The sequence below is a fragment of the Pararge aegeria genome, chromosome 21, assembly GCF_905163445.1.
Source record: "Pararge aegeria chromosome 21, ilParAegt1.1, whole genome shotgun sequence".
NCBI lineage: Eukaryota > Metazoa > Arthropoda > Insecta > Lepidoptera > Nymphalidae > Pararge > Pararge aegeria.
The window spans coordinates 15,957,424-16,242,982 of NC_053200.1; the positions used below are offsets into that span (position 1 = coordinate 15,957,424).

The 285,559-nt window shown below is 36.8% G+C and overlaps 3 protein-coding genes across 3 annotated transcripts; 1 reads left to right on the forward strand and 2 right to left on the reverse strand.

Moving 5' to 3' along the window:
• Positions 1 to 29,386: 29,386 nt before the first annotated feature.
• On the reverse strand, positions 29,387 to 228,027 carry LOC120633378 (protein prickle-like). The gene is made up of 6 exons (XM_039903581.1): positions 227,255 to 228,027; positions 165,527 to 166,034; positions 154,963 to 155,076; positions 153,281 to 153,409; positions 48,593 to 48,796; positions 29,387 to 31,330 (listed from the first exon to the last, which is right to left on the reverse strand). The coding sequence occupies exons 1-6, from the start codon at positions 228,025 to 228,027 to the stop codon at positions 30,299 to 30,301; spliced, it is 2,760 nt and encodes a 919-aa protein (XP_039759515.1). The 3' UTR covers positions 29,387 to 30,298.
• Positions 228,028 to 264,450: 36,423 nt separating this feature from the next.
• Positions 264,451 to 266,696, forward strand: LOC120633346 (glucose dehydrogenase [FAD, quinone]-like). The gene is made up of 3 exons (XM_039903538.1): positions 264,451 to 264,789; positions 265,041 to 265,156; positions 265,271 to 266,696. Exons 1-3 carry the CDS (start codon positions 264,451 to 264,453, stop codon positions 266,694 to 266,696), a joined length of 1,881 nt encoding a protein of 626 aa, XP_039759472.1.
• Positions 266,697 to 266,749: 53 nt separating this feature from the next.
• On the reverse strand, positions 266,750 to 271,972 carry LOC120633517 (glucose dehydrogenase [FAD, quinone]-like). Its single transcript, XM_039903742.1, has 4 exons — positions 271,950 to 271,972; positions 270,755 to 270,938; positions 268,264 to 268,576; positions 266,750 to 268,053 (listed from the first exon to the last, which is right to left on the reverse strand). Exons 1-4 carry the CDS (start codon positions 271,970 to 271,972, stop codon positions 266,750 to 266,752), a joined length of 1,824 nt encoding a protein of 607 aa, XP_039759676.1.
• Between the last annotated feature and the right edge of the window lie 13,587 nt (positions 271,973 to 285,559).

Sequence of the window (285,559 nt, forward strand, 5' to 3'; positions counted from 1 at the left end):
CGTGTATGAGTAAATTGCATAGGATTTTTTTTTGCGAATTAGCCGTGAATGTTCTTGGTTATGTTTGTTGAAAATCAGCCCAAGAGTGAGATCAATTTGCCGAGGACTTCTGGAACTGTAGTTAGGGATTCTGACAGCCTTAGGGAGGTGGTTCTGTGTGTACCGGGTTCAATCCACGGCGGAGGCGATTTGGGAATTTGTAATTCCATATTTTTTTATGGTCTGTCCTGGCCAGTCTCCCAGGCTTCGGCTGGGGCTAGTTACAGCCCTACCGAAAATGCCGTGCTGCCAAGCGATTAAGCGTTCCGGTACGATGCCGCATAATTCCAACTGGCACATGAGGGTTAATACCTATGCCCATCCCTCAGGTTGATGGACACAGTGCGGCACGTTCTAGGATGTTCCTGGCATGCCCTGCGCAGTATCGCTCTGTTTATTGATGATGGTTTTTACCACTTACCATCATGTGGACTATCTGCTTGGTCAGGCTACTAATATTATAATTTCGATAATATAAGGATGGATGGATGGATAAATTTTTGTTACTCTTCCACGCAAAAACTACTAAAAAAACACTCATGCTCATCAAACATTTTCCAGTTGTGGGAATCGAACCCACGGCCTTGAACTCAGAAAGCAGGGTCGCTGTAAACTGCGCCAATCGGGTGATGCTTAAAATAAAAGGATATCTGTTCAATGGGCTGTGCTCTGCTACTAGTTTCATCACCTTCCTGAGTTTACCTCCTGGCAGAGTCGTTCGTTAGTCACACTTTAATTCAGTTTATCTGCAAGGACTGCTTCTTTAGTGATATTTCGTGAAACCGTGTATTCACTAAAAGTTTCATTTTAAGCTTATTGTTTTAAGTCGTTTTTAATCTACCGTAAGTTGCAACTAGCCGTACCATTCTTACGAACTAAGTAACTTGTGAAATAGAATAACTAAAGTGCATTAAGCAAATAGTAAATTGTGGTGAATGTACTTGTAAGGGCGTCTGCGTATATTACGACACGACCCGCCTACCGTAAGAGTCCACTGTTAAAACTCCAATTGATCGGGTCTTTGTAAATTCAACCATTCTCATTGTTGATACTCTCCGTACTTTCAACTAACTCTACTATGCCAACTGAATTGGTTGCTTAGTTAGGTCATTAAAAAGTCAGGATAATAGTTTTGTTGCTTTTTTAAATGTCTTTATTTGAACCTGCAAATTCTAGGACTGGATTCCAGTTGAATTTGAAAAACCGTAATTCGAGAGTCAACTCTTTGTATGTATTACTATGACACTTCCTGGGAGCAGAGCAAACGAGCGACGCGTCACTGTGGGTCGGGGTTTTCTGAGTAGAAATGGATAAAAGTTGGAATATTACATGAGAGAAATATACTCAACCGCTTGTCTTGACAAGTAATTGCCTACGTCATATCTACGTACGCCTTTATCAACGTATTTGGAGTTTAGAAAATTTACCGGTGGGCTGCTAGACTAGGTGCTACCTAGTTTGTACCTACGCAATATGGGTCAAGTGGAGCTCGGTCGGCTGTTCCTATTGCGGCTCACACAAACCCTTTGTTTATAATACTATGTCTGTACACTACAGTCATCGGGCAGTGTTGCCAGTGATAACTTACGGATCTTAAACGTGGTCGCCTACTATGGACCTCATAAGAAGGCTCAGAGTCACTCAGCGGGCGATGGAGAGAGCGATGCCAGTATCAGTAAATCAGAAATGAGGAAATCGGTAGAAGAAATAGGGCTACCAACATAGCACAGCGAGACGCAAAGCTAAATTGGCAATGGGTATTGCCAGTGATGACGGAAAGCAGTGGAGAAGCGTGCTTCCAACACCTATTCAAAAAAAACTAAATTCAAGTAGGCCTACATGTAACTTTTGAAATGTCGAGTCTGTTGCGTATTCTTCCGGAGGAAGTCGGTATAGATTTCAGCATTCGCTCTTTTATAACATCAATATTCCACAATTAAATAATTTTATTCTATCTTGTAGGAATTTAGAAAGAAGCTGAAAGCTAGATTTAGCAATTTTACAATTTTCTCGCTTACGCATAACTATGTATAACTTATGGAGGTCCAAATCGACTTGAATAATGTAATAAAAGAAACCCCGCAAAGGACTTCTGTACTTTTCCTAGGACACATACGAGTATAAATGTGTCCTGGACAATCGTCGAGCAAATTATAAGTGCCCTTAGATTGTTGAAAATTCCAAATGATAGTATTGTGGTGACAATATGTATACGTCTGTAAAAAGAGAAAAATAATGGTACGTCAGCAGTGTTCCCTTACCATCTTCTACTAAGCAATCATTTCCCATGAGCCCTCAGCTATACCATATATTTTTTAGTTTAAGCAATATCTTAACATTAATTAAAATTCAAAAATATAAGCACGTCAAGTCAGTCTGTATGTAGTGAGTCTACTACCAGTTCGGAAGGCAGATTCAACCAAGAAGAAGCCGCCAGCGGATGCTCTTTTTAGAAAATTCTAAAACTCTTAGATTTTACATGCAGATATTTTAAGAATTCAAATGAGGGAATGAAATGTATTAGTGACGAGTAATATGACAATAGTCGCTCGATGCAAAAAATCTGTGACTATCCGAAAATTGTCTGAGTACGACGTGACGTTACAATAGTAATAATCTATTTACAAGCCGTTCTCACGACGAGAATATAATATAGAACAATGGGACTTGCCTAATTGGCTCGCCTCCAAACCGCAGGTGACAAATCTATTGTGCGAACAGAACAAATGACATAAACCTGTCTGACATCCCTGGGATAGGGTACCCAGGTAGCTCATCTTTCCTGGACACTTCCAAGGTTACACCTATTGTATGGCCTCGATAGATAGGTTGTGAGTGGGAAGATAGATTGGGGCGAGTATTATCTACTACTCTATTGAAAGTAGTAAAGCCTTTTTAGCATTCTAGGACGTTAATTTTAATACGACATAGGGATAATGAAAATATTTTATATCAGAAACCATGACTTTTTTTACAAATAAGGCAATTTGTGGATTTTCGTTGAGAATTGTAAATCGGTAGAAACGTACAAGAGTTGGTACAATTTTGTAACGTAGTCAAAAATCATAGAACATCGTTTATCGTTCCAATTTTTCTAAAGGAATTGAACAATCGGTAGTTTGGAGAATACTGGCCCTGTGTTACCCTGTGGTACATAATGTGCTTCAAGTTGTCATTAATTCTAGTATCAATACTAGTATCAGTAGGTAACTTATGAAAATGCTTAAGGTGCGCTTTGGCTTTTGGCTAACTTCGTAATATGCGATTATGTTCATTGCTTTCTTTTATTACGGTAAATACTATACCGAATTTTCCGACTAACTGGCAACCCTAATCTAGGAACACTTTCGCACGATAGACGCAGGTTGTCTATAGTAACTAAAATAAAAAAAAAACAAACGAATGATTTACAATTATTGTTATCTGTTCCATAAAGCGAAAGAAGGATCGTGTTGTAGGTGCGAAAAGGAACAAAACAAATTAGTATTAAAAGTGTATGGATTAGGGCTGTCAACTTTTTTTGAGAAAAAAATTATACAATTTCCTAAATCAAAAAGTTCCTAAAAATTACCTCTTTTATTAAGCAAGACATAAAACTCAAATCGTTTAGCTCACTAAGTAGGTATAGATTCCAAATTAAAGATTTTAAACTAAGACTTTCGTGGTTAATCAACGTTTCTTAAATATAGTTAAACGGGTACATACCACGATAATATTTTTCGATATTTCTGCCCAGTTGCATAGATCGTGGTCACGACGGGACTGGTCAAATTCGAAATTCTTGAAAAGTATATTTTTTTAAATTTTTGGATGGATGTAAAACAACGGTAGTCACATTACTACAGTCACAATAAAGCGTTGGGTAAAATCACTACACTCCTATCTCAAGGCATATTTTGATGTAAGCAAGCATAAAAACAATGAAAATGTATCAAAAGGTTGACAGCCCTACAAGAGATTGCGTTTTCGCACGGTATAGGGCGAAGGATTCATTGATGACTCAAAACAATTGTTCAAAAAAAACTGTTTGTAATATTTCATGAATGAGACGAATTCTTTGAACGTTTGTTTCTCACTTTATGAATGGGTAATTGGGTAGGTAGTAGGTACATTCATAATTCATAGTACAGTAGTAGCAGAGCAATGACTAATTACGTTGATATTAAAGTCGTACTTCGCTGACAGTTCTTCCGCGTAGATTTCAACCTTTATAAATAAATAAATAAATAATAAATATACTACGACAGTACACATATCGCCATCCAGCCCCAAAGTAAGCGTAGCTCGTGTTATATCTTATGGTACTAAGATGCCTGATGAATATTTTTATGAATTGTATACATAAATACTTAGAATTTACATATAAACACCCAGACACTGAAAAATATTCATGCTCATCACACAAACGTTTTCCAGAAGTGGGAATAGAACCCACGGCCTTGGGCTCAGAAAGCAGGGTCGCTGCAAACTGCGCCAATCGGCCGTTCTTTACAACGTATGGGAAGTTGATTGATATTATTACAACTTAACTTAATTGCTGTAATCTGCTACAACATGGCAAATCTGTGTTCATGCAGCATGCATTTGCAACCACCCTTCTACTTGTGTCCAAGATAGCAAACAAAACTGTCCGGCAGCACTACGCAGATCTCTCAAATACACTTTCATCGCATGCTCGTTTTAGTAGCTTTTTTAGCAAGAGTTGACAGATCAATCTGATGGCCGACTTCATGGTAAAAGGCAAAGCATCGACTATAAAAAAGCAATACTGCCAAGTCTAGCTCTGTTTATAGGTCATGGATGGATGGGCATGCAAAGAACACGTGATTCAAAGTGCCGCCTCGTGTCCATCAACCTGAGGGTTTTTTTTAAATACTGTAACTTAAGTGCTTGACTGCAATCACACCTGATGGTAAGTGATGATGCAGCCTAAGATGAAGCGCGCTTGCCTAGAAGATGCCTATTCACTCTTGATTTGAAGGTGGCTCTTGATCTGGGTAAGATTATAGGTATCGGGGAAGACGGAAGATGGGAGGGCATTCTAGGCCTTTGCGGTGCGGACCAGAAAGGAAGAAGCAAAACGCTTCGTTCGTGTTGATGGTATTTCAACCACGTAACGGTGCAGATTCTTTCGGTACCTCGCAGTTCGATGGTAGAAAGGAGATGGTTTGACCAAATCGAATAAATAAAATCACAGGCACATGAGGCTAACACCTACCCCGTGTTAGCCTCATGTGCCTGTGATTTATTTATTTATTTTTTCAATTACAATTCCATTACAATGTCATATAGATTACATAATTGTTATATTTTTAAAAAAATAATGTCAATCTAATGTTTACATTTGAAATGGAACCCTGTGAGGGCGCTGTAACCAGATTGAGAGGCGGACTTATTATTGTCAATATTAAATATTCTCATTTAGGAAGTCGTTTATTTTATAATAAGCTTTCTCCAGCAAGTAATGTTTTAAGGATTTTGTAAATAAGTTTATACTTTCTTTTTCTTTTATATGTTTCGTGATTTTGTTGTAAATTTTGGCGCACATGGGGTTTGGGCCGGTGCTGTGGATTTTTAATTTAGATGGTGGCAGGACCAAGTTGTGTTTGCGCATGCGCCGCAATGTATTTTGCCGGGGCATGTCTTGGAGTTTTTTTAAAAAATCGGGATGTTTTCTTACAAATTTGCATGTTTCTAGTATGTATGTATATACAAGGCACGGTAAAAAATTTTAACGATTTAAAATGATTACACCAGTAACCACACCCTTCAGACTGAACACAGCAGTGCTGCTTAGCGGCAGTATTCTTACTGCCCTAGTAGTTATGCTTATGCACTGCATAGTATTTCCCCAGATTAGCTGTCATAAAAAAAAAAAAAATTGTCGGTACCTACCTAGTTTTTGGATTTATTGATATGCCCCTGTAAGTGGTCTTATGCGAAAGTGTGTTTGTCCTTTCACGCAGTAACGGAACAACTAATTGACCTCTTTTTTTGTATGTAGACAAACAGTAATTCCATATTTTTGATCTCGTGGTGAATAATTTTACACAATTTTTTTTATGTAGAGTCTTATGATATAAATAATAAATAAATATACTACGACAACACACTCATCGCCATCTAGCCCCAAAGTAAGCGTAGCTAGTGTTATGGGTACTAAGATGCCTGATGAATATTTTTATTAATTATATACATAAATACTTAGAAAATATATATAAACACCCAGACACTGAAAAACATTCATGCTCATCACACAAATATTTTCCAGTAGTGGGAATCGAACTCACGGCCTTGGGCTCAGAAAGCAGGGTCGCTGCAAACTGCGCCAATCGGCCGTCTTATATGACACGGAACTTAAGAAAAGAATTTAAAAAAAAAGCTGATCGATTTCGGCTACGGTGGTCAATCGTCCAGAGATGTGTGTGCACAAACACATGTATACACTCTATTCTCTCTATTCTCTCTCTCTTAGTCTTAGATCCGACACGACCCCAAAGAGATTAGGCGCTGGACCGAGAGCTTAACGTGCTCTCCAAGGCATCTTTCAAACTCTGGGTCAGTACTAAGAATTACTTGATGGATGACCCGACCCGAGGATTGAATCTGGGACCACGCGATCTGCAGTTGAATATACTAACCACTAGACCAATGAGGCAGTTAAGTCAAGAATAAGTAAACGTATGAATGGTAGGGATTAAAACAGAGAGAAGGTGTTTGTCTAGAAGGTAATGCTTTTGTTCCGTTCCCACGGTGCCTGCCGGTTACCGGTGGTCCCCCTCACCTTCTTTACTTAGTTTTAATAATCCTCATATCAACCATTGCTGTACATATATCATCATCATCATATCGACTTATTACCGGCCCACTACAGGGCACGGGTCTCCTACAATGAGAAGGGTGAAAGTAGCCCGTGTCACTACGGCTCATAAACTATATATATGCCAAAAGTCACGCCAACCCGTTGCTCTGTTGCTGCGTGATCGAAGGACAAAACTTAAGCGAAAACGTGTCTTCCCACAGGAACTGTACATTTTTCCGGTATAAAAAGCCATGTCACTCTACGGCTCATAAACTATATATATGCCAAAAATCACGTCATTCGGTTGCTCTATTGCTGCGTTATTGATGGACAAACAAACACACTTTCACATTTAAAATATTAGTAAGGATTATGCGAAATGGCTTTTTTTATAATTTGATTTCATAAGCTGGCTTCACTGTTGTCGAAGCTTGATGTTATCTTACGTGGATGTTTGTTACTCAATCACGTAAAAACGTGGAAGTGGATTTGGATGGAATTTGGCATGCATGTAGCCTTTGGCATGGAAAAGAACATGCGCTACCATTTATCCCGATTCCTCAAGTAGTTCGCAAGGAAAAATTGAAAATTGTTTATGAGTCGCGGGCAGACAGCTTTGAAATTTGTATGCATGTCACCTATGCTATGGAATAGGACATTTACTTTCCAGACCGATCTCTAATAGTTCCCGTGGTGAGATAAAAAAACTGTTAACAAGCGCGCGGGGATAAAAACCTTAATCCACGCGAACGAAGTCACGGGTACCAGCTAGTAGCCTATAATTCTCATTAAACGCACGTTCAATTCCAAAACTATTTTTTTAAATTCTAAATGAACTCAAGCTAAAAAAGCGTTTGTTTGGGTGTGTACAGTATTTGCAAGAGAGTGCAATAGGTACCATCGGTTAACAGGTTTCTCACGGTAGATAGGTGCCTGCGAACCTGTCTAGTTCTATGTTATCTGAGTGGTACCGCACGTGGTGGTCAAACAAAATGGACAAAGATTAGGTAGCCATAGTGGAATGGTCATCGTCACGAATAACATGCATGTAATAAATAAATATGCTACACACATCCTACCAAATGCGGTATCACCGCTTTCGGGGGGCCGAGAGACCCAGCACGCACCTCTTACTTTTCGAAGTTATAAGTAATTAAAATATCACTTGCTTCAACGGTGAAGGAAAACATCGTGGGGAAACCTGCATGCCTGAGAGTTCTACATAATGTTCTCAAAGGTGATATATTAGTGCAGATATATATTAGTACAGCATTTCGGCGTATTTTTATACGAAAGTATTAAGTATTAGTATGTATTTATATATTTTGGTGTATTTCTGGGGTCCCCGTCGTAAAATTCAAAAAATTCAAAATTCATTTATTTCAAGTAGGTCTAATATAAGCACTTTTGAAACGTCAAGTCTGTCTGTGTGTAGTGACTCTACCACCGGTTCGGAAGGCAGATTCTACCGAGAAGAAGCCGGCAAGAAACTCAGCAGTTGCTCTTTTCCAAAATTAACAATTTATATTTTACATTTCAAAATTCATTTTTCTATCTTGTGAGAGATGAAAGCGGAGCCGGATGCTTCCAAGCAACCTTGTCATTAAGAAATTCATCAATTGTATAATAACCTCGCTGTAATAAATGTGTTTTAACACATTCTTTAAACTTATGCATTGGTAGGTCCAAAATTACCTTAGGAATCATATTATAAAAGCGTATACTCAGTCCCACAAATGACTTCTGCACCTTTCGCAGACGATATGCAGATGTCACTAATTTATAACCATTTCTTGTAAGTCGACTGTTTATATCCACTTTTTGTTTATAAAGACTAATATGTTGTCTTACAATTACTATATTGTTATAAATACATTGTGAGGCTACCGTAAGGATACTTATTTCTTTAAACTTCTCACGGAGGGATTCACGTGATTTAAGTTTATATATTGACCGCACAGCTCTTTTCTGCAATATGAATATAGTTTCAATATCAGCAGCTTTGCCCCATAATAAGATCCCGTAAGACATCACACTATGAAAGTACGCGAAGTAAACAAGTCTTGCTGTTTCTACGTCAGTAATCTGTCTAATTTTCCTGACGGCGTAGGCAGCCGAGCTTAGTTTACCTGCTAGTGTATCTACCTATATGGGTACCCAACTGAAGCTTACAATCTAAGGTCATGCCCAGAAAAACTGTGGAATCTTCCATTTTTAGTGATTCTCCATTTATTATTATATTTTTATTAACTTTCTTTACATTTGGTAAAATAAATTCCACACAGTTTTTTTTTGGTAAAACGACTGGGTGTTATAAGTTTGATGAAATGAAAGGACTTGACTGGTAGAATAATGTACGCAATATTAAAAGCCGGGACTTATGAATTTTTAAGTTAAATAGTTAAAAAGTATAGGAACGTTTATGCCAGCAAAGATGTGAAATAAAATATAAATTTTAAATACCCCGACTACAGAATATAAACACGTGAAAGTTATACAAGCAAGTATATAGCATTACGGGTTGTTAGTTTCCGTCGGGGGTTAAAAACAAAACTATTTTAAAAACAAAAAAGCGGTTTTCGGCTTTGGGATCATAGATTTACATATTTTAGGTGATTATCTTTCGTTAGTCAGATGCCCGCGATAAAAGTCAGAACCGCCACATCTGTTACGGATCATTCAGCTCATACCTGTCTTTCCACTAAGTAATCTCTGTCAATTAGCCATTATCTTGCATTTGAACAACGGTATTCTGTTATCTGCAAGCGCCACCAGGCACAATGGCACACGTGTGGCCCAACGTGAAAACAAAAGACTACACAGATTACGAGCTTTTTGTTCTTAACACATCTGTTGCTTATCTAGGAGCTTTTACGTATACAATAAGGTGTTTAAGATTTAAATTAAGAACAGCTGTTTTGCTACCTCCGTCACACTAATGCCGCCGTTCAAAACAAGTTCCCAAGATTTACTTTCATTGTACTTACTGTAACTAAGCCAACTGGGTCCTATTAAAGACCGTCGGTAAGGTTTCATAATTTCTTAAATAATACTGGCACATGACCATCCAGAGGCTAGGACCTTGTTGTCCCATAATAACTCAAGACTTTTAGAGCGTCAGAAGCAACGAGTTCACAAGACCAGATTTCCTTAAATGACATAAAAATAGGACCTAGATAACCACTAGATCCCATTATCAAATCATGTCTCCCTCACCTCATCATTTAATACTTCATAGCATATCCAACTTCATCTCGCTACTCTAGTTATTCATATCTTCGTTAAACGGCGTAGTGGATTCACTATGTACTCCCCCCTCTTATGAAGAAAATCTCTAGTACGAGTTATAAATACTTAACTCAACTTTACGCTTTTTTACCCTTATAACTCGTATTGCAGATTTTCTTCATTTTATATCATACGCATACCCTGTTTATACCCTCTATGCACGCCGCTGAATAATAGGTGCCGTATTAAAGATACTTTTAATCTAAATAGTTGATAATTGGTTTTAACAAATACAAGCACATCATAAATATATAAACATGGACACGTGTGTATTTTAAACTTATCAAAGTATGGTTAACATGAATCGGTGGGGTTTAATGACATATGATCTGGTTGAATGACATATGGATCTTATGCACTTCTTTTCACTCTTAGATACTCTGTCTCTGTCATATGAATTTCCCCAAAATATGATTCCATATCGTATACAGCGAGGGCTTAAAAATAGCGAGCCCTGGGGCTCTTCTCATGGCGAGCTTTCGCGCTCGCCCCACTCCCCCGGTGACGCCGTAGCAACCCCTCAGGTGGTTATCGGCAAATGTCCTTCCGAAAAAGCAAAAAAAAAAAGCATTAGGCGCCACCGCGACCGCAATGAGCTCCGAGTACCCAGCAACACTTGAGGTGAGAATAGCCGTGATTTATAGATCTCATGCCAAACCAGATCATCAAATTGAATCAGCTTTAAGCGGCGCGCGTGACCGGCGCGGTAATTACCGTGAACGATGATTTCATATGGTTCGGATCTCTTTTAGTTTTATTGCTTTCTATTATACACTTATTGCTACGAAAGTTTATTTATTGCATTGTTTAAATCTCTAGAGCTTTCGACAAGTTTTTTGATTTCAGTCAATATCCCGTTTGATAAAAATAATTGATGTTTTTTTTATTTTCCAAATATAATTAACGAAATGACATTTTTGGTGTAATTTGGTTTTTATTTTGTAAATAAAAGCATTTAAAGGATACTGAACAGATTTTGATGCGGTATTTTGTAGATAGATGTTACTTAGACAAGCTTTCAGTTTGTGAATGTAATTATTACCTCCACCTTACAACAATGAAAAATGTATGAATAGAAACACGGAACAGAACATACGGAATCCTCATTTAGCCGATATTACATGCAGTGGCCAGTGCGTTGTGTCCAAAAACTGAGAAAACTCCCCAAACACGTCTCACTTTATACCCGCAGAATGTTGCTAAATCACAAACTTTTCCCATTTTCCCTATAACATGGTAGACGTATTTAGAGGTAAAACAGTTACTGTCAACTGCTAAACGAATGTTTTTGAGGCTTCAATATTAGTCGTGTACACGGTTACTGTATATTCTTAATTCTGAGCCTGGCATAGACTTACAATAATAGAGATTTTTAAATTTGAGTTAGGAAATTTACCTTTTAGGCATGACCACCACAGTAAAAAACATGGTGGTTTAGCTCGTGTTTTTTCTTGTCTCTTTTAAAATAGATAATGGAGACATGACAGGTGAATCACCAAACATCATTATATCATCCGATGGACGTCAATTGTTGGACATAGCTTGGTATCTGCCCTGTGGGGGTGTACCAACTTTGCGTATCAATGACGCAGTGCTGACGGATGCGCCATTGCTAATACAGAGTAAACGCGGCTTATCTGTTATTCACACCTCACTGGGAAATTACCGAATACCTATATACTACCTTCAGTATAACGATAATACCTATGGGGTTTTCCAGTAATAACGTAGCCAAGCCTAACCTAGCCTTATTGGTTTAGTGACAACACCAACTTTCCACTACGGACCACAAGTTACTGGGTTTTAAGTGGATCGGTGCCAAAATTCAGCTCAAATCTTCTTCGTGCCATCTCGGAGTACGAAAGGTTGTCTTTAGCCATCGGTCCTGGTCATTGTGCGTTACTAATCGTGCTTAAGTCGATGGACTTATATGCTATGCTACTATGCTGCATATGCTGCTCTGCTCTGCATATGCTGGTATATGTACCAGCATTGGAGCAGCATAGAGCGACTAAGCTCTACATTTCTCTCATATATCAGAGAAGAGGCCTTTGCGGTGGGACAATATAAGGGCATTAGATGCAGGTGACGGTATAAATGTAAAGACACAATTACCAAACATGTATGAGGATTTAGACGCGTGGTGACGGCAGTTCAGAATACAGTAGTCACCAACCCTCCTCTTCCAGCGGGTGTCGTACGAGACGACTAAGGAAATATAAGAGCAGCGTTCTCCGTGTTACTACTTACCTCCCATTGGGCCTTTAGTCCAGCAGTCGACTGTTAAAGGATATCGATGAATAATGATGACTCAGCATAATTTGCTAAAGAAAACATTGTAAGCACTCCACCTGGACAAACGCACACTCAGGAAGGTAGTGGGTCTAACAAACGGACACAGCCCATTAAACACACATCTTTCCATTATAGGTGTCGCCGTCAGCTCTCTGTGCAGGGCATGCATTGTGTCGGCGGAAACACACGTGGTGCTAGAATACACAGGCGTGGCAGAACAACGCGAGGTCCACCTCGGATCCCCAGCTTTCCTGGAAACCTGGAACGAGTAATGCTGACTGGAGTAGCGAGCTACAACAGCGGGGAAGTTCGACGTAGCGGTTAATCACGCGGAGCGGTTACGTGCGGAAAAAGACCAAGTCCAGAGAAGATGGGTAAGAGCGCGCGTGCGGCGTGCGGCGCCGGGCACGGGGCACGTGATCAGGATGTGCCCAAGTGGCGCGGCGCATCGGTAGCGAGAAGCAATCATACAATCGAGGGCAATCATGCAATCACCAGGCTGACTCACGAGTGGCGCCTGGCGTATTCAAATGTACACACACCTATTGGAAACATTTAGTTTAATTTTATGATATAATACTTAGTTTTGCTTAATTATACTTAGTTGCTTAGTAATGGCGTAAAGTAAGGACTTTAATATTAGTATAAATAGCATGGATTCTATATAATTTATAGCTTTTCATAATACATATGTATTAATTTATTATTGTTATATTTATTTTAATTAGTTTATTATTTTTATACTCATTTCACTTTTTAGTTGTGTAAATTTTGTTTATGTATTCGTATGTAGTTATTTGAATGTAGGTGTATATGAATTTTACACCACCTATTTGTCTGCTCTCGTCGTTCTTATCCTAAGGTGGCCTGGCAGAGGACGCTTCTTAGCGATAAGGCCGCCTTTTGTATTCTACTCCAGTCTTTGTGTTTCCCTCTATTCGTCCTTTATATTTCTAACTGTGTAGTGGTATAAAGAGTTGAAATAGAATAAATAAAATTCTATAACGAGCTATCCTGTACGTCTGTTACATCCCCGTGGATATGAAAACTATTCACCATCATCATCATCTTCATCACCGTCAACTTTGTGGACTTATATTATAAGTGTCAAAGGGTTTGTTTGTCTCTTTTGTTGTCCTTCCCTTACACTCTACCTAAGCAAACAATCAACTCAATTTTTGACATATTGGTATTTAAAAGGACAGAGAGTATCATAGGCTACTTTTTATCCCAGCAAAACCAACGGTTCCTTCGGGTTTTGTAAAAAAACCATAATAAACGCGTGCGAAGAACGCAGTAGTAGCTAATAGCTTATAACAGTTTACTGCTGAACCAAAGGCCTCTTCCAACGGAAGGGTTTGCCCGTAATCACCACGCTGATCGGGCGGGACGGGTTGGTGATCACAGTACATAGTAGTAGTAGCAGAGAGAATGCTGCTCGTTGTCCATATATTCCATTAATCGCCTTGAACCTACGACATCCCAAAAAGAGGAGAGGCGGTGATAACTGTATTCTGATTTTTATTTAATTGTAAAATTTATACGGGTCCACTTTAGAAGTATGACGTGCCATATAAAAAATTATAGGAGACACGCAAAAACAAAAAAGGCAAATTGAGAACCTCTTTTTTTTTATTCGGTTATAAATAGTGTAGAACATGAGAAAAATATATCTATTACTACTATACACACGTCGCCACCTAGCCCCAAAGTAAGTGTAGCTTGTGATATGGGTACTAAGATGACTGATGAATATTTTTTATGAATAATATCCATAAATACTTATAATATACAGATAAACACCTGAAACTGAAAAACTGTCATGTTCATCACACAAACATTTTCCAGCTGTGAGTATCGAACCCACGGCCTTGGACTCAGAAAGCAGGATCGCTACAAACTGCGCCGATCTCAGCGTACGTACTTATTAGTTACACTTGCTGACATAAAGGTGTTGCCATAGCCCACAAAGGAGTTATTTTGAACATTTCTCGTCCCACTTTACCCCTCGATTAAAACACTACTTACTTTTGAACCGGTTCTATTTGTTACTTACTAATATTATAAGAAGGAACGATTTTAGTGTTTGTTTGTTTGTTCTGAATAGCCTCTAAAACTACTGGACCGATTTTAACAATTTCTTAACCTATAGACAATTAGATTATCAGGAAGGAACAAGACGGCTTTTATTCTTTGTTAATATTAATGCTATTTTGTAATCATTATTATATGTTTACTAATTGGAATTATATTTAACCTTAATATAAAATTAAAAGTTTTATAAAATACTCAAGATCCCGGGTGGAACATAGGCTACTATATATTTAACAATAACATAAATAATATATATTTATTCCTAAATAATTTTGAGATCTTTAAGATAATTACAAAAATGTAAATCAAAGTGGCAACATTTTGAATATAAAAATTATTTATTTGGCGCGCTGAAAAAAATATTGGTGATATATAAAAATTATGTACTACATTATTAGAATAATAATTATTACCTACAAATAATAATATCGAGGAAATATATTCAACTATCATAGTGGGTCAAAGACCCTTCTCATTATGAGGCTGATATGATGATGACGGTTATCACAGTTAAGGCACAATATCAGATATAAGAGGTGGCCATTATAACTTTATGTTCTGGTTATGACATTAAGTTCACGCGGGTGAAACCGCGGGGGACACCTATATGTTATAATTATCGTGCACGACAGATGCGGGTTCGAATCCATCCATTACCTGCAGCACTGTGTGGTTAGTTGACTATTAAATAATTGCGTATACGGTACACTAAGTACTATATGAGGTACCACTGTGTAATAATAAATATTTCAACAGACAGAACCCACTGGTGGCCATGGTACCTTGATAAAAATATATATATCACGTTAGAAAAATATTTAATTGTCACACAAACTTTATTACCGGCCACTATAATGCACGAGTCTCCAAAGCCAAAGTCAAATATTTCTTTATTCAAATAGGCACATAAATGGCACTTTTTTAGGTCTGATACAAAAAATCTGTTGCATAACATGGAAAACTCCAGCTGTCATGGATATCAAGGAATTATTGCATACAATGTGCAATAAGGTTTACTCTGTTGATCTGTCTGTCTGCGTAACACGTAATATTCCAATTTTGGTAATAGATGCAGTTGAGTGGCCTATATAAGTGCGCTTGTTATTCAACCGCTAATATCCAATTAATTGAATATTAATAAACAATTAATTAGTGTTGAGCAACTCGAGATAGCTGTTCGATGAATCATGAAGGGCATTGTGGAATTTCCAGTAAACATTTTCACCGCCAAAAACGTTACACATACTCGGTCGATTCTTCACCGTTTTTTTTTTATCCTGCAGGTGGTTTCTTGGGGGCCTCTAATATCAGTTTTTAATTTTTGATAAGGGGTATGATCTCTTGATGAGATACCCAGCTTCTTGGGAGAAAAGCTTAGGTTATGGGATTCTTACCCACTTAAACCCCATCGGTGGCCACCCTCGGCACATATAGGAATGGCGACCTCTAAGGAATACACCGGTCCCTCGTGCAACGCCCAAAAGGCAGGCAGCACAACAAGTTGCCATAGTCCCGGGGGTCGACGGAGGTAACATCACTTATCATCGAAGCAACAGATACAGATACCATAAAGGTCTGAGATTTAGACGAGCTGGCGTCTTTAGGTTCACGGTTTGTTCAGTACAAGTTATCCCTTGACTGCAAAACCACCTGGTGGTAAATGCATTATAAAATAGTAGCTGGCTAACCTCTGACGTGTATGATAGTCATATAAATCCCATACTCCTAATCGGTTTCTATTCCACATCAAACCGGGACGTTAAATCGCTTAGTGGCACGCCTTTGTCAGGTGGTATCTAGTCACGAGCGAAGCCTCCCACCATACCAGAACAGAGAAGATTTAGAAATTATAAAGTTGAATTTCTTCTACTACCTATAAACCCCTGGTTTAAAATTCTAAATACTAGAATAAACAATAGGCGGCTGTATGTTGTGAGCTACTCTTTTAAAAATGGAGCGTTTCAAATCCTCGAAGGTTTAGTTTAGTGGTTAAGCCATGTGTTGATGGCAATACAATTCTCACCCCCTCTCTTCTTCTCGCGGTTGTCGTACGAGCCGACTAAGAGAATATAACGGAGAATGGGCAGCAGCGCCCCCTGTGCTACAATTACCGTCTACTGCGATCACCACCCGTCGACACAGTGGGAGTGAACCCTCCCGTTGGAAGAGGCCTTTCGACTAGCCTCTGACTGTTATACGCTGATGAAGCTTAACTATACTAATAATGGCCGATTGGCGCAGTGAACAGCGACTCTGCTTTAAGTTCAAGGCCGTGGGTTCGATTTGGTAAAGATAAATGTTTATCAGTGTCTGAGTGTTTATATAATAATAATAATAATAAAAAGTTTTTATTTGCTTAGAAGTACAATGTTTTTTCTAAAATTACCCTGGACCCCCAAACTAGGATATCCCGTGTCTTGGGGGTCAGTGTCTTCCCATATGTGCTGTGCCCGTATTTAATACGTACATAAGTGTGTGTGTTTATGTGTGTGTGCGAGCATGCGTGTGTGTGTGTGTGTGTGTAGTTTGAGTGCATGTGTGTGGGTGATTATTTATTATTTATTCAAATTAATATTCAATAAAATATTATACATATTTAGTTAATTTACCTTAACGAACGAATTATATTTTCGGTATATGTATTTTATAAGTATTTATGTATGTTTTTCATAAAAATATTCATCGGTTATCTTAGTACCCATAACACAAGCCACGCTTACTTTGGGGCTAGATGGCGCTGTGTGTATTTTCTTAGTTTATTTATTTAGTTATTTAATAAGAAACATATATCCACTGCAATGCAAAATTGTATAGGTATACCTAGTTTTACTTTTCCTATGGAAAGTTTTAACATTGTCATTCTTCCGATTTCATCGAGCTCCCGGGTTCAACCACCTGACACGCCGCAGCAATAATTCTGGGTTTCCAGTTACACACTATACGAAAACAATGTTGATTCCGGCACGAGTCTTGACGCCCGTGAATGACATGAGTCACAGTATCGTAAACATTTTCGCGCCGTTTTCGCGCCGTTCTCTTTCCGCTGTCAACTGTCATAGGTAGGGAGCTGGTGGCAATTGACAATGCAATGTGATTTACATTTGCAACATTATCAGAATCAGTATCATTTTACATAAGTAATTACAGACTTAACGCATACGGCTCAAATTTATGGACGTGCTCATTGCATGCCCTGTGAAGTGTTGCTCTGTTTATAGGTGATACCATCAGGTGAGCCATCTGGTTAGTCCGTCAATTATTACTATAAAAAAGTCACAATAGATTTACTTGTACGTGATTAAATCGTTAATTTATTATCGACGTATTCAAAGATTTGCTCACTTTTTTTGATCTTAGCTTAAGGATATACAAATCCATAAATTCAAAATGTAGTAAAGTAGGATTTGACATAATTTGAATATTATAATATTAAAATCATTACAATACATATTTTCATATAAACGTGTAAGGTTTTTAAAAAACAAAAAACTGACTTCCTTATTATCAACAATCAGAGGCCTTAATTTCCTATGTCATTGTTGCCTTGATACTCATTTAATTGTTAGTAACCGTGTTTTCATTTCGAATTCAAATTTGAATTTCGTAACTCAATAATTTTTTATCTGAATAACAAAATTTCTGTAAAATTATTTTCTAAATTTAAATTTTCAAAATATATTTGTAGGAGTTTCTTGTCCTTTGGAATGCGGGTACCTACGGTTCAGTCAGGCTCTGACGACCAAATTGTGTAAAAGTTGTTGCCGCCAGCTCCCAAACTATGCTATCAAGACAAGATGTGAGTTGAGTCATTTCCGAACGTCCTTGCGGGTGCAGCGGTGTCACGGCTCCGCAAATTTCAACATGGTTCCATGTTTGCTCTCGTACTGCATCAGTTGATACCTTGTCTAACTAATAACACTTGTTTGGAATTCGCACAAGTGTGAGCGCACTGGAGTGACCGCCGCTTCAATGATTTTATTGCGGGTTTGAATTAAATGAAATAATAATACTAATAAAAAGGCTATTAACTCGCCCTGTGACCAGAAATAGTAATAATGTTTTCAAAATCTGACTTCAAAAGCCACTACGCAGTTAATAACAGGAAAAAAAACAACCGATTTTCCTAGAGCATACAATGAAATGTATGCATGCTGTGCAATGAAAATAAATAAATCTTAATATATACTTACCTCTCCTCTAAAAGCCGATGCTCAGAAACGTCTCGAAGCCTTTGAGATGTAGTGCTACCGTAGAATGCTCCGCATTAGCTGGACACAGAAAGTTTCTAACGTGAGAGTACTCCAACGCGTCGCCAACAGCCGGGTTACTGCCAATCATTGAAAAGAGAAAAGTCAAATATCTGGGCCACGTCCTGGTACATGAGAGATACCAACTGCTCCAGCTCATAATGATGGGCAAAGTAGAAGACAAACGCGGTGTTTAAAGAAGGAAGAAGTCATGGTTGCGCAACATCCGCGAATGGCCCAATATCGTAAGCGTGGAAACATTGTTTCGCTTTCCGCAAGACCGAAAAGTTCGCTGAGCTGACGGCCAACCTCCAGTAGTGGAGAAGTTCCAAAAGAAAGAGAGAATATATGTTGCCATATTTGAAGGTGCACCAACAGATTAGTAGATACGGATATTTTTTTAATATTTAATAAGCTCAGAGATGACTGACTCTTTGGGTTACCATCACTGACTTAATACAAAATTTTACATGGTAATGAAATGATGGCGATAACTACGTACGTAAACTTAAAGCTAAGTAAAGTTAGAATGGTTGTTACATAGCCGACCACATGAATCATACATACGTTTATCAGTACGGCTTTAAACGATGAATACATAGTTTATGGCTTAAAAGAATTCGTATCTGCAAATTCTTGAATTAGTAGATGAGAGTGATGTCACGGGAAGGGATATAGTGGTAAGGGCCCGCGCAGATTGTATAAGTGCTTTGGAAGCTTTTGATAGATTAATAGCGGTTAAGTTAGAGGAGGCTCCTCCCAGTTTAAGTAATAGTTAAGTAAATGCCAGATCGGAACGTACGGAATTAGATGCGCCACGTTTGCCAGCGCTTCAGCTTCCCTCTTTTGCAGAGGATATGAACCAATGGGTGGAGTTCAACGAACTATTCCACAGTCTGGTCGATCGACGCTCCGATTTGTCCCCAGCTCAGATATTGGCATACTTGGTGTCGTGTCTGTCGGGTGAACCTCGCGGGTTGGTCGTGATCTTTTGATGAAACGGTATCAGAATACTCGACGTTTGGTTGATGAGCACGTTGACTAAATTTTGAAATTTTCCTTTTGTTTCACGTCGGCTGAACGGACTTCGGTCTCAATTTTTTAATCCATTGATTATGGCTGGCGGGTTTCCTGTTTCGGAACGGTCGTTCTTACAAAGTTACCAACGAGATTAAAATCTAGATTTTAATAAAAGTTACTTATACCAAAATATTCGGACTTAGTTGATTTTTTAGAAACGGAATGTCGCTTAATTGTACGACTTCGGAAACAACAAATTAATTAAACGAATTTAATAATTCAAGGTCAGGGAAACCTATCCGCAAATCGGGTCATTACGCTGAGGTAAAGGAGCAGTGTAAATGATGTGGGGAGTTAAATCATTTGGGTTTAACTAGTTTCTCAGAATTTAAGGACATGTCGCCCTTTTCACGCAAAGATTCTTTTGGAAAGGTAATCATAGCTATCGCGATTGCCGTCGCGTGCCTTGGTGCAACTGTGGAAGTTCGAAACACCATCCAATGCTATGTTTTAATCGGTCAGGTGTGCAACAGAGACGGAACGATCGGACGGAAAATACCCGTTTGTTGGTTGATCGGTCAGCTTCTCTCACGGGTGGGGGTTCTCGTCAAATATCAGTCTCCTCGTAACCTTTCCCCCCCTTAACATGCTTCATAACCACCACGACGACATGAAGAGCAATGTGAAGAGCTACGTTATGGTCATCGCATTATGCCAGTTAGGTACGAGCGTTCTGATCAGCGGACATAACAAACATATACTTAAGCAGCTGTTGTCCGTCGCTTCAGACACAGTGTTTTAGTTTCCATAAATCCTGCGGGAACTGAACATTGTCCAGGGATAAAAAGCAGCCTATCTATTAATCCATAGTCTAATATATCTCCATTCCAAAATGCAGTCAAATTGGTTCAGTAGTTATTGCGTGAAAGAGTTTCAAACATCCATACACCCATCCATCCATACAAACTTTTGCATTTATAATATTAGTAGGATACTTCATAGCTTGATAACTGGACCCGTGTCTAAAGCGCAGTTCGAGAACCCCGTGAGACAAATTATGTTAATTACATATTCCAATTTAAGGAAACAATTATTTCTGTAACTTAACGGCGCGCCGCCTTAATTTGAACGTAATGAGGTATTTACGCGCCTCCCTTCGAAAATGTTAATATTTTAACATGTTTTAGTTTACCTAATGCTAACCTCCTTCGAAATCGAAAGTGCTGTATTCACGGGCGATCTGGAGAGATCGATTGCACCTCAGTGGTCAGCGCAGAGTTCTTATGAGAGAAGGCCCTGGGTTTAATAGCCGGCGGGGATAATTTGGATTTTCTCTGGTCTGGTCTGTTCGAACGCTTTGGCCGTCCGTGTTCGAACGTTTAGCTACCATCCTACAGACAAATACGAATCGAAAACCGAAACCGATAAGGGGTATTTGTTCATATAATATAGGTTAGCCCGCTATTATCTTAGACTACATCATCACTTGCCATACCACAGGGTGAGTTTACGTTCAAGGGTTTACGTTAAAGAGCGACAAAAAATACCATGTTGGTAGAGTTTTCACTGTCATAATTTTGACGTGTTTGTGGCCATTTGTGAGCTCTACCTACCTAACTTTTAAAAGTTATACGCGTTTTAAATAATTAAAATATCACTTGATTCATCGGTGAAGGAAAACATCATGAGGAAACCTGCCTGAGAGTTTTCGATAGTAAATAATAATAATAATAAATATACTACGACAATACAAGACAATACACATCGCCATCTAGCCTCAAAGTAAGCGTAGCTTGTGTTATGTGTAAGATGACTGATAACTATATGAATAATATACGTAAATATATATATGAATAAATACTTATAATGTATAGATAAAAAAAACATTCATGTTCATCGCACAAACATTGTCCAGAAGTGGGATTTGAACCCACGACCTTGGTTCAGAAAGCAGGGTCGCTGCCCACTGTGCCACTCGGCCGTCAAAAAATGTTCTCAAAAGTCTGTGGAGTCCACCAATCTGCACTGGGCCAGCGGGAGGAGACCCGTGCCCTGTAGTGCCGGCAATGGGTTGATATGATGTAGATGACGAAGGTTAAATGTACGCATAGGATTCTACTTTGATTAGCGTTATTTACTCAAACATTTTCTTGACCGTCGTTTGTAACAACTTGCATTATAGTGATAAAGTTGGCCCTGTGAAACGGCCGGAGTTCATTAACAAGCTGGTGCACTCAAAGAGTGTATGGTCGCTCACCTATGATGTACAGTTCTGTTCCGACCGCAGGGATCGCGTTACCAAGGGTCGCGGCGGCGTATCGATTCATGCCCGCTTGCTTTGCGCGACCTCACTCGGATCACTACATTATATTCAGTTAATTAGCTTTCCCCCCTCGTACCGCGGATTTCGTACGAGGCGACTAAGGCTAAATTTTGACGGCCGATTGGCGCAGTGGGCCTGCGACCCTGCTTTCTGAGTTAAAGGCCGTGGGTTCCTACAGTTGGAAAATGTTTGTGCGATGACCATGAATGTTTTTCAGTGTCTGCGTGTTTAAATGAATATTATAAGTAATTATGTATTAATCATAAAAATACTCAGTCATCTTAGTACCCATAACACAAGCTACGCTTCCGTGTATTGGCGTACTATATTTTTTAATATAGTTAATTTTACATTTCACTAGAGTATATAAGTACCATTTTGTTCGATAACTTTTTGCCATCTTGTAGGTAGGGACATAATCCCATTGCTTTAGAAATTTTGGGGCTTCTGATCAAAAAACCGCGACAAGAAGTTTTGGCAGTCCTCTCGTGGTGATAACCTGACACTGCCTAAAGAATTCTGAAGAGACCGAAACAGGTGGAAATCTGAAGGTGCAAGGTCAGGACTATACGGCGGATGCATTAACACCTCCCAGCCAAACTCTTTAAATTCATGCCGAGTTACGAAAGATGTGTGAGATCTAGCGTTATCATGATGATAAGCCACGATGGAATTATCTTCTTTAAAATCTCAACTTTTAATGATACCAAAACCAGCCAGATACAAATAGTATCGCCAAAGAGATTATATTACAAGTTCATACATACTATAATGCGAAAAGAGTTTTTCCCCAACCTATTATTTATTTATTTATATAACGGATAGCACCGTCCTCTGTGCTACAACCATACTGCGATCACCAACCCGTCTGGCCAGTGTAGTGGTGATGGGTAAAACCTCCCATTGGGAGAGGAGTTCGGTCTAGCAGTCGACTGTTATAGGCTATAGGGAAAATAGTTTCTGGAATACCGATAGACTACACGCCGACAACATTTTTGTTTTCTTCCACTACAAGTTATCCCTTGTCTGCAGTGGCGTGCACTCCATACATGCACAAAAGCACTGCATACCCTAACATTGATATTATTACTCGAATAGGAGGAGTTTGAGCCGTTTTATTACATTTCGCTGGTGTTTGCGTACCCTGGTAACAAACCCACGCAAGAAATGCACGCCACTGCTGGTCTGCAGTATCACCTGATAAGTGATGATAGAGGGGATTGTAATTTCATCACAGATGCTTAAGAATTTCAATTTTATTCTTGACTGCAATCATACTCTGAGAAGGTAGTGGGTTCACCTTTGATGGTTATGGCAGTTCTATTGAATAATTTAAACCCATGCAACTAATCCGTTTCTACACGTTATCGTACCGAAACGCTTAATCGCTTGTACCACACCAGAGTTTTTAGAAATTTTGCATTCCCAAATTAGTGAATTAACCCGAAATCTTTTTCTTTCCATACAAGATAGTCCTACTTGCAATCTCACCTGATGTTATGTGATGATGCAGTCTAAAATGAAAGCGAGCTAACCAAATATCATTATCAACGCAGCCACAGGACACAGATCTGATACCTATATATATATCAAGATATACGATACGTACGTACGTATTAGTAGATAGATAAGAACCTATTTTTTCGATTTTAAAAACATCCAACATCTTAGCTTCAATCGAATAACATTAACCCGTGAATCGCTAAGAAAAGGAAATCATTTCTTACCCAAAAAATACCAAGAATTCTTGAGCAATATTTGTGGCATACAAGAAGCTAAATCTTTACGTAACCATAGAAGTATTTCATTGTTAGCATCGCATAACACCTAAAATTTCAAAGAATGCTTTTCGTAACGCTTACCTGCTTCCTATTTACAAAATACTATGTTATGTTTTGTTATTAAAACCATTTTTTGGCTTCTACGTTGTTTCGGGTTGTAATATTCGACAGTTTATAGCTTAAATTCTTAGTAAAGTACCTACTTACTTGATTTAGATGTCTCGCTCGACCAGGAATGGAACTTTGAACCTCGTTGAATTATTTATCTTCTATCTAGATATCTATCTATATATATATAAAAGAGAAAGTGTGTGGGTACGTTCCGTATAGGCTCCGAAACGGCTGGACCGATTTCAATGAAACTTTCAGGGAATCTCCGGATTAACCTGGCGAGTAATCCTGCAAAGTTTGGTGACGATCGGAGCAATCCTATTATTGAACTGTCAAACTGTCAAATACAGCTTTTATTTACTATGATGATATTCTATTGTTGGGTGTACATGGGTGTAGATAATGATCTTCACCCGCTCGATAAGAGAATAGAAGAGAATAAATACGGAGAGAAATAAATGATTTAATATATTGTTTAAATAAAATAAAGCAAAATCTAGTCCGGCGAAGCGGGTTGGGTACGCCAGTTTAGCATAAAAATAAGTGCTACAGATATAGCAAGATAATGAGTTGGACAAGGAAACACTTATCTCTCTCAGATCTCTACAAGTGAACTTATTCATTTGTTTCAAGTAAGCCTAGTTTGTCAGGAACATTCTTAAAAACTCAAGTCGGTCCGTTTGTAGAGACTCTACGACTGGTAGGCTGATAAGAACCGGCTAGAAACTCACCAGACTGCTCTTTTTCATCATCATTTTTAAAGTTTAACAATCGTTAGAATTTTTCTTTCTTGTAAGAGATGAGAGCGGGTCGGCCTGCTTCTAAGCACTTCGTTAAGAAGTTCATCAATCGTGGAGTAAACACAATTTATTAAATTTGTTTTAAATTGTTTAAACTTAGGTAAAGGTAGATCAAATATTATTACATTCGATATCATGTTATTAAAGCATATATCCATCCCCACATACTTTTCTCAGACGATATGCAGTAAGTCGATTGTTCATATCGACTTCTTGTTTATAATGATTAATGTTTCGTTTTATAAAGATTATATTATTATAAATATATTGGGAGGGTAGTGTAAGTATCCCTTCTTTACAAAATTTTGCAGTTCAATGTATCGACTGACCGGACTTGGATCAATACCTGTCGATTGTCGATCAGGTGGAGTGGACGCGAGTTCGGGCAGCGTGACGCCACCTGTGCCGCGGTCTGGTCGGCGCGGGGGCCCGTCGTATCCAATGATAGCATTGCCATAACTCATTAACTCCGACAAATTGCCCGCGCAGTGCAATATTATACGGGGATGATGTTTCAACTTTTTTAGGGGTAGGGGTGGAAATTGGTTAATGCCGTCCAAAATAAAAACAACCTTTTAATTTGTATTTTATTAGGTTCACTAGGAAATTTCTCCCAATAGTTTTTCTTGTTTAGTCTATCGGCAATATTATTGGGTTGATGGTAAAATTCCGGTAGAAACCAATAAGATGTACGACAGCCGGTTGGCGCAGTGGGCAGCGACCCTGCTTTCTGAGTCCAAAGCCGTGGGTTCGATTCCCACAACTGGAAAATGTTTCTGTGTTGAACATGAATGTTTTTCAGTGTCTGTGTGTATTGATCTGTTATTTATAAGTATTTATCTATTTTGTATTCATAAAATTATTCATCAGCCATCTTAGTACCCATAACACGAGCTACGCTTACGTTGGGGCTAGATGGCGATATGTGTATTATCGTAGTATATTTGTTTATTTATTTATTTATTATTAAGATTTGGCCAGAATTCCTAGAATTCCACAGACTTTAAAGACAGTATCTGTTGTGGCACTTAATAGTATTCTCCTTTGTTTTAACCTCAGATGAAGTAGTTACTATATTTCATCTGTGGTATTAATTAAAAAAGTGCACGGTGTATTTTGCTATGCAAACTCAGTAAATAGCGTTTGTTTTGTAAATCCTGAAGAGCTTTTCCGATTTGAATTTAATATAGAACGTACCAAAACTTCCTGCCTAAATGTACCATAAATGATAATACTAAAACAGTAATTGAGTATATCAAACAACGTTTCGGAGATTTGCGAAAAAAACATCGCATCGTATCGCATAAATAATTTGTCTTTATATTTTTTGCTTTTTTTATTTCTGTGGTGTACATGAACTACTTACTACCAATTTGCTGCATTTAGGAAGAGTGTCAACGGTTTCTCTTTTTAAATTCGGTACGGAACTTGCTAAGAGTTCGTACCGTACCGTATCTTAAATACACATAGGAATTTACTGCGTTTAATATCAATTATAGACAATATTACCCTCAACCTACCCCAACCCTCCAGGCGCGATCGACCTTGGCACCGCACCCCTGAAAATTTAATTACACTTAACCCTTCAGCCAGGGTGGGTCTTAATGAACTTGTCACGTCACATCGTTAGGGGATATTAGCGAGTGATTAATTGTCAAACGTCGGGGTCGGCTTTACCCCTTTAGAAGCAAGGGTTAAAAATTTACGTAAATGTTATAATAGTACAACGAATGCTAATTTTATTTACATTACGCTAAACGTATTTATTTACCTGGGTAGTTCACAACGCTGCGCTGGCCAAATGCGGATTGGTAGAGTTTACACGCTTTTGTGGACATTATGAACTCTCATACATGCTTGTTTTCTCATGATGTTTTCATCAGGTTACTTTACCATAACACAGGCACTATTTTTATATATATACTATTTGTACCCTGCACAATTTTATGGAATGGTTGAGAAATGGGAAACCATACAAATAATACATTACATATAAGCTTAATTTTGCAATATTTGTGGACATACAATATTTTTTGTTTTTCCACTATATGCTTACTAAATGTAATAAATGAATTTTGAGTTAGAATTTTTGAACGAACGGCCCCGAAGAAGAAGCCGAATTCGCAACCTCTAGGCTATCACTTCTTATAGTTATTCTTACAAGTAACGTAAAATAACTTCACAGAATCTTAGGGAGCGCAGTAATTGAAACTGCACGCTAAGCCATTACGCCATTACGCAACAGCTACCAGCTATTTAAGCTCGGCCACGGGTCAGCTGCCAGCGGCGAGTAGTTCCGCGTGTCTTCCGCCTGCCATTATATGATTGTTCGTGTTTCCCACCGTACCTCCGCGGCAGGGCTGCCACCATACCTTTTTATTATTAAAAAAAACGGCTAAGTAGGAACTCGGCTCGCACCCGGAGTGTTCCTTAACACGGTGCAATAGAAGGCACTAGAAAATATGGGCGTTATTAAGATCGAGAAATAAGCGTTTCTTGTATGAAGATACTTCCTAATTCATACAACCGGGGTAAAAAATGAGCATCTTATACGCTAGCACGTCCCCTCTCAGGCCATATCCACACTTTCCATCAGGTGAAATTCCGCGCTAGTCTGTGACCGACAAAAAAAATTAAAAACGAGATTGTGTGATATAGGCGTAGTAGAGGTTTTTGTGACAGAGCTCTACCGGAGAAGCACTATCGCCATGTCAGGACAAGTTAGTGGCATGCCGTTTGTTGCTTTTATGACACCATCATATGATCAGATGGCACCTGTGCTTGGTCCGTCAATTATCCTGTGTTCCAGCATTTCGGTGTGAAGGGTGTGGTTGGCGATGTCAATAAAGGCACATGATGTTCAAGACCTGTGCGTCAGGTCGACGGACATATTTGTAGCAAGTATTTCTTGTACGCCTAGCGAATTTGTTGCTGTGTTCATAGGCGATGGAAGTCCGCTAAACATCAGGCGGGCACGCTACATGGTATCTAATTTAACTAAAAAAAAGGTATCCCAATATTTTTGCTGCTCTGGTAGCAGCCCTAACTGATTGTACTTATTCAATGACGGACGCTTTCTCAGCTCACAGGACATGCTAACTGTCGTGTCTCGTAATGATAACAGTTTACGGGTTTCAGGGAAGCGATCTTCTAGCTGGCCTGGGTTCGATTCCCGCCTCATGGCAATTACTTGGAACAATGACCCTTTGCGTAGTACATTGTCTACATTTCATGTTTATAGCTATTTAGTTTGAACGCTGTACCAATCAGTGTGAGAACTAGTACTATCGCCATGCTTAGGGTTCTTGGCATGTCCTGCGTTTTGTTCCTATTATAGATGATGTTAGAGCTGTATCAGACTTCTTTCAGTGAAAACTATGGCAGTGGTTTACTCAAAAACTGTTAGCGTTTCGGTTTCAAAGATAAGTCTCCGAGACTGTATATAATGTACCTCAAAAGCCTCCGAAGTAATATTTCGGTTTTCATTTACACGTTGAATAATTAACGAGAAATATAATTAAGAGTTTCAGCCCGACAGTATGTTTCCAGTATAAGCCAGGGTCAGTGGCGTGCACAGGGTTTTTGACCCAGGTATGCCTAAAGAAGGAAGGTGCCATAAAACTGAAAATTTTAGGGCTTTTGTGCATGTATGAAGTGCACGCCATTGGCCAGGGTCTACTCCGTTCATTCTGAACACATACGACCATAACCCAACGATTTGTGAATTTATAAATTCTACATTTTCTCTGGTCTGGTCTGGTCTGGTGGGTTACTTTAGCTATGGCTAGTTACTCCCGTAGCAATAAGTGCTAATATCCCGTGGAAACTGATAAGAGGTATTGGTTTATTTTAAAAAGCTACCCCTAACAGGATAGCCCTATACCATATTAGATAGCATCATCACTAACTAGCAGGTAAAATATGACGTTTATCACTTGTTTTGCTACATCTGACACTAATTAGGCTCCCATAAACTTGAAATAGTTATTAATTAAAAAAGAAACAGTTTATTGAAAACATTTAATTCTCTCAATGTTACAAATAACTTAGAAACTTTACGTACAATTTATTGTTATATTATTAAAGTTTTACAAGATTTTATTAAATTAAGAAAGAAAAGAAAATACCTTAGATTTCTTTTTATGATCCATAAGAAAATAGTAAAATTTTCGTAAGTAAGAACAAATACAAAGTACAAGAGAATGAACAAGACGGATTTTCATTCAATTTCCAACAGCGGTCCAATAAATTCAATGTCAATTAATTTTAATTTTAATGATGTACGAGAAATACTCTATAGCGACTGTGAGCGACGTGGTGAGACGGTATCAATTAATGCTCCGGTCAAACACTCAAGCGAAAAAGAATCGAAGTTTTAGTTAGACGTAAAAAAAAAACATCGTAAAGACTGTTCCATTCTAGAGTACTTTGGTTGAACTTTAACGGCTAGAACTTAGTATAGTAGTAGTAAAATGATAAAATTATAATGAAATAAATTGGTTAGGTAAAAAAAAAATATCTTTACAAAGTAAACTATTTCACACTAAATAACTATATTTTGGTATGAAATATAGTGATAATTCATCGTTCCGTAAATCCTATATCGTACAAGTAATGTTGTTATACGATGTAAAGTTTTTTATGTATTGTCATATTTTTGTGTTCTGGTAAATTAGTAGTCGGTTATCAATTATGGAATACTCTGGCAAGTGCCCGAGCCATACATTCTGATAAAATGTGAGCTTAAGGCATTCTTAATACTAAAATTAATATCTACGACGTATTTACAAATTTGAACACACATTCGTGAAATACAAAAATGTATTACAAAATAATACAAGGCAGCTTTGTACTGAGTCTTTACATTTTATAATTTTCTCTTATTTATTAATTACAAATCCTTACAGCTAAGTGGCAAAGTGGGATATGTCCTAAATTTAACGTTTTTCAAACACGATATGAGTATATACGTATTACAGAAGCTTACAATAGATATGTAAATGAATTTAGCGAGCATTAAACATGTAATTTTTCGGTAATTTAAAGCTGATTTTTCGACCACCGAGGTCGTTCTAAAATCCTTTGCAAAATATTTAATGTTTGCAAAAAATACTCTTAAACCCTTTTCTATTTCCGTCAATAGAAAAGGTGTACCCCGTTGAATGCAATGGCATTCATTGACGGATTAAGTTTACAATAATTATAGAAAGAGATAAATTTGTTCGAAATCCTTTAATATTGCCTTTTATACTGACGGCATAATGTCCGCGTGTGTGTCAAAACATTATTAGCGACGCGCGCCTGCGTATGCCATCTGCTTATACATTATATTTTGTCATTTACACCCCTTTTCCAAGGAAGACAGTTTTCTTACAGAATGCTATTTATAATACTATGGCGTGTAGGGGCTACAATATCTATCAAAATTATCAAAAAGTCAGTCTTTCGCTCGGAGGTTGGTGTCACTAGGAGGGAGGCGGCACTAAGAGGAGCCAGGATCACGAAATTATACAGTTCTTGTCGTTTTGGGCATTCTTCCTCTGTCGTTCTCGTTTCGCACAGGCAACCGCGTCGTTTGGGACGTAGGATATCCTAACTCCACCGTACGCTCTTCTAGTGGGCAAGGTGTAAGACTCCGTCGACGAAGAAGATGAGGAACAGGTACTGCAGTAGCTATTTGCGTCATCATCTCTGACCTTCTCCCGTTTGACCGGCTCGTCCGGCTCGAATGCCTCGTTGTCGTCTCCACAAAACCTGACCGTCCGGCCTCCTCTAGGTTTCCTAGCTTTGCCATCCACGAGAGTGAGTTCAGGCATTGACGTCGAATGACCTGGAGTGACCACGGTTTGCGCTTCCACGGGATGTGGTGGCTTCCAGTTTGAATCGGGAACGTCATTTGGTTCTTCCGAAGTGGGAGTCGGTTGTAACTGGTGTTCCGTCATAGATTGTTCTAACCTTAGGTCTGCTAATGCTCTGTCTAAACTGAGGCAAGCGTGGGGCAACGGTGGGTGTGGCGGAGGGGTTTCCAAGGCCATAGAACCGCTCGGTTCCGAATCTGCATCTATATTGTGAGGAGATGGTTCTCTTTGCGGTGACCTCGACGGAGATTTCGGTGAGGGCATCCTTCTCGGTCGAGGCATTCGAGGCGGCCTAGGCCCGGGGCCAGACGAGTCTGACGGCGTGGGAGGCTCACCTTTTGAGCACGCTATTGAGCAGAATATGGCTCCCTTGCGAGGTAAGAACGGGCGACCGAGCAAGCTGGCTCGGCACGTGTGGCAGGCGAAGCAGCGCTCCGTGGCATGCCAGTGCTGGCCCTCGTGAGACATCTGGCCCTGGTCGACGCCTATGGGCTCGCCGCACGCGTCGCAGTACTCCGCAAAGCAGTTGTCGAAGCAGGGCAGGCAGTACGGCCGCGCTTCCCTCATGATGTAGCGCTGCCCACCGAGTTGCTTCGAGCACTCGGCGCACGCGAAGTGCTTCATGTGCCACGCCCTGCCTTCTGCCTCCGTGCACTCGTCGGCCAGGATAATCTGCGAAGAAACGCTTTAATTAGATATGAATCAATGTATCAAAGTCATACAACAGTCAATTTCTGGACTACAGGGAAGATTTGCGATTAACCACTACCACGCTGGGCAGACGGGTTGGTGATTGCAGTAGATTGTAGCAGTAGCACAAAGGATGCTGCTGTTGTTCTGTCATATGTTTATTAGTCGCCTCGTACGACACCCACGGGAGTGGGTGGTGACAACTGTATTCTGATCTGCCGTCACCACACGGCAATTAGAGATCACGGAAAATAAATTGGTCTCCTAACTACTGTCGTATCGTATGACAGTGGATAATAATTTGACTTAATTTGGCCTTAATTACTCTCTTGAATACATTGTGAAGTTTTTTTATGCAATGTTTAGAAACGATTAAATTTTTTTCATACACAATTAAGCAACCATTAATGAACGATGTTCGAGTCGGGCGGGAAAATTGCATAAATTAGTGAGGAGAATATATCGTTATAAAATTATGTATGATTTTTAATTAATAGGCGACTGTGACGACAACGATCTTCAAGTTTTACATATTGGGGCAAAGACCCGAAGCCATTTACGTCGCGTTTCAGCTCATTATATACATTGTTAGTCGCAACATAAACTTAGAGTTTTTATCTTTGATCTAGATACATTATTATAATAATTCTGTCTTCATATTAACTTTAATAAAATTCATTTAAAAAAACCCCGTGTTCATATTAACAACATCTTCACAAATAGGCTGTATCGAAGAAAGGTGCTGGAATTACCTCACCGTATCGGTCAATGCTTTGGTTGACCCCAAGGAGGTGGTCAGACGATATCAAACGCTGAAAACAAGTGGGCCAGGACCGTGGATTTTAGAACTCCCTACAAAAGAAGACTACCTGATTCTTGAAGTGGACTTCCATTGGATAAGATGATGAAGATGATGAAAAAGAACAAATGAAACAAATGATGTCTAGAAACGTCCATCTCTACCAGCAGCGACGTATTTCAGTGCCGTAAAACGTTTTTCACGACGAAATATAGAAAATAGTGTAATGTAGAATGAAAATAGATATAAGTATGAATAAATCAAGGCCAGACAAGTTTCGAGTTGCCGAGGTAGTAAAGTGTGGTAACCAGATCAAGATACATATTACACATGGTGCATTTATTTTTAAAACAGTTTTCCTAAACAAAAGGTGAACATTTATACGAAACCCGCGTTGAGGGAGTCTAATTCTTACTTAGCCGATTATTATTTATCTTTTTCTTTTGAAAACAAATTAGCCCTTGACTGCAATCTCACCTGGTGGTGAGGGAATTGATTAGCGGCACGTCTTTTCCGGTAGGGTGACCGAAGCCTCCCACTAGACCAGACCAAAGAAAATTTTGAAATAAAAATTCCTAAATTGTCTCTGCCGGAAAGCAACCACTGCGGTCACTTTTGCGCCAGGCAGGTCGTCAGAGTGTCGTCGTAGTACACGCGTAGCCACGGCGCGGGGCATCCATCAGTCCCGCGATAATTAATCCATATTCGGCTCGGCTAATTAATTAGCCGGTAAACAAGCCTAATTGGGCTCCGTACGTTATCAGCACTTGGTTGAGTGCGCGAGGCGAGCCCAGGAAAGTTCCCGGCGCACAATGCGGTTCCCACGACGCGGCTACACATTCGGTCCGTTCTTTAGTGGGCTACGATGTTATTAATATTTTAAAACGGTATCTGACGAGAGCTGCACTCACTGGCGCTTACATTTTGAAGCGTCCATACTGACATTATAAATGCGAAAGTGTGCCTGTTTATTTGCTTGTTACCTGTGTTTTCGGTCAATCGTTGAAGCGATCTAGATGAAATTTGGCACATAATTTGTAGCGAAAAGTAACTTCGTTACAAGATAACCCAGTCTTTCTGTACAATCAACGCTTTAACAAAGTTACAAAATCTAGGAATTAAAATTAAATATAAATTGTTGGTGATGTTGGAAAAGAGAAACTGCTGAGTTTCTGGGAGACTTCTTCTCCATAGAGTCTGCCTTCCGAACCGGTAGTCGCTACTCATTATTGGGTCTTAAAACTTTTTAAAACTCAAATTAAAATTCCTTTATTAAATGCTACCTTCTTTTGAATCTTCATATATTTTATTTCAATAATAGCGACTTCATGGTGTAGGTAGATACTTCACTCTGAAGTTACAGGGGTTGAGGTTGAGTTATACGTGGCAGGAAAGTTGCCAGGTTGCATTTTTTTATTATTATCTCACGATGTCATTGAGGCTGCTTCATCGCGTTGTCGTTTTCTTCACTACTGAGGGTCGTGTCCGGATTAAAGTGGCAGAGTTGTTTATTAATAATAATGGGCTTTATTGACCACACAACTATTGCCGAAGAAGAAAAGAAAAAAAAACATAGACAATTCAAATTTACGTTGCGTCATTATGGTCAATGGTTAGCTCCTCAGCCCTGTGTTGCAAAACCATGGCAGACTTGCCAAGGACAGACAGCGAAACGTGCGTAGAGATAGTACATTGCGTATGATTTTTTTTGGTGTGGAGTTTCCTGATTTTCGCGGAGTATAGCAAATTAACCTAATTTTCCTAATACAATAGGGACCCAAATTAACTCCTTCCATTCGGTTCTACTCTCAGTTTTTTGAGTGTACTACGGAGGCTTGTGAGTGAGTGACGCTTCTCGTCTCGTCTCGTCCCAGGGGATCCCAGTTGGTTTACCCAGGTTACTGGCAGGCGTCGGGCAATGTCACCTAAGTAACCAAAGTAACCCATCGCTTGATAATGATAAGATACCAAACCTAATATTAATAATTGGGTATAATTTGTTAAGTCGAAATTGCAGCCCGATAACGATCTAAATATATTCAAACATTCAACGTTTCTCAAATATAATTATAGTTAAAGTTAAAGTGATTGTTGAAATTTCAGCGCTAGACAATAACTGTACGGCGTGATAATGAGAGAGATAAGCCGGCTCCCAGGGCCCGGTTGAGACCTGAGCAGTGAGAGCCAGGTGACCTAAGTGTAACCTGGGGAATTGTAGTCTTACAAAATACACTTTGTTGATATCTGATCTGTGTTATGTAAAGTTTCTGCTCGTTTTTTTCACAGAAAAATAGAACAGTATTGTAACTAGGCGCTCTTTCCATTCCATACAATTATTTGTTAACTTTCACAGGATCGAATAAGTAAACATAGATCATAAATCTCACAATAGACCCCCAGAGCATATTATGATCAGACATAGTGTAGTGTTAACAAGTACCCAATAGGCGCCCGACGGACGTGACGTAGTTGGCACATAATTATTACAAGATACTGTTTTATGTTCCTTTAATTATTTGATTGATATTACAATAATTGGTTATTAATGTAATCCTGAATTTTTACACTAATTAATCAAATAGTATGAGCTATCTAAATATTAAATGTTGATTTGATACATTGATAAAAATACTATAAATAGGGTAGTAGAATAATAAGCGGACATTATAGGTGTGAGAGTCAACCAGGGTGTTACTCTGCCCGAAGTTATATTTGTTTTATTTTGCGGAAATCCTAGTCCTGCGTAATATTTCAGAAGTGGTATGTCGGGACCCTATTTGAACGGTTTGGGAAAACGAAAACTAAGTGAGTCAACTAGCTCAACGATTGATAGTAGTGATTTTTTTTCTGACGATCCTCAGAAAATCTGTACAAGAAACGCCATGTTGCCCCGAGTGACGCTGAAGTGATTCCTAAATTTCAACCGGAAAATAATAATAGCAATCACACGACGGCGGCCTGCTGGTGTGGGGCCGCAACATCGCGACAGCAATCACAAAAGGTTAGTCAAGTGTTGCATATTACCTATGATATTTATGCTGATAATTATAAAAGAACAGTGTTGGTAAATGGACAGCAGCTGAGAGCATGTATAGATACTGGCAGTAAAATGAATATACTTTGTATCTCGCAAGCTAAAAACTTAAAAGTTCAAATCAAACCGAGCGCTGTTGTTATGAGAGGTTTTGGGGGATCATGCGTAAACTCGCTTGGGTCGTGTCACTTAAGTGTTTTAATAGATAATGCTATATTGGAGGACTTATTAATTTAACAAACAATGATGACAAGCGAAAATATTATTATAAATATTAGTTTAGTCACTTCACCTTCTTCTATACGTTTTATTCCAAGTCAAGCTGTACAAAATGTATTTGCCGATTTTAATTTAAATGCATCAGAGTTTTTTGTAAAATTCACAGTTCATTGAAAACATGCAGTTAGAGTACCAAAGCAAAATCAATTATATGTAGAAGTTTATATCGATTGCAATGATAATATTGCAAAGAGGCACACATTTCTAAAGCACACAGTATGGATGCAGTTAGGTAATTTAATTTACTTTATACCCTCAGCTGTTATTAATTCTCACCATTCGTATTTAAAAGCGGTCAATCTAGGGTGTACTGATGTAGGGTGGGAACCAAATACATTGATAGCCAGTACAGAGTTGATAACAATACCAGTTTCCAACAGTGAGTCTAAAATACTAGTCATAGATAACTTCGAAACGGATCACATACGAATAAATATAATTTTTATTGATAAAGGCCAACTTAGTGATGTAGAAAATAAACAATTACTGTCACTTTTGAATAAGTATGCTTCCTCGTTTGCTAAGAGTACCAAGTATTTAAGTTGTAATGATCTTATAAAGATGCACATTCGCGCAATTAATGATCAGCCTGTCTGTTGTAAACCTTATAGATTATCACATAAAGAGAGCGAAATTGTAAATGGAAAAGTTAAAGACTTATTAGATGCAGGTATCATTAGGGAGTCAATATCTGATTATGCTAGCCCCGTAGTGCTCTTTATGAAAAAAGGTGGAGATTATAGGCTTTGTGTTGATTATAGTTCATTAAATGCTAATACTATTGTAAAGATCGGTACCCTTTGCCGCATATAGAGGATCAGGTTAATAAGCTATCAGGCAAATTCTTTTTCACAACCTTTGATCTTGCTCAAGGTTATTATCAAGTTTCCCTTCATGAGGACTCAATATCAAAAACTGCATTTGTAACTGCATCAGGCCATATTTTCCCGTTTAATACAAATGACACTGGGTAAGGTTGATCGAAATATTGCCCTGTATCTAGACGATGTAATGTTGCCTACAACATCAGTACAAGAAGTATTAATCCCATTTGAAAAAGTTAGAAGAATTTTTGACACAGGCAAAATTAAAATTAAATTTGAGTAAATGTTCTTTTCTGAAACGTACCGCTACGAACTTAAGCCATGAAATCTCAGCTGGAACGATACAACCCGGTCAAGCAAAAATTAAATGCGTTGCAGATTATAATAGGCCGCGTAATGTATGAGATTAGGCAATTTATCGGTCTGACGTCATATTTTAGAAAATTCGTTTTTTATTTTTGCCCAAATTGCGCGCCCCCCCATAGAACTTACAAAAATGAATGTAAAGTGGCATTGGGGCCCTGATCAAGAAGCAGCTTTCATAATTCTCAAGCAACGTTTAACCGAAAAGCCAGTTTTAGCCATTTATAACTCTAATGCGAAAAGTGAACTGCACACAGATGCCAGCAAAATAGGTTTAGGTGAAATACTTATGCAATACCAAAAAGATGGTAGTTTAAAACCAATCGCTTATTTTAGTAGGGTGACCAGTAATGAAGAAAAGCATTATCATAATTACGAACTTGAATCCCTTGCTGTCGTTGAATCTCTTAAACGTTTTCGCATTTATTTGACGGGGGTCAAGGTTAAAGTAAGTACTAATTGTTCAGCCTTAAGGACAACTCTCGTAAAACGAGATTTAATTCCTCGAATAGCTCGTTGGTGGCTATTACAAGAATGTGATCTTGAAATTGAATATAGGCCAGGCGAACGCATGAAACATGTAGATGCGATGAGCCGAAATCCCGTGGATAATACAATACTTATGATCGATAATTCCGATTGGCTAATAACTTTACAGTTGCAAGATGATAATAAACAGAATATTATTTCTAGGCTTCATGCTAACTCTGATTCCAATTTGTCGGGAAATTACATCGTTAAGGACAAAATCCTTTTTAGATAAACCGTCGCTGGAGAGCGCTTTGTCACAAAATTATCACATCACAATCACAAAATTAGCGAAATACGCTTTATTGTAAAAACTTCACGATCAGATAGGTCACCCCAGTTTTGAAAAATGTGAAAGTGCTATTAAAGCTCAATTTTGGTTTGAAGGTATGACACGATTTATAAGAAAATATATAAACTCTTGTTTACAATGTGCTTTTAACAAAGACAACTACGGTAGGTTGGAGGGTGAATTATATCCAATTATAAGCCAGCCATACTTATGCTTACTCTGCATGCTGATCATTTAGGTCCTTTGCTAAAACTCTTATTTTTGTGGTAATTCGCCCGACCAGCTAAAAATTGTAGTTCAATAGAAACAATTCGTCTATTAAGGGAAATTATTATGCAGTTTGATTATCCAGTTCAAATAATTACAGATAGAGGTAAAGCCTTTACGAGTAGATATTTCAAACAGTTTTCCCAAGAAAACCAATTTAAACATATTCTGAACGCTATAGCCAGCCCACGTTCCAATGGCCAAATCGAACGGGTCAATCGCGCATTATTGAATGGTATTAATATTATGTCAGACAGTGAATGTACATGGGACAGTAAATTAGATGATGTAGTCTGGGGAATAAATAATAGGCATAGTGGAACTACTGAGTTTTCGTCTTTAGGTTTGGTCATAAAAACTCCCAAGTATCCATATTTCCCTTCAGACGCAACCTCTACCTCCGATACTCAACAAAAGGAACTAGGAGTCAATAGAGCAACAGCTAAACTTCGTATTGATAGGAACATGATAACCATGAAAACGAGATTTGACGAAAAACATAGGAAGTGTATTAAGTATACCGTTGGCCAATTGGTTCCTTGGAAAGGGGACCAGATTACCAGAAAACTAAACGGGTTATACACAGGTCCCTATAAAATATCTAAAGCAGAACACTTATAGACAGGTATACAATTTCAAGCATTGAGGGCATGAAAGGCTATAGGAAGTTTAGTGCTGTAGTCCGTGCGGAAACCCTACGTCCGTACAAGCCAACTGTGTCTGAGGATGACAGTTCAGACAGTGATAGAGAAGTAGAGACGATTTGATTGTTTTACTTTAGATTAAATCATATAATATTATCGATCATTATTCGTTACTTTATAAGTGATTAATTATTGTTAAGGTATTTTGATATTTATATTTCATTATAACTTTTTTATTTTTATGTTATTATTATTAAATTAATAGGAAAGTTTTACATAAATTTAATATTCAGTTATCTGCTTATGTACTTACTCACCATTCAAGTAGCTAAACTAACGACTAGAGACTAAGAGATATATGATTGACCAACTTCTTACAAATAAAGACTGCTATGTGATCAAGTCCATAATAATAGAGATAACTGTGTGACAAAATCTATATAAATAAGGACGGCTATGTGATCAAGTCCATAATAAAAGAGATAACTATGTGACAAAATCTATATAAATAAGGACGGCTATGTGATCAAGTCCATAATAATAGAGATAACTGTGTGACAAAATCTATATAAATAAGGACGGCTATGTGAACAAGTCCATAATAATAGAGATAACTATGTGACAAAATCTATATAAATAAGGACGGCTATGTGAACAAGTCCGTAATAATAGAGATAACTGTGTGATTAACTCTACATTAATAGGGATGGCTATGTGATCAAGTCCATAATAATAGAGATAACTGTGTGACTAAATCTATATAAATAAGGACGGCTATGTGAACAAGTCCATAATAATAGAGATAACTATGTGACAAAATCTATATAAATAAGGACTGCTATGTGAACAAGTCCATAATAATAGAGATAACTATGTGACAAAATCTATATAAATAAGGACGGCTATGTGAACAAGTCCGTAATAATAGAGATAACTGTGTGATTAACTCTACATTAATAGGGATCTATAGTTCTGTGGCATACATACTTACTCATATGAGATACCTACTTGACATAATTATGGAGGCAAAACTGTATTAAAATCTTCTTATATACAAATTGCTATGCTATATATCACAAACAACAAGTTACTGCGGTATATCATCTTCTATTCCAGGGTGTCGGGGTCACCGCGGAAGGACACAACGCGGACCGTGGGACACGGTCGTTGCAGGATGGCCGAGTGTTAACAAGTACCCAATAGGCGCCCGACGGACGTGACGTAGTTGGCACATAATTATTACAAGATACTGTTTTATGTTCCTTTAATTATTTGATTGATATTACAATAATTGGTTATTAATGTAATCCTGAATTTTTACACTAATTAATCAAATAGTATGAGCTATCTAAATATTAAATGTTGATTTGATACATTGATAAAAATACTATAAATAGGGTAGTAGAATAATAAGCGGACATTATAGGTGTGAGAGTCAACCAGGGTGTTACTCTGCCCGAAGTTATATTTGTTTTATTTTGCGGAAATCCTAGTCCTGCGTAATATTAGACTTATGATCACATACTATATTATTCATAGAAATATTTATAAGTCACCTTAGTATCCATAACACAAGCTATGCTTACTTTGGGGCTAGATGGCGATGTGTGTATTGTCGGAGTTTATTTATTAATCTGAAATAATAAGGGCCTGTTTCACCACTTTCTGATAACAGTCGGATAGCTTGTTCAAAAGTTTTATCTTTGACCAAGCTAGAAGACTTAAAGTAAGAAAGTGACAAAACTTATGTTTTGACTATCCGACAGTTGACAGAAGGTACCTAATGAAGTAGGTAAGTAAGTGAGAATTTATAAGAATACGTCGAATCTGAACCGATTTTGATAGTTCTTCGTTAATTTTCAAGAGTTATGTTAAATATCGGAGATAGGGAAATTCTTAGTGATCATTAGCCAATTACGTTTCAGCAGTGCACATGGTGATCCTTAACATACTGTCATAAAACCATGTGTGAAAAATTCAAATAGAGAATATACTTCGAGGAAGAAATGTTTTGGAAACACCTCGCCACGTGGTTCCAATGCAGTTTGCGTAACTCACGTGGAGGCCGCATTTGCTATGGAATTCCTAATGAATCATGTGCGATACGAGAATGTCACACGGATGTAGACGCGGTGTGATTATGTTCTAATATATATAAGTATGCATATATTATGAAAAGGAAATAATTTATTTTTCGTATTTTTATTTTAATAGAAAGATAAATTACCAGTAAGGGTCTATATCACTGAATAAGGAACATACGTAAACCGTGTACACGACTGATATTGAAGCATCAAAAACCACTTCACTTTAGAATGGTTTCTCGAACAAACGGTTAGTCACTTTGTAACATTTAGAAGATGACAGTAATTATTTTACCTCTAATGTTCACACCCGCGCTAATGTTAACACCCGCGAAATGTTGCTAGCTCACTAACTTTACACATTTTATGGTGAAGGCTTAGATTCACCATAAAATGTGAAAAGTAGTGCGATAGGAAGTGGTCCTTTAGTTTTTTTTTTTAATTTTCGGAAGACTATCCCCATATATCTATATTATGTGTATGTCAAGCAATTTATACCGTGCAACTATTTATATTACGTTTCTGGTTTTCACAGATGTTATAATAAATTCCGCATTGCTGACTTCACGTAACACCCTGCATTACCATGTATTGCCAGCACTGCACCGTTCTTGACATTTCGGTGAAAAATGGGTGCAATGTGAGGTTAAGGCTTCGTTTAAAAACCGTTTTTTACAACTGATAACGTCTCTGGCGTAGTGCTATTAGTGTCTACACAGGCAGGGCTCGTGTATAATTAGTCTATTAGCTATTTTACATGATATGCTATGAAGGCTGTAAGAAATATCCGTTTTAGTTTTAATATTGGTTAAGTATTAAGTTTTTTTTATTTGAAATTTTTTTTCTCATTTTGTTGTGTTGTGCTCTTTTAAATTAGTGTTATAGGCTTCCAGCCTTTCTAATTGATATAAATATTAACAGCTCATGCGTCACCAACGAATTGTCGTACACTGCCGTCATTTTTAGCCAGCTCAATCAATTAATCTGAAAGTTCTGCACCGTTGCCTTGTTGGTATCACATTGACAATTCCGGTGTGCTTTGCTTCCCCTGTCTTATACGCAACTCAAAGAATGAGAGTCTGGCTTCCATTTTATCTGCCTTATTTTTCTGCCATAATGAAATAAAATAATACTATAATACTACATTGCCATCTAGCCCCAAAGTAAGCGTAGCTTGTGTTATGGATACTAAGAAGACTGATGAATATTTGTATGAATAATATACATAAACCCAGACACTGAAGAACATTCATCACATAAGCATTTTCAACAACAGTTGTGGGAATCAAACCCACGGCCTTTGACTCAGAAAGCAGGGTCGCTGTGCACTGCGCCAGGCGGCCGTCAAAAATTAATGCTTCACCACCTATCATAGATCAGTGCAGCAGTGCTCTATATACATTAAAAAAGATGATATGGTAGATAAGCATATTGTGCATAATTCCTGTGCCCACCCTGGCGGATACACGGGGCTGTCATCGGAGCACTCGGCGGGCGAAGCGGATCAGGATGGGCGTACTTTATGTGCGTCTGTATATCACGCGACTAATCACATTCCACTTTCACTCATTACACATAAATTGCAGGATAAATTCACTAATTCTGCGCGTCATATCAACCCGTTACCCGCCCATCACAGATTACGGGTTTCCTCCCAGAATGCAAAGGGCTATAGTTACACTTGCCCAAGTTACCGTAGGCCAGCTTGGCCAAGTGCGGATCGGTGGACTTCACACGCGTTCGGAAACATTATGGTGAATTCTCAGGCATGCTGGTTTCTTTCACCGTTAAAACAAGTGATATTTTAATTAATGATATTTAATTAATTGCTTTGCATTTCCCACGAGTATGTACAATTCTTGAGTTAAAATTTGCCAACATTTTTATTAACTACCAACTAAAAAGCATAGTGGCTAGAACTCCGCCTCCCTTCCGGGGGGGACCCAGGTAGAGCTCTAGCCTTATTCCCTTGGCATTGGCCGTTTGCCAGTTCGAACCTTCAACTTTGCGGAGCTATGTGTACACGCGGGCTAAAGATGGTACATCGATAAGAGAGTCGTACTTGTAATGGGATACCTAAACCTAGGATATTAATCCGGGTACTCACTGGAGTGACGTGTGTGTCGTGTCGCGAGGTTAGTTACTGGATTCGATATAAGAAAAACTTGTAGCGACTTCACAACATGTTATAATTATAAGGCGGAGTAGGTAACAGTTAAGTAGGTGGCAGTCTCAAAACACGAGTCGCCATCACATCGCAATCAGGAAAAAGTAGGAGCGTCTATGCTTGGCTTCTTTAGAATAAATGAAGATGTATTGAGTAATAAAGGTTAAAAGTGTTCACCAATCAGCACTGGGGCAGCATTGTGGACTATGGCCTAAACCCTTCTCGTTGTGGATGAGACCGGTGCCCTGTAGCGGGCGGTAGTGGGTTGATATGATGATGATGAGAATAAAACTTCGAAACATGAGTACAAAACCCAAGTTAAACGTACGTTTAAGTAATTAGATAACTTGCGGTCTCTGTGGTCAGTTATTGATGTGTAGGTAATTGCTTGCTAATTACCAATTTATTGTTCCAATTACATTAAATTATCGGTGACCTTGCTGCGTCCTTTAAAATACAACGAAAGTTTGTTAGTTTAAAAGTAACATATTATTTAGTTTTACTGACTGTCAGTGGAAAAGCACTGCCTAAAACCAGAGAAACACTTCGCAGGGCATGCTGCTTCGCAAATATTATAAATTCGAAAGCGTGTTTGTTTATCTGTTCTGCTCACCCTAACTAAGCAACAAATCAACTTGATTTCTGGCATTGAAAGGACGGAGAATAACGTCTCAGCTACTTTTTATCCCAGGAAAACAGACGGTTTCCAAAGGTTTTGTTATGAGCGCGGGCGAAAAACGCTGGCAACATCTAGTATGTAATAAAGCTAAAGCCAAAGCTGTAGCAGCGGGTGGTAAGCATTAATTATTTCAACAATATTGTGGTACAGCTTGTATTGGGCGATGGCCGATAGCGCGCCCGCTCGTGATGCATGCGAGTGAGAATTGGAGCCCCGACACGCTACGGCCGGTGGCCATTTTTCGTTCCTAGTCACACTACACTAACAACTATAATCTACAATATTAATATTATAAATACGAAAGAGTGTTTGTTAGTCTTTACGCCCTCACTAAGCAAGCATTTAACTTGATTTTTGGCCTAGAGTTAGTTGTAAGGACGGAGACTGTCCGTTTCCTATATTCAATCTATCTGTAATCTCGGATAAGTTGCTAGGCAAAGTTGTTATTTATTAAAAATTAAATGGATATTCTTAGACAATAACAACGTTGCTAAATAACCAATCTATAGATAAAGGATAGATTTAATAAAGAAAACGGATATATGACCATATATATTTGCATCGTCGGATTTTTTTTTTTAATTCCACTACAATTCAGCCCTTGCTCTCCTGCTGGCAAGTGATAATGCAGTCTAAAATGGTAAGATGCTAACCGGTTGTATTTAACCCGAACCTTTAATCTCATACAAGACAAATTTATCAAAAATGCAGCCGTATTTATAAGATTATAACCACCTACCCACTCCTACTCATATTATAAATGCGAAAGTTTGTATGGGTGGATGTCTGTTACTCTTTCACGCAAAAACTACAGAACCAATTTGACTGAATTTTGGAATAGAAATAGATTATACCCTGCATTAATACACAGGCTGATTTTTATTCCGCGAAAATCTCTGGCGGGATTCGTGAAAAACCAAAAAACAGCGCACGAAGCCGCTGGCTGGTCAAATATAATTTTAAATATTTCTAGTAAACTTTTCATTAATTAAATAAGAATTGTTAGCACATTCGTTAAAATGCTAGTCAATTTTATAAAATACCGGACACATATCAAGTTTTAGTTGTCAAAAGTTAAATTAATTATTTACCCACTTCACAAAATAAATGTTTTCAAATTATATATTTAAATTATATTTTTAAATATCAAACTCCCATGGTTATTGGAACATTCGTATTTTTTACACCAAATATCCTTACTTCCTTTACGTCCTAGTGAGCCAAGCAAAATATGTTTTCACCGCGAGTAACACCGCAAGTCGCAGCTAGTGTCTATACAATAACAAGGGTTGGTCTCGTGGTAAACTTAGAATCTAGACTTGTTATGATTTTTTAGAATAAAATCTCCGAATATAATTTGTCCCGACAAGCCAGCAGAGAAATATATTACAAACGTGTGTTTTTTTATACATCAAACAGTCATATCATGAGACCGAGTCTGACGGAGTTCGAACCCCCACTAACTTTTCGGAGCTATGTGCGTTTTATAATTTAGGCAATTAAATATCACGGTGAAAAAAATAGCTAAACAGTTTGTCCTTTTGCCGCGGAGAAAAGTTTTAACTGTCCATGCTAGCCGTGCTGAGAGGATACCTGACCCCACGGTAATGATGATATTATACAGATAATAATCAGTGAAAAGATAAAATGATAATTATTCGGAGCGATGCAAATACGATGTTCCGACCTCACGTGTGTTGCAACAATGGAACCATTCCAAATTTACTTGCGCGCAAAAATGCACTTTGCATTTCTATTGTTAATTATTGAGCGAAATTGCTTTTCTTCCTGGAAATATTTGCTGTTAAATGTGTTAAGCACCGTGTAATAACCTGGCAAATAATTACATCATATTTACAAAATTACAATCTAATTGCTTTTTAGGGTTCCGTGCCCTTTAAGGACCATGGCCGAGTTCGAAACCAAGCCCTAACTATTCTAAGCAATATAGCTTTAACGGTGAAGGAAAACAGTGAGGAAACCTGCAAACCTAAGAGTTCTCCATAATGTTCAAAAAGGAGTCCACCAAGCCGCACTGAGCCATCATGGTGGATTACTGCCCTAACCACTTCTCATGATAGTTTTTTATTTATATATTCCACCACAAGTTAGCCCTTGACTACAATCTCACCTGGAGGTAAGCGATGATGTAGTCTGAGATGGTAACGGGCTAACTACCCCTAATCCGTTTCTACGCGACGTCGCGTCCGGAATACTAAATCTCTTAGCGGCACGCCTTTGTCGGTAGGGTGGTTATTAGCTACGGCCAAGCATCCTACCAGACCAGACCAGACCAGAGAAAATTCAAAAATGATAAATTGCCAAATTGACCCAATTGACCTGCTACTTAAATTCACAGCGCTCACCGTCGCTTTAAAGTTAGTAAATGTGCAATGATAAGAGATTTAGAAGTAGCGCCGCTGAATTTGTACCATGTCTTTCAACCATATATTAACATACGAGTAAGTGTTATGTACCAGCACTTTACATAAGTATAGTCGTACTTTTAGTTATTTAGTTCTTAGGCTGTTCGTAAAGAAATTACGAGAGTACCCGAAGGCAATAATGACTAGTAATTTCCTTACAATCTAGATTTTTATCCAAATTCCTAGTGATTTCATTACAACTACCCCCAAATTAGGTACCATCAATAACGTAGCTAGCGCATTTATGTCGAGAAAGGGCTTTCCGAACAGAGGGTTAACAGCTTTCGACCTAAATCCTTATCGCTTCCGGTGGGGGCTGTTTCCTCTGGGCACTCGCGACAGCCCTCCGTGGCCGTTCTGATGGGCCATTTGATTTATCGGCTCGCAACTGCTGGGGTCAACGGCCTAAGCACGGAAATTCTGTACAAATTCATGTACGAAACACATTGAGAGCCGTCATTTGTAAAATGTTTTAAAGAATAGTGGGTTTTATATGTAGGTGCTAATAATTCTGAATTTTTCATAGCTTTAATTAATATTTGAGCTATTACCATTTATGACGATTAGTTTTGACAAGGATTGTAGACTGTGGTTCAACGGATAATAAATATAAAGGGACGGCCGTAAGACACTATACTTATCATCATAGCAGTCATATAGCATCAGCGTGCCTGTTCGCCCTTAAAGTATCCCTATTTCTTAACTAATTACCGGTTAAATTCACCGGTTAAAGTGTTGAAAAATCTAACCTAACTCATGGGAAATGTTGTACAAAATTATAAGCGATTATTGATGGTTAAACATGCTTTCACCGGTGACATCTTTCAGAGGACATCAGAAAGATTTTCCAGATTTCATTTTGAAATTTTTTTTACTTACTTATTACTACTTATTGTTAAGTTGTATTAAACCAGCTAAATATACCCACTTCTATTTATTACCTCGCCTTGTAAGCACCAAATAAATTGAGGACAAAATTCAAACCTGTTTTTTGGTTTCTAATTTTGTTTTCTCAAGTTTTTACGAAATAGATGCTTATATAATTGTTTTTACCGTAACATTTTTCGAGAAAAAAGAGCCCTTTTTCTACATCTACTGGGCTTTGCATTTTTGAAACGTCAAGTAAGTATATTTCCAGTCACTCTACCACAGCACCGGTTCAGATGGCAGATAATAAGAGATCTTAACAATAGTTAATTGTAAAGTCCAAATCTCCTGAGGATGCTCCGGTTTCGAAACGAAACGTGCGTAGTGGGTACATTGCCGAAAGAAATTATTAATTACGCAATACAGATTCTCTTGCTTTACGCGGAGGATAGCAAATTAAGCTTAATTTTCATAATAGATAAATACGTCTGGCAAAAATTACTCTCCGTTTCGTGAGTCGGGTTATGCCCTTACTCCATGCCAGTAGGTCGTCCTACCAACATAGAGAGCATAATCAACAGGACAATACCTAAGTAGTTAATGCCTCCTTCACATTATTAAGACTATCACTTCGTCGATAAACTATAAACCCATCACGCGCCAAGTGGCCAAGGTGCTATTGTTCGGAAAGGGTGTAATTGGCGAGCGCGGCTGCGTATCCTGCGGAACTGCGATAGTATCGCGGATGAACCCACTTTGGGGTCCGTCCAACGCGTGTCAAGGAGAGGGTGTCTAAACAACTCATTATGGCGTATCCTTTTCATAAGAGGTAGTTATTAAATCAAATCAAATCAAAACTTTAATTATTTAAGTAAGAAATATGTATACAACAGAAAATACTTTTGTTGCGTTATAATCTTTCATATCTTTTTTTTTATGTATATATAAAAGAGAAAGTGTGTGGGTATGTTCCGTATAGGCTCCGAAACCGCTGAACCGATTTCAATGAAACTTTCAGGGACCTGACCTGGCAAGTAATCCTGTAAGATTTGGTGACGATCGGAGCACCCCTTATTTTGAACACTATGATGATATTCTTGTTGGGTGTTTGTTGGGTGTACATGGGTGTAGATAATGATCTTCGCCCGCTCGAGAAGAGAATGAATACGGAGAGAAATAAATGATTCAATATATTATAAGACTTAAATTAAAAATATAATGATGTAAGTTTATTGTTGAAATAAAATAAAGCAAAATCTAGCCCGGCGAAGCGGGCTGGGTACGCTAGTTGTAAATAAATAAATATACAATATAATAATTGCGAAGCAGTGATAGCGCAGTGGAATCCCAGCACGCAACTCTAACTTGTCTAAGTTATATGCGTTTTAAGTAAGTAATTAAAATATCACTCGCTTAAACGGTGAACGAAAGCATCGTGAGGTGAAAACCTGCATGCCTGAGAGTTCTTGATAATGTTCTCAAAGGTGTGTGGAGTCCACCAATCCGCACTGGGCCAGCGTGGCGGACTACGGCCTTAACGCTTTCTCATTTGGGACCCTTTTTTCTGGGGTTTCGACCAGGGTTCTTATCCGCAAAGACATGCAGACGTGCAGACGATTAAACATTCCGGTACGATGCCGTGTAGAAATATAGGGGTGTGCGTTACTATTCATCAGGTCTGATTGCAGTCAAGGGCTAACTGGTAGAAGAATAAAAAAAAATTGCACAAAAAATCTTTTCTAGTCAAATTATTATCTCTAAATCGAAAATTAAATAAGTATAGTTACATATCATGCAGCGTGGTGCCGGCAGATCAGAATACAGTTATCACCACCCCTCCTCTTAGCGCGGATGTCGTACGAGGCGATTAAGGGAATATATCGGAGAACGGGCAGTAGCGTCGTCTATGCTACTGTGCAAACTCGCTGGGAGGGGCCTCCAGTGCAGCAGTGGACTGTTATAGTTGATAACGAAAGGGTTATACAACTGACCTCGTCACACGCAGAGCAGCGCGGCTTCAAGTTCTCGGCGTGATGCCTGCCGCAGTAGAGGCGGCCGTCTTTCCAGAAGTACACCAGGTCCACCAGCAGCTCCTGGCACGTGCTGCACGCGAAGCAGGCGGGGTGCCAGCGCACCGACGGGCCCGCCCGAGCCGCAGACACGCACATGTCGCCCGCGGACATCGACTCCTCACACTGTTAACAACAACTTGGATAAGTATCAAGATAGAAAGATGTCAACCATCCAAAAGTAAGAGGTACCCAAATAACATTAGTTTGAAGCCTCTACAGCGGGAATTGCAATTGCATGGTCATAATTATTTTAAATTAATAGCCATAAGGAATGCAATTTCTCACAATTTAATAATGTCTTTAAGGATTCAAATGTAATAGAGAAACAGGTCTTGATTTGATCTGCAGTGATTTATTGTCAAGTCATTTTGTTTCGTTACGTATCGCGTGACTTTTTAGTGTGAACCACCCATGAGAGTCGTATTAAAAAAACAATCAAGCTTTCAATTTAAAAGTGTTCGACCTGTTAACAATCTGTGTATGAACTTTCCAAATGCCCTGCAAATCTTATGGGCTCAAGTCATTACTAACGACCGACAGTTTTAAGTTGGAGGATTCCCGGATTATTATGGTTTAAAATTAAGAATGGATGATTTTTGTTTTTAAGTACGAACCAGAGCTATTTGGACTTCAGCCAGCCCTTTTACAGAAGACTTATCGAGACTTCTGTTATTGGACAAGCCTTATGCCATAATATTATATTTGTATTGTCCACATAGTGAACAATTCATGAAACGTACTCGACCTTATTTATTAGAGCATAACATTATTTGGGCTGATATAACGTCGCGGACAATACAAGGCCTCGCTCCTAATCCGACTTCGCAGGACCTTTTTAGCAGTCGTACATGTTTTATATTTTGTGTATTTGTTTTACAATACTAAGCTGCACTGCAATTCCATCGGAATAGTCAGAAATCGATGGAAACCCGAGTATTGCTTTGACTATCAGAGCCACAGGTTTCACACAAGCTTTACATGCCAGTCCCAAGTTTTAATATAAAAAAATTAAAGAAAGAAAAACTTGTATTTGGGTATACACACAATAAAACTTAGCCTACAAAATAATTATAGGTACGGTGTAATCCCGAAATGGTCTTCACTCAGCATGTTTCTGTGTCTGTTAAGACCCAGCGCTGATCCTCCGCAAACCAGTCGTGACGTTTGGACGGTAGGCACTGACAGAGCAACGCTTAATAACTATGGATATAAATAAATAAATAATATACATAAATAATTATAATATACATATAAACTCTGGGTGTTTATATGTATATTATAATTATTTACTGAAAACATTCATATTCATCACACAAACATTTTCCAGTTGTGGGAATCGAACCCGCGGCCTTGGACTCAGAAAGCAGGTTCGCTGCCCACTATGATATAAAATAATCGAATTTAAAAGTATACAAATATATACATCTGTTACAAATATACAAAGGTTTGCTATTATTCATTATAGATATTTAAAAGGAGAAATTTAATTTTAAAACTAAAGTGGCTAAGGGAACCTTGGCTGGATCAAAAAAAAGGCACCCCAACCGCCATGTTATTAGGGTGCAATTACGCTTAAACTTACCATGGTGAGGTATATTGTCTTTATGATCAAAGAAGTGTTCATCAATTCAGTTCATCCAGGATCAGATTATTTAAATGTAAAGCTAGCAGTAGTTATTATGCCACACATCGCTGTGGAATCCCTTTCAACTGATTGTTTTGAATCGATCCTGCTTCATACATTCCATTCAAGTAGCTATGCGCAAACTGCGAGGAGTGATTAGAAAAATATGTCCTTTTAGTCTGAAAACTTATAATAATATTATCAACAGGTTTTATAACTGCAAAGATAGCCTGCTAAGAAACTTTGATCCATGTAACTGGTTGGACGAGCGAAGAATGTGTTTAACACCTAGGCTTTATGCTGGACGTGTTCCTGCCATGTTCTGTCCATATGCGATGATTTTCAAGGGGTGATGGGATACATGGTCCGCCAATTAATACTATAATAAAAAAAAAAAATCTGACCTTGGCTTCATTAAATTCCATTGCCAAAATCTGTACAAGGGTATAGATATTAAATATTGTATTTCCCCAAACACTGTACGGCTGGTCGGTGAGCACGTATGGGCGAGATGTTTTTCTGCTTTTTTGTACGTAATTTGGATTCGCGAGACGGCTCTATGCGCGCAATGCGGGCCCGGACACGTAGCGGCCTTCTTGGAAGGTATAATAAGGTTATAATGGCGGGTCCCGTATTGGTGTTGGGATGCCTACACACTGCCAGCATGAGAGTAGATATTTTTCTGTACAGAGTTAGTTAAAATTTGGGTATTACTAGGACACCATCAATAAGATAACTAACTATAAATTAAATAATAAATTTAAAAAACCCCATAAAAAATATGCAACAGACACAAACACACACATACTGTACCGAATAACAGGCACATGCGACTATATCTACGCTTCAAGTTGTTGGACACAGGTAACACTTAGGATGTGTCCTTTCATGCCCGGTCGAAGATTTGGTCTATTTATACCCGATGGTTTTCCAGATCTATCTGCTTTTTCCATCAATTATTAATATATATATATATATATATATATATATATATATGTGCAGACGCACTCATACATACATGCACACACACACACACACACACACACATACGTACACAAAAGCACACCCATGTTAAACTTATAACTCTTTGAATCGGGGCTAAAAAAGTATAATTAATATTTCACGAAAGTAATAGGTTATTAGAGTAATTTTTAATTAATGTGGCGTGACTGTACTGTGGGTACAATTAAAATGCTAGCAATTAAAATAGTAGATTAATTACAATAATTATATAATCACGAACCGGCCATGTCACTACCACTTCTACGTTAAGAGTTTTTCTGAGGGACAAAATTTGTAATGAAGAAATCCGTAGAAGAACTAAAGTCACCGACATCGCCCAAAGAATAATCGCCCAGGTTGAAGTGGCAGTGGGTGGATCGTGGATGCCGAAGAACCGATGGTCATTGGGACATACTTGTTCTAGACTGGATTGGTAAACGGTCTACAGACTGTGGGAGAGATGACCTTAAATTAATGGTGGTGAGTGAAGATTCAGTCTTAGCGGGCTAAGTCTAATCGGTACTAAGCGACAAACACCGGAACACTATATTGCTTAGCGGTACTTCTTTGTGGGTAGGGTGGTAACTAGCCACGGCCAAAGCCTCCCACCAGAGCAGACCAGAGAAAATTCAGAAATAATAAAATGTCAAATCGCCCCTGCCGGAAACGAACCCGGGACATCATACTTAAATTCACAGCGCCGTTGCGCCACGGAGGTCGAGGTCGGTCGTTGTGACCTGATGATATTTTTACCTTGGTAGCGGACTAACCTGTGAGGACTATAGAGTTACATTAAGCCAATTTTAATGACAAGGTTGCTTGGAAGCATCCGGCTCCGCTTTCAGCTCTCACAAGATAGAAAAATGAATGTTAAAATGCAAAATGTAAATTGTTGATGTTGGAAAAGAGCAACTGCTGAGTTTCTTGCCGGCTTCTTCTCGGTAGAATCTGCCTTCCGAACCGGTGGTAGAGTCACTACAAACAGACAGACTTGACGTTTCAATAGTGCTTATATTAGGCCTACTTGAAATAAATGAATTTTGAATTTGAATTATGAATTTTGAATTTGAATTATGAATTTTGAATTTGAATTTGAATACACCTAAACGTCCACTAGGCGACATAGTACCGGAAATCACTTGCAGTATTTATAGCGTGGTAACTTTCTACGCGACCAGATTCGAGAAAATACAGAAATTATAAAAATCCCGGACCTCCACTCATAAGACCGCAGTACCAATCAATGGGACAGGGACTTCGAATAAAGTCAGAGTCAAAGTTGAAGTCAAATATTTCTTTATTCAAATCACATAGTTGGCACTTTTGATGCATTCATTACATACAAAATGTGGTCATAGCACAGAGTAGTAGTGAGTAGCGATCGCGATAACTGCATTCGTAAACTTAAAACTAAAGCTACGAGGGTTCCAAACGCGCCCTGGAATATGACGAGAAGCATCCAAACATAAAAGAAGGAAACTTAACAAAGTGCGCACTAAAGCAATAAGGCAAACAGCGTAATGTCCGACATCACTTATCCGCTTGGCCGGCTTCCAAATCGATTTTCCCGAGACGCTCCGATTTCGTGCCATTTCGTTCTTTACATTCCTTTCTTTAGGAACGAATTCTTCAAGTTACTTCGAACTACTAAATATTTTGGTATTTTATAAGCGCAGCGATCTCTAGGACCCGAGCGAAATCTAACGCTGATCGCGCATTTAATACTATCGCTTAAACGATCGTATAACTGTAACCTAACATTGTATTTAAAGGAATAGAGCATTTTGTGACAGCTCGTTCGGTGAGGTTCTACATCCATGCTTATGTCAGCCCCTAAATTGTGGTTGCCCCTAAATAACAAGCGTATGAGGCTTACCACCGACGCGTCTGCTTGGTGGATACTGAGCGTCACCTTATATAGGATGTGTTCCTGGCATGCCCTGCGAATTGTGACTGTTTATGTACGTTGGTTTTCCAGTTATCATCAGGTAGGCCATCTTTTTGCATGTTATCTTTTGTTCTTTTTCTTTTTTATCAGGGGAGTATAATTCGCGTGCAGTATTCCACTGTACCATCGAGTAGTCACAGAATGTGTGTAACATGAATGTAATAGGTTTCTTTTTTATTTGACCACTAGCGCATTAGCTATAAGTGGGAGGTCCAGGATTCGATTCCCAGCAAAGAAAATTTGGAAAATTCGCAATTTCTATATTACCTCTGTATGATCTGGTGAGAGGCTTTGTCTGTGGCTAGTACCCTACCGCCAAGAACGTGCCCCCAAGCAATTTAGGGGGCACGTTCTTTGGGAGTCGGTTATGTGTATAATATATGTAGTTTATAATTATAATAAGAGCCTTTATTAACAATCTTATAAATTACATTTCAAATTGTTCCTGCCGTTTTTTAATATCATCTTCCCACGTTCGATACTGTCTACCCTTATTTCTCTTTTTATATTTTATATGTAGGACACCATTCCATTGTTTCTTTTGCCCATTTTTCTGTCTACCTTATAATATATCTACCATATAAAAAATCAATAAATCATGTAGGTAAATTAAGGCCTTGCTTGGCTCAGTCAAAAATAATATAGATATAAATGTTAGATGCAATACATATTGCGTGTTTTGTACTTGGACTACCACTAGTTTATCGTATTTTAATCTTTACGCATATCTAAAAATTTATACGTATACTTAAGGTTAACGTGTGCAGTAGAAGTCACCTTGGAATACTGATGGAAAACTAGTATTCAAAGTCAACTTATATAATAAATGAGCTTACTACTTGCTGCTTAGTTAAATCGCAGTTGATAAGAATTGTGAAATTACTTTATACTTTATAACCGTATAAAAACGTCTGTAAGTTAATGCAACTAATATCATTATAGGTTAATTGAATTTGCAAACGCTATTTCCACCTTTTTCTTCTTGGATTTAAACTTCAAATTATCTCTTCAATTAATTTGTCATTTGCGAATCGGGATATTTCTTTATTTTCATATTACCCAGCGAAGTTACACCTTTTATTTATTTAACACAAAAAAGTTGTTATATCACAAAACATTTATGACAAAATATCATTAGCATTTTTTTTACCATACTTCTTTGATCTTTACGGACATTCGCAAGAAATCCTGTATATATATCCCGTAATAGTCACGTAGTCTCTTTACATTTTTTTAATGGAGAAGGCCAATACAATCAAAGCTAACTATCCACTTTAATGAGAGATCTGCAGTACTGTTTGCTTTCCCTTACCTACTATAAAGTAATCTAAAACATACTTAAAGTACGAATAATTGAGTAAGTAGCAAAGATTAGTTATTTACCGGGAATGAACCTCGGGTATTCGTCCCGGTTAATAATATCAAATGTCGTGTCGTCTCCAGGATGCAAGGTAAATAAATAAATTAATAAACTACGACAATACACACATCGCCATCTAGCCCCAGAGTAAGCGAAGCTTGTGTTATGGGTACTAAGATATCTGTTTAATATTTTAATGAATATAATGCACATAAATACTAATAATATACAGATAAACACCCAGACACTGAAAATCTTCCATGTTCATCACACATACATTTCCACTTGTGGGAATCGAACCCACGGCCTTGGGGAATCGAATCAGAAAGCAGGGTCGCTGCCCACTGCGCTAACCGGCTGTCAAAAAGGTAACTCTGTGCTTAATTTTATTTAAAGCGGTTTAACCGAATATAGGAAATAAATAAACCGACACACTATTACATTTAGGTATAAAACCTACTAGTTCGGTTTAGAATAGGTGCCTAATTTTACATCGAAGAGATATAAATAAAGTGTATGAAACGCATAAATGTAATCGCGATATATGCCCATATCCTCGCCGCGTAGTTGGCAGGCGGGGCACGCACCCCCTGGCCGTATCCAGTACACCATCGCTTCCACATAGCTCCGTCTGGGAGCGCAGACTCTCGTGACTCACAGTTCCGCCCATACCCGGCCGAGGCATGAGCGAGACGCGTTAAAACGCGATACACTTCTTGTCTGGTGGGAGGCTTTGGTCGTGGCTAGTTACCAGCTTAATAACAAATGGTAAACGTTGTGGCCTTATAACTGGGAGGGCCCGTTTTTTATTCTCTTCAGAGGCAACTCAGATAGTTTTTGAGAGCTCCTGTAACTCGTATACATAGTTTTGGAACGCTCCTATATGATGCCTCATAAAAACCGATTAGCGGTACTTGTTTTATATAACTGCTAAACTTAGCTCGCTACCATCTTTGGCGGAATTAGTTTGTACCACCAGGTGAGATTGCAGTCAAAAGCTATCTTGTACTGGGACAATAAAAAAGAAAACTTTGCATGCCCGTATCCTCAGTGACGTGGGGTTGGCACCACATGTCTTAATCTGAAAACCAGTGCTGCGCTTTTAACTCCTTTGTCACATATTATTTTTATACTTTAACAAATTTATGTAATGTAACATTTTACACAAATGTGTGACAATAAAGACGACTTTTCTTTCTTTCTAATCAAACTTAAGACAGCCCGCTTTTGAGGACATAACTTTCAGGCAAACTGGTTTCTTAACGATGATTTTGTTTACATTTTAATCAGTTTATGCTTCTTTTAATATATATACAAATAATATTATTTGTGAATATGAAAGAAGACTTCTTATTACTAGAACTACAGGTAGGTATAGCTTCCTTTTTCATGTAATCATTCGTTTTCACTTATAAATTGGACCCTACACGACAACCGTTCATACGTTATTGTTGCAGTAGACTGTGGATTATAATCAGACGCCTCGCGGATTTCCTTCCACTTGCTTTCCATTGCTTTATAGTTTATATGTTTTTATTCACTTCCCTTTTAAATGAGGTGCTAAAAATAGATGAAGGTGATCTGCTCGTTACATCCCAAGAAACATTATGTTTTATGTTATACGCGCTAAGCAGACTCTGACATTGTTATGTTCAAATTTAAATTTTATTTCTTTCCTATATTATAAACATTTTTAAAACTTCAAACCTATTTGTTTGTCATTTTACCGACGCTTCGGAAGGAATAACCGAAAAGTTGTCAAAAAACTCAGCGATTAAACAATCATCATTCTTTTGTTGACAGCCGATTGGCACAATCAAGATCGACCCTGCTTTCTGCTTACAAGGCTGTGGGTTCGATTCCAAAAACTGGAAAATGTTTGTGTGATGAACATCAATGTTTTTCAGTGTCTGGATGTTTATCAGTATATTTTAAGTATTTATGGTACTCATAAAATATTCATCAGTCATCTTAGTACCCATAACACAAGCTACCGTCATAGTATTTATATTTATTTTTCTAACATGTGGGACATGAGAGTTGAGTTGACCCGTATAAAGCCTAAAGATCGACATTGGAAACCACTACAAGGAAATGCGTTGTAGCAACAAACTCACTGACAGCATAAAGGGATAGCGAAACTGAAGTAGAACTGGGACGATCATCTCGGTCACAGAAATCACCATGGCGACGTCAGAAACAATACATTTATAATCTTTACGATTTTATAACACAACAAATATCTTTCTTTTTGAAACATATGCAAGCACGCCACTGAGTCCATCAATTGTACCAAAATTTAAAGTTAATTTAATTTCAAATAGGCCTAATATAAGCACTTTGAAAACGTCAAGTCTGACTCTACCATCGGCTTGACAGGCAGATTCTACCAAAACTCAGCCGTTGCTCTTTATAATTTGCTTGAGAGAGTGGACAAGCAACCTTGTCACTAAGTAAGTTATATAGCCATAGTCGCCTCATACGACCATGGAAAGAGGAGGTGATAACTGTATTCTGATCTGCCGCAACCACACAGCATCTACATTACTTATAAGCAAAGCAGAAGCTACTCCGTATTTTTAAAATCAAATGGATTAAATACCCAATGAACTTATCAATTTGGAAGACGAGATACAGTAGGCTATGACTAACACAGGTTGTTTGACTTTCACTGCCATTGTGAGGGACGTGATGGACCGGCATCAGCTGAGCGCCGGAAACGGACGTGACGTCACGGGCTGTTGTCGTTGGTACAGGTTACACTATTTCCATTCAAGAAGCTAGTTTTAATTGATAGCGCACGTTTCGTTAGTGTGTATTTTCTATAGGTAATATATTTTGATAACATTATATTTTATGGCCGAACAGTATATGAGCTATACATGTGACAGGTAAAGGAAATTGCATACAATTTTACAATAAACTACCCATTGATATCTTGGATATGTCTCTTAAAAAGTTAAAGTTTGTATTAAACGTAAGCTTATAGAAAAGTCTTATAAAGTAGATCATAAGTGCCATCTATGGGCCTACTTCAATATAGATATTTTTTTGACTGTGACTTTGTGGTATTATATTTGAAAATTTCATATTCAATTATATTGATTAGCTTTTAAAGTAAACGAATGTTGTTCTTAATTTTAGTTCTTATTTTTTATTAATTCATTTTCGTGGATAGCTTTATTATCAAAATTGACAGAATGCAAGTTCGGATTCCAGCCAAGCACCTGAGTTTTCATCAGAATTTGTTTATATATTGGCACGGAGTAAGTACATAGGTAGAAAAACCCCTCGGAAATCCGGATTTCCGAGGCCATTAGAGTATAGTCTCAACACGCTGCTTAAATACGGCTTAGGTTATTAAATATCGAGAGTTAATAAGGCAAAGGTCGGCCATCTAAATAACAAAATATCAACTTCATAGAACCAGCCATCATCATCATAGACGAAAAATAAGTAATCATGTACCTCGCAGAATAAAACAAACAGCAAACTCTATGACAGATATACAAAAACCAACACAATCGTTTACGAGATGATTAAAAATACATTTTGATGATACAGGACCACACATTCGAGATGTTGTTAAATGACTGTATTTAGATAGAAATGAAAAAAAAAACTAATCACGAGTAGAAATTACGTTGTCGGCGTTAACCTGTCGAAACTGCGGCAAATCAAACACTGATCACCGAAGACCCGCCTCCTGACCATCTCCCGTCTATTGGAGACTTGAAAGACGCCGACCGACGAATGGAGACAATCAAAACAATACGAGATTCAAAGGAAAATAAACTCTATACGACATAACTGAAGGTACGGAACTTGAAATTGTTGTTAATTAATGTAGGCGTTGTGCAGACGTAGCAATTTTAGTTCAAGCACCTCTTTTATAATTTTCGTTAAGATTGTTGCTTCGGAAAATAAAGAGCCGATGGTAAGCCACGACAAGGGTAAATGGGCAAAAGTTAGGAAGAGGGAGGAATTTCGTTCGACTCTTCACAGAAGCCGTGAATCTACTAACTTTAATTAGGTAGTCATTCAATTCGTTATTAAAAAACTAAAACCAAGTGAGTTTAGGGTTCACGTAAACGAATCTAACCCTAAAGGCTCTCTCTAAACCCTAAAGGATCTGTAATATGGTTTTTCATTTAAAAGAAAAACATTTCGTATCTCGCGGTGGTTGAAGATGCGTGAATGAACTTTCAAATAATGAAAGTTTAATTTTATAATTTACTTTAATATTACGGTCAGTTACATGTAGTCGATTAACGAAACTTTTAAATAAAATTGCTACGCAGTTTTTAAAAATTTTTTACAGCAAGATTCGTGTTGCAAGTAGATCGAAATTGCCGAGTCTGTAAAGTGCCTTAGTGATGAATATTTGGTAAAAACTGGTATCATAACCTTATGGAAGCTAAAGAAAAATATATTCTACGTATTATATGTTTAGTTGTAAAACTCAAATCTCAAAAGTGTTTCTGATGATGTGGACACGGCAAAAACGGGTAGTGGGGTCGCGGCACTCAGCAAACAGTTCGGCGACGTAATTACAGGGCAGAGTTTGTGTGATGTTAGAAGAATTATTGCGCAAATATTGTAGTTTGGCTAATTTATCTAACAGTTCGGACCACCTGCGTCGAGGGTGTATTAGAGTTGCTAAGTTGCTTTATATTATATCTTTCGTAAGCAGATATAACATAAAGCAACAGATGACGAAGTAGATGACGAAGTAGAAGACATGATTAAAAAGTAATCCGGTAAGTTCGTCAGGTTATACAGTAACTTTAGGTTGTTATTTAGATTTTTTGACAGAAAACAAAATACCTATCGATTTTAGGCCCGTTTAACGATCCCTTCTTTACCCACTAAAAACTCTGTGTGTCACGTGATGGACCCATGTATGGCGGTTCCCGACGTCATCGGCAGTCTGGTCGCTACCGAATCCTTCAGGGCTGGTTGACTATCCTGATAAATTCAGAAATCATACCCAAGCTGGCGTTTTTAAAAGTGAAGTCCTTTTTTTAATAACAATACAAAGCCCTTGCCTGTAATCATACCTACTGGTAAGCGATGATGCTAAGATGGTAACGGGATACTGTATTAGGGGAATGGCAGTTCTATTAAACGCATACCCTTAATTAATTTCTACGCGACATCGTACCGGAACGCTAAATCGCTTAGTTGGTGGGGCGGTAACTAGCCGCCTCCCACCCACCAGAAGTTCAGAAATTATTCCAAATTGCCCCTGTAAGGAATTAACCTAGACCTAGATCTAGAATCTCTAGAATTTAAAACCACGCCGCGCTCACAGCAACGACAGTTCGTGAAATTTCCGAGTAAGCGGGAGAAAACATACTTATTACACGTTGGTGGGTGGTCCACAAACGGCACGTGTTGAATATTGGATATGAATCTATTTCCATTCGCTCTATATATTTCCATGCAACCTGTATATTTGCGTAAATATTTATAAAAACAACACTTCAATAGGATCAGCTTTTGGGACTTTACATCCTAGTTCTCTACTCTAGAATTAAAATAAGATAATATAAGAATTAAAAAATATGTATCGAATATAATTCACACCACTTTTCGGAACGGAATGTTGTATTATTTTTTTACGTACACCAAGAGTCCTGCTGTGCTTTGGAATCCAAGTAATTCGTAATCTATTGACATGCAAGTTAATAACTGACAAAGAGAGCTCCAATGACCGTCCAAAGAGAGTTAATTCAAAAGTTTGTCATGTATAACGGGTAATGGATATTGAAAAGTGAGATATTGGAATCGGTCCCGGATTGTTTGAAGCGGGTAAGATGCGGCGCAACGGAGTGTTGTCACGTATCTCCGCTCCCGGGAGGTTTGTGTAAAGAAAGTTTCTAGGATATTGACAAATATGGGACTTTATTGGTATTTGCCGTGAAATTTAGCTATCCGGTCGCGTGGTTTCGGTTTACTTAATACTTGATAAATAATTTAGTTTTTTTCGAAATTTTTCAGTAACCGTATTTCCCCAGGGGCTTTAAACAGTCCTATGTATATTTTTATCCTTTCCCCGGGAATATAATTGTTTCCTGCCCATGCTAGCCGTGTAGGCCACTTCAATATAAGTAATATTATATTAACAAAATATAATATTACTTGTATTGTAAGCATCAAGGTTAACACCCTGAAGGTTTTGTAAGCCAAAGTCGCGTGTCCAACACCTATAAAGAACAATGTAACTCAATGGGCTGGCTTATTTAGACTGTGAAAATTTACGGTAACTTATTTATTTTTGTCACTGACTTATTTCATTAAATTTATGTCTGTCTAAAACATCTTAAAATATAGTAATATACTGCAAGCAAAAAATGTACTCAAACTTTATCTATATTAAAAAGTATACTATAATATCGAATATGAGTTAGTTTGCTTGGTGCAAATACTCAACCGAAGATCATAAAGTTGTGCATAGAGAACATAGAGTATCTTTCTTCTAAAAGACCTACTGATTCAGAGGGATTGAAAAATAGCTTATGAGGAGGTTTCGAATTGATTGTCAAAATTTACTTAAACGCGAGCGGAACCGCGGGCAAGAGCGTAGGAGAAAACGTGATCCCTAATTCAGCACCATCGTAAGCAAGTGGTAAATTTCTTAACGTCGTGAAAAATGTACTGGGGACTTACTTGCATCGCTTAAAGCAGTAATATTTTAAAATGACGGTTGATACTTTACTTGGCGTCCAAGAAATAAGGTTTATAATTCTGAAACACCAGCTCAACATTATAAATATAATACTGCTTCAATCATTGGTAGCAGAATCTTGATGTGCATTTTGGTTTAATATAATTAATGATGTTATTTCGTGAATGAAATGATAAAAACAGATGCAAAGTTTAACATCCTCGGAAACAATGGCTCCAAATAAAACGGTACATACACCTACTTTATAAATATTCATATTTCTCATGATGAAATAGATACTTATTTTTTTGCTCTTTGATGCATAATATATGTAGTAGTAATTTTTAATCTTGTCTCACATTTCTCACCTATGGGTAATGCTGATAACTGTTCAAATTATTTACTGAAACTTATCTGTGAAATCAAAACTTCAATGGTTTTTGAGTAAACTACTGGTTATTTATTTATAGTTTTACTTTATTAGGTACGCATCGCGTAGCTTAAGTACTATGCTCGTGTTTGTATGGAAAATTAAATATGATTCTTTTTATTTAATATTTTTACAGGGTGATTCCTTATGAAATATACTTATTCACCCTTCAACACTATTTCGTAATTCCGTAACAACTTGTTTATAAAAAATAATTGACGTGTGGTACAAAAACTTGCAAGTGACGGTGGCTTTGCGAAGGAGTGGTCTAAAAAAAATAAGGAAACATGCGAAAAACTGAAATGACGAAATTGAAAATTTTGCATGGAAATTACTAGATATTCTTTTCTTTATGGCACGCTTATGACCAACTAACTATGGATATAAATGTGTTCGTACTTCCGCTGCGTGCATAAATACAACCCAACTTACACAACCCTTTCGGATGGATGAAGCAACGTAAGATATAGATTTAGGCAAATTCGACGCAGTCGTACTAGCCTCACAAGTGAAGTTATAAATAAAAGATTGTATTAGACCCTACGAGGGGTGGGGGGAGCGGCTAAAAAACCGGGACCGAAGCCGGGGGTCCACGGGCGCGTGTGGGAACGGCGCTGCCATGAAATCTACGCTATCTTCAAAAAAAAAAGCTACACACTTTGACCACTCCACGGGGTTTTAGAAGATACGATACGATAACTGATGGATGTTAGTCAATAGTCAGATTTACTTCATAAGTATAAAAAAAAATGTGCTACAAGCAGGTATAATATCGTAGAGATATGTAGTACAAGTTTAAAAGGTTAGTTAAAACTTCGATAGCGTGATGTTGATTTTACTGGTGCCATCTAGTTTTTGGTAACTTGCCGCCACAAAACTACCATCCGACACTGGAAGTCATACCAGTGACTTCTGGGCAATTGGAAATTTGATGTGTATTCCTTATCCTTTCCGTTACCCGTTACCTCTTCCCTGAAATACTACAATACCAAAACAATGTCAATCAAACTTGTTCTGTGAAAAAAAAAAATGTCTCACAATGAGTATAGGTTTTATTTAATTTTCCAAACTACGATTATTAGAGTAGTAAAAAATAAAACAATAAAACTAATTAAACATATATTTACCTAAGTAATTAAGGTTTACGTAACAATTAAATAATTTTGAATGAAGCCAATTAAGTATTTTGTATAATTTCGTAGTAATAAATTATTTTGTTTTTACAAGAAATGCAATTTAGATGAGAATAATTTTGCAAATTAACAAGATAAAGCTTATTGTAGTGAGTTTAAGTAAAAATGATGACGGGTGTCTGATGGAAGGAATCCATTCTTTATCTATATTATATAGACACTAATTTTATAAATATGTATAACCCACAATAAACTATGTAAAACTAAAAAAAAACTAAAACCTAAGACTGAGAGAAGAGGCTCAGTTCCTAAGAAGCTGGCAGCATTGCCCCTTTGGGTGGCCAAACTAATTCGTTGGCCAAAGTAACTGCCCGCTCTGGGATCCCCGGTAGACTCGATAGCCCTTTACGATAATTCGTTGAAAAGAGCTCGTGCCTCCGGACCCCACGGTCCCAAAGTCTCTACTCCAAAAGGCACAAAAATGAAGCTGCTATCCAGGTTTTATTATTTACGCCTCTTGGCCTGCTCGGAACTGGTAGCAGCCGCACCCACCATTGACGAGGTGGCCTGGATGTGTGATGCAGCTAGGGTATCGGCACAAGTTGCATCCCACACTAATTTATATTACCTATACTCACTTATTTACCGTGTGGTGACGGCAGCTCAGAATATAGCTGTCCCTCCTCTTTCCGCGGGTATCGGTTTTTTTATAGTAATAATTGACGGACCAAGCATTTGGCGCAGTAGATAGTTAGTGAAAACCATCGCTTATAAAAAGAGCTACACTTAACAGCGCATGCAACGAGCACGCCCTGAAACATGGAGGTTTTAAGCCTCATGTGTCTGTAATCACACCGGCTACCACGCCCTTCAGACCGGAGCACAGTATTGAAACAATGCTCATCGGAAGAAATAAACTAGGCTAGGTACTTCCCCGGACGAGCTCTGTCACAAACAGCTCGACTACTACTAAATACTTCTACTACGTAATATGTAAGGAAGTAAGGAAATATAACCAAGAGTCCTCTGTGTTATAACCATCTACCCAAACCCTCAGCTAAAAGTGGTGAATATGGGCAAACCTTTTTGAGGCTCAAATAACCCCACTACAAGGTACGGGTCTCCTCCCACAATGAGAAGGGGTTAAGGCCGTAGTCCACCATGTTGGCCCAGTGCGGATTGGTTACTCCACACACCTTTGAGAACATTCAGAGCGTGCAGGTTTCCTCATGATGTTTTCCTTCACAGTTGAAGCAAGCGATATTTTAATTTCTTAAAACGCACGCAACTTAGAAAAGGTAGAGGTGCGAAGTGAATGTGAAGTCGAAGTCCTACCCACTGGGCTATCACCGCTTCAACAGTGGACTGTTAAAAGCTATAATAAATTATAATATTAGTAATATTATAAAGTAATTAAGCGACAGTGTGTGCTTATTTGTTACGTAATATCGTCGTCTCAACGACTGCGCTGATTGATTTCTTACACACAGTTAATTAATTCATTCAGTCATCATCCGTCTATCAACGCTCAAATTATCTATAGGAGTAAAGGTTTTAAAGCACAGACCCACTACGCATTCTAATACGGCTCGGTGGGCTCGCAGCATAGCTGATTTGATAGCAAAACTCCCATCTCAAAATCAGATTGGAATAAACAAGGAATATAAATCGTAGAGTGAGGCGCTTCAGACAAATGCTTCGCGTCACTTTTTTGAAGCTTTTACAAAAAAAAAGAGTTACTATCTACGCCTTTAAATGGATTGCCATCGAAACCGACAACTATATTCCTTCTCGGACACTTTTAGGGTTCCGCATCTCGAAAAGTAAGACGGACAGTAGTCGACGTATTTATTGAAACGATCGGCCGCTATTTGCATCTTATAAGACCAATTTTACCAATATACTATCACTACTAATATGCGAAAGTGTGTTTAGTTTTTTCCTTTTTTTTCACGCAGCAACGGAGGAATGAATCTATAGGATTTCTTCCGTACCTGCGGTTCAAGAACTGGAGATTCCATCCATCTCCAAAGAGAAAGAACTGCACTTCCAATCCTTCTTATTGTTCTTGTACGCTTGTTTCTATCCAACCATTATTCCTAATTTTTTTTTAATGCTATATTTGCAAAGATTTTTATTAGTCAAGAGCACAATAAATTCATGAATCGCGAGGTTTGAATGGCAATGGGCGGGTCACATAGCTCGGAGAACCGGATGGACGATGGGGTCCCAAGGTGCTGGAATGGCGACCCCGCGTTGGTAAACGCAGCGTTGGTCGACAGACGACATCAAGCGAGTCAAACGGTTGAAGCGATGATGATGATAATAAATTCATACAAAGCCCTCATACCGCTCTCGACCAGTTCACTCTTGACCAGTTTTTTATCAGTATCCTTTACGCTTAGACAATGGTCGGTAAACGATAATTAAAAGTGGAGGCTCTATCGCCTTTCTATTAGTTTTTTGATCATCAACAAAAACAAAACAAAATCAACTCTACACGGAAATACTTAAGGATGGATTCGCTTTTACGACGAAGTGAGTGGCTGTAGACCTTTTTTGTGAGGAATTTAATCCAATTGGATCTTTTAGTTACTAATTGATTGGTTTGGTGTTGATTTAGTTTTATCGTTACATAAACAAAGCATCAATGATTTTTCAAAGATTTCGGAGTTATTATTACCTCGTTGGTGCAGTGGTGAGAACTACTCACCTTGAAAAATGCCCCGGTGCGATCTCAAGTTGTTTCCCATAAATAAATTGCTACCATCACAATCGAACGCCGAGCCGCGCTGATGATATACAGCTCAGACCCACCATCATGCTTCGCGGGTAAGCGATTTTAAGTGTTAACTAGTGTATACTTTAGGCAATTTGGGAATTTATAATTTCTAAATTTTCTCTGGTCCGGTCTGGTAGGCTTTGGCCGTAGCTAATTACAACCCTACCGACAAAGACGTGTCGCTAAGCGATTTAGTGTTTCGGTGCGATGTCGCGTAGTAACCGATTTAGGGTCTGACTACCGTACTCCCTAACAGGTTAGCCCGCTGCCATCTTAGACTGCATCATCGCTTACCACCGGGTGAGATTGCAGTCAAGGGCTAACTTGTAGTGGAATAAAAAAAAGCATACACTGGACACAGGCTTTGCCCAGAGCGGGACAATACACACCTCCGGCTTTGTAAACCAGCTGCTTCCAGCAACATTTCAAGGTCATCTATCCCACCGTCTGTAGACATTAGAACTTGTAGTGGTATAAAAAAAGCGTACTTGGCCAGAGCGGTAGATCATAGCGGGTTAAACCCTTCTCATTCTGAGAGGAGATCCGTGCCCTGTAATGGACCCATTATGGGTTGATCATGTTCATATAAGCTAAGCGATTTAATGTTTCGGTGCGATGTCGCGTGGAAACCGATTAGCGATATGACTATATTGAATTTATTAATGACAAGGTTGCTTGGAAGCATCCGGCTCCGCTTTCAGCTCTCACAAGATAGAAAAATGAATGTTAAAATGCAAAATGTAAATTGTTGATGTTGGAAAAGAGCAACTGCTGAGTTTCTTGCCGGCTTCTTCTCGGTAGAATCTGCCTTCCGAACCGGTGGTAGAATCACTACAAACAGACAGACTTGACGTTTCAAAAGTGCTTATATTAGGCCTACTTGAAATAAATGAATTTTGAATTTTGAATTTTTGAATTTTGATATGAATGTCATTACCAACTTGGGCTAACTTGTAGTAGAATAAAATAAAAAGTTACCAACATTGATACCTAATTGCTGGTGAACACTGTTTGCAATTATTGCTGTATCCGTGTTCAAAGTAATTACGAAATGGCGTGGCTTAGTGAAGTTTTCAACATTATAATAACACAATCTTTTAGAGGTCAGACCCTCGGAGGGGTCTCGATTAAAATTCTTTGAAGTTTTTGCTAGAGCCAGTTCTATATCTTGACCTAACTGTGCGCGCTGCTTTGCCCGCATACTTCGGCGTTAAGCGTTGTGGTCTGACAAGCGGAGGTATCGGATATGATTCTCGGTGCAGAGGCAACTCGGGAATTAATAATTTCAGAATCAGAATTAATTTATTGAAATATTACAGTTGCATAGATGTTATTATAAATGATATGTTTGAAAGCCGACTAGCGCAGTGGGCAGCGACCCTGCTATCTGGGCCTAAGGCCGTAGGTTCGATTCCCACACCTGAAAAATGTTTGTATGATAAACATTATCCATTATCCAGTGTCTGGGTGTTTATTTGTTTATGATAAGTATTTATGTATATTATTCATAAAAATATTCATCAGTTATCTTAGTACCCATAATACAAGCTACGCTTACTTAGGGGGTAGGAGCTTGACTTCACTTTCGGGGCCCTGAGTTCGAATCCCATCACGCACCTCCAACTTTTCTAAGTTAATCGCGTTTTAAGTAATCACTTGCTTCAACGGTGAAGGAAAACATCGTGAGGCCTGAGAGTTCTACATAATGTTCTCAAAGGTGTGTGGAGTCCACCAATCCGCACTGGGCCAGCGTGGTGGACTACAGCGTTAACCCCTTCTCACTGTGGGAGGAGACCTGTGCCCTGAAGTGGGTCAGTAATGTCAAATTACCATCCGGTACCATCAAATTTCTATAACATCTATGCAACGGTATAAATTCAAACGTATTTACCATTTTTAAAATAACTCTGGTTTAGTCAGGTTCAATAAGTTAGCACCTTGCATGATGACGATCTCGAGATACTATATATAGTAATAGCTTAGGGGAAGGTATATGATCCATATAACTGCCCTAACAGCTCAGCCTGTTACCATCTTAGACTGCATAAGAACTTACCACCCGATGACATTGCAGTCAAGAGCTTACTTCTGGGGGAGTAAAACTACCTACACCCTTAGTGTTTCTTTATTTATTCCGTCATATAACCACCAGTTTAAATACCAGTCAAGCGTTAATTTGTTTTGAATTTATAAAATCAGGTTATCACCACTGAGCTCTCACGGTTTACGAGAAAACCTAATTACCATAAATCCATGGTAACTTCGTCTTAGCAGTTCAACTTTGTATTAGTAGGCGTGGTGAAATACAAACCCACTGGGTATTTTTTTAAACCGTTCAAGCGTGTGTCAGGTTACCCAGACTGTTCCGTATGTTTTTTTTAAATAAGAATTGAACCTAACTCTCATTAATTTAGAAGAAGAAAAGAGACGCATGCTGATGAGATTGGGTGCTAAAGAAGATTATTAAGAAGGTTTTTTTTGGTTTAACCCTGCAGGTCAGCCCTTGACTGCAATATCACCTGGCTGATGATGACGCTATTCAAGCTGTTGATGACTGTGCAAACCAGTGGTATGGTACGAGTTACCGAATTTCGAAATAAATTTGAATGAGTATATTTCATAAGGAATAACCCTGTAAAAATATTAAATCAAAAGAAACAAATTTATTTTTCAATAAAAACGAATTCAAAACATTCTAAGTGTTTACTTATGACAACTCTATTGAAGATAAAAGACCGATACGTGCATAATACCTACGCTACGTGACATGTACCTAAAAAAGAGACAGGAGTCACATGATTTTAATTTTGCATGTGATGTTATGGCTGTATCTGATTTCTGTTAATAAAAATTATGGCAATGATTTACTCAAAAACTGTTAGGTTTTCGGTCTCCCAGATAAGTCTCAGTTACAGTACTTAATGTACCTCTACAGCCTGTGAAGTATTATTTGGATTTGCATTTACACGTTATATATACTGTGTAATCTCCGAATCAAAAGCTTCAAATACAAAAAATGGCATCCCTGATAAGCATTATTTATGGTTTTGTTACGAACCTGTCAAATTTAGATGTCGTCTGAAAAAAACGGTTAAACGGTTAATGTGACAGACTTAGTTAACTTGACAACTAAAGGGTAATCGTAAGACTATCGAAAAGTGGGTTTCTCGCTTGGATAGGGATCCCTAAAAAAATCCTTCCTTTTTATTAAGGCCAGCTAAAACGTACTCCGTGTTTCGGACGCGTTTTATTTGTGAGAAGATTTATCTCGCCCCGTGGAATGCGAGGCATTCGCGACCTTGGCTTTGAAAAGGTAATTGATTTTATGTTTTGTAATCAAAACTGTAATTGGTCGAATGCTTTCGATAATTAATATAGATTATTAGCGTTTCAGGAAGACTTTTGTGCCCACTGTACTGACAAAATTAAATCGATGAAGGCGATTGCCGCTCTGGGTCGATATTGTAATGCACCAGAAAGTGCACATGGTTTAGGTGAGGCATTGTACTTCTACTGAATAAATGAGAATTTAATCCCTATAAGGTAACCTAATGTGCAAAACAGCCCGCTATCTGAGGGCTGTTTTGCGCTTCGCTTAGAGCAATATTAAATTATTTTAAAATATCAGTTTTGTATAACAAACCATAATTCAAGAGCGGCAACAATATCAAAATAATGATGCTGTAAGCAATGGGAGTTAGCACCCTTGATTGCTGCTTCCCTGCTAATGTTTGAATGTGTCACATTTCACTTTGTATAGAAAATGTTTAGCCCCTCCCTTCTAACTAAATTTTCCACTGATAATTCTCGTCCAAAAAAAAAGAAAAGCCTCAGAAGTTTTAATTCAAAAATATTAAATATATTTTATTTAATGAAAGATAAACTCGTTTCCCTGAAACTAACTCATAGTTTCACACATGACGTGTTCCGGGCCGTGGGAGCCTCGACTCCGTTACGTTATCGCCCGATAGCCATGTTTGCGACGCCTTTGGTGACATCTAGGTTTTCCCTTTGTTTCTGCAATCGTTGTATTTGACTGCATTATTGGCGCATTCATCTACACCAACATTTACATATATCACAAATTTCTAGGATCTCTAGGATATTAAATCCAGTACGTTTTAAACGTACCTGTTACATGAAATAAGTAACATTTTATAAAACCAACTGTACTAAATATAAAATGAATTACTTTTAAGTGTAAATGTGTTCATATTTTTCAGCACTATTGAAGAATTCATCAGAATTCTCATGAATCTGTATTATAAACAGTATCTACTTCGGATCACAATTTCTCTAGGATATTAAATCCAAACGTATGTTACGTTACATTTTGCACGTTTTACACAAAATTACCATACATTTTTTCAACTAACAAGGAAAAAGGAATTTTAAATATATTTGTGTCTATAATAATTGTGGTGATAGCGCATTGGGTAGGAACTCGACTTTACTTTCGGGGGGCCGAGTTCGACTCCCAGCATGCAAATCTAACATTTCTAAGTTTTTTGCGTTTTAAATAATTAAACTATCATTTGCTTCAACAGTGAAGGAAACCATAGTGGGGAAACCTGCTTGAGAGTTCTCCATAATGTTCTCAAAGGTGTGTGGTGTCCACCAATCCGCACTGGGCCAGTGTGGACCACGGCCTTAACCCTATGGCTTAGCTTCAAAACGGTGATAGCCTAGTCAATAGGGCTTTGACCTCCCTTTCAGTAGCACCGACTTCGATCCCTGGCACGCACGTTTATCTTTTCGGAGTTATGTGCGTTTTTAATGTAAGCAATTAAAATATCATTTGTTTTAACGATAAAGGAAAACATCCTTAGGAAACCTGGCATGCCAGAAGTCTGCCAGCAGCGCGGTGGTGAGCTGTGGCACATTCCGAGAGAAGACCTATACCCTGTAGTGGATCGGTTATAAGATAGAAATGATAATGATGGCCTAGATTAATCAAATAAACATAGAGCCGACAGTAAGATGTAAATCGGCTTATCAAGTCTTTTAAGATGACATACTATATCATGGAAGAAAGTTCAAAAACATCATTTATTATGAAAAAAGACAATATACTACGACACTACGACAATAGGTACACACATCGCCATCTCGCCCCAAAGTAAGCGTAACTTGTGTTATGGGTACTGAGATAGCTGAGCCGAATATTTTTTTATGAATATAATACACATGAATACTTATAATATACAGATAAACACCCAGACACTGAAAAACATTCATGTTCATCACACAAACAATTTCCAGTTGTGGGAATCGAACCCACGACCTTGGACTCAGAAAGCAGGGTCGCTGCCCACTGCGCCACTCGGCCGTCAAACAATATTTATTAACTCGATAAAGCCCGAATAAATAGTACAGCCCTAATGCCTACGCATTAGGGTCACACTATTTTTACTGGGAAAAAATCGGACTTAGCATGTTTTAGCGTTACATCTGGATGTTATAATACTCAAAATTCAAACACATAGACGCGTGCATTATAATATGGCCTCTATAGAATGTCACATCACAATCCAATAACAACTCCGCCGGCATTAATAAAGAAGTACAAATGATACCTCATATCTTACGTTCGGTTGTTGAAAAAAGCCTACAATGGCTGGTGGTACTCATTCATGGCGCTTAACAATGGGTAACCATGGCAACCGAGCTGGCCCCGGCGACCGCGCCGACGCCGGTAATCTTCTAAACTTCGCATTCCTCACATAAGCTCATGGTGTGAAAAAACATTGTTAGCACCAGCCGCGATCAATAGGTTCTGTATATTTATACTATCCAATATATTATTTAGTTAACAGCGCTCGGAATTCTCGACCGGCTTCATGGGAATGTTGCGACGAAATATGTTACCGATATGCTTTTATTTATTCAGAGAAATTAATGCATTTTACGCAATCCGCACACTTTGTCTATGGGTATATTTTTGTTCTGTCACATGAAATATCATATATCATAGGTTTGATCGATCAAGGAAAATAGTAGAAAACTAAACTAACTTTTAAAACAAATTAAAATTCATTTATTTCAAATATGATCTTAAAAGTACTTTATAAGAACTTCTGCTACGTGGTTGTGGCACATTTAGGGGGGAAGAAGTTGTTGTTTTGCAAAACAATTTTAGAATTTAATTAAGTGACTATTTTGTTTATCACCTTACAAAAATGGAAATTTCTTACATGGAAAAGTACGAATTTTCATGGACGTTCTTACAATGTGCAAAAAGAGGAATGCAGATCACTAAACTATTTACTGATTGCGACTGATTAACTGTTGCCAGTTTAGAAGTTTTGTTCGAAGTTTTTTGGAATCGACAACACGGATCCCCCTTTCGAAATAAAATTATATCATCAGAAGCGATCAAGCAATAAGAGGACTTCTTTATAGTCCGGTTCAATTACGATAAGTTATTATCGCCAAACATAAAATTTAATTTGAAATTATAACGTGTATAAAGTAAGTTACCTTACCTTGGCTATATGGGACTACTTTTTTATTGATTGAATACTAGCATTATTGAGAGTCAACATTGAGAGAAGATCATCCACACTGTAGCTATCTGAAGCTAAACAGGGAACCCTCATGTACGCAGTTCCTGCCACTAGTTGCGAGAACCCTAAAACTGGCCGCGATACAATGGTGCTTACCTATGAATAATAAGATCAAATAAAAAACCCCTCCCAGTTGGAGCACAATCGTGTAAGCATGTAGACAAACCATTATGGTAATACAATGCAATAGTTTCGTCTCTCGGTCGCGCCTTCACAAAGATGCTTTTTTTCACTCTTAATTTTTGTCTTATATAGTTAAATTTTGATTTGGAAAGTTTTCTTTTTCTCATGTTTCGGTTGAAAAATTAACATGAATCTAGATGTTAACGAGAATATTCTTCAATTCTTAGATTGCTACGTTATCAATTCATAAATAAGCAGATCCTCATATCTGATTTGATAGCTCAATGAGTTGAGAAAATAAGACGCCAATGAACAGCATTTACATTACAGCTTGAAGACTAGTAGATGTTGGGGTCCAGGGGCTATGTCTCCAGCGAAATTGTTTTTTTTTTTTAATTTTTATCATTATTTTCATTTGTTTAATATTAATTCTTTTAGTGTTACTTTTTTTGCTTTTAACCTAATTATTTTTAAACGGACTTACTTCATTGTTGTGTATGTGATAACTGTACTCGGACAATAAACTATAATTTAAAATTGTTAATTCAAATTCAAATTCAAATTCATTTATTTCAAGTAGGCCTACTTTATAAGCACTTTTGAAACGTCAAGTATGCATGTTTGTGTGACTCTACCACCGGTTCGGAAAGCAGATTCTACCGAGAAGAGCCGGCAAGAAACTCAGTAGTTGCTCTTTTCCAACATCAACATTTACAATCATTTTGCTATCTTGCGGGAGATGAGAGCGAGGCTGGCTGCTTCCATTCTACCTTGTCATTGAGGAATTCATCAAATGTATAGTAACCTCGCTGTACTAGATGCGTTTTTACACATTTTTTAAATGTATGCATTGGTAGGTCAAGAATTTCCTTAGGAATCATGTTGTAAAAGCGTATACTCAACCCAAGAAAGGAGTTCTGCACCTTTCGCAGACGATATGCAGATATCACTAATTTATGACCGTTTCTGGTAAGTCGATTGTTAATTTCAGCTTTTGATTTATAAAGAGTAATATTTTGCCTCACAAAGACTATATTACTATAAATGTATTGTAAGAATACCTATTTGTTTAAATTTTTCACGAAGCGATTCGCGTGATCCAAGTTTATATATTGATCGTACGGCTCTTTTCTGTAGTATAAATATACTTTCAATATCTGCAGCTTTTCCCCACAGCAAGATCCCATAGGACATAATACTGTGAAAGTATGCGAAATAAACAAGCCTAGCTGTTTCAACATCGGTAAGCTGTCTAATTTTCCTGATTGCATATGCAGCTGAGCTGAGTTTACTCGCTAGGCTTTCTATATGGGTACCCCACTGTAGCTTACAATCTAAGGTCACTCCTAGAAAAACAGTGGAGTTTTCTATTTCAAGTGTTTCTCCATTTATTATGATGTTTTTATCATTTTTTTTTACGTTAGGCAAAACAAATTCCAAACACTTAGTTTTTTTTGCATTTAAAAGTAAGTTATTAACAGTAAACCAGTCTGACACATGTGACAAAGCACGGTTTACGTCGTCAAAATTATCTTTGTTTCTATCAGTCTTAAAAATGAGAGATGTATCATCTGCGAACAGTACAATCTCACAAGTGCCCCTGACATGGTGTGGCTGATCATTTATATACACCAGAAACAATAAGGGACCCAAAATTGAGCCTTGTGGGACACCCATTAAGGCAGATGATCCCTTAGACTTTATGTCTTTTACGCATACCCTTTGAACTCTATCACTTAGATAAGAGGCAATTAAATTGAGTGCAACGTTTTTGATGCCATAGTGGCTTAGTTTTAATAACAACGTTTTGTGTTCAACGCAATCGAATGCTTTGGACAGATCACAGAAAACACCAATGGCATTCTGCGAACGTTCCCAGGCATCGTAAATATGCTTTATGAGTCTTGCGCCTGCATCCGTTGTACTACGACCTTTAGTGAAGCCGTACTGCTCCGGATGAAGTAAGTTATTTACATTAAAATGATTTAAAAGTTGATAAAGTATAATTTTTTCAAAGACCTTACTAAGAGTTGGCAAGATTGAAATAGGCCTGTAATTGTTAAGGTCATTTTTCTGACCGGATTTAAAAAGGGGTATTAATTTACTACATTTCATTAGGTTCGGAAAAATACCCATATCAACACATTCATTAAAAATTACAGCTAGATAAGGGGCAATAACGTCAATAATGTTAGAAATGACCATCACCGACATACCCCACAGATCACCGGTTTTTTTCAACTTTAATAACCTGAAATTCTTTACAATATCTATTGCAGATATATGTTTAAAATTAAATAAAACATTGCACTCTTTAACATTATCTCTCAATATACGCTGAGCTGCTATTGGTGAAGAGCTTAGAGAATCTGTTAACAAAATGGGAACATTCTGAAAGAAGTTTTCGAAAGTATTAGCAACCTCCCTGTCAGACGTCACTTTATTGTTATCAACAATAAGTTCAAAATCCACATCACGAGATTTAGTTTTTCCTGACTCGTAATTAACTATTTTCCAGGTTGTTTGTATTTTGTTATCAGATTTCATTATACTATATGTAATGTGTAGTGATTTCGCATTAGTGCAAACATTCTTAAATATTTTAGAGTATTTTTTTACGTGTTCTACGAAAGTTGGAGTATGATTAAATTGTTTTTCATCATACAGCTCATACAACTTCTCCCTACTTTTATATATACCTACAGTAGCCCAGTCACTAAATTTTAATTTATTACTGACATTGATGTGCTTAAAGTTGAATACTCTATTAAATTCGTTGTTTATAGTATTAAATAGTGCACTATAAAGACTGTCCGGATGAAAATGTTCGCACGCAATACCAGGGATTTTCGCAGTAATTTCACGTTTGAATCGCATTAATTTAGTCTTAAAATAAAATGAAATAAATAAACAAATAGATACCACAGCTGACAACGTAGCTTTGGTAGTGTGAGTTTAAAATCAAGGTAATAACAGTGCCGCTTAGTACCATACCAGTACCTATTCTATAGTTTTTCTATAAAATCCCACTCCGCATACTGCCACTGTATGGTAGGATACCCTTGCCGGTTAGCCTAATCTAATCATCACTTATCACCAGGAAAGATTACTCTTGTAGATGAATTAAAAATACTATAAGTCTATATCATCCACTAAGCACATATAAGTTTTGATGCGAAATAATACTCAGTCAAAACAACAGTTTACTAGTGGGTATACATTTTGATAAAGAGCTTATAACTTTCTCCATGTGTACTCCACATGTTTTTATCCAAACAAATACTAGAATCCGCGTTGGCAACCGATAGACAAATTACTCCAATTGGCAAAGTACTCACAAATGCCTAGAGTACTCATCCTACAATTACATTATGAATTGAATACGTAGATGATTACCAATCACCATGAACGAGGTTCTCCATGGCAACGCCTCTCTGCAAGATCCGACCTTCACCTCCGCTTAACGGCTCGTCTGGTAAGGAACAAATTACCGATTGATTACCGAGAAGCCTTTGATTGTGCGCCATTTAAATAAATCTTTCAATTCCAATGGGGATTTTCTGCGGCAATATATTTTATTTCTCAAAATTAATGCGTAATGTATATTGAACACAATTAGAATGTAATTCAACATAAGAAACATGGTAAGCAGTATAAACGGTATGGGGTAACGCAGGGTAAGTTTCTGAGGCATCTACCCTTTAAGGTGACCCTTTGAAGGGCGTCTTTTATTCTGCTCTGAAGTTGTTTACGCGACTTTTTGTTCATCGAGAAGGGTAATTGAATTACTATTGAAGTCGCGGAGGGGAAATCGGTTGGTTAGCTATAAGGATTTTTATGTACGAGTGTCCGTAATTATGGTGTTGCCTTGGGTTTATTTATTAAAGTATAATAGAAAGGGATTATTGAATTAGATACCTAACTTCAAATAACTTATGTTAAAGTATTAAGTATAAGGTTGTTTCGATCGCTATACGATTTTGATTTATATATTCCATTTTAAAAAATTTAATTAATCTAAGAAAAGATTGGATTTGCATGCATTATATTTTAAGAGTTTCAGGGACTTTAAACGGATGTATGGTGCGGTATCAAAACTGCCAAAAACAAAGATTGGGTTCTAGGATAGAAAAACTATACAAAATCTGATTGCTGATTGAGCAGAGCCAATCCTTACTTAATATGAGATGTAGGTAAGTCTGGGATAGTTTAAGATTTACTCAAATGTTATGAAAGGTACATTTAAGCAAAAGACATAATAATGTTATACATTTCTTAGACACTCGTTGGTTTTTTCTTGCTAGAATCTGCTATCTGAGATTACAATGTCTATAATACTACAGACAGTATTATAACATCTTGCTCATTGAATGGCCAGATTGAGTTTAGACGACCAAGAAATATCAACATGAAATAACAAAGACGGGAATTCATTGGGGATGTCATGTCGGACCTCAAACTTTGAGCGACAGCGAAGGGACAATGACAATAAAGTTAACGTACAAGGGTGGTTTTTCAATGAATATTCTATTGGAGCATTAGCATAATCGTATGACAACCTGCGAACGAGGCGCGGGCGTGTCACTGAGGGACCTAATAAAAACGCAAACATACTTTACAAATGAAATAAAATATAAGACGAAATAGTTAAACAGGGATCGATATCCAGCAAACAGGATCCTGAGTGAAAGAGAAGAACTAGTCGAAGTCCTAAGCATAAATGAGGGAGTTAACGTAATATAGTATGATAAGATAAAGTAATAATCAAATACCTCCAGCAGGTAAAGGAATGCGAATGAACAGAAGGTATTTTAATTGAATGTAATAATTAAGGCAGCTCGCTTCTGCTCTGTTCGAGCCGACAGCATTCGATAAGGCATAAGTTACGAGAGTGTCCAGCTTTTATAATATTATTTTTATTTTGCGGCCCGAGTATTAGGTGGTCTGTGTTATCAATGGTTAGGGTACCGCAGAGATACAAGTAAAGTTAAAGCTCTATACTTACTCTTCTTCTTTCTTTCAACACGCTTTTATTAGCTTTGTACGTATGTATCTATGTAACGGAATCTTTGAACGTAATTTTCACCCACTTTAAATCGTCCGATAGATTTGAAATTTTGCACACCTATCAAGGACCAATGACAATAAAATAATTTAAATAGTCTGTTCCATTATCTTGATGAATATTTTGAGGATTAGCGATTTTTCGAAACCAGTACCCGGTAGGGCTTTTGTCAAATAAGCGCTTTGAATATGTTTTGGAGAGGCGAGTTCGATCCCCGGCACTTACCTTTATCCTTTTGGAGTTATCTGCGTTTTTAATTTTAATAATTTTGAATATCATTTTCTTCAACGGTGTAGGAGAGCCTGGACGAAACCCGCATGCCTGAAAGTTTTTCATAACGGTCTGTGTAATGTGTACCGATTCACACTTGGCCAGCGTGGTAGACTATGACCTTCACCATCTTATCTGAGAGGATAACGAACTCCCTTATTCTGAGAGGAGAATCCTGCCTTGTAGTAGGGTTATAATGGGTTATATAAATGTAACTAACCCTAGTAATTTAACACAGCACCTTAATGTGTATGTAGTGCAATATCTGATGAAACAATTCGATAAAGTAAGATCGCGGCTGGTAAGGTAAAGAGAACCAATAAATTCCCAATGTATGTAAAATATTTAGTAACCCATATACACGAGAAATTAAATGAAAAGAAAATTGAGGTCACGCACACATGCAAATTAAACAGTTGACTGATATTTTATGATACCCATGACAGCTAAGGTATTCTGCGATGGTATAAAATGATTTGTCACACAACCACAGAAAGAGTTTTCTTTTAAAGGTTTGCAAGGGTAGTTTTGTTAACATTGATTTCAAGTTTATTATATATTTCGCAGGATAAAATGTTTCATACGGAACCTTAATAATATTCGCGTGAACTTTATACTACTATATATACCTCGGTGAGGCCACCCTTGAGCCACACACCTCTGCAAATCCGAAGGTCCTTAACACCAATACATTGTTTCGTTAGTGGCGCATTAGGAGCCCGGCGTCTTTATTTACATTTTTGGTTATAACCTAAAATTCTAATTTATTACCATATGAACATTTTTGGGACATCTGCACTCGCAAGGAGAGGTCTTTATTTTGTGTTTAATTAAACTTAAAACAAATTTTGAAAGAACTAACACAGTAAATTGCACAAATGATTATCTAAATTAACTGCAAGACTTCTATAACCTAACTTCACAGATAATATATAGCGTACGGAAAACTTGCGTGGATTGGATAAAACATGAGCTGCTTCCAAGCTGGTACCTGAATCCTGGGGAATACCGAACTATTGTGCCATACAATCGACCAACAAACATTACTCTGTGCAGGTGAATAGCAGGAAAACTCACAAAAAATGTTACCTTAACAGACTCTTCGGTTTAGTTCAGGTTTTTTAATTCCGAACATTATAACTCCTTATAACAGTGTAAATATCAACAACATTTCATTTTATCTGTGACATTGACAATACAGAAGAAGTCATAAATTTTCTGTGAATAGCTTGCACTTTATCTTTACTTGTAATTTAAAATGTGGATATTTTATTATGATTAGAAATGGAAACACACCACACAAAATATATTTGCCACTTGTAATTGCTATGGAGAATGATAATGAAAGGTTTGTTTCAGGTACGAGAACACATTTACAGAGTCAATATGATAAAAGGAAATTTAGCAGTCGTGATAGTGTAGAAAATATTATAGAAAAATACAAACATGAAAGGTTGGAATACAAATGTAATAAATATAGCGATCAAAATTTAAACAGAAGTAAGGGCGAGCACGCTTTATTCCACCAAAATGCAGCGTTTAACCATCAACATTTTACAATATCTAGCAATAAAAACAATCATTTTTCTTTTATAAACAGAAATGTTGAAAATGTTGTGCCAAAAGTTACATTTGTAGAACGAAACAGCTCAAAGCATAGTAAAATGAAGCTTCATGGAACAGGTTTGACGTCGAAGGAAAAGCTTTTTGCTGATAAAACGACCAATTGTCGGCCCGTTGTAAGTCCATACAATAAAGAGTTTATATACAAAATATTGGAAAGAAACTGTAAACTTAAGCAATTGGTCAAAATCTTAGCGATCGAGAGGCAGCGAGAAAATGATAATGTTAGTTGGAACAATTTTATTAATGAATTAAAAAATAAGCACCACCCCAGTTACAATGACTTAAAATTGCCACATCTACCACTCGAATCTGAACAATATATAACCCCACACAGCTACGATGACACTAGAACTTCATGGCAGCAGTCCAGGTCTTGCGAACATTTATTACAAGATTTCTATGAAGAATCTTATCATCCATCTCAACCTACATATCGACAACCATATGAAAATAAACAGTCACATTCCAAAAACCCATATGACACAAATTCAAACTGCTATCCTATTTCGTCTCAAGGCAGACTTATAATGCTAGAGCGAGAAAGAGAAAATACCGAAAATAATCTTCATAATCGTTCTAGAAAAAAATATTTAAAATATCAAAATAATCACAGAGATGAAATATTGTCAAAGAGATATTTAGCTGGCAAACGACTAAGTAATATTTATTCGTATAACAATATTTACAAAAATTATGAAAAAGTGTGTATTAATAATGATCAGAAAAATCACTACTTTCATGAAAACATTTGTAATGATAAGGTTTCAAATAAAACCGAGAATGTGTTAATTGATGAAGTAATACAAACTTTTGAAAATGACAAAAATATTCAAATAAACCACGAAGATGCGGAACGTAAGATGAACAACATTTCTCTTGCAAATATAGAAAATAAAATTGAAACTTTAATCAGTTGTATCAACAAATTTATTAATGAAATAAAATCAAACACGCCATCTAAACAAAAATCTAATAGTGCCTCTTTAACTTGTGATACAAATAACAATAAATGTAAAGAAATCAACAAGACAAAAAGTGATATTTTTGGAAAGATTGGACGAGTAAGGAGAGATGAGTTACTTGGCAGTGGGCTATTTAATGATATTTCTGAAAGTGTATTATCTGTTTCTCACTTTTACCCTTGTGCAAGACTAAAAGAGAAAAATGACATACTAAGAGAAATCGACAAATTCAGTTCAAAAGATAATATGCCCTTTAAAAGCCAGACTTGTTCTGTAAACATAACATTTGAAGTACCAACTAAAGAACGATCTACAGAAGTAACAAAGTCTTTGTCGAAACAAAACTATGGTCATAAAGTTGCAATTGTAGAAGAAATCAGTAATCCTGAGCCTGCGCCTGTGCAACAGATTACCATTGCTGTGAACACTGATCCTTTTAACTTATTAACACTATTAAGAATTTCTACGGAGGCTGTGACGCGCTTGATTACAAATGTACCCAACATAAACTTACAGTCATACTTAGAGTCTTTCCTTCAAACTAGAAGAAAAGTAGAGTCACAATATATCTGTAATATTTGCGGCGCCACTTTCATAAAACCGTCTGCCTTAAGTGACCACATCGAAGAACACAATCTGGGAAAGACGAGGTAAATAAATAAATTACAAAACATAATAAATTAACGAGTAAATTGTTTTATGCTTTTATAATTTCTTGTTTCCTGCGCAGTGTTATTATCGGTCTGATCTGTAATGTGCTTTGGGGCAATTATGCAAATAAATACAGACAAAGTACATTAGTAATGCAGCTCTTCATTTAAGTTTGCTAAAATAACCGTGAAATATTAAATGATGTTTATGACATGACAGACTGATTGTGTGATCTTGGAGCAGATTGTAATTGACAGTTTTTTTTAAATCTGTAATTAGAATTTAAAAATGATGCAAAAACATTTTTCACTCAAATATTTCATCACTGGAGTTGCATTTTTCTCCGATGATTAGAAATATACTTGTATTTCCAAAAATCTAGGGATTTTGAGATGGCGGCCAAATTCTTACAGTTTCATCTTCTGTACTCTACGTTTCAATTTTTGACCTAAACGGGGCTGTGTCTTAGTAAACTGTCAGTCACAAGACCCAGTTTATGATGTCTTTCAACTGACAGTTAATAAGACAGTGCTTGAGAATGCACTCTTGACTTCTAAGTTACCTGAAAAAACTTCGGTGTTTGGGAAATCGAAATTCAAAATTCATTTATTTCAAGTAGGCCTTCTGATTATCTGTACTACAAAAAGGCTACATCTCCAGCAGTATCGTATCTTTTGTAAAGACCGGCTTTTCTTACATTCCGGGCACTCAGGAATTTCAGTAGCCCACCCACAATAATTCTTATTTTTTTTAAGACACTTGATGAAAAACAGAATGTTATTTGACATTGAACGCTTAAGATTTTTGCAACGTCTAGATGAATAATAGTTTCTTAACTCAACACAGTTTAATTTCAGGGACTGTTGCGTGTGCCGACATGTTCTCGATGCGAGCAGAACTCCCCTGCACCTCTTCAAGTGCAAGTTCTGCGGCCAGAGGTTCACCCGCGCGTATTGCTGCGAGCTCCACCAGCAACGCTGTGCGAAGCTGTTGGGAAAAATACACGATGTTGCTTCTAGCCTTATGCTGCTGAGATAGCCCTACTAGAGAAACGTACTCTCTACGCACGTTTCGCGACACCGGAGCATCCTCACGAGATGTTGACTTTACAATGAACAATTGCTAACTTAACAATATATAAATTACACCGTACAGCTTCTCCTACTTTTTGTGTAGTACATATAGCAAATAAAGCTTAATTTTCATTGTATGTTCAACAACGGATCAACCCGGGAATCAAATCAATAACCTCGTAATAAGACCACGCTTACCATTAGCTCAAAAGCTTGTCACTAGCTAAAACATTATTTGTCGATCTTGCTATCAAGTTAAAATATAAACAATATAAAATATAGAGATCGTATAAAAACACATCGTTTCAGCGAGCTCATTTATGTTTTGAAAATCCTATTATTTTAGTATTTTTTATTTTGCTACTTGATAAATCCCTTTAATGTTTATATGATGTATTGAGTCTTCAGTCACTGCTTTTATTGTTTGCATTATATCCCTAATACTTCACCTTTATGAAGGAAGCGTATAGCCGAGTGGATAGGACTTCGACATCACTTTTAAGAGGTCGAGTTCGAATTACAACCTCTAATTTTTCAAAAAAAGTTATTTAAGTTTTAATCAATTAAAATATCACTTGCTTTAACGGTGAAGGAAAACATCGTGAGGAAACCTGCAGACCTGAGAGCTCTCCATATTGTTCTGCAATAAATCTTGACTGCAATCTCATCTAAGTGATGATGCAGTCTAAGATGGTAGCGGGGTAACCTATTAGGGGTGTGCCAGCCATATTCAACCCGTACCTCTAATCAGTTTTTAAAGATGTTTCAACGTCACAGGTATTTTATTACCTTAGCGATAGATAAAATATTTCCTATTATTTATCTACGCCTCAACACATCGGGGCCAAACAGTCTTATCTCATGTCCGAGTTTTTTGCGCACAGTGGGTCTACGGAGACTGGGGTGGACAAAATCCGTGCCCGGATACGTAAAGCAATAATTGGACGCAGAGGTAGGTGAATTGTCAATGTATCCTTTGTGGTCGCCGCCTTCATCCATCACGGCTGTTTGTCAGGCTCGGGACGGCCATTATTGTGAAGCGGCCGTAAAATCGTGTCGATACATCTCAATGCTTTGATCCTATATTAGAGCGTAATTATTTAAGGGTTTTTGGTCAAGCGGTATAATGATATTCGACTTGCGAATAATTATGCTATGTTTATGTAAGTTGGAAGAATAACTGATCGTTTTTATTAGAAATCAATGGACTAAATTCTATACAAATAATAATTTAAAGTATTTATGTGTTGTTATTATATAAGTACATTTTTTTATACTTATGTTTAATAATTATATTATTTTCGATGTATTTGTGTAAACTAGTTTATGTATTAGAATGTAGTTATTCGCATGTATGTATTTTAACAATTTGTACCACCAGCAGCCCATTCTCATCTTCTTTTTTATTAATTCAAAGGTTGCCTGGCTGCCAGTGATCGCTTTTAAGCGATAAGGCCGTCTCTTGTATTCTACTTCTTTCTTCATGTTTCTGTTTTTATTTTATGTTTGTATATGTTAATGTTGTGGTATACAAAAAAAGAGTTAAATAATAATAATATACAATATAACCTGTGCACAGATAGCTCGGACAACTGAAATAAACTAGGGTCGAAGTTGCTGGAGTGGAGACGACGGTAAATATAACTTTGGTAGACTCCCAACTAGATGGAGAGACGACATTAAACGAGTCGTAGGGAGATGCTGGAGACAAGATCAAAGAAAAGAGGGGTATATAGCTTAAGCCCACCATGCTATTTTTTGAGGGTCGGCTTTATTTCATTGCAATATTAATTTTTATATTTAAAAGCAGCTTACAGCTCAGCAACAAATATTTTTTTATTTTTGATAAGATCAAGCTCTTTTAGATACATCAGTGTTTTGGAGGGGGGTTAAGGTGATCAATATATTTGTTTCCTATGAGATCTTAATCGTGTCCCGGAACCAGAAGTAGGTGCCAGCAGATTCAGTCAGTGGGTCTCTGTTTGTAAGAGACTATAAAAGGAGTTAAACATTTTTAAAAGACTTTGACTCATTGATTTTAAAACTACTACTTTCTTCAATGACCAGACCGGACATTGAGTCACAGTTTCCGAATACTTTCAAAGACATTTTTTCTGTTTTCGGTTACGGTCTTTTAGCTTACTATTCTATTCAATCGGAGGTGTAAATTCAATAATACGAGTACGTTGCAACAAAAGGTATTTTGTCCAAGTATTCCGTTATAGGTAGTGGCCCACCGGGGGTTTCTCCGTAACACTACTATTTAGGTGTTTGTGGGAACACGGATTCCTGTTTCATTCACGGATATTTTACATGTCAAATAGAGTATTTTGCCGTTTATAGTTTAACTTAAAAATATTGTTAAATACCGTGTTATTAAATTTTGACGGCCGATTGGCGCAGTGGGCAGCGACCCTGCTCTCAGAGTCCAAGGCCGTGGGTTCGATTCCCACAACTGGAAAATGTTTGTGTGATGAACATGAATGTTTTTCAGTGTCTGGGTGTTTATATGTATTTTCTTTGTATTTATGTATATATAATTCATAAAAATCAGTCATCTTAGTACCCATAACACAAGCTACGCTTACTTTGGGGCTAGGTGGCGATGTGTGTATTGTCGTAGTATATTTATTATTATTTATTATTATTTATTATATATCACAAGGTCATCGGTGTGATTTTCGGACCTAGTTTCGTAGGATATTGAGTTTTTCTGTTAAGAAATTCTCAATAACAATCGGGTGGTAAGAATTTGTTATGGTGTACCTCTGTTTTGTCTGGTTTCCGACAAAGACGTGCTAAAGCGATGTAGCGTTTCAGTGCGATGACGCGTAAAAACAGTATATTATATATTAAATTGTATTGGATAGAAGCAGGCGTTACTTTGCGGAAATCCATAATATATTATCAAAATTAAGCATCTTTTCGCTGAGTATAGCAAATTAAGCTTAATTTTGATAATATTAAATCGTGTTTATAGTAGTAATAACACGATTTAAAACTACAACTTTAGTCAATGAAAGGACCGCACATTCTGTTACCTAAGTTACTTGTCATGAATACTTTGAAAGATTAATGCGTTTAATGTTTTCCGAATTCAATTTCACTAACAATTTTTATATTTTGAAGCAAATTTTAAGAAAAATAGATATACTTACCTGCAATACCTAGACATACGACGACAATACACATAACGCCATCTAGCCCCAAAATAAGCGTAGCTTGTGTTATGGTTACTAAAATGACTGATGAATATTTTTATGAATAATATACATAAATACTTATTTAATATACAGATGAACACCCAGTTAATAAAACCATTCATGTTCATCACACAAACATTTTCCATTTGTGGGAATCGAGCCCACAGCCTTTTACTCGGGAAGCAGGGCCTCTAACCATTGTGCCAATCGGCTGTCAAAATAAATTGTTATTTATTTTTTACCCTAACAGCCCTCTACCATCTCAAACTGCATCACCACTTACCACCAGATGAGAGTCAAGGGCTAACTCGTAGAGAAATAAAAAAACTAAATAACTAACTAGTACTAAAAACCACTATCGAGTTATTTTACGTATATATTGCAGCTGGTACTAGCTTTTACACGCGTTTTTCGTCTGCGTTTATTAGGATTTTTACAAAATCCCGTGGGAACTGTTGGTTTTCCTGGAATAAGAAGTAACTATGTTACTCTCTGTCCTTTCAACTAACTCTATGCCAAAACTAATTACGTCTAGTACAATTTGCCTCCTCTCTATTAGATTATGTCTGATACATTTATTTAGTGAAACCGTAAGTGGTATTGTGTCGACAATAATCCACGGACGCACGTGGGAAGCCACTATCGGTGAAAAATAATGTACTCGTGGAGTACGTGAATTGTTTTCTATGTTTGTTTTATGTTTGATATGCCTCGGGTTTCTCTTTTATTGGACTCACATTGATATGTTAAAGTTTTCAAATTAGTATCTGATAATGACAATAGAAGCGGGAATAGCCTAGTGGTTAATAGGTACCCGAAGTTAATATAATATGGTGAACACATTATTACAGCGAGGTACACAATTTATGAGTTTCTTAATAACAAGGTTCCTCGGAAAGTCCAGCTCCGCTTTCATCTCTCACATCATATTTAAAATAGAATAAAGCAACTGCTGAGTTTCTTTTTGGCTTCTTTAACAAACAGAGAGACTTGACGTTTCTAAAGTGCATATAGATTAAGGCTTCTCGATATACTTTAATATTAAGGTGGAATAAGCTTTCTTAAATTCTTATATTTTATGAGAAACCTAGTATAAATACATAAAACTTTATTAATTACATGTTATTCCAAGGTCTGTCATTCTTTCAACAATTAATGTAACATACCTACTAACGGCAAAAATAAATGTAACTCCAAGAACAATATTAATCCGCAATCTACGAATTTATTCGAAAACAACTCAACTGTAATATAAACAGTTAAATCGAAATATTAACTAGCCACGAATCCTAAGAAATAACGAACAACATTTGAACTAGAAATATTTAACGATGACTTGTTCTAAAAGGTAGCAGATAAGTATATTCCATGTTTTATCCTCCGAATCAAAAAGAGGAGTGATTTAAGTTTGCAGTTTCTTTGCATTAAACATTTAACATCACATACCAATTTTCTAATTCCAAGAAATAGCATTCACTGGTAGAACAGTTTAAACAAAATCTTATGAACCAAAGATTTAAAATGTCTAATAATAAGGAAGTTGTAATAGTTCAAACTTTGTCGTTCACGCCAAAGTAACGTGAAATTTATCCTAATTGTAGACTTAAGACTTGCTGCGCATTACACTTTTATTGGCGCTGTAAGTAACACGCGCAATTGTAGGTCGTATGCCTATTTTTAATATTATAAATTTGATTCTATACGAAATGTTGAAGTCTTATAAAAATTGTTTTGGCAACAAAAAAGATTAGAAAGTGAGATAAGAAGCAATTTTTTTTAACTAATAATTTTATTTGCATATGTTAAGAGAGGCGCACAAGCAACAACATTTTTCAGAGTATTAGTAGTAAGAAGTATACAAAATTCGAATTGATAATACTTTTTACTTCCTATTATAAGCATATATATACCTTACAATTACCTTACAATTATTTTTTTAGTAAATCCAAATCACAAATATTTTTTTCTTATTTTTTTGCTTTTTTGGCTTTTCGGTGTGCCAAATCGGTACGTTGTACTTCCCCAATCACGATTGATCGAAGATCCACAAAGGTGATTGTCAAAAGGTAAACATTATATATAGTTATATAATGTTTACCTTTTGACATAATAAGTTATATAAAAAAAAGTATATTGCATTATATATAGTTAGCAATATACTTTTTTAAATCTTAGTATTCCAAAATAAGGCATTCGTAATGGAGTGTTGTCTTTAGTTAGTGTTATAATTCAAAGAATTTTTTTATTATAAATTATATTTATTATATTCTCATTGACGATACCTTTTCTTTTCATTATATGCTGTTACTGTATATATTTTGATATGCTGTGTTTACTTTTAAGAAAACATTACACTTAAATAGAATAGTAACAATTTTAAAAAGGTTGTATTAGTGTAAGTGTTTGTAAGTAAACCTAATAAATAAAATAAATAATGGGATATATTTAGACACTAATATTTTATTTGCACGGCAAAAAACCCGTAATGCGCGCTAAGACTAACGTGGCAAATTCTACGTAGAAATATTGAAGCGTTCACTGACAGTTGCATTCGGCACCTCCATTATCGGCGCTATTCGGAATCAGCCGTGAAATTAATTACCAGTTCCTAAACGGCTGATCAAACCAACGAAAAAGCTATTCAAGTTAATATATGATATATTTTTTAATTTTTGAATTGATAATCAAGGTATGAGTACCAAATGAACGTACTGATTATTGGTAAGTAAATAAAGTTTACGAAATAGTCTTACGTTAGCAACAGATAATTTGATTTAATGTGAATATCAAGTTAGGTTTTGGTTTCATCAAAAACACTAGACCATCATTCAGCTGAAAGCACCTTACATTAAACACAGTTTACGTAATAAATGAATTATTACAAATAAGAAATCGTTAGTTTTAGTGTGACTAGCGTTTTTACGATTCCATTATTATGGATCGCTTGTAGCTTTGACAGGTACATTATAGGTATCATTTAAAAAAAACTTTTAAAAAAAATCAGTATCCAGTTATAAATTGGTGTTTATCGTGATGTATAGCAATCCACTACCCCAAATAATCCCTCCAAAATTAGTATGATCAACTGACTTTATGTTAATAAAAAACTTTAAAGAAAAATTTTAAAGCGGCAAACATGTTTTTTTTTATATACTACGACAATACACACATCGCCATCTGATCCTAAAGTAATCGTAGCTTGTGTCATGGATACTAAGATAGCTGATGAATATTTTTATGAATATAATACACATTAATACGAATAACATACAGATAAACACCCAGACACTGAAAAACATTCATATTCATCACACAAACATCTCCAGTTGTGGGAATCGAACCCACTGCCTTGGACGCAGAAAGCAGGCCCACTGCGCCAACTGGCTGTCAGTTAATTCATACAGTTAATTATTTTAGTAATGAATAGATCCATTCGCTAATAGATCAATGATCACCGTCCCAGAAACTGGGGGTAAGCCTTTTACAATAAATTGACACACTATATCGAAGTGGCGTCTAAATATAGCGCACTCGGACGCTGTGTGAGGTAAGTAGCTTAAATTAATCGTAAGAAGTGAGGCTTTTTGAGCTCTGGTTGACAATATTATGTAGCTCTGATAAGAAATCTGAGAGTCATTCTAATTATTATTATTATTAAATTCTTTATTGCACACACAAAAACAAAATACAAAAAGAAACACATTAAAAAATAAAAATTAATAAAAAATTAGTTCAGATGTGCAAAGGCGGTCTTATTGCTAAAGCAATCTCTCCCAGACAACCTTTGGCAAAAGTTGTTCTTAAGCGGTAGAGCAAACTATGTTCACAGTGTCACTAATTTATGCAACGAAAAATAATATCAGGCTCTTTTAAAACTTATCAAGTTTTAATGAAAACTAGCTTTTGTCCTTCTTTGTCCGCGTTTATTTCGGTTGGGATAAAAAGTCTGGGATAAAAAATAGACTATGTTACCCTCCGTCCTTTCTACAAACTCTATCAAAAATCGAGTTGATTGGTTACTTAGCTAGGGCGTGAAAAATAAACAAACAAACAAACACACTTTCGCATCTATAATATTAGTAAGGACGTTATAAACTTATAATTGTAGGAGTCGTGCCAAGAACGTTACCTTCATTTCCGCGCTGAACAGTCAGGCTGTGGCTTTTCACAAAAAATGAACCAGCCCTTATGTCACCACATGAGGCAATCAAGATAGCTAAACGAGTGCACAAGTCTTCGACCTGCTTATGCAAGCTCGGTCGGTTAACAGCCACCGAAGATCAGCGCGGACTAAAAGACAAGCAAATGTCTATCTGACATTTGCAAAACTTATGTTTCAGTTATGTTATGAAAATTACACGTTTCGCTCCGCTTCTTATCCGCAGGAGATGTTGACTTTACAATGAATAATTGTTAACAATTATCCAGTAGAGGGTACATTGTCGAAGGTCTGTTTGGTGTGGAGTATAAGGATTGAAGAAATTATAAATTACACCACACAGATTCTCTTGCTTTATAGCAAGTATAGCAATTTAAGCTTCATTTTCATAATATATCAATGAATTCCGCAAAGTAAGGCCTGCTTCTATCCAATTTTTCGGTTATAACCGAAAAATTGAAGCATGTTCCTGAGATTAGCGCGTATAAGTATAGATAAGCCACCTATAAAAATACAGTGAGCACGCGTCACAATGTCTTGGACAAATAAACACTTATCAGCGCATTTGTGTAAGTCGCGTGGAGCTTTATCACCCCCGCTGGATGATAAGGAGGGTTCGACATACAAATGATAACCGCTGTGATAAGATTGCACGCGCAAGGTGCTTGTATCGGTGTCGCGATTAGAATGACAAATATTGGTTTCCCTTAAGTCACAACAGATGATCTGTTGTTTTTTTAGATTTTCGTTGTTTCTTGTAAGGCAGGTGCGTCTGTGACATTATGCTTAGTAGATTAAAATATGTATTTGGTTTTGTGAACTTATCTTAATATATTAGGTATATTTTAATAGTTGCGTCCTGCGGCTTTACCCAAATTCGTTTCGATTCCTTGGGAGTATTGGGATTAAATTTACGACCTATCAAGTATCATTGCAAACGGTTCATTATAAGAACTATTTATTTGCAGTAGTGGTACTTTGGAGATAGATATCGAAGTGTGTATTGTCTTAGTATATTTATTTATTAAATTAAATTTTAGAACAGATCGTCAGTTCGTTTTTTTTTCATAAATAAATATACTATCACAAGAAAAGCGGTGCTCTGCAGTGGGCCGGTAATGGTTTTATGTGATGATGATGACTACAACGATACACACATCCCCAGCTAAATAAGCATCGCATAAGCTACCGTTTCAAGGATTACTGCTTTCTGTATCCGACCCTTGATCCAGAAACTAAGGGAAAGCTTCTATATTATTCTATTATTATTATTAAGAATATTTGAAATTAAAACTTAATCTATGTACATATACACACTTTACATATAGCTCATGGGAAGCGATCGGTGACGATGTCGTTAACTCCATGATTTTTGTCCACCCAAATAAGCGTAAAAGTGTTCAAAGCGCCTAAAGATGTTTTCACTTCATAATAGGTAGTGTAATACCTGAGTCACCCCTATTCCGGAGGTGATTGACGTCAGCAGCTACTCACAGACGGAAACTGGTGATAGCGATTGCATTGAGTGGTAATGCGATAGGAAATAGCCTCTTATCCGGACCGATCATCGAGCATCGTGGCCCAGGAAATAAAGTGTTTATAGATAGATATTCTTTCTACGAGTACATTCCATAAGTACTAGAAGGGTGACTATGGGATACAATATCACTAAGCTTCCGCTCTCCGTCCGTCTGTCTGTATATCAGAACGTGTATGTATCTATCGATAAAAACAAAGATGTCGAATATCAAAATGGGTTCCATCCGAACGTTGATATTGATCAGCTTGTTCAGTCTAACAATAATATTATACATATGCGCTTATACATATACAACAATATCTTGAAAATATCAACCAATAAATGGAAAAATCCCTTTATGGAGCACTGGGTTGGTACACACTAACACGCCAAGCGTTCAAGAGGGTATTTACCTTAGTTAGAAGATTTTTTATTATTTATAGGTTTGGCCAATTTTAGTTTATAATATAGTAAATAAGATAATTGTTATTGTTGTAGCTATGGATTTTTATCTGAATTAAACGTTATTATTATTATTATTATTATTATATACGAAAAAATTGATGGATAATCAAATGTAATAAAAGTATTCAAAATTATCTTGGTTGATAGTAAGGAATCCTTCGGGCGAGGGTCAAACACGCACTTGACTGGTTTTATCAACAAGATTTATTTAGTTTTACCTGTCCCGGGATCTGTCTGTGATCAGATCTTGTAAGTTTTTACCCACTTGCCACTTCCAGGTTTCTAATTGAGCAGGTTTTTTTTCTAAAATAGTAAGATAAAAATTAAACATTTGAACTCATAAAATATTAATTTTCTTTGTAATAGTTTACATTATTTTGTATAAAATCGAATTTAAAATCAATGTAAATTTTATATTTGTGATGAGAAATAAATGGCTTTTTTATTTTTTATTTATTTAGTTTACATAAACATGGGTAACAATGCAAAAGCATTTACTGCCATTTAGGAAGTCGGTTGATAAAATGGCGTATAAGGCTAGACTGATATAACGATTAGTCACAGTAGCCAAAGCTGGTAATAAAATGGTTTCCTCCGTTTAACGGAAACCTATGCAAATGACGTGGCGTCGCGTCGGTGTCGTCACGTCCGCCGCCCGGACCCGTCGCGTACACTTGTAAGTGGGCCGTGAGTGGAATCCGTAACGACTCTATGTTGTGTCGCGATGCGAGATTAATGCTGATCAATGCAGATTTACCATCATGCTGATTAAATCTTCATTGTCAACCTGTCACCGGCCCACTACAGGGCACGGGTCTCCTCTCAGAGTTTAGGCCGTAGTTTACCACGCTGGCACAGACTTTGCCTGCCTTTGAGAACAATATGGAGGAAACTCCCACCGTTACAGCAATTGATATTCAAAAAAAATATTTAAAAAAAACTCACATAACTGCAAAACGTTATTGGTGAGTGCCGGGCTACGAACTCGGTCCTCTCGAGAGAAAAGTCGAAGCATTACCCACTAGGTCATCACTGCTCTAGTAATTGACATTGCCATTCTTTATTTTACTATTTTGACTGTACATGACATTCAGCAACATACGTTTTACTGCTAAATAAATATGTCAATTATTAGGTAAGTAAATGGTGGTGAAAAGGCATAAAATAAGAAAGTAAACAGCTATAAGTTATAATTAATTATTCAAAGTAAGCAATCGTACGGAGACCAGGATAGTGCAAAAAATTAAGTGATAAAATAAACTACACATATTTTAAACCAGTCCTCCGACTTATGTTGTGTTCTATTTTTTTTTTCCACAGGAATTTATTGCTAAACTTTATGGATACAATCTCTAAGCAAAAACCTGTTAACATCAGTTTATTTTTTTATACATTGATTTAATATTTTACAGCTTTTGTAAACCATAGGAAACAAAAGTGATTATTTTAAAACCAGTGTAAACGGTATACATTCTCCAGGTTGCAAGATATTTGTGTACCAAATTTCGTCAAGATCTGTTGAGCGTGTGAGGTGAACATACAAAAGATGGACAAGTCTATTATCAACTTGAACAGTGTATGTATTGCGTATTCCCCTCACGAGCCGCATAGCCGACTTCCGAACAGCAGTCGCACTTGTAATGGAGCGATGAGGCGGAGGGGATAATCAGCTATTGTTTACAACTTTCATTCATCAATCATCATACTGGCTGCTAGTTTATGCCTTCGTATTTCTGCTAGTTTATTTTTTCCTATTTTAATTGAGCTTAGTAATGTCTGAGCACTTATTTTCATCCCCAGCAGCAACAAGTATTTAGGTATGTAATTTTGACGGTCTCCCTGGATCGGGAGTAAGCAATTATTCCTTAATTTTGTCTAGTACGACTTGGCGGCAGGCCATGGTTACTAATCGCCCTATCGATAAAGGCGTACCGCCACGCTAAAAGCGTTCCGGTACGATGCCACCAAGTATAGGAGTATTAGGTTTAAATATAACTGCCATACGCACACTACCACCTAAGACTGGGGTATAGACCATTTCTTAAAATTTGTCATACCATGATAATATTATGTATTAATAGTATGTGTAGTGTATATATGTTATGATAAGTCAATATTTCGATCCAGTTTCATGGATATTGATCACGACGGTACTGCGGAGGTGCGAGATCTCCAGTTTGATGTCACGGGCAGTATCTAACTACCTGCTTTCGTGCTATTTTTGTTTCGTTACTTATAAATTTAAGCTGTACGATAATTTCTTGGTTTGCATAATTCTACCACTGGAGTCCACACACTTGCTTATTTAAAGCCGTCCTCACGATTGAAGTTTTTGTGCCTCGAACTATTCGTGGAAGATAGTGACGGTCAGTGGGGAGAATCTTAAGGTCATCTAGCTCTATCCATTGCTGGATCATCATTTATTCATTTATCAGCAGATCGGACTACATTCAAGGGCTAAAGTATGAAAGAATAAAAAAATATTCGTGAAATCTGCAAACAATTGACGCAGCGTTTGAAAACCGGGCTTAAAAACAGGGCAAAAAAAAACTCCGAGTGACCAGCCTTTGCCTTTATTGGTAAGATAAGAATCTCTTCGTGATAGTCTCAGATGCAAGGCGTCACTGGTTTAGGGTGCTAGTCTCCGGTCAATGGCGTGCATTGGGTTTCTTACCAGGGTAAGAAGGGCATAAAACGGCACAAATTCTCCTCCTATTCGAGTTATATATCAATGTTAGGGTATGCAGTGCTTTTGTGCAAGTATGGAGTGCACGCCACTGTCTCCGGTGCAGGGCACCTCTGGAGGATAGATCAAGCCCGACATTACCAATCCAGATCTGAGAAGTGGTGGTAATAAATTTAGCGATGCGAGTGTCTGCTATCGGGATACATGTTATCGCGAGAGGCATCTCCGCTGACCACCGCGGCGGCAGCGGATCGTGGCGCCTGCACGCGGTAGACCCACTTACACTGGCGTAGAGTACATGGAATTGGCTTGTGTTACAGTAATTTTATAAAGTGGGTAAATAACCATACTTTTGATAACTATAGTTTCATATTTGCCAAATTGACATTCAGTTGGTGGGTGTTTTGATATAAATACGACTGCATTATCGATCCACTTCAGTCCTACATGGACTCGAACGATGCTAAGATACCTCTCGGTGTCGTTTATTACTTGACATTTGAGAAACCGACAATTTCGGGCTCAGTTGTGGGTTGAATTCCCACAGCTCAAAAATGTGTGTGTGATGAACAGGAATGTTTTCAGCGTCTGGATGTTTATTTGAATATTATAAGTATTTATGTATATTATTCATTGAAATATTCATCAGTCATCTTAGTACCCATATCACAAGTTACTTATACCGTTATTTATACCAATTTCTTAGTAGATAGTATTAAACTGTTTGTGATAGAGATCGTCCGGAGAAGTACTAAAGAACTGCCGCCAAGCCGCATTGCTGCGTTTCGATCTGAAGGACGTGGTTTCCGGTAAATTTACAGGTACTTAAGCCTTAACACCTACGCTTTAGGTTGTGGACATAGGGTGGCTTAGTCAGACGTGTTCTTGCATGCCCTGCGAAGTGTTTATCTGTTTTCTATTAACCATCAGTGGATCATCTTTTTGGTCCATTAATGTTGTCTGATCTCCAATTTTTAACGTTTTCTGCACGTTGGAGTCATCCACGGTAACAGGGGCGTTCGGAATACGCCCTAGTTATAATGCCGATACTGGACGTCTCTCTATGCCAAGGTCCGAGCCTCACAGAAGGCACCCTCAAGGTTGGCTTCCCCTAGATTTCGTCAAGCCCTGGGGCTCAACTCCTGACGAACATCTGCTCATAGTACTTGATAGTTGTTATTTGGCATGAAATACACACACATACATATGAATCACACAGAAAGTTACAGTGCACTAAAAATACAAAAAGAAAAGCTACATCACGCGACATTGGTAAAGTTATTTGTGCCTTCAAAAATCACTTGCTGCAAGATAAAGAAGAGCTACAATTTGAAAGCAATAGTATACATTGTGACACACGTGTCAGAGCGTAGTCGTTTCTGTAGCACTTCCAGTACGCAGACGGCCGTGTCCCGCAGAGGCGCCTGTACGTTTGGGCGCTGGAGGACGGATTTATATTTTTTCTTCGTTTGACCGCGCGCCGCCGCGCTAAGCGACTATCATTGTATTGTGTTCTTGGAAATGCGATGGATTCCAGACCAAGTGGATGCGGTATAATTATTCGCATGACCACTTAGGTGCTCTAAAAACCGCCAAATTTTACCTTCTACCTTAATGCTCCATTGTATTTGTATTTTTTTTCTGTGGTGTACAATAAAAAAATTATAACATTGATTTATTCACATATACTCTGTCCATTCTTATTATGAGTATAACTATTGGGTATGTAGTGTGAGAAGCTGTGTATAAATAAAAAAAAATGAACAACAAAAAATGTATTTGTAATAACACTAAAAAGCAAGAAATAAATATTTCCTACAACATTTTTAACTCGGTGCCAAGATGTCACATAGCTTCTTGCCTCGATTTTACAGTACCTACATCTGATAAGTTTCCCATCAAATTATTCTTCCGCTATCCTTAACAATAAACCCCGACCTACCGCATCATCTCATCCACCCGCCCTACTCAAGACAAGAGCTGTCAAGATATAAAGAATAATTGAAATTTGACTTTATTTCAGAGATTAGCGCATTCCAACAAATAACGTTTGAAAACAGGGAACATAAGTTTAACTTGCTTTTTCCATCAACAACCATTCGGTACCGCCCTATAACTTCACCTTATTTCATTCACCATTACAGTATACAATACATATTAATCAACGGAACATCCAAAACATTTTCTCACCTCCGCGGCGCCATCGGAATGTGACACTCTTGATTAAAACAAACAAAAACAAAACACCCCGACCCTTATCAGATCGACAGATAATGGATTGACCCATTTAGTTAGTGAATCACTCATTATAACAACACTATCTTCTATTTACCACCCGAAAACATAAAACTATATACAAAATACACTACGCTCCATAAAATTCAACTGAAAATATAACTTTGTACTTTGTAACAATACCATTTTTACTTTGCGGTTCCGGAATCATCAATTCAATACTATTTGTATTGAGCTCGAAGAGTTGGAACTGCAAACATAGGTTGGTTTTAAAAGGTCGCCTTTTAACTCTTTAGGTGTTGGTTTTGATAAAATATAGGTTTATTAACTCTGCAGAGTCCGTCGGGTGGAGAATTGAGGAATCGAAGCGAAATAATGTTACTGCCTCTGACGCAGTAGTGTATACTGTACCTTGAGCTTTATGGAAGGTTCCAAGTTTGATTCGCGATCGACTATAATTGCAATGATTCCTATATTGGTTTTGATTCACTTAGTTAATAAATAATAAATATGCTACGACAGTACACATATCGCCATCTAGCCCTAAAGAAAGCGTAGCTTGTGTTATGGGTACTAGAATGACTGATGAATATTTTTATGAATAATATACTTGAATACTTGTAATGTACAGATAAACACCCAGACACTGGAACACATTCATGTTCTTCATACAAACTTTGCTAGTGGTAGGAATCGAACCCACAGTCTTGGACTATGAAAGATAGGTGGTTGCCCACTGCGCCAATTCGCCGTCATGAATTCGATAAAACCGTTGTTTCTACATTCCTAAGAAGAAAGAAACAACGAAAGCCTACTTTTAAATTTTTGTCTGGTGGGAGGCGTCCGGTAGACCCGGAATATCAGCTACAACTATACCAAAATTTAATTGAATCCATTCTGTAGTTTTCACGTGATGCCCAGACAGACAAAAATTAAATAAAAATCTGTTTTGGACTCGGTTTCAAAATATATTAAATGTACAGAAATCTTCCAGTTACAGATTTATTATAACATATAAGTAAAGATTACCACATGTAATTCTTGAGATGTCTCTCGAAAGCTTATAGGAAAATTCAATAATAATATTAAGGATTACATGAATGATAAAAAAGCTTGGGTATGAATTACTCTAACTCATAGCTAAATATTCATTCGACTGTGAGATGGTGGTAACAACTAAAGAACCCGGCTAAGTTTGTTGTGCGTTTCTTAGACCAGAGCGCGTTTGCAACCCTCCAAGCTTCAGTTTTAAATTAACGAATCCAGTTATCACCATCACCTTACATTAATGGTCACATACTATATGTTCATACATATACGCGAATAGCGTTCATATATATAGCGTTCATACGCTACATAAGTGCCTGTGATAAGGTCTACATGAATAAAGCATTTTTGAATTTGAATTTGAATATTCTAGGAAATAACAGAGAATACCTATACCCATGAAAAATGTTAAATAAGCTACTTTTCATACTTCAGAAATATATTTAAGAGGCTCTGGATTATTTACTATTTCTTTGCAAGAAATCTCACATTTATTACCCTTTCACATTTATTATATCGAGTAGGGAAGCAGGAAAAGTATTTTATATTATACTCCACCGAAATGTAATAATTTGGCATAATGAGTTTGCGTGATTCGCGAAATTATTGAGAGCGTGCCCTTTCCACTGAGGCAGACTGCGTAATCGTTTTGTTTACATCCGCAGATCTGGAGCAGACAGCCTATTGCGAGCTTGAAAACAAGCTAAATTGCAAATTTCGAACGAATTGTTTTTTTTTTATTTCACTTCAAGTTAGCCTGCAATCTCTGGGGTAAGTTATAATACATTCTAAGATGGGTCTGACCTTTCCTTTATGGTGTCTACGTGGCATCGTACTGGAACACTAAATCATTTGTCGGCGTAAAGCAAGACCAGGGAAAAATGTGGTAAAATAACCTTTTTTTTAAATCTATTACAGGTTAGCCCTTGACTGCAATCTCACCTGGTGGTAAGTGATCATGCAGTCTAAGATGGTAGCAGGCTTACTTGTTAGGGCGTATGGTAGTCATACTCCCTTATCGGTTTCTAGACAACTTCTATCGCGTTCGACTGGTTGCTACCACAGAGTCTATCTGCCAGAGTAATGTAGTGCTTGCCTAGAGTATACTCTTTGCCCATACATTGAGCAAAAGTTAAGACATATCCTCGTTGCTATCAAGTGTTAATTATTTTGTGAATTGCATTTCGGTCTATCTATCTAATAGATATCAATTGTAATGCAAGCCCGGCTTTTGGGCTTCTAAGATAGTACCGCCACTGCTCCGATCGGATAGGCCATCTTCTCGGTCCGGTCATTAATTACTGTAAAGAAAAGTTACTGGTTACAGCTAATATCATATACAAAAGCTTCCTGACGTGACCAATGGTATTAGGTTCCTATTCGAAATCACCCTAAACATATTACATCCATTACAAAGCTTTAATGAGGGTGAATTATTGGAACCGCGTCTAACATGCCTAAAGTGCCTGCCGTATTATAAATACTAACCTAATTACTTTTATTTGGTTCCTACACGAAAATTATCCAATTTCCAACATTTTATTGGGGGTGAGAATTTCGGAACGGTAACACGTAGCCTAGCGGTTAAACTTATGCCTCTCTTTCGGGGGAAGAACTTTGATCCCTGGCAAGCATCTCTAACGTTTTTATATAAGCATTCCATGATATATTATGAAAATTAAGCTCCGTTTTAATGAACAACTATTCATTGTAAAGATAACAATTATTCATTGTAAAGTCAACATCTTAGAATGCTCGGAGCGAAACGTTTGTAGAGGGACAGACATTGCCGAAGATCTGTTTGCTGTTGAGTATAAGGATTGCAGAAATTATAGATTACAATGTACAGATTCTCTTGCTTTTCGCGGAGTATAGCAAATTAAGCTTAATTTTCATAATTAAATATCACTTACTCTACCCGTGAAGGAAAACATCGTAAGAACCTGCATGTCTGAAACTACTCCATAATATTAAGTATTATCATAATAAATTCGACTTCTCTCCACTGACTACTTCATTACACTATAGAACGTTGTTAACGTTTTTGTACTCCTGTGCGTTTTCAAAATCCTACTTTATTTAGCTAGTTAATAGCATACTTATTAATATTAAAACAATATTTGTTATCAAAATATTAATTTCAAGTATATTTTCTATTAAATGGCTACCATGGTCTGGAAGATTAGATTTAAGATTACAATAAACCAGTAACACATTAATAATATTTGTGATTTGTAAGTAACACAATAACTGTACTTTATATCGTTCCAACTACGAAATTTCAGCCTTTAGTAAATTGGTTTCTTTCCACGAAAAATATGAAATAGTAATCAATTAGAAAACAAAAAACACGCTAAGGTACCAAAGACATTTGTATGTACCTAATAATAATAAATTAAATATCAAATGATATAATGTTAAATGACATGTTTAACAATTCATGTATTATATGCAGTTTTATGCAATCTTTATCTATACTTCTACACAAATATTAAAAGGAGAAAAGGTTTTATTTTTGTATGTTAGTAATTGACAATTGAATTTAATTTAATTTTTGAAATAAAATTTATGACTTTTTGGATGATTTAACATTCATTTATAGAACGCTTTACTTTCAGCATATTATTTCATCACATAGTACATACTAATAAGATCTCAATCTGAAAAAATGCCATTTGTAAAGCAAGCCAAGAGAAGCTGCTTTGACTAAAAACGTGAGTCATAAATAAATACTAATATAATGTATTTACTACAAATATATTGGTTTTTCGTAGATCTAATAAAATAACAGTTCTACAAAACTCATACTCAGCTACTAATAAATGTAATTTTTGTAAAACTCTATACCTTGGTCATATAAAGGCTGAAAATAAGTAGATACCAATAACTTTAATTTCCTTTGGTTTGGTTTCCCTAGTTTCAATGCTACCGACAAAGACAGGCCGCCAAGTGATTTAGCGTTCCAGTACGACGTAGCTATGTTTTTAATATAACTTACGACAGTTAGGTTAGCCCGTTACCATCTCAAGTATCATTGCACTAAAAGGCTAACTAGAAAAGGGGTTTAATAAATAAATAATAGAACTGATTAATCATTATCATCATTCCCATCGCTGGAAATAGGTCTTTTGTACTTTTGTTTGGAAGGGAGTTCCAAAATTCCCTGGGCCGCTTGTATCCAGCGGCTCCCAGCGACTTGTTTGATGTCATCCTTCCACCTCGTTGGGTGCCAACCAACGCTGTGGGGTCGCTATCCCAGTGCCTTGGGACCTCAACGTCCAACGTCTCTTAGAGCTATGTGAATAATCTATTGCCCCTCAGCTTCGCAACTCGTTAAGCTATAGTTCTTCTACGGATCTCCTCATTCTCGATTCGATGTCGTAGAGATACTCCTAGCATGACTCTCTCCATCGGATATCGATAGTACTGAGTGCGTTTTGCTAATGGTTAGCAACAGAGGAGCTATCATTGCGCAAGTGGCGGCAGCGCGCGCTCAGTCTGCGTGAAGCAGGTGGCGAGTCCGGCCAGTCGCAATCACTGTAATCGACTGTGAAATCACATGGACGTCGCCGAGGGGTTGCGATTGCATCGTAATAAGCCACTTCGACTGACCGCTAATAAGTTAGCTTGAACAGCAATATCAATCTTTTAATACGAGAGCTTTTCGTGTCTGCTCGCGTTTGGGACACTGGAGGCATATCTACATTTATTAATTGCCACGTTTTTCCGAAACCTTAACTTAATTAAGTCCTCTATGTCTTAACTTTGACAGCGGGTTAGCGCACTGGGCAGTGACACTGCTTTCCGCGTCCAAGGCCGTGGGTTCGATTCCCACAACATGGGAAAAATGTTTGTGTATGAACATGGATGTTTTTCAATGTCTGGATGTTTATCTGTATATTATAAGTATTTATGGGTATTATATACACAAAAATATTCATCATAGGTAGGCTTACGTTGGGGCTAGATAGTTATGTGTTTACTGTCGTAGTATGTTTATTATTATTAACTTGAGCTGGATTTAGAAATTCAGCTGTCCTATGAGACGGTATGACCGACACGAGACGGTTGGGAGGCCGACTTTTGTTTTATCAGATAGGTATGTGTATCGATATATCGATTAAGCTGCCAAAAACAATGAAAAATAGACTATAATGAATTTACAAACTCGGACCTGGACTAGCCTCATGCTTTTAGGCCTGGCAGGATCTGTAGCACAATGCTGAGCTGGAGTCTTTTGCTTGATTGTGGCAAACGTATTTTTGGCGCTTCTGTTATTTTTGTATTCTGCTAGCAACTAATGACACGCACGTACAGAGCACGTAATTTACGGAGCACGTAAGTCTTAAATTGTAATGTGTGGCATAATTTATGAATATTTTTTTGTCTTCCTGATACATTTCCAATACCTACCTTAGTTGTAAGAACGATTTATCGATGCATTTTTAAAAATATATTGCTAAAAATTATTGCGATACATCAAACGAACGATAGGTACATATTATATCGGTATTTTTTCCATCAACAAGGCAATCTCATATTATTATAACAATACCTTTAACACGGTCATCTTTGCACTATTAATTCAGCTAGCTTACCTGTAACAAAAAAAAATACATTAGAAGACATTATAAAGGGCACGTCCGAGTGACCCCGCAGTCCCTTGACCAGATGGTTGATCCAAAGGTACCGCATTAATTCGCGAAAGGTGCAAACTTGTTGAAAGGGAGTCCGCAACTGTATCATTCGTACCACCTACTGTTACACCTTTTAGTCTAAGAGCCAGTGGCATCTTATAATGATATCGACGAGGATATTTTGTTATTAGACCCGACCTAACCAATTAGACAGACTTTGATGTTCCTTGTTATGATAAATACAGGGAGAGAACTAAGTAACGGAAAGCAATTTCTTTTTTAATTGATTCATTTGTGTCTATTTATTTATAGGACAACATAGATCCATTAGTATTATTACAACTAAAAAAAACATCCGATACTTGAGCAAAGGTCGATATTAATTTATTTCAAGTATAAAGTCTCATAAAGTCAATTTGTTTGTAGGGAATATACCACCCACCGTTCAAAATGGATGTTTTGATATAATTTAGCTCAAATTTCGATGTCAATATGGAGCTAGTCGTATTTTAAAAATCCAATGCCTATCAATTCTTGGGCTGCCCTGGGAATCGGACCCGGGACACTGTGCTCCGTTTACGTGAAAGTTTAAAATAAAATTATCACTCGTCAGCATCACTTGTGGGTCATATATGGCCTTAAGAGAAAATGGAGTCGACAAACGATCAGTTGACGTATATGGTGACTAGGATTGGTCTAATTAGTAATTGGCTGACAGAACGTGATCTAAATCTAATTAATTATAGACCTGAAAAGTAAAATCTTTAAAAAAAATGGTGAGTAAAAACTCGTTATGATGTATAGAGGTAGAAAGATCTAAGCATTTTTATTTGCTAAGATCACTTATGAAAAGGAACGTTGGAGTGACCCCACACCAGATGGTTGATCCGCGGGATCGAATTCATTCGCGAAAGGTATATAAGGTATATAAGATAAGGTATTGAAAGGGCATCCGCAACTGTATCATTTGTACCACCTACTGCTGTACCTTTTAGTCTAGGAGCAGGTGGTGGGAACTTTTGAACGATTTCTATATTTTTCATTTGTTTAATCGAATATTCATATAAAACCGCTGAAGAAAAATAAAAATAAAAAAGATACTGTTTCTTAAAGAAGAACCCGCGGTATTTACTTTAAGATACAAACCACATTACGGTTACTGTTAGGATAAAGCCAAACCGAATGAAGTGTTGTATGAAAAATAAAAATCTTGTTAATTAACTCAAAAGCAGGCAGTTTATGAACGTATAAATTAAGTACTGAATATTTAAGTTTAAAAAGTGCACACCACAGAAAAAATCGATAACAATCATATTAAGTTTCCAACAAAAATACAAATGTTAGGTTTCTTACTATTTCAAATCTATAACTTAGAGAACATAATAACGACAACAAAGATGGCTAAGCCATAAAATTTAAATTGCCATCAGCTCTTGGCTATTTATATAGATCATTTTGATTCTCATAATATAATATAAGATTATCTAATGGTGCATTTTGGGGTGTAATAGAATCGTTACGGTTCAAGGTGCTGCAAGTTGGATACAAGTCATTGCAAAAAATGATAGAAATATCTCCCTCCTGTGGGGCCATCTGTTCCACAGAACTTGTTTATTGTGAACATCAGGTAGGTATTGTTGTTATTATTTATCAAATCCATACCAGCTTTTGTCCTTCACTTTAACCGCATCCTTGGGTCAAACTGTACCTCGAGGTCTATCAAAACTATTTTGCTCATGCTTGTGTCTAGAAGGTTTTTTTTTAAATACAAATGTTCGTTCTTTAGTTAAAGTGTGATCATCATCATTATACCAACCCACTACCGGCCCACTACAGGGCACGGGTCTCCTCCCACAATGAGAAGGGGTTAAGGCCGTAGTCCACCACGCTGGCCCAGTGCGGATTGGTGGACCCACATGCATGGAGAACATTATAGAGAAACTCTCAAGTATGCAGGTTTTTCTTAAGATGTTTTCCTTCACCGTTGTAGTAAGTGATATTTAATTGCAATACGCACATGATTTAGAATAGTTTGAGGTGCATGCTGGGATTCGAACTCCGTTCCCCGAGAGTGAAGTCGAAGTCCTACCCACTCAGCTATGACCGCTTTTTGGTGATGCTTGTGTTAAAAAAAAATAAACAGATAAATTACTTTGACCTACAAGCAAAATAAAAATAAAAAAGATTTTTTTTTTGAAAATCCCATTTTTCGTGGTTGGTTTTTGAATTAATTTTAGCAGTAGCAATTTTATTACTCAGGGCGTTAAGGAAGGACAAACAAACAAATTTATTCCCATTTATACTGTTACAAAATTTTAACAATTTACATAGTTATTATAATTTCTGAACATGTTTGTCTCCTCATAGCTAATCAATAAACTATCACTTTTTTCATGTCGCAACTCTCTCAGCAGCCGCTTATGTGCCAAGATCGTGGCCCGGAGGTAAATCATGAGCTGATTAGCATCAGATATGAGGAACAGCGTGTTGGCGCGGAGCCAAGGGCATCAACGTGTTGGGTGAGACGAGGTGGCGTGCGTTACGGCCCTTTACCGGTCTAGCCACGAAGCCGACTTAAAGCTAGCGTCACGCGTTGGCCAGTTCTAACAATTTAATCAGTATTTTTTATTTTGGAAATGGCTATTGACAAAATGGCGTTCAATATTATCTTGTGATTTGTCCTTTAAATTTTTAATCCAAATAAATGTATTACAAATAAGTTTTCCTGGTAATGGACCTTGATAGACACCGACTCTTTCTACTCGCATGTACCTTAGTATGAAATTTTCGTATGAAGCTGTTTTACAACTTTTATATACTTTTTACCCGATCAATGGGGAAAAATATGCTGTTTAGTGATTATCTATTCGCGTTTTATCTTTAACGGCCGATTGGCGCAGTGGGCAGCGACCCTGCTTTCTGAGTTCAAGGCTGTGGGTTCGATTACCACAACTGGTAAATGTTTGTGAGATGAACATGGACTTTTTTCAGTGTCGGTTTATCTGTATATTATAAGTATGTATATAAATCATAAAATATTCATCAGTCATCTTAGAAGTACCCTTGACGGAAGCTACGCTTACTTTGCGGCTAGATGGCGAACACCGCATTTGACCAGCGAGGTATACTACGGCTTTACTCTGATAGGAGACCCGTGCTCGGCACTTGGCCGATAGTGGGTATTTTTTTTTTCCATCAAAAGATAGCTCTTGACCTCACCTGCTGGTAGGTGCGTGATTATGCAGTCTACGATGGTAACGGGCTAACCTATATACCCCTAATTGGTTTCTACGTTACATCGTACTGGAACGCTAAATTGCTTATCAGCACGTCTTTGTCTGTAGGGTGGTAACTAGCCACGGTCGAAACCACCAGACTAGACCAAAAAAAATTCAGAAATTAATAATTCCCCTGTCGAGGATCGAACCCGGGACCTCTCACTTAAAACCAAAACGCTTACCGCTGCGCCAGGGTGTTTAGGGTTAAATTATACTCTTTACATTTCCTCCTGGAGACGAAAAAAGCATATTTTGTAGTCCAAGAAAACCGCCGGTTACTAGTTTTATAAAAACCTAGGAATGTAGTACGGGTATAGCTAACATTAAATATGCCATGTAGCGTTACTATAACCCCGCCCCATAACATAATAAGTTATTGCTGCTCGTTTTTAACCATTACGCACTTGTTTTATCGCCCTATTAGTAAATTAATTAATATATTTACTACTTATTTATTTAATGCTATTACCATTTACGATAAACGATATTTTTTACTGTTTTCTGTTTCTAATCTCCCATTCTAATTCCACATTTCGTGAACGCAGCCCGTTTAAATCGAGTCTATATAAATCAAAATACAATTAAAATCAAATACAAGACCGATTTTACCGTAAACCATTTTATTACCTACAAGTTGTTGCTAGCGTTCGTATCGTCCACGTTTATTACGGTTTTAAAATCCCATGGGAACCGCTTGTTTTCATGGGATAAGCGTATTGTACTCTCCGTCCTTTCAACTTACTCTATGTCACAAAACAAGTTTGATTAAAGGTATGTTATTGAGAATAATCAAGGTTGATTATTCTCAATAACATAGTAAAATATATCTTTAAATAGACCTATATCCAGTAGGTTTGTATAATACCGCCCTGAAGGCAAGAACCATCAAATGATAAAAATTTATCTAATTTCTTGATTCAATAAAATTTTGGGTGAAATTCGACAATCCTACAACCCTTATGTGTCATATAGACACGATAATTTTATATGCTTACATTTGATACATAAATTGAAATTGAGCACATTACTTAAAACCCACCGAAAATTTCAATAAAGAAAATGTCGGAATAGGAAATAAATTCATAGTATGACCTAAAAATATTTACGAGGAAATGAAATCCCTATTTCACTTTATACTTTTGATGTCGGAACTTTTACAATATTTTCCCGAGCCCCAATTGCTTGTAACTACCCCTATTTACTGCCGAACAGGGGACACGCAAGTCGCAGACGATGGTAAAACTGCAATTATGATCACAATCTATATGGGGCCCCTTTCAGGCGGTGAAATATTTCCAGTTATCCTTTCATATTAGCCTATTGAATAGGTGATTGCCCGACCGACCCCAGGACGTACCTTTTTTTAAAGTTATAATTGAGACCAAGCAGATGACCTGATGGTAATTAAAAACAGAGCAACACTTCACAGGTCATGCAAGTAGCACGTCCTGCAACACGCCCTGTGCCCATCAATTTGAGACGTAGGTATTAAGCCTCATGTTCACACCGGAACACAGCATTGCAACAATGTTGCTTAGCGGCAGAAATAAACATGGCGATAGTACTTCTCCGGACGCAAACAAAAACCTCTATCATTGCTCAACAAAATATCATTTGCTTTAACGGTGAAGGAATCCATCGTGAAGAAACTTGCATGCCTGAGAGATCGTCATAACGTTATCAAAGACGTGTGCCCACTGCCCACCAATCCGCAGTGGGCCAGCGTGGTTGACCTAAACCCCTACACCCTTCTCATATTGATAGCAGACCCATGCTCTGTATTGGGCTGGTTATGGGATCACAATAATAATGATGATGATTATTATACTTTCTCATATCAGAGAGGTATTAAGAGCTTCAAGATACATTTCTACGTTATTGAGAATGACCCACGTATCACCTTTCAGTAGTTAGTAAAACATTCTTAACAGCCGATAAACATATGCTTATTGGCGAAGTTTTTAAGAATCTTGGACTCCCTAGGACTCGCTTCAAGTGACAGACAAATAAAATTTAGATTTTAATTTCATAGCTCAACATTAACTCGACTATGAGATGGTGATAGCAAAAAAAAACGTGGCTAAGTTTTTTGTGGGCTCTTCTTAAACCTGGGCGCGTTTTGAACTCTCCTTTTTTTAAGTTAACGAAACTTTTAGTTTTAAGTTAACGAAAGCAGTTATCACCATCACTAACATGTTAAATGTATGAACGGTTCATAAGTGCCTGTGATAAGGTCTACATGAATAAACATTTTTGAATTTTAAATTTGAATTTAACAAGTCAGACTCTGTTTTGCATAATCTACGATTTTTACGGTTTATATTCGATTTCGATTTCGAGGAAAAGATTCGATTTGATGAAATTCTATCTTCCGCATACTTGTTTTTTGCAAAAGAAAATAAATCATATCATATCTCGCAAACTCTACAAGTTTATAAAATTTTTATAATGTAAATCACTTTAACCATTTCGCATAATTTAATATCTTTTTAAAATAATATAATTTCGAGAAAACATCGCTGTCGCGAAGCGGGCTCAGAATAAAAAGTAAAATCAATCAAGACCATTCAAAGGTACATCAGCACGAAGATTCGGGAGCGTGCCTCGAACGCACCTTGTCTCGTATCGTTTGTTCAATCATACTAAAGGGAGCTTTCAACTAAATATAATTCAATATACACCCTCTTCCTGCCAAATATGCGCCCGCTACTTACCAACTTATCATGCTGTTAAATCGACTCCTATTCCAAAGGGATAAAAGCTATTTCAGTTTATTTGTGATGTGATTTATTGGTGTATAGAAAGCAGGTGTGCTCCAAGGGTCTACTCTCGGGCCGCATTTATTTTAGATTCACAATCTTGAGACACGTGGCATGGGGCGGTGATGGCAAAAACCATAGCAGCTTTCGACTTCCGTATGGCACAAACATAAACAGAATTAGATCGGCATAATGTTATTCCGGTTGTGTGAGCTTGTATTGCCGATTTAGGAGTGTCCTTAAGTGGTCTTGTGCCAATTACAAGTTTATGGGGAGGGTCAATATGTTACGAGTTTATTTATGAAGCTATTTGTCAAGTATTTATACTTAGCGTGTTCAATATATTTGTTACTTTGAATCACAGTTTGCACACTTATACATCTTAAAAAGAAATGTATAAAAGTACTTTTGTAACAATATATTATGAACATCAAAGTATATTATATGTAACTAGCTTTTGACCGTGGCTTCGCTCACGTTAAGTTCAGTTTTTGATTTGGTAAATTTTAACTACAAAGGTTTAAAAAAAAGCCTAGCTGCTAATAGAAAGATATGAACATAAATTTCATATTTCAGAAACTTTCATATAAATTTTCATCCTCTATTTGTGAAACAACTCAATAACCTAACATCCAAGTTACATCTTTCATGGATGTAACTTGAAAAATAAATTGATAAATGAAGGATTTTATACAAACTTTCATCCCCCATTTAACCCTGTTAGGGTTGGAATTTTCAAAAATCCTTTCATAGCCTACGTTGTATTAACTATCTGTGTGCAAAATTTCAGCCCGATCCGTCAAGTGGTTAGAGCCGTGCGTTGATAGATCAGTCAATCAGTCAGTCATTCAGTCACCGTTGCCTTTTATATATATAGAAAAAAAATTTTGTTTTATAAAGTTAGCGACACATATATTCGTGTAAAGTAAATACTTCGTGCACTTGACGCTTTAGTAATATTTAAACACATGTTTTTCTCAATATTCTATTTTTGAACAAATTTTGAAACTGGCTAAGCTAAAACAACACTTGAAAAACGTTTGAAGTTTTTAATCATTCAAACATACACCTGAAAGTTAAAGCGTATTCAATTCGTGAGTGACTTGGACTGAATTTAATACGTTTTAGATGCCATGGTTTGCATTCCGTTAATACATTCTGAAGTATTTAGTAGGTATTTATAATTCATATCAACAACACACGCTGGCTGAATGCATGTTATTATCCCTATTTATCTAAATTTAATCTCTCATAAAATACCATCATACTCCCCCTACGCAGTCATAATTAAATGACCCATTTCAAACCTTAGCATGATTATCTTAAGGATTAAAAACTCTTTGTGCGTGTCGGTGAAATTTTAGTTCTGAGCAACCCCCAAAAAAGTTTTGCTAAATAAATGTGAAAGGTATTATTAGCTTTTATTTTGACGCAATAGAGTTGAAAGTTAAGTGTTTTTTCATTTTTTGAATGCAGTAAGTTTGGAGTTAGTTGCTATGGGGTACAAGAACGGCAGTTTTCTTTAAAAAGGCGCGCGCGCACACCAGATGGCGCGGCAGGGCAATGACTCCTTAAATATGTTTTTTCGTAAAAGAAATCGCGACCCCTAAGTGCGGTCTCCACTAGGCTATGACTTTATTGCATAAGCGAAAGCGTGCAGCCTTGCAGCAGCATTTTTTACTTGATTCGTTTGCAGTATAGTCTATCATCCCGTAACGTCCCTGAGCTCGGGTCCTTCATTGCGTTCGTTTAAATCGTAATTGTAAAGGAAAAATAAGATAACAACTTTTTAAAACTTAGTTGACTACCATGGGTAAGGTATTATACTGTATTCAAAATAAATGTTAATTAAAAAGCTGTCCGTGAAGAAGTTACGTCCTCTTTCTCTGAAGGTGTTCATTCAATTTAAATGTGGTAAATATTATTTTGGAAGTTGTAGAAAAAAAACGTGTGTGTACTTATGTACACGCGTTAGAAGTTATACTTTGGCGTAGCAAAATAAAAATCTTTTCAAAAATTTTACCTTTCGCCTTTTTCGACGTTTATAGAAAAAACGACACTAACAATAGAAAAAAGATATTTCATACCCTGTAAGTATATTGTAACGCACTATCTATTTAAATAAAGTTTATTTAAATATAACAAAAACTATTTCTACATAATTAAATTTGGAACACTAATTACAGAACAGACAGTTAGTTATCGGAAAACCAAGTTTCGCTCAACAACAACAAGATTTTTGTACAATTGAATCCATTATATCACCGGAATGAGCCCGCAGCCTTTGACAATTCAAAGTGTACACTGTCAAACCTTATAGCTAACTTCAGGTTGTCGGTTTTTTGTGACGGTATAAGCGCGCATCGTAAAAATTTACTCTCATCATTTTTCCCTAACGCACCAAAACTAAGAAGAATAACTTCAAAAATTGGCCTCATTTTTGTCACATCGCAATAAGCTGCCGCTTCTAATACTATGTCGTGGCCCTGCAAGGGCGGCAAGGAAATTATAAGCCACGTTTAATTTAGTGTAAGTAGCGACGTGGTGGCTATAAATTAATTGGTGTGAACGGCGCAAATCGTTTTTTTTAAAAAGTGGATTTTGAATTCTTTGTTGTATTCTAAATGGAAAATTACTTTATTTTATTTATCACCGTCTCTGCTCCCGTTTTGTGCACTTGACCTCTGCCGCTAATTTTTAACAGCTAATCTTTAAACTATATAATTTAAGTTAGCGCAGTGGGCAGCGTCCGAGTTCTGCGTCAAAGGCCGTGAGTTCGATTCCCACAACTAGAAAAATGATTGTGTGATGACCATGTTTTCAGTGTCTTGGTGTTTATCTGTATATAATAAGTATCTATGTGTATTATATTCATAAAAAAAACATCAGCTATCTTAGTACCAATAACACAAGCTACTTTTACTTTGGGGCTAGATGGCGATGTGTGAATTATCGTTCGTGTTTATATATTTACATAAAACGGATAAAATAACAGTTTACCTTTGGCACTAAGAACAATAAATTTGGCATTATCTTAAGGTTTACGGATTCAGGGTGAAACGAATTCCGTTTATCATTCTTAAAAGTAAGTTCAGTCTCATTAATATAATTAGCCACTTTTAACACATTTTTTGATGAAGAAATTTCAAAGAAAGTATTTTTATTAAAACACGAGCAATTACCATACAGTTTTATGGAGTTTTCCCTACATGGTAGGGTCACAGAGACATATCGTTATATTAGGCCTATAAAAGTAGAATGATTTTTAATTCGTTTCTTAAATTATATAATACCCAGGTGCATTATAGATAATGCCAGGCAACTATTATTAACAAACAAGATCTCAATAATGGAGTCGTAACGTAGTTAAGCCTAGCAAATTATCTGCATTGCACCAATCGAGTTTTAAAATGCCAAATACAATGACTATGAATTTTCAGACAAACCGATCATTTAGATCGCGTGCACCGCCAACTGCGGTGGGTCAAATAAATAAAATAAATATACTACGACAATACACAGATCGCCATCTAGCCCCAAAGTAACCGTGGCTTGTTTTATGGGTACTAAGATGACTGATGAATATTTTTATGAATATTAGATATAAATACTTATAAAATAGAGATAAACACCCAGACACCGAAGAACATTCATGGACAATTGTATTCTGATCTTCCGTTACCATACAGCCCAATATTAACTTCAACTTCAGCCCATTACCGGCATACATGACACGGGCGTCCCACAATGAGAAGGAGTTAAGGCCGTAGCCCACCACGCAGGCCCAGTGCGGAATGGTGAATATTCACTTAAACAGTTAGTGCTACCACTTTCATCTATTTCAATTGGCGCAGTGGGCAGTGACCATGCTTTCTGAGTCCAAGGACGTGGGTTCGATTCCCACAACTGGACACTGTTTGTGTGATGACCATGAATGTTTTTCAGTGTCTGGCTGTTTATCTATATTTTATTAGTACTTATGTAGGTATATTATTCATCAGTTATCTTAGTACCCATAACAAAAGCTACGCTTACTTTGGGACTACATGGCGATGTGTGTATTGTCGTAGTATATTTATTTATTTATTATAGTTCTACGCTCGATAAGATTAAAAAAAATATTCCACTACAAGCCTTGACTGCAATCCCACCTGTGTGATCCCAAGTGATGATGCAGTCTAAGATGGTAGCGGGCTAACCTGTTATGGAGTACGGTATTCAGACCCTTAATCGGTTTCCACGCGACATCGCACCGGAACACTAAATCGCTTAGCGGCACGTCTTTGTCGTTAGGGTGGTAACTAGCCGCGGCCAAATCCTCCCACCTGACCAGGCTAGAGAAAATTCAGAAATTATAAATTCCCAAATAATTCACAATTCAAATTCACAGCGCTCACCGCTGCGCCAGCCACGTTAACGAAATTGCGTATAATTACATTCATACGCAAGACAAATGGATTACATTCGATACATACAACGTAGTCTTTTTTATACTCCCTCAAATTTGTTCAAATTCTGTTATTCGTTTTAAGACAGCCACTTAGGTACTTATTGTTGATGTTATTAGGAATTATATGGGAATGTACAATTCGGAAATGGTGAAGAGCGCAAGGTTTCGTGGCGGCTAGTAATCATGTTGTTAGAAATTATGCAGAATCTTTGTTATGCGCGCATACTATTATATCCACGATGCTCACCATAAACATGACTGTGTTATGGACAACCACCATGTTCTCATGTAGAAGGTTACCCAACATGTGAGCATTCCACTGGTGGACACATTCCGATGACAATGGTTACGATGAGTTTATTTAATGAAGAAACTTATAATCAATCTATTATTCGCTCAACTTTATTAATATATTTTTAAATTAAAGCGTTCATTTGTATTACTTGAACCAGTCTATAAATAGTTAGTTAGCTTAGCTTCATCATCATATAGACCGACAGATTTCTCAACAAAGATCTTTTGTAGGGAGTTCCAAATTCCACGGTTTCTCGACATAGTTCCAAATTCCATGGTTTTGTGCCGCTTGGATCCAGCGGCTAGCTGCCACACGCTTGATGTTGTCTTTCAAGCTCGTTGGGGGTCGACCTACGCTGCGCTTAGAAGTGCGGGGCTGCCATTCCATCACCTTGGGACCCCAACGTCAATCGTTTCTCCGAACTATGTGCCCCGTTCATTGCCACTTCAGCTTCGCGACACGTTGATCTATGTCGGTAACTCACGTTCTTATACGAATGTCCTCATTTCTGCTTTGACCACGTAGATATACTCCGAGCATAGCTCACTCCATCACCCACTGAGCGACCCTAAGCCTTCTTATAAGGCCCATAGTTAGCCTTATTGTATATAGCCATGTTTCTGAACCTTAATATGTTATATTGCAACACGCACTGTTCGAAGACTTTGGTCTTACGGCGGGATTTTTGGCGAAAAGATGTCACGAAGTTTCCCGAACGCTGACCAGTAGAGTTGGATTCGGCGGTTCACCTCCTTCCCGAAATGGGACCTACCTAACTGGATCGTGTGTCCTAGGTGGCTTAGCTTGCTTAACTAATATCATGCAAGTTAAATTAACAGTTTTTATGAGATAAATTAAACAGTTCTCTTATCACTTCATACATGAGTGACAAGAATTAAAACAAGAACAAAAATCTTGTGATCATTTTTTTTAGTGGTTGTAGATCTGTTTTTGACAGCTCGTACGGGTTAGTACCGCCAAGCAGTATTGTTGTGTCTGGAATGATCGCCGGTGTAAATACAGGCACATGAGGCTATTATACACCTCAGATTGATATGATGGACACAGGGCGTCGCTTTATATTGTTCGTCTTTCTACCCATCCTGCGAAGTGAGCTTTGCTTATAGGCCTATAAAAAAAACTTAGAAAAACCTTTAAAAAAAATCTTAGTAATATTGACGGCTATAGGTGAACCAATTAAATGTTTGCTTAATATACAGAGTAAGTATTATTTGCGAGTCCTGAAAACATCGGTAATCTGATTTTCGCGGTATTGTTAGCTAAGCGACGTAATGGAAATCTCATTCAACACATTTCAATAAATAACATCTCTGATATTGTCAAAGTTTTCCCATTTTCCGAACCATAACGCTAATTTAATGACTATAACATTCAAGTTATGCGTCTCACAAATGAACAATATTTTATATTCAAATATATATAAAAATATTTTCTTTAACATTTCAGATGTTTAATCACATTAATTTAAACATTTATTTCTTCATGTAGACAGTAATAGCAGTTTAATGATTGAACAATCTAGTTTATTTAGAAACCTCGGCTTGAAGACTAAAGTGGTTATCCAATTTAAAATTAAGTGTTTATTAAGCGTTCGAGTGTATTTTTTGTTTTCCGTTGTACAGTTTATGAGGTCTTGGGTCAATAATTTTGGGTTTTGAGTTTTTCTGTCAAGAAATTCTCAATGGGATACGAAAATTTGCCAAGCTCGTGTCTCGGGGACTACGTTTAAGCAATGGTCTTGGTAACTACGACTATTAAAGCTCACAAACTGCATTGCACATGAACAGTGTTCTCTTGATATGATCTTCTCTCTTTCTTCTGTCATAGAGGAGGCAGTAGGATATTAAGGAGAATACTAGTTATTTTATTGCACCACAATTTAGGCTTTGACTGCAATCTCACCTGGTGGTAAGATATCTCTCTCTCTCTCTACATCTAATCTAAGATGGAAGCTGGCTATAGATATGTTATAGGTATGGCAGTTAAACCCATATCGCTAAATGGTTTCCGGCATCATGCCGGAATGCTGAATAAGTTATGCGTATGGCATGTGTTTGTCAGTAGGTTGGTAACTTTGGCGAGGGTGCGGTGAATCTCCCTCGTCTCCCTTTTTATGCCTACCCTGGGCGACCGTCACTGGCGTCTTGCATTTTTACTGCATAGAAAACAGTAGGGTCGTTACCATAAAATTTCAGAGCTACCAACCAGATAAAAAAGAATTTACAGCGTCTTTTGAATCAGTCCAGAAGATGGCTACCCTACCTCGACTTCAAAATGTTGCGCGGGTAATACTTATGTAACAGAGGGCACGCGATCATTGTGCAAATTGCAAAATTATAAGCACGAATCGATCTCATGTCCGAACTCCGGAGAAATTCTAATCATTGTTTTGAAACTCACTGACTGACGTATCAAGGTCTGCGATTTCGGACTAATACACATTCCTTGGTGATTACAAAGAACATGTAAACGTAATTTAATCCATACCTATTTTAAAAATTAAAAATGCTTGTTTGTATTCTATCTTCGGGTAAATCATTGCACCGAATTTGATGAAAATTAACGCAAATATAGCTTAGAAAGGCAGTTTATTCAGGAAAAACAACTGTGTAATGATCCGAAGCGATTATTTAGAACAGCCAATTTTTATTTATTATTTGATCTTAGCACGGATTCAAAGCTAAGCCGATTAGGGCATTAGCTTTGCATCCTAGAGATGCAAATAAGATAATTTATATTGTAGATTATCAGTCAGCCAGACTTTGAATTTTGAATGCATAGAAATTTAAGACGCGCACACGTTCGCGGGTTACACCTTGTAAAGGATATTTCTACAGGCATACCGATATATCTGATATCCTACCTATCTTAAGACTCCTTTGCTCAAGAAGACGAATTTTACGGCATACATTAAAAATAATAAGTACTAACTTCTGCCTTTGTATAGACAATTTTTTTCATACTTTAAAATGAGTAGGATAGATAAAATTTCTCTCACTTGACCTGAACTGACAGTATACATTCATCATCATCATCATTTCAGCATGCGGACGTCCACTACACCCGGTCCTCAACCTTCCACCCACTCCCGACACTCTCTTTATGTCGTCCCGCAATACGCTCGCTTGACGTGGTCTCTACTCTAGAAATGTACCGATACACGGCCTACGACATGCATGGCCTGCCCATTTCCATTTCAACTTGCAGATAGATTGGGCAGTGACTTTGGTGAAATAACAAACGCACATAACCGCGATATGTTCGAGGTGTGTGCCGGGAATCGAACCCCCCGAAGGAGAGGCCAAACCCATTACCACTAGGCTATCATCGCGCATATAACACAAGATATTCAGTGCCTTATTTTCATGCCTTAAGAACCGTAAGATTGTGTAGCTTCTTAAGAAAGGTATGCGATATCTTTCAGCAGCGCGTTTGCGCACTCTGCGCACGCGCACGTCGGCCCAGCTGCGCGCGCAGCTGCCGTGGCGTACCAGCAGTGCCAGATGGCACCGCGAATGCACCGCTAAGCGCCTTGCGAGTTGGCCCGCTACTTGGCACTTGTATACGAGCCGTGATGAAGAACATTCTGCTTTTTTATAGCGATAGTTGACGGACCAAGCAAATGGAGACAGTGGAAAGCCATCGCCTATAAACTTTATACTTTATACTTTATACTTTATTGGGCACAAATAAACAAGTACAATTATAATGGTATACAAAAAGAAACATTAGTTATCAGTTAAATGATCTAAGCAATTGTTACAGCAATCTTTGGTTAGATAAAAAAATCATCGATATGTAGGAAGTGAAAAACTTCTGCCCCTATACTAGGATTTAACCTGTACTATAGGAGGCAGTGCTCTCCAAGTGCAACAATTAAGAATAGGTACATAATTATCCTTATGATAACAGTGAACAAATGTTTAGGTATAGTTTTAGGTTAATAAACAGCAATACAAAATGTAATTATAGTGATGTGCGTCTAGCGTGCATATGTTGGTATGTTGAATGTATTTTGTATGTGTGTCTGTGTTGTGAGAAATTTAAACGAACGAATGTTATAGAATGAATGATAAATAAAGAATGTGTGGTAAGGTAAAACAGAAGAACTATAAGCAGGGCATGCATGGAACTCGTCCAGCTACATGCCCCACTGTTTCCATTAACCTAAGGCGTACGTGTCTAGCCGCATGTGCCTGTAATCACACCGGCTACCACGCCCTTCAGACCGGAACACAGCATTGCAACAATGCTGCTTGACGGCAGAAATAAGCATGGGAAGTACTATACTTCCCCGGACGAGCAGTCACAAAAAGCTATACTTCTACTTCATTCATCCTCAGCCCTTCAATGCCCTACTGTTGGCAGTCACGTGCACTTGGTTTCTTATCAGGGTATGCATACAGCAGTAAATTGCATAAAACGCCAAAAAATATCCTCCCATACGAGTTATATATAAATTTTTAGGGTATGCAGTGCTTTCGTGCATGTTTAAAGTGCTCGCCACTGACTGTCGGCTGTACTGCTCTGCTGCTGTTAGATGGGCTTCAAAGGTTCCCAGGGAAGAGACATCATTGTTAGTGATATTTCCAGCCGAGGGGTCCTGAAGTTCATAATCGGTACTTAAACTTGTTTTAAGTACGGATTATATGTTCTTTATTGATATGTTACAGGCATTTATCTTATGCCACTGCAAGTTCAATCTCATCTGGTGATACGTGATGGTGCAGTCTTATTTAGTAGCGGGCTAACCTATTAGGGGTATGGCAGTGAAATAGAACCCGAAATACTCATTGGTTTCTAGGCTTTGGTAGGGTTGTGACTAGAAATCAGACCTGAGAAAATTCTCAAATTACAAATTTGTAAATTGCCCCTGCGTAGGAACCCAGGACCACTTATAGGGACCACCATAGCACGAGCGCTAACCTCTGTGCCAGGGAAATCCATAAAGTTAAAAAAAACGTGAGGTGATCGTTATACAAAACGTTAACTAAGAAGAAGCTCCCGACCAATTTAGTCGAGTATTATTTTTATTATCACTATTTCACAGTGCAAAAGCAAAGTTGGCGAACGTGGCTACGAATGAAGCAGTTCAGTAGGGCACACAGATCTTTAGTTATCGAATATAGAAGCTAATGATGCATAAACAAACAAACAAAAACAATCGAATAACGAGCTGAAGTTCTGCGCGTGCGCAGAATCCCATCTGCCGCGAAACCTGACCCGCTCCTTACCATATGAATTATGCTATTCCTCATAAAAAAAATACAAAAAATCCATCAAACCAAATTCAATCTTAGTCCTTAACGAATATAACGCATAATCGACAACCCTATTATTCTATAACCTACAAAAATAATAATGAATAAAGGACTCTGGAAGCTACAGAGTAGAGTTTAAATTAATTTGTATTCTCAATGCACAGTGCTCCAAAAAGCAAATCATCTGGAAAAAGACATGTGTATTTTCGGGAGGCACCAGATGGCGTGGTTAGTTGATTTCGAGATGTCATGTATGCAGTATGATTTTTTGTGCCTTTTTTGTGATATAGCGGTTGTATACTGTTACCTACTGCTACCTCTGGATAAAACGCATTGTTGTAATTGTATTTTAACTTTATAAAGGCGGTTATAAGTTTACTTTTGGATTAAAGCTTGAACTGGGTTTGGGAACTGCGGCATTTTGGTTTTGAAAGTGTATCTGTGGCGGACGTGTAAGTTGGTATAGAACCTACGTTTCTTTTCAATACAGCTATTATTATACTGTTAGATAAATATTGCACATTATTCATTTAGTTAAAAAGAGATCAGGAACAGAATTTTATAACACAAAATGTTACTCTTAAAACTCTGTACTCATACTCATATCTTAAACGTGCCTCATTTTGAATCGACTTCAAAAAGAGTGCTATCTCAATTCCAAGTATATTTTTATTAGCGTGTTCTGGCAAATCAAAATAGTATCTGGTGATTTCTTTAAAAAATAGACTTCAGAACACAACAATTTCCGTTCAACGTTTTCGTGTGTGGATCAAACGTCATGATTAGAAGAGAAATTTAACATTTACGTTATTACAAAATTAAGTTTGTTAACTTCCAATTCGGGCTCAGTACCTAAGTAGGTAATTAAATTTGTAGTAAATTTTTTAACTGTAATAGTTTTAAAGTCTAACTGTCAGCAACCTTTTAATTGACTTAAACTGATGTATAGCAGTTTATAGTTAGTCTATAACGCGGCGCTAATAATCATAATCAGCTTAGAAAAACCCGAAAAATATATTGACCCAAATTTGGAGGAGGGTGAAGCTTAGAGCTTTCCCACCACCTAAAACATGAAGAGTTAAAATGCTATTAACTAAATGGTAACATAACGGTTAACTAGATGGGTGGTACAACTAAGGGGGTGTGACTATCATATTCCCTAACAGGTTAGTCCGCTACCGTTTTAGAGATTTAAAAAGCGGGAGATTAAAAAACACAACAATAATACATTGCCCCCGTGCGAAGCCGGAATGGGACGCTAGAAATTTATGATTTCTAAATCCAACCAAAAACACACGTGTCAAAGGATTTACATTATGTTTATCAATGGCGACCGAGTGGCGAGTGAGTCGAATTGGGCGATTATCCGTGTAGGCCATGTAACTGTACGCGCAATCGGCGATGATTTGTATTCCATAAATGACACCAACTAACGCGAGCGTCGGTGACCCACAGTTTCCGCTCCCGACTTTAATTTGGTCAAACGACGAAGGTTTAAAAATTCTAGATTGGATCACTGATGCTCTTGTGATATCTTGTTTATGACACTGCAATTCTAATCCTGTTCAAGACGTGGAATGCAGGCATTTAAAACATGGTAAGATTCGCAATAGTTTACACGTTCTCTTAGAAATGATTCCTCAAATCTCCGGGCGACGGTCAGGTGCTATGCAAATGTACTTGGCTAAGCGCAGTGTGGGACGACAGATGACCTTAAAAAGGTGTCTGGAACCGCCTGGATGAGAAAGACGGAAGACCGTGTGTGGTGGTGCGTTCTTGGCCAAAAACACACGGCCTATGTTTATCAGTGGACGCTTGTGGACTGTTGATCATGGTGATGATATACTGCGGCTGTCAAACGGATAGTTTTTAACGGGTTCCTCAGACGTCTAGCAAAGCCAAAGGGCTATGCCTATGATGATTTTTGATTATTATCCAATAAACTTGGAACGAAAATAGTCTTATTTGCTAACGGAGCAACTTCAAAGACTAAAGTTTGCTTTTTTGGTTTTATCGTCCTATAACGACCTGTTTAGTTTTATAATTATATTTTTACGATCAACGTATTTGTGAAAAAACGTTGATGAAAATTTTTAGACGACTAAGTTTTTCCTTAGAAGGGCAATAATTATATAATAATACTGAACAAAACATTTCTTCTGGAAAAAATACAATATCCAATTTCTTATCAACTACAAATCCTCTGTTGAAAGTTGAGGATACGCTTTTTGTTATTGAACAATACCGGATAATAAAATTGTGTCTGTTAAACATTTGTTAATTATTAATAGCAAAGAAGTATCTAAGAATTATTGTAGATAACAAGCCGTTACCCGCATTCCGCGTTTGTTACCTAAGGTTTTTTAGTCTCTCGTAAGAACTATTAGTTTTCGTGGGTTAGCCTATTCTACTCTCGGTGCTTTTAATTGAGATTGCTTGCTTAGTTAGGGCGTCAAGGAAGGTCAAACAAACTTTCGCAATTTTATAATTAGCAAGGATGTGAAATTGTTGATTTATGAAAAACGGCAATTAATTCGTTTTTTGCTGATGACTAACTCTACTTACATAACTGGCAGTAAAGTAATTACAAAAAAAAATGTGCGTGTGCGCGTACTAGCCATATTTTTTGAAAAATTATCAACTATATGCAACTTTACAGAAATTTGTTAAATAAAGTTAAATTAGATAAAGTTTTAAAAAAGGCTTTTATTATCATAGATGTATTCTATACATAAAATAAATATCATTATCACACCCACGTGTTGGTAAATTGAAAAAGAGTGCGCGTAACGGATACGTGTGACGCGTAACCGAAAAATGTGACGTCAATTTTTTTTCCAACGCCGATCAAGAAGTTTCATTTGAAAAATCGTCGTTGCAGAGTACGATGTCAAAATAGCCCTACTTGAAAGTTGAAGTGAATGATTTTTCTCTTCTCTACAGGACAGAGAGTCATTGCGAAGTGATTGATCGTAGATCATGTAGAAGTTACTGCTCGAATCAATTGTGTGTTACGGTTTAATTAAATTACATTGCATATGCAAATAGGCGCCGTGTGACTCTTCGGGTACAAGCGAAGGGGTAGAGGCAGCGGGCAGGGGGAGCCGTCGAGACGTCGTCTGCGCATCCCGTCGCGACGCTTTGATCTGCGCACGAGTTTATAATGGCTCTAGAAGTGACTGCGCTGTGCCAGTTTAAAAGTTGAGGCAGACACATAAATATGTCGAACTTCTTATTCCGACCGGATGATGTTCTCAAATGCGGCTGCATTTTGCAAGCTCTGGCCACTTTTTTGTGATGTTATCATGTGTATTTAATACCTGATTGTTGCTAATTTCTACCGTTAATTTGACTTTGCTAATAAGTGCCTTAGAAATGAAACTATTGCGATTGTTAAAACCTAAGAAGCTTTTAATAAGAAGCGTGTGGCAAGAATTATCGAGCTAGATACTGATTTAAGGGTTATTAGTGACAAAATTTAAATTTTTAGTACTCCAATGAAAATATCTCTAAATATATCAGGCTTATCTTCCCGAGGTTCGAGTAGTGATGCTAAGTTGTGGAAGCAAGTGTCAATAACACTTGTTTTAAGCAAATTAGCTTAACTCAACAATGGTGTGACTGCCTTAACAATTCGCAATTTGGCTTTACTTTTTATATGTCATTGAGAAAGATGGTTTAGCTTGAGGAAATAACTTCTTTGGAAATGTATGATTCAGTTATCGGCATCAGCTGTTATTTAGTAAAATGTCTGATAGTTTCATAGTTCTGTGCGTTGGTTTGTTGGGGGGCTGCGCTATTTGCGGTCTATCGCCAAGCGCCTTCTACTCCGCTACTGGCGAATCGATTGCTGTCGATCATTGCTGAGGGCTACCGATTCCATGGAGCTTCAAAAGACTTATTACCTGAATACCTCTTAAAACATTGTAGTGAACGAAAATCAAATTTATTTTTTCATGTTTTCCAATTTTAAGATATCTTTGTGGTTTAGAAACAATTATAATGTTTTCCGAAAAGTTGTGTGTGTTTGTTTGTTTGTTTGTCCTTACTTAAAGCCCTAAATTTGCAACTAAATGACTTCATTTTAGCCATAGAATTAGTTAAAAAGACAGAGAAACATAGACTAGTTTTGTCCCAAGAAAACAAACTGTTTCCACGGAAAATCGCAGTCATCAGCATCATCACCATCACAACCCATTACCGGCCCACTACAGGGCACGGGTCTCCTCCCACAAGTGGTTAGTCCACCACGCTGGTCCAGTGCGGATTGGTGGACTTCACACACCTTTGAGAATATTATGTAGGACTTTCGGGCATGCAGGTTTCCTCACGATGTTATTTCACCATTGAAGCAAGTCATATTTTAATTACTTAAAATGCACATAACTTAGAAAAGTAAGAGGTGTGTGCTGGGATTCGAACTCAGACCCCCGAAGTCCACTCTAGCTCGGACCCAATGCGCCATCGGCGCTTCAAATCGCAGTCAACAGCTAGTAACCAATCTATCGCATTAAAACAGACTAAACAAACAGAAAATCACACGAACATAAATAACGACAAAACCCTCGCGGATATACCGTCGCGCTTCGTGGGTAAATAGTATTATAAAATAAACAATCCATTACTAACAAAAGTATCGTTAAAGTTCATCAAATGGTAATTTTCACTGAACAATCTTAGATTTTAGTTACGATACGCTCGGCGACAGTTTTTCCTTGTCACATTCTCATTTGCCTCAAGAACAATACACCTCCAAGGCCTTAATTGTAATAAATGCCCACACGCAAATGTAAATCCTATTTATTTTCAACATATGAACTATATTTCCTTGTGGAAATGGAGAAACTTGAGCGCTACTTGGTGTGTAGTGCGTTAAAAATTAATTTCTTTTTAATCGTGTGAACAGATCGCTATCTTGGCTTAAAACTGTGAAAATATTTCTTATTTTACATACAAATTGCTTCAAACTAAATTGATTTCTGTCCAGGTGCGTTAGGTGGGGGCCGCAGTGTGCAATTTGCGGTAATAATTACCTCGACGGCAATAATTATATTATTAGTCAAGTGAAATACACCAAATGTAACTTTGAAGTCTTACATTCTGGATAATTGTACAGAAGCAGGCGTTACTTTGCAGAAATCCATGTTATATTATGAAAAATAACTTTAATTTGCTATAGACCCCGAAAAGCAGAAGAATCTGTATGGTTTAATTTATAATTTCTTTAATCCTTATACTCCACCTCAACGCACGTTTCGCTCCGAAACCGGAGCATCCTCAGGAGATATTGACTTTACAAAGAATAATTGTTTCTTTTTTCATTATTGTTATAAATATATATGTTTTACTATATATATGTAGTATTAGTATATATTTTATATGTTATGTTTACTATTAGCACAATTAAAGTATTGCACTATCCCGTTTTCTCTAATATGTTTCTTCAACCAAAGGTTGTCTGGAGGAGATTGCTTCAAGCGATAAGGCCGCCTTTGTGCATATGTATATTATCGTTTTTTTTTTGTTAACCTGGTTTTATATTTGTATGTGCAATAAAGACTTTTTCTTCTTCTTCTTCTTCTACCAAAGCCTTCCTCGTAGTTGCAGGGTAGTTTTTTAAGCACCTCGGTTACTCATACGTCCAATAATCCATCGAGCTCTGTCTTTCTTTAGCTTTACAGTTGTACTTGAGTCGTTTAGAGATAAATTTAAAGATTTTAAAATAATGACAGTGTATAGTCAGTACATATTAGAAAATTTTATGTATGTTCATAAAAACATTTCTAAATTTAAGAAAAAATGTGGCTGCAATCATTTATATATAAATATATAATATATATACTATGTTACATAAAATTCATTCACAATTCGTTTAAAGGAAATTGCATACAATTTTACAATAAACTACTCATTGAGATCTCGGAGATATCTCATAAAAAGTTCAAAGTTTTGTATTAAACGTAAGGTTAGAAAAGCCCTATTATAGTATAAAGGACTACGTAATCGATAAAAAAGCTTGGGTGTTAATTATTGCTCTTAGCAGGTTGCTCTTCTTATAATTTTAAATGACATTGTGAGATGATGATAACAAAAAGAAACACCCGGCTAAGTTTGTTGTGGGCTTCTTCTTAGACCAGGACGAGTTTGGAACCCTCGTAGCTTTAGTTTTAAGTTTACGAATGTGGTTATCGCCATCATCTCACTATCGTGTAATTCTTATGTACGCATCAAAAGTGCCACCTATGGGCCTACTTGAATAAAGATATTTTTGAATTTTGACCTTTGAGTAAAGTTATATCATTATAGCTTAGTTCAAGTCAATTAAAAAAAAGTTCCCAAACTGACCTGAGGCAGCTACTATACTGCCGCCGCGTCATAAAAATTACGGTGTGAGAACAGCTTAAGAGTCGACGCGGTCCTTTATTTAGCTGTCTGCGTTATTAATAGCAGTGTGCGATTATTATTAGACTCACGCGTCATCGCACGGGAATCCTGCAATTAGCGGAAGTTGGGATATGACTGCCAATTGTATAATGGGAATTAAAAAAACCGGCCAAGTGCGACTCGGACTAGCGCACTGAGGGTTCAGTACTTTGGGGAGCGTATAATCCTACCAATATTATAAATTCGAAATGTTTGTATGTCCAACCTTTACGACCTATGAAACCAAACAACTTGATTTTTGGCATTGAGTTAGATGGAAGGACGGAGAGTAACATAGTATACTGTTATCCCAGAAACACAATCGGTTCCACTGGATCTTCAAAAACCGTTATAAAACTGGACGAGGAGCGTGGGCAGGAAGTTGTTATCGCGAAAAAACTTCATAAACAGATTTGTTTTTTTAATCATCAATATTGTAAATTATTGTCAAAAATACAATTTAATTAACAATCTGTTAGATCAAGACGTTACAAATATTTTTTTTAATGTCTGTTTTGTTCTTGTGTGCAATAAAGTATTATAGATTGATTGATTGAAAATATTGAATATTTGGATCGATGGAAATTTATAGTTCATAAAACAAAAACCAATACGTATGATTTCGTTTTTAAAATACGTGTCTACAAAAAGAAATCGAACATAACAAGTGTATTTTCAATATGGTCCTAATAACGCTTTTTTTCGCTTTAAACAACATATAGAGTAATAATAGTGAAAATTCTTTCAATTTCATCAAACAGCACTAAGTACGTTAAAGGCAATCCGGGATTTGGACGCGTTGCTTTGCCAGTAATAGTTTTCAAAGTGTTTGATTTATCCCACCCACAGGCGTATAACTTACATTGTCCTTCGGCTTCGTCTCGGCGATATATATGTGCACCGCCGGTCCGTCTGTCAAACGCCGCGATATCGCCCGATAAATCCTTCCACCGGTGCATTAGCGGACGTAAAAGGAAAAAAAAACGATGCGCAAACCATCCGTCATGGCGTTTAGCGAAATTGGAGCGGCTACATGAAATGGATACTTTTAACTTCACTCGCAGATAAATTAACTTGCCAGCAGATACTTTATTACCGTACAATCAGTGCAAACATGTAAAACAAGCAAAGATCCGTCCGTCCATCTATCTCGAAATGCAAAGATTGTATTCGACTATTAATATATAAACTTTGTTTTCTAACATATTTACAGCAAGTATTAAATGTTATTAAAACTATAATTCAGATACACGTCCATACGCACACACATACACGTGTAAGGTGTAAGGGTTGTTTTTTTTTTTTAGTTTAGCAGTTAATGTGGTATTAACCGAATTTCACTCCATATATAGACCCACCATGCTGTTCCAATGCGCGTTTGCGAGCTTTAACTATGAAATTTGATTATTTTATGAAATCCAACTCAGGACTCCATGATCCGTAGCAAATCATTCTAACCACTAGACCAACGAAGCGGGTAAAAGTTTGTATTAACAATGACATTTCATCTCCATCTCTTTACATGTCGAAGTTTTGATTAATAAATCTTTAGGGGAAGTCCATGGCTATAAGTGCACGTCACTCGGAACGAGGAATAGCAAAGAAGAAGAAAGAAGAAATACTTTATTGCACACACACCTCAAAATATACATAAAATATAGAATAAGCAAAAGAACAAGAATTGTAGGCATGCAAAGGCGGCCTTATTGCTGCAAGCAATCTCTTACGGGCAACCTCTGGCAGAAGAAAAAGCTGCAAGAGAGCGGGATAGTGCAATTATATACACATATAAATTCGAAAATAAATAGACATAGATAAACATAGATATAAAATAAATAATAATATATATATAAAATAAAGTTGTGAAAACTGTTGGCAGAAGAAATGACACAACGTATAGCATTCTTATAGCCCTGGCACAGGCTTCCTCGTGAGCCTAGACCTTGGCGCGAGGCGGACATTTAGCCTAATGGGAGTGACTGAGCGCCGGAGCGGCGCGAGAACATTGTGCGGTCCCTGACTCCGCACATTTGGGAGCTCTCCAAACTGCTTCATATTCCTACTAGTTGTGAGGGGAGGGTTTATCGATATGTTGTATTAAGACTTTAAAACCAAAATTTAACAAGAAACATTTTGTTATACAGCTAAAAAAGTAAGAAATAAATATTTTCTACAACATTTTTAACATATTAAACAACTTATTCCCTTTTATACAGTAGTAAATTACCAGTTATTTTAACTTCCGTTCGTCGTTACGTTCAGAGGTAAAAAAACATTGAAAAAGAAATACAACCGAATTGTTAACTTCCTACTTTTCTGTAAGTCAATCAAAAAGAGTGACAACGACCATTTGCCTTTACAAACTTGTATCAACTGCAAGAAGTTTAGTAGGCATTCTCAACTATGCATCTTAAGGGGCTTAGTTCGATTCCTGTACCTATTTAAAATTTGTATTTCGTTTTTCTGTAAAATAAATCTCAGCACAAGCTCAGAGTTAGATTTAGACTTATGGCTCTAAAACGTGGTCGCTAACTATGCGTCTCATAAGAAGGCTCAGGGTCATGATGATGCTTGAAGTATCTCTACATGATATAATCAGGAATGCGAAAAACCATTGAAGAACTAGAGTTACTAACATAGCTCAAAGAGTCGCGCAGTAGAGTAGAAGTAGAGTGGCAATGGGCGGGTTACAAAGCTTGAAGAAACGATGGACGATGGGGTCACAAGGTGCTGGAATGATGACCCCGCACTGGTAAACGCTGCGTTAGTAAACCTCCGACGAGGTGGACGCATAACATCAAACGAGTAGCCGAGAGCCGCTGTACCAAAGTGGCCCAAGACTGTGGTATTCGGAATTCCATAAGGTAGTCATGAAGATGAAGAACAAGCCTAGAGGTAGGAGATGGGCCATCGGCCCTTATTTATACTGACCTCTGTCACAGACAGCTCTACTACTAAAAACTCTGCAAGCAAGGACAAAACATCGATATCAGTTAGTTTCCCATGTCTACGTTGATATTCAATGGCATCACGCTTCCCGACTCCGCGAGGCTCGGAAGGCGGACGTCGAACAGTCGGATCTTGCCAAATATATTCATTATCTGGAGTCAACGACCCGCCAATGTTATCCAGTATTTGCCCTTCGCAGCAGTTTTTAGGGGTATCCTCATTACATTACTTGTCTCAATTTATAGCACTGTTTTTGTCTTGACGAACTCTGCTTTGTCGATTGGCGCAGCAATCAGTACTGCTTCATTATTATCGAAATTAAGCTTTTTTTGCTATACTCCGCGAAAAGTTAACTTAACAATTATTCATTGTAAAGTCAACATCTCCTGAGGATGCTCCGGTTTCGGAGCGAAACGTGCGTAGAGGGTATATTGCCGAAGATCAGTTTGGTGTGGAGTATAAGGATTGAAGAAATTATAAATTACACCACACAGATTCTCCTGCTTTTCGCGGAGTATAGCAAATTAAGCTTAATTTTGATAATATATCATGGATTTCCGCAAAGTAACGCCTGCTTCTATCCAACAGTACTGCTTCTCCAATCTAACCCAGGAATGGTTGGAAACTCGACGAGAGGTAATTTTATTTCCTTAACGATACAAGCTTTTATATCTTTTTCGTAATACGTGATATCACACCATCAACAACTGAGGGCCTCCGAATTAACTTTTTTTACAATAAATATACAGAGCAATACTTTCTAGAAGTAGAAAAGCTTTTAGTGACAGACCTCGTCCAGGGAATTACTACTGCTATATTTATTTCCGCCGCTAGTCAGCATTGCTGCAATGCTGTGTTCCGGTCGCTCGGAGAAACGACGGTCGTGGGGGCCCCAAGGTGCTGGTATGACCTCTGACCCCTGACGGGATAAAGCGAGTAGCAGAGAGCCGCTGGACGAAAGTGGCACAAATATACCTACTACGACAATACACACATCGCCATCTAGCCCCAAAGTAAGCGTGGCTTGTGTTATGGGTACCAAGATGCCTGTCGAATATTTTTATGACTATATACATAAATACTAAGAATAGTATATACAAAAACCCAGAAACTGAAAAACATTCATGCTCATCACACAAACATTTTCAAAGCACCGTCGTTGCAAACTGCGCCAATCAGGTTGATAGAATCAGTCTGGCACGTGTTCCTTGCATGACCTGCCAAGTGTTGCTTTGATTATAGGCGTTGGCTTTCCACTGACCATCAGGTGGGACATCTGCTTGGGCCGTCAATTATGACTATAAAAAAAGCATGCAAGGAACATGTTCTACAAAATGCCACCCTGAGTCCATCAAAATCTATTAAAATTCAATAATTCTAAGTTATAAGTACCTATCTACCTACGAGTATACTGTAGATTAACATGTTATCATGAAAATAAAGCCCAAGTTTATTCTACGTAAAATTTCTTACGTTCATGTTTTTTTATCGATAAATTACAATCAGCCAGCTCGGTATGACCAAATGTAACGCGGCACGGTATCGTCATGTCAAAGTTGCGTTTACCAAATCCGTGTCGCCCACCCGAGGGCGTTCACCCCGTCCTCAGACGCTAGATTTGAGCCCAAATTACTTACTTCACCAAAAGGTACTCATACCTATAACTATTTACTTAGAGCAGTCCACAAACATTATTTTACATCAGGACAATGGTCATGAGCAAACGGCTGAGGAATCTAAGATTTCCCAATATCATATAACACAACTGTCCACTGCTGGACTAAAGGCCTCTCCCAACGGGAGGGTATGCCCATAATCTCTACGCTGAGCAGACGGGTTGGACACAGTTAGTAGACACAATGGACTCTGCTGTCCGTGTTCCGATATATTGCCTTAGTCGCCTCGTACGACACCCGCGAGAAGGAGGGGTGGTGACAACTGTATTCTCATCTGCCGTCACCACACCGCGCAAGATTTCCGAACAAATTTTTTTTAAATTCGATATTACATGAAATAGAAATAGCCTCGAGTGTACCATGAAACCTTAGTAAATAAATATACTACGACAATATACGCATTGAAGCAGTGAGAGCCCAATGGGTAGAACTCAGTAGCTCGACTTCACTTTTAGGGGCCCGAGTTCAAATCCCAGCTCGCACCTCTAACATTCCAAAGTGATGTGCGTTTTAAGTATTTCAAAAATTCAAAATTCATTTATTTATGATCAGATTACATTGGATCAATAACAATAGAGACGATGGCGTCAGGAAAAGTTTAAAACTGCGTACCAGAATTAAAATATCACTTGCTTCAACGGTAAAGAAAACCGTCGTGAGGAAACCTGCATGCCTGAGAGAGCTCCATAATGTTCTCAAAGGTGTGTGGAGTCCACCAAACTGCACTGGGCCAACGTGGTGGACTACGGCCTTAACCCCTTCATTGTGGGAGGAGACCGTGCTCTGTAGTGGGCCAGTAATGGGTTGATCTGATGCTGATGAATATACACATCGCCATCATATAACATTTTAATGAATAATGTACATAAATACTTTTAACAATAAGAAGTGTATTTGTGTGGTTGTTTGCCGAGCTTTAAGAGGCAATTTGCAAAGCACACCAAACACTTTTGAGCGTGCTGGAGCGAAACTCTTCAATGAGAGTAGGTATATGGTTTACTACTAGCTTTTGCCAGGGACTTCGTTCTCGTACGTCGCGATTAAGCCGATTGATTAAATAATAATAGAGAGTGTTCTGAAGAGTTGTTTGCATTGATACCTCCTTCGATGTTCTCTGACAGCTCCTCTGGTGCTGCAGATGTTTTTGGGCGGCGGTGATCACTTAACAAAAGGGGACCCACTTGCTCGTTTGCCCGCTATTAATATAAATATAAACAAAGACAAAAATTGGATAAATCCAATAAAGAAAATGACAGACAAGTAAAGTTTTGAGTCACCAGCACCATATTGGAAACAACAGAGCAGTAGTATAAGGAATAGCAATTACTTATTTATCCACCTGAAGACAAGGTGAGAAAGGGGTTTTAACAACTGTAATAGCGGTTAACCCTATCCAAATAATGTACACATATTTTTCACACATTAACGGGTTATATTTTACCCCTAAGCCCTCCAAAACAAACAATTAATCACGCATAATCATCAATAAGGCGTAAGAGATATATTTTCAACACCCCGACGGGTGATATTTAACCCTTCACAAATGAGGGTTCTTCGAAGTGCGTAAAAATTTGTTATTGGAATATAATTTGGAATTTGAAATATATACAACTGCCTTATTGGTCTAGTGATTAGCATGTTTAACTACGCATCACGAGGTTCTGGGTTCGTATCCGAGGTCATGCCAAAAATCAATGATCAATGTAAGGTATTGTGATTTGTGTATCTCCTATTAAAATTTTCAATATTAGCTCAGCTACTAAACCAAAGAGTCATTCGTTACTAGGCTCTGTAAGAGCTTCAGAAGAGCTATCATGTAAGAGCTATCATGTAGAGCTATCATGTAGAGCTATCATGTAGAGCTATCATGTAGAGCTATCATGTATAACCCATTATACAGTTTTGCAACTGTAGAGTAGGTAACTCTTCAAGTTAGCTGCATAGAACTACACAGCTCGAAGAACAAAATCGCAGGTAAAAGTCTAATCTTTCGTCAAAAAGTACGTGCGGTTGATTATTGGTGGGGGTTTCCTGAGAAGTCGTTATAGTCACGTTTTACTTGCGATATCAAAGGCTTGGAGACAAGAAAATTAAATTAACAAAAGACTCCTAATAAGACGCTTCCCTCAGAATCAATGTCAAACTTAAGAGAGGTAAGACCTTATCGGAGGACTCATAAGTCTTAGCATAGTAAGTTTATTATTTAACCTATAATTTCCGAGTTTCTTCTGGTATGATCTGATGGAAGGCTTCGGCCGTGACTATCGACAAAGATGTGCCGCGAAGCGATTAAGCGTTCCACTACGGTAGCAAAGCTTACTTGTAGTAGTTAATAAAAAAAGCTAACAGGATTACAGGCACACAGATTTATACCAGTAGAGTCAAACGCTGCTGACACCATTTAACGAACCGCGCTCGCCATCGCTCGCCAGTCAGGACATAGAGTACAAATTTTGAAGTTATACTATTTATTTAAATACGTTTGATTTGCTGCTGGTTGCCGCTTTCTGAGTCCAAGACTGTCGGTTTGATTCCCGCAACGGGAAAATGTTTATGTGATGAAAGTAAATGTTTTTCATTGTCTGGTCGTTTTTCTTTATATATTATAAGTATATGTATATATTATTTACAAATATATTATTTATCATGTTTCTTAGGACCTATAACACAAGCTAAGCTTACTTTGAGGCTAGATGCATATGTGTGTGTTGTCGAAATGTATTTATTTATTTATTTACATATCTCATATTCTGAACTACGACTAATGATCTTACTTTTCTGATTTTAACGGTGTACCTAAAATAATGGACCTAATTTTAACAGGGTCTGGTGATCATACCAATAATTAGATTAGGGTAGGCGAAACTCCTCAGCTGCCAATATCAAGTTGCACTAACTTGATATTGAAGTGACAGTTTATACATTTTTTCAAGTTATTTAAACTAAGTCAAGATACTTTTAATTTTCATCACTTATTTATTGTTGCGGCATCCTCTTAACTTATTGGAGACGTCACATGGCTCCCAACGTACGTTGTCGCCACGTGAGGCCGCTCGGAATTGTTGTAATTTCATCAATTTGGAAAATTACATTACATATTCTGAAAATGTAAGGCTATCAAAATCAAAAGGTACAATACCCAAATTACTGAGATATCATAACCGCCATGTTGGTCTCGTAGTTAGTTTGTTCAGCTGATTCTCGAAGCCAACAAAGTGTTTTGTATTGGAGTTTACCGTGGAGCGATCACGAGTACCTGCCCAACTTAAGGAAAATAGAAAATAGTAAAATCCTATTATAATATTAAGGATCATAATGTATGATAAAAAAGCTTGGGTATGAATTGCTAACTTCATAGCTAAACATTCACTCGACTGCGGGGATAACAAAAAGGCTGATGATACCAGGGCGCGTTTGGAACCCTCCTAGCTTCAGTTTTAAGTTAACGAATGCAGTTACCACCATCACCAACATTGTTGGTCACTTACTATATGTATGAACGCTTCATAAGTGCCTGTGATAAGGTGTATATGAATAAAACATATCTGAATTTTCAATTTAAAAACTGGCTATGGTCACTCCGCAGTTGCGTACGGAATTCGGAAAGGGTAATCATAAATTAGTAAAATAGAATAGAGTAGCATAGAATGTCAGAATCCTCTCTATTGCCAGTTATATGAGAATGTTGGGGTAGGCAGCGCGTGGTCGCGCAACGTCTAACAATGCGAACAAGAGGGACATGCCGCCGTGGTGGTTTTTAGTTTGCATATACCCCCTTTGGAGGGCGGAGTCCCACATAACATCCATCCTGCCCAAGGGTCGAAGTTAGCAAGGAAGCTTTTCCACCACGTCAAAATGAAAAGAAGGGTAGGAAGCACTTTTGTGCATGTATGAAATGTCTGTCACTCCGTTTACCTTGGAGTAAGTAAAGTGCGCGAGTCTCGGTTACCATTTGGTCAGACACTTGATAATAATGGTTCTAACTCGCCAATCACCAGATTGGAGAAGCGAGCCTTTCTTCAATGGGAGGAGAGGCCGATGCCAAGGAGTTGGTCATTACTAAATCGGCTACGATGAATGTACCTCATTTAAGGTACAAAAAAAATAGAAGTGACTTACAACCCAACTCCAACTTTTGACAAAAATCGAAGGGCCTTTTTGGAATTAAAAAGTTTGGAAAAAATTAACGTCCCGTAATAAAATGGCGTTATCTACAAATTTAAACAACCTTATAAAAATGACGTCGGACATACAAAACTAACAATAAGGCGTTTCATTTGATGATTACTTTTTCATAGCCCATAAACAAAGGCCAGGACCGCGGGTGCGGCGTCTTTTAACAAAAAAAAAAGAAAAAAAGAGAAACTACAGATGTACCAACAAGTCAGCTGCCGACTCGATCCAAACTTATCAAATCGGGCTGTCTAAGCAACTTGAATATTCTTATAAACATTGTTGTCTTTTATTCCTATTGACTATTTTACTTATTTTACTGTATTCCTTTCTATTATTTTTATTTACTGTTTTTGTAGAGCAAATGCAGTCACGTTTGTTCGTTAAGAAGCTAATAAATTCAAAAATTGGTTATCACATTTTACTTAAACTGATACGAATTACGAACAATTTGGTAGTAAAAAATTATGAACAGCTAAAACCTGTACAAACAACCGGTGGAAGCTAGGGCTTCTAAGTTGGATTTAATAGGTAGGCTTAAAATCTAAATATGATTAACTAGACATAGTACATGCGTAAGATATATTAAATATTAAAATGCTTAAAAATCATGTCGCAGTTGCAAATGCCAGTTTTGTAGTGTTGTAAGTTGGCTAGTCTGCAGACGCTAAAAAAAGAGGGAAAAAAGAGGAGAAAAAGGAAAGAAAAAATATATCAGCGCGCGCATGTGCCGTGGTGTTTAAATTTCGAATCGGATGCGAAAAAAATAGTACGCAATGTGCACGTAGCACGCGCCGCGCCATATGCGAGGCCAGAGACAAAAAACTTTTTTTTAATACGCCAGAACCGCGGCTCCATTTTTTTTATTCATCAAACACCCCCCGGTGGAGATAAGGGCTGAAAAAATGGTAACATAAGCATAATATTAGTAGACGGCAGTAAGTTTAAATAAAAACTCTTCCACAAAAACTGCTCATTTTGAGGTTAAATAGATGCTTTTGGAGGCGCTTACCGGCAGGGTTGGCGATTTCTGAACTGCACGCAATATTATGTTAAATTCCTTCATTTACGTCTCAAGCTAATGGTTGAAATATGCGAATGGTCCTAGAAAAGGACGTAGTTTTAATAGTCAATCTTCTGCAGTATCAGATACGCCGATACGATATTAGACACTTTTTATATTGAGCCGCACGTAAAATTTTTAGTAACTCTTGCAAGTCATTATTCATTGCAATTTTATGAAATTCATATCTTAACAGACTCATAGCTGCAATAAGTTATATTCCTTATGACAGTAATTTCAATTCGAAAACGTCACATATCCGCTCCATTAGCTTTACATAAGTGTGTATCCAACCACAATAGTTAAATTCATGACTGTTCAGTTTCCGCTAGAGCGTTTGCTGTGGGGACATGCTCGACTTTACTTTGATGTTAAAGTGTTTTGCTAATTAAAAACCAAGGACGTTAACACGGTGGGCCATTTTACACTAAGTGTTCCAAAATCATACGCGCAATATGCATCGCTTTACAACAGCCGCGGTATTTAAAACTATTTAATTTATCAGTGCCATCCCTAGCGGAACTGCGCGGGCGCAGGACATCTGTCGCGTCGCAGAGAAATTTGTTCGTCACTCGATGCGGATTGCGTTTTCGTCATTTATTATGAAAGTGAAGTAATTGTTTCTAATATTTCATCATCATCATTATTGTTATCTAAATCGATGGTCGTAGATCTTTCTGCCAATCCACACTTGGCCAGCGTGGTGGACTACGGCCTAAACCATTCTCAGTCTAAAAGGATACCCGTGCTCTGTAGTGTACGATTATGTTGATAATAAATGTGAAAGTCTGTTTGTTGGATGGTCCTTCTTTCACTCAGCAGGAGACCACTCATAGAGATAGCTTATAGGCCGAATTCTAAATTCATTTATTTCAACTAGGCCTACTATAAATACTTTTGAAACGTCAAGGCTGTCTCTGTGTGACCACCGGCTCGGAAGGCAGATTCTACCGAGAAGAAGCCGGCAAGAAACTCAGCAGTTGCTCTTTTCCAATATCAAAAATTAACATTTTACACTTTAACATTCTTTTTTCTATCTTGTGAGAGATGAAATGGGAGCCAGATGCTTCCAAGAAAATGTCATTAAGAAGAGTGTCAAGTCACTTTTAACACATGGAAAATTCATGGTTCTTATCGATTTTGATGAAAATTTGTACGCGGACGAAGTCGCACCCAGAGCTGATTTTCCTGTAGGATACAGAAACCTATCGCCAATTGGTTTAGCGTTACGGTGCGAGACAGTATGTGAACTGCTATAGCCTAATCGGTTACTATTCGTGTCGAAGTACATTTCGGCGTGCCGGTTTGCCTTTGTCAACTACCTCCACAGACAAGAGATCATGGCATAAAAAAATTAACAAGCAAAGTGGCCACCAAAATTACATACTATGGTAAACCTTACACGGTGCCGATGGCTGTTGGAAGTAGGTACTTTTTTTTCGAAATTACCGACTTTGAAATAAAAACATAAGTGAACGGTTTTCACAAAGGGCGGCCTCGCTCTAATTGAAGGCTCGTCACAAGAACCTCCAAAATTCAATTGGCTACATGTTCTGGGATATAATTATTTCATTTTCCTTTTTTGTTGAATGTCAGAACTGAATTTCTTGCGTTGAATTTTTCCAAAAGAAGTTTCAACGCGATATTTGCTAGTTGTTCTCTCCGAATATACCTAACTTTGCGTTTTCATTTATGGTGGTGAAACCATACATTTACATTTTGAAATATCAGCATCAAATAAATATATAAGTAATCCTTATATATCAAGCTATTCAGGGTGTAGCTTAAACAATAATGAGTAGGTACCTAAATACATAAATACACCTTATGATTTCAGATGTACCTATTTATTTTTTCTTCTTATACTCGTACGGTCGGGTAAAAATCGATAAATTTGTCACCATACAAAAAATACACCTACAACAAATAACAATCAATTTAACTCCTTGTATGGAATAGTATCATGTCATGGCAGGTGCCTTTATTTAAATAAAATGAAAAAACTGTAGTAAGTATATATTTTTTTTTGTGAAAAGAACCTTCTTATTAGATTAGACCCTTTCAAAGATAACAACAATATTCGTTGGTGGACAAACATACTTTTGTAAGTAGACGGTAAAAAACTTGAAGCTTAAGCAGAAAACTTATTTGGATAGAATATGTCGGAGTATGCCAAAATGAGGATCAAGTCACACGTCTTTATTTATACTATAATATTATAAAGCCGAAGAATTTGTTTGTTTGGTTAAATGCGCTAATAAAACAGGTACTGCTTTCGAAGTGAGAAGAAAAATATTTTGTTCTACAATCATTTATCGAGGAAAACTATAGGTTATAATATAACTTTCCGTTTTGATCAAAAGGACCGTATATTCATACCATCAATAAAAATTGTTGCAAAAACGGGAAATTTTTTTTGACAGCTTTCTTGGTTTACGCTGCTTGAACATTTAAAGTTACGCAGCAATTTTGTATGACGAAATGACTGCCTTTTAAAGTTAAAAAAAACGGTGTATCTTGCAATATCTAATCTAATAATCTATGCTTATAAATACGTAATTCATCATGATTTTTTGAAAACCCTAAGCAAACGCGAACGTAGTCGCGGGCAATACTTAGATACTATAAAATCTATGAAGTACTTATGAGCGAAATAAAGATTAAAAATAAACTGGGTTTGTCAAGAACATTATTTATGAAAGCCAAATTGGAAATAGTTCACGCGGACGGAGTCGCGGGCAACAGCTAAAACTAAATATAGCACTGACCATTCATGTTCGTTCATCAATGAAATGAACACACACACAAACACGCGCATTCACGTGGACACACAATACTAATTCATGCACGAATGTGTGTATCATTTGAATGGAATTTGATGGTCGCCTGTTATGGGCCGCACTGACCGAAAATTGCGTTGTATGTACGTGCGTATGTACCTATAATACAAACCATGGCATATTTTTGAGGAACAATTGACTCAGCGATGGCCAGCCTCCATATTTTCTTATTTGTCTTATTATGTATAATAAAATCTTTAATTCGTTTCTTACATATTAAATGTTGTGGAAACCTCCTTGTAAGCATCAAAATATCTGTGTCAGGGGGCCCCACTCTCCGATTGTAACAAAAGACAAGATAAAAAAAATACTTTACTTTTCAGTGTGAAGTATTTTTTTTAAACTAGAAAAAAAAATAACTCAGTTAAAATAAATAAAATTAAACAAAAAGAGATTATCATAACATTATTATTTTTAAATACATTTAAAGCAAACTTTGTGCAGTAAGGTAATGTAAAGACTGTTTAGCGTGTAAGACAAATAAGAAAAAAATAGATGGTAAATGGAAACGATCGCAATTCGCAGGGCGACCAAGAAACACGTCCTACAAATTACCTACATCGTGGGCCTGTAATTACTCCGATTACCAAGCCTTCAGACCAAAATACAGGAATGCTTCTTGACGGCAGAAAAATCATCAGCTATCACGCTAAAACGAAACGCTAAACTACTTGGCTACACGTCTTTGACATTACGGTGGTAGCTAGCCACAGCAAGACCCGCGCACCAGTGCACACCAGAGATAATTCAGAATCAATAAATTCCCGAATGGTCACTGCCGGGAATCGAACCCCACTTATAACACTATAGTGAAAGTAAGAAGTAGAAGAAAATCAGTTCACCAATAAAGTCATTACTTAATTGCCGATCATAGTTTTTTTTAATTGTATCTACTTACTTATTTCACTAATTTGTTTGTTTAGTTGATCACTTCCACTCAACCATCATAAAACTTTTTAACATGTATTTTAGGGTGGATGAAAAGTACATACTCTATCTCCTTGTCCAGGACATACAGTATGTACTTTCATCTCGAAAAAAGTACTGTTCTCGAAATAACTTTTAGCGAGCAGAGCCGCGGACAAAAGCTAGTTTAATATATATTTTATATTCCGCCAGGTTCTGATTTCGCAAAGACCTTTGATTGTAATATATAATTAAGAAGCTTTACTAAAAGCTGCCATTATTAGTAGTAATAAGTTCTCAGGCTTTGTAGGTACCACATATAATTGGACGATAAAGCGTAAATAAACGAAATTTATTAACCAAAGCATTGACACAATTCAAAGACAAAAGCCGTCTTGGTCTGAGTAAAGTTAAAACGTAAGAACCCCACGTAGGCCTAGAACGTGATGCTAGCACAATAACTACACCGCACTTTTACGACGTAATACTGTATGAATGTAACACTACCTGCCTTGTTCCCACGCCCAAAGTGGATAAAAAATTCAAAGATGAGGAACAAAAATGAATTTCACACCTTCGCGGAAAGGTTTTAGGCTGCTTTTATTACGAATGTAAAATAATAATGGGCGCATCGCATTTAAAACTTTCTTTAGTATTGTTTACTGTTCTAAAAAAAGTGTTAAGTAGCGACACCTAGTGATATTCGTCAAAACTATTTCACAAATTGTATAGTAACGCCATCTAGTTAAAACACTGGTAACGACTACGTGCTACCGTATTGAGAATTAAAACACCCTCTAGATGGCGGTGTTAACAACTATCGCGTTGTTAACAACGCCACCTAGAGCCCGAGTTTTCAATTTAAGAATAACATGAACTAATTCTAGCGCGCATTGTCCTTTTTATGCCAATTTTAGAGCCTAGGGCTTGGGCCTTGCACTGTTGGACGCACAATATTGCATAACACAAGTTTGAAATAATAAACACAAGTGTAATCTATGTTAACTTTATGAAATCATTACTTTATTAGTTTAGTGCTTAATCATTTTGGGGCTAATTCTGCTGAAAAGAGTATAATTCTGCTGAACAGCAATTATTTTCGAACTCTAACATAATTTATCAAACATCATAGTATTACAATAAAAATATATTCTTCTGGGAAATTACAATGAAGCGGTAGGTAATCTTCCAACCAACCTTGTCATGTAGGTAATTCGCCAATTGCATTGCAACGCATCTAATAAATGAGTTTTATATGTAACATGCAAACTTACCTTTTCTATGGTGAGTGTTGTACAAATTGTAGACTGAAAGTTTTAAATGGTACGTAAAAAATGTATTATTTGTCATTACCAAGAAACTAAACGTTACTCAAATCACTTATTTTTTCGTAACCGCTTAACGTTAACCTCAGTGTAAACAAAGAGAACTGATATTACCAACGTTAGTTAGTATTACTAGATATTTTATAGGAGCCAAGCCACCTCGCAAATTATATTTACCCGCTCTCTAAGTCGGAGAAATTTTGTGGTTTTCATCACTTTCTCTAGGAAATAAAATAAAAGATGCAGACGATCATTTTAAACTGAAAGCTGCTTACTTGATTAAGCAATTATTTAACTGGTTTTTCACAACTTTATTACACTTTATATAAGACTTGCTTATTGCACACGATAAATACTTACAATAAAATTCACTAATTAAATTCAAAATACCAATTAGAAAAATGTGTAACGTGTCGTGAAAGAATATTTTTATATTGATTAATTAATTACGTAGGTACCTACTTTTATCCATATTCAAAGCGGATGAAACCGCGGTACGTAGCTAGTAGTAGAATACTTTGTAGAAAACAACAAATAGTTATAATATAGAAGATAGCAAGAAGCAGATATTTAGTACCTAAAACAAGAACGAATAACAGAAACATACTTGTTCGACTGAATTTTCATCTTTTGCATCCCCCTTCGCCGATAAATCTTCTAGCTGGTAATAAACAATTCAACAGCGCCATCTGCCGGAGACGCGCGTTCATTTCGAGGCGATAAATCAAAACAGTGACAACAGATGGCGTTAAAAGTTTGCTAATATCTCATCGAGGGAAAGATTGTGTTTACGAGTATTTTCAACTTTCCCCATGTTGCAGGTGCGATGTTGAGATTTGCGGCAATAAATTTAAAATTGTAAGTTGATATACTACATTGCGCAATCGATTATTTAGATAACTTATGGCCTAGAGGTACAAAAAATATAGGTAAAATGGACGTTTGTTATTAGTTATACGTAGTATAGTACATAGAACGTAGATATTTATCGTTTTTTTTGCAGAGAAAACCATTTGTCGAACAAACTATTATATTAATAATTGTAAATTATTATGAATAAATCAAAGCCAGAATTAAAAATGAATAAAGTAAATTTCACCTTTTCGTAATCGTAATCTATATGAACAATCTATATTATTTACTCTGGTACATACCTGAAACAAAAGAAAAAAAATTAAAATGCAATTAATCGATTAAAATAGTTTTGTTTTTAGTGGTGATAAATTTGAGCGGTGATAGCATAGTGTCCCAAGACCTCAGTCTCGCTTTCGGGGGATCGAGTTTGATTCCCGGCACGCAGTTATTTGAATTCAGAATTTAGAATTTGAATTTGGAAACCTGCGTGCCTGATATGTTTTCAAGAGTCTACCAGTCAGCACTTGGCCAGCTTGGTGGACTACGGCCTAAAACCCTTCTCATTCTAAGAAGAGACCTGCCCTGTAGAGCCCACTACGGTAATGGGTTGATAACGAAAATCAATTCTAATCAAATTGCTGAGTAAAAATCAGGGAACTCAGTTAACAGGTTCTTCTTACTTATAGAAAATTAGTGTATCTCAGAAACCGTTCCACCTAATGATTCGAATAAAGCTTTGTATTTAGAGGTTTTTAAAGATTTGTTTTTTTAGTTTATCTCTACATATGTCTTCATGAAAAAATCTGATTTTACATCAAAACATCTTATCTTATATGTAATATCTTCGTCTTTCCGAAGCCGATCTGAATATTAGGATGAAAATTAATATCCGGTTAACGTTTTGTTTTTATACCTTTATTTAAGTACCTTATTTATCTTCTTATATATATATAATGAAAATGGTCTTCGTTTGAGGCTGAATCACGCCTAAACCACTGATCGTATCGACATGAAACTACCACCATTCGATGCGAAATTTTTCCTAGATGGTTTATGGCTATCTATTTTTTGAATTCCAACATTCCTTCATTTTTTTATTGCTGTTTTACTTTTATGAACATTTAACCCGCTAATAAAAACAAAAGATAAGCATTTTCTCTTGATTCTTTTGTTTTCATGGATTTCAACAGAGTGTATTAAACGGATTATGGTTTTTTACATTCAGCTAAGAATCTACTCACGGTAGTGGAGAACGGCTGGACCAATTGGGCTTTTTTTTTATCTTCAGAATTGTCAGGAGAAAGTTTTGTATGTAAGAAAATTTTAAAAAAGCCCGATAAAAAGTAAAAAATTTCGATGATAATCGAAGAATTCCCATCTATATAGTCACTCACCACGAAATCTCGGGAACCATAAGACTTAGAAACGTGAAACTTGGTAGGAATATTTCTTTTGCTATGTAGAGGTCAGCTATGAATAGATTTTAAGAAATTCATTCCCCAAAGGGGATTGCGGGGGCGTTAACAATGAATAATTCCCGTTTTTAAACTATAGCTCCTATAGACTTCAAATTTGGTAGGAATCTTCTGTAAGAGGTGTAGAAATAGGCTATGAACGAATTTTACGATAGCTCACCCCACAGGGGGTTGCGGGGGTGGGTATTAACAATTAATATTTTTAATTTTCCAGCTAAAGCTCCTACAAGACCCAAATTTTGTAGGAATTTTCTATAAGTGATGTAAAAATGATTTATGAACAAATTTTACGATATCCCACCCCAAAGAAGATTGCGGGGGCGTTAACAATGAAAATTTTCAATTTCCAAGCGATAGCTCCTATAGACTCCAAATTTAGTGAGAGTGTTCTATATGTAATATAAAAATGATCTTCGAGCGGATTTTACAATGAATCACCTCCAATAAGGTTCGCGGGGGTGGGTGTTAACAATAAAAAATTTCAATTTCGAAATATAGCTTCTAAAAATTCTAAATATGGTAGGAATCTTTTATTATTCACATAAAGAACATCTCAAAATGGATTTCAATAAAGTCTACTTCCGCCAGGAATTGCGGGGGTGGGTGTTAAAATCTAAAATTTTTATTTCTAACCTGTAACTTCTACAGACTCCAAATTTGGTGGGGATCTTCGTGTATGTAGGGATATTCGTGTATTTCCTTACAACAATCGTCTTTTTGGCAGCAGAGAAAAAGTCATTGAGAGGTTTCAAAAACTTAACTTTACATGTAGCTATCCAATCAACGGACTAAGAATTTTACATTCATTTTACTTTTGCAGACTACATAACCGACGAATTCTTTTATTGCGGGATCGCGGAAATGTAATAGATTAAAATGAATGCATTTTCCAAGCACATGAGATGTGGAAAAGAAATTTAGTTACTTATTCCAATAGAATTCATAAAAAACATGCACATTTAATTTTCTATAAAAAATTTATGTCACGGAGAAAATTTTAGTTAACAGAAAATTCGTCGCACTTGAACCTAGACAGATTTCAACTTCACATATGAGACTTGCAATGACTTTAACTTAAACTTTCAATGCTCATTTAAAATTTTTTTCTTCATGTCAATTATTATTAATTTTTGGAAGAAAGGCACGGAAATGATTGCACATTGAAAGTTACAATGAATATTAGTGAGAAAAATCACCTGGATGAAAGATACAGGCTAAATCGATGGAATTTGGAATTTGAGTAAGTCTAAACAATATCGATGCTTACAGTTCTATCCGCGGGGCCTTTTTATGTTTATACAAAAATAAAAAAAAGGAGAATAATAAAAATATGAAAAAAATAAATAAAAATGAAACATAAAATGTAATTTATTTCCTTTTTCAATTCGCCCAGCGAAGCGGGCTGGAAACGGCTAGTTAATTATATATACCAGAAATTGTTATTACAAACATAAATATATGAAGAAAACGAGGGAAAGCTTATTTCCATAAGAGATCTCTTCCAGTCTTCCAGTCCCCTTAAGATGATTTTTTAAGGTGGTATGGGTATATTTATGAAAATTTGTATAGATTGTTTTCCTTGAAATGATACATTTTTCAAAGGTTTCATACCTTTGGAATGTGTATCATTTCAAGGAAAACAATCTATACAAATTTTAGAAATAAGCACGTTACAAAGCTTTTTAACTATAAAAGCTTGTCAGTTCTTTTTATTCATTGTAGGGAAAATATACTTCATCTAAGTACGTCATATTGAAAAAAAACGTCATTTTATGTCAAACCTACAGGCGAATTCATTTGTTAGATTTGACAAAACATAAAATAATATTAACCTACGTGATATAGCAGAAAAGAAACCTGGCGAATTTTCCGCCATAGGTTCCACGTAAAAATATCGGCCGTTATGTAGTATGATGAAACAGTTTTATGGGCGCCAGTTAACTACGAGTCGGTTACTGCATGGTAACGTAATGGGACATTTCCACCATACGCGCCCCTGTTAATTGCTCATGCGGTATCACCATATGCGTTATTACTTATTAATATAATTCTTGTTATAAGGTTTGCCAAATGTGTAAATATGTTATTAGATTTAATTCTCTTATTTTGATGAACGGTGATAGCCCAGTGGGTAAGGTTTCTGCTTCCATCCCTAACTACCATGTTCCACTGCTGGGCATAGGAAATTTTGACGACCTCACTGGTGCAGTAGTGAACTTCAAAATCCATCATTTAAGGAGGGCTACTTTATAAACACTTTTGAAACGTCAATTATATTTGTTACTAACTACTTGTTGTTTGGTGGTAACTCTACCACCTTTGCAAATGATGTGCTGTCATTCCTTGAAGAGTTCCATTATCTGCATCCGAAACTCTGTATAAAATTTAAATGGGACCGTTTCGAACAAAAAAATTATCCGCCTGTATAATATGACGGAATTATGCGCGAATGTACATTAAAAATTGGTTGTCTGTTAAGTCGGCTTACTGACGATAGTTGAACGTGACAACGTCGTAAGAAAAAACTGATGGAATGGTTGCATTTTTCAAAAGAAAATTTTAATTTTATTTGTTTGATAGATATTATCGTTGCTATAAACAATTGACACCACATTCACTTTTCACTGCACTTCATCCTTGCTGAAAACATGTAAATGTATTATTGTATAGAAGCTGTCCACGCGGACGCATCGCTCACTCAAGTAGGAGAGAGACAGATGTCGAACGCGGAGGTCGACTGTGCCTCTTTGTCGCTCGTTTGAATGGAACGCCTCAGAGCGAGGTAACGCCGCATACGTCATGTTTTTTATCGTGCGTGCAGCCGGCTGCATCGAATTATAAGACGTTGTCACGTCAAAAATGTGTTACATTAAAAAATATATAATCATCCGGGTTAATAATGTCCCCCTTTTGGAAGTTGGATAGATCTTAAATAACATGAACACTGCTACAGCACCCCATACACCACGGCACATTAGTTCGCAATGAAACAGGCCCCGTGTTTATAGCCCGCACAGTTACAGGTGTTCTATGTTTAATGTTACGTTTGTTTACGTTGTGTGTTGGGGGAACGATGATGTAAATCTTACGATCTATAGCTTTATACACTACACCATTATGAATATTATTTACGATGATTTTATCCACATTTTTGATAACCGCTAAAGTGTAGAACGACTTTCCCGAGTCTATTTTTCCTGTCAAGGTCAAATATTTCTTTATAGCAATTTTGATGCGTAAATTACATGTAAAATATGACATAGAAGTGAATTGATGGCGATAACTAAATTCGTCATCTTAAAACTAAAGCTGCAAGGGTTCCATACGCGCTAACAAGAAGCCCACAACAAACCATCTCACATTGTCATTTGAAAGTATTAAAGAAGCACTATTAGAGCTATAATGTACACCCAAGTATTTTTATTGTTGACGAAGTCCTTAATACTAGAATAGGATTTTTCTATAAACTTACGTTTAATACAAAGTTTGAACTTTTTAATAGACAACTCCAAGATATCAACTGGTAGTTTATTGTAAAATTTTATACAAGTGACAGCCTGCGAGTCAAGAGTGAACAGGTGTCTCCTGGGCAAGAGTGTCCCAACCTAAACCTCATGATTAGCTTTGCATGAGGTGATTGTCGTCAAGCGCAGGTTTTGATTTATTTCAGCTTTCAAATTTTAAAATTCATTTATTTCAAGAAGGGTTACTCTATAAGTTAATTTTTTACATAGAATTATATACCAACAAAGGAATAAATACACCTTTTTATAAAATCCAATAAATTTAAAAAAAACCTGAGCTAAAGCTCCAAACAAATAGTAACATAGACTTACGAAAACTTTTTTAAAATATGTATTTAGGAAGGTGCGGTGATTAGCCTCGTGGACTTTGACTTCTTCTTATTCTTCTTTGAATGATAGTAATAATAAAATATGAATTCTTCTTCTTCTTCTTTGAATGTTAGTAATATTAAAATATGAAACGGACGGACGATCTTGAAAGATGATTAAGAGCACTACTGTTTAAATGACGTTACAGATTCTTGAAATCACCGACAGACACTCAAAGGATTTTATATAGGTACTTAATTTGATGAATCGGCGGATGGACGAAGGGTGTACCACCAATTCTTTTGTTTGAGAGTCGGCCAATGCTAAGGGACGATTAAAAGCCAGTGAACCGTGCCCAAAAGAGAGCACTTTAAACTTAATAGCTCACCGGTTCCATTGTCCGACGTTACAAGGGGATGACGTTTATATTGAAAGAAAGAAAAAGTTTTTTATGAGGCCAATACTTTTACTTCTTTTTATATTTTAATTTGTACAACTGTATGGTCGCCCACTCTTATTAGAGATGCAGCGTTGGTTTTCAGTGATCCCTGATGATGGGTGAGACCACGGATGTAACGACTTAATAACTTAACAAATTTACTTATAGAATACTAGCTGACCCGCGTTACTTCGTCTGCACCGAATCGGTTACTTAAATAAACCTAGAAACGAATTGCAGAGCTACCTACCAGTTCCAGTTTTATTTCCAAACTATGTTATTCGCGGCAGGGGCGGCCCGCTGCATTTTTATTGCTTTTTGCGTTTCTATACCCGTCGCAACTTCTAAGCGATAGGTTCAATTTGAATAATTTAAAAAGGAATTTCTCAGGTATATAATCAAAATAAAAATTTATAAAACATTTTATTTCGATAAGCATTTATATCATGATAGGAATGTCAACCGTGTTTTGAAACAACAATTATAAACAAAGCAGTTACTGTGGCGTAAACATAACAGTTAGACATATAGCCTCGCGGATTCTTTTCTAGATACTCACGATTACTTTAAACATGTAGTAAATTATTTTTATGTATCATTAATCGTTTTTGCGGTAGCATACGCTAGTAAAACTCCAAGTCGGTATGACATCTTTAGAAAACATCGTTATATTTCAGCCAATTTACAGAAAACTATAGTAAAATATACACTAAAACCATCCATCCATACTTACATCCATCCTCACAAACTTTCGCATTAATATCATACTAATATCAAATCTTCCAGTTACAGTTTTATTATAAGTATAGTATAGACTATAACTACTACTACCTAACTACTACTTTAATATAAATTAAACCTATTTTCATACAAATTTCAAGTAAGTATAATCTTACAAACAAAGTAAAAACATACGAGGGATATAAATAATATTAATTTCAGTGAAAGACAGTAACTGCTGGAGCGATAAGTGTTGTGACTACCAAAAGTTATTTATTGCTATTACAAATTATGACGTTGTGTTGAACGTACTCGTGTGCCTATTTTAAAGCCCATTAGTCGTAATATTACATACTAAGGGTTCTGATACACGGTTTTCGCTGACCGATTTCGACCAGGGTGTCAAAAAATAAATCGTTTCGACGAACAGTAAAAACTTGCCTGCTCTGACAATGGACGCGCGCTATTCCAAGAATATTAAAGAGATTCGCGAACCACAGTCGGCATATTTCCTTCAGGGGAGTTCCACTACATTAAGCACTAATTTTGGAGGGTCTGGGGGGGGAGGGCTCTCAATTATAACGGCAATCATAAACGCACTGCCAAGAAGTCATCGAAGCAAGAAATTGTTTAACTTTTAACGTCTTCGTGGTTAAGTAAGGTAAGAGGAAGTTATTGGATTCATAATTCAGGATAAGATTTACTATTACTTTTAGAGATAACCAAGACGCAAGTTATCTATACGCCAAGTATTACTAAAATCAGTTTAACTGATCAATATAATAAAAGGCATTCTTGAAGTTATACTTTAGTTAATTTAGCGCGTTAGGTAAAAATGATGAGTGTAAATTCTTATTATGCAAGCGCCCACCGTCACAAAAACCGACACCCTGAAGTTAGCTATAAGGTTTGACGGGCTCATTCCGGTAATTTAATTGATTCCATTGTACCAAAATCTAAAATTTTAATGTTAAGTGAATCTTGGTTGACCGATAATGAGTCTATTATTATACCAAATTTAATTATGTTTATTATGTCGATTTCTTTAATTATGTGATATTTAAATAAATCTTATTTAACTATATAACGCGTTATACTAAAACTTTCAATGAATTAAATACCTTTTTTCTATTGTTAGTGTCGTTTTTTCTACAAACGAAGAACGGCGAAAGATAAAATTTTTTAAAAGATTTTTATCTCGTTACGCCAAAATTGTATAACTTCTAACGCGTGTACATACATAATTTTTTAAGATCTTTTAAAATACTATGCTACTTTTTTACGTTTATATTGAGATGGGTTTCACCTGAATTAAACAATTATTATTATTATTATTTATTATTGTTATAAGTACACGTTAAGTTACATACGTTTTTAATTTGTAAATACACCTGAAGTTACCACTGCAAATTGTTATTTTATAGTCACAATTATCTTACAGCTAGTTCAAAAGGGGTATTCATGCCGATGTTACACTTTTCATACACAACTTTTGCCTGGACATCAATACAGAAACTTTGGAAGAAGAGTGTACATACATCCTGTATAATTTCGATGGCAGGCAATCTTGCGATTCATACGATTATTACCGGTACGCCAACGAACTCAGATTGCCGGTAAGTTAAGGCAACTATTAAAAAAATTAACAGCCATTATAAATAAAGCTTCAAATAGCTCGATAAAAATCTGATCCCCTCATTAAAACAAATAAGGAAAAATGTTAAAACACAGGCGTTTTATAAATGTTCCGCCATTAAAAAATTTAGGGCTCAGCAATTCTTTTAGTCGTCAAAACTTCAACAATTAAAACGAATTGAGACTTTAGTATCAAGTCAGCAATATGAGCGCGGGATAGGCCAAGCAAAGACATGCGACTATCTCGATTAAAAGTTTACCTAATTGATTTTATTTACGTACCTAATTGTTTGAAGTAAGTGTATGTGAAAAAAAAATTCTATGTACATCTTATTTGTTATTATTTTTAATTACAGTGTTATTTGGGTACATAAAGAAGAAAAAAATAGCAAATTGTAACCAAATATGTTAAAACCTCGTATAATTGAAACCTTCTCATTGAGGTTGAAAAGGAAAAATTAATTTACTTCGTAATTAACCGTGCACCAACTGACAATTAGTTTCAATGTTTGCAGGAATTTTCTCACACAAAATCACATGGTTATGATTCTGCGACAAAAATGTCCGATTCGCTATAAATTCATGGGCGTCTAGCGGCGGCGTCCTAGTTTATTACTAAGATAGCTAAAGATTAAGAGTGGTCTGTCGTCTGAGCTTGGCCTTATTTGAAAAAGCTTTAAATGTAACTGTCCGAAAGCAATTATCTATTCTGTACCGAAAGTTTCATTAAGAGTACCCGGCGAGGGGAGAGCAGCGCCAAATCAAATTCATTTGCATCTTTACAAATTAAAACGCGGAAAACTTTGACTCGCCTTCCCAAGGGAAGCGCTAATGATTATGAGATTTTATACGGCAATCTGTTTTTACTTTATTTAGTGTTACCAATGGCTGTCTTAGAAAACAAAACAAAATGTTTATTTACCTTTTACTCTTATTTATTTTTTGGAGATATTACCTTCCTCAAATTAAAAGTAGTAGAAAGTTTTTCAAGAATACTGGTATATATTTTCTACATATAAAAATGGATTGCCTCCCGTGTGTTCGTTCCCATAAGACAGAAAGTAATTGTTTCTGTTATCAGATAACAAAAAATAAATTGAAATAAAAATACATGTTATTGTATTTAAAAAGGTAATTGTATCGCATCGTTTAAGGGTGAATTGTATCGCAGCTAATCGGCGCTAGTTCGTTGAACTGGTAAAATATTGGTAAAATAGGTATACGACGTGTAATAGAATTAGGAAATAATATTGAAGGATGAAAAGAAGCATTTTAATTTTTCCAAACAAACCAATTCAAAAAAATCTAAGTGCTTACTTGTGACAACCCTATTGAAGATAAAAGACTGTACGCGTACCGAATAAAGTAACAGGAGTCACACGATTTTAATTTTGCATGTATCTGGGGGCAGGGCTGTATCTGATTTTATTCAGTAAAAACTATGGCAGCGGTTTACTCAAAAAATATTAGATTTTCGGTTTCACAAATAAGTCTCAGAGATAGTACATAATGTACCTCTAAAGCCTGTGAAGTATTATTTCGGCTCTTAATTACACGTTGTATATATACATAGTTAAAGTAAGGTAATATACCATTCGGCTAAGTTGAGTGTTTGGAAAACTTTACAAACAAATACCGTTGTCAAATACTTTCAAGCAAAGTGCAGTTGCACAGTTGAGAACATTGTAGCACGATCTCAGTGGGTGGTCTCAACTAATTATATGTGTTTTCAATCTCACGAACTGCAATTTTATTTTGAACCAACTTTCAGAAGGAGGGATATAAAGATCTAAGTAAATAACTGCCGTGTCAAATATATAAAAGAATACATCACAGAAATGATGCAAGTATCCCCAATGGGTCGGTGGGTAATTCTTTACTGCATTACAATTTATCATATCTACTTACTTGTTTTATGTGTAAGTGTTTCGATTATAAAGCGAATATCATAATTTACAACTGTTGTTTCTGTTTATTTAATAACAAAATGTTGCACGTTATTTTTAAATAAGCATGTGTAATACTAAATGACCCTCCGGAATGAATATCTTTAGAGACAAGTTGTCCTTGTACACGTACATAAATAAATAAAATCACACGTAAATAAATAAATAAAATCGATTGTGTATATTGTACGTGTATATAAATTAAATATACTACGACAATACACACATCGCCATCTAGCCCCAAAGTAAGCGTTAGCTTGTGTTATGGGTACTGAGATAGCTGATGAATATTTTTTATGAATATAATGCACATAAATACTTATAATACACAGATAAACACCCAGACACTGAAAAACATTCATGTTCATCACACAAACATTTTACATCACACGAACCCACGACCTTGGACTCAGAAAGCAGGGTCGCTGCCCACTGCGCCACTCGGCCGTCAATATAAATATATCTCTATTAATAATTTGAAGGAAATCATATTTTCCTGTGCTCGGATAGTGTTTTTGCTGAGACTTTCAAACAAACGGCCCCAAAGCAATATGTAACGTTGTCAGTTGCCAGAGACGGCTCCAGAGGGTCCCGTATGATTTATTAGTTGCGGAATTAAAATGTTGCGTCGCACAACCGGCACGTAGCCACTGTGATAAGAGGAGCGATTTAACGTCTAGCAATTCCTCTTTCTTAAGATCTTGTCCCCGAATTTTAATAGAGGACGCGTAATGAATTTTGAAGTACAATTAAATTAAAATGATATTAAATTATAACATTGACTGTGTGCGACCTAACAGATTAAAAAGTCTACAAGTAGAACACTGCAATTCTGATCATACAATCGAAAATGCTACGAATTCATTCGACTCAACACGCAGCGCGTCGATTTTGGTAGCGTGTAGGTAATCTGATATCTTATTTTACACCGAACTATTGCTATCCCATTTTCGTGACTAGCTAAGTATCAACGATAAAGAAAAATGCAACAATTTATTTTGGCTTAAAGAGTGTTCGTTGTTTCTAATGTCATAGAGTTATATAGTATTTTCTAAGCTATGCTGCTGCCAAACGTTCCTTAAAACTAAGTAGTAAATAACATCGAAATACAAGCGGTTCTGTTTTGTCAAGATAACATTTTGGCGGCCATTTATGAACTAATATTGAAATCGCCACATCCTGTAACCTGTGACCTTAGTCTAACTCTTATAAAGATAAACGCAAGGTGTTAACAGAGTTTATCAGATGGATTGTAGGATTAATCGGATCTCGACACGGCTCTTAAATTAAACCATTTTTTCACTTCATTGCGTTCATTTATTATCTAACTGGTATAACCTGTAATCGTTATCACGGGACACGGTTAACATTCCGGAGAGAGCTTTTATTCTGGAACCAAACACGCAAGAAGGCTACAAGCTGGTAAGCTTTACAGTTTGTTTTTTTATTGTTTTTCACTACAAATTAGCCCATTCTGCAAGCTCGTTCTGGAAAGTGATGATGCAGTCTAAGATGGTAACCTTTTAGGGGTATGGCAGTTTATTAAATTCATACCCCCTATTGGTTTCTACCAGCTATCTTAGCGGAAGCGGAATCACTTAGCGGCACGTCTTTGTTGACAGGGTGGTTACTAGCCACAACATAAGCTATCCGCGAGACCAGACCAGTGAAAATTCTAAAATTATAAATTCCCAAAATTCCCCTGCCTGGGATCGAACTCGGGACCATCACTTGAATCCAAAGCGCTCACCGCTACGCAATTAAGGTCATCAATATAATATAGCCTAACTATGAGTGGTTAATCTTCAGACTGTGCGGAATTTATTTACAGGAAAACTATAACTATATTATATAAACTATATTATTCACTCAACCAGGGGATTGAACCCAGGACATTGTGATCTGCAGTCGAACATGCTCACTAGTCACTACTAGACCAGTGAGGCTTACTATTATCTAGTTAGCAGGAAACCAAAGTGGTACTTAGACCACACACAGTTATAAGTAACTATTAAAACTGAAATTATTTTAATGGGCAATACGAAGAAAAAAGTGATTAGCAACATTCTTCACGGACGCTGTAATTGTGCGAGCGAGGAAGAGGTTTTCTAATTGCTTTTGCGTTTGGTTTCCTATGAAGTTAATTAAAAGTTCGTTTTGGAATTTCAGGGGCTGAGAAATTATATTTATGTAGCTATATACTAGCGGATACTAAAAGATGGACAAAGGCGGTCACTAAATGGCGCGGTATACTGGGACATCGAAAGAGAGGTATAGTTAGAAAGCTGGTTAGAAAACAACCAAATTTTAAAAACTGCAGGATTAAACTCTAAAACCAAAGCACTAGACAGGAAGTTGTGGAAAAATCTGGAAAACGCTTTTACTCGGAGAGAGATCCTTAAACAATAATATTTATTCAGAGTTACTTTGTTACTAATATTAATATTAATTCAATAATTTAATGCAGCTTTTATTATAATAGATAATAATGTGCCACGTAAAATATTAACTCATACAATTAAACCAACTATGTATTAGTGATAATAAAAAGGCTTTTAATTTCATTTATAAAAAAAAACGCCGCTAGGTTGTCACAATAGTCTACGTTTGAGATTTTTCTAAAATCGAGGAAAAGTGGAAAACGTGTTAGTAGGTACCACGGCACGCAAGTTATCTGCATAGAAACCTGCCTCCAGGGTGTTCTAAAAGGCGTGTGAAGTCTATCAATCCGCATTTTGGCATTTTAGTGAACAACGGTCTAAACCATTCTCATCCTGAGAGTTGAGTGATTACTTTGAGAGTATCTTTAAGTTACTAATGAAACGAAGTAAGTAGTGGTAAAGCATGTCATATGATCGATGGCTTAAGTATCGTAATAATTCTAATATTGGATGGTAACCTCTCACCTTGAGAGGATAACCTCGCCCTGTGCAGAGCCCGTAATGGCATGGTGTTAATGACATGTCCTGAGGAACTCCTCTCATTCTATACACATCCCCTGTGCAGAGCTGGTAATGGGTTGAGGATGCTGGGTTGTGAAGCCACTTACCCGGTCGCAGGGTGCCGAGGCGTGCAGCTGGCGCGCCTGGCCGCGGCCCAGAGCCTCCCGTTTGCGCTGCGCACTGAACAACCGCAACTCCTTGCGCTCCTCGTCCGACAGCGCGTGGCAGTAGCGCACCTGTAAAAAACACCCCTTTCATGTAGCACGTTGACTCAATGGTCAGGTTGACGTGTACGATTACGGCTTAGACACAGTACGTAGTCATTCTCTACGGGGAAATACAAACTGTTTATCGTCTCCCACAGTTTCATACACTTTCCGAGCTATATATATTCTAAATTCATTTATTTCAATGAGCCTAATATAAATACTTTTGAAACGTCAAGTCTGTCTGTATGTAGTGACTCTACCACAGCTTCGGAAGCCAGATTCCACCTAGAAGAAGCCGACAAGAAACTCAGCAGTTGTTCTTTTCCAACTTCAACAATTTACATTTTAACATTCATTATTCTATCTTGTGAGAGATGAACGCGGAGCCGGATGCTTCCAAGCAACCTTGTCATTGTCAATAATATATAAATAATGTACGAGTACGTGTTATATTAAACGGGGGTGAACTTCTCTTTCTCCCTTTTCCAGTACTTTAGCAGGTGGGAAAATACATTTTAGCCCTTGGGGATTCAATTTCTCTTTTCTGCCAGTGCTAGTATGTAAACACTGCTAACATAAGTCAGAAGCAGGAGGTATTCATGAAAATGAAGCCTAATTTGCTATACTCCGCGAAAAGCAGGAGAATCTGTGTGGTGTAATATATCACCAAACAGATCTTCGGCAATGTACCCTCTACGCAAGAACGTTCCCTCTACGCACGCCCTTAATTTAAGAACCTACTCGCAAAGTCACATCTTAAATATCAATCGAGTATTTAATAATGCGCAATCCAAATAATGTTATGATCATTTAATTTAACTAAGCCAAATGTAACTCGCGCAATTCTAATAATTGAAACTAAAGTTATTCACTTGATATCAGATCGAATTGCTATTCGATACAAATATTCAAGATGGCGGGCATCAGCCATAACATGCTGATAATCTAAGGGCATTATTTATTCGATTGGAGACATGATTGCCATCGCGCCAGTCTTCAAATCTACATCCTGAATACCAGAGGTTAGTCATTGACTGGTTGCCGAGTCTCTTTGGAAGAGACACTACAGTTTGTATCAAATCACACCGATATTTCTACGAAAATACCCACAGACGTCACGTGACACAAACACTCGCAGTAAGTCAAATATTATTATATATAAAAATTGCAAATAGATTTTACAAAGAAGCTAACATGCAGGGACTGCAGGTAGTACAGTAAAAAGTCAATAAAATCTCTGCCCACCAATTTTCCAATATAGATTTAATTTAAAATAGCGGTGATAACGGGTCGAGACCCTGGCGTCAATTTCGAGGGGCTGAGTTCGAATCCCAGCAAGCAACTCCAACTTTTATAAGTTATGTGCGTTTTATGCAATTAAAATATCAATTGCTTTAACGGTGCAGGAAAACATAGTAAGGAAACCTTCATGCCGGAAAGTTGGGCCAACATGGTGTACAGGGGCCTAAACCATTAGCATTATGGGAGGGGACCCGTGCACTGTAGTGGTTCGGTAATGGGTTTATATGATGACGATGATGATTCAATTTATCAGATGCTAGTAGCTGAAGAGCTAGTACCTCATTATCCTGTGGAGGCAGCTGTTGGAGCAGCTGCTTGAGCCGGTAGCGCTCGCCGATGCTGTTGACGTACGGCACCTTGTCCTCGGGCAGCGCGGAGAAATACAGGTGCACCTGGAACCATGCATTGCTGACTTTACTAACGGAAATGTAGAAGGTAGAACATGTTTGTAGTTTATTTGGAGCTATATTATCACCAATAGCCTATAACCGACAACTTCTGGACTAAAGGCCTCTCCCACGGGTTCCCAAAAGACGATCATTCTCCCTACTATTATAAGTTATCACTTATGAATTGGTTTAATTCATATAATAGAATTAAACCAATTCATAAGTGATAACTTATAATATCCCTATTGAAGATAAAAGACCGACACGCGCATAGTACCTACACTACGCGACACGTACCTCATAAAGTGGCAGAAGTCAATCGATTTTAATTAAGTATGGGCTGTATCTGATTTCTTTCAGCGGTGGCAGAGGTTTACTCAAAAACTATTAGCGTTTCGGTTTCACAGATAAGTCTCAGAGACAGTAAATAATGTACCTCTAAAGCCTGTGAAGTAATATTTCGGTTTTGATTAACAGGTATAATAGTTTTCATTATTCTAATTTATTCCAAGTAGGAAGTGTTCCTAACACATATTTTTTAAGATCCTTGGAAGGAACCACCCTCTGTAACTCAGGTTGTCCTAGCACAACAACAGTCTCCTCGTGACTTTGTTATTAACAATACCTTTTTACCCTTCAACCCTTAAATTTAAACAAAATTAGGTAATAAAAAAAAGTTTTTCTTTATACAGGTTAGACCTTGACTTCGATCTCACCTGGTGGTAAGTATAATGCAGTCTAAGATGGTAGCGGGCTAACCTGTCAGGGAGTTATATTAAACCCATATCCCTAATCGGTTTCTACGCGACATCGTACCGGAACGCGAAACAGCTTAGCGTCACCTCTTTGTCGATACTACTAGCCACGGCCGAAGCCTCCCACCAGACAAAAAGTTTCTAGCACAAGTTGTGGTTTATTAAAAGTAACTAACGCAACTAACATATTAATAAATAAGGCTTAACTTTATCTCACGGCGCACAGAAAAGTATTAGTTAGCCGAAAGTTATGGCGGTATTATAGGTTAAGCTTACGCTATGAAATATCTCCCCTCATATCCTATCATTTATGAACGGAATAAAACATATACTTAATACATAGTGGTCATAACCAGGATCGACGGCTTAGCTTGCTCATCTTACGCGATACCTACCTCATCATTATAATAACAACACTAATAATAATAAATAAATAAATATACTACGACAATACACACATCGCCACCTAGCCCCAAAGTAAGCGTAGCTTGTGTTATGGTAACTAAGATGACTGTAGAATATTGTTTATGAATAATTTTATGTAAATAATATACATATAGAAGAAAGGATGGACGTTGGGGTCCCAAGGTGGAATGGCAGCCCCGAACTGGTAAGCGCAGCGTTGGTCGACCCCCAACGAGGTGGACAGACGACATTAAGCGCGTCGCAGGTAGCCGCTGGATACAAGCGGCACAAAACCGTGAAATTTGGAACGGAACGGACGGAACGTGGACGTCTATCGGTTGATATACACCCAGACACTGAAATACCAATATTCATCACACAAACATTTGCCAGTTGTGGAGATCGAACCCATGGCCTTTGACTCTGAAAGCAGGGTCGCTGCCCACTGCGCCAATCGGCCGTCAAATCATATAACTACATAGATGCTACAGTTGGACTTTTAGCAGGATTTTTTTTTAACTTCAAGTTTTACCTTGACTGCAATCTCACCTGGTGATGATGCCGTCAAAGACGGTAACAGGCTATTCTGTTAAAGGGTTCAAAATTCAAAATTCAAAATTCATTTATTTCAAGTAGGCCTAATACAAGCACTTTTGAAACGTCAAGTCTGTCCGTGTGTGACTCTACCACCGGTTCGGAAGGCAGATTCTACCGAGAAGAAGCCGGCAAGAAACTCAGCAGTTGCTCTTTTCCAACATCAAAAATTTACATTTTACATTTTTTATGATTTCTTCATTTTTCTATCTTGTGAGAGATGAAAGCGGAGCCGGATGCTTCCAAGCAACCTTGTCATTAAGAAACTCATCAATTGTATAATAACCTCGCTGTGTGTATAAATGTGTTTTAACACATTCTTTAAACTTATGCATTGGTAGGTCCAAAATTACCTTAGGAATCATATTACAAAAGCGTATACTCAATCCCACAAATGACTTCTGCACCTTTCGCAGACGATATGCAGATGTCACTAATTTATGACCATTTCTTGTAAGTCGACTGTTTATATCCACTTTTTGTTTATAAAGACTAATATGTTGTCTTACAAATACTATATTGTTATAAATATATTGTGAGGCTACCGTAAGTAGGTATACCTATTTCTTTAAATTTTTCACGGAGGGATTCACGTGATTTAAGTTTATATATTGACCGTACAGCTCTTTTATGCAATATGAATATAGTTTCAATATCAGCAGCTTTGCCCTTATAATAAGATCGCGTAAGACATCACACTATGAAAGTACGCGAAGTAAACAAGTCTTGCTGTTTCTACGTCAGTAATCTGTCTAATTTTCCTGACGACGTAGGCAGCCGAGCTTAGTTTATCTGCTAGTGTATCTATATGGTTCAGTTATATTAAACCTTCACCCCTAATCAGTATCTAGCGCTAAATCATTTGGCGGCACGTCATTGTTGGAAAGATGGTAACTAGGCACGGCCAAAAACTTCTACCAGATCAGACCATAGAAAATTAAAAAAATTCAAATCGGGATTCGAACCAAGGCTCTCCCACTTTCACCGCTTCGCCACTGCGGTCTTCAAATCTGGACCCTTGCTGGAGATCTACTGACACTTGCGTCCATCGGTTCTCCAAACTGTATACTGTTGGAGCAATTGATATTTTAAATGCTTAAAATGCCCAGAATTTAGAAAAGTTAGAGATGCATCCCGGGACTCGAACTCGGCCTCCTGAAAGGGAAGTCTAAGTCCTACCCACTGAGCAATCACCGCTTCACCGCGCACCGCTAATGTGCTATTATATTTCTTAAAGCCCACAAACACGCATTGGTACAGCGTGGTGGGTTTATCCACTCAACTCTCTCTCGAGAGAGATGAGGCCTGTACGCAGCATCGGGACTTTAATAGCCCGAGGTATCGTGGAAATAATATTATTTAACATCCTGTACAATATACACGTAGAAAGATGAACTCAATACCCTGCCCAGTTATAAGGTAGAGCGATAAATATACGTAGCTAATAAAGACCCCCCCGTCTCATCTAATGAACGGCTAATGAAAATGATACGTGAGGTGAATCTGGAGCGTTCGCGAGAACGAAACTGGCTATACGTATCATTTGAACTAATGATGCGTTATTAAAATACCGCCATCTTGTTATGCTGACGACCTCCATGGAGCGGTGGTGTGCGCTGCGGCTTTACAAAGAAGAGTTTCAGAGTTCTATCTTCAGCTGAGACAGATAGGTTTGACCTAGTCGTAATAGAGAAAATCAATGGATTGCGTTAGTAAAGCTATGTCTATCTTAGTCGTTATGACTTTTATTTTTTATTTATTTATTTATTCGTAATCAATAGCGCTACAATAAAAATATATTAATAAATAGTTTCACTTAAAAGGCCATAAAGATGACATAAACATAGCATTTTGAAATAGCACGGTCTCGGATCCTTTGAAGGTTCAAAAATTCCCTAAGCTTTATTCTCCGTGCATGAGACCACCTGAAGCGTCAATTCTTCGGGAGCTCCTGCGATCATCTTCACCAAACCGCAGGCGGGTTGATGACGATGAGGACGACAACAATGCAAGCATGTCACTATAAGACTGGTATAAAAGGCATTTATACTAATTCCGAAATTAGTATCAGCGGTAAGAGAGCCGCGATTGCTAGAGAGTTACAGGTTCAAATCCTGTCGGTTCTAAAATGCAAGCAGTATTATTTATCGCCGGAATCGACAATGTCCCCGGGCCACGGCAGCGTTTTTTTCGCCCACAGCATGGGGTTCTCGGAAGTGACACCTAGTGATCACCTTTAGGCCATTGGCCAAGACGATAAGCCTTAGCCTAGATTAGATGGGCTTAAATAACGATACCGACGAGGGGGTTCTTACCTACAAAGTTCAATCTCGCCGCCCGTACCCTCGCTTGACCAAGGACTGACCACAATAGAATTTTCGGCTTTAAACCTATTTGATCCATTTTGACGGCCGATTGGCGCAGTCTGCAGCGACCCTGCTTTCTGAGTCCAAGGCCGTGGGTACGATTCCCACTACTGGAAAATGTTTGTGTGATAAGCATGAATTTCGGCATCGATGGTAGGAGAGCCGTAGCTTAATTGGTGAAAGCGCTCAGGCCGCGATTGCCCGAGAGTCGCAGGTTCAAATCCTGTCGGTTCCGAAATTTTTTATATGCATTTTAAATTTATAAAAATGAGCATGAATGTTTCTCAGTGTCTTTGTGTTCATATGTATATTATAAGTATTTATGTATATTACTCATAAAAATATTCATCAGTCCTCTCAGTACCCATAACACAAGCTACGCTTACTTTGTGGCTAGATGGCGATGTGTGCGTTGTCGTAGTATATCAATTATTTATTTATTTACTTATTTTAGTTTGATGATGTAGTGATTTGATACACAAAAAACACTGTCGAATACTATGTTGCGCGAGTACATTTTATCTGAAGGGTGCAGAAAATACAGATTTCCCCGTTTATTTAAATTTAAGAACACCCACCAAAATAAATACAAAATTCCGTTCAACCACCACCCCATTATAGAACACAACGTCTTGAATACTTAAGCCGTGCTTACAATTAAGGTTAAAATAAAGCAATAAGAGTGCGGCCCGGGGCGACGGAGCAAAAAATTAAAACGACTCCCGGTCCCCGGGCGCCCCGAGAGATGCTGGGAAGACGCCATCTCCGTGAGATGAGACCGTATTATGCAAAAGTTAATATTTAAGATGATGATATTAAATAAAAAAGCGTTGATAGCTTAGCTTCGGCCTCCCGTTCGGTGTAACCGAGTTCGAACCTCGACCTTTAACTTTTGTGCGTTTTTAATTAAATAAATTTAAAATGTTTTTAGCCGTAACGGCGAAGCAAAACATCGTGGGTAAACCTGCATGCCTGAGAGTTCACCATAACATTAGATTGGTAGACTTTACACGCCTTTATTCTCAAAGGTGTGTAAAGTCTATCAATCCGCACTCCGCACCAGCGAGCTGGACTATATAGCCTAAACCCCTGTTCTGAGAGGAATCCCCTTGCGTTATGGTGGGCCACCAATGGGTTAATGCTGATTAAACTTCCATGATATAAAGATTTATTGCATAAATACACGTAGATATTAAAACCGTGTATTAACAATAGTTTGGCGTGCAACTCACAATATGAAATTAACAAAAAAATTAAAAAAGAAATTTAAACCATAATCAGAACGCAAAAATATATTCATAATAATATCGATAGTTATAATAATGTAATAAAATAAAAATAAGCAGTAAAGTCAAAATACAAGTAGATTAAAATCAAATTAAAAGTCAGTCTTACATAATATCCATGATATTGTTAATAAAGGAGGTATTCTCTCAAAAAAAACAGTCACAGATCTTTTGAGAGAATTAAGTTTATTTCCACCATACATGTGTTAAACCTCGCGTTATATACACAATACCCTATATATGGAATTTCGGAGGAAATTCAACGCGGAAAAATGTTTTTTATTTCGCATAGAGACGTGATGCATGTGACACAATCTTAATGTTATCGTTACTTGTATTTGAGATGTTTTGGCAAGATAAAGTAACCCCAGCTAACTGACAATATTAATCATAGTTAATAAATAAATAGTCATGCTATAAATAAAACAAATTATCTAATGGACGGAGTCCAGAGATATCAGATAAGTATCCGGCGTAAGCCACAGATTACGGGAAGAACTAGATGGATTCATCCTACCAGGTCAGGGTGCTATTGGATAACCGATCTATATTAGTCAATGCCAAAATCAACTTTTGACGTATATTACATAAAAAATCTGGTAGTTATATGATGGTTATAACTTTATTAGTTAACCTAAAACTAAAGCTATTGATTTATGGTGATGATGTCCCCCCAGTGGCGTGCACTCGGACCAGGGTAAGCATAGAGCATTAAAATGGCATAAGATGTCAAAATCCTCCTGTGTTGCCATTTATATGAAAATGTTAGGGTAGGCTGCACTTTTTTGCATGTATGAAGTGCACGCCACTGTGTCCTTCATGAACAGCGACACCTTAGCTGTATCGTCTCGAGTGTGCACGGATATGACTACCCAATACTTCTATATGCTTCTGAAGTTTGGTGCCTGTCACAGATATTAAGCGTCTGGACGTTTTTCATCTCAAATTCTTAAGATAAAATCAAAAACTCTGAAATTCAGAGGAGATTGAGCATAGACGGCATGGAATCTTTGATATTGAAAGGTCAACTGATGGCAGTTTTTTACTTTGAGCTCACTACTGGTAAACGAAAGACTGGTGATCAGTGTACTTGCGCTTTAAGGATGTTCTAAAACGCAATGTAACATCATGCAATATACCTTGGAACAATTGGGAGCATATACATACCAAAATGGTAAGTGACAAATGTAAACCCTTTAAAATGAAACGTCTAGAGTACCTTGACTCAAAGCGACACAACAAAAAGATTTGGCCTAAACCTATATATACATATTACTATAATGATAGCGGTAAACTTCACTGCGGGTCGTGCAATCGAGTTTTTAAAACTAAATTTGACTATAGATTCAAATAAATAATGCAGTCTATGTTATTCTCGTCTACCTTTCCCATAAGTCACGGCTTGCGATAGCATCGTGGCTTCAAAGAGCGATCGGCTCGCATAAAGACATGCCTCCGACAATACTACGCGTGTTTACAGACTATTGTCGCTGGGACATGTGCTGTGCTCTGCCTGTACAACGCGCTATGCTCTAACCGCTTAGAAATGACCAACCATCTATCTACCTAATATCTACCAGGGCCAAGAGGCTGCTATAACAATTGTTGTCAGTGGATGATCAGTGACAAAAAGTAGCTTCTAATGAATGTACATACAATATAAAAAAATTTATTGATATTAATTCATTTGATAAGAAATAACATTCCGTTAGTTCAAATACTATATCTTGGGGTGGGTGGAATTTTGCAGTGTTTGCTTTTCTCTCGGTCATAATATGTTTTTTCAAAATGAATTTAAGAAAAAATAATAACAAACGATTTCTCATTGGTAAGTTTAGAATAGGCGCCTACAACACATGCTTGCCAAACTAGTATAAGAACCAGCAGTTTATTTTAATATAAAATTGTTTAGTAAAAAATTATAGTTTTTAGTACTTTAATGACTTCCCACTGTGACCTTATTATTGCAATAGCAGACTAGAAGTCCAGTTTTATAGATTAATTCATCGATTACATACCTATGTACTCACGAATATGATATTCCTGTGGTCATCAACGGTCGGCTGATGACCACAGGAAGTGCTCATCAACCGACTTAAAGCGATTGTCGAAATAATTTAAACGAATATTATATAGAGTAGCAACGAAAGCAATTTTTTTAAATGCATCCTAACTAATATTATAAATATGAAGGTATTTTTGTTTGTTTGTCCTTCCTTTACGCCCTTACTAAGTAACCAATCGACTTTATGTTTGGCAGTTAGTTAAAATGCTGAAAAATAACATAGTAGGTAGGTATGCTACTTCTAGTCCAGGAAATTATTAATTTTATTACTATTATACGACCGAGAGTAAAAGCTTGGGGCGCAGCGAATTCGTTTGAATACACTTAAACTTAATCTCTTATTGAGGGTTCGAAGACGCAAAGAGAATATGATGTTTCATAAAAAAATATTGTAACTGTTAGTTTTATTTTTGTTTTTTAAGTTTGGAAGTTTCTAAGCGTTCAGAGCATACAGTATAGGGCCTAGACCAGACAATGCCCTATTTCCTACTGCGACAAAGAGCAACATGAAAGCCGTTCACTGAAATGACAATGTACTAGGAATTGTTCATACTTCGGACTTTATGGTTTACTATTTTATATTCTTAGCCGCTAGAGCTTCAAGACCAAAGTTTTTGAACAGAAAATGAATGATAATTGATGGCTCTGAAAAATTTTCTTCTGAATCAAACCCAGGACTTAGTGATCTGTTTTAGAACATACTAATAGACCACCGAGTTTATTACACACGAACAATGTTATCCCACGGCTGGGAAAAAACCACACTAATAGCAGTAAGGTAATTAGAACTCTGACTTAACACGCTGCTTTAAATACGGGGTTTAAGTTACTTTTATTATAGTATGTTCGAGACCAACGGCATAACGTGCTCCTGGAGATATTACTAACTCCTTAGGCTGTAGAGAAACCCAATGCAAATTGACTAGGCTACATAACTTTGCTAATTCATTCAACGGCAATTGTATATTATTTTATAACAAATTACCGAATGTAATCTTTGAGATGTCTCTCAATAAGTTCAAAGATTATATAAAACGTAAGAAAATTCCTATTTTAATGTTAAGGCCTTTCAGCCTTGGGTGAAAGCTTGGGTGTGAATTGCTCTAACTTCATAACTTAATATAAATTTACTGTGAGATGGTGATAACAAAAAAAAATACCCGGCTATGTTTGTTGTGGGCTCTTCTTAGACCAGGACGCATTTGGAACCCTCGTAGCTTTAGGTTTAAGTTTGCGAACGAAGTTATCACCATCCCCTTACAATTATGTAAACATATATGTATGAACGCTTCATAAGTGCCTGTGATAGGCCTACATGAATAAATAAAAATTTTGTTTTTAATGCTCAAATTGAATTTTCAAATATGTACATAACCATAAAACCATAGGTACCTTTCCAGATTCGCCTGTTTCCATCTATAACCGCATCGTCATTTACCGTCAAGTGAGATCGTAGCCAATCGACTTGTCATCCGATAAATAAAGGCATCTTTTGAAGTTTATCACATTTGACGCGAAGGGCTTGTAGTAAAGAACCGCGGGACTTATAAATCAATCTATGAAAGGAATCTCAGTAAATGCCTGCCATAAACGCAGCAATTGTAACTTTGTAAGAACTAGGCTGCATTGTTATATTGTGCCGCGCGAACCTTGGTATAACTTATATAAAGACTGCCTATGAAATTGACGTTCAAACTCGTATTTACGCTACACACTAAAGCAAGAGGTGAGGTTTTGCTATGCTTCGCAAGAATAGTGAGGAACGTGTGTGGTACATTTATCAAATTGAATTTCTGGGACATATAGACAAATCTTTAAAAAAGCTATTGCGTTTCTTTCTGCATTAAAATATATTGAAAAAAAAATATTTTTCGAAATTGTAACACTTAATAGTTCTAAATTATTTTGTGTAATAACTGATACCTTCTATCATGAACAGTTCCAAAAGCTATAACACAAAATCGCAAAATTTTAGCTTAGTTTTTGGTTCAACCATTTTTAATTTATTTATTATATTTTGCATCATTTGATAAAGAAAACTCTATCTTAGATCAATTATATGAAATTGGTATTTGTAATGTTTTCACCACTATGAATTAAATAAATTTATTATTATTATTATTTATTTATTATTATATGTAGTACTTAAAATGAAGGTATAATAATGAATCACAGTAAAATAACCGCACCGTTTTATTTCGCCGTGTAACCCAAGCCTAAGCCGAGAATTATGTTTCTTTCAACACAGTGTGCGAAATAAATTATACGCGAAACAAAAACTGCTTCAAGAACAACTTAGCCGACCGTCGGTTCCGCATACTTCTAGGAATCCCTGCTTGCTAGTAGAGATGCGTATACGCAATTAGAGCCTTCCTATGTTAGTTTAAAATACCTCAGAAGCCTCTGTGACTTGTGAGTGAAGACTACCTTCAGTGTAGAGCAACTCACGCAATAAGTCGAGGATTTAACTTCAAATCGATTTATTTTATTATCAACTAAGAGCAACTTGGTATTGTATGCTGTAAGCTGTAGAAATTTAAATGAAAATAATATTGCCAACCCAACTTCTAAGGCCTGCAGCGGAACTACAATTATAAATAACTTTAAAGGCATTGATTGACCAATTTACAGCCCTAACAGTCATTGATATTTTGAGAAAACATTTTGAGTGAGAAAGATTTTATAAAAGTCTGAAACCTTTAAGTTATATCTATGCTTCACTTAGAGCACTTCAAGACAATTCTATAAGTAGACCCCTAGAACTTAGTATGATAAATTGCATTCGAACCGGGTTATCCGCTTACGCAACTAATTTCGGTATTTTCATTGAGTTGAGGTTTTACTGTGATATAGATTAAAGAAGTTACAAATTACACCGTTAAGATTTTCCTGCTTTTCGCGCAAAATAGCAAAATAAACTTGATTTTCAAAGTACAGTTGCAATTTTTCATTGTAAAAAAAAAGTGAACTAAATGCTCTTACCTGTTCAGGCCTCAATCCTGGTGGAACCCAAGTATACTCCTCCAACGCGCACCCTGAGTCATCATCACTCTGCGAATGCCGGTGAGGGTCCCCCGGCTTCATCAGCCTCTCCGCGTGTTCCAGCAGCCCTCTCAACTTGCCCTGAGGAACTGGGTGCGGAGACAGCGACATCGCTGACTGTGGTGACTGAGGCGAGTGGTAACTTTGGCCAGGTAAAGGTGGATTGGGTAAACCAGGCTGGCCCGGCTGGTTCAGTTGGGATACGCTATGACTATGGAGCAAGTTGTATGGTTCTTGGTATGGTTGGCTTCTCCTGAAGTTTGGGTAGGAGTAGGGATGGGGGGAGTTTGAAGTGCTGGGTATCGATGAGCCGCTGTGGCTGGGTTGCGGCGACGGGAGGTGCGGTAGGGGTGAAGCGGGCGCTGGTGGTGGTGGCGACGTGGGCTTCTCGTGCAGTGGTGGGGGGGACGAGCCGGTTGGTGATACCACGCAGTTCCGGCACACTGGTCTGCGGAAGAAGAAAAAGTTATGTCAGAATAATGGAAACTGATGAGTTTCTTGGCAGCTGTTCTCGGTAGAATCAGTCTTAATATTTACAATTATAACTAACAACATTTCAACCAATTTTTTTATAAGTATGGAAATGAATAGGAATAAATGTATGGTACCAATAAAACAAAAGTAAAAATAGTTAATATACATAACAAAAATAAGAGTAGTAGTAGATAAGTAACTAAATTAAACAAATAGAAATAAAAATTATGATTTATTTTCAGAAATCTGTCGATACCATGGTAGAGTTCTCGTACCACTAGATAAACAGTTTTTTAAAAAATCACACACAAAACATTTATATTTCAGTGCTAAACAATATCTTATTTATGTCTGTATGTTGCAGGTTATCTCGCAGTTTTTTGTGTATGGTGGGGGTCTTTGGCCGTAGCTAGTTACCACCCTACCGACAAAGACGTGCCGCTAAGCGATTTAGTGTTCCGGTGTGATGTCGCGTAGACACCGATTAGGGTTATGACTTCCACAGGTACTCCCTAACAGGTTAACCCGCTACGATCTTAGACTGCATCATCATTTACCACCAGGTGAGATTGCAGTCAAGGCCTAAAATGGTCTAAAGAATGGAAGCTATCTATAAGCTATCTTTTTACCAAATTCAGCTGTTGCCCAATGCCCGCGTCTTTTGCCCGCGTTTGTAACGCTTTTTATTAGCTTAACCTATATGTTTGTTCGTATGTTTGTAACCGACTCCTTTGAACTTGATTTTGAACCTCTTCAAACGGTCTGATTTCGTTCAAACTTTGTAGATATATCGAGGACAAAATATTTCATGATTCAATTTGCAGAATAAGATTTTTGGTAGGTAATTTACATAATTTTCATCTATAGTCGATTTATAGGAATGATGTTAATTTTAATTTCCAACTATTATCTTTGGCCGATTTAGCTAATATTAACATATTTGATTGTGAATGGGTTCCCGATTAGTTTTGTTCTAGTAAAAAAATTAGTAAAAGTAGAACTAAAAATTACACGCTTTTATAAATAAACTAAACTAAATAGGTAGAAATCAGTTTGGGTTTTTTTACCAAGCGGGATTTTTAGTTTTTTTTTTACTATGAATTTCTTTTATAATCTCATGGGAGCCGTTTGTTTTCCGGGGATAAAAGGAGCCTATGTTACTCTCCGTTCTCACAACTGACAATGTGCTAAAAATAACGTCGATTGGTTACCAAGTTAAGGGTGTACAAACTGTATTTATTTTTTTGTACTTCGCATTTTTAATATCACGAATAGTCCATATTTAATCAACGGTGCAGTGGATTTACAGAACATAGGTGACAAACAACAAACAGACATAATTTTCCATTTTAAATTAGGTGTATTGATAGTATAGATTTGTATGGATGATTTGTAATACTGCACAATTGACTAGAAAGTTTAAAATACAATCATACCAGCTTCACAGGCCCATAAACACACCCCGTGGCGAGTGGGTAACATTCTAAAACGTCTAAATAGTTGAGAGGAAAGCGGTCACGACTGGTTTCCTCGTAATTTGCCTCGTCCACCAAACTAGCAGTAAAATTAACTTTTATATGAGCTGCTTATGTTCACACTACAGACAGGTTGTTTACTCAAAACAATATAATTTGCTAAATAAAACTATTTAAATGATAAATTCTGCAACCTAATAATATAACTCAAATGATTTTGAGTTATATTATTAGTTTTAAATTAAGATTTGTATGTCATATATTATGACTCAACATGTATACCTACAATATTTTATGCAAATAAAAGAATTTGAAGTTTTTTGAGATACTAGAGTTGTTTTTATAATTTTTATTAAAACTTTCTTACCTAAACTTGGAGGAAATATAATTTTTTATATATTTTTTAAAATGCTGAAATAAGTGACTTAAATAATATTAATTATAAAAAAAAATGTTATATATATCAAGAATTTTGTAAAAATACTCGAGTTCACTGACGTATGTGCTCGAGTGCAAATATTACTTTATTTTATATATTTTTCGTACTTATCTTAAAAAGATTACTTTATTTGTTTATTTGCCACAATATCGCATTTTATGGTGTTATAAAAAAAGTTTTAAATCATCATTTGTATGCACAGAGTAGTTGCCCGTAAGTATACACTGTTGACGGTTGTCTTATTTAACTAATAACATTCAAATGTTTTTTTACTACAAGCTAGGGTTTTTTATGCACTCTAAAATGGTAGTCTTTGAGGTATGGACTATTCAAATTTGTGTAGTCGCTTGTATGTACAGTACCTTAGTCATGGTAGTTTACTACCACAGGAAATTAGACTCGATCATAACACGAACTTGAGTAGTGTTATTTAAGTCGATCACTTTTACGGTAAGTAATCTTAGAATGAAGGGAAATAAGGACTTAAGAAAACACTTAACATCTGAGTTGATATTTTGATATTTTAACCATGGTACAAAGTTCCTCGCGTACCCGAGTCCCAAGGATCAATAATTGTTTTCGAAAATCGAATCTGTAAAATAAACATAAATCAAAATATCACATTGATATTTTTTTTTTTTATGTTTAAAGTTGTTCAACTGATCTTCATAAATTTTCAATGAAATAAATCGTAAATAGATGGCAAGCGCCTTCCAATAAAAATGAAAGTATTGAAATAGGTTGAGATTTGACGAATATATAGATTTACGATACTTAATTATAAAAGTGGATTACTACTCTTACTTTGAAGATTCGGAAAAAGATTTAATTCCTTTGTAATTCTTGTAAAAAACCCTGTTTTTCCGGGATAAAGGAATCGTTATTATTCTCTCCCAAGCTGTCTCTGTGCTAAATACACCTTGGCAATTATAATGTTCTTATTGATGGACTTGCGGATAGAGTTGATGAAAAAACCATTGGATTCTTACAATTGAGTTGCGTTTCCACGCTATCAGTTTGTAGGAGCTTTTAAATAATGCAGAGAGCTTGGGTACAAAGCTTGCTGTCGGCGCGTCTTGGGATAAGATCGTCTGGAATGCCCTGTCAGCGTTGTTAGATGCGATCTTACAGGAATACCGGAAAAGGGAGTGAAAAAGTGCTCAATTGTCTTAAAAGTAATTCGTCTTAGTTTATTTATCAATTTAGAGTGATAGTATTAGTAGTTTAGCTTGTAACTTTGCCTTCGTAGATATTTTATTTAAATTCCCGTATGTGTAAGAAATTTGCCCCTCGTGCCTACGCCCGTTTCCAGAAACTACAACGTCTTTACGACCGCTAGGGAGCGCAACGGTTAGCGCTGTAAATTTAAGAGGGTTCGATTTCCGCCAGGGGCTATTTGAGTATTTATAATTTCATATTTTTTTCTTGTCTGGTCTGATGAGGGGCTTCGGCCGTGACTAGTCACCACTCTACCGACAAAGACTTTCCGCTAAGCGATTTAGTGTTCCGGTGCGATGTCGCGTAGAAACCAATTAGGGGTATGACTAACTTACTCCGTAACAGGTTAGCCCGCTACCATCTTAGTCTGCATCATTACTTACCACCAGGTGAGATTGCCGTCAAGGGCTAACTTGTAGTGGATTCAAATAAAAAAAAAATAAAGGTTCCAAGTTAATGGATTCAACTTGAATACTTTTCTAAAATATTTTATTTCCATAGTTCCACCCATTCCCTCTTCATTTATACGGTTCCCCTTATAAATGAAATAGGGGAATTTGAAAAAGGTGAAATAAATCTGTGCAATATATTTTTACCAAAAGCTTAATTTATATCAGACTTTCCTACGAACTTATATACGCTTAGATTGTAGATTTTGAAAAAATCCTCTCTTAGTATGTACTTTGGCTACGGTGCTTAAAGTCCTTATAAATTTTAACGCTTACTTTTCTATGTTATGTGCGTTTTAAGTAAATACAAATATCACTTTCTTTGACGGTGAAGAAAAACATCGTGAGGAAACCAGCATGCCTGAGAGTTCTACATAATGTTCTCAAAGATATGTTTAGTCCACCAATCCGCACTGGGCCAGCGTGGTGGCCTTAACCCCTGCTTATTGTGGAAGGAAAACTGTGCCCTGTAGTGGGCCGGTAATGGGTCGATTTGATGATGAATAGAATGATGAGCCGACGTAACCCAATCGAAAATTAAAAACAAAAATCGAATGCATTATAAGTGCCTATGATAGGGCTATTTGAATGAAGTGTAATATTATTTATTTGACAATGTTCTTTTTTATTGGAGAGGATATATGGTCTATTTGGGCCCATTGAACGAGAATGAATAGACATCTTTTAGATAAGAGCGATCCTAAATCTTTACTTACCATTGAGTGTGCTATAATATATTCAAGAAAAAACAATCTCGCCTAAAGAATCGTGTCAAATAAAAATAATCCGCAGATCATTAAAAATTATAATAACGTTGACGAATCAATTAAATAATTTATTTGAGGTTGATAAAAACGTAAACGTGTCTCCTCAGATTTGATTAGAAAGTGGATCTAAACCATTTTTTAACATAAGTCATCTACATTTAATTTTAGTAAGTACCTAAGCTTGTAAATGTTATCTTGGTATTATAGTTACACTAGCGGTTCCTTGCGACTTCATTCGTGTACAACTTATTTTTGAAGTTATACTTCTTTAGCGGCGTTTTAAGAAAAATCACGGGAGTAAAATTATACAATGGAGCGAAATGCGCGCACACATGTTTACATGATTTTAACAGGATGAAGGTAGTTGCGAAACCGAGTGAGAGGGGAATACATCTTTCGCCAGCTCACTTTTGACGATGTGCGTGCACACCGTCACAAAAAACCGGCATCCTGAAGTTAGCTATAAGGTTTGACAGTGTGTACTTATTATCGTTATTGTGATGGCAGGCTCATCACGAGTATTTCAGCACAAAGTTACAATCAGTAAGTACTCGGTTTCCAGCGGTACTTTAGGCTCATCCTAAACATTTAGACATTGCATAACACCCACTAAATGAATAGGGTTCAAATTGCAATGGCTGATCAACATTGATGCCTAGTCATGATTACTGAGATCCGGTGAAAAGTTTTCTAATTGCGTTAAACGCTTCCATTGAAGTGACTTGCCGTATGGAGGCTCTTTCCTGCAATTACTTTGCATAAGTTGTTTCATTTGGTAGCAATTAATTAGTATCGATTACATGCGTAACAGTATGACGATGCCTTATTTGGTCGCTGGTTTTCTTGCAACTTAGAAATAACTTGAAAAACCAAGGCACAGTAATGTTACGGTGTAACTTTGTCATCGTTATGAATAACCTGTAAATAAAATAACCATAATAATCATTTACTGCAAAATACACACCAAGAGCAGTGGGATAGCCAAGTGGGAAGCATCACTTTCGGGGGGCTAAGTTCGGATCCCAGCACGCAATATTATCTTTGCTAAGTGATGTGCGTTTTAAACAATTAAAATATTACTTCTTCAACTTAAGGAAGCCTGTATATCTCACGACAGGTTTGCAACAGGCGTAAATATCGTGATAACTTACGAACACAATTTTGCATACAATAAAGATATAAAATTGACGCTTGACAGGAGGTATCGCGAGATTAACATTTGCAAGCCTGTTGTGCGTTACCACTCTGACGGTCCTAGGTACCAGTCATCGCTCCACTTTCCCGATCAATGCCCGCTGCCACACCCACTGCAACAACCACAGCTACAACCACTGCAACACCCACAGCTACACCCACAGTCTCACCCACAGCTACTACCACTGCCACTTCAACTCCCACTGCAAATCCCTCTCTAATGCCAGTCCCACTGCCACATCTAGAGCCACAGCCTCAACCATACCCATAGCCACACCTGTCACTCTCATTACCACACACAGCCATACACGCAGCCACACCCTCAGCAACTCCCACTGCCACTTCTACAACCAAAGGCAAACTTTTTGCCACACTCTCAGCTACTCCCACTGCGATTCCCACGGCGACTCTTACTGCCACCTACACTCCCTGCCATTTCCATTGCCACACCCACTGCCTCTCCCACAATCACACCCACCCACTGTTACATCCAATGCCTTAGATTGATGGAAAAATGGAGTGTTAACTAGTACCCAGGTCCTAAAATATATGTTTAATTAGCGTTTTTAAATTATTAATTAAATTTTATATTAAAAATAATTTTCATTCAGGAGGACTGTGAATAAATAAATAAGGCTAAAATAAGGCTGTGTAAGGCAGGCGTAAGGCCTACTTCTATAATGACTCACAGACTGCGCTGTACAGTGCACCCAACTTTACAAATCAATGGTTACGTCTGGCATGTCCTCCAGTCACGAGCATGAGGTGGCTTGATCTGTATCGACGAGTCGGAAGGTTTGATTCCAATCAGTCAGTCGGCAGTCACTCAAAGCCGTACTTGGCGCTGTCAATGTACGATTGCGACTAAAGAATTTGCTCGTGAACTTCTTTAAGCATTCAGTTTATATATATAATATAGTGGTATAAAAAAAACCGCACTTAGGTGGACAGTAGCGGTCTAAACCCTCCTCATTCTGAGAGATTCTGATTCTGATTCTCGGAGATCAGTGCCCTGTAGTGGACCGGTAAAGGTTAATCATGATGAAATTAATATTATAAATTCAAAAGTTCTATATAACCTTTTCACGCCTAAACCAATGAATATATTTCGATAAAATTTGGCATCTAGAGAGTGACTTTTGAGCTCGGAAAAAGCTAGTAAGTAAATGCGTAAGTTAGGGTGATTTTTTTTTTCATTCACGCCAGAATGTCTGAAAGAATCTAGTTGAAATTTAGCACATTGATAGATTATTGTCTGGAATAGCACATTGGCTGTTTTATCCCGAAAAAATGTACGGTTCGCAAGTATATTTTTTAGTTTTTACGGATCAACACTTTTTCTTGCAGTGTTTATGTTGTCAGAGAATAACATTATATAAAGTTTCTAAGCAAACGGGCGAGAATTATTTTTATATTAAAGTGATTAAATACAGGGAGTATACTAAACTCTCAATTTTCAGAAATTGGATATTTCCTCAGTTGCGATTGCCCTAAATATCTAGTTAAGATTTAAAAATAAACATCCCTTCAGGCGGTCGTATGTTCATAAAGTCAGATTAATAGTTTCAAATAGGCAACCGCAATAAAAGCAGTGGGCAATCGCAACTGAGCATTATAAATACGTTAAATTAACTGAAAATAACATATCTTGATGTATAAAATGTGCGTAGAATACAATCTTCTTAAACTAAAAAGTGGTTTATCCGTTCTTTACGCCGCGACCGTTTATGGGCCGTAAAGTGACAAAGGTACTTTTTATCCCGGACAAATGCACTTTCCTTATGAGATCTAAAAGAACATTAAGCTCAATTAATCTATTATTTTTTTGTTAAAATATGATCAGGTTTTGATGAAATATTTAGATATAAGGATAATTTCAGCAATCAACGGTCGATAGAAGTTAGAACTTATAATGATTATTTATTAATTAATATTGAACTAAAAATATCAACTGGCATGACGGCATAAGAAAGCGTGCCGGTTGCTGGGACGGCACAAGTGTTTGTTTTACTTCAAAGATGCGCCAATAGATGTTTTGACTTATTTAAAACGCCTTGGAACAATCCTATTTGAATTATTTCATCAATATCGACCCATTACCCGTCCACTACAGAGCCCGAGTCCCCACTTAGAATAAGAAGTGTTTAGGCAGTCGTACACCACGCTGGCCAAGTGGGATTGGTAGACTTATATTGGAATTTAATAAGAACCCTTAATTGAGACATAAACACTGAGTTAGCCGATAGCATAACGCAATTAACTTCTCAACCTCAAACAATAGGTAATAACAAATAACCACATAACTAGCTCTTTAAAATGTGCGAGGTGGCCGTCGCCTCTCGTACGACATTCTCGCGCGCACGTGACAGACATACAGACCGACGAACGGGAACCACTGAGTAGAGTCAGGCACTGTTTGTTTTATCATTTTCTGTGATTGCTATATATAAAATTTTAAACCTACTGGCTTTCTAGTCGGCTATGGAAGGTCGTGACAAGTGGCCATTATTATTTTGAAGCCTTAAATATATATTTTTTTATTTTGTTTCTTATATGTTAGTGAACAAAATTTCTAGATTGATGTTAAATGAAAATAAAAATAAATTAGTAAGACATTTTAGATTGTTTACCATTTTCATATATTTTTTGTTAGGTATATCAAAATTGGGCTACATAACAGCTTAAGAAACAAGTAGGTATGTTTAATTAAAAATTAAGAAATAATTTTTTTTTTCTTTTAGAATTTTCAACTATCATAGCCAAACATGGGTTGCCGAGAGGAAGCCAACAACGCGCAAATTATGAAAATTGGATAAATTTACAAAACTAGATATTCTATACATACATAAATTGACTGTTAAATACTACTGTAGACGGGTTGTTTGGAGATAAGGTGTTACTGACTATCTACTGATTTCATTATGAACAGAAATATTGTCTGTATAACTTTTTTTAAAGGTTGGAAGCCCAAAAGATTAAGATTAATACCTATTTTTATATAGGTTTAGGTTTAGGTTTAAAGACATTTATTCCCATAAAAAGACCTAAGTCACTTACATAGGAAACTTAGTTTTCTATAATAAATTAATACACTTCGCCATTAGACTAGACTAAATTCAATTTTACTATTATCTACTCATTCAATGTATTCGTCTTTAAATTTATTGGTATTGCTTAATATATAAGAAGCTAATTTAGTTTTGAATACATTGAATGAGTTTACATCTATATATATAAAAGAAAGTCGTGTTAGTTACACTACTTAGAGCCAGGAGGCGGACATAGGATACTGTTTATCCCGTTCGACAGCGTTCCCGTCTGAGTTGACATAAAAAGTCAGTTACACCATTTATAACTCAAGAACGGCTGGACCAATTTTTATGATATTTGATTTTTTTCGATTCCTCTTAGACCGGAATAGGATAATAAGTATTAAAATAATAACATTCCTCAAAAAAATATGATGCGCGGTACGAAGTTCGCCGGGACAGCTAGTTTTTTATAAGTATAGGTATTTTATTATAAAACTTGGCGCCTTCAAAGGTAAGGGATTTTTTACCATAATTTTATCTTGTTCTAGGTAAGGGTAGGAAACTGGCTCGACGAGTTTTATTTTTCTTTTTTGTGAAAGTGATATTAGTGTGGATTGTTTTGTTTATTGATTTTCGAATAAAGATGCACGTGCTATATATATATATAATTGATGAATATAGTTTTGAGTAGTAGTTTACTTTGTCAAAATTCAAAATTTCTTTATTCATGTAGGCCTATCACAGGCACTTATGAAGCGTTCATACATATATGTTTACATAATTGTAAGGAGTGGTGATAACTTCGTTCGCCAACTTAAATCTAAAGCTACGAGGGTTCCAAACGCGCCCTGGTCGAAGAAGAGCCCACAACAAACTTAGCCGGGTAAGTTTTTTTTTGTTATCACCATCTCACAGTTAGTTTATATTAAGCTATGAAGCTAGAGCAATTCACACCCAAGATTTTATCGTTTAAGTATGTATTGTATTTACATCATAATGTTTGATAGTTTTAATTTTTTTTTAGTTTTGTTTTGAATGATAACGCTGAATACACCTAAAATTGATTGTTGTAATGGCACTAAACTCAATTTTTAATTCTAACACTGTACACTGTACCGAAGTTGGTTCTTTTACACGTCAAGAGACATTAAGAGAAATCTTTGTCTCTTGACCAGGTTGAGTATAAAGACACATGGCGGCTTGTATGATGACGGCGCTTATGGCTTTGCGGCGGCTTTATTACAGCAAGTTGGCTTCATTAGTGCTCGGGATTGTAAACTGTAATTATTTTATTTCCACTCCCGCTAATAAAGCGGCCATGAAATATGTTGTAGAATGTAGCCTCACTAAAAGTGTTGTAAAATCATGTGTGTATTGGTATCATTAAATGGCTGATGAATTTCTTAATGACAAAATGTACAAGATAGCATAATGACGGCTAAGTTGGAAACTGTGGGATCCATGTTGGAAAATTTTATTTTTGAATCCACTACAGTTTCCGCTGCAACTACGCCACACATTATTATTTTCAGTCATCTGTGGTAGGGAACTATAAGTAGGTATAATAGGTAACGTGAAACTAGAGTAGGTCCCCGGGACGGTCATTAGCGAGAATATAATTGCGTAATTCGCACACACGTCTGTCGTTTGTTGAAATATGTTTGAAGTTTTTGCATCTTTATCTGTATTGAATATAATAATATAATATGTTTGTATATTTGGAACTATCAATATGGTTGAAAAACATTTAAGTTAGGGAGATGATTTACTGAGGAAGGTAGGACTATGTAGCAGTATGCCGTGTTCCAAAGATTACGCGGGTTACACCACACGGCACAGTTAGTGTTAAAATCTTTATTTTAATAATTTTTTATGCATATGTATAAACAAACACACATGTATAAAGTAAGTACCGTGTAATTAACAAAACGGTTTAAATCACATAACCACATACACAAAAAACTAAAACTAAACTGTCTCGATTCACATACGCATTGAGAGAGCTAAAAAAAATCAACGAACACAGAAGCGACACTGTTAGCCTACTTCGCGTATGCAAATGCCTGGCTAAGCTACGGTATCCTATTATGGGGAAATAGTAAAGAGGTGCATCAACTTTTTGTACTACAAAAAAAATGCGTTCGTATTAAAAAAAAATTTAAACACACGGAAAGCTGTGCGCCTCATTTTAAATCGTTAAAAATTTTGACCGTGCCTTGCATATACACAAAAATTACAACAAAATCCTGGAACATATAAAAGAAATAGAAAGTATAAACTTATTTAAAAAATCCTTAAAACATTACTTGCTGGAGAAAGCTTATTATAAAATAAACGACTTCCTAAATGAGAATATTTAATATTGACAATAATAAGTCCGCCTCTCAATCTGGTTACAGCGCCCTCACAGGGTTCCATTTCAAATGTTACCATTAGATTGAAATTCTTTTTTTAAAAATATAATAATTTATTATATGTAATCTATTTGACATTGTAATGGACTTGTAATTGAAAAAATAAATTAATTAATCATAATCTGCCAATTGAACCATTGTTTTACGTACTCTCTTTGTATTTAGGTGTAATTTATGAGTTAAATGAGGTGAATTGTTTCTTTAAATACCAGTTTAAGAAAATTGTTCCCAAGCTCTAAAACTATATACGCCTATATACGTATATACGCATATATAAGTATATGTATAAACGATAATTATTCTACAAGAGAAGGTCTTCGAGTGATTTATTTTCTCATTTCTAAAACGCATCAGAATTTATTTTTAGTCATTGCGGATTATCTCGGTATTATTTATTTATATCAATAGATTTTTTTTTTAACTTAAAGTGCCAATGGTTTTTTCAACACACAAAGAGAAAATCCATTACGGTTATTCTATAGTGTGAATGATTCTTTTACAATTTGATAACGAGATTCTTTCCATGAAATTCTATAGATAAACTTTTTTGTAGTTGTGTGATAATAATTAATTATGTTAGTAATGAAATACAATGGTTGTTATTTTAATATATCGTGTAAACTGAAAAGATGAATTTTATGCACCAAATAATTGTTAAAACAATTTGAGCTAAAAAAACGAAATGTGCCAATTTTTTACATACGTCCACTGTTGGACATAGGTATGGAGTAGGTAGGGAGTTCCAAATTCCAAGGGTTTGTGGCGTTTGAATCCAGCGGCTACCTGCCAAGTGCCTAATGTCGTCCGTCCACCTCGTCGGGGGTCGACCAGCGCTGCGTTTACCAGTGCGGCGCTGCCATTCCTTGGGACCCCAACGTCCATCCCTCCTCCGAACTATGTTATAGCTATAAGTATAGTATTGTTATAGAGTGTAGTATGTAAATATAAGTATCAACTAGTCTTTATGAAATTCAGCGCATACAAATATATTTTAATCCTGATTTTTTTTATGGTAATAATTGATGGACCAAACAGATAGCTCACCTGATGGTATGTGGAAAACAATCGCCTATAAACAGAGCAATACTTCGTAGGGCCTGAAAGGAATACAGCCTGCAAAGTGTTGCCCTGTGTTCATCAACCTGAGGCGCAGATGTGACGCTACATTGCAACAATGCTGCTTAGCGGCAGAAATAAGCATGGTGGTACTACTTCCCCGGACGAGCTCAAAAAGCTCTGCTACTACAACATATGGGCATAGGATATATTATTTTACTACTAGTGATTTTATAATCTCAAAGTTTTCCGTATCACTAATAAAATTACCCTATGTAAAAAATCTGGGAAGCTATAATTTAAACTGGTATGGCATTTGAGATAGGTACATAAACCCATAATTTCTACTTCTGGTTAAACTCTCCCTGATTTACAACACTCGCTAACGAAGCCGGCAAGGTTGTAAAGTTTGACCGCGTTTACGCGCTCACCGTTTTGATGGTTTAAGGTGGCCCTGGCCCGGCGCATCTGTAAACTGTACTGTACTAGCGGTCAACCGCGACTTCGTCCGCATATAAGTTCAACTTTAATGATAGAAATTCGCTGTCCTGGACTTTTTAGAATTTTCAACAAGAAACAATTCCGTGATATATTATTTAAGCATAACTTTAATAGGAAGCTCTCAAAAGGAATTTTTATTTCTGTTGTTGCTACATTTTTCATTTATGATCGCTCCTTTTGGTCGTAGCGTGTTGTTACATTAAAACATTTATCGAAAAAGGATATAAGCTGTAGCCTATATCTATAATTGACTATCCAAAACAAAAATATTTTTTCATAATTAATAGCAAGCTAAATTTGACAATATGTAAACAGACGTTGTCATCACATCGATTCCATTATTAATTATTCTATACTAGCAGTTGTACATAATATAGTCTTCATTTGTTTCAGTATTTAAAAAAATCTAGAAACCATTCATTTTCTTGGGCTTAAAATTCTGTAGAATAATCATAGTTACATACATAGTTCAACAGCGCATAGTTTGGAAGACGAATAGATGTTGAGGTCTTCTGATACTCGTCTTCTGGCACCTGAATCTTTGTGAAACTATTTCTTGGAAAATTGATGGCCGATGCGACATAATAAATTATATACTCGTAGTACATAATTAGTTAAGTAAGCCATTTTCTTAATTAATTCATTTGCATAATTAATGAAACAAATCTTTATAGTCCACGCCGCTAATTTTACTACTGCCATTAATTGCTATTATTTATTTATAATGAACGTTTATTTTATTTATACTGAACTGACCTAGTGTTAAAATTTTGTTGATTGGCCGTGATTGTATCTATCGTCAACCAATGAAAATCACAAACAAAATACCGACGTATTTAAAAGGTTTTTTTTCAACTATAATTTAGCGCTTCATTGAAATCTAACTGGTAAGTGATGCTTCAGTCTAAGGTGGTAACAACAAGCTAACCTGTTAGAGGTATGGCAGTTATATTAAACCAGTACCCCTAATCGCATTCTCGGTGGCTTCTTACTGGATCGTTAAATCGCTTGGCATAATATCTTTGTCTTTAGAGTGGTAACTAGTAAGTACTTTCATCTGACTAGACTAAGAGAAACCTCAAAAATGATAAACTTCCTAATTTATACAATCAATTACTCGAAGAGGTCAAACGGTCAGTCAAAAATGAGTTTGATACACTATAACACTAAGGCACATTTATAAAGTTAACAAGTTTGTTGTTAGATGAAGTTTTCCGTCTTTTTCACGCTCAAAAGAAACGACAATTTATGTAAGACGGACTTGATTTATAGACTATCAATTATTTGAGACCGTCGAACAGCCAACAATGAGTAAGATACACTATAACACTTATTTCAGCGCCATCTATGATTTTTGTAATAAGAAACATTTATCAAGTTAGCAATTTTTACACTGATTGACTATTCGTTCAACCGATTCCAGGTAAATAATTGTCTACCTTTTATGCTAGATGAGTGAATTAATGCAACATCTCTCTTACAAGCGAGTAAAAAGTGGACAAGTGGTAGATACATGGCGGGTATTAATTTGTCGGTGGGAGGTGGTGGCGTATTAATATTAATATATTCTAATCGTAGAGGCGACGTCGACGTCTTCGCTGTGAGCCACTTTACATAAGTATGCGGGTGAGCGGTACCTATGCGTGGAGGATTTATTGATTAGATACTTCGGTTAGAGGGATCCTGGTTATCCTGCGGTTAGATTTGATGACCCACTTAGTCAGGGTTGCCTCTTAAGTAATACACAAGATCCAGTCGTCATCATCATCATCATATCAACCAATAGACGTCCACTGCTGGACATAGGTATTTTGTAAGCAGTTACAAGTTCCTCGGTTTTGAGCCGCTTACGTGCAGCGGCTCCGTGCGACGCGCTTGATGTCGTCTGTCCACCTCGTTGGGGGTCGACCAACGCTGCGCTTACCCGGGGCCTTGTCAGCACCTTGGGATCTCAACGTCCATCCGTTCTGCGAGCTATGTGCCCCGCCTTTTGCCACTTCAGCTTCGCGACTCGTTGAGATGTGTCGGTAAGTATGGTTCTTCTACGGATCTCTTCATTTCTAATTTGATCACGTAGAGGTTCTTCAAAACTAGCTCTCTCCATCGTCCGGTGAGTGACTCTGAGCCTTTGTATGAAGCCCATAGTTAGCGATCATGTTTTGGAACCGTAGGTTCGAAAATATAACTAAATTAACCCACATTTACTGTACACAAAAATATAGAAAATAAAATTTTATATAGGAAACTATATTAAACTTAAAGATGCAAAAAAAACGAATCCCAATAACAACATACAGCCAAACCAAGCGGTCTATTTTAGAACAGCACTGGTTTAGCGATATATGCTATTTTTTACATAAAGCACTTTTCAATACATTAATAAAATAAAACATGTCAACTCCCGCGCATTCAAGCGGCTACCTACAATCCACGCGAAATGCAAATAAAAGAAGATGTCTTTCAGCGCGAGCATTTAAAAAGCGCCTCTTAACATTCCTGTTGCCGACCGCGACATAAATTAGATGAGATGATAACCGCATCCCGCATCGGCAACCGGTCAGTAAAGATGGGAACGTACTTATAACACGCCTCACGAACTAAATTTGTTGCTAGCATTGCTTGCGGGGTCGAAGGCAGCGAGACGTTGCAGTGTTATCACTTGCATACAGTGGCGTGCACTTAATACATGGACAAAAGCACTGCATACCGTAAAATTTAATATTGGATAGAAGCAGGCGTTACTTTGCGGAAATTCATGACATATCATGAAAATTAAGCCAAGCAGCGGACACAGGGCCGCACTTTGTATAACGTGTTCCTTTTATATCTCAACCAAATGCAAATGGATGTTTGCTGCCCAACGATTCTTCTGTAGGATTTCAATCACTACAATTTGTTTTTTTTAAAGGTTATTTAAAAGGGATCGCTAGGATATCTCGCATGGTGAGTATTTCTAATAGTCTAGTTGGAGAAATAATATATTTCAGTTTTCACATAAAATAACCTAAAAAAATTACAAACCACTAATTTAATCACTTGATATCTTATTTATTCATATATTACCTGAATGTGTGTGATTTAGTATGATCAAGGACCAAACCCTTTTACCATATTTAAACGTGATCCCATTCGACTTTAATAACTGGATTTCCCGAACACAAATTTGATGTTATGATGTGGTTTTAGAACCATGCAAATGTATTTAATAAAAAATTTAAAAATCTGTGTCTGTATGTTTGTTTATCTAAATAAAGGAGTTTTGGGGATTAGGTGGCATGATATAAGTATGCTTCTGCCTTTATATATCGGTTAAGTGTGCCGGGATCTTAAGCGTCGATATACGAACAAGTGGTAACCAGATTACGTTAACTTATTAGGCCAAGCGGTAACTTTTATGGCTTTTGGTTACTTGTTACGATAATCCGCGAGAGACAACGATCTTGATTATAAGGACTTCTGATTATGGGGATTGCTTTTTTATGAACCATCAATCGTGTTCCTGTGGACGTCAAAGTGGCCCATCTAAATAACCTGAATGGTGGGTCAATTGTGGTGAGACTTTGTACACATATAATATTTTACAGTTTTTCAAGATCGATGCTGGATATAGATGTTTTGACCACCTCGTTGGTCTAGTGGTTCGTATGTTCGACTACAGATCACGAGGCCCTAGGTTCGATCCCTGAGTCGGGCCAATATACTATTAGGTTTATACATCGTGTAACGGAATTACGAAATACTACTGAAGGGTGCATATGTATATTTTATAAGGAATCACCTTGAAAAAATATTAAATGAAAAGAATCATTATTATTTTTCCATAAAAACTGATTAAAAAAAAGTGTTTACTAGTGACAACCCTATTGTGGATAAAAGACCGACACGTGCATATTAATAAAGTTATAGGATTCGCATGATTTTAATTTTGCATGTGATGTTAGGGCTGTATCTGATTTCTTTCAGTAAAAACTATGGCAGTGGTACCTCTGATGATGCTCAAACCCCCTCTTTCGTAAGAGGGGAGACCTGTCGAGTCCTGTGTTGTATAGTTCAGCTATGGGACATTACAGAGCTGAGGATAAACCTATCAGCTGTGGTTATTAAATACAGTAATAAATTAAATACTTTCACTAGTAGTCATTATAAAATAATGTTGAAACAAAATTAAATCAATTAGAACACTTTCAAACAGACAGAGCAAGGTATTATATTAAAAAATACTTAATTGAACAAATTAACAATCTGATAAAATCTTTTAACGTAAACATCGCAGTAATCTTTCGCTCCAAACGCATACCATTCGTTAATAAAATACCCGAGTAATGAAACTACTTACTTAAAATTATCAGTTGGATTCAGGTATTTATTGCTTTTGATATCTTTTAAGTAGTTAAGGCTGTTTAAGCAATTTTAATCTACATGCTTGCGCTTTTATTAACGCTGCAATGTAACGAAAGCATCAATAACATAAATGGCGATATTTTCAAGAAAAAGCGCTATTTACTGGCTATTTATGTACTCTTCTACTGCTCCTATTCACGGAACCGCTCTGACCAGTACCAGCTTGCTGCTTTGGATTTTGTGGACCTTCGTACTTCAATACTCTTTGGCGACTTAGCAGATCTAAAACTTCAAATTATGTAGCATCGCATAGTAGCAAGTTTGTCTATCGGTGTTATATCTACACTAATGTTATAAAAGCGTGACTTTGCGTGGCTGGATTTCTTTCATGCAAAAACTTCCAAACCAATTTGACTGAAACTTGGCATCGATTATAACAAATCTACTTCTTATCATATATACGAAAGTTGAATGGATTATTGTTACCCAGCATTTTTTTTTTTTTTTTTCATAGTTCTAGTTCAGGGCTTAGAGAACTACAGGCAAATACATAGAAATATCCTCACAAACGAAGGTGCTCAAAAATTATTTGATTCAATGCTCTCCTTCTATTAAACTGTGAAGTATCGTAAGGATCTGGAGCCTTAAGTTGTTGATATCCCATGGATATGGATGTAACGCTTCTCTTCATTGCTTTTAATATGCACCGCATAGATATGCAATGCCATCTGGCTTGCTTTTGTCCACCACCAATGGTTATGGCAGGCATCTTGTACATGCACCATCTACTTTCGACCTTTTTATCGGCTTCGCACGCTCAGGTTGCCTTTAAAAGATCACTTTTAGTGATAAGGCCGCCTTTGCACCCTAGCACTAAGTACTATTAGTATAACTAGTTTCCTTGTGTTGTTTCTATTCTATTCTATTCTATTCTACTACTCGTCACGTCAACCCATTACCGGCCCACTACAGGGCACGGGTCTCCTCTCACATTTAGAAGGGGTAAAGGCCTTAGTCCACCACGCTGGGTCAGTGCGGATTGGTGGACTCCACACACTTTTGAGAACACTATCGAGAACTCTTAGGCATGCAGGTTTCCTCAAGATGTTTTCTTCCACTTGTGTGTGAGTGAGATTTTAATTACTTAAAACGTACATAACTTAGAAAAGTTAGAGGTGCTTGCTGGGATACAAACTCGGAAACCCGAAAGTGAAGTCGATCTCCTAACCAGTGAGCTATCACCGCAAGCAAAAAAGAATACTACTAAAATGTTTAAGATAGTTATTTCGGAATCACAGACGGACACTTATATTTATTTATTCGTATAAATGTACAAAACGGTCGCAGTATGGATACTAAATCGATGTAAATTCCTAACAGCGCGGCGGGGGGCATACGACGCGACGCTTTCTTTTTGATTTAGTGCTTATGGAAATTTGGAGATTGTAAAACTCATACCACCTCTGATTCCCATAGGTGTTGTACAAAAGTATTTCTTTTTTATTTTATATGCGTCTAAAATACTTCTAGAATAGAATGGAAAACATTCAGTTTCCCAACTTTATAACATACATCAGTTTTTTAATGCTCAACTTTGTTCTTCTAACTCCCAACATAACGTCGAAACGAGGTATAGTTATAGTAGTATTCAGCCATAAATATACCTTATATAACGTGTTAATAAAATCCGAAATAATACTTCAAAGGCTTTAGAGGTACATTATTTACTGTCTCTGAGACTTGTGTGAAACCAAAAACTAATAGTTTTTGAGTAAATCATTACCATAGTTTTTACAGAAAGAAATCAGATTCAGCCCTAACATTACTTGCAAAAGTAAAATCAAATAGCTCCTGTCACTTTATTTTAATTCCGTGACACGTTGTATACTAGCTCTTGCCCCTGACTTAGTCTGAAAAATCCCGCGAAACCCCTAGTTACTGGTATTTCATCCCCAACTATTTTTTAACATAATAGGGTATTATAATGTATTAACTTATTTATAATGTTCGGAGAGTTCTAAACGATCGTTCGAAATAGTTTTATACGTAAAAGTTTGCATGGGAAAGTTTTTTTCTTAATTAAAAAGGAAGCGGTATCTTGTCTACTGTTTCAAACGGTATGTAGTATTGCGTAACGTGGCGCCGTGAACCGTATAAAGTAATCTCTAAAACATTTTACGATACATCTAATACTTTTAGAAATTCGCCTATTAACTTAACTTAATCAACATATTATATATCTTATTATTAGTCAATTATAAGATACAGTTTCCAGTGACATAGTGTAATACAGTTTTAATATTGATGTATTACCAGATACGTCATTATGCGGCTGTAAAACTTAAGAGGTGGGTACCTGCTAAGTGCTTTTATGGAGATGACCCGCTGCACGTCCTTTAATGGATTTATAGTGGTTGTTGGCATTTTGATTAAAGGATGCGACATACATTAAAGATTTTAAACTAAGATTTTCGTGGTTAATCAACATTTCCATTTCCAACCAAGACTAGTTCGTGAAGCGATTGAAATTCGGAAGCAGAAAAACTTCAACCGTGAGATCGGTTTTAAATTTGCAAGTGTGTGGAATCCAGTGGTAGAATTATGCAAACCAAGAAAGCATTGCACAGCTTCTCAATTTGAAAGTGACGTTGTCAAAAAATCCGACAAAAATAACTCGAAAGTGGGTAGTCAAATTCTGCCCGTGACATCCAACTTGACATCTCGTACCTACGCAGTCCCGTCGTGACCACGATCCATGCAACTGGGTCGAAATATCGACAAATCCAAAAATTTTACTGTGGTATGTACCCTTTGAACTATATTTAAGAAGCACATACATTTTACTATGATAATAAATAAAGGTCTTTCTTTTGCGCGAGAGAAAAATACCTATGAAGACCTGACCTTTTTTTTTACCCGGCTAAGTTTGTTGTGGGCTCTTCTTAGACCAGGGCGCGTTTGGAACCCTCGTAGCTTTAGGTTTAAGTTGGCCAACGAAGTTATCACCATCCCCTTACAATTATGTAAACATTTATTTATGAACGCTTCATAAGTGATAGGCCTACATGAATAAAGAAATTTTGAATTTGATTTGAATTTATGAAGTGTAAGAAGTAATGATGTAGGCACATGAGGCTTAACACCTCCGTCTCAGGTTGATGGGATGGGAACACTTAGGTGTTCCGTGCATGCTCTGAGAAGTGTTGCTCAGATTAAAGTCGATGGTTTTCCACCCACCAGCAGGTGGGAAATCTGCTTGGTCCATCAAATATAACTTGTTGTCTTATTGACAGATCTGATCATAATCTGTCAGTACTATATCGCAACCATAGAGTTAAGAACAAACAGAAACCGTGTACCAGATTAATATTGATGCATCAAAAAACCTCTCCACTATAGATTTGTTTCTCGAACAAACCGTTAGCCACGTTATACCAGAAAGTGATTACTTTACCTCTAATGTTCTAAACGTTTACTATAAAATCGGAAAATGAGAAAAAGTTTCTGAACTAGCAACATTCCGCGGGTGTAAAGCGAGACGTGCACGGGGTTTTTTTTATTGTTTTTAGTCACAATGCACTGCATAAAATAATGGCAGAATGAAAATTCTGAATGTTCTTAATTCTGCGATCGCAGCCATTCTGCCTAGCATGTTCCAATACATCAGGTGAAAGTGAAAATGAGATATTCGACATGCAAAAGGTAGGCCATATTCATGGTACCGTTGCATCAATTACATTCTAACCTACTTCACTTTGTAATAATCGTTGTTATTAATGATTAATTTTTAACACACAGTTTCCCTGACATATTTCGGCCACGGTGGTCAATCTCCAGAGAGATTTTCCAACGTCGCGGGACCGTGATGGCCGATTGGCGCAGTAGGCAGCGACCCTGCTTTCTGGGTCTAAAGCCGTGGGTTCGATTCCCACCCGGTTCCCGGTTTTTCAGGATCAGGGTGTATATACATATGTATATTCATCAGTCATCTTAGTACCCATAACACAAGCTACGCTAACTTTAGGACTTGATGGCGATGTGTGTATTGTCGTAGTATATTTATTTATTTAATTGTTTCTATATTATAATGCCCAAGTGTGTACGAAAACACAGGTTCATTCTTCACTCACCCACCCTCACAGTCGGATGCGACTGTGACAGACCCGATACGACCGGAAAGAGATCAGACGCAGGACCGCCAACTAAACGTGCTCTCCGAGGCACAGAGTTCAATCACCGCCAGTTTCCAAACTCCGGGTTAGTACAAATAATTTCTTGATATAAAAACCTCACCCTGTTCAGTCATCCCTGAACCGGGGATTGAACCTGGGAACTTTTTAGCTGCAGTTGACATTTTTACAACTAGCTCTAATGGTACAACGAGGCATTTTTTTTAACGGAACTATACAATAATAATTTATGCTCGTCACAATAAAGGTGCTGATGGTGAAGTGCCAGGAGATCCAGTACCAAAACCAGTATTTTGAGAAGACGGATTTATTTTGTTGCACTCTGAGTGAACTCACAAATATAGCGATTTGGATTTTATCATATAAACTATAGTTATATATATTATTAAAATTTAAATAACATGCTGCATTTTCGTATTAGGATAACTTTTTCCTATAATGACAAAAATATAAGATGGGAATAAATAAATAAATAAATAAATAAATTTTGTAAAAAAAAAAAGTTAGATCTTTCAACCGCATTTAGCAGCACTGGGCACTTTAAAGCAACTAGATAAGACCAATAGATCATTCCTGTCAAATTAATTGCAAACATTCTATGCAACATTGTACAATTAATTGACAGCGCAATTGGAAAACACGGAAAAGTATGCAGTTCTGAACTGAGGGAAGCGGACGATTCAGATGTCACCGGGCCCATTAGGGCGTAGACGAGCAATGCATTTTCCACATTTTTCTCGACGCTTTCGCTCGGTCTTATATCACGCATTCTTCGCGCCTAATGAAGAGTAATTCTAGATAATTATGTTATTTATTTCGAAGCGTTCAAAGCCTTTCATAATGGGTATGACTTCAGCTTGCCTTTGGGGTTGACCTTGTTCGACACCCAGCATACAGTGGCGGACTACCATACAAGCCGAAAAGCCGGGCTTGCGTTACAATAAATCTCTTTTAAATTTTTCTCGACTATTCCGAAATGAAATTAGCAAAATAATTACGAGAATTCACAGAAACATTTGGAGTTCTGTGATTACTTATTTAATTTTGGCAAACGTCGCATAGAATCTTCTTTATCCAACCAATTATCAATCGAAATTTCAAATCATAATTCGCGTGCTGACCTTAATCGTATTGTTGATATTGTTTGTCATTTAACACAACAAGAATGGTGACTTAGAGATCATGACGAGGTTAATTTGTCCTTTAGGTATTAACTAGGCTTGCTCAAATTCAAGACCCTAGGAACGCCACTGCCAGCATAGCACCTCTAACATTTCGGAGTTACGTTAGTTTTAAGCATTTTTTTTAATAGTAATTATTGATGCACCAAGCAGTTGAGCCACCAGAGCTACAATCCGCATGCCTGTAGCCCGCTCTAAAAAGTGTCACGCTGTGTCCAACAACCTGAGGCGTAGATGTTAAGCCTCATCATCATCACATCAACCCATTATTGGCCACTACAGAGTGTCCCACAGTAAGAAGGGGTCAAGGCTGGAGTCCACACACCTTGGAGAACATTATGCAGAACTCTCAGACATGCAGGTTTCCTCACGATGTTTTCCTTCACCGTTGAAGCAAGTGAAATTTTAATTACTTATAACGCACATAGCTCAGAAAAGTTAGAGGTACGTGCTGGGATTCGAACTAGGCCCCCGAAAGTGGAGTCGAGTTCCTACCCAATGCGCCATCACCGCTTGATGTTGAGGCAACCACGCCCAGCAGAACGGAACACAGCATTGTAACAATGCCGCTTTACGGCAGATATAAGCATGACGGTAATAATTCGCCTGACGAGCTCTGTCACAAAAAGCTCTACTATTTTCGAGTATTATTTGCTTTAACGCTGATGGAAAACATCCTGAGGAAACCAGCATGCCTGAGTTCTTCATAATGTTCTCATCGACGTGCGAAGTCCAACACACACTTTGACAGCGTGGTGGACTACGGCTTATCTTTCTCAACCTTAGAGTAGATTCCCTTTAGTGGGCCGGTAATTTGTTGGTTAAACGTTGGTATTATTTATTACAAAATCTCGTTTTGGGTTCATGTGAACGACATCTTAATCATTTTACGTATCCGGTACATTACTACCGGCCTCGTGTTTATTACTATCTAGTCTTGTTGGTCTTTTGGTTGGCAAGCTTGACTACGCATCGCAATGTCTCGGGTTTGGTTGGAAATTCCCAAAAAATGTTACGTTTTTATTTTATATGCCAAGAAGTTCTCAGTACCACTATCAGATCGCTGATGATTCCTAAGGTAATCTAGGACCTACCAATGCATAAGTTTAAAGAATATGTTAAACACACTTATTACAGCTTACTTGGAATTAATGAATTTTGAATTATTTTGAATTTCATACCTTGAATGCTGAACCATCATGTAATGTATCCCCCTGACAACGTGTATGTCAAACGTTTTCAAGAGGGTTCAGAAAAGGACATAGTGTACACCAGCAAAAGGTAGTTTCGAAAAGGCAACCAGAACTATTGACAGAAGCAAATATTCTCTAACTGTTGATTAAACTTCACCACTTCATGAGCTTCTAAATAAAGCCATTGACAAAGGATGGTAGATTCACCGCAAACAAAAAGACCTGTGAATTAAAAAATGCTTATAAAGTAAGCCTTCTTCAAACAATCATATGTAAATTTTAAACTTTGTACCGCAGGTATATGCTTAAACCAAAGTTTCTTTATTTTACTATTAGACCTAGAACACTGTAATACAATGTATATCTCTGGTAGTCGAGTACATGCTAATTTAAACTTGCCTCACCCATGGGAAATTAATTCACTAGCTCAAAGAATAGAGCTGTAGCGGGCTCTTTTCTTCTCTAAAGTATCGCAGTGCTAAATTGTGTAACGTTATAGCTCGATGACCAACTAGATTTTTTCTAATAAGATAATTAAAAAGAAGAAACTAAGTACTATAGTTTTTAATTTTTTAATGCATTATAAGTTAGCCCTTGAATGCAGTATTGTTGGGTAACTAAGTGATGGGTAGCGGGCTAGCCTGTTAAGGTATACCTACACCTAATCGGTGTCCACGCAGTACCGTAACGATATATCGCTTACCGTCTTTGACGGTAGGGGGCAACCAGCCGTAGCCTCGCACCAAATAAGATAAGAAAGTTCTGTAGTAAGATTGAACCGGGACCTTCCGCTTACATTTATTATTAATACCACAGCGCTTACAACTGCGCTACGTGGGTCGAAGAAATTAACAAATATAACTTCAATTCTGACCTACCATAACAAAATAAATAAATAAATAAATACCATGACATACATACACATCTATGTAGCCCCAAAGAAAGCGTTACTTGTGTTATGGATACTAAAATTACTGATGAATATATTTTTATACATAAATACAGATAAACACCCAGACACTGAAAAACAACCATGTTCATCATACAAACATTTTCCAGTTGTGGGAATCAAACCCACGGTCTTGAACTCAGTAAGCAGGGTCGCAGCCCACTGCGCCAATCGGCCGTCAAATTAACCTAAAGCGGTTTAAAACGCCATAACACGTTTCCCAGCATATTAAGTACTACTCAAACATTCTTTGCTCATGGGAAATTAATGCATAAGCTCCTAGGAAAAGTGTAGCGTATACAGCTACTTGGTTTTTTTCTTGTGAAGTCTCTCGGTACTAAATTACGCAACATCGCAGCTCGACGACAATCTGCATGCTTAAAAGAACAGAATCGAAGGAATTTCCGTTCTAGATACTGTTAATTACAAATACTAAATACATGTTAAAAACCTGCTCCGAATCAGTGACGACTTGGTGACGACTCGTATCAGTGACGACTCGGTGACGACTAGCAAATTGGATAGTCAAGTTGTACAAAAATAACATGTTAGGAATATTTGTTCATCGTACTCGTATCTTAAGATTCATAAATATATCAATGGAAATGAGCGCGATAGCGAAGATGACATAATCTTAAATTGTAGTTACTTGTAGTATTTAAACTATTGAAGTATATAAATTTAAATTCAAAACACCCTGTCATTTGATATCCATATTGTATCCATTTGATATCCATGTTGTATTGTGTAAGTATAAAGTAATACCAGTGTAGGACAAACAAGGCGATAAAATATATCTCTACTCTTGGGCCTTGGTCCTTTTAACTAACTCTATACCACAAAACATGTTGATTGGTTGCTCAGTTCGGGCATGAAGGAAGGACAAACAAACAAACAGACAAAGACACTTTTTATTAGTAAGGATTGCCTCGCCCACTAGACGTTAAAAATATTTAAGAATCTTTTTACATTCGAACTGAAACATACATTATGCTAAAAAACCTCACTAAAATTGAGAAACCTAGTATATTTTTGGGAAAATCAATTAATTTTTCTGAAAAAATAACATACCTAACTTTTTTTGGCTCAACACAGGTTGCGAACCCTGGACTTAATGAGCTTTAGTTGAACATGCAACTAGAGCAAGAAGGCAATTCGAGAATAAGAGTGATGATAATAAAGAACACGAAATATGGCTACGTATTAAAATCTAAAGTTACAGTATAGTGTGCTAATAAGAAAGAATTAAGACTATCGAAGAGGTTGCTGTTACGCTTACGTGCTTATAAGTCGTAGGTAACCCAATAATCGATCGGTATACGGCGTGGAATACCTCAGAGTAATTATAACCGCAGGTCGGCTTCCCTTGGCGTCCAACCTCATCATAAAATGCACACTTTACGATTCACAATAAAAGTCCAACTTAAAAGCAAATAAACCGGTGGACGATAATCGACCTGTATTGCACGTTGATATCAACAATCCTTATATTCGTAGATACAGAGGCAGTTCGGTAAAACTAGTTTGTGATGATGCAGTCTAAGATGGTAGCGGGCTATCCTGTTTTCAGTTATATTAAACATATATAACTACATACAATAAATAAATATACTACGACAATTCACACATCGCCATCTAGCCCCAAAGTAAGCGTAGCTTGTGCTATGGGTACTGAAATGACTGATGAATATTTTTATGAATAATAAACATATAAATAAGCAGCCACAGAAGAACATTTATCTTCATCACACAAACATTTTCAGTTGTGGGAATCGAACCCACGGCCTTGGACGCAGGAAGCAGGGTCGCTGCCCACTGCGCCAATCGGCCGTCGAATACATACTTATACGTCAATTCATACTTATAGTTATCCATAAACTATGTAGTTCTATGCCGTACTTACAAGATGTAAAATAAATAAATAATAATAAATTATAACACCCCTTATCGGTTTTTACGTGTCATCTTACCGGAACGCTAAATCGCTCAGAGGCACACTTTGTCGGTGGGGTGGTAACTAGCCGGCCACTGTCGAAGGCTCTCATCAGACCAACAAAGTATATCTTAGGTACTTTGTATCGATGGTTTGGTCCTGTAGCGTATGTTCTTGTTTTTATGATTATTTATGCTTAAAGTGACTTTTGACTGCCACGAAATGACCGCGATGACTGTTTTTTTGTGTTATTTAGAAATGGTAAAACTTTAAATATTTTTATAATATTCACGATGCTGGGACGTTCTATTCTCAGGCGGACATTGAAATATGTCGTGGATAATTAGGTTGGGTTAGGTTAAGCTGGCAGCTGTTAGTAATAATAGAGCTTTTTGTCACAGAGCTCACCAAGAAAGTGCTTTTTTCTGCGGCCAAGCAGCATTGTTGCAATGCTTTGTTCCGGTCTAAATGAGTGCTGGTGTAATTACAGGCATATGAGGTTTAACGCCTACGCATCAGGTTGTTGGACACAAGAATACACTTTGTAGGACGCGTTTCTTCTGTGTTATTCAACTTACTATTATTAAAAAAAAAATGAATACTAAAGTCAATAAGTTTTTATCCCTTTTGATCATTGTTTTTTTTATCTTATTTTATTTCAATTAATATTTTTTGAATGTATTTAGATTTCTTGATAAATATCCAGTGAACAGTTGTAAATCTTAAGTTTTGGGAGGTGGGCGTGATCACTGTTAAGCAGTTTCATACTTTTACAGTGATTATCATTTCAGTAATTACCGGTTAAGTTATGTTATTGTTTACAAATAAATAAATAAATAAAAAACAAAAATATTTCCTTTTTTAGTATCTATACTATTACCTCGCGATCCCATAAAAAGTGAAAGTATTCGTTTGTTTGTTCGACGTTTTTTATTTATGTTCTGCGCAAACGCAACACTGAATTTGGCACGTGATATACATATAAAGTTTTTTTTTGTTCGGAATAGCACCATTTACCGGCACATTTTTGTCAGCCGGTTGACGCAGTGGTGGACCTTGCTTTCTGCATCTGCCTTAGATGTGGGTTCGATTCCCATAACTGGCAAAACTGTTTTTGCGATGAATTGAATGTTTTTCAGTGTCTGGGTGTTTATCTGTACGTTATAAGTATTTATGTGTATTATATACATAGAAATATTCATATTATGGGTACTAAGATAACTTATCTTATTACCCATAACACAAGCTACACTTACTTTGGGGCTAGATGGCGATGTGTGTATTGTCGTAGAATATTTATTTATTTATTCCCACGGCATTTTAAGAAAAAGGAAACAAAACAGGGCTAATGTAGCAAGAAAATATTTAATTTTTCTTAGATCCATTAAAAATTCTAGACTTTATATTCAGTTAGTGCAATCGCTGGTCTAGGCTATGAGATTATTCATCAGCAGGCGCAGTAACTAAGTTGTAACTTGATACAATAACACATGTTTAACCGAGTGCAATTTATTTAAAACATGTTTTAAACTGAGTACCTACAGCTACGCAATAAATAATAGTGATTCACTGCGAGACCAAAACCCTGAGGGTTCCATGAGAATTCACAAAATATAAATTGTAGTATAATTATTTTACCTCATTTAAATATCCATACAATAACTAATTTCTACTCTGTAAAACTCAAGATTTTCACTAAAACTAATTGGGTTAATTTTATTGCATTGCAATTTGACGGCTGATTGGCGCAGTTTGTAGCGATCCTGCTTTTTGAGTCCAAGGCCTTGGGTACGATTCCCACAACAGATAAATGTTTCCGTGATGAACATGAAATTTTTTACTGGCTGGCATAAACAATAAACATCTGTGTATAAGTATTTATGTATAGTATTCATAAAAAAATATTCATCACTCATCTTAGTAACCATAACACAAGCTACGCTTACTTTGGGGCTAGATGGCTGTGCCCCGCGTGTGGATGTGTGTGTATTGCAGTAATATATTTATTGCATTCATTTTTTTTACTGAGGTGTCGTTAGATGGTTTCAAAAATGCATGCAGAAAATGACAGTCTTTTAAAAAATGACTATTTAAGCGACTTAAAAAAAGACGGAGGTTATCATCAGCTCGACCGTGTTTTTCTCTATATACAAATTTTACAAAAATACAAATATTAAAAGTAAATATACAAAAATTATATACCGATTTTGATGATTAGTTTTTCGTTTGTTATGTCGTACGAAGACAACAATACACTTTGTATACCGTTCGCTTTAGTAGCTAGGAAGGTATCTATAAATTTTTACATTTAATTGGAACCGCCTTAAAAAACAATATTTTTTACTTTAGTTGGTATAGCATTCTCTTTTCCGATGTCAGTTTTTTTTTTTGATAATTTTCTTTCAGCACCTTTATGAACATTATGGAGGTTTCTCAGGCATGCAGGTTTCCTCACGATGTTTTCCTTCAGCGTTGAAGCAAGTGATATTTTACTTAACTTAGAAAAGTTAGAGGTGCGTGCTGGGATTCGAACTCGGCCCCCCGAAAGTGAAATCGAGCTCCTACCCACTGGGCTATCATCGCTTGCACTGATTGTATAATCTCGGCTAAATCGAATAAATGGAACCATAAATACTCGTAACAATTATTAAATACAACATGGTTATCGCAAGGACACATGCCGCTCAGTTATTTTTATTCCAGCCTTTTATTGCATTCAATACAAATCGTATCATTAATCGAATGCAGATATCAGGTTCTCGATCGACTCGGCTCGGTTTTATAAATCGATTCCAATGTGTGTACAAAAGGTAAAGTTGATGCATTGTAACGGGAAATTAATTATGTCTTGTAAAGAGGAACGTTTTAATAAAGTATTAAGTAGGTACGCAAAAAGTGCATAACAATGAGGAGCGAGTTATGTTCTTGAATGGATTCTTTAGTACCCGAATCAAATAAATTGATTATTTAAAAAAATAAAGGTTTTAAAATAAATACTCATGCTTTTAAAACGTTTTATCTCACGAAAAATAATGTTTTCCAGACTCCACAATGATACAAACGTAATATAATAAAATTTTCTCAGTTTTCTTGTGTTTTTTGTCTGTCATATCCACCATATTGAATATGTCATAACGCGGAAGATACCCGCGGTAAAATAGAGTCTTATACAAGCTTGACCATACAGGGATATGTTAAAAATTCACAGTGAAAAAATATATATCATATTTGTAACGAATATTTGAGGTATGTTTTCCTTAGGTATTGAATTAAATTGTAGTATGACATAAAAAAAACACATTATGGATTTTGAATTCTTATTTATACCGATACAACCTCAATGTAATATACTTTAATCAAAGTACTAAATTTAGTTTTTAAATTTCAAATTTATTTATTACTTTGCTTACAATATAAAATCTAACAAGCTAAAATTCAACCTGGTAATGTCTCGCTCAAAAAACATAAATTCAATTCATTTAATAAAGTGAATCTTACGTGTAAGCACTTTTGAAACGTCAAACTATATGTTTGCAGAGTTGGTATTTCTACCGGAAAGTCAGATTCTGCCGAGGCAACGCCGACAGGAAACTCAGTTCTCGGCAGTTGCTCTTTTTCAACATCAACATTTTACAATTTAACATTCATTAGTCTATCTTGTGTGAGATCAAAGACGAGCCGACCTACCCAGCTTGCCATTAAAAATATCATTATCTTGGTAAATGTGTTTTACACATTGTTCAAACTTCGCACTGGGTAGCTAGGTTAAAAAGCTTGGATATGAATTGCTCTGACTTCATAGCTAAGTATGATTTTACTGTGAGATGATAATAGCAAAAAGAACGAATGTACAGCTTAGACTAGGGCGAACATTCCAAGCTGTAGTTTTAAGTTAATGAAGATCGTAAACACTGTCCTATAGGTAGTCCATTGAAACGGTTCGAAAAATTATTGTATTATTTGAATTTGTTTAAAAGCTCTTTAATACTCTCTAGAGTTATAAACCAGATTTAAATAATATTGTTTTAATTAAATAGCCCAATTGATGTGGAAGAATTTTAGCTTATTAAAACTTGTATGGTAATATATCAGAATGTGTACGCAGTCACGGGGAACCGCTAGTGTTATAAAAGCTTGTACCCCCTCAACTCTATAAAGGATATCTATTCCTTTCGCAAATTATTTGTACATGTCACAAATTTACGTCCGTTTTTATTTGGTTTCAAGCTCATCATCATCATATCAATCCATTAACCGCCCACCCGCGCACGGGTCTCCCCTCTCAATGAGAAGGGGTTAGGGCCGTAGTTCACCACGCTGGATCAGTGCGGATTGGCAGACTTCACAAACCTTTGAGAACATTATAGAGAACTTTTAGGCGTGCAGGTTTCATCACGATGTTTTCCTTCACTGTTGAAGCAAGTGAAAACTTGGTAAAGTTAGAAATTAAACCAAAATCCCGCTCGTCGAAATGCTACTCGTAGATTTGCCTCTAGACTTAAGTAGAGTCTACAGCCGATCGAATATCGATGAGATCGCAGAAATAATTTGTTCTTTTAATACTTGAATATTATCTATGCTAATCAAATGTCAACTGCTGGCGAAATGCATGCATAGCTAACTACACCTATAATTATGCAAAGTATACGATGCAATCGTGTTTGGTGCACAGTGTGCGACAAGGTGTAAAACATGTTTCACTTGTGAGCTTGTTTTTAATACCTTAAAGCGAAATGCATATGTGTGCAGCAGGGAAATTGTGCTAACAAGGATTTCGTCCAATTCTTAAGGATTCAAATTCTGACTGACGGGTCATCAATTAAAGTCCTACAGTCCACTTCTGGACTGAACGCCCAGTTAGTAGATGGTAGCAGTCGCTTATGGGGCACTGCTCCCCGTTCTACATTTTATTTTCTTAGAGGCTTCCTAAGACAACAAAGAGTAGTAACAACTGTATATATTTACTAACTGATACCCGCGACTTCGTTCGCGTGGATTATTTCTTATTCCTGAACTCTCTTATTTCCTGGGATGAAAGGTAGCCTTGTCAAAGACTTGTTTTCCATGCCAAATTTTACAATTTTATCCAAAATTTTGCTAAATTTTATCCAAATCCACTCTGCCGTTTTTTCGTGATTAAGCAGCATCCATCCACATTTTTACATTTATAATATTATATATATATATATATATATATATATATATATCTAGTCTACACTAGATGACTCTAGTGATACGAATATACACACAAATACTACGATATTACTAAAAGCGATAAAGGTATAAGAAGAGAAATTCAGAGTTGGATAAAAGCTTGAATTGACATAGGTTTTCACCCAACAAAATGTAACATTTCAAATGAAATCATAAAATACACGTAGCAGCATCCGCTATGTTCTTATTTTAAATATCTTGTTGAGCTTAAAATACACCACGTAAAAGAATGTTCGAAAATGATAAACAGTATCTCGCGACACAAAAATGTCGGAGGTCGATTGGGGTTAAAATTTACATCCCGCCAACATTAAGGAATGATAATTGCCGCGTAATGTAAATCATTAATAACTCGTGTTCACTTTATTCCTTTCTCACAGCCATATTAAACAGCTTCTAGAGACGTCATGAGAGCCTCTCATGACGGAAACTAATGGGAACTCACGCATCTGTCTGCCTATCTTAATATAGAGTGAGGTGACGCAATTACAACATTCTGACAGCATAAAACAAACAATAAGAATCTAGACGGGAAAATATATATACCTAAATATGTATATACATTTATAAGTATTTTCCATATTCTATGTTCGGGAAGCGTTCTTTATTTGAACTGCGTGTGGAAATCACTATATTCCCGCCCAGTTATAAAGTTATAACAAGATTTATAGGGGAGTCTCCTAAAATTTTCATCTGAGTATTTGTTGCTACAGTGCAAAAAGTAATACACATTCCGTGAACATTTTAAGTATCTGCCTGTATGTTACTGGCTTCTGCCCGCGTCTTCGTTTGCGTGGACTTTAGAATTGGGTCTAAAGCTTCGCTCGTCAATAATTTTTAATCTTACCATGTAAACTATTTGAGAGACCATACCATATTTCAAAGCGGTCTGCCCGCGGCTTAGCTCGTAAACAATTTTCAATTTTACCTCGGGAACTACTTAAGGAATCGGGATAAAAGGTAGCTTATGTTCTTTTCCATTTCAAAAGCTTTGTGCTTGCCAAATTTCATCCAAATCCGTTCAGCCGTTTTTGCATGATTGAGTAACAAACATCAAAACTTTCACATTTATAATATTAAAAGTAGGATAGTAGGAATTACGATGTTTATGAGATACAGCCCGCAGACAGACATGCGGACAGAGAAGGCTTAGTTATAGGATCCCTTTGGTGCTCTTAGGGTACCTATGTGCTATGTATGTATGTACTATCTACGCCCGCGCTTGTGCGTCTAAACTACAATCAACTCTGGTGTGAATGGGGACCTTTCCATTTATATATAATACGGTACATAACAACATCTTAAACTCGTACAGCCCTTAAACTCAATCCACCGATTGTTTGGTTTTAAAAGAGCTTATGAGTACGTTAATACTTAGTATGGCTAATTATTAAGTCACGAGACACAGATTAAAAAGATTTATCTCACTTGTGAAATAATCCCCTGGACATTTCAGTACGTTCATTCAACATGATAATATCCTTTGTTGAGGTGCTAATGACTCATCAGAGATGATAAATTGATGCTGCGTAAATCAGCAGCGATCGTTCACTACAATTAAAACACAATAAGATTAAAATGAAATGCCCGGGCAAATTTTATTTCCAATCTTCTCATCTTTCTCAACTACCAATTGACATCTTGGAGATGTCTTTTAAAAAGTTCAAAGTTTGTATTAAACGTAAGCTTACCTTCCTCCTATTATAGTATAAAGGACTATGTAATCGATAAAAAAGCTTGGGTGTAAATTATTGCTCTAACCAGGTTGCTCTTCTAATAATTTAAAATGACATTGTGAGATGGTGATATCAAAAAAAAAATACCCGGCTAAGTTTGTTGTGGGCTTCTTCTTAGACCAGGACGCGTTTGGAACCCTCGTAGCTTTACTTTTAAGTTTACGAATGTGGTTATCGCCATCATCTCACTACCGTGTAATTCTTATGTACGCATCAAAAGTGCCACCTATAGGCCTACTTGAATAAAGATATTTTTGACTTTGACTTTCGAAAGCGTGCCTTTTTATGCAACAGTTTTTTTTTTTTTTCTAAGCCCTTGACTGCAATCTCGCCTGGTGGTAAGTAATGATGCAGTCTAAGATGGTAGCGGGCTAACCTAATCGGACTCTATGCGACATCGCACCGGAATACTAAGTAGCTTAGCGGTACGTCTTTGTCGGTAGGGTGGTAACTAGCCACGACCAAAGTCTCCAACCAGACCAGACCACAGAAAATTCGGAAATTATGAATGCGCAAATTGCCCCTACCGGAAATCGAACCCGGGACCTCCTACTTTAATTCACAGCGCTCACCGTTGCGCCAGGGAGGTCGTCAACAATAAAAACAAACAACAAAATAGCTTTTATGCAAATAAAAATAAGGTGCATCGTAATATTTATTACGGTAATATCACCCAAATTATAATACATCTCTTTCGCTCGTTATAACAATCTATATAAGTATCTCGTTCTTACGCAGCCTTTGATATCTGGTGAGTATCAGGTTTGTGCATAATCAAGATCCATCAGTTTTTTTGGGAATAAAAAGGCGTTTTGAGCTTAATGGCATGGCTTTACTTCTTAATTACGTCGCCGTGTGGCATTTCATTTGTAAGGATTTTATTTGACTGGCAACAATAATAATTAGTACCTATTTATCTTGTATTAAATATATGACTAGATCTCTTAAATGAAATCTTTTATCGACCGGGGTCACTCGAGGTTCAGTCGTAAGATTTATGGTATTATGGGCAATTTGGAAGTTTATAATTTCTGAATTTTCTTTGGTCTGGGCTGGTAGGAGAGTTCGGCCGCGGTTATTTACCACTTTACACGAACGAACACGATCGTGGTAGAACACGATCTGGGCTTAATATATAAACCTAAATAAGTAAAGTCTATTCTAATTCCTAGGAGTCCACCGTTCACCAATAGTTATAACCTTAGACATGTGACCACGCTGGCCCAGTGCGGATTGGTGGACTCCACATACCTTTCAGAACATTATGTATAACTCTCAGGCCTCACGATGTTTTACTTCACCGTTGAAGCAAGTGATATTTTAATTTGCGAAAATCCATGATATATTTTATTAGTTAATTGACTTCAAAATTATTTATTGTAAAGTCAACATCTCCCGAGGATGCTCCGGTTTTTAAGCGAAACGTGCGTAGAGGGTACATTTCCGAAGATCTGTTTGGAGTATAAGGATTGAAGAAATTATAAACTACACCGGACAGATACTCCTGCTTTTCGCGAAGTAATTAAGTAGTAAATTAAGATAAATTTTCATAGTACTCAAATCGCACCTAACCTAGAAAAGTTAGATGTAATTTAGAAAAGCTGGGATTCGAAAGTGAATTCGAAATCGGCCTCCCGAAAGGTCGAGCTCCTATACACTGGGTTACCACTGCTTCGCAGGCGATGTATACGTAAAGTGAAAACGGGCAAATATATCTTAATTTACTTGACAACTTATTGAGTGACCTCCACACCCCGAGAACACTAAACAACCTTAATGTTATTCGTAGATATCTCGATATCCACTATTATGTTTAATTTATACCTATTTAAACGTTCGGTAGCGCTGCTATCATATATCACTCCAGGCGGAAACGTATTCATTACGCGTGACGCGAGAAATAAAATTATCGCGACTGTGTAAAATCAGTTTATTTCCGTTTTTTCACTAAAAGTTAGATTTCGACTGCAATCTCATCTGGTGGTGATGTAGTCTAAGATGGATTGGCTAACCTGTATGGCAGAAATAATATTAAACTAAATAATATTAAACAGAAATAATATAATCGGTTTCTACGCGACATCGTACCGGAACGAACGTCTTTGTCGGAGGGGTGGTAACTAGCCACGGCCGGAGCCTCCCGCCAGCCAAGACCTGAGATGATTCAGAAATTATATATTCTCAAATTATCTCTGCCGGGAATCGAACCCGTGAGCTTCAGCTTAAAAAATCTTCAAAACCACTGAGATAAAACCAGGTTCCAGATTCCAGATTTTAGTTGGAACAATTTCTATAGAGATGAAAACTAAAACCCAACGACCACTTTATACCGAAATACGAAATATACAATAATAGATCTTCCTAGGTAACTTATCCCTTCTTCACAAACATGAAACGGAAAAATGCTGATGAAGGACAAGTCTAAAGCCCACTTTTATCAAAATGTCCCTTCCTATTTTCGTGGAATGTGAATAGATTACGACATTGATATTTTTTGACACTGTCTGATTCTCCATACAGAAGAGCTTGACTCTAGTCGCATTGCATCGCGTGTTAAAAGTATGCTTCCGCCTTAACAGTGTAGGCGATGGTTGAAATTCGTAAAACCTTTGTCTAAAAGGTGAATATTGTTAAGGTGCGAGGTGGGAGGCAATAAATTCAGTTTTATCGGCTTCCGATAGCGCCCACCGGCCGATCTCTCTGACATTAGATCGCGTGCTCACAACTTCCATTTTTCTACAAATTCTGATGAACACAGTGGACTTGCTCACATAGGTTGAACACAGGGTGCTCTTGAAATAATATTAAATGACAATGTGAGATGGTGATAACAAAAAATAACACCCGTCTCAGTAGTCTGTTGTGGGCTCCTTTATAGACCAGGACGTGTTAGGAACCATCGTAACTTTAGTTTTAAGTTTACGAATATGGTTAATACCATCATCTCACTACCTAATGTCTACCGTAATGTACGCATCCTACCGTAAGTGCCACCTATGGGCCCATAGTGAATAAATATAATTTTGACTTTTTACTTTCATTGCTGTTTCCTTTCCTTAGCTTACAATCATCTCTGTGCTGGGAAAAAGCTTCACTTGTAATAGAAGAGAGGGATTGAATTAGAATAACCTCAATCAATAGATGTCCTGGACATAGGTCTTTTGTAGGTTATTCCCCTTGCCATTTTTTGACACCTTGAATCAAACCGCTTTCTACTATCCTCTTGATGTCGTATGTCCTCAACATCTTCATACTCTTCTTCTGGATCGATATCGGGACTTACAACTTCTCTCCTATGATCAACCAAGTCAATTCAGCTTTGCAGCTGGCAGAACTATGTTGATAGCTCTCGTTATTTTACGAATACGGATCCTCAATTCTAATTTGATCATGCAGAGATTTTCATAGATCTTTCAACGCGTTTCTGGGCTTATATATCACAAGCCCTTTTCTACAGTTATATTCTTATTTTAAACTTTTAACAATTTTAATATTTCTAAATTAAGGTATAGGTGGTATATCATTTCCATTATTGGTAGATTTTCAGACATCGTATCTCTGTGATCTATACCACTGACTTATCCTCAAACTTTTCAGTATGAAGGTTCAATAGTTCCAGAAAGTATTAAAGAAAGGAGGGCATTGTCCACCGTTGCAATGGGAATAAATAACAATTTGCAACGTACCGTCGCTCAAACGGAGGCTTTATCGCTTCATTGTACCGTGAAATGGAGCGATGACAGTCGCTATCCGCTTACTGAGATGGGAAATAAACCGGTGTGTCCGTATTAAAGAGCTGATAGTAATCGGTTATGTCGTAAAGTGATAATCAGAAATGTATTATGTATCGTGAATTATCGCCAATTTTTATTCGCCATCTCCGATGAAACGGAGCAGTGCCAGCTTCGTTTATGTAGTATGCAGTGGGCGCCATCACCTTAATCATAAATTGATGCAATCAAATATTTCGTTCTGTTGAAAAATTGTGAATAAAGAAAGCGTAGGCTACGCTTGACGTTAGCAATGTAAAGTTAGGATGTACCTGGCTAGAATATACCTTGAATTCGGGGGTGCGGTTCTAAAATATAGCGGTTCGTGTTACCGGCTCAGATTTTAATATTTCTCGAATGATATAGCGCAGAACTTTGTTATTTTAAGGGCAATAGTGGGGGCTATAAAAAATATTCTATGGTTACTCGCGTAGCGTAGTACATATAATAAAGACAATGGTAGACAATATAGTAAATGGTTAAATAAATCAGGTTATGGTTATTTCCGTTAAAACGCTATTAATCGGTTACATACATTCGGGTCTTTTACACCTCCTTGCCCGGGCTTTTCTGAAAGGCAGACTCCTCCTGGACTTTGTTTTAAATCCTGCCATAAGGATCACTACCAAGGACCACCTGCAGGTCCGGTGGTTTGGGTATGACAACCAATGCGTCGTCCTCTTTGTCGGCACCGATGCCTGCGTTGACAGGCGCCATTAATGGTGAAAGTAAGAGCTCACGAGGCAGGGGACGCCAATTTGGTGGTCTCGCTTGCAGAGCGGCTATTCCGCGGAGGTGTGTGCACGCACTTGTGTGCGCATACACATATTGCATGCAAGATGGCAGACAAAACTCCGCCACGGTTAGTGTCCGAGTCACCCTGTGGATAACGCACAGGCAGCGCAGGCATCTATCATAGACTCTATGAATGGATCTGGCTGTTTAAAGAGGATCACAACGTTACCCCCTTTAATCTAAAGATGGCTGTTATTTCACCAACATAATCATTCCCACGGAGAGTTTAGCACAGACAGGCATATACCTTACGCCTTTTATCGTAAAATAAATCCAAATCCAAAACAACAAATCTCTCATATACATGTGTGCCAACCCCACATAACGTAGGAAAGAAGCTAGAAGAAGGAGAATCATGTTCCTAGAGTGGGTATTTTAAGCCAAGGATTCTATCCACTTTGGATGTCGAGTATAACATGTATTAAAGGGTCGAAGTGAATCCACTAAGACGGACATTTAATAGATACATAGGGTCATAGGTTACATCTTAGATGGCGCGATTAGAACAACATGATTAGTCAAATTTTAATCTTAAATGATCGGCCATTGACTCTTAGATGGTAGAACTCTAACACTTACCAAATATGGATGCAGAGGTATATTCCATTTACCCATTAATTTAGTCTTTAAAATATTTTTTTACATGCGGTTGTATTACAGTGACAGTAAGTGTATAATTTGTAAAAGTTTTTTTTTACATTGTCACTGATAACAAAATTCACAAAAATGTAATTTTATGACTGAGTGTACTTATGGTCATGGTTAGAGAGTTTTCCATAATGTTCTTAAAGTTAAGTGAAATCTACCATTCCGTACTTGACCTGCATGGTGGACTTAATCAGATGCCTACTGATTTAGGCGATTCCTAGACAAAAAACTTTTTATGAACTCTTATGTGATGTCTAACGACGTTAAGCGCCGTGGTAAAGTTTAGGGGACTTGAAAACTGACACTTTTTTTTTAAACCCTTAATTCCATACGATAACTCAAAAAAAAAAAAAAAAACAAGTCCAAGACACCACACCTTATGGCAAAAACCACAGGCGAGTTAGGTTATATGAGTACCTAGTGAAAAGTCGATTGGTGAAATAATAAATGAATGCCTTGCCTGGCCTAATCTTCTTTGATTAGGCGTTACCAACCTTAGGCATTGCCTTGTCAGTCGTTAGTGAAACGGGCATTAATGCCTTCACTTGGGCACAGGCCTCATCTGTAATGGTAATACCGAAGATTTCCCGATTCATAATCATTTAGATGATGATTTGAACGCTTTAACCCTAACTCATAGTGTGGATATAGAATTGAAACCCATCACGCTCACACTCACGGTTTTGGTTCACAATAATTATTATCAGTTGTTAGTGTTTATCTGTTACGACGGCTTGGCATGCTCTCCAAGAGAAATATTAACTGTATAATTATTCATTGAACGAGGTTAAAGAACGCAACAGCAAATGTGTAATAACTAACAAGTATATTGTTATTCAACTAGTTTGTATACTCACTGAGAATACCGGCGCGCAAGCAAAGTAGTCCTCACATATAACCTATTCGTTTCCCTATCGGATTGCCGAGTTGGTTCACAACGTACCTACTCATTACTTCTATGGCAATGATATGCTTTCGAAACTAAGCCACACCCGCTATAAAAAAACAGTACGTTTTGCGATCAAAAATAAAATGACATATGAGTGTACAGCTCTACAGATTACAATGTCACAAAAGTAACACAGTCGACCCATAATGGTTGTCAGGTTGGTGAATGGACACTATCTAAGGCTGCCATCGCCATTAGGGGATTGGTCGGACAATGCAGCCTAAATAAAGATCGACCATCGACATATTACAGCTTTTTTGTCGTGCATTTAGACTTTAACGACTTAAGTGCTTCATCGATTAAGTATATCACCACCTGTATTTTTTTTTTACAAGAATCCACCTCTAAACAGTGATCAGAGCTTCATCCTTACTTTTTTTTTAAATGTGACGGTGCGTTTGTTTGTTTGTCCTTCCTTTACGCCCTAAATAAGCAATTCAGTTAGTTAGGAGGACGGAGTAACATACTTTCACGCTGTTTTGTTTGTCCATATGACAACGACTCAAAGACTAAAATATATTCTTATTTATGTCGCGCTGCTCGCTGTCTGTATGTCACGGATCTCTTGTTTGAGTTACAGACTACCAATTTAGATAATTTTAGTAGAACTTTGACCCAGCATTGAAACTTGAATTGGAATTCGAAGATCCAATGATATTTTTATTTTATTTTGAAACTAATGCCTCTTAGAATAGCACGTTTTATAGACCTCGTTCAGTAGGTACAGTGAAGCTTTTTTACACCTTGAAGTATATTAAATAGCGGGCCTTAAAGTTGTAAAATTTTGTAAAATTTTGTTATAGGTCATTCCCAAACAAATTGATTTTTTTAAATTATCGTTTAGTATTCTGTATCTAACAAATTTTTACATACAGAAAACACCGCACGTATCACACTTAATACTTTTTTTTCTTTTTGCGTTGCGTAATTAATATTAACAAATAAATAAATATACTTACCTTCCAAACCACGGAATATGCCACATAGTCATCTTTATATATATATTTCTTGTGTGCGTGTGTATGTCACTGAACTCCTCCTGAACGGCTGGACCGATTTGAATGAATTTTTCGGTATGCGTTTGGGTGGCACCCTGGATGGTTTAGATTCAAAAATCAGCCTGACAGATGGCGCTGGGGTCCGCTAGTATTTTATATAATATGTGAAAGCTCACGTATTTCAATTCAACACAGGTAAGAACCACTTAAATTACGCAATTGTAGCCCTTAGGTACACATTGTCTCATCTGTCTATAACAGTCCACTGCCAGATTTAAGGCCTCTCCTAACGTGAGGGTTAAGACATGAGCATATTCTGTACTCGATAAGACGTGGCGGGAACAAAACGCGCCGCTGTAAAAAGGTAAAAGATAAGAAAAAAGGGACGCTGTAAAGATCGAGTTACTTCGCCGCCTTGTTGAAATAGGGTTGAGATGGCACCATTATAGTCCCATTTGACGATTCTCTTTTTATTTTATACTAATGTTCTTTTAAAAGCTTTGAAAGACATTTTTTTTCTGAGAAAAACCTTGCTTTCTGATTTATATTTATCGTGATAAACTTCAGAAAAATGAAGCTTTTTACACGTTTTTTGTATAAACCGCTAAGGTGTACAACGCCCTCTTGGTATCTTTGTTACCTGTCAAATAAACCTTCCTTAAGTTCGAGCAAATAGGCAATTTCTTAGGTAAGCGCCCTTCAATCTAGCCTCATCAATGTTTTTCATCAGACATGAGACTTGATACGCAAGCATATCACATTAAAAAAAAAATCAAGGTGGGTATATTTTAGTATACTAGTCCCAAAAATAATAATTAAAAAACAATTACTTTGCCTATTGGACAATTATCGTTTCTATTCAGTAACAGTCGTTCGATTATAATGAATAATTGTACAAAACGTAACAAAATTTATAATACATATTTATTTCTTACTTTTTAGGTGGTATATACATTATACATAGTTGGTGTTTTCATTTCCGAGGTTGTTTTATTTATTATAATTTTTTTTTGTATTAGGTCGCTTAGTTTCTTTTATTTTATTTATTGAGTCCACCAGCTATTTTATATAAAAATTGTAGTTCTTAAACTGCTGACATAACATGTACAGGGTATGCAAAAACATTTAAAGGTACCCATTTCGACTAAATGCTAATAACGGCTTTTCCAAAAAAATACGTTTTTAGTATTGGTTCATTGTTTGATACTATATACGTTTGCTATATTTAGCCTGGGAAATATCTTAGTTTCACGTAAAATGAGAACAATCATGCGGATGTAGTAGCGTGTACCAACTACCGTATAAGTCATATCCATTTAAGCATTTATCAAAACAATAGATGCTCAGTTATCATTTCAATTTCATACATTGAGTCAAAACTTCATTATACCGTAGCCAACTCAATAAATATTAATTACTTGTTAATGATTTCTGTCCAGAGCGCCTGATTACCCAATTACATTCAGAACTAATTGCTTCCTATGGGGAATCCGAAAACGTACCAGTAACGACGCTTCAATTTCATTATTTATAAGGCAGTAGGGGTTGGTTTCCATTGTTTATTATTGTTATACTTGTCTTCTTTAAAAGTTACAAATAGTTTTTAATCATCTCAGCAATGATTTTTAAATGAATAATCAATGAATCCCCACTATTAAATCTGAGTCCATGGCCGTGGGTTCGATTCCTATAACTGGAACATGTTCGTGTGAAGAACAGGAATGTGTTCCAGTGTCTGGATGTTTATCTGTATATTACAAGTATTCATGTATATTATTCATAAAAATATTCATCAGTCATCTTAGTACCCATAACACAAGCTACGCTTACTTTGGGGCGAAATGGCGATGTGTGTATTGTCGTAGTATATTTTTTATTATTTATTTATTACACAATCAAAATTATTTGGCAATAATCTGAATACTGGCAATGATATTTACTGTTTCCGCGGACAGTTTTTTTGATAAATCTTAATTACATACATACTTTATTAATTAGCTTGTTATGTCTTATTAATTGTTATTTGCGAGAAGTCACCTCTCTGGCGCAGGCTTCGTCCACCATTCTTTGTTTGATGTATGTTCATCTAATTTGGGGTACACCTAGAGCCTTGGTTGAGCGAGGCCGTTTCGCACCGCTTCTCAAAAATCATGTAGCGTGAGTAGATGTAACTTTATTCAACCAAATTAAATGTAATTCAAACTCCTTTCATTGTCACTGTAGTGACAAAGGGAAGCCGATATTCCACAGCCGTATCGTGTGACAACGCAAACAATCCTGCGCGGCCATCAATCAAATGTTTGGTGGGCGCATACATTTCATATGAAATTCTTTTTTTTTCTCATGCTCATATATTTTTTGTTGCACTGAAAAGCAGTGAGTATAAAATACGTTCATTATTTTGCTTCTGTTCGGTATATTAAAATACAAATTTAGTAACGTAAGAAATCAGAGCTTACCTACGTTCTCACGTGTTCGCGCGAATCTGGAAGAGTTCGGCAGCTTATTCAGTGTGTATGAAAGAGAAGAAAACACCAGTTACGCGTATATTCTTTCGTATATGGAGTGCACGGTAAAAAGTTGTTAATAGCCCTATCCCTATCCCTAGAGAGCAATAGACCTGTAGAGAGGAGATCGTTGCCATGAAGCGGCCAAGTACAGAGCTGATGATGATAATGATATTCCATACCAAGACCATATACAGAATAGATAATATATTGGCGTGAGTTGCTTGGCGTTTCCCGGCTGAGCGCCAAGAAATAATTATGTCGAGACGAGAAAATGGGTAGACATCACATCATAGTTCTGCTGGTTAAAACCAATTTAATTTTCCAACATCATCCTATTGATAGGAATGGCGCTCAATATTTAGTCAAAAATGGTTGTACAATTATTATTAATCGTCAACTTTAATATGACGTAACCTACCAAAGAACAGCCATTCCTTAGGCTATTGTAATTCTTCTACTAATTTATGATTTGTTCAAGTAGACCAAACCGTAGCTTTTTCCATAGTTATAAATACTTTATAAAATTAAAATTTTGTTTGACCAACCTTACCCTTTTACTTTAAAGCTTGAATGATTTTAAACTTGAACGTTTGAAGCAGAACGGTATAAATAAACAAAAATCTTTATAGCAGTTCCCAAAGGGAGAGGTAGCGAGCATATAACGAACCATCCGATCATAAAAATTGGGCTAGTCATTAATGAACCAACGGTAGGTATTCACGCCAAACGGTTCCGTAGCACCAGTATAAAGAAGGAAGTGAAGTATTTGAAAAAGATCCTTTTTTTGTTTTCCGATAGAAATTTTCTTAAAAGATACAAGACCCCTGTAGCAATCGAGTTATGTGGGATTTTTACCCATTAAAACCCGCTCGATAATAATTGGAAAAGATCCTAAGAAATCGTTCTGAAGGCACCTCAAATTAGTTTTTTATGACCGTAATAAAAATAAGTCCTAAAATGAGGGCCTACCCAGCTTCCCTCCAAGCAGGTCAAGACTTCTCAATGAGCTCTTGTCCCGAATCCAACAAGCGCATACTTCAATATAGCAATGCTAGCATGCTAAGCTGAGGCTTCATTGGTGATGCTTTTATAAGGACTTCATTCACAGTGTTTATCCTTAGGCCACCGCAAAACTTCTTGCAAAAATCCAAACCAACTACGCACTGTATAAACCAATATATTCATCAGTATAAATATATTACATAATAATAAATATACTACGACAAATACACACATCGCCCCATCTAGCCCCAAAGTAAGCGTAGCGTGTGCTATGGGTACTACGATGACTGATGAATATTTTTATGAATAATATACATAAAAATACTTATAATATACAGATAAACACCCAGACACTGAAAAACATTCATGTTCATCACACAAAACATTTTCCAGTCATGGGAATCGAACCCACGGCCTTTGACTCAAAAAGCAGGGTCACTACAAACTGCGCCAATGGGCCGTCAAAAATAATAGTATACAAACAAAGTTGAGTATTAAAATAATAATATTTATTAATGCATAAGTATGATAATGCGTAATAATAAGGCTTTATCATTCGCTTGTTAAGCGGTAATCCTTCCCCTACGGTAGCCTACTAGTCGGGAATTCTGAAGAGTTCGTTTCCAGCAGCCCTTACTATTCCGATCATTTGCGTGATGCTCTTCCGGTGAAGAAAAACATCAAGTTTAGCCTGCCTGTATGCCTGAGATTTCTCGCTTATTTACTCACACGTTTGAAACTAACCCATGCGCACTTGATGCGCATGGTGGGCTGGTAGCCACGTCTTTTAGTGGGCCGGTAATGGGTTGACTAGGATAAATCGGATAAATCGCTGGTTAAGGAACGCTGCCCCACGTCTGTAACTTGACAGTCTGGATTTGGCCAACCTTTCGCCCTTTACGTGAGGTCAGACTTAAAGTAGTCCGACGGAGGACCTTATTTATTATTAATAAACAACTTTAATTATCCAGATTAGAATTATGATAACTTGCTTGCTCTTTTCTATTTATACCTTTGGTCGTGTATATAATAGGATTTTAATTCATTTATTCACGATGATAACTATTTCAGGAATGTTTTTATACTTTCATCTAAAATGGCATCAACACTTATACATTTATTGGTACAAGTCAGAAAATGATCCCACTTCTGAATAACTGAAAGATAAAGTTTTCTAAATATAGTTGTAAATAGAAATAAAAAAGGGGGAAGATCTCTAAATAGTGGAGTGACCTTGAGTCAGCACGGGCCGTGACCGACACGCTTCTGTGACGATACTGCCTCTGTACCGACATTTTCAATTCCATACATTCGTATCTGATTCCGTTTATCTATATGAATAAAAATATTTCTGTTCGTTGTTATACACATCCCTTATAACAGTCGAAATAAAGTTTTTTGATTGAAAGCGCAGTTTTTTATATCGGAGTATAATATTTTCAAGACCAATAAACATGTATCTTTACCTATAATTGCTATTAATATGAGAAAGCGAGGAAGAACTAGGTATATAAACTTCTTATGTATTTCAATTCACATTCACAAGTACTTAAATTATGATCGATTTTTTTACATTTCTTTTATCGGGAGAAGTAACGACGATATTAGACGATAGTAAATAAACCAAATCTCTATGTTCTCTTGAGGCACTCTATTGTTTTCGTATCTTAAAATATTTTAAAATAGATATTGTTTTTTTTTTATAGATGTATTATTCCGACAAAGCGCTACTGGAACTGGTATATTTGGCATAAAAATACCAGCAGCTGTAAAACTACGCTTGTTATAATGCCGGTTTTTGTTATGGGACCGTTACACATCCGTGTTTCTGAAGCAAAAAATGCACTTAAGTTAGTTAGATAGGTTTTTATCGAAAGAATATCACACTACATTTCTAATATTAAGAAATAACAGTACCCATACGAATCATTTTAAAGATTCGCTTAAAAGGCTTTACTTACCAAAACCAATGGAGAATAAAGCCTTTGAAAGGTTGTTTTGCCAGTCATGACATATTATGGCTATGCAGCATAATGTCATAAGTTATTAATTCAATTACTTTGCTACCGCACTAGTTTGACATAAGTTATCATGAGGGTCAGGTCAAAGACTAGGAAATCTGGGCCTCTATTATATTCACACTTTGATTAAGTTCCTTTCTGTAAAGGTGTTCCTTTTGATTTGTTTTTGGAAACTACACCTCAAAAAATAATTTCAAGCGAAGCAGGTGAGATCTCATGCGAATCTTTCACCTTTTCAAAAATACGCACTGTCTGAAATTTTAGTTCCTTCAAACTTAACGTTCATAATATTTTAGTGCGAGCTTAGTAACGGTATTTCGTAAAACAAACAGCAGTCAAGCATACTGGCGCAGTAGGAATGCACCCGAGCTCTCGATGGTCAAGTGGACAGTATTCACAGTGTGGGGAATGCACTAATAAGACAGCGAAGAGTAGAATTATCAAGAGGGCATTAGGTCCCGCTTCCTTGACCGCGTCTTTTTCCCCCTTTTGACCTTTGCAATGCTGTTGGATACAAAGTTGCACCTTAGGAATTATATATGTAATAGGGACTATTATTTATTCTTTACGTACTTCATTCATACAACGGTATTCCTCAAGATTATCATATATGTATTATTTAAGTAGAATTCGGCCCGTTTTAACTAAAACAAGGAATCGCCTTAATCGAATGCTTAATGATTTAGGTGATGTCTTCAGAAAAAAAAACGTTTCACCAACACTTTGGTAATAACTATTGATTCAAGGTAGATATATGCCTTGGGATATCCTTGGATTAGGTGTTATATATTTAGGAATTGCCTTGTTCGTCGTTAGTGAATACGGGTATTAGAACTTTTGTGACAGAGCTCGTCCGGGAAGGTACTATCGCAATGCTTATTTCTGACGCAAAAATGCACTGCCGTATTCCGTTATCACTGGCACATTAGACTTAAGACCTACGCCTCAGGTTGAAGGACACCGGGTGGCACTTTGTAAGACGAGCTGCGAGGTCGTTACTTTGCAGCCTGTGTCTGAAAAGTAACGACCTCATAAGGTAGCTCTGAATGAATAAAGATTTTTGGGCACTACGGTGCTAGAATTAAGACTCTACACACGTGGTGCTGGTAGAAAAACCAGGAGATTATACGAGCCACAGGTAGCTGCTCAAAACATGTGTTACAAAATATACTATGAATATACTACGACAAGACACATATCGCCATCTAGTCCCAAAGTAAGCGTAGCTTGTGTTAAGGGTACTAACATGACTGATGAATATTGAATATGAATAATATATATTAATACTTACAATATACATAATAAACACCCAGACACTGTAAAATATTTTTGTTTATCGGACAAACATTTTCCAGTTGTAGGAGTCGAACCCACGGCCTTGGAATCAGAAAGCACGGTCACTGCGCCAATCGGTCGTCGTACAAGACCAAGGTATTTCGAAATATTGGTTAAAAGCAGTATTACTTTGCCGAAATCCATGATATACTATTAACATAATATTCATTGTGTATATGTGCCTATATTAACAACGCTGGGCAGATAGGTTGCTGATCGCATTAGACGATACTAAGAAAGAACAAGCTGCTGCCCGTCACTTATATTCCCTTAGTCGCCTCGTACGACATCTGCAGGAATAGGAGAGGTAGTGACAACTGTGTCCAGGCTTTCATCGCCACACGGCACATCACTTTTTTCTCCTTCCTCTTTCTTTCTTGCATCATATTAACACATTACCGGCCCACTACAGGACTCCAGTAGTCTCCAACAATGAGAAGGGGTTAAGGCGGTGGATTCCAAAAACCTTTGAGATGACATTTACATGCAGGTTTCGAGATGTTTTCCTTCACCGTTGAAGCAAGTGACATTTTTATGACTTAGGAAAGTTAAGAGGTGCGTTCTGAGATACGGACGCGGCCCCCCGAAAGTTTCCCCCACTGCTCCGAACAAGTTTTATTTCTTTACTACTAATCTCATTACGTTGAATTGATAACTTCCTCACTATCTCGGGTAAAGAGCTTTGCAGCCTTGTGTGTAGAAATCGTAAGCATGTTGTGTGTACGCGGTACTGAGCGTGTTATAAATAAACATAATTGGCCTCTTGCAGCGAACTTGCAGGTTACAGAGAGCCCTCGTTAATTGCGCTAATGAGTGCGCCTTCTCAGGGCCTTAAACCTTTAGGTGTGGCTTAGGAGCCGAACCATCGGAACTATGAATTTTGCAATGTCTTTTTTTATATTAATACTAGCGGACCCTCCCGACTTCGTCTGCGTATGAGTCAATCGAGAAGCTAGAATAGATCTGATACTAACATAATAATCATCGTGGCTACTGAGTTAGTAAGGTGTCATTATATTAGTTGATACATATACACTTACATCCATCTTCACAAACTTTCGCATTTATATAATTAGTAGGACGGTATGCATCCATTCATCGTTTTCCCATATGCCTTGCGACTTGCTTTTATTTGTGAAGAGTTATTACTTTATCTCCGACAGTATTTATCAGATCTTCATTAAAATTAGACAACTTGCTTGATTGTGTACACTTTCAAGTAAAAAAATAATTATTAAAATCGGTTTAAATTTAACGAAGCTATGAAGTAAAATTGATACAAATTATCATTCCGTTTCCCGAAGGAAACTTACTGTTTGTCGGGATAAAAAGTATCCTATATGTTATTATAAAAAGTATCCTATATATATATATATATAAGAACATGAAAACAATGCCCTATAAACCGAGAGGAACTTTGCATGACATGTAAGAAAGCCTAGTCATAAAAATTGCCGCAGATTTCTTTCACAAGTCTTTCTTTATTCAAATAGGAACATATATGACACTTTTGATGCGTACATTACATGTAAAATATAACATACTAGTACGATTGGTTGGCGATAACGAAATTCGTCCACTTAAAACTAACACTACGAGGGTTTCAAACGCGCCCTGGTCTAAGAAGAAGCCCACAACAAACTTAGCCAGTTGTTAGGTCCGGCCCCAACTTTGTTTCCTTTTTAGTTTTCTTATTACTAAGGTTGCCTGGCAGAGATCGCTACTTAGCGCTTAGTACAAATAAAGAGTATAAATAAATAAATAATTTTCTCATTTTTCACACGGAAGTTTTTTTAAAATATATTTTTATTTATATTTGAAATAAACTTACCCTACTCCTATAGGGTTTAATTGGGGATGAAAGTTTATTTGTTTAGACCGCGAACGGAAATGTCAGTTTTTCAAAAAATGGTTTATAATAATCATTCATTTATTTGCATTAAACGTAATATGTGGTAGATAGTTACGAAATAAATTTGTCCAAACAAGCTTTGCCAAAAACGCATGCGAATCTACAAATCTACTCAATCGTGAAATTAATTTATATTGAATATTAATCCATTAGGTTTTAATTTCAATTAGGAAGCTGTGCATTCGATTACCAAATTTTTGAGGCAGACAGGCAGAAGCGATGGAGCTGGTGATTGCGAGAGCGGCAGACGCGGGAGCTGAATGCTTTTAAGCAATCTTGTCATTAAATAATTCATTGTTTAAGCATCGGTAAGTCCAGAATTACGTTCGGAATGTTATAAAAGCGTATACTCAACCCCACGAAGGACTTCTGCACCTTTCGCAGATGAAATGCTAATCAATGTCTTTCAAGGGCCTAAATTATCAGTACGAACAATAGACTTATCTGCAAACTTTAACAAGTTACCAGTGAAATTATAAACGAGCCATAGAAAGCTAAGCCTATAGAATGCGCCTACGCATCGCGATCTCATTAGCGTGTGTACCGCACTGCACAGGGCTGCAATTATTATCTTTTATTTACGATTTACGAGAGCTGCCATGAAACTGTTTCACTACGCCTGTAGTTTGTAGTTAGAACAGCTTGTGGTACGTGTCCGATGTATACTGTAATAGCTTATAGGTACAAAGAAGGTAACAATTGTAGCAGTAGGTACGCGTACCTATATAAGATTTACAATAACTTTTTCCCACGTCCGGGACTCTCTTTCAACCCTGATTTAACCCTAGATTGGGTGTGGAGTCCAAGGTCGTGGGTTCGATTCCCACAACATGAAAAATGTTTGGGTAATGAACATGAATGTTTCTCAGTTTCTGGGTGTATATTGTAAGTACTTATGTATATTATTCATAAAATTTTTAGCAGTCATCTTAGTGCCCATAACACAAGGTACCTAACTTTTGGGGCTAGATGGCGATGTGTGTATTATCGTAGTACATATATTTATTCGTAAATGAAGTTATTTATTGTTAAGTATTATCAGAAATTGCTCTGCACGTCCAGTAGATGTAGATATGATTTTCCCCCAGATTGATGGGTACAGGGCAGCACTTAACATGGCGTGTCTCTCGCATACCCTGCGAAGTGTTGCTCTGTTTACAGGCGACTGGTTTTCACTTACCATCACGTAGGTCATCTGAATGAATGAATGAATACACTTTGATTGTACACCACGTAGAAAATTAACAGAGATACATATACAATAGCACAATAAGGTATAACGCATAATTTTGGCATCTGCTTGGTCTGTAAATCCTAACTGATATTATAAATGCGAAAGAATTCTTATTTGTCTGTTCTTCCTTCCTGTGCTAACTAAACAAACAATCAACTTAATTTTTGGCAACAGGAAAGTGTAGATAGTTATTCGATTGTTTCGATTTTCTTCTCTACGGTTCAGATACTACATGACGGAGCGCAAAGCTTGTCTTTTGACGAGTGTTTTAAAAAATGAGCGCCACCTATCACAACATCCCAACTAGTCACAACCAGAAGTCGAACATAATTCCATCCGTCAAATTGTAAAAGTAAACTCGGCTTCGAGAGTTAAACAAACACGTAACATCGCGGGCTACTGTCAAATTCAACAAACAACCTGTCCCTTATCAGGCCATGTGACAATTACAAGGTGCGAAAGAGATAAACGACTGTAGGAAAGTGTGAACACATCGAGTGACTATAGTGTGATCAATAAGTCTTTTCTGTTTGTTTATTTTAACCAAATAGGTATGTCAGTAATTTTTAAGTTAAGAAGATTCTGAGAATTATGGTTTTTTAAATTCCTTACATATTGCTTTGTTGAATTTATTTATTTCCTTCTAAATCATTATTATATAGTAAGTACCTAAGTATTTATTTGCTATAAAATATTGTTGTCCATTTGTACATTGTTATCCGACATAGGCGGATAATAATGTACAAATGGACAAATTAATTTTCAACTTTTAGGTGTCTGCCTGGGATTTCAAATACCTGATTCTTATCATACGATTTTGTGATGGTGAACTAATTTTTCACGGGATTTTGACATGCAAATATATAGTAGGACTCCTAACATTTGTGCGTTTATTAACACGCTTTTTTTATTACCTTGACTTTATGTTGCTGTGTACCGAATCTTCTAAACTGACTTTTTTTTATTTAAATAGCGGGCAAACGGGGTCATCTGATGTTAAGTGATCACCGCTGCCCATAAAAATCTGCAGCACCAGAGGAGCCACCGATCCGTTACCGGCTTTTAAGGAATTTGTTTATCCGACCGAATAACCCTAGACGACAGAATTATTTGAAACTAGCTCTTGCATTCGGTACGCTTGCGTTAGACTTTTTTTTTTTTTTTTTTTTGTCGTGGTGGAAAAGCTTTATGGCTACCTCTGTCCTTTTGGGCAGGACAGAGGTTATGTGGGACTCGTTTACCCGAACTAAAAACCACCACGGCATGTCCCTCTCGTTGGATTTATTGGACGTCCGGGGAACCCGTTGTACACTTCCCAGACGTCTACCAACAACCCCAGCTGATTGCCAGGGCTACTAAGCAAAGGAGGAGGTGATCAGGACAGCTTGACCCCCCCTCAGACCGCAGGGAGACTCGTATAGGGGTAGCTAGCCCAATAACTACCCGCCGCCTCCCAGAACGCTTGCGTTAGACTAGATTCTTTAAAAAAATCGGGTTGTCTTTAAATTTTCCATCCCTAGGTTACAATATTATTTTTTAAAATAAAATATACTTTATTACATTTTCTATGTCCTAATGTAGCAAAGTTTTAAAATGATCGGTTGAGAAATAACTATTTGAAAGCATAAAAACTAACTAAAATGCAAGTTGGCAATATTAGTTACGATTTTGCATAAGTATAATATCGTTTCTGATACGGACTGCTAAGGTTTGGAACGCTCTTTCGGCTTCGGTGTTTCCTGATACATACAACTTGAATGCTTTTAAGGCAAGAGTGTATAGGCATTAGGCCCCAACTTAGACCATCATTGCTTTAATTCAAGCATGATAGTTGTCATGCGCAGGTCTATCAAGTATAAAAAAAGAGTTTAAGCAATATTAACAATTGATACTTACGTGTCTATCTGCGATTTTATTATAGCAAAGATACCTACCAGTATAAATGAAACGAAAAATAATCACCATTTCTCTTCGCCATTATTGCCCTGCAGGTTTTAATGGCAGGACAATTAAGATGACTCCAACACGACCCGATTTGATCCCCGTCGCGCTGGCAGCCATTATACAGCGGGTATACAACTAATATAAAGCTGCTATACAAGTGTTTACGCTTAACTGTGGCTATTAATAATTGTTAATATCCTTTTCATTACACAGACTTTTGTTATAATATTGTATTGTTATTGGTATAGCATTTCGCTTAAGACTTTCTTACGACCTAATTACGGGAAACAATTCACTTTAGTTTCGGCATAAGAACTGCCTGCGGTGATGGCGGTGAGCGCAGTGGCAATTTGGAAATTAGTTTTTGAATTTTCTCTGGTCTGGTCTAGATACCAACCTACCCTACTCCAGTACAATGCCGTATAGAAACAAACGTTTGACTGCGATATCTCCTGGTAAGTGAAGATGCAGTCTAAGATGGTAGGGGACTGGGGTAATGGCGAAGTGTTCAACCAATATATTGATGTGCTTCGGTGGTGGCCGCTGGTTGGGTTGCGGTTGTGAGCGAAAGCGTTCCCGTGACCCAGTCACCAGGCGACGAGCTGGAACACGAGTGGTGGTATCCACGAGGATTTTCCCACGAGAAAAACAAAAGATGTGTTCCACCTATATCCCCAATCGGTTTCTAAGGAACGCTAAATCGCTTGGAGGCACGGCTTTGTCAGTAAGGTGGTAACTAGCCACGATCAGAGCCTTACCACGAAGAGGAAACTTAAAGAAGTAAACCTTTGTGCTTGACCAAAAATCAGTATTCAAATGTCAGTACAAATTTTGTATCAAAGAGAAGCTGTCCATTAGGATAGTATTATTAAGTAAGATTTATGATTCGCAGTCCAACTGTCGATATCATAAATCTCCCCCCCCAGCAAGATGGCCGCAAATCATACGTACAGAGGATTTATTGCAGCTGCGCGTGCGGCGACTTCAGGTACAATTATTTATGTGTTATTTTGTTACATGTAATAACAATTTAATAGGATTACTGCATACCAGATGCTTCCTGCGACTTTGTCTTTCTTGCTGAAGGGCAACATCGTGATTCACCTACAAAATTTCACAAACAACTTTAACATTCCTCAGTATAATATATTTATTTAATAATAATTTTAAGACATTGTATATAACGTTGGCTTCCTAAATAAATAAATATATTTTTGATTGTATTATTTTTACACGGTACCATGTTGTCTTTATTTATATTATAACACAGATTTACCTATTTAGTTTTTTTTTTTATATGAAAATATCGAAATAAATTAACAGTTTTGTCAGCTTCAATAACCTAACTGCATGTTAAAAAATAACACAACCTGCATGCGAACTCTCGTATCCCGCTTCACCAACCTCCTTGAGATAGATGGTATTCGAAAAATTCTCTCTTTTTCTTCCTTTTTTTAAAGTAAAACATAAGAGTTTACGAATGTGGTTATCGCCATCATCTCACTACCGTGTAATTCTTATGTACGCATCAAAAGTGCCACCTGTGGGCCTACTTGAATAAAGATATTTTTGACTTTGACTTTGACTTTGACTTTATAAGTTTCCCACGAATTGAGAATTTAAATTTTTCTTGAAACAAGTGTAACGTGATGCTACACATGCTAGCCATCAGATAAAGAGTTTACTCACCAAGCTGGGCCAATGCAGGCTGGCTGGCAGGTTAAATAAACTCCAACTAAGTACCGCTTATTATCAAGTTCAAATATAAGGTTTTTTTTTTTTTTTTTTTTATTAACGATAGGCCAGCGTTTGACGACAATCATGCCCGTTAGAAAGCAATGATGAGGTCTAGGTTGGAGCACGCTTGCCTAGAAAAAGCCTATTCACTCTAGCCTTGAAGGTACCTAAATTATACGTGGCAGGAAACACAGTTACCGGGAGGGCGTTCCACATCTTAGCGGCACGTATCAGAAACGTGGATAAAAAACGTTTCGTGCGTGTTGATGGGATATCAACCACATAAGGATGCCACCGCTCTCGGTGTCTCGCTGTTCTGTGGTAAAACGGGGAAGGGGGAACAAGATTGTGAAGTTCCTGAGCACACTCACCGAAGTATATCCGGTAAAAAACCGATAAACAGGCAACATTGCGTCGGTGCTGGACACTATGTAGTTTCGCCTGCGTTAACGAATTGTCGCCTATAATTCTCCTGGCGCGACGATCCACCGAATCCAAAGCTTCAAGTTGGTACTTGGCAGAGCCACCCCACAGGTGACTACAGTACTCCATGCAGGTTCGCACTTGAGCCTGGTACAGTGCGAGGCGTTGACCTGGCGTGAAGTACCGCCTAATCTTATTGAGGATACCAAGTTTTTTAGCTGCCACTTTGGCTTTGGACTCGATGCATTTGCCAAAATTGAGATTGGATGAGATGTTGACACCCAAGAGCTCAATATGGTCGCTAATTGGTACGGATACACCCCGGAAAGTGGGAGCCAAGGTGAAAGGGCTCTTTTTTGCGGAAAATAAACACGACTGCGTCTTGGCAGCATTGAACTTAACCAAATTGGCGTCACCCCAATCAGACACCTCTTTTAGAGTCAAGTTAATACGCTCCACCAAGGACTCTCTATGCTCAAGGATATCATTAGCACTGGCCCTAGGGCTGGACAAGTACCTCTCCGTAACGGTGCTGTCATCAGCGTACCCAAAAAGATTGGGATTCAAAAGATCGTTGATGTGTAGCAGAAAGAGAGTAGCGGAGAGGACAGATCCCTGAGGAACACCGGCATTGACAGCCATGAGGTTAGAAGAGTGGCCATCGACAACCACTCGAAAAGACCGTTCCCTCAAAAAATCAGATATCCAGCTGCAAAGGCCAGCAGGTATTCCGTAAGCAGAAAGCTTACTGAGAAGGCCGCCGTGCCAGACCCGATCAAAAGCCTTGGAGATATCCAGAGAGACAGCAAGTGCCTCACCGTGTTTCTCAATGGCTTCGCCCCATGTATGAGTGGCATACACTAGAAGATCACCAGTAGACCGGTTCTTACGGAAACCATACTGTCGGTCTGATATAAGATCGTTTCCTTCTAGGTATGAGAGGAGCTTGTTATACTATGTCTTCCTTCTACATTTGTTATTAATCCATAACGAATGTGTCAGTGATGCCTCTCTAGAATACCTTCCAACACAATTGTAAATCCACAACAATACATAAAGTATATGTTTAACAATCAAAAAATCAAAAGACATGAGACAATCTTTAGGCAGGCCTTGGCAGTAAAAACATTCTGTATGCAGTCACGTAAAACAGCATGACACTTCGACACCACAGCAGATTTACTTATTCTGTAATTATATTCATTACAATAATACGAAAAAGATATTAATTTTACTGCATTTTATGTTTTACTTTGACTCAATACTTCTTATACCTTTATATTTGACGCGTACTGGGCGTCCTATAAAAAAATTCTCGATAAGTATTTTATACAAAAACAAATGGCTTAATTTTATAGCTAAACGAAGCTAGTAATGGCATTAAAACCATAAACTGCTTTTCTATGTTAATTAGACAGAATTTGTAAGTATAATCAGTTACTAACGGGTGTCACTATTAAGGAAATTACTTAATTTGACAATACGTGCCCACGATGTTGGAATTTAAACTATTTTCATTTTTACCAGCTTCTCAAGGTTAAATTCTCATTCAGTTAAAAAAAATATAGTGTTGCAGGGATTGTTTGCGTCCTGAGGAAGGATGTGGTGAAGCCCTATTTTTAGCGAATCCTGTACAGTTGATACTGCAGCTACATTTGACTTTTTAAACTTTGGGTACAACGTTACTTTGTGGAACTCTTTGATATACAATGAACATAAGGTTTTATTTTATTTTTTATTTGCCAACTTTTATTTATTCTTTATTTTTAATAGATACATTACATCTGGATCGATTTTGGTTGGGATCGATAGCAACAGAACAAATCTTTCTTTTACTTGCAGTATCAAGATTAATAAAAAATAAACATAGAATACTATAAAAAATCAAATGAATATTAGATTAAAGCTTAATATTTATAAATATAATCGCTATGGGTGGGCCGCCAAACGATTTAGCATTCCAGTACGATGCCGATTAGAAGCGATTAGTGGTATGGATTTCATATAATTTTCATAACCCCAAAGGGTTAGCCCGTACTATCTTAGACTGCATCATCACTTAAAATCAGATGATAATAATAAGATGAGGTTGCAGTTATGGATTAACTTGTAATAGAATATGAAAAACATACTATATCCATATAAATAAAAAAAACGTAATCCTAAAAAGGAGGAAATGATCTCAGGTTAAACTCGGGAACACATCATTGGCGTCATGACTACTGGTATCCATTTTTTAAAAGAACTCCAGATATTCAAACAAATATATAAATTGATTGTGAGATGGGGATAACAAAAATAATACCAAGCTAAATTTGTTGTGGGCTCTTCAGATCAGGAGCCCTCGTAGCTTTAAATTTAAATTGGCGAATGTAGTTTTCACCATCGGTTTGGTTAAAGGCTATTTTCTATAACTACGACATTTTTAGCGATATGACTTATGTGCATTATGGCAAATCGCAAATTTAACTTCTGCTGCTTTCATTATATACATAAATGAAAGAGAAGGTATAATAACTATAGTATTGACCCCCAGCAGTGACCACTACGCGATAGTATCGTGCTCGCCACTGTTTCAAAGCGACGCTACATTGTATTGGAGAAACATAATTCCTTGTTAATCTTGTCTTTAACTGGATTAGGTTTATGCTACAAATACCCTACCATCGCACAGCTAACAATCAGAGTTTATATTAAAAAGCTGTGCAATGGCTATACAAGAACCTTATAGCAATCGTAAAGCATTATAGAAATATTAAAGAACCACAAGTGTAGCATTCATCTATTTAATTATTCTGATTAATGATTTAAATTATATTGATTAATTTATGGAAACATACACATATTACCTATTTTTATAACAAAAGCAGAAACTTTTGAAGAAAAAAAAAATAAACAAAAATGCGATTATTTCTTCCTCCGTTTTTCATGTTCGCCCTTTTTCTTTTTTCCGATTCGAGATGACTATACAATATCTGTCTCCGGAATGGAAGCTAATTCTGTACCAAATTTCAACTACATCGTTACAGTGAGTAACTAAACAACAAACAAACATACTGTGTAACTGTGACTGTATAACTAGTAAAGTATTAGTAGATAGATGTATTCTTATTATATAAATGTGATAGTGTTTTTGTTGGTTTTTCAGTCTTTCACGCAATACCTTTTGCATTTATAACGTGGACAGACCTAGGTTGTTATGTTATAGGTAGCTTGATCCCTCGCATTTCCGGCTTTCTGTGTGAAACTATTTCGTCAACAAACAAGTTATTCTATCCTTTATAGCTATTAATTGCGAAAATTTACATAACTTCGTTCACTTTTATGTTTAAACAGTTATTTAATTAAACATAAATGTTTCGATGTAGACAGGTTTGTTATGTTGCGTACAATAGTAATATGTTTTTAAAGATTTCATGGCAAAACATGTTTATGACTGCCTTCACAGCAACAACGCAAGCTTGCTAAGTGCCTGATAAGAAAGCTCAGAGTAATCCAGTGGGCGTTTAAAAGAAGTCTTGAGAAGATTGAACAACTATCAGCATCATCATCAATTCAACCGGATGATGTCTACTGCTGGACAATGATCTCTGTCCTCCTTATTGGGGGCCGACCTAAGCTGCGTTAACCGATGCGGGGTCGCTATTCCAGCACCTGAGGACCCCAACGTCCATCGGTTCTCCGGGCTATGTGCCCCGTCCGCTGCTTCACTTCAGCTTCGCGACTCGCTGAGCTATGCCGGTAACTCAAGTTTTACGTCCTACGCATCTACTCATTTCTGATATGATCGCGGAGAGATAAAGGTTGTATAGCTCTCTTCAATTACTCTGAGCCTTCTTGTGAGGAACAGGCTCAACGTTGGCGTTCCAAGGCGTTGTCATAGCGACTAGGCACTGTAAAAAGCAATATTTTTTTTAAAGACAGCTGGATATTGTCTGTCTTTTACTATATTTTATTAGACAGGCCATATCTAGCAAGTGGCACAAGACAGTGAAGAGTGTAAATCACAACAGTGCAATTATCTTTTTCATAGACAGAAAAAAATTATATTCCAATAACGGAAACTGGTTAAAAATTTAATTAACGCAATTCCACTTTAAAGTAGTAATTTTTTTAACACTACGTACAAGAACTGCGCAATAATCGTTCTTCTGAAAACATTATTTTGACCCAAACATATATATGTCGAAGAATTGGGTTCAATCGATAATATTAGTGTTTAGAATACAAAAGTCTTTATTATAGTAACACGTAAAAGTAAAATATAGTATGCTGTGTATTAAATTATATAGAGGCAAACAGAACCATGCAACCAAGCAACCAAGCAACTTATCGACTCGAACTTGCCAATTTTATTTTCTTCAACACAGTTCACAGGTGTAGACCGCAAACTTTACGGTTTCCGGTGAGCCGTCATTAGGAATAGCGGCTAACCGCTTAGTTAGGTATTCCCTCACAATGGATAATACGCTATTCTCTACAAAGTTTCCAATGATTTTACTTGCATTGGCAATAAAATGTATATAGGATTATTGTCTAGCTTTTTTTTTAAATTCCACTATAAGTTAGCCCTTGACTGCAACCTCCTTTACTTGTAAGTGAGGATGCAGTCTTAGTTTGTAAATCCTTACCTTTTGGGGTATGCCAATTATTGTAAACCCATACGCTATGCGACATCGTACCAGAACGCTAAATCGCTTATCGGTAGCGTGGTAACTAGCCACGACCAAAGCCAGACCAGATCAGAGAAAATTCAGAATTTCTAAATTCCCAAAAAGCTCCTAAGGGCTATTCGAAAGCTTGTTATTCAAGGTTAACATGAACTTATGAAGTAAATCACGCACTTTGCACTTAAACCTTGCAGTATGTCACATACAGTTATGTAATTTTATTGTGTGTGAGTTTATGTTCATACGCTGAGAAACAAGTTATATTATTGTCGAGCAAAAAACAATTTAATAACTTGGTTGGGCAGCATTCAATTTTTTTTAAAAAGATATCCAGTTTATAAGGTATTTCCCTCTACCTTATATTTTTTTTTTTTAAGAAAAAGTAAATGATTTTCTTTTAAATTTAATATCGTAACCTTAAAGTAATATAAGGTAGAGAGACATACCTAATGGAAAATATCCAGTTCATAATTATTAAATACAGGCAGAATGCAAATAATGGCAAGTTAACGATGTGATGCCGTTGAAGTCTTTTCTATGAATGTCGAATGTCGGTATGCGCCTCGACAGAAATGGCAGTAATGTTGAGAAAACTGGAGACTGTAATTTCTGATTTATGAGCTTGCCAACAACGCAGAGGTCAAGTTATACTATTGTTCTATTGTTGGTGGGTAAAAGGTTAAAATAAACTGGTACACTAAGAAGTTTAGAAAATCAATAGGAAATATAAAAAAATATATGCATTCCAATGTTTTTATCATACACAATAGTTATGAATATATCTAGAAGATTAAAATGCCGAGTGAATGCTAACGCTATGTGTAGTAAAAGTGTGCGTGAAATTTTTTGTGCAAAGCTGAAATGCCAAAATCAGGTCATGTGAAATGTGTGGTCCTTGTTGTGTTGTTAGCAATCACTTTCAGCTGCGCTAAAAGGTGCCAAATTATCGGCTGTGTTATTGTATCTAGGTCTAACGTGATAATAAGGTTATTTATCTTTATTATAGTAGTAGTATCTATACTTATAATAAATCTGTAACTGGAAGATTTCTGTACATTTAATATATTTTTAAAATTTTGGGGGGGGATGCTTTATAATCGATACTGAGTCCAAAACAGATTTTTATTTAATTTTTGTCTGTCTGTCTGTTTGTCCGGGCATCACGTCAAAACTACTAAACGGACTAAAATAATATTTGGTATAGTTGCAGCTGAAATTTCGGGTCAACATATAAGATACTTTTTACCCCGATAAACAATAAGTTTCCTCCGGGAAACGGGATGAAAATTTTTATCAACTTCACTTCATAGCTCCGTTAAATTTGAACCAATTTTAATAATTCTTTTTTATCTGAAAGTGTATACTATTAAGCATGTATTGTCTAATTTTAATGAAGATCTGATAAATATTGTCGGAGATAAAGGACATAACTCTTTACAGATATCTAGAAGGCATATGGGACAATGATCGAATGCATGCGTTCCATACTGGAATAGCTCATAGGCTTCTTTTTATCCCGGAAAAGCAAACAGCTCCTACAGGATAGCATCGCTATTTTTTCCGCATTTGTCTTTCAAAATCCGCGCAACGGAGTTTTAGATTGACGTGGTTTTTTTAGATTAGGCATAGTTGCAATATTATCAAGCTTTTGAGTTTGTTTGGTTGAACGCGCTAATCTCAAAAAATGCTGTTTCGATTTCGATTTTTTTTTGGATCGGTAGTATCAATTAATGCTGTTTTTTAATTCCGATGCGTGCGATGCGTGAACGGTAAACAACCGAAATATGTAGTAAGTACTCGTATATCGGAATTGTTTCTTTTAAGTTCTATGAAACATTCCGCGACAACATACAACTACTTTTGAAGTAGGCTCATTCGCGGACGAAGTCGCCCGGATCCGCTAGTTATTAATATAGTTACAGTAGCCTTATTTGTTTTAAATAAGAATAAAAGAATATACTTACTCATTGCAGCTAGTCACCATAGTCTGGGAGACGGTCACCAAAGTCGTAGTCTTCGTCGTCAACTTATCACCAACACACTTCTTCCTAAAGCACTTGTCTAACACTGCATCCTCCTGCACTGACTGTAACACTTCCTTCACTTTATTCGGTCTCGTTTTCACCGACGACCTCTGAAACTTAAGATTAGCCATGCTCTTCCCATCACTTGTGATCTCAGACTCTTCGGTAACCAAAGCACCTCTTTTAGTCTTACACACCATTTTTGAGGATTTACCAAAAACATCTCCGTTTTTATGAAGCACTTCATTAGAGTCTATTACTTCGCTTTCATCAGGAGGTAAACTGTTTAGTATGTGTTTTATACTATCACTATTGAGGTTAGAAGAGAAGATCTCGTTGATACCTTCGTAGTTTTGTATTGGTTGTCGTCTTTGGTCTTTGTGCCATGTTTTGTTGAAACCATATATAGGTTCCGATTCAGCTCCGAACCATTCTTTAGGATTATTTCCTTTCTCGTCTGGCGCTGGTTCAATTTTGTTGGAGATGTTGTCTTCGAAGAAGTCATCTGTTAATTCAGTTATTTGCGCCCCTTGTCGTTTTGTATCAGGGTTGTCGAAAAACGTGGTCGGATTGTTAACTTTTCTTCTTCCATAAAGTTGTCTGTAGTATTTTTCTTGGTCGCCATACATCCAACATACCTTCCACCATTGTTTGCACATCAGTATGTTAGCGGAGTTGGATGATTTAACATGTCTAGTTGCTGTCGTCGACATCGTGGTTTTTTGTAACTTGTGGCTAAAAACCTGTTGAGTTGGTTACGTTTGGAATAATATCATTGTATATGGTATGAAATAATGGCGATGACAAATTGACGTGTTTTTTTTCATGTAAATTTACTTGATGGATGTGTCATTGTGGAACAAGTAAAGTAATTATATTTACATTGTAAGTAACCGTACTTATACGTTTCAGAAAATACAACTAAATCCATCAATGAATATAATAATATTCTCTTCGATTAATATATTTTCCTATAGTTTAGTAGTAAATCTTCCATCACTAAAACTATGTATAAAACGGACAGACATGCAGAATTGTGTGTGTTTGTATTGCTGGATTGACGAAGTATCCCGTTTATAATTGGAAATAATACATATTTTGCACCGTCTCTATAAGCTGTTCATATTTGCCGACAATATAATTGCCTGTTATGCCTTATAACCTATTAGCCCTTTGTTTCACTCAATTTAAATTCCCTATTCCTTATTTCCTTTACATAGAGTTCACTTCTGTTTAGGTAACTACCATAACAGGTCTGATTCTTTGTGTCATATTACCGAGTGATAAAGTTCAAGTTTGCATGTTGTTTAATGGAATCCAGTGGATTGGAACCTGCCCATTACCCGTAATTCCGTTCTATCCCGTGGCCACTTCCCTTTATTTATTGCCTTATCATTCCCGCTATGTGATTTACCGGTTTATTTGAAATTTGAAATAGTTCGAACGATTTCTTATGTTATGATTTTGAATTCTAATTTAAAGATAATTGAAATGGGATAAATTTACCGTAATTTATAGCTTTTGAAGTATTATTTAACTATGTCCTTACCTACTCGAGAACGATAGATATTAGGAAAATTGCCTGTGGGTGACCTATATAGGTTATATAGTTGTTTTTTTTTAAATAGTTGATAATTGATGGACCAAACAGATAGCCTACTTGATGGTAAGTGGAAAACCATCGCCTATAAACAGAGCAACACTTCGCAGGGCATGCAAGAAACCTATCCTGCAAAATGTTGCGAAGCGTAGATGTAAAGGAAGCGTAGATGTTAAGAAGTGCGTAAAAGTCATGTTCCCAAATTAGACGGCCTACTGGCGCAGAGGACAGCGACCCTGCTTTCTGAGTCCTAGGCCGTGAGTTCGATTCCCACAACTGGTAAATGTTTGTTAGATAAACATGATTGTCTTTTAGTGTCTGGGTGTTCCGTATATTATAAGTTTTTATGTGTATTTTTTTAATAAAAATATTCAACAGCTATCTTAGTACCCATAACACAACCTAAGCTTACTTTGGGAGTAGACGGCGATCTGTATATTGTCGTAGTATATATGTATATATATTTAAAAAAAATACACAACCACACTCTTAAGCAGCATTGCGACAATGCTGCTTAGCGGCTGAAATACTTGGTTGAAGTACTGGTTTACTTGATGCTACTACTTCCCCGGACGAGCTCTATATACAGTTATATACAATTTGTTAATATTGCTTCTTAAATTGAATTAAAGCCCATTGAAAAACGTACTGGTGCTAATAAATACTGTTTTTACTCTATTTTCGTTTTAATAAATAAGAAGCACAATCTCTGAAGTAAACGGTTATTTCGAAAGATAAAACGAAAAGGCCACGTAAAAGCTCGTTAGCGATGTTAATGACCATAAAATTACTACAGTTTTACCTTTTACGGCACAAATTTTATGACATGTACGCGAAATGTATCGCAGTACTGTTTTTGGAATAAGTATTTTTGGAATAGCTTAGGAAACATTGAAAGATCAAGAAGATTCGCCCACGGATCCATATCAAAATCAAAAGTCAAAGTCAAAAATATCTTTATTCAGGTAGGCCATAGGTGGCACTTTTGATGCGTACACTACATGAGAATTACACGTTAGTGAGATGATGGCGATAAACATATTCGTAAAATTAAAACTAAAGCTACGAGGGTTCCATACGCATCGTATATCATATTCTCAGTTACTTTTGTCCAGGTTAAGAACGTTGCTATTCAATGGTTTAAGATTAAAGAAAAACTCAATGGTATGTGGAAGATCTCTTAGGAGATCAGAACGCCGTATTACTGCTGTGATTGAATTACCCACATTAATGCACTGTAAGGCATCAATATGAGGTACTTTAGTAACGAGCAAGCTACAATACCCAAAAACCACGACCATTCCACCAACACTGAGAAGAGGATGGAATTAGTTCAGTATGACCGTCACTTTCTTTATCTGATGTCAACTTAGCTCAAGCAATCTCAAGAGATCACGTAACCGCGATTATTGAATACATATTTTTTTTCAATTGATAGCGGGCAAACGAGCAAGTGGGTCACCTGATGTTTAGTGATCATCGCCGCCTTTAAATAACTGCAGCACCACAGGAGCCACCAGTGCGTTGCCGGATTTTAAGGAATTTGTTTATCCGCCCCTTGAATAACCCTAGATTAAAGGAAATACGTCAGATGGGAGATTCTTCCACAATTTGTAAGTACGCGGTAGAAATGATCTGTTATTACGAATAGTAGAAGAATACCAGGCGTCCACATAATGAGGATCGAATTTCTTTATGTGAGGTCTTACTCGCCATACCCCTAATTTTATCCAACGTGACTTTTTACCACCACTCTTAACCACTAAGTATCAAATTACCGGTAAGATGCCAACTAACTATGATCAATCACCTAGCTCGAAACGCTGAGAACATCGAAATAGTAAATGTCCAGTCGCCCAGCTTTATTAATCGTAAACCGCTAACTCAAATTCATAAGATCAAATTGCTCTAACTGTCCACGATGTAATTGAATAGAATAGAATTAATAACACGGAGGCGATGGAAGGCACGCAGCGAGGCAGGCTCCATTAAAAATCAATTATCGGCAAAAACCTGCCACCTGCCTGCGCTGCCGCGGGCGGGGCCGGGTGCGACGCGCTAGCGAGGCTGTGAGCTAGTCGTGTAATGTGGTCGAACTACGAGTATAACTGTACGTAACATGCTGGTAGTAGAAACAGAATGGGGATCCTCAAGAACTCGCGATAAGAATATATCATCTCTTACTTATACCCATTCGCACCTCATTCGCGCATTATTCGACCTGAGTGGGTCTCCGAATGAAAGGATGAAAGAAAACACTTTTATTGTACACAAAACAAAAGTACAATAAAATTAGAAAAGTACAAAACAGCGTATACAATTTCACGGCCTAATCGCTAGGTAGCGATCTCGTCCAGGCTACTAAAAAAAAGGTCGGTGGTGCACATACTCGTATAACTTTAAATATATTAACTAGCTTGTTAGATACGGTTATAATAAGTGAAATCGGAATACCATCTGAGAAAAGTATAAAAATCCTTAACAAGGATGTGTATATGATATAATAACATCATACCGTAGGTAATATTAATAATCTAACTCTTAATAAATCGTGTTTACGAGACGATTGACGAATTTCTTAATGACAAGTCTGCTTGAAAGAAGGCCGCTCCGTTTTCCTGTCTCAAAATATTGCAAAATGAAAAAAAATTGTTCAACTGTTAAATGCAGTTCAAATAGAGCAATCTGTTGAGTTTCTTGCCGGTTTCTTTTCGGTACAATTTGCCTTCCGAACCGTTAGTAGAGTCACTACAAAAAATACTGACTGGACGTTCCAAAAATGTTTTTAAACTAAAGAAATAAATGTTATGTTATATTGTTGTGTTATATATTCTATTTTGCAAAAACTTGAACACAGGGATTGTTTAAAAAAAAGTTTCAGTTTGTATAGGAATTGCGTCTTTAGATTGCTTTCGATAGATGGCGTTTTATAGTATCCCGACCACCATTACCGCTATTGCCGCCGCTGCCGCTAGTCACTGGGACAGTCATGTGTTACAGGCATTTCAACGGTGGACGTCCTCTCTGCCGCCCACCAGAGCTCCTGAGCGGAATTATATCTCTCAATCGCAACAAATAAATAAGATCGAATCTTAACAGATCATACGCGTGGGATTATTTTTATACCACTCGGATCGGCCTCATTCGGTCTACAAAACCATAGATAGATATATAGTATTTTTCCCCTTTTTCTATTATTATAAATAAAGTATTAAAATGTTAAATAATAACAAAAACATACAATGATAAAGAAAATTTATCTTTATTTTATTTGAAGTTAATAAGCACTTGTAATTTTTCTATTTTCAAGCAATATTTTACACTAAAAAATAATTGTTAACATGTTACAAGTAATAAAGGATACGTTTATATGATAACCTGTACAGGCTCTACAACTATCTACAGATTCACATTTTCAGTGGAGATATTTAAAAAAATGTGTATATAAACGTAGTTTCCACTTTTGTTTATAGAGATGTGTACTATTTACCAATTTTCAATGGATGTATTTTGACCATATAAAAAGACCCTTTATGGATTATCACGACGTATTAATTTTGTTAAAATACGGTTAAGTAAATGACTCTTGCTCATTTTTCGATATTTGAATTGTAAAAACCGAAAAATGAGCAAGAGTCACACGTGGTTATAATATTTGAAAAGTATAATGTCCGCAGACTAGCACTATGGCAGCATAGTATAAACTAGAGTGAGAGGGTAGTCGTGAAGGAGGCGTTCGGTTAGTATGACATCGATTACATTAATGACGCTGATATGTATCTCGAGTTGTGTATATCGATGGTCTCAACTAGTAATTTCGCGAACCTGTCCCGAGGGGACAATTAGGCGGCCGGAATAAATGCCACGATCATAATAAATCATATCGCAGTGTGGCCGAGATTGTAATCGGGTGTCCTGTGAAAGAGTTATAATTATTTAAAAACTTTTTGGATAGATATATTTAACTCCTTTTGATTCCATTCCACTTGCACTGCTGCAAGTGATGTAGTTAGCCAGCCAATCAGCATTAAAGCAGCGTGATGGAATAGGAGTCTTTTGCCCAGCAGTGGGACATAAATAGGTTGATAGTGGGACTTTATTTTACTGGGATAAAATATGTTATCTTTATATGCTGTTTACCTTTTCGTTAAGAATTTGGCAGATTTCCAACAAGAGTATCAGAAATTATCAACGCTCAGATAAAGTATAATTACCGATTGACCCGAAGTCATATTATTAGTATTTTATTGAACATTTAGAGTTTAATGTAACGGAGATAAAAATAAATATATAATAGTAATTATTTGTAAACGTAGTTGGTTGAAATATTCTTCCAATTATAAATAGAAAAAACTGAACAATATTCCCTAGTCTCAGATAACTTAAAGAAGCAGTCTATTTTTAGGTCAAGTTTAAAAAAAAAACTGTCTGTCAGTCAGGAGAATTAATGCTTTGTAATTACTAGCATACATGCACAGACGTACAGTCAAAAATTTAGGTCGTCTGTGTCAACGACGCATGGTTATTTAACCTATGCTAAATTTATAATTTACCATATCTAGTCCCGGATTAAATCCTCGGGGACTACTTAACACTTACTTTTAGGTAAAATTTGTTCTGCAGGAAAACTTTACCTCAAAATAAAAAGTCTAGACACCTAATAAGCTTTTAATCTTAATTATTCAAATTCGAAAGCTGAGGAGTGGCTTTCTCGCATGACCATATCAAACAAGTTATGTTGAAACATGCAAAAATCATACATAGAAATGATTTGTATGCATTAATCAAGTACGCAACACTTGATGCTGGACTGCATAATTAGCGCCGATAACTTTAAATTAGGGATGTGATCTGGCTTAACCATAAACTAAAACTCAATACTCAAAAAAACCGTTCTTAAAATAGACCAAAAATTAAGCAAAAAATCGTAAATTGCAAAACAACTTTTATTTAATCTAATAACTCTTTTATAGCCTATGTTACTTTCTCACAACTGAACTTTATTTCGGTAAAAAAAAAATGGTTAAAATCGGTCCAGTAGCTAAAACCTATTCGGTACAAAGAAACGAAAAAGCTTTCCTCTTGTATAGATTTGATTTTTTCCTGAACTGAATATTGAATTAGCATAGAATCGTCATAAAATTTTCAGCTAATTAAATATGATGAAAGGAAGATGGTCACTCATGGTAAAAGTGATTAAAATTCTAACTAAATTATAAGGGACCTGCAAACACTATTAAATTTTTAATTTAAGTCTCATTATATGTTAAATCATTTATTTCTCTCCGTATTCATTCTCTTCTATTCTCTTCTCGAGCGGGTGAAGATCATTATCTACACCCATGTACACCCAACAATAGAATATCATCATAGTAAATAAAAGCTGTATTTGACAGTTTGACAGTTCAAAAATAGGAGTGCTCCGATCGTCACCAAACTTTACAGTATTACTCACCAGGTCAATCCGGAGATTTCCTTAGTTTCATTGAAATCGGTCCAGCCGTTTCGGAGCCTATACGGAACATACTTACACACATTCTCTATATATATAGATTGAACGACCAAGCAGATAGCCACCTGGTGGTAAGTGGACGGCAGAAATAAGCATGGTAGTATTACTTTAAAAACTTAAATTTGAACACGACAAAATTGCTATCGTACAACCCTATTCAACTTACCTCATAATAAACCGTTTAAGGTAAACTTTCAAAACACAACCTAAACGGTTATTCAAACTTGTTTTTAGTGGGATAATATAATAAAAGTTAATTTGATTTAGTGTTTTTGTAACTACGAGTATGTTATCGTCGATAGTTTGAATGTTATTCTATCGTAAATATCTTTACTAAAAAAAATAGATAGTTTCCCCGGCCGATTTTAGACACGGTGGGCAATATTCAGAGACATTTTCCAATGAAGCGGGAGATATTATATTGCTGTGTGCGCAAAAACAGGTGCACTCTCTTTGCCCTCACTCTAATAGTCAAGCGCAAAACTGATAACTTCATCAGAGGCCGTCATCACCAAATTTCCAAACATCGGGCTTGTACTACCATTTTTAAAGTTAGCGGCGCGGCGGTATGAAAAAATCATGAGAGTGAAATTATACGATGTAACGCGCGCGTACATTATACAGGTTACACGATTTTAACAGGATACATCGTCCGCCAGCTCACTTTTTTACGATGCGCGCGCATCACCGTCACAAAAAACTGACACCCTGAAGTTAGCTATTCGTCATTTTAGTTTTTCAAATAATGAAATAAATAGATAATGCGTTATATAAAAAAAACACCCGGGCTTCTTTTTGAACCAGGACGCGTTTGGAACCCTCGTAGCTTTAGTTTTTAGTTTACGAATATGGTTATCGCCATCATCTCACTACCGTGTAATTCTTATGTAATGTACGCATCAAAAGTGCCACCTACTTGAATAAAGATATTTTTGACTTTGACTTTCAATGTATTTAAATACCTTTTTTCTATGGTTAGTGTTGTTTTCTCTACAAACGTAGAATAAGGCGTAAGATAAATTTTTAAAAAGATTTTTATCTTCTTACGCCAATGAAGTATAACTTCTCGCGCGTGTACATAAGTAAACACACTTTTATTTTATTTTTTTAGAATAACCTAATACTTATTAGCTAGCCCTAACCGATGATTGAGTTCAGGATCTGTTGATTTGCAGTCGTCTTAAATAGGCCTAGAGAAGGCACTTTTTATACGTACAGATTCAATTTTAATGGTCATGGTTAATTGATCTAATGAAGAAAAACATTGTTGATATGGTCTTTTCCATCCAATTCTCATCTTTTTAATATCCTATTATACATCTTCTAATATGCGTCTGAAATGCAAACATTTTGCAAATTTATTTTAAGAACGATAAATGTTTGCAGAATTCTTTCACGTTCGTAATAACGAAAGTAAATATTTAGTTTTACATACAAAAGTAATAAAATGCACTGATTTTGATGAAAACGTGCAGACTGCCACGACGAGATAATAATTCCGCGTTTTTCAGCGCACAGATCAAGATTTTATCTCGGTTTCCAGTAAAAAGTGGAATCGTAAGACACTTTTTACAGGCGCAAGTAGAGCGAGACGCTAATAGTAGTATAGAACGGTCTACTAGGATATAATTTATTATTTTTACGGTTTTCTATTGAAATCTAGTTATGTACAAACCAAATGCAAGTTTTTTATTATTCCTTAACTATAACTGTCTCTTGATAAGCTTATTTTTGAAAGAATGTAAGGGGTTGGAATAAAAGCACAGGTTTTTTAAATAGTATGTCTGTCTGTGTATCCTCAAAATCTTTTAAACCTATTATTACAGACCCTCGCAGGAGGGCTTTGTATTTGACGAATTCCGATGTGGTTTTAAGTCGGAGGACTCGGTTTTTCGCGGCAGGGGAAATTATCAAATTCACAATTTCTGAATAGTCTCTGGTCCGGTCTGGTAGAAAGCTTCTGTCGTGGCTAGCTACCAACCTACTGACAAAGAAGTGCCGCTAAACGATTAAGCATTCCTAAAAGATGTCGCGTAGAAACCAATTAGGGGTATGTCGTATGTCATACTTCTCTTTTTGCATCGAAAGTTAACAAGCTCATCTGCGCATATTTGAATAATTTCCAGAGAAACTACAAAATGCTTGAAATGACAAAGTTTCCGCTACCAACGCGACAATGTTCTTTTCTTTTACTTTTTTCTGTCTATATTTATTTATACTTGACTCTACATTGGCTGTTAGTGCGGACATATGCAAAGTGATGTTCACATGGAAGGCGCAATATACACCGTGCGAGTGCAACAGGTAGTGGAACTGGTTTAGTGTAAACAATTTCGCCCGGGGCTTGTGTAAGCGTGCTGTTGGCTAAACCGCGCTACTAGAAAACATGGCGGACTTTTTACATGCATTTCTGTGTAGATAATTATCTCACTTCTGAGCTCCGGACTGGAATAAATCTCAATAAGTTGTGACAACTTTGTTTACTTGTTAAATTTTGTACTGACTGAGGATGGACGCATACATAAAACACGTAACGTGCTATACTGTTGTATCGATTGTGATATGTACCTATGCGTGTTATTCTGTACATAGAAAAAACTACGCATTAATTTGCCTTAACGCAGCCTCTATTTGGTTCAAGTTATTAGTACGATTTTCTTGGGTGAACAAAAATTAATAAACTCGCGTCATTGTCACCGAACGCTTTCCTAGAGCTACAATATGTTAACTGTGTAAATATGTAGATACATTTCCACACGTTATTTTTTGCGTTATAAAAGCCGTGCATGAAATTGTACACACCAACTTCATGATCCGTTGCTAAATATTTTACTACTAGACTAATAAGCTACCGTTCTCCCTATTTACATATATATACCATGGTAAAGCTATACAATTAATAGAAATACTTCAGTATTAGTTACATGTTGAGTTAATTAGGCCGTTATACTACCCGTGATCATCTAACGTTTATCGGCGCGATTAATCTGACCCAATTTGTTGAACTGCTCTTAATGGCTAGAGATCGGATGCTGAGATGAATAGAGCTGAAATACCGGACCAGCCTCGAAGAAGATTGACAGATTGTGTCTTGCAATCGATAGATTTACTGATTTAAAGACAACCGAGTTGCCTTTAAGGTTTATTACTCAGAAATCTATGACATAAAAATTGTTTGAACACAATATTTTGACGACCTCACGACCGCTGTGGAACTTCTCTAAGGTTTTCTCTAGTTTGACCGTAGTTAGTTAGTTAGTTTTGTACCTAGTAGAGCTTTTTGTGACATAGTTCGTCCGGGGTAGTACTAGCGCCATAGTTATTTCCGCCGCGTTGTTGCCGCTGTAATTTTGTGTTGATGCGCACAGAGCGGCATGTTACAGGACCTGCTCCTTGCATGCCCTCTGAAGCCTATCTCTGGTCATAGGCGAAGGTTTCCTAATTACCACCAGTTGGGCCAACTGCTTGGTCCGTCAATTATTACTATTTAAAAAAAAACACCCTACCGACAAAGGCGTGCCGCGATGCAAATTAACGTAAATAAAAAAATATTGACCGGTAAATTGTCACATATATAACCAATTGTGGTTGGGTTTAATGTTACTACCACCACTAACAGGTTAGCCCGCTACTATCTAAGACAGCAACATCACTTGATCTTACCACCAGGTGAGAATGTAGACAAGGGATAACTTGTAGTAGAAAGTAATAATTGGATGTTCAAAATTCAAAATTCATTTTTTTCAAGTAGGTCTAATTTATAAGTATTTTTGAAACGTCAAGTCAGTCTGTTTGTATTGACTCTACCACCGGTTCTGAAGGCAAATTCAACTGAGAAGAGCGGACAAGAAACTCAGCAGATCTGTTTTTTCCAACATTATTTTGTTGCGAATTGGATAACTGGAATATGGAACTAGGCAAAGGTATTTAAAATCAAGTTAATTGAACTAATAGATTATTGCATATTATTCACAATATAGCACCTAAAGTAGAAGCATAGAATACAGCGAATTGATCATACCGAGTTGCCATTCATTTGAAACCTACATACATACATTCCAACATTTATCAAAAGCAGAGGTTCATCCTGTTTGTCAGCATCTAGTTGTACTATGAGTTTTTTTTGTTTGGAGATTGTGCGATAAACATAACCTTAGGCCATTATAAAAACCAGTATTACGTTTCCAAGCATAATTGTGATTGCAACGTTGATATACATACATCCTAGATACGATATTACATTCTCAGGAGTAAATGATAGCAGAAAAGAAAATAATACTTCATTATCATAGTTGACACTACATAGTAATAAATTAAACGGAAAAGTTTGTGTTGACCAATCCGCACTTGGCGTTGTAGACTACCTAAACCCTTCTTATTCTGACTAGAGACCCGTACCCTTTAGTGGCCTACTGGTTCTAATTGGAAAAATATTTTTGTGTTGCATAGTCAATTTATCAGGGCAGGCTATATCACGCTACTACTAATAGACTCGAAGCATCAATAAAAAATGTTGCAACACTAGAAAAAATATTCCTTTTTAGAGCTCCCGATGTGTGCGATGCGCCAAAGTATGTAAAAAGTTGACGCCAAAATGATATATGATGAAATTGTTCTAAAAAACGTACCTGACAGCGCGAGCGAAGTCAAGGGGGACCGCTAGATAGTACATAATATTCTGTAAATATTTATACACACTGTGGCTAACAAGAATATGGCTTCATAATTAGCCATTACATGCCTAGAGAAACTTTGCATCTTTGGTTTTTTCCTATATCAACGGATTATATCAATGCTCTAAAAGGAAATGTTAGGGATTTTTTTAAAATACCAGCTGTTGATCGAGACGCCAACCCATTGTCATGCGTCTTACACGCTGAGGAATGCTTCGTCGAAATGCTATGCGCTGTGAATCCATCATTAGTTATTATAAAATTAGATGCGATAATATAAAACACTCACTTTTTGCTCGCAGAGTTTTTACTCTTTAATTTAATATGGAACTAGGATTGTAACTCGATATCGGTAGATCTTTTTAGAATATAATAGAATCATAATAGTCGAACCCTGTTTGTACGCTTAGATCTTTTAAAATACGCAACGGATTTTAAAGCAGTTTTCAGCAAAGATCACTCTGATCTAAGAGGAAGGTTTATATTTAGTATCATGCATATTTTAGAAGAGAAAAGCAAATAGATTTAAAGATTTGTAATGTGATTTCGATACAAACATATTGTTGTGCGCTTACATTGCAAACGTGGATTAACCTTAAGACACTAAATTAACGTAGGTACTACAGAATCATATGACTAATCTCTCAAATTTGCACCATATTAGTATTTACATTCCACCCGTGTGAAGCCGGGGCAATTCGCTAGTTGAAAATAAACCTATTTTCTTCTATTTTTGGTAGCTAAGTGACTATGCCTATGAAGAGAGATATGTTTGGAGTATTTCTACGTGATCAAATCAGAAATGAGGAGATCCGTAGAAGAACCAGAGTTACTGACATAGCTTAACGAGTCACGAAGCTGAAGTGGCAAGGGGCGGGGCATACAGGTCGGAGAACCGATGGACATTGGGGTCCCAAGATGCTGGAGTGGCGACCCGGCACTGGAAAGCGCAGTGGTGAACAGATGACATCAAATCAGTCGCTGGGAGTCGAAAACCGTAGTGAGTGGAAATCTCTAGAAAAGACCTACATCCAGCAGTGGCTGTCCTGTGGTCGATAAGATGATGAATTGACTATGCAGTCTAAGACGGATGTGCTCTAAACTGGCAAAGGCAAGGTAGATTATAAGCCCATAATTAACAATCGGTTTCATAATGATAAATCACTAATCGGTGGTGTCACCAAATCAAAAAACATATCATAACATCAGAATTAAGAACTGAACCTGAATTCTTAATCCTTAAACTCTCTCTTACTAGAGCATTAAAATCCCGAAACCTCATCGAGGTCTTTTTTATCTTTCTTAAACAAAATCGCTGATATTTTAACCTATATTAAACTTGAATGATATGAATATATAATGAAGGTAAAGAACATGTTATTAAATACAATGTTACAGCCTATAACGACCAGTCGGCTAACCTCAGCCCACCTTTTGCCTACCAACAGGTGGAAAAAACGATGTGGGTGCTTTTAACCGGTTGGTTAAAACTGCTTTAATTTTTTTTCATACAACATGTAAAGACATTACAGAATACTGTGGAAGGGTCATCATCATCATCATCACATCACCCGATAGACGTCCACTGCTGGACATAGGTCTTTTGTAGGGAGTTCCAAGTTCCACGGTTCTGAGCCGCTTGGATCCAGCGGCTACCTGCGACGCGCTTAATGTCGTCTGTCCACTTCGTTGGGGGCCGACCAACGCTGCACTTACCAGTTCGGGGCTGCCATTCCAACACCTTGGGACCCCAACGTCCATCCTTTCTCCGAACTATGTGCCCGGCCCATTGCCACTTCAGCTTCGCGACTCGTTGAGCTATGACGGTAACTCTGGTTCTTCTATGAATCTCCACATTTCTGATTTGATCGCGTTGAGATTCTCCAAGCATAGCTCTCTCCATCGCCCGCTGAGTGACTCTGAGCCTTCTTATGAGGCCCATAGTTAACGACCATGTTTCAGAGCCATAGATCATCACTGGCAACACGCACTGTTCGAAGACTTTTGTCTTCAGGCAATGAGGGATTTTTGACGAAAAGATGTCACGAAGTTTCCCGAACGCTGCCCATCCGAGTTGGATTCGGCGGTTAACCTCCTTCTCGAAATTGGACCTACCTAACTGGATCGTATGTCCTAGTTATACGTATTCGTCAACAATTTCGAGTGCAGTGTTCTCAACGATTACTGGTTGAAGCGGAACATGAGCATTAGACTTAATCTTCGTCTTGCTCATGTTCATTCGTAGGCCAACCTGTTGAGAAGCTCTGCTGAGGCCATTGAGCATCGTATTTAGGTCTCCCAGAGTCTCTGCCATTATGATTACATCGTCGGCAAACCGAAGTTGAGACTCAACTAGACGCAACAAATAGTCGCATTGTCTCTACAGTTAACACAAAAACAGCCTTTGCCTCTAGGCAACTAAAGAAACAATCTTGTCTGCTGTATAATAGAATAAATAGAGTTTTGAATATTTATCCACTGAAACTGCATGACTGTAAAAAAACAGTAACAAATTGGATAAAATCATTAACGTACGATGAGACAGAATCTCTCTTCCTGATTATAAAGTAAAAGCACACAAATAAACACACACACACACGCTCAAACACTTACACACACACACTCACACATTTGCATGCTTGCATGATTGATTTTGAAAAATTCTAAACAAAAAAAAAAGTATAAAATTATAAAATGTAATAAATTGGTTAAGTCATGTTATTAGTATATGTGTAAACTTTGTATCGGAAAGAGCGAGACCTCCAAATACAGGTTTTTCCAAACTTAAATGGAGGTCTTAGCCTATTGTTTTGTAATGAAATTTAGATAACAAATAAATAATTTTTCATTTTCATTTTCATTTCATCAACTGTGGAAGGGTGCATAAGTTCTTATATTTCATGAGGAATCACCCTGTAAAAATATTAAATCTAAAGAAGCATATTTATTTTACCAAATAAACTATTTCAAAACATTTTAAGTGTTTACTTATGACAACCCTATTGAAGATAAAAAGCCGACACGTGCATAATACCTTCGCTAAGCGACGCGTACCTATTAAAGTGACAGGAGCCACTTGATTTTACTTTTGCATGTGATGCTAGGGTTGTATCTGATTTCTTTCTGTAGAAACTATGGCAACAGTTTACTCAAAATTCAAAATTCAAAATTCAAAATTCATTTATTTCAAGTAGGCCTAATACAAGCATTTTTGAAACGTCAAGTCTGTCCGTGTGTAGTGACTCTACCACCGGTTCGGAAGGCAGATTCTACCGAGAAGAAGCCGGCAAGAAACTCAGCAGTTGCTCTTTTCCAACATCAAAAATTTACATTTTATATTTTAACATTCATTTTTCTATCTTGTGAGAGATGAAAGCGGAGCCGGATGCTTCCAAGCAACCTTGTCATTAAGAAACTCATCAATTGTATAATAACCTCGCTGTAATAAATGTGTTTTAACTCATTCTTTAAACTTATGCATTGGTAGGTCCAAAATTACCTTAGGAATCATAATTATTATAAAAGCGTGTACTCAATCCCACAAATGACTTCTGCACCTTTCGCAGACGATATGCAGATGTCACTAATTTATGACCATTTCTTGTAAGTTGACTGTTTATATCCACTTTTTGTTTATAAAGACTAATATGTTGTCTTACAAATACTATATTGTTATAAATGTATTGTGAGGCTACCGTAAGTATACCAATTTCTTTAAATTTTTCACGGAGGGATTAACGTGATTTAAGTTTATATATTGACCGTACAGCTCTTTTCTGCAATATGAATATAGTTTTAATATCAGCAGCTTTGCCCCATAATAAGATCCCGTAAGACATCACACTATGAAAGTACGCGAAGTAAACAAGTCTTGCTGTTTCTACGTCAGTAATCTGTCTAATTTTCCTGACGGCGTAGGCAGCCGAGCTTAGTTTACCTGCTAGTGTATCTATATGGGTACCCCACTGAAGCTTACAATCCAAGGTCATGCCCAGAAAAACTGTGGAATCTTCCATTTTTAGTGATTCTCCATTTATTATTATTATTATTATTATTATTAAAAAAAAACTATTAGCGTTACGGTTTCACAGATGAGTATAAGAAACAGTAAATAATGTACCTCTAATGCCACTTAAGTATTATTTCGGTTTTCATTTACACTTTGTGTAAACATATTGGGCCAATATTTTCGCCGAAAAATATAATCATCGTCATCATCGACCCATTACCAGCTCACTACAGAATGAGAAGGGTTTAGTAGTCCACCATGCTAGTCAACTGCGGATTGGTAGAGTTCGCACATTTTTGAGAACATTATGGAAAACTTTTTCTCAGGCATGCGGGTCGCCGCATGATCATCTTTACCGAAAAACAGATAATATTAAAATTACATAACTCCGAAAATTAGGGATGCGTTTATCACCCAACAGCAACTATCTTAAACATATTAATGTCGCAATGGCTACAGGTCTCCTCTCTAATAGAAGACAGAGATTTTGAACTTGTGACTTTCATGGAGGTTTAATCCGGTTTGACGTGCTATTATTAATAATAGGTGACAGATTAACATTTTCTGCGAGATACGGCAGTTTACCACGCAATTTCCATAACTCACAAAACATTGAAATTTATTATCTGAAAATCCACTGAATGTATATTGGCCCGGGTTGAAATCGAAACCTGGTCCTCGTGATCTCCAATCACATGCTTACTAGAAACCAATGAGACAGTTAGACAGCTTAACTATAGTAGCTATACTGTGTGTATACATGTAAACCATTCACGTAAATCTATCATTTTATATGAAGAGCCAAATGTCAAAATGAATAACTCTGTATGTGTATGATTGCTTTATTAGTTTCACTAGGGACTCGAAAGAGCTACGACTAAGCTATACAACATTTTCTTACCAACTTACAAGAAACGTAAGTAGGTAAACCACGTAAATTTTTCGACTAGACATCTTCTTTCTAATATAATAAATAAAACAGTGCTTTTTTATTTATAAACCGAACTAAGAAAGAAGATTTTGTATTCAACTGGTGTTTAAGTATGTGTTGACGCATATAATTTTGTATGTTCGACCAAATTGTACGATTATATTTTCATTTGTTATATATACGTTTAGTGAAATGGTAAAATCTGGAGATAGTTAAAGAGCTATTCGATTTTCTATCACTTTATCTATTTCTGTGTATTTGTTTGTAATGAATATGTAAAAACCACTATGTTTATAGTGACCTTCCAAACGTAACCAACCGAGTTAACCGATGCAATTTCCCACGTGCTTTCCAATATAAAGTACACTGTAATCCTTTATTGTATTGTATTCACTTAGATTCACTTTCTAAACACTAAAAACACTGCACTGTACGTCACGCTAGCTGACTTATGCCGATAACACAAAAAGAAAAGAAGCTTCGCTCGTTCATTCATTCATTCCCATGTTAAAAAAAAAGTTTAGTTTTTTTTTATAATTTCGCGCGAAAATCAACAAAGCGAACACTCCAAGCTAGTGCGCGTGCGCAACTAACGTAGAACCAACCAACCGAGTAGAGCCTCTTCATGAGCGAGAGGGCATCATCTCTTCCTCATGCGACAGACAGGGATGTAAAATGTAGAGCCTTTATAAAACCATCCCTCTGACAGAAGCCATGTAAATTTCGCTCGGTGTATTATTTACGGTTTTTAATTGAAAGGCTGTGTTGCCGTGTTGGGGAGTCCTTTTTCCCAGAGGAAACCGTTATCAACCTTAAATTTTAAAATTGTTATCCAGAAGTGTATTATTTTAACATACTTTAAAGCACGGAGGTCTTTAATAAGACTCATATTTTAATTGTAGAAAATGATTTCTTGGTTTCTATTCCGTTTTTTGACCGATTAGCAAATTCCTTGTCTTGTTTGATAGGGTATATTTTCCAATAAGTCCTCAAAATTTTGGCTACCATTTTATTGAAATAATACTTGGGTGAAAATTGTTAGGTATTGAGACTTCTGAAAAGAATTTCCTAGTACCAAAAGTTAGAATATTGGCGTTGCCTAAGAAAGTAAGTGAAGAATTTGGGTCCAGTATAATTTTCAGTATAAGCCGATGTTCTATGATGATGTTTATGATAGCGAATTAAGCTTAATCTATACTGGCAATAAATTAATGCTGCCGTTTTGTTTGCTTGCACTAATCTCTGGAACTAACAGTTTTCAAACATCTCTTTTCATTTAATAGCCCAATTCTTGAGGAAGTTTATATAGGCTAAGATGGTTTACCATCACGCTACTACCGGCCTTTAGGAGACAACCAAAAGAAGGGCGTTTCAATAAAAATTTAATTTGGAAAAATATGGCATATGGTATATGGTATAGGTACACATATGGTATCTTAACAATACATTCCCATTTTGTCGTTACCGACATCCAAATATTAAAAAAAAGAAGAAAAACTACTTGCTGCTATAATTAAAAGCATATATAATTTAATATATAATTGTCGAAGAGGTATTTCTTAAATGTGAAAGTTGCATTCATTCGATGATTCAAGCCGAAGTCGCTATTCAATGAATGCAAAATCACTCAAATCAAACTAACCATAAAATGAGATTAGTGAAGCTAGCGAGTTTTTAGTTTAAAATGGCAACACTAAAACGGGTTTCAGCTATGGAACTATGTCACGGCGGGCATCGCAGTCTGCTCATAAATTACACCACTCTCATTTGCGGCTTAATTACATCAGGAGAAAGTTGAAACAAATCGATCTGGTAACCAGATGCGTTTACCATATCAACGCGATCGCCGGAGATTAGGTTTTACCTATTATGGTACGAGTCATTGAATCATTGACGCGATGCAACGACAAATATTGGCCATCAAAGATTTAAAACAAAGATTTTCGTGGTTTCTCAAAATTTCATATAAAAAGTTCAAGGTACTGGGACATACCACGATAATACTATGGGAATTGTTGATATTTCGACCCAGTTGGATCGTGGTCACGACGAGACTGCAAATGTCACGGGCAGAATCTAACTACCCGCTTTCTTGTTCTTTTCGTTGGTATAACACGAAACCTCTGGAGGCTGAAAGGAGAATGGCCTATCTTCCTTTCGTAAGGGAACTGACAGACACGATTGGTAGATTCCTAAAACAGCGGTATATCATAAAACTGTTTTCAAACGCTTACAAAAGATTGACAACTTGGTGCGCTCTCCAATATTATAAAAAAAACTTGACAAAAGTTAATATTTGATTTTGTTTAAACAAGTATCGAGTTTTATATTATATGATAGAACAACATCGCCTAATTCTGAAACTTTATATTTCGTGTTTCTTAACTGGTTGATGTGTCACGTAAGGAAAAAGGAGACTTAGAGTTTTGTAGGGGATTTAGCTTTAGAAAACCTACATATTTATAAATCAGTACTCAACAGCAACGATATATATCTATGTTGTAAGTTATAGAAGCCATGAAAGCAATTTCAATTAAATAAACATCAGCCTTAGGATAAGGTGTTTGGATTTAATGCAGTTATGAAGTATCACTGATCCGCTGTCAAACATTCATCTTTAAGTAGTCTTTGTCCGTATTCGTTGTACCCGTTTATTAGGAGCTTTTTACAAATACTATCTTAACCGTTTGTTTTTCTGGCCTAAAAAGTAGCCTTTGTTACTCTTCGTCCTTTCAACAAAATCTATTAAAAATATCAATTTGATCATTTGTCAGGGCATGAAAGACAAAAAAAAATTCGATTCGAGATTCGATCAATACCTACTGATGTGCAAAAACTTTCAATTTTACAAAATGTGTGCCAATAAAGATGAATATTCTTTCTTTATTTTATCAATGCCAAAGTTCAATACGAAATTATATCCTTTTTATTTTTTTGAAGCCAGTGGATGTAAAAATCCTCTAGAACCTCAATTAAATAATGATAAAGAACATACACGTGATTGAGACCTTGTACAAGATAAGATATCTAAAAGACATTTTGTAATGGCATCACCGGGGCCAGCTGGACCCGTTGGCCCGTTGGTGGTACAGGGTGCACCGACCGACACTGTTACCTGAGACTAATTAGCGTAAAACCTGATCACTTTATAATTTGAGAAACTTGTCATGCCTTCACTAATTTGATGGTATGCCTGTAGATGTAATAAACATTACATCGAGTTTGCCACGGTCCCGTTTGCATGACAAGTGAAAAATAATTAGGATTCCAAACCATAATAAAATTATTAAGTTTTTGGGTTATTTTATTCCAACTCTCTTAAGGATTTCCAATTTTTTTTTATAAATTATAGCCTATGTTACTTCCTGATAACTTAGCTTTCAGAGCCTATTCGGTACAAACAAAAAATCTTACTTGTTTATCATAATGTTAGTATAGATTAGAAAAGCGCACGTGAGTTTGTATTTTAAATACTATGTTTTAAAATATTTCGACGTACTCTAACCACTAGGCTATCACAGTGTACATAAATAAGTTATCTTGTAAGTCACTTATAGTTTAGTACCAAATCTCTGATATTGAAAGAATACAATAGAATGCAAAACTTACGGGATAAATTATAGAAATCAGACGAAAGTGGAGCCAGTCCAGACGGACACCTAAACTGTAAAGGAATGCAGATGAAGACGGCCTGCCCAGATGCCGCAGGGCTCCGAGCCTGTATCATTTGCTACCAGCAATCATCGTAATGACTGCGGTGGAGCGTCTCGGAGCCCTACCACTGGAACAGTTGGTAACAACTCGACTTAACTTTATCAAATTTATAAATTCTTAAAATGCATATATAATAATATCGGAACCGATAATCTTGTGACTTTCAGTCAATCTCTGAAGTTTTAGATTCCTAAAGTTATAGACGTATTTTAAAAAATTATTAATTTAATAACAGTAGGTTAGGTAAACACCGTTTAGTAAAAAATATATATAATTACCTTTATTTTTTACTTACGATACGTATTCGATACTTTTGTTTATTAACGACAATTTCTCTGAGTAGAGTAGTAGAGTAGAGTTTTACTCTTATCAAACAAATGGTCCCTTAAATAAGTCATTAACTTAACTTGAGTTGCTCTTCTTTCCTTCCATGAGAGAAAAGGAGTGAGTACATTAAACGTCACTCTCTTTTTTCGCTTTTCTGGTCAATGCAATAGTTTGTCACTTGTTTTTATTTTTGCATGTGATGCCATTTAATTTTGCAGCGCTCTATCTGATTATTTTCAGTAAAAACTATGACAGTGGTTCACTTAAAAACTATTAGCGTTTTTCCACGATTGCCAGAGCCTGCCGGTTCCGAAAATTTTTATATGCATTTAAAATGTATACAATATTAGCGTTTCGGTTTCACAGATAAGTCTTAGAAACTGTACATAATGTACCTCTAAAACCTGTGTAGTAATATTTCGGTTGTATACGTTTATTACATTATATAGCCGTATATATATTATTTATACGTTATATAGCCACTATATATTAATGATCTATATGAATAACTGCGCTCTTTCGATGAGCATCTGCAGGAATAAATCACAAATGGATAAGTTCAAATTGAATTGAATTCAATCGTGATTTCATCTCAGAATTGTCGAGAACACGTTCGCGAGTGTCTTTTAAATTCATGGTACCACGGATGATGAGCGCACGCGCTTTGAATCTCCTGCCAATGGTCCCTGCTTCACGAATATCAACTTTACTAATTTGAGTTAAACCTCACTTTTCTATCTTATCTTATCTTATTAATTTCAATTCCACAGCAACGCAACCACCAATTTGCAGTCATTGAAGTAGTGACTCTAGTTAAACGTAATAGAGTTGGTAATGAAAAAAAAACTTTTCTCAATTGGCTGGTTACGGAAAAAGGTAGTGATTAGGTTTTCAGGTAGACTTTATATTCGTTTCGCGTTTGCGATACGGGAGTCATATCGTAAACAGTTCGCGGGGTTTTATTTTGCATGCGTATGATCTAATGTTAATTCTCTATTTCTGGTAATTCTTACAAATGATCATAAAATAAGCAGCGTTACAAACCACAGTGTTGTTTATACCAGCGCAAACCACCATATTGCAACTTCAGATTGGGCTTCTTATTTTGTGAGTTAATTTGGCACAGTTATACATAAACTAGCGATTTTGAGATCTTATCCTGCCCGGAAAAGCAGCACCACCCACGGGTCCAATTGCGTTTTTAAAGGCATCCATATAAACAAACACACGAAAATCCAAAACAGTCCAGCCGTTTAGTTGGAGTCGGTGACAAACACACGTAATGAAGAATTACATGTATTGAAATTCTTTATAATAAACTAGCCAACCCTAAATGATAAATATATGCTGGCGCAGACTTTTTTTGGGACTTTTAAAGACGAACAATTCCGTTGTACTATTTACGCACAGCACGCCCCGGAAGCAAAAATAATAATTTTTCATGACGTCTTAGCGTGACGTTACATCGCCTATTTCTTGATTTAAAAAGCCTGGAGTGTTGGGCACAAAAAAATATACAGTCAATTCGACGTATTTTTAATAAATTGTTTCAGTTATAAAAACTATATATGTATGTGCAAGTTTATTAAGCCCGAGCTACTACAGAATGAAAAAATCTTGAGTACAAGTAAGATACATTCCGCGTCTATAAAACTTGAAGTGGCACTTTACGATGTCGAACAGTAATCTCATGGTGGTAAAATGACCAAGCTTCACGGAAAACCGCAGCGGCGATGGTACCCATAAATCATTTACCACCGCGCCGCAGAGCAACATTGTCGGATTTAGTTTAAATCCAGAAACTTCTATCAACAGCCCAAAGATTACATTATTGTTTGCAGTCGGTTAAAAAATATCCAAGGGGTTAGCCAGTTAACGAAATTAGTAAGTTTAGTAGTTAGGAGGTAGGATGGTTGACCACTTGCGGCATTAAATTCCTGCCACTACATATTTCTTTAATCATCATATCATCCCATTAACGGCCCCCTGCAGGGCACGGGTCTCCCACAGTGAGAAGGAATTAAGGCAGTAGACCACCACGCTGGCCCAGGGCGGATTGGTGGACTCTACACACCTTTCAGAACATTATGGAGAACTCTCAGGTATGCAGGTTTCAACGCAGGTACACCGTTAAAGCAAGTGATAATTTATTTCTTTAATATTGGCTATATATTATGGCGACAAAGAGTTGTCTATTTGTTTTAGTCGCCACCATACCATAGCCCACAATTGTGTTTTACTGTGTTGTGGCCCACCGATTCACCGTAGAAAAAATTGGTCAATCTCTGGTACAAGTTTAAATAATAAATAAACCGAAGAATTTTTCTTTAAATTAGATAACGAATATTTATTATAATAAAAAACAGTGTACGGAATATTTATGTTATTATGAAAAACAGTAAAATAATAGTGAATATCGAAACTATTTATACGAGTATAATATAACGACCTTTTTAAGTAGAAAACTATCCCTAATTGGTTTGAGTGTGGTACAACCATACTAGTTTTGTTATTTCTAGACCGGTAGACATTCTACCTCTCCATCCTTCCGTGACTGTCTGTCCGTCAGTTGTAATAATTGTATTGTATTAAAACCATGAAACAGTGTTTAGTGAAAACAAGTTCACGCAGACGAACCTGCGTGCTATCACTAGTATTTCAAATTCTGTTGCTTGTGACAAAATACGTGTTTCGGATTCTATCGTTTTAAACTATGAGAACAGCCATACCATCGCTACGTAAATCTATTTATCTTTTAAAGTACCCGTCCTAATACAAAGTAGTATGGTTGTTTATTGTACATTTAAAAGTGACTCGAATCTCGTAATTGCTTTCTGACCCGAGGTCAAAAAAAGGGATAATTGGGTTTGGTCACGTGAATAGCAGGTGATGAAACTCGCTAGTAGGTAGAGAACAAACTGCTTCTGAGTTATCAATAAAAAATACTTGTAGGGAGAAATGTTACACGTGATTTTTTTAATGAAGATCCCATATAAAATCGGTTTCCCTTCCACATCTAGTTAGCTTTTAAACTAAAAATAATCATATAAGGTAAAAAAAATCCGTTTCCATGTATTAATATTATAAAGGAAGGTTATTGTAAAAGGTGTGTTTTATTGCCACAACAATAAATAAATAATGTACCTAAAATGTATTAGATACTATAAAATTGTACCAATATTGAAATTGCATTATGAATAAAATCGAATTTAACAGTAGGTATTATAGAAAAACGTTCATTCACCTATGTTATCTATGTCATCATCTTATCAGAGTGTATAGATCTCACAGTCAACAGTCGTGAGTTCCCGGTGTGTTATTACTTATCAATATGACTTATGTGTTTATTTTTCTGTTTTCTTTCTGTATTGTGTGAAAGGACAATATGTTCTATGTTATATGGAATAGGTGTATCGTTTACCATAAACCACATGCCAGTTCTATTGCGATAAGAGAGTAACAGCCCTCGCATTCAATGAGTTTTCTGTCAGGTTGCCAACTTGTTGCTATATTCACTTCACGGAAACGTTATTGAATACGGGGTCATATAACAAGTGTTTTTGTATGGCATCTCTATAGTTAACACCGATAATTTCTACAAAATTATTAGAAAAAGAGCAGAATGAGTAGAACCCACGGAAGCTCCAACAGACGGAAAAGCAAATAAGTAGTAGTAGAGCTTTTTGTGACAGCTCGTAAGGAGGAGTACTACTACAATGCTTATATCTGCCTAATAATGCTTATAACATTTTTGCAATGCTGTTTTTGCCGCTGTAATTACAGGCACTTGAGGCGAAATGTTCCTTTCATGCCCTTTGAAGAATTGCTCTGTGTATAAGGGTTATACCAGCAGAGGTCCCATCAATTATAACCATATACTTTTTTGAATCCAATAATGCAAAACTGGGTAGGTATGCATGTGGATTGCTTTGTAAATTGAAGGTATACCAAATAACGTACTAGCATAGCTAAATATCACCATTGATACTAACGTTACTAACAGTACCTATCCATAAAACTAAAGCTATTTTCGATTATTTTAATTTCATTTCATTTCTTATAAATGGGTTAAATGGCTTTTAATAACTAAGTCCTACAAAATTCGCCTAAAAATGAAGACGACCGGTTTGCAACCTGTTATAAAAGGTACTACATAGGGCAAAATATATTTAACTTAACATATATTTTCAGCTCATCATGTTTTTATATTTTTGACGACCTCCCTGGCCCAGCGGTGAGCGCTGTGCTTTTAAATGGAGGATCCCGGGTTCGAACCCGACGGGGGCAATTTCGGCATTTAGAAATTCAGAATTTTCTCTCTTTTTTCTCTGGCTTGGTGGGAGGATTCGTCCTTGGCTAATTACCACCCAACCAATTAAGATATGCCGCTAAGCAGTTAAGCGTTCTGGTACGATGTCGCGTGGAAACGTTAATCTTAGACTGCATGATCAATTACCTGACCTGCAGTCAAGGGCTAGCTCGTATTAAAAAAAAAGAAACTAAAGTGAAGAACTGAATCAAATAGTTTCTAATCGTTTTCATACTGTAGCAACTTGTGGCTCATTCGCGACATATTCGGACCAAATAAACACACTATTTAGTCGCTACAAATCACCACATTTCTCCCGGATAAGGGTTTGACGAATAGTCTGTGTATTTAATACATATTACAGCAAATTATTGCGCAATAAATAATGTTCCCGATAGAGATACACTCGTAAATTTATAGCTCTGTATTAATCTGGAGATATTACATTTGAACTAAACTAAGTGACTTCTCTAGTGATGCGAAACGTTCAGAGTTATCGAGAGTAGAGAGTATCGATATCTATATTTTTGCGTTATAATCTATCCTTATTACATTAAACATTATAATTGTCAAACCATCACCTGGCCACTAAAGCACGGCTGGTTGTATGAGCAGGATTTTGGCAGTAATCTATATGCTGGCAATGTGCGGATTGGTGTACGCGCCTTTGAGCTACACTATAAAGCACTCAGTCAATAGACTCCAAAGTTTGGAACAACGTCACAAAGTTGCCTGTCTTTCGGTATTCTACAAGAAATATTTCGGAGTGTGCTCAGGAACTATTTAATTTGATTCCTTCGTCACCTTTTTACCATCGAACTACAAGGTATCGTAAGGATCTGCAGTATTACGTAGTTGATGTCCCTTGGACTCGTACAAAGCGTTATGCTTCCTCGTACCTAATATGCATCGCAAAGATCTGGAACGGCCTTCTGACTTCCGTCTTCCCCGATAGGTACCTACATTTGAGTTCCTTTAAATCAAGAGTGGATAGGTATCTCATAGGCAAGCGCGATCCATCTTAGTCCGCATCATCACTTATTTTCAGGTGTGATTTGTTGTGACAAGCGCTAGTCTATAGATTAAAAAAAAACTCTTAGGCATTAAAAACGCACAAAACTCCGAAAAGCATGAGGTGCCCCCTGCAGGCAAGCCCTAACCATTGTTTCAAGATAAGAAATTTGAAACGTTTAATGATTTTTTTAAACAAAATGAGAATTACTTTAGACGTTCATGATTTTACTATGTATTTCGCATTATGGATCTTCTATTCTAGGCTATCACCGCTAGAACAGTAAAGTAGGTGAGTAACAGAAACAGTTAAAAAATAACTAGAGATAAAAAAATAACTTGGGATCTATAAACTTGTATTATTCATTACCATCAGTGGCATCACCCTGCCAATTTCATGTAATTAAAAAAAAGAAGAATTGATCGCGTTGTACTGCGTGGTACCGTATTGGAAGTTACTGTTAATCAATTTTTAACAAAAGAATTGAATTGACCGAAAAATAACGACTCTCAGATAGCTCTATTGTGTTTCATTATAACGAAATAGATTTGGTTTTGATGTAATTGCAGTTATTTATTAAAGTAATACGTGACTTGCTTGAGGTTACGTGGCGTAAGACCTATGATGCTACCATTATCAATATCATCTCTAAATTAATCTTCTTTAAGTACGGTAAGCAACAGTCTAATTAAACATTCGCTTTTTTATGAGTAGGATAACAAATTCAGATTCAAATTCCACTTGAATTTTCATTTTGGCCAATCACAAGCACCTATGAAGCGTTCATACATTCTTTTTTCGTAACCAAACTTAATGTAAAATCACATATGTTCGAAGAAGAAGATTACTATAAACTAAGGCGGAGGTTTTTTGGTTATGACTCGAAAAACGAACTGCAAGGAAATTTTATACCTAAAAATGATTTTGACATAAAAGAACCGACTATGTTAAGCAAGTAAATAGCAATAAATAAATATTTTCTACATTTTTCAGTAATACTAATAATTTATTGTGGAGTCCCGGTGGCCATCCACGGTCTTCATCATCAGATCCACCTGACCACATGGTGCTTTTCGAAAGAAGATGCAGTTCCTTTAAAAAAATACTATTGGCAAACAATAGCTATTGGTATACTAATAATATTTGAAGAGTTCCCTCGATTTCTCTAGGATTCCGCCAAGAAATGTTCACAAAATTAAAATGGGTCCACCTCTGAGGTACAACGTTTCAAACGTATCAAAAAAAACATTAAAATTGGTTTATAATTGACGAAGGAAAACAAATATACGAAAAAAAAGCTTGAGTGCAGCTCGAATTGAGTACCGCCTCCTTTTTTTAAGTCTGTTGAAAATATTAGTTTTGCTTACCATTGCAAGTTTATTTACCGAGTACTTACATGTAAATCTTACCCATATTTCTATCAAAGTTATCGGGATTTTACCTGTAACAAATAAAAAATTAAATTGATTACCAATTTGGACAAAACAATTTTTAGATTTGAAATTGTAACATTGTTACATTACAATTAAATAAAGGCATCAAATGTCATTGCCTATCGAATGAGCTTAATTAGGTTGAGGTTCGATTCCCGACGATGCTATCTGTCCGCGCTTGCGTGTTACACGGTTGCATGCGACGCTCTTTGTATAAACCTGTTCTTTATTTTACTTTTTTTTTGTAGTTCTTTTAGCATTGTAATTAAGGTAAGGTTCGCTTCCACAATAATTTATTATAACCTGTAACCTGTAGGTGGCAACTCTCCAGTGCATCGTTGGTTAGCATCTTAAGACAGATCACAAGGTCCTTTTTTTTTTGGCGTGGTTGAAAAGCTTTATTGCTACCTTCGACCCTTGGGCAGGAAGGAGGTTATGTGGGACTACCCTCTCTAAAGGGGGTATACCCTAACTAAAAACCACCACGGCATGTCCCTATTGTTGGCTTTGTTATTCGCCCGGGGAGCCCGTTGTGTACCACCCGGACGTCTACCAACCATCCCAACCGAATGTTCTCCCGCGCTAGCGAGGAGGGGATCAGGACAGAACCTCTTACAATTTTAGTAACAAAATTGAGTTTTTGTGATTTAAAGCGATGTGATGAGAAGTTTATTATTTTTTTGTTATATTTTAATGATAGTCAAAATGTATTCGGAATGACTCGCAGCTAATCGCCATACAATGGATCAACAATAACTTGACGAATTTTGTTGTTCTCGAAACGCGGACACGGTACGTGTCAGAATAGATAAGTGATTTCATTCGCCGACAGACTTATTCTGAACCCAGCTCTTGTTTAGAACTAAGTTTCAAATATCATACGGGAAAACTGACAAATTACCTACAACCTTTATCCTGTAGGTGTACAATTAGGGACTGGCATAATTTGTAGCCTGATCTTCGGCGTTCAGGAGCCCTAACACAATATACCTGATTGCTGCTTAGATACATTCTGTTTCATCCTACACCTCGTAAGTAGCTTATAACAGTCCACTGCTGGACTAAAGGCTTCTCCCAAAGGGAGGGCTCGCTCATACGAACGATTGGTGATCGCAGTAGACAATTGTATTCGTCCAATCTAACGCTTGATTAGTCCTTTATACGTGTGTTACTATATACTTAACTTAATACATATTTAAGTATGTAGTAAGTAAGTAACTACAATTTCATCATCATATCAGCCCACTACAGAGCACGGGTCTCGTCCCACAATGAGAAGGGGTTAAGGTCGTTGTCTACCTCGCTGGCAGTGCGGCTTGGTGGACGTCACACACCTTTGATAAAATTATGGAGAACTCTCAGGTATGCAGGTTTCTTCACGATTTTCTCCTTCACCTTTGAAGCGAATGATATTTTAATTGCTTAAAACGGACATAAGTTAGAAAAGTTAGAGATGCTTCTCTACAATTGAGTAATTTTTTTTTTCGAAATTAAACAGCTTATATAGTGTACATTCCTCAGTGAGCACACCCTTTAATAATACTAATACGACGAGTTAAGCGCGAAATAATTAAAGAACCTCCAAAATAATTAGGTACACCAGAACTCCACGCGTAGATACCGGTTCCCGTATAATCCAGAATAAGCGCACGTATGCAGTTGATAGTAAGTGTCAAACGGTACCATCGATCACAGATTATCCACGGCCGTCGCGCGCCGCCGTGTGATTTACGTTCAGAATTACTTATTAGTTGTTGCGTAATAACCCCTCTTGCTAATTCATTTACTGGTTGAGGCAACTTATAATGTTGCTAACTTTATAAACAATTACCAACCTGCTCAGACTATTAATTTCTACTGCTGGGGGTAAACATATAGGGTTTTTTTTCTGAAAGGAAATTGGAGCATTTAACCACGACGCTGCTTTACCCATAAAATAGGCTGTCGGGTTTGAACCACTATTATCACATGTTAGTGATAATAGCGATGACTTTTAGTGCTTTTCAAGGCACGGGAATGGATGCCGCCAATTTTCAAACTTAGGGCTGGTTATGAATTGTGTTTGACAGAAGAACTCATACGGCCTTAACCCCTTCTCATTATGCCTCCCACGAGACCCGTGTCCTAAAAACTGAACTTGATTCTGGATCTCATCACAACAGAAGCAGGAAAGACGCAGAAACAGTGGCGTGGACTTCATACATGCGCTAAAGCAGTGTTCTACCCTAATTTTTGATATGCCATCATCCTGTTTTATGCATACCCTGTTTACAAACTCTATGCACGCCACTGTGCAGAAAGCGTAAATCTTTGTGAAATATAAAACGTGATGTTTTTATTGCTTCCGTGAGAAAGCAATGCAACAAAAGTTAAAACATTTTGTTGTTTCGCCTTCAAGGAAGGCTAATTTCCTACGTAAGCAGTTACCAAAAATTCCAAGATTGAAGCAGGTTCTACCTGTAACGGGGGCAGCCGACACGCACGCCGCGGGCCTTGGGCCATGGGGGACGAACCAGCAATTATGGGCCATTATTCTATGGGAAAATGGGACGTGGTTTTTGGATAGGCCAATTATTTTTAGGAGCGACTTCGTTGATGGAGTGCGTAAGATTATCTCGCTTGCCTATTGTCTCTATGTTCAAAATAAACTCAAGAGTGCTTGGACTGTTCTGCTTTTGGATTTTAACACGACTGATCATGATGAGTTTGTCTGGCGTGTTTAATGTGTATGGATTGAAACTTATGAACATATCATATAATGCAGCCTACGGGGGCATATCCTATATGTATGTGTAAACTGTAATATTATAAATGTGAAAGTGTGGATGTTTGTCACCCAATCAAAACGGCTCAACGGATTTGGATGAAATTTTGCATGCATGTAGCCTTTGACATAGAAAAGAACACAGGCTATCTTGTCTCCCGATTCCTTTAGTAGTTCCCGAGGGAAAATTGAAATTTTATTACGAGCTAAGCCGCAGGCAGACAGCTTTGAAATTTGGTTTGCATGTCACCTATGCGATCTCTTAAAAGTGGTAAGATTAAAAAAAATTAAGGAGCAAAGCATTAGACCCTTAGACAATTGTAATGCAGAGCGACTGATTAATGTATTTTTTATTTCCTTTCTTGCTCCGACATGGTCGAAGACTATTCTACATCGGTATGAACTATTTAACTCAGTTCTTGTATTTGCTGTATAGTTAACCTACATTGAAGTGCAAGTGCAAATTAACATAATAGTCTTTCTTGACTGTTTTAAAGAATCAATCGCCAGATCAATGATGCAATAGCCCCTGCCGGGAATCAAACCCACGACCGCCACCTATAAAACCACTGCGCTAGGGTGTGCATCCAAAACGCCAACGGGGATTGACTTTGTTAGAGAGATCGCCCTGTTGTTAGTTTATTACTCAGTGGGAGGCGCTCGACGAAATGTTTAACACAAATAATGGACAGACACTATATAATATCTCAAATGTTCCTAATGCCAGCGGCCGCGTACGCTTCAATTAATAAAAAAATTAAAAATACCCATTGAGTTGATCTACTTATAAAACCGTTACATTTTGAACATACTTCGCAAGACCTTTGGGAAGAATAATGATATTTTAATAGACCGAAAATTTACCTCGTTATTTAAGATTCTTTAACTGGGGTTTCCTCATATTTATGAAAAGGTTAAAGCATATGAATATACTGAGGACCAGTTTCACCGCATTCCGACAAGTGTCGTATAGCCTAAACGTAAATTGTCAAGCCAAAATTTGTGAATAAGCCATTCAACACTCATGAGAAGGTGGTGAAATAGGCCCTTATAACCTTAACAGATTCTCTGTTTCTCTATAGTTAGGAAATATCAGTAACCTACCAAGAAAAGAAAGATCGCCGGTCTAAATAAAATAGCAAAGTACTAACTTTGCTATTCAATCGTTTGCAATCGATGCGAGTAAAAAGAAAGACTTTTTTTTACAAGGAGTGGATTTATTATTAAATAACATTCATTAAATTTTATTTTTAAATAAGATTCAGATAATCGTATTATGAGAAGACTCGTGCCCAGTAGTGGGCCGGTACTGGGTGGATATGATGATGATGATGAATCGTAATAATACTTGGACGGATTTGGCACAAAACCTCTTGGATAGAGACTCCTACAATAACCAACATCATTCATGAATAATGACTGAAATATTCCAATACATCTTCAATCTGTTAATTGAAATATTCAACAAATTATTCATACATGTATTATTTTTGGTTAAAATAAATAAATAAATATACTTAAGACCAAAGCCCCAAAGTAAGCGTACCTTGTGTTATGGGTAATAAGGTGACTGATTAATAATAAATAAATTAATATACTACGACAATACACAAATCGCCATCCGGCCCCAAAGTAAGCGTAACTTGTGTTATGGGTACTAAGATGACTGAAGAATATTTTTATTCATAATATACATAAACACTTATAATATACATATAAGCACCCAGACACTGATTAACATTTATGTGCATCACACAAACATTGTCCAGTTGTGGGAATCGAACCCACGGCCTTGGACTCAGAAAGCAGGGTCGCTGCTCTTTACGGCAATCGGCCGCCTATATGTACTTATCCTTTAATATATACACTCATAAAAGAAATCGAATCTTTAGTTCTTAATATTAACTCACCAGAGAAGCAAAGAAGTAATATCCGAAGAATAAACAGTAGGTACTTAGGTATGTTTTTTCAATGTCTCTATCCATACATTCCAGTAAAAACGTTCAAATTAGGTAGTTCTATCATAATTAACAGTCGTGATGGATGGTTACTATCTAATTAATAGATGATAATTGACATTATTTTGGTAACGGAACCCTTATGATCTAGAACTAGGTATTGAGATTTTTGCAATATTAATAAAAAGAATATGTTTCTATATTAGGTGTATATTAGGCATAACAATGGATTTTAACGACGATTATAGTATGATAATTCACAAAATTTAAATCTGGTTTTTCCAACTCACTTTGAAAGTCTATTAATCATATTCAATCTCTCTTAAAGCTTTAATGGTATCATCATCTTTGCTATAGCCTATACCAGAGTGTATAGTCTGCTAAATGTTTAGCCTTTTGCAACGAAATAAGGCGGCATGTAGATCTAACCTAATAAAATAATAATAAATAAATATACTACGACAATACACACATCGCCATCTAGCCCCAATTTAAGCGTAGCTTGTGTTATGGGCACTAAGATGAATGATGTATATTTTTTATTAATAATATACATAAATACTTATAATATACATATAAACACCCAGACACTGAAAAACATTCATGCTCATCACACAAACATTTTCCAGTTGTGGGAATCGAACCCACGGCCTTGGAAAGCAGGGTCGCTGCAAACTGCGCCAATCGGCCGTCAAAACATACCTAGACCTAATAGATTTTAGATGTAGCTAGGTATTTTTGCAGTCCCCCTAAAATAGCAACCATAAATAAAGTTTAATGGTGTAATGATAAGAATTCAAAAATTAACATCATTGAGAGTTGTAGTTTTATTCTGCTTATCTTTACTTATTTTTAATTATATACATTTCGCTTTAATAAATACCTAATTATTCATTTGGGTAAATATTCGGATTTATTAACTGATGCGCCAGTTCCCTACCCACTCTTTTAAACTTTTTTGAGAAACTTGAAACCAATCAAAATCTTTGTAAATCAATCAAAGCCTATAGTTTAATATCGAAAATCAAAATCATTTGATACGTCCGGGAGCTACGATGACACAGACAGACACGGCAAACTTATAGCACCCTGTCGTTTTTGTGTCGTTGATTAAAAACAGTAATATAGATATAATGTTTCCCGGGTGCTTTTCTGAAATAAAATGCAGGAATGTACGTAGGTACCTACTCCAAAGGTACATATTAAAATGAGGTATTAGTTACCGATGTCAAAATATCCATTTCAAAACGTACCTACTATGAAATCCAGAACCGCAAAAATAAAATAATTCTATCGTTTATAGAAATAGTACCACAGACCAATAATTAAAATCCAATGGGAATGTCTACGAACCATATAAAACGCATTCCATTGAATCCGTGTAATAAAATTTAACGGCGCCGCCGCAAACCCTATTGGTGGGCAGCGGAACTACCACGCATAAAGTTCAATCGCGCGGACATAGATGGCGCTGTTCTAAATATTAAACATTTCTAACTCAGGCTTAAAACTTAATTGGAGAGTGGCCGTTTCAGTCATATTTTCATTTGTTAAGACTTTGTGCACCCCGGAGCGATTCGGTTATTGCATAACGATGTAATACTACCATTCCGTTTGTCTGGAATTGGCGTGCAATAACAATTACGGGTCGTTACAGACTTATTGCCCTTTTAATGCGAGTTTGCGTGCACGGCTCTCGCCCGCTAGGCTAATTTCTCAATTATAATAATGAGAGAAATTCGTATTGTATTCATTGTTATTTTATTCGATATACCCTGTTAAAGCTTTTAAAACGGTAAATGGTTACTTACTGATGACATCTTCCTTATAATTTGAATCCAACCTAATCCTATAAAACTAATATTATAAATGCCAAAGTGTGTTTGTTTGTTTGTCAGTCCTTCACGCTCTAAGCGACCATAAAGTTGTATTTCTCAGGATTTGTAAAACAAAAACCGTAATAAACGCGTAGAAGAACGGGAGCGACAGCTAGTATCATTATTAGTACCTTTCTGGAAGGAATGTCCCGATCCTTCCAGATATCGATAAAAGTCATAGAACCCCCTGTTTATTTACCGTAGCACCTGCTTAATAAAGGTATAATATCTAAACTACACTTTTTTTTATTACTTATTCAAAAAGTCATTTTCATTTTTAAAAATAAATTAAAAAAAAAACTATTGTAGTTCTCAAATCTCTGGGAAAAAGGCTTAGAAGTTGTCCCTATAATTTTTAAAATCGCCGCCTTCCGTGTGATTTATTCTGTTTGGTGCGAGAACTGTTTTGATGATTACCTAATTGACATCCTGTACCTCACACGTGGATGTTTGGGTGCCATTACAATTAAATTTGGGTGCATCGACACTATCGTTATTTTACCTTCTAAATTATAAAACAAAAAACATAGGTAAGAGCAAATTGCAAGCACACAGTCGACTTCGTGACGAGGTGGGCGTTCGAGTCCTAAGTTGCTAAAGTGGCGTTATTATTTAATTACATATTTTTCTCTGTAAGTGTTAAGGTAAACTGATGGTCATATAAGACCTTTTAATGTGCAACAGTTTCATGACTTCTATCAACATATTAGCGTGCAGTAAAAAATCCCTGAAAGTCATATATATGGCTCTTATACATACAATTTAATTCTAGTATCTACTAAGGAAATATAAAAAAGAATCGAAGATTTAAGAACATACAGAACCCCTTATTCAGCCATTATTGCATGCAGTGCATTGCACATTGTGTCCAAAAAGTGTTAAAACGCCCCGCGCACGTCTCGATTCACAACCGCGGAAAGTTGCTCGCTCACAAACTTTTCCCATTTTATGGTAAATGTTGAGAACATTAGAGGTAAAATAATTACTGTCAATTGCTAAATGGAATGAAGTGACTAAGAAACACTACTTAAGTATAGTGTATTATGAAAATAAATAAAGAAATAAATAAATATGCTACGACAATACACACATCGCCATCTAGCCCCAAAGTAACCGTAAGTAGCTTGTGTGTGTGGTACTGAGATAGCTGATGAATATTTTTATGAATATAATACACATAAATACTTATAATATACAGATAAACACCCAGACACTGAGAAACACTTATGTTCATCACACAAACATTTTCCAGTTGTCGGAATCGAACCCACGACCTTGGACTCAGAAAGTAGGGTCGCTGCCCACTGCGCCACTCGGCCGTCAAATAAAGCTTTATTTGCTATACAAATTAAGCATGGATTAAATTAACTATGGACAAAGTAACGCCTTCTTCTGTCCAACATTTAAAGTAAAATGGTTTTTGATGCTAAAATTTTAGTCGTGTATACGGTTTCTGTATGTTTTTAATTCTGTGGCAGCAGCGTCCTCTGCAATTCTACTAGGTACAAACTACTGCGATAAGTAAACCGTCTGCACAGCGAGTTCATTATGGGTAAACCGTCCCGTTAGGAAAGCCTAGCAGTGGACTGTTATAGGCTATTGAAGATTATTAGTTGAAGCTTGACGATAGACATTGGTAGTGTTGGTAGACTGCCGACAAGCAGCACAAGACCGTGAACTCCATAAAAAAGACAGCAGCAGAAGTCCAGCAGTGGACGTCGGCTGATTGAAGTGATGATATTGTTCATAAGGTTAACAGTAACGAAAAACCTTTGTACAGCTTTAAGCGTAGAAAATTCATTACATTTCGAATCTTTTTAAATCCTTCTAAACTCGCTTACAAATGATCTCTAAAACAATATCCCACGGACCACACATTCAACCGATTATCTCTGTCACCTCAGCGTTTAAAACTATTAAGATGATGACAGCGATCATAATAATGTCATGACACCGGAGCCGCGGTCGCATTGAAATTTCATACAGTAATTTGTTTTTGACACGATTTTTTTGTGGTAACTACTGTTCTTGATAATATGTTACTGCTCGTTTGGATTTATTTCGACTACATAGGAACTAGTTAACTGTCTCGTCGCTCTATTGGTTAGCATGTCAACTAAGAATCACGGGGTCCTGCGATCGATTCCCGGCCAAGGCTTGTTAGGTATTCTACTTTTTTGTTAAAAAAAAAACAGAGTTAGGAAACTGGCGGTGTCCACCACACAGTGCCTTGGAGATGTTGTTTCTTGGTTATTATCACTAACATTTGATAAACCCACCATCCTACATTGGAGGATTGCTCTACGGTGTAGAGCAGATGCTCTAAACTTTAATCTCTAAATAACAGGTAACACTACCTTGGAATTGATATTCAGTAGAAACTATATTACAGGGAAAACTTGAATCAATCAACAATGCGATAACAAGCATGGCGGATGTACGTCGCATAACAATACAAACCTTTGAAAACCCACGACTTTGTTCGATTCACCTAACAGTTCGACGGCAAAGGCAACGTAAAAAAACTATAGTACGTAAAGGTACGTTACTTTTATACCTTAAAACCTTAAATGCCATGCCATGAGTGTCCAAAAATTGTTGGTTTAAAAAAAAAAAAACGAATGGACATAAAAACAATTTTACTTATACACATTCGGAAGATCGTATTCCATAGTAATGTCAATAATGTACAGTCAGTTGTAGAAAGAACAGTGAGAACGCAATACTGCTCAAGCATTAAATAATTATTTCTATTAATAAAAAAACATTGTGCCGGAAAAGTCTATAATGTTGGTAAACCATTGTTTTAGAATGTCAGTAGAAAATAATATTGTGGAGTTTTGGTTATTAATTTTTTGAGCAGATAAACTAGTAGCCCAACTTTAAACTTAAAATAAACCCAAAGACTTTTTGCTTGTTGCTTACGTCGTTTGTGATTATAAACTTTACTAATGAAGATAAGAAATGAAATTCTAAAAATTCAAAGACACTACATATATCCACAACACTATAACTGAATGGCTGATAATATAACTGAAGACCTTTGCAAGATATGTGATGGTAGAATAGAATGCGCTCCCACGGCCATACTTCTGATTACCCTGGTCCATGCACTATATGGTCACATTGGACCCGAGCCTGATTATTTTAGAAATAACAAACAGGAATTGCTCAAGTCCGAATATAAAGATAAACCGGAGGATTATCATAGATTTAAAGTAGCATCTAGTTACAGATATCCAGACGAAGAGAGAAATAGTGACGATTTTGACGTGGAATACGATTTCATTGTTGTGGGTGGGGGTACAGCTGGATGTGTTGTAGCTAGTCGCTTATCAGAAAATAGAAAATGGAATGTAAGTGTTATTATTATTTTTTCCTTTGCTTTAATATTTGTAGTAGTTCAAATTTATTTTGTTAGAGAATACTTAGCATTATAAAGTTTGTACTTTTGTTTTGTTACGCCATAAAATTTAGAAATATGTAAATGGCTGGACCTTGGCTTACACACTATCGTGTGTCTATATAAATAAAATAATAGCAACTTTGAACATTCGATGCTCAAGTTTTTAACATTTAATGTCATAATTATTTCTTCAACTTTTAGGTATTGCTTATTGAAGCTGGTTCTGAAGAACCAAAAATGGCTTTAATTCCTGGACTTACAAGTGAATTCAAAGGATCATCTTTAGATTGGCAGTACAAAATGAGGCCAAAAAGAAGGTGAGAAGTTAATATTTCAGACCCGTCTAAATATCGAAACTGTAAAATATACAAGACGGGCCCTATTATAAAAATAGTATTTTTCATCAGTCGTATAGTATGTGTTTGTTACAGATTCTGTCAGAATCGGGTCATGAAAGGTTGCGAGGTCGTGCAGGGTAGAGTACTTGGGGGAACGTCCACAATAAACGATATGGCGTACATGAGAGGTAGTCCCGCGGATTACGACGAGTGGGCCCTTAATGGCAATGAAGGGTGGAGTTTTAGTCAAGTGCTACCTTATTTTAAGTATTCAGAGGGGAATTACGATAAGGATATATCAAAAAATAAATTCTATCACTCCACACAAGGACCACTTGACGTTGGACGATATCCTTACGTAGATGATAATGTTGATGTTTTGCTAAGTGCGTTCAATGAACTTGGATATAACTACACCGATATTAATGGAAGAAGACAACTTGGTTTTATGAGAGTACAGACCTTGTCATACTTTGGGGAAAGGGTCAGCGCATACACATCTTTTATCGAGCCGATTAGAAAGATTAGGACCAATGTCGATATAATAACGGAAGCTCTTGTCACAAAAATAATTATTGAGGATAGAGATATACTTAAAGCTGCTGGTGTAGAGTATATTAAAAATGGTACAAAAGTATCCATTAAGGCTTCTAAAGAAATTATCTTGAGTGCAGGAGCGATAAATTCACCAAAAATATTAATGCAATCTGGTATTGGACCGAAAGAATACTTGGAGTACCTAGATATAAAAGTTTTTTCAGATCTACCAGTCGGTGGAAATTTTCACGATCACTTATCGGTGTGCCTTCCAGTTATAAAACTCAGTAAAACAGCAACTACTGTCAAGTTTACAGAAAAATTAAAAGATATCACGACTTTTTATTCAAAAGGTATTGGTCCACTCTCAGCAAATTTTCAAGTCGTTGCATTTTTTGAATCAACTATATCCGATATTCTTGGTACGCCTGATATAGAGTTTAGGTTTAGAGGCCACGATTCAAATATGTATTATGACAAAATAGATATATGTATATCTCTTTTAACGCCTAAAAGTAGAGGACAAATTGTTTTAAATGCCACCGATCCTATTTTTGGAAGTCCTTTGATTTATCCCAATTTTCTTAAACAATCTACTGATGAGAAGAAATTATTAGAAGGTATACAGGAAGTTGTTAAATTGTTTGATACGGAAGTATTCAAGAGCGCAGAGTTTGAATTTGATCCGCGCCCAATATTAAATAACGAGTGCCGTGAGCATGATCGTGTATCAGAAGCATTTTGGTCATGTATAATACGTCAATTTTCAGCTCCGCTACATAATTATGCTGGAACATGTAAAATGGGACCTTCTAAAGATCCCGAGGCAGTTGTTGATAGTAGTTTAAGAGTATATAGCGTAGTAAATTTAAGAGTAGTCGATGCGTCAATAATACCAAAGGTCACCAGAGGATCAACAGCTGCACCTGTGATAATGATAGCTGAAAAAGCAAGTGATCTAATAAAAACTACTTGGTACTAAAAAAAAGTTTTATTAGCTAATTATCTTATATTATTTATTATAATACCTTATCTTTACCGCCTTCTCAGAAAATTCCCTTTATTTTCTTTCCAGTCTTTGTTTATTAATCTACTGCCCTTTTCTGCAATCATTACTGTAGGGGCAAATATGCTACCTCGTACATGTGTCGGCATCACTGATGCATCTACTATCCTTAGTCTTTCAATACCATGAACTTTTAGATCATAATTAACCACTGAATTTGTCCTATTTCCGCCCATACGACACGTTCCTATGGGATTTCCTAAGGCTTTAGTATAATGTCTTGCTATACAATTCCATTGATCTCTATTTTGCAATCGGTCGCAAGGAAACAAATCGAGTAGAGCTAATTTTATTTCAGCTTTTTTGAGTTCTTTTGTATTAAGCAACTGCAATGCGATATCTACACTGTCAACTAATGCATCTAAGTCTTCGGGCTCCTTTAAAAGATTGGCTTGAATTACAGGTCGACCATATTTGGGATTTCTTTTATTTAATGTCACTTTTCCTTTACTTTTTGGTTTTAGTAGCACCGGATTAATATTTACTAAATTATAGTACGGCAGTGGTAAGCTAGACTCTTCTGCTGTGTGTACACTTACGTTTGTAAGCATAAACTTGTCACTCCTAATATAATTACCTGCCAAGGCTAATTCCACATTGGGACCGTTTTTATTTTCAAATAGTTGAATGAATGCAGATATTTGATTAATTCCTTTTGAGGCCAATGGCCCACCCCGATTTTGAAACCACGTCTTAAAATCTTCTATTATTTGATTTTCATCAATAGCAATTTCACCTAGAGAAAAAGCTAAACCACCTGTTGTGACTTGATCTTGGTAATTAGCACCAACCGGGAGATTAATGAATTCAGAAATATTGTGTTTTGATAGTTCCTCCTTTGGTCCTATCCCCGATAGGTGTAATAATCTCACATTATTAATAGCACCTGCAGTTAAAATTGTTTCTTTCTTTGCATACGCTAGTTGCTCTTTACCTTTTTCAACTTCAAATAAAACTCCATCTACAGCTTTTTCTTCGTTATCAACAATCAGTTTTGTTACTGTGGCTCCAGTCCTCACTACCAAATTTTTTCTATGTCTAACTGGTTTAAGGAAAGCAGTATTTGTACTTAATCTTGTATTATTGGATATGACAAATTGATTGTTAACAGCTGCTTCTGGAACGTTCGTGTTAATGTCAATCGAACGGAAGCCCATTTCTGCAAATGCTCCTAGAAATTGCTCCATATGACGGTCCATGTATTTAAATCTTTGGACATGCATTTCCCCTCCTCGGGAATGATAAAATGAATTCATGAGTATATCATAATCACCTGAAAGACGGGAAGATATTTATTTCACTTTACCTTGGTCTTTTAAATATAATTTAATCGGAATAAAAATAATATAAGCTTCTTGTTTTTTTTGACATAAAACAACTTCTATCTCTGTAAAATGCACTTAATGATAAAAAAATTTAAACTCCATTTTGAATGTTAAACAAAATCTTATTGCTTTCCAAACGATCTATGTAATCAACTTACCATTGTCTTCAGAGGTTTTGAAATGCTCTACCAGATTCTCAAACTTCCATTCAAGGGAACCAATTTCCCCATTGCTGTGCCACGCATCAAAATCTTTCTTGGACCCTCTGGTATACTTCATATCATTCACTACACTGGATCCTCCTAAAACCTTGCCAGATTTCACCTCACAACTGCCTCCAGGTCTTGATAGACAAGAAAACCCGTTTCTCTCAGTTCTATAGTTCCACAGAATGGGCCTAAACTCCTGTGTAGGTACGCCGGGTATGTCATAGTCAATGTTTTCTTCTTCACCAGCTTCGAGCACTAGAACCTTAAAGATATAAAAGAGATTGTATAATCTTTGCACTGAATGTGTTTGCTAAAATGTTTGCATTCAATATCCATTACTTCACAATATAGGTAATGGGCACGTCAAGAACAAGTGACTGTGTCACTATCTGACAGAAAACGGACCCTACAAATTTTAAGCACCGACACAAAAAGAGGGACGTACGGCAGCGTAGCATTGAAAGGGATGAACCGATTTTGAAATCCTAGATTTAATTGAATAGTATGTTACTGGTATTTTTAGATTTAACAGGAGGTTGTTGGTATTTTTAATTAAACATAATAGGTTGTTTTAACCAACTGGAAAAAAGAAGTTCTACTCCGCCATTTAAAATAAACAAGATATAAACGAATTTTTTAAATATTTTTCTCTTGAAAGGATGATGCACATTCATTTAAATTAATCCTATAGTTATTTCAACAAAATTGGTTCTGTAATTTGGCGTTTTAATCAAAAAAGTGGCTAAAATATGCTATTACATATTATTATTAAACGAAATTACGTTTTTTGATATTTTTACATATAGATAAATGCATCGTTAAGATTATTTACAGTGTTGATTTTATATTTGGTCAAAACCTTCGTAACTATTGGTAAATCAAACTTTAAGGTAGGTATTTTGACCGTTAATTCATCACTTCGTCTCTATAGAATTACCCATCTTGTAGTCATATTTATTAATTACAAGTTGTATAAACCAATTGAGATTTAATTAACAGTATAAAGTTATACCTATTAAGGCTTCTATTAAAGTTTGCTTATCAATAACATTGTTGGTAATTGTAAAGGTTTGCAATTAGAATAATTAACAATTACAGTTAAGATAACGATATTACCAGCCGCGGCAATAGAAATCGAACCGCCATTTTACAGTTTTATATCTACTAACTCTCGATTTCTACACAATGTTATTCGCCTGTAACCTCATACCTTTATGACTGAAATAGCAACATAATGTAGGTACATTTAGTAGGAATTGAGGCTAGCAGTAACTTAAATGGAAAATGTATTTAGGTATCAATTATGTGCCTGCATATTTTTAATCCGATACAAGTTAGCCCCCACTGCTAGCTTCTACGATTGGCGCAGTTGGCAGCGCCCCTGTTTTCTGATTCTAAAGCCGTGGAACTTTTTCGTGGGTGCGTTAGGCTAGGTGGGCCTATTCCCACAACTGGAATTTTTTGTGTGAAGAACATGAATGTTTTTCGGTATCTGGGTGTTTATGTATTTTATTCATACAAATATTCATCAGTCATCTTAGTACCCATAACACAAGCTACGCTCACTGTGAGGCTAGATGTATATTCGTAGTATTAAAAACAATCGGCGTTCCACTGGAACGCTCTACTATATATGACGGCCATTATTATTATATATTATTGCTAACCGATTTAGTTATTTTTCCACGACGTTTTCCTTTAACGATAAAGCACGTTAAATTCAAATGCTTTAAATAAAAAACACACAATCTCCGAAAAGTAAGAGGTGCAAGCCGGGGATCGAACTGGGTCCCCCGAAAGTGAAGCCGAAGCCTAACCCCTCTAGGCTATCACGGCTTGACAGATGTATAAAACTTTTTTGTAGTACAGAACTTGTATGGGGAAGTAATACCAGCATGCTTTTTTTGCCTCTAAGCAGCATTGTCCTAATAGTGAGTTCTGGTGTGAAGGGCGTGGTTACCGGTCTGATTACAGGCACATGAGACTTAACACACCTCTGGTTGATGGACTCAGGGCGACGCTTTGCAAGATGTGATCTTTGCATGATCTGGGAAGTGTTGCTCTTTTTATAGCCGATGGCTTTCAAGTTACCATCAGGTGGGCTACCTGCTTGGTCCACCAATTCATAATTTAAGGAGATGTTCTTACTTTTAAACCATCGTTACATCTGAAACTACTACTGTAAAACTAAAACCGATTACATTTGTCCAATTATCCTGACTAGCTCTACATGACACGTGACTAGCTGTTGCCCGCGTTCTTCGTCCGTATTTATAACAGTTTTTCAAAAATTGCTTGGGAACCGTTTGTTTTACTGGCAAAAAAAAACAAGTTGTTCAGTTGCTTAGCTAGAGCATAAGTGGAAGTATTGCAATATTAAGCATAATAGCCTTCCAGTGTCAAGTAATGATATGTTCAATATACCAATACGGTATTATACCTTCCACTCTGGGTTGGCAGAGAGTCTGTTGGCGAGCACACAGCCCGCGGTCCCTCCTCCCACGATGATGAAGTCAAACACACTGTTCCTCACGTCCTTCTCCGCTTCCAGGGCTTTGCTCCTCGTAGCCTTTGTGAACAGATCGCCCTTAACCGGCGACGTTGTAAGGCACAGATATAAGACACTGAAGCACAAAATATAAACATATATTTAGATGACCTACGGACCTGACCTGAGTTATTAATCCTCTACTTATTTAAGAGAAAGGAGGTTCTACTCTACAATATAGATAAAAACGTTGGTTAAGCAACTTAAAGTACACGCTAGGTACATATTCCGACGCTATGCCACGTTTAAAAGTCTGAAGTGTGAGTCTGATGTCACGAACCCACATTGGAGCAGCATGGTGGATCTAAGCTCTATGTTCAGTGATTTCCCTGGCGCATTGGTGAGTGCTTTAGTTTTTAAATCGGAGACTCTGGGTTAAATCCAGACCTGCTCTGATTAGAAACTTCAGCCGTGTTGACTTTACCAAGTTTTCTGTATGGTGTTGTACGGTGGTACGATAATAAATAGATAAATATACTACGAAAGTACCCACATCGCCATCTAGCCCAAGACAAGATGATGATGAATATTTTTATGAATAATAAACATAAATACCTATATACAGGTAACACCCAGACAATTCAAAACATTTATGTTAATTACACAAACATTTTCCAGTTGTGGGAATCGAACGCACGGCCTTGGACTCAGAAAGCATGGCCGCTGCCCACTGCGCCAGTCCGCCGTCAACGATGCCGCGCACGATTACGGTTTAAATATAACTGCCACACCCGTAACAAGCTCGCTACCATGATGATAGGTACCATCTTACACAGTTAACGTGTTAAAATAACTTTTTGAGATATTGAACGGCCTTTCTATATTTGGCGCTCAGTCACTATCATTACAGTTGACTTCCCACTGCTGTGGCCGGGCCTTTTCCCTCAGGAAACGACATAGAGACCATAGATCCGTCAGTAACTATCTCCGTCTCTTCGGTAATATTACAAACCGGTGTAATTGATAATAACCGGAGTCAATGGCATCACGTGCTCTCGAAGACATCGGAGATTGTGGTTACAATATTAAAAAAGCACTATCACAAAATGGTCACCAAAATTAACTTTAAATTGAAAATCATTCTAACCTTAATAACACTTTAATCTCCATTTCAAATCACTGATTACCAAATTGTACGTTATGCCACTCCTCCATCAACCTTAACTGTGAATAATAACCGACGAGTCTGAAATGGAAGTTATGTGTTAGACACGCTCGAGCGCGCGGGGTATCCTGCCTTTCGCAGAGGAACTATTTGTGAAACCGGACTCCGTTTACTTTAAATAATTGCCCATTATATAATTATTGATGATCTTTCCTGCATTTTTCATGGACATTATATTACGTGCCTGTGTAATTTAACCGATTACAAAATGGAGGTTATGAATTCGACATCCACATTCGAGTCTTCTCCGTTTGGCCTATTAGACCAGGGCTCTCCAACCTGTGCGCCGCGAAGTCCTGGGGCGCCGTAGAAAGTTTAGAGGTGCACCGCGTAGCGCTTCTTCTGTATTTCAAAATAAATAAAAACAAGTAAATAAGTGCGCTGCTGGCTTTATAAGTGGGAACCCCTAGCCTAGACCAGTCTGGAGAGCATCGAAGCTACGCCATCCTGCTCGGGACTCTGCTACCTAGATTAGGTAGATAAGGGATGCCACTTAGGTGATCTTGAATTCTTGTAATACACATCGGTAGGTCTCATGATTGTCCCAGAGATGGCAGCACTCACTTATTGATGAAAATATCTAGATGTCATGTGCGATAGTTCTACGTAATTGCATCACTCCCACCACGTGAGATTTCATTCAAGGGCTCAATGTTATGGAATAAAATGAAAAAAGTCGTCACAAACTACTTAGTTATATCTATGAAGACGCTACGTTATATGTTACAATATAAACTGTAAAACCCTTCCGGCGCAGGAGTGAGAAAGATAGTTGTCCGGAAATTAAACTGACCAGTAGATTGTTTATGGGTAGGGACGTGGCTCCGATATTATGATAAGTGAAACTTTGTTCACTTTATGGTATTTTGATTTCGATAAGGGCTACGATATCCCTTTTGGTAAGTTTTGTCACGATAAATAAATCACTTATTGCAGGATTTAGGATAAAGGGTTGTGCAAATTTATTTATACTGTTATTAAACAGTTAACCACATATAATAAAATGAAATAATAAGAGACAGAATTTGACACCTGTTTATCTCTGAAGCGATATCTCTTCCAATAGCGCATAAATCAAAAGATATTCTAAAGAAAATGTCGATTTGAAACCTTTTGTCAGCAACTCTGCCCACGTCTTTTAAGATTGTTTGAAACTCCCGCAGGAAACAAATAAAGACACACTTTGGCTACCTATTACTTATATCACATCAGTATGGATAATATAAATGTAATATTTTTACAACTATAAATAAATTAATAAAATACTACGACAGTACACACATCGCCATCTAGCTCCAAAGTAAGCGTAGCTCATAGGTACTAAGATCACTGATGAATATTTTTATGAAATATATATAAATACTTATAATATACATATAAACACCCAGACACTGAAAAACATTCATATTTATCACGTAAACAATTTTCCAGTTTTGGGAATCGAACCAATCTTGGCCTTGGACTCAAAAAGCTGCCAACTGTGCCAATGGCCATAGGAATTTATCAAATGAATGATAAAATATGATTTTTCTAAAAACGTATCGTATAAAATACAATGTATTTTTAAATAACATGGCCATAATCATGTAGATAATTCGGATTATATATGTTGCTGCCATCTGGCGGTATATAGTTGAGCTACTGTATCGAACGTTAGTCAAGTAGTGTCACTACTCCACCAGAGATGGCGCTTCCAGCTACATTAGAACTTTAAATATCATTTATTAAATTTAATCTTTTTTCGAGCGATTTTTTTGCTCCAATTTGTAATATGATAGCCCACACTGCCTTTACCAATTCTAAAGTACACTCTCAGTACTCTTAAATGTGCCGAATTTTAACAATCCCTTAAATAATCCATATTACTTCCTATAAAGCCTGACTCTATAAACTCTATTTCTCGGTAAAAAAGGTATAGCTACACATCTCTACACATTGAAATATTAAAGAGTAAACAGAAAAGCTAGCGTTTGCAGAGCTTATAGGCATACGACACCAGCAAAATAAACTAACCGAAGTAATTTATACAATTGGTCTGTTAGTGCCCGGTATTTAATAATTAAAATCCTCTTCCGGATTCATCATTCCTGTGATATAAAGTAGATATCCTGGATTATTTACTTGAAGGAAAAGTTTAACTTTATAGGAACGGCATCTGACTTAAGATCATGTCGTATGTTGACACTGTTCGTGCCATTCCACAAGACGAAGTTTTATAAGATTTCCTTCACAGTGCAGGCTATCGATTTGTGGAATGCTCTCCCTACGAACATTCGACAGGCAAAATAGCTTGGTATGTTTAAAATGCTAACAGCATTTTTAATCTGGTTATCATGCGCAATACGACGACTGGTTTTTTATTTTTTTTCCATCTATTCATTAATATAGCTTATTTTTATATTACACATATTATGCATATATTTTATGTTTTTTTATTTGTGTATATTTTGTTTATGTATTCGTATGTAGTTATTTGAATATAGGTTTAAAATATTTCACACCACCTATTTGTTCTCGCTCTTGTTGTCCTAATCCTAAGGTTGCCTGGCAGAGATCGCTAAGCGAGCGAGCGATAAGGCCGCCTTTTGTATTCTACTCCTTTATTTATTCGTCCTTTATATTCCTAACTGTGTAGTGGTGTACAAATAAAGATTTTAAATAAATAAATAAATACTTTTGCATATTAAAGTCCTAAATTCTTCAAATACAAACATACATTTAACATAATCGGATTCAAATACAAACTTTTCCGTTGTATATAAATAAATAAATGAAAGGCATGGATTTAATTTAGTAAAGCAGCTACCGCAGAACAGATGAATATTTATATGTAACAAATAAACAGCTACAAACAAAATGTTTTCGCCGTAGTCAGGTGAAGTATGTAGCAGGCACGCATAATATGTAAGATTATAGAAGTAATTAAAGCAGTTCAGTTTATAATACAGCGAATAACTCAGGCAATGAGCGCGGTGGCCGATAGCGCTGATTTACGACCGCCAAGCACGTAATTACGGGATGGTGGATGCATGAGTTATGTATCAACTTTTACTCCCCCATTCATTATCGGTTTGATTTCTACGCAGAGCTTTTTCCTATGGACTAATCAAAATTACTGCGCTATCGATAAATGTATGAATTAAATGAAACTCTAAATAGAAAGGGGGACTTTTATATTTTATAGCAACTCTAGGTATAGTCTGTAAAATTTCATAGTGTCGGTACACCGGCAGGAGATTTGGGATTTTACATTTATGCTTCTTTTTCGTGAAAATAAAATGGAAAAACATAAACACACAGTACAGGTATATTGTAAATACGAATATAAATATTAAAGACAAGTTACAGTCAAATTTAAATAAAAAATATGATTAAATTCAAAATTAAAATTAAAAAATGTTTTATTCTTCTATCCTTATTATCACAGGCACTTATGAAGCGTTCATACATTTAACATGACGTAACACTAATGTTAGTGATGGTGATAACTGCATTTGTTAACTTGAAACTGAAGCTAGGAGAGTTCCAAACGCTTAAATTAGGTAAACGGAAGTAAAATGGACACTAAACAGACACAAGTGTTGGGTTCATTATGCCCTGTATCTATTTATCACAAAGGATCCAACGTCATTACGTTGTGAATCCATAGTAAAATATCGATAAATAGCATACATCTGTTCGACGTATGTACTAAATCAAGTACGAAAAAAGATTTTCTGCCGACCTTTCACTACGACATGGCACTTCGATTTATAAACGCCAAATCCTCCTGTGGGTGGTCCTTTGACAAAACGCGGCACGGGCAAAGACGGCACGGCACTGGCGACCATTTCTAAGCGAATTGACTTTACCTACAAACTGCCTTGATGGTCAGATAACAGATTTGAATATGGTTTAAAAAAGTTTAAGTAATTAAAAATATCACTTGCTTCGACGGCGATGATGATGATGATGCGATTTTTTACAATTATCTCGGGAGCCGTTTGTTTTTCGGTGCTAAAAATGATACTATGTTACTCGCCGTCCTTTCAACTAACACTATTCAGAAAAATAAAGCCGAGTTGTTGCTTAGTTTGGCTGCAAAGTAAACAAAGAAAACAAGCTATAGCATTTAGGGTCATTTCGCCTGTTTGCGTCCACTTGTGTGTTGTTAGGTTTGAACGTGGAAAAAAAAATGTCCGTGCGGTAGTTTTTAATCAAATATGGTTGTAATGTAGTCCCTATATAATCTTGTCAAGTTTAATGATGATGATGATGTTTTATTCTACACAGTTACAAATAGCTGAAACAGGCGATTTTCCCATTTTGCGTCCACAAAATCCAGTTTGCGTCCGCCTGTGGACCAATTGGCGTCCACCTGTTTAGAAATAATTAGGAAGGGAAATAGGAAATAAAAAGGGAAGCTTGTGATTTTAATCAAAACATTTATTTAATAATTGCTGATATCATAAAAGTAAACATAAATTGCACTTCAGGATATTTTTTTTTCTCCTCCAACTAACTCCATTAATAGATTCACTATTATTTCGAATATCATGTCGATGGCTTTATAGGATTCTATTTTACCATTTCGGTACAAAGCCTTTAAAATTGGCCAAGTGCGAATCGGACTCGCGCGTTCCGTGTTTTATTCTATTTTTAAATATTTATTGTTATAGCGGCAATAGAAATACATCATCCATGAAATTTTCAACTCTCTTACTATCACGATTAATGAGCTACAGCCTGGTGACAGACGAACAGCGAAGTCTTAGTACTAGGTTCCTGTTTTTACCCTTTGGGTAAGGAACCCTAAAAATGGAACAAAATTCAAATATTGGCAAATACATAAAATAATTTTCGTATAATAATTGTATATTTTTAGGTTAGGTAGGTTATAAAGAGTATATTTAAATAAAATTAAATAATTTTTACTCTATTATTTTCGTGTGATAAAAAGATGGACGCAAAATGTTATAGGGTTTCTAATGTAGGAAAACTGTGCGTCCAAGTCTGATTTTTGACAATCATTAACTTTTTTTATATTTCTAATAATATGGACGCAAATCGGCCATCATATTATGCATGTTCATGTTGTTAAAATTGATAGGAAGTTTATATTGTTTTTCCCATGTTATCGTATTTAATTAAACATCTGACTGAGACATAGTTGGAGTAATCTGCGTCCACAGCGGACGCAAAGTGATTTTTTTATAAATTTTATGTACCAGTTCGCGTCCACCTTATATAAAGCTGTCAGTAGAAAAATGTAAGCACAAACATCGTTATTCCTATAGTGTGGTTCACAACTAAGGTCTAGGGATAACAAAGTATTCTGAATTTCACATAAACACCTTAAATACTTACCGTGAAAAGTACAGCTGCTAACTATTTTTTTTACAACACATTCGCGCGTCAGCACTTGTTGGTTGCACACGCAAGATTAGTTTATTTTTCATTAAATTTGGGTTGCACGCACAGATCTTTTGTTTGTGTGTGAGTACCTGTCATAGGTCCGAACATCAATGGAAGCGCTCTTGTTTAGATTGGTGTGTCGGTATTGTTATTTTTCACTGTTGTTAAACAGTGTACCGTCGCTTGGACGCGAATTGGGCGTCGGACGCGAAAAGGCGAAAAGACCCTAATTAACGTTAAGTATAGATTTTGGACCATCTAATTTAACTGACTCTACCATCGGTTTGCAATGCAGATTATATCAAGAAACTCAGCAATTCCGACATCAGCATTTTACTATTTATTAATCTATCTTGAGGAAAACTTAAAAGTTAAGGACCATTAAATTATTGTTGAATTTTTATTTCACGACAACTTCACCCTCAAATAAAGATTATACTCCTGACACAAGAGCGTCAACAATATTAAAGTTATAGGTACTTCTTTAAGCGATGATAGATAAAATGCTGCGAAAAGAAAGGTCGATAAAGACGCCTGTTTTTGTCAGGAATTTAAAATTGAGTTAAGTATTGATTGTACTTATTTTAGTAAACGCCGGCTTCTTAACGCAATTCTCATTAAAGACGACTATAAACGAAGGGCGATCGGTCCGATCCCACTAATCCCGTGCAGCGTCCGTCTTCTACGAGCAAAGCTAACATTAGCCGCGCTCCTAAATCCCAATTCCTATTGGACATAGCGCCCTAATATGTTACGGCTACTCCGGGATTGAGGGCCATAGAGCGAAATAAAGTATAGACCTCTGAGAAATAGTTTAAAAGTATATTGTAATGGTGAGTTTCTAGGACTTAACAGAGATTATAAACTTTTAGTGAATAATTAAGTATGTAATGAAAGTTAAGCTTAATAAGCAGGGGAATCAGTAAAACGGCACAATTTATAATTTCTTTATACTCCACAACAAACAGATCCTCGGCAATGCACTCCCTACGCACACCGGTCCGTCCTCAGGATATTTTGACTTTGCAATGAATAATTTTAATCTCTCAAGATTAATATCGCACTCTCTCGTAACTTGTAAATGTGTCTAAACGTGATGCGTTGAAATTTTACTCTCACTTCTTGTTAAAATACTTGTCTAAGACCAATGATCTAAAAAAAATCATGTATGTATAATAGTTCAATTATTCCGCCATTAATTCTAATTATCTTTGCAGATTAGGATGTATAGGGTATCTATATCGTTATATCATCTCGAGTTTTACTGGCCTTTTTTTTTTGTTTAAAAACAAAAACAGAAAAAAAACTACAGGCATTGTTATCTGTCGGCAGTTGTTTTTCTGTTTTTTTTTTTATAATTACATAGATTGTGGTCCATTATTAGTTTACGAATTCTTGTTCTGTTTACGAAATTCCTAGGTCTACAGTGTTAAGGGTGGGTCAGCGAGACAAATCAGCGGCGATCAGTCAGTTAGATAAGGCGCCATTACGCGCAGCTGTCGCCGTGCGGGCCGGCCGCGGACTGAACGGATTAGCAGATATAGCACAGGTTTACACAGGACAGCCGGAATGGCTCATTTATTGAGTTAATTGAAATCTTACTAATAAGACATGGTGTCTTAGTAAGATTTCAATTAACTCAGCAGATTATCATACAAGTCTGAACTTTATCGAAAATGTATTTGTATCAAAATACCCACCGACGCAATGAGCATAGGCTAAGAATGAAATATAATTTAAAGTATTTCTTGATAACTATCATAACTTAACTAATATTCATTAGCATATTTGTTAAAATGCTAATCCATTTAATAAAATATCTGGCACATATCAAGTCAGACTTTACAAAATAACTGCATGGATTGTTTTCTTGGCACTGTACCTACCAGTGAACTTTTTTATTCATTTCCATAAAAATGAGGTGGTATCATTAGATAGGTACACAAATTGTTTTTATATGGTAGAGAAAGGTCTGGAAGTGATATTAAAATGTTCATATGGTTGCTTGAGCACTTTTTAAGTCTTATAACTAATGCATACTTTTATAAGAAAAATTTTGTTGTTTGTTTTCTATTTAGTTTATCCAGTAGGTTGCTACATATACGACGTTGTACGTTTATACATTCCGTGTATTAATATTATAGTTTACACATACATATGACATAGGTACTTACATACTTCACATTATAGTAGTTGTGGACTCTTTCTGCTTACCTGAAATAAACAAAAAAACACGTTAATAAAATAATTCCAATTTTAAAACTTAAATTTCGTTTAAGGATTTATGGCAATTTTAATTGTATAAACACATATTTATCATCATCAGTAGCCTACTGCTAATCACCACGGTAGAATGGGTTGGTGATTGAAGTAGATTGTAGTCGTAGCATATTCAATAATATTCCTTAAGTCAGATGCATCGAGTCAAAAGCTAAAGCGGCTTCTAAAACACTTGGTATCCTTAATACGGCTAGGTACTTCACGTCAGGACAACCCCTCACACTGTACCAGGCTCGCTAGCATGGAGTACAGTAGTCACCTGTAAGGTGGCTCTGCCAAGTACCAGCTCGAAGCTTAAGACGCGGTGGCGGAATTAATGGACATTTTATCGGCAGGCGTGCTTCAACCAAGACTTCATCGTTGCTTTCTAACAGGTCTATTTAGTATAGTCTTCAAGTGTTGGCCTATAAAAGTCGCCTCGTACGCCAACTAACTGTTAACTGTAGGAGGGGTGGTCACTACTGTATTTTGATCTACCGTCACCACACGGCGCATTCTATGTATTAATTATTAATATTATTATCACATTATTTACATAAATACTCATAATTGCAGTAGTGTGCAATGAGCCTACGCGGTGTACTGGCGGAATGCCAAGCTTGATCCACTGATTTGTCCGAGCGATTTATGGCTGGCTGAAGCTGTCTGCTTGTGTCTGGCTTTATTTTAAGCTACTATGTAATGTGAGCGGTGGTAGCCTAGTGTTGAGCGCTTCGGCTCCTTTCAGGGAGACCGATTTCAAGCCCGGCACGCACCACTAACTTTTCGGAGATATGTGCGTTTCTAATTCAAGCAATTAAAATATCCATTGCTTTAACGGTGAATGAAAACATCGTGAGAAAACCTGCAAGCCTGAAAGTTTTCCTGTTCAGAGTGTGTTGAGGTGGCAACCAGCTTTCACATCATAACTGAGTGCCCCATGTACGCGCAGGTAAGATTAGAACTACAAGGGAATAAGAAACCTAAGACCTAGCAAACCTCTCCATCGGAGATATTGCTAGGTTCACCAAAGGGGCCGGTAGATTTTAGGGGGGTTTGGCCTGTCGGGGCACCAGTAAAAACTGCGTCTCCAACATGGGGAATAGGGTGGGATGATTCTTACCTTAATTATCCTTATAAGACAGATCACCCAACTGGCAATGGCAAGCGTCCCCTTATTAAATGGGTACAAAACAAATACAATGCCTGAGATTTCTCCATAACGTGTGCGTGGCTCCACCACGGTCTAAACCCTTCTCATTCTGAGAGAAGCCCCGTGCCCTGTACTGGGCCGGTAATTGGTTGACGATGATGATGATGATGGTATTATAGACGAATACTATTACAATTACATAAGAAGTATATCAGATGGACTTCACCCTTGCATTGAATATTATCAAAAGAACTGCACGCGCAAAGCCGATAAGTGGCTATGTTCTGACAGCCGATTGGCGCAGTGCGCAGCGACCCTGCTTTCTGAGTACAAGGCCGTGGGTTCGATTCCCACAACTGGAAAATGTTTGTATGATGAACATGTTGTTTTTCAGGGTCGGGGTGTTTATCTGTAGGTGTATTATATTCATAAAAATATTTATCTGCTACCTTCGTACCCATAACACAAGCTACGCTTACTTCGAGGCTAGATGGCGAGTTGAGGAGCAACTGAACTGCATATGGTGGTGATCACGCGTTGTATATTGGAAGGAGAACGCGAAGGAAATACTTTTTAAATTTTTATTATTGAAAATAGATACATCTGTGTGTGCTAGACTGATCGTTGGACAGACTAGCACAAACAGATGTCAACGCCAACGGTCAGTCTAAGTCAAAGTCAAAAGTCAAAGTCAAAAATATCTTTATTCAAGTAGGCCCACAGGTGGCACTTTTGATGCGTACATAAGAATTACACGGTAGTGAGATGATGGCGATAACCACATTCGTAAACTTAAAACTAAAGCTACGAGGGTTCCAAACGCGTCCCGGTCTAAGAAGAAGCCCACAACAAACTTAGCCGGGTGTTTTTTTTTTTTTTTTTTGTTATCGCCATCTCACAATGTAATTTTAAATTATTAGAAGAGCAACCTGATTAGAGCAATAATTTACACCCAAGCTTTTTTATCGTTTACGTAGTCCTTTATACTATAATAGGACTTTTCTATAAGCTTACGTTTAATACAAACTTTGAACTTTTTAAGAGACATCTCCAAGATGTCAATTGGTAGTTTATTGTAGAATTGTATGCAATTTCCTTTAAACGAATTATGAATTTTATGTAACCTAGTATATTGCACTGTAAGTTTATTCTTACTTCTAATGTTTAAATTATTGCAGTCACATTTTTTCTTAAATTTAGAAATGTTATTATGGACGTACATTAAATTTTCAAATATGTACTGACTATACACTGTCATTATTTTAAAATCTTTAAATTTATCTCTCAATGACTCTCTCGGACCCATTTTGTAGATAGAACGAACAGCCCTCTTCTGCAGCACGAAAATAGTGCTAATATCAGCAGCATTACCCCAAAGTAAAATTCCATATGACATAATGCTGTGAAAGTAACTAAAATATACCAGTCTAGCAGTTTCTACGTCGGTCATATGGCGTATCTTCTTTACCGCATAGGCAGCAGAACTAAGCCTGTTCGATAAATTATTTACATGAGGGCCCCATTGAAGTTTAGAATCTAACGTTATTCCTAGAAAAACTGTCGTATCCTCCAGTTTCAGTTCCTCATTATTAAGTAGTACAGTGGTTTTCACGTGTTTAACATTAGGTAAAGTGAATTTTATACACTTGGTTTTTTTTCCGTTAAGAACCAAATTATTAGCTTCAAACCACTGTACCACTTTAGCGAGAGAGTTGTTTACGTCGTCAAAAGCTAGTTCACGTCGATTTATTTTAAAAGTCAGTGATGTATCATCGGCAAACAGAACTATCCCGTGTTTATCCTTGGCAAGGTAAGGAAGGTCATTAATGTAAATAAGGAACAGAAATGGTCCTAATATAGACCCCTGTGGGACACCTATTTTCATAACTGATCCATTAGACCGTTTTCCATTCACGTCGACTTTCTGAATTCTATCGCGTAGATAGTTACTCATTAAGTCTAGAGCTACACCCTGAATTCCATAGTGGTGTAGTTTCCTAACTAACGTTTCGTGTTGAACACAATCAAACGCCTTAGATAAGTCACAGAACACACCAAGTGCATCACGTGACTCCTCCCAGGCTTCAAATATGTTTTGTATTAGCTCAACACCTGCGTCGATTGTTGAGCGACCCCGTGTGAAACCAAATTGCTTAATATGAAGTAAATTATACTTATGAAAATGAGTCTAGCATAGAGTCCTTTCAGTTACTTCATTTTGGCTCCAATGCAAAACGGTGAATTCCTTTTTTTATGTAAAGTAACATGGCTGGATTCTATATGGATTTTTTTTTATTAGGTCTTCGAAAACTCAAAAATTTAATAAATTCAAAATTCATTTATTTCCAGTAGGCCACATAGTTGTTATAATCATATTTGAAACGTCAAGTCAGTCTGCTTGCAGTGACTCCACCAGCGGCCCGCAAGGCAGTTTCCACCTAGAAGAGCCGGCAAGAAATTCAGCAGATTGCTCTTTTTCAACACCATTTTACAAATTTATAATTTACTTCATTTACTACGAACGTAACTTTTATAAGCAGCCTTTACTTTACATGTACAAAAAAATTCGACTTCCGAGCGCCTCAACCTAAAGTTAGATACCCCTAACAAGATATCTCTCAAGCAGACGAGCCGCCCAATTAGCACGCATGCGAGTGATAGAAGTTAAGAGCTTTGTTAAGTTAATTGCGTGTGTAGAGCAACACGACAATGTGTTTAGAGCGGCATTAAGTCAAATATCTAGGGGCGCGGGACGGTGGTACCGCATCTCCATTGCAACCTCAATTTTGTATTCTAGCGTCATCACAAGCATTTTTTTTTAAATTCAAATACGGATAAGCCTTTGACTGCAATCACACCTGATGGTAGGTGTTGATTCTGTCTAAGATGGTAGCGGTCTAACCGATCCTGCACATCCCTGATCGGTTTCTACGCGATATCGTATCGGACCGCTATCGCTTAATCGCTTAGCCGCACCACGTATTTGTCGGTAGGGTGGTAACTAGTGGCGGACAAAGAAATCCCAAATTGCTATGATTTGAACCCGGGACCTCGCTCTTAGACCACAGCGCTGCTTAACTGCCAGGGAGTTCATCAGGGACGTTATTAACAGAACTTTCGACCTAAGTTAGCTGGACTGAACTAAGTTAAGAGTTGCTGATTTTTCTTTTATAGACATGGCGGGAACTAAGAGCCAATCTGTGGGGCTAGTTACCTTTCTACCGTCAATCTATTTACCTTTTTGGTACGATGTTTTTGAAAATAGCGGTGTAGGTTTAATATAACTGATATACCCCTAACAGATTAGCTCGCTACTTAGACTTCATCATCACTGTTCATCAGATGAGATTGCAGTCAAGAGCTAACTTGTAGTGGCAAACATGGCTGTTACCTGAACACGGCTTTAATGACGTGAGTCCGAATGGAAACACGCTCTTTTTCACGTAGAGAGTGAGTCGAATCTCGCGGGCGCGGATATCTCTTCATTAAATGCGACACTCCTAATTTGTCGCTGCTCCCGGAATATACGATGCCGATTAGCAGGGCGGAATTTTACACCGCTGTATCAGATATTCTGATTGTTTGGAGTACATTTCATACTTCACCCTGTAAAAGTATTAAATCAAAAGAAGCATATTTATTTTTCTATACAAAGTTATTCAAAACATTTTAAGTGTTGTGGCAACCCTATTGAAAATAAAAGACCGACACGGGCATAGTACCTACGCTACGCGACGCGTACCTAATAAAGAGACAGGACATGTGATGTTAGGGCTGTATATCATGTCTTCCCGCAAACACTAAGGCAGTGGTTTACTTAAAAACTATTAGCGTTTCGGTTTCACAGATAAGTCTCAGAGGCAGTAAATAATGTACCTCTAAAGCCTGTGAAGTAATATTTCGGTTACACGTTGTATATTAGATATGCTTGCCGAACCAGCATCCAGTCGTTCAGACCGGACAAAGAACGCCGCCCAATGGGTCCAATTGTGTTTTAAAACTATCCAGGAACCGATGGGATATATATATAGTATTATTAGCGACTCGTAGTTCTAAATTAGTTCTCAATTATTGATCAAGATGTGACTTCATAATATCATCATCATAATCCCCAACTTATAACCTCCCACTGTTGCGCACAGGCCTCCTCTTATACGTGATAGCGGGGATCGACATATTCTTATACCTAACAACTCGTGTCTCGACCCGAGAATCCCACACAGGAACTTGTTATTGGCAGCAGGGCCACGGGCGGAAGATAAAAATAATATCCCCCGATTATATCCCCTGACAATAATTAACGTGCCCACCTGCTAAATCACTGGAACATGGAATAGGAGAAGTTCACCCCCGTTTATTAATACACATATATTATTTGGATATTATTTCCACTTGTGCGCCAGTGCTCTGAGAGTTGACAAAGCTGTGGGAGAAGATAAATTTATATCCTTCCCCCGGGGATATAATTGTCTCCTGCCCATGCTAGCCGAGCTGTTGAACATTCTAGACCAGTACCGTAGTTTACAATAATAATAATTTTTGATGCGCTTTTGGAACCACACGGCCTCTTCAAAAGTCGTTAACTCACCATTATCAATCAAAATCTATTAAACCTACCCACCTACATAAAGCATATTACCTAACTCGGTACTCTTCATTGTGTGAAGAGTGCGATCCGAATTCCAATTAAAGTTAAACACCACATCAAGTATCATTGAATTACACA

Bases quoted from the DNA above. Each gene is read 5' to 3' on its own strand.
- LOC120633346 (XM_039903538.1), top strand. From the start codon at position 264,451: ATGGCTGATAATATAACTGAAGACCTTTGCAAGATATGTGATGGTAGA. The intron at 264,790-265,040 runs GTAAGTGTTATT...TTCAACTTTTAG, and splicing joins CAGAAAATAGAAAATGGAAT to GTATTGCTTATTGAAGCTGG. The intron at 265,157-265,270 runs GTGAGAAGTTAA...TGTTTGTTACAG, and splicing joins AAAATGAGGCCAAAAAGAAG to ATTCTGTCAGAATCGGGTCA.
- LOC120633378 (XM_039903581.1), bottom strand. From the start codon at position 228,027: ATGTCGACGACAGCAACTAGACATGTTAAATCATCCAACTCCGCTAAC. The intron at 155,077-165,526 runs GTAAGAGCATTT...GCATGGTTCCAG, and splicing joins CAGGATTGAGGCCTGAACAG to GTGCACCTGTATTTCTCCGC. The intron at 31,331-48,592 runs GTCAGTTGTATA...GTTTCTTCGCAG, and splicing joins GCTGCTCTGCGTGTGACGAG to ATTATCCTGGCCGACGAGTG.
- LOC120633517 (XM_039903742.1), bottom strand. From the start codon at position 271,972: ATGGAGATTAAAGTGTTATTAAG. The intron at 268,577-270,754 runs GTATAATACCGT...TATATCTTTAAG, and splicing joins CTGCCAACCCAGAGTGGAAG to GTTCTAGTGCTCGAAGCTGG. The intron at 268,054-268,263 runs GTAAGTTGATTA...CCCGTCTTTCAG, and splicing joins CAAAACCTCTGAAGACAATG to GTGATTATGATATACTCATG.